The sequence below is a fragment of the Leptinotarsa decemlineata genome, unplaced genomic scaffold (genome assembly GCF_025532065.1).
Source record: "Leptinotarsa decemlineata unplaced genomic scaffold, Ldec_3_MD MMD2_tig00026328_RagTag_RagTag, whole genome shotgun sequence".
NCBI classification, from domain to species: Eukaryota; Metazoa; Arthropoda; class Insecta; order Coleoptera; family Chrysomelidae; genus Leptinotarsa; species Leptinotarsa decemlineata.
The window spans coordinates 7077053-7292893 of NW_027412688.1; the positions used below are offsets into that span (position 1 = coordinate 7077053).

The following is a 215841-nucleotide window of genomic DNA, read 5'->3' on the forward strand; positions in this document are numbered from 1 at the left end:
AGCTGGTAAACAGATTGAATACCCAGCAGAGTCAAGAAGAATCTGGTTTTCTGATTTTGTCTTCACTGAATCTTCACTGTGGCTGCCCAGTGTAGTGGGCTGTGTGTAGTGTCACTTAGAATTAACAGTGCTGGTGCCCGAGATCTCGTTCGTACCGTCTAAGAGCGTCGAATATTGAGTTGGAGCAACCAAGAGTGTTAAAACATAAATCCATATAAATCAATCGTTGTTCGTGGAAAAAGTAAGTTCTCAGATTATGAACATCATCAGATCGCATTTTTTATCTAGAGTGAGTAGTCAGAACCGGTGGTACATCCTTTTTAAAAACGAAAAATTAAATTTGGAGGAAATTACAAAATATTCTACAGATATTTTTGGTTAATTAAAAACTGAAGGGTAGAGTAAGACAATCATTGATTCGAAAAAGTTTACTCTTTGGTACAACATGCTCATTCAGGTCACAAATAAAAGGGAATTGAAAAATTGCATAGCCTTTCCATATATAGAAAGCATTCTCTACGTCTAATATGCCTATGATAAATATTTTGAATGCTACTGCTTTTTTTCACGTGAAACAACATTCGAAAATCATTTCGTCAACTTCAGCTGATTAAAATTAGTATCACTATTATAAAAAAAAAATGTAATAGATTTGTAACTTACTTCTTAAATAAATGCATTGAGTTTAATGAAACCCGTATATACACGTTCTATCCATATTCAGCTCCTTTGCTATTTCACTTAACATTCTTTGTTATCCATATTTCAAATAAGTTAATGGCAATTATAATTGAAGGAAACATTGTACCCCCACTGATTCGATTTTTGAGGTGTGAAGTTAGAGACAAAATTTGAATATGGATGGACTGTAGACTATAATTAGTTGAATACACAGAAGAAAGTATAATGTTAACACTATCGAAGTTATAGTTTGGTGTCATGTTCATGTTGATATGTTTTTATAGAAACTAATTAACGTATTTTGCTATATAATGTGTTATTAGAAGGAAAATAATCAGTGCTCACCTTTTGCAGGTAACCTAAGACTATATGAAGGTGACTATATGAGAGTCTTGCGTTTGTTGTGTCAATGAAATGAAAAAATGTACTTTTGTAGTGTTGACACAATCTGCGGAGAATATGATTTAGTAATACCTACTCGGATCACGATGGTCTTAAAGTAACCAAAATCTTAATTATGCAGTTCAAAACTAACCACCTATGTGGTGACATTCAGATCAAAAATACGTCAATCATGTCACCGACAGATATTGAGCGTTTACCCGTAGCTATTTTTTTGGTGTTGATGTGCTCCAAAATAAACCAAGAACTCATAGTATTTCAACTAATCGTTGTCAAAAACTAACCAATTGCTAATCAATACTAACCAGAAGTTTTGACACCGGATACCTGAAAAACCATACATGAGTTATTATTGAGTTCAATAACAAATATTCATTTATAAGTTATTTGGGTTATTTGATATTTCTGCAGATTTCAACGTTTCACGAATAGAATGTCGCTGATAGCGATAAGATCCAGAATCTCATTATTTTCTCAAATTGAATTCATTTTGACAGTTTGGCACTTGGCCAACGTACAATATTTTCCAGCGACTGGGTTGACGATTATCTATTGATTTCCAGAAAACCATGTTCCGACTATAATTTTTGTTTCATAAATATGACGGTAACGGTCACTTTTGGTATTCATAACCAAAATTTTGTTTAGTTTTGGATCATCATCAATGTCACTAATTATAAATTTATGATACATACTTTATAATTGATTGAATGTAAGTTCATATCAGCTGATATTATAGTTCCATATTATTTCATATAGATTTATCACCCAACACTCTTATATCATAGTTATGATACAATAACAGTTATAAACGAGAATACAATGCGTGATTTCAGTCAGCGATTGGGAGAGATGAAATGAAAGCTCAACTTCGTAGCATAATGCGAATTTTGCTCATGTTTTCAAGCATTCCATATATCTGGATAAGCGTAATTATTATTATGGACCAGATGAAATCATAATGAAACAAGTGCAAAGATAAATGCTATTTTGTGAAAATTTTCCAATGAACTTGCTGCGAAACTATTTCGGAACTACCCATTCGAAATTGAAATAACACACAATCATAAACCCGGTATATGTCAGTGATCTGGTTTGAAATTCACCACAGTGTTATTTTGCAAAAAATTGTAGACTATGCACTCAGTATAGCCCCTACTTATCCAATCACTCGTCTGACTTTCAACTATAACTTCGTGAAAATGATTGTTAACTGTATTACATATATATGGCACAAATGATGAGAAAAAATCGCTTCAGTGTCTGTTCAGAGCTCTCTCCTCAGGCTTTCCGTTCCTCATTTCGTTCATCCGGTAGTCTGTATGTACGCTGGTGCCAGTTTCTGTGGTGGAGAAGTTGCTTGTGCGTGTCCCTCCTCTGGTTGTCGACATAGCGTGCGCAAGGTGAGGTTTACCAATGCAGATGTAATATCTGGAAAATGATAAACTTGATTATTGGGGTCCCAGAGTGGAACATCTGAATAGTCCTTGGATACCTATCACAGTTAGTCAAACTTCAATAATTTGCTTCGCTTTGGAAATATACATTTTTTGGAGAATATCAATTGAAAATCAATATCAATTTGATTACCGAGTTTTACTTGAGATATCAGCTCGCAACATTTTTTGTATAAAGCTCTTTTCAGAATGGAGAAAAGAAACGCACCATAGTTTCAAACCAAACCTAAAAAAATATTCACTTTGACGTTTTTTTTACACGGTTGATGATTTTAACTTTTGTTAAAGCATACTTGAATGATGATGATATGATTGACTCTTCATTATTGCACTGATTAGAGGTATTTTTCTTTTAGTTGAGACGTTATTGTTCAGTTCACTATTATCCAAGTTTTCTGATTGTCTTTTATTCCGTTTTTAATTTTGTAACCACATTATTGAAAGACGAACTATAGTCATTCTACGTTAGCCATAAGTTGTCCAACATGGTTGCACTGCATTTCACATTCATCTTTGGTTTGTGTTTACCGTATCTCCAAATAAATACTCCATACCACCAAAAGTAACAGATTATCACAATAATTAAATACTTCATACTACTGAAAATTATAAATGATTACCAAAACTAGTAAATGATCACCTTAATTGAAACTCAATTTTAATGTGAAACCAAAATAACATAACCTAACTAACCTAACCTAACTTGATTTGATGTCATACCTACTTTATTTGATAATATACCTATTTTCATATGGTTTTTTGTAGGTGGTCCTAACCTAATATCCTGGCATTTTTATATGAGTATGCCTAAATTTTTTAACTATGGAATTATTTACTCGCCTTTGGTGACTCGCCTTTGGTGACTCGCCTTTGGTGATGAGTTACTGATTTTGGTCTTTGAATACATTCGTTGATGGTCATTATGTTCAATCCCTTCATCTTTGAGGTATATAAAATATAACACGATAGACATGCTGGTAACCTATTTCTGCTTGTTCAACTGGCTAAACTGAACTGATTATCTCAAATTTCACCTCTTGAAGTTTTGATCATTGTTAGTTCTATAAATGGACTTCACTCAGCAGCTGTTTCCAACTGATTATTTTCAACTTACTTCCAATGTATGTTACATACTCCTATATAATCCTTCCTATGTTGAGGATTTTTGTGAAAGACCTGCTACAAATGAACATGATGTACGTAGTCAATGAATAGGTTTATGTCTACTCTGAGAGAAGAAGAGAACATTTTAGGATCAAAATAACCCTCCAAGTCTCTAACAAAGTTTTCCTCAACGCACTTTCAGGCCTTTTAGTTGGCGTCATCAGGTGATGATCAAATCGAACACGTGCAATTTTTTGATGATTCTTTATTGGCTCAACTACAGTCGAGGAAGATGTCGTCACAATGTGCTGATTTGTGAAAAAGTATTTTCTTTTTTCATTGCCTTTTGTAGACAATCTTCCCAATATAAATGACGATATGTATTATACTGGCTGGTCGTCCAAGGTGAAACTATGAGTCATCTTCAGTGGAGCGACTAAAACCCTGCATATTTGTATAGGCGTAGTCATAACTACAAAAACTTGATTTAGGGCTTTAGCTCTACATAAAAATTACCGATATGTAATAGTAATAGTAGGTTAGCACCTCGATATCTAAAATCTACATCAACCTCCGTTACCAATACGTGCATTCATACATTTGATTTAGCTTTGACCTAGAGTTCTTTGCATTTCTTCATTCAAATTAGATTTTTGATTGATGGTGATCCTTTCATAATAATTTTTTTGACCATAGAAGAAATGAACAGATGAATCCAGCGTCAACAATGTATCCAGGGTAAAAACTAGTATTGGTATTTATAATTTAACATGTTAATATAGTTTCAGCCTACATCCTGTCAAAGTCAATTCATGAGCAAGTTTTTCTAATTCAAGATTCCAACGAGGGGTCATCTATGCTCGATTCAGAAACTAAGCTTGATATAAGCTTCAGAGAGAATTAGAGTAAATCACTGAACTGAGGTACCTGTTTCTCGTATCAACCGTTAAACGTTATTTATCAACGGAAGAGAATTGAGATTACAGAATTGTTACAGATTGGATAACAGAAATGTTATGAAAATGTTCAATTGCAAGTTCAATGCAAAATTAAGATCGCTGGTGAACCGTCACATAATAACAGATATTTTCCTGTTCTACAGATATTTTGAACCGTTTCGTTACTTTTTCTGTACCATACAGCCTGCCGGAGTTTGGAACGTATCTACATGTCCCCCTTCTGCCAGTACGTCCGAAGCAAAGCAAAATATTGAAAATTTCTATTTTGATGATTCACACCATGATTGTGCCGTATCTATAAGTTTTCATTAATGAATAATTCAATATTACATTATCTGCTGACAACCTGTTAAATAATAGCATACTACCAACCCCTTATTGATAAATAGAATTGAGGGTTAACACATAATAAAACCATCGATTGTTGTTAGTCATTGAAGTGTACCTAATCAACATGCAGCATGCGAGTAAAAAGCACCAAGTTCAAGATTGTGAGAAGTATCCTGGAAAAATTATAACTTTCCACCGGTGAAGTTATTCTGCAGAAATGGTATGATATAAAGTATTTCGTAAGAATGACTGTCTCGCCACCATGTCAAAAAAGATCAAAAGATCAACTGAAAAACACTGAGAGCAGATGTAAGTTCTTGTTCAGTTGGATAAGATTTCGTGACTTACTACTACTACTGTATCTTTAATGATAAACTGCTTCCTGTGTGAGCCTGAAATTACTTGAATGTGGTGTTGATACTTCAAAACCTTCGGATGAAACTTTCAACCAATATCTACACTCGGAAAGAATTCTCAGTTAGTTTAACCCCAAGACAGAGTGCAATTGCTTTTACAGGTATTGAATGAATAGTTGGTCCTTCATAAAAAGTTACGTATTATCTATCATCAATTGCGATCTGTGCTCGAGTGTCCTTGATAATAATTATAATTCACTAGTACTGAGCAACAGCAGTTAGTTTTTTCACCGGCCAGTCACGGTTTTTATTGTTCAATACTTTTTTCCATTGAGTTCACTCTGTCAAAGGTCTAATTTAGATTTTTCTAGATTGGAGATCGTATGTTTTTGTTATTCTTTCATATGTATAAAAATATATAACTAGGGGACTTCCCACAAACTCCATCATATCAGCTAGTGATCACTATCATATTTTCGGAATTTTCAGAGGATCCACTAATATACTATGTAATATTTTTTTGAGTACCCTGCAGTTAATCTCATGGAAAAAAGTATGTTGACTTCGTTAGACACCTGATAGAAATGATTTTCCAATACAATTAAGGTGCATGCCAAACTAGCCACCACAAAATATTGAAGATCTTACACAATCATCTCGTATACATGTTGAATATTTATCTTGTCCTCTATCATAAATGAGTTTTCAGATTCGTCTCACTGGAACAGCAATTAAAAAATGATTTTTAATCAAATGGGAAAGCTCAATACTAGTGAATCGAAAATTCAATTACTGTCTGAGCTGAGCATAAAGAGGTTTTTGTTAGGAATTATCCCATAAGGTACGAATCCCACAAGAAAAAATTTACCTCTTCTTATTCCACAAACATTTTTCTATTTCTAGACGCGTTTCGCTAACACCGCAGCTTTCTCAGTAAAAATTCTACCCCTAACACTTCAGCTCCCACAGTAGAAATTTCACCGTTTATATCGAAGCTTCATCGGTAGAAATTCTACGTAGCTTCCGCGGTAGAAATTCTTCCGAGGAAGCTACGGTGTTTGCAAAACGCATGTAGGTACAAAAATGTTTGTGAAAATTGTTTATCATCATGGATTTCTTGATTTTCATCGAGGAACGGGTCAGTCCATTCATAAACCTCTTCTTGTTCAGTAACATATTCACACTGTATTCAAGCACTTTTTCTAAGTATGTCATTATGTCATAAAATTATTAGTCTCTTACCTCTTCTTCAGAGATGTCCAAATCTTTCTTTTGAAGACGAATATGAAAAAAATGAACACCCCATACGTGGCATTGATGAAGTCTGTGAAGTAAAAGACAGCTTTTGGTGTTTCTTGCCAGAAGTATCCTATAGCCCAAGATATTATCTCTGTTATCCAGTTGACACCCATTGCAAACAGTAGTTTCACGTAGAGTTTGTATCTGCAATTATATACATTCATAAAGTATTTTCAGGTTCATAAATATATCTATATTCAAGTTATGTTCACCCTGCTATCACTATGGTACTTTAAGGTAGTGTATTTGATCCTCTACTAGGTATGATATGAACTCTCCTTTGTTATGGTGATAATAAAGCAATATCGCAGTGAAAATAAAGACAGAGAGATAATTCGATACATTTAGAATTATTTCTCATAATACACAGGCAAATTTTCATAAAGCAGTTTTAAAATCGTCATTATTCATATAAACCTAAATACATATATGAAAAATGATGTGGGGCATTGATTACTAGTGATTTTTTCTCATAAATTTTTGCTCCAAAATTTTCAATTGAAAAACTAATATTGCTAATGCTCTTATATCTAGCAGATATATTGCACATCGACAGGCCTAGAAATATCCATTTTAAATCTGCCAACAGACCCTTATTGAATACGATGTTTTTTTAAGACAAAACAGGAAATTCCTTAAGGCACCCTCAGAGCGGTGCCTGTGCGAAAGTAGCGATTCACATTGGATTTGAATCGCTAGAGAATAACTCCATTTGGAAAAACGTTCTCAGGAAGTTTACTTCAGATAAACGCAGTTCTCCAGATGAAAAAGTTCTTGAAGAGTGAATTTCGAGGTGTTCTGAGTTGACCATCAAAACAATGAGCAGCCACAGTCCGTCGAGTAGTTCTGATATGTACCGCTCTTGGTGGAATCAAATATGCCAAGTCACTTGAACACCTTCCGTAAAAGTATCTATAGAACACAGACAAATCTCCAACCTTTCTTCGATGTTCCAGGCTATTAAGGTTGCAAGTGATGTTCGCGTCCCCAATCAGGCGGATAGATCTTTTCTGAATGGATTTCAACATTCAGGATATGTTTGGGTGCAGAGCTCCATATATACAAATAATACTCCAAAGAAGGTCTAATCTGAGCTTAATAAAGCATCAAAAAGTGCTGAGGTGTGTTCAGTTTTCTGGTGGTTCGGAACAGTGTTCCAAGCTTTTGAGAAGCAGCCTTTGCAATTCCAGCGACATGATTGTGCCAAGACATACTGGTGTCCTGAATTTCACTAGTTCGGACTTCCATTGTCTACACATCAACAGCGTAAGACCTTCCATCACTTTCACAATGAAGAAGGAAATCCACAATGAATTGCCATTCCTAGACGTTTTGGTGAAGAGGACCGACACTAAGTGGGAAACATCTGTATACCGAAAACCCACTCATACGGGACAGTATCTGAACCACGAATCCAACCACCATCAATCGACAAAAAGAGGAATCATCAAGACTCTATTAGACCGTGCTATTGGGCTCTGTAATACAAAGGAAGGTCTCGAGAAGGAACTAGACATCATCAAAAATGATCTTCAGCGGAATGGATACTCCAAAGCGATGGTAGAAAAGACTTTGGCTAAAAGACAGCAGGAGCCTCGCAAGGAAGAGAAGCCGTTACAACCAGTGCTTGCACTTCCCTACATCAGAGGATTATCGGAGAGGATAAGAAGAATTGGTTCCAAGTACAACATTAGAACCTGTTTCAGATCCGGTAACACTATCCGTAGCAGCCTCACGAAAACCAGGCCCCCAAATGCGGACTGCGATTCCAAGAATTGCATTTACCGGATACCCTGTGAGTGCGGAAAATCCTATATTGGTGAAACTAAGAGGCCATTGAATGTTCGCATTGCCGAGCACAAGAAGCACACACAGCGAGGAGAAACCAGCAAATCAGGAATAGCAGACCATGTTTGGACCCATCAACACAACATCGAGTGGTCCCAAGCTGAGATCTTGCACAGAGAGGAACATTGGTTCAGGAGAAAATTTGAGGAAGCCGCATACATGTTGTCCAACAACGTATTCAGCCAGGCCAGCGTAGATATACGAAACATATGGAAACCCATCATCAAACGAAAAATGACCAACTCCCGCCAAAACGGTCATCTCTCACGGAATCAGTGAAGCGGAAAATGGAAAGTAGAGAAAGTGAAAGTATTTCAACGACCTATAAAATAGTCATCTCTCGGAGGAATCAGTCCAGTCATCACCCGAAGACGATTGTAGATACCAACAATCGAAACGTCGTGAACTAACGTGACTTGGAATCTCTACAGTTTTAATTTTTTTATTATTTTCTTTTTGCATTCCTTTAATTTTTTTATTCAATTATTATATTTTGTACTTGTAGGTTATTTCACTATTATTTCATTTCAGATTTATTGTTGCTTAATATAATTGTTATTTTCAACTATTCTTTTTAATTATTCTTTTTTACTTGTTTCAGGGATTTCAAATCATTTTATATAGTAGACAATGGAAGTCCGAACTAGTGAAATTCATCACGAAACATTGTTAATCACTTTCAAACATACTGGTGTCCATTTTAACATTATTATATCCGGTTCGGAAACATTTATCCTCTTGGAGAAAACCGATGCCTGAGTTTTTGTGGCATTGAATTGAACCTGGTTACTTTCACACCAATTCGACATCGATACTAGATCCCCTTTAAGATATCCAACCTTCTGCTGGTGGAGATGTACCTCTGTAGCCATTCCAAATGGAATGACGAGACAAGTGTGCTGTCGTCAGCAAAGCAATATATTGGATTCTTGGTTTTTTCCAATAAGTCGTTGATATACAATAAAAAGAGGGTTGGATCCCTGGGGAACACCAGTGTTGATGGTGAAAGTATTCGAAAGATATCCATCGACGGCTTACAGAAATGATCTGTTGCCACATACTTTCAAAGGCCTTAGGAATATCAAGCGCAACAGCTTTTGATTTTCCATGCTTCTCGATTGCGTTATTCCAAATACAAGTGACATATGATAGAAGGTCGCCTGTTGATATTTGTTTCCGTAAGCCATATTGATGATCGCTTAAGATGTTGAAGCCTTCCAAATATTTGAGAATATGGTGGTTTCAGGCTTTCTCCATGATTTTTGAAATCATGGCGACTGGTCTATAGTTATTTGGAAGACTTTTCTTGCCCTTTTTGGGAATAGGCTGAACGCTAACAGGAAGGAAAAAACCCCTGTCTTGTAAGACAGGTTGAAAAGTCTTCAAAATACTGGTGCGAGTTCATTTGCGCACTTTTCAAGTACGATGACGGGTACTTCATCAGGGTCAGACGCCTTGTTGATATTAGGCTATTTCAAAATTCGCCTGACAAGACCTGTCGAAAAGTAATTTCCGGATTCTAGTGTGAATGCAAATTTTTCAGCTAGTAGATTTGCTTTTTCTATGGGTTTTTTGCGCCACTGATCAATTGATCGTTTGAAAAACGAAAAGCGTCCAATGCAGTTTAACAAATCCAAGATACAAAAATCTCATCTACTTCTGGAGATGGTTTTTGGGAAGAGCACATCCTCTATGTCACTGTTTCACATATTCCAGTTGCTAAGCTTCCACTAAAATATATCGTGTCTTCAGTTCAGCAGGTTCTAAACGAGTATCTAAGCTTTTGGACATTTTCGAAAAAGCCCAAAAATTTATATATTTAGGGCTGAAAGTGTAAGAAAACGGCCACGAAAATCTAGAAAAATAGAAGCAAGAATCATAAAAGAAAATTGAAAACATGGAATGTTGAGAAAATTATCAAAGTCTAAATGTGTATCAAAACCTAAGGAAATATTATATAAGTCAGTAATCAGTGAAAGTTAGGAAAGGAAATGATTACGAATAATATATGGAGGAGTTCATATAGAAGAGAGTTGAAGAATTTGAATATTATTATGAAACATTAAAAATATCAGCAGTAATAAGAGCCCAAAGGATCAGATGGTTGGGAGCTTACAGAAAAGACAAGAATATACTGACTGGATAAATAAATTTGAAAAAGGCAAAAAGGAAGATCGCGAAAGATATGGTTGAAAACGGTACAAAATGATTGTCAAAGTATGAACGTCTTGAATTGAAGACACAAGATAGTAGATAGGAAGGGTTGAGAGAAGACCGGTAACTGCCTCATTCCCAAAGCTTCCAAGACCTGTTCAGCAAATATATGTTTCTCTGTGGAATTTATTTGTGAATGATATGGAAAAATTAATACTTACTGTTGTTTATCGTCTTCATAAGCATGTCTTTTGCTGTCTGAGTGCTTGAGGACGGAAGTTTCTCTCTGGACTTTATGAATTTTGAATCCCGTCAAAATAAACAGTACTATATTGATGATGAGGATAAGCATGGCTAGGAGGTAGAAGTAGAGGAAGTTTGGCAGTCCCTCTGTAAAAAAAATTAAGAGCTGTCTAGAGAGTCATTTTCATTAACAGAAGCAAACTTGGAATTGTTGAATTTTGGACACTGAGACATTTTCATTCAGCGAAGACATATTTTTTTCAATTTCCATTCTAAAAAACATTGACCAATTAGATTCTTTTACAATATCAGTATGTGAATATGAAGTTTTGAACGGTTTTTATAGAATGTTCAGGTGTCCAATTACCGTTGATATTGAAAGATATTGGAAAAATATGATAGAATTCATAAAAAGTAGAACTGGAATTTCTGGCTTAATATACAAGCACCGCATGATCACTTAAATGAAATGAATAAAAACACTTTTGTCTAAATACCACTGGATTGTGGTATTTGGACAAAAGTGTTTTTATTCATTTCATTTAAATTATTCAGTTGAATGGCCCTTCACAGGAGATTCCTGAAAACTTTACCTGTAAGGATACCCTGTCGTTAGTATGTGTTTATTGCGTATTTTTTTATTACGCATGCGTATTGTTTAGTTATCCAACTACAGCTGCCCTTAATAAGGTGAATGTATCCCCAGTTTCGAAAATTGTTTTTTCGGTGTCAACGGCATCGGGTACTATGACCATTAGCCTTGTAATCTGAGTAGGTCATATTGATAACTTCCCGAATTACGTATAGAGCATCTTGGTCATTCGTAGTTCCATCAGTCATTAATGTAACAGAACCAATCGAAATCACTGTTATCAGCAATTATAAGCATTTCTTCAAGAGCTCTCAAAGCCTGTAAAGCTTTGAAATAACAAAATAAATTCATCATTTTGAAGGAAATATATCCGAAAAAGACTTGAAATATCGAGAATTTCTTCCTTCTTTGGCATTCGCTAGATTCTTCAACTAAGAAAGGAGACAAACAAACCTCACGAGTTTATTTGTCCCAACACCTACTCCTCTAATATTGTTTCATGTTTAAGTGTCCTTTGTTTTATGTTTGACGGAGCCTGGACTCATTTTGGTTGTCATGTACAGATATAAAGAGCTTCTTTTAGATAGCAACCTTTCTCGGTCATTTTGAGGCAATTGTTTGGTTTTTTCTTGAATATTATTTGAAAAATAATTTTTCAACATTCAATAACTGATGAAAAAGGATATGGTGTATGAATCTAAACGTTTCGAAGACGTTATTACATAGTTTTAACTACACCCAGCCGATCTGTACGTTTAATCTTCTATAGTAAACAGAGAATACAATGGGATATTGTATGAAATGATCCTAGGAATGATCTGACAAGATCCCTGTTTCAATTTCTTCGCAGGTACAGAATATCCTCAAAGTTAGATCTCTAATTTTTCTCTAATGGTCCCAGTTTTGTTATAGTAACATCTGCAGGGGAAGTTTCCGGTGCCTTACAACACGATTGGGTCACCCACCAAAATCCTACAGATTATCTGGCATTATTCCTTATTGATCCAAAAATGGGCATCCCATTATCTTAACAATGTAGGGTAAATCTATTACTGTCCACTATTCTTTCACTTTTTCAATGAATTCCAAGATCGGTCTTGACGTCACCTTTGAGTTTATTAATGAAGTTCTGTTCTCGTATTGATGAACCCAATAAAATAGTTTGGTAATGCATACAAAACTGAAAACAGCAAATCAATGAGCTGCAATCACTCAAAGTTCTTACCTCCAACAAAACATCTTTGAATACCAATTGCTGGATAGTAACTCGATGTTTGGTCTCCATAAGTATTCAACAGAAAGATTATCAAGATATCAACCAGCGGCATGCCCCAAGCGTAGCAGCAGTAAATTATGAAGCGTTTTCTTTCAGCTCCTTTCCTGTCACCAAAACTCCTCATACCCCTAGAAAATTTAAGTGGTATAACTATTTATGAAGTACTACATGCATTTTTTTTTGGTTTCCACTTCTCCATCAATCTATGAGAAATTCAATATTTACTTATAAGAAATTCATCATATCCTTAAATAAACAGATTCTGTCCCATTTACCCAACCTTCTGAAGTTCCATAAACACGGAACATGCCTTGAAGTTTCGTTTTTCTTTCAACATTATTTTATAGGGGGGCGAGTCCTGTCCCTCTTCTGGCATGTGCCTGTCCATTGTCTGCCTTAATGCACGTCCCGCCAGAAAAAAACTGTAGAAAGAGAAACGAAACTTAACGTCATGTTGCCGTCTTGTCTTAGTGTGCACCAGACAATAAGTCTTACTATTTTCCAGACAGCAATACGAGGTCCAGCTTTTAAATAACGAGGATGGTTACGAAAAAAAGTTTTATTTTTAAAATCATTCTACATTCGAATGCTCCCCTTCAATATACTCTCCTCCCCTCGCCACACACCTTTCCATATGTTTTGTGCTGAAAGTCTTCTTTGGTGAAGGTCTTCAGGAACTCTGCCGTTTTTTGCTTTACCGCTTCCATCGGCTCAAATCGGGCCCTTCCAAAGCAGATTTTATATTCAGAAACAAAAAAAAGTCGCACGGTGCCAAATCTGGCGGGTACGACGCGTGTACGAGCACTGGAGTGCGTTTATTGGCCAAATACCGCTTCACAGATAGCGCGTTATGGCAGGTGCGTAGTCCTGGTGCAGAACCCACGAGTTGTTCTTTCACAACTCGAGCCGTTTCTTACGAACTCGTTCTCGCAGTGTAGCCAAAACTGACAAATAGTAAGTCTGGTTGACAGTCTGATCCTCTGGAACCCATTCAGTCATCACGATACTGTTGATGTCGAAAAAAAAACGATCAACACTGCCTTGAATTTTTATTTGGACATCATTGCTGTCTCGGCCCTCACTGAAGCGCTTACACCACTAAAAACACGCGCACGAGATGGAGAATTGTCCCCATAGGCCTCTTGCAACAATTTATAGCGCTCAATCGGAGTTTTCTTTTCAATTAAACGAGAAATTTGAGATTGATACGTTGCTCATGTTTTCCGTTACACATGGTTTTTGGCACGAGAAAAAAAACACGTTCCTTTTGAACAGCTACTGTACAAATACTGTAATAGTGACGAAAACCTGTTTTGTTACGTGAATATATGAAGATTTCCAGATACCCAACGCACTACTCGTTTTTTTCCACCTCTCTGGGGCGCCCTCTAGGCGCGCAGTCACGTTATTGAATAGGCGGACCTCGTAGTAGGATCATCTAAAAAACGGTCTGTACCGATATACTTATAAATTGGAGAAGTGAAAAACCTTGAGAATTTTTTCCCAACAATAATCTTTTGAAAAACACTTTCTACGCATTTATTAATGTTTCAAAATAGCTACAAACCTGAAAGCCAACCACATATCGATGCACATAACATTCATCCAAAAGAAGGAAACGGTGAAGAAAAATATGATTAAGTAACCTGGAAAATAAAGTTTCAGTATATCAAAATAACTTGAGTGATTTATATGACAGATCCAGTTATATCACAGCTAAATTCATATTCAAAAAAACACTTTTTTGTGATAAAGCTTCTCAAGGTGTGTCTATACGTGTATACAGATGCCTGAAGAATCTATTGTATTGTAACGAATCTGAAGCCGTCCCTGACCGATATGCCGGCCGTCTCAGCGAACAAACACATGACATCCCCGTGAAAGAATGCAATAGCCGGTAAAACTCTAGTCGAGTACCGAACCGACTACAGATTTCTAGAAAGGACCGTTACATTATATAAGCCCGGCTTCCCAACCTAAGAGGGCAGTTCAGAAAGTGAATCGAGCGGTTAAACTGGAAATTCGAATAGTGGAAATAAATTAGTGTTGTAAATAAATTAGTTTGTAATTAGTGAAAAATTGTTGATAAAGACAGGTAATTCTTTAATTTGTTAAAGTATAGCGAAACAAGTGTTGCGTTTTTTCTAAAACTTTTCAGTGAAAATCTCAGAGAGTGTTTTTTGAATATGTAATATATTTTCATTGAGTATCGCGATTTCATCGTAGATTATCTGTTCAAAAAATAAGGTGAATTTTCATTTTTCTCAAAATATATTTATTTATTCATCAATTTCTATTTTATCCCCTCCAAAGTAGTTCCCGTCAGATAAAATACACTTGTGCCACCATTTTTTCTGATTTTCGAAATGCACTTTCTAGTATTCGGTTTTAATCTCCTCAATCGTCAAAAACCCCGCCCTTTCATGGACCCTTTCATGGGTAATCTTGAAAACAGGATAGAGCCGCAGGGACTCAAGCCTGGTGAAAACGGTGGCTGAAGCAGGATTGCAGTTGTGTTTTTGAAAAAAAAATCACGAACAAGCAATTACAAGTGAGCAGGTGCATTATCGTGATGCAAAAGCTGTGAATTGTTCTTCCACAATACCGGACGTTTTTTTTTCGCATTGCTTCTTGTAAGTGGCGAAAAACTTCAAGTTAATACTCCTTATTGACATACTACACGTGGCAGGAACTCCCGGTGCATTACGCCACGGTAATCGAAGAGAACAATGAGCAAAACCTTGACATTTGATCGATTTTGGCGTGCTTCTTTGGTCTTGGCTCTCTCGGGTTCTTGCTTTAAAATGATTGGACTTTGGTTTCGACGTCATAACCATACATCCATGATTCGTCACCAGTTATGACCCTTATAAAAATAGCCTGCTTATTATTATTTGAACAGCCTACGTACAGGAGGTTAGGTTAGGTTAGGTTAGGTTAGGTTACTCTTCTTCTTTCATATCATAGAATACTTGGAGAACGGTTGTCTAGTGCTCGACACAATCGACCGCTGTGTGAACCAGTGGTTTAAACCGAAAGGCCGGACGATCGATTTTCACTTCCTATCGTCCAACCCATGTTGTGAATCATACCTTAAAAGTTGAGACATCTTTAGTCCTTAGTCACAAGTTTCGTCTTTTGAGAGTTGTCGTTCGAAGGGGCGACAACTAGTTAACGGAAAAACAGATAGAATACTTGAAACTGACTATAAGAATGATCTCAACATAATCGAGAATCGATTATATTAAGGAGAGCTAGATTGTTACCGTGAGAGTCTCGTGGTGGCCGTGGTAGTAAACGGACGTGCTGTTAACGTCCGTCTACAAAGAAGGTACGCGGATGACATGTGCTATCGTGGGGCTCCGTTTTGTGTTGTGCTAGTTCATTGAACAAATATTGAAATGTGTGAGAGTTTTTAATGAAGTGAAGTTTACGGGCCCCTTTATTCACGCCGGTATTCAGGCCGGGGTGGGTCGGATAACCACGTAAACGGACCATATATGTGAATTTGAAAATCCGAATGTCTCCAGTAGAAGAGGCGACCCAATAAATATATGTAAAAAAAATCAAAAGGTCTCCTGAACAAGAGGCGACAAAAAAAATACTGTGTTTTTTATTATAAAAAGTGTGATGAAAAAGAGGTGGCAGAATTGCTTCGAGCAAGATCGCTGCGCCCCCCGACGAAGCTCCTATCAAATTGACGTCATTTTGATAGGAGGAGCCTGGACAAATGCGCCCGAGTGGGTCCATTAATTTAGAAAGAGAGAGATTATGTAAAGGGATTGCAATAATTATAATTTGCGTTAGGTTTTTTTTTTCACTTATGAATATTGCATTCATCCGATCTCCTTAAAAATTCATACGAATTGAAAGTTTTTTTGTACTTTACAACAATTTGCCAACAAAACTGGTTGATATCTGTCACTAAACGAGAAATGCAGTTTTTTTTGTTGAAATAATATGTATGCATTTTTCCATTCAGTTTTTGGGGGTAACTTATTTGGAAAGAACACATCAAAGATCTCTCTACTAAGCTGCCCAGCGAAAGAACACATCAAAGATCTCTCTACTAAGTTATCCAGCACTCTTTACCTGCTTCGTAGGATCAATGAATTTGTTCCCTTTTATGTTTCGAGAACAGTTTACATGGGGTTATTTCAGTCTAAGCTGTCATAAGGATTGGTTTTTTGGGGACTTTCAACTGATTGGAAAAGGATATTCATTTTGCAAAAAACGGCTATAAGAATCTGGGAAAAGCAAAACGAACTGAGAGCTGTAGACCTCTATTAAAAAAATTTAATATATTAACCATTACGGCTCTATACATATTTCAATGTCTTGTCTATATCAAGACACAAAATAACACCCCTCAAGTTAATCGCAACCATGAATATTTGACCATAAATGGCCACAATCTTCTTATGCCACAAAATTGACTGGCAATTACTTATAAAAGCTTTTTTACTATGTCGATAAGGCTCTTCAACCATTTACCACCATATATGAGGGAATTACATATGATTAAATTCAAAAAAAGTGTAAAAGAGCTGCTGGTTGATCTCAGCCCTTATGACGTTAGTGAATTTTTCAACGGCAAGTTTTAAAGCTTTGCCTTTTTAATGTGTATGTATTGTGTGTATTAATGTGTATGTTTTGTATTATATTTATCTACCTTGACGATGCTAAATCTGTTATACAGATAATAAGCAAATAAATTGATTGATTGATTGATATGCAAATTGTTGGCAAAATGTCCTACTATCCAATAAATATAAGAGGCCGACGTATCAAATGATTCAAAGGTGTAATTTCAGTGTTGAAAAAGGTAAGTGTCAAGATATTTTGTAGTTCTGGAGTACTTACCTAACAGATTGCATGACACATCCGATATTCCTTCTGAAGACAGCTGGACACTGACAAGTAAAATGTATCCCATCAGTAAAGTCGCAACATATGACATCAAAGCTCTTCGGTGTAAGTTTGGTTCTGGTAGTAGAGCATACACGAGAAAGGTAGCCAGGAGAAACGGCATAGATATTATCATTCCTAAAAAAAAATGGATATCAGTACAAATAATAATGTATTCGAAAAAGTGAGTTTCGAATGTAATATCGGAGACATTTGAAAAAAGAAGGTTATTTAGTCCAGGTCTCGGTAAAAAGTTGTTTTTTCTTTTAGCAAACACCACTGACCATATCACTGATGATGTCTGTCGCAGGAGCAGATGAAACGTTTGGTACATCAAGTTTTATTCTACTCCGGCCTACCAGCTTGAATTTTGTTCTCTTTAATTGTTTTATTTGCAATAAAACAATCAATTATGGAATTGATGAGCTTTATCTTCGAAGATAAAAATGAAAACAACAATAAAAATCAATTGGCGCTCCGGGGCGACTTCACTGATTCCAGAGGAGCATTTGCTTTTTCAGCTGCAAGAAAACCCGGAAAAACCTGCAGCACCACATCATCTGAAGATCTTGATTTGCTGCCAATGTCTTCTCTGTCATAAAACAAAGTGTAGGGTGCCTCCAGAGGCTCCAATAGATTCAATACATAGCCAGAACACTTCGTGAGATGACTATCGTCAAACTTAAACCAGCCCGTTTCATCTTTGACCAATGCGTAATAGTGACCAAATTCAACGCCAGAAACACAGTGAATATACTTGTTTCCAGTTAGTTTGGCGCATGTTTGGCAATACAGTCGATCGTCACCTGTTAAAATTCCATTTTTAGATGATTTAACAATAAGCTTTGCACGGACTGGTTATTAGTCATATGAGGAAACGCTAGATGAAGTTCCAAAAATCCCTCTTGAACATTTATTACAAAGTAAACAAGTGAGGATTTTTCCAGCAAAAGATTTACAAACACAAGACGATATGGACTGTACGGAATCATTCAATTCAGAGCGATCAGAAGTATTGATTTTGCTATCGTTTTGCTCACGAAGAGTATTTAACAAGAACCCCAAGAATTCGGAACAATCCTCTTGTTGTCCTAACGAGTATCTAGTGGACTTCAATGACTCCAGGAAATATGTTGGAGGGAAAGATCATACATTCTTACGAAACTTCAGCTGCATGAACAGGTATTTGAGTTTGATGAATAAGTAGGAAACATTCTCGTTCTCGTTCATCATTAAAACCTCGTTCTTGAAATTCTTCGTCATGAACAACACTTGTAAAATGCTATTCATGTAGCGAGTGTTTCCCAAATTATCCACTCCAATTTTCTTGTCTAGATTTTCAGAACAACTCTCTACTGACTCGTGAGAGCTAATGTTTTTATGTCACATATTGTAATTTTTCACAGATATCAATGATGAAAATGAATTATTCAAAGCAACAGAGCCAGAAACGGCTAATTAACGCTCATCGTGAAAAGCCCTGTATAGGATGTTCCATTTGAAAAAATATATCATTTTATGAAGAAGTTTCAAAATGCAACTGTTAATTTTGTTTGTTTGAAGGTGATTGATAATGTTTCATGATGAATTTCACTAGTTTGGACTTCCATTGTCTATTATATAAAATGATTTGAAATCCCTGAAACAGAAAAGAAGAATTGAAAATGAATGGCTGAAGATAACAATTATATTAACCCAAAATAAATCTGAAATGAATAATAGTGAAATAAAATACAAGTAAAAATAGAACAATTGAATAAATTAAAATGAAGAAATAAAAAAAGAAAATAAAAATTGGAGAGATTCCAAGTCACGTTAGTTCACGACGTTTCGATTGTTAGTATCTACAATCGTCTTCGGGTGATCACCCGATCGTGAGCTAACGTGACTTGGAATCTCTCCATTTTTTATTTTTAGTTTCTTTTTTCATTTCTTTATTTCAATTTATTCAATTGTTCTATTTTTACTTGTATTTTATTTCACTATTATTTCATTTCAGGTTTATTTTGGGTTAATATAATTGTTATTTTCAGCCATTCATTTTCAATTCTTCTTTTTTGTTTCAGGGATTTCAAATCATTTTATATAATAGACAATGGAAGTCCGAACTAGTGAAATTCAATGTTAATTTTGTTTTCGGCATCAAGAAGGCCGTTTAAAATGCTACCAGTTCGTAGCATCAATAATAACGGAGTTGGCAATGGTGCCGACTTAATTTGGAACACTCTGTATAGGAAGGCAATAGAAATTCAGAAACACAGGGATAATTTCAAAAGAAAGGAAAAGGCAATGAAAATTAATAAATTCTGACTACCTGCCCTCAATTGTACGAAAAAAACGGCATTTGATCCAATTTAGAGAAATGAAGCCACGCCCACCTACGATAATATAAAACCGGAGAAGAATTCCAACACTGTAGTTTCTGCATTGTTAACAACTCAATCACGTCGAACGTTACCTCATCGCCTTTGATAATATCTACCGCATTGGTAGACGAAACGTCAGGCATAAAAATCTGCAGACCATGGTAATGGCCATGGCCAAGAAACCCGGAAAAAAGATTTGACATAGTTATCTCCGCCAGTGGAAAATTTATATTTTTTGTACAATTAACTTCCTAGAGTACGAAATAAAACTATATCTATCGCGTTTGATCTTCCTTGAACCTCATCAATTTGGAATAGAATAAAAAAGTGGATGAGTGTATTTCAGTTCACATTTTTGGGTATTTAGACTTCTGAAGACTAATATAGTTAACAACGTTGATCTTATGGAGGGAAAAATATGTTTATAATTAAATAATGACTTCTGTATTTGTAGAGTAGGGAAGGTGAGTGTAGGCCCACAGCACAGGCCACATGTGACCCATTGTACATTCTCCCGAGGAGTGGTTCTCCTAGGTCATCGTCCATCTTGTCCTTTCCAGAAAGATGGACAGGTCACTAGGAGACATATCCTTCATATCGGCAGGTGCAGGCCAAGACTCGCCGAACTCACACTCTCTTATTGACGATAACTCCGGACATTCGCATAGGACATGCCTGACAGTTTCATCTTCCTGTTCACAAATCCTGCGTAGAGGAGTGTCCACTAGCCCCATATTGTGGAGGTGTTTCCTTAGTTGACAGTGGCCAGTCAGAAATCCTACTGTTGAGCGTAGATTTTTCCTAGTCATCGCCAGATATTTCTTCGGCGCCAGCTTCCCAGGGTCGCCAAATAATGACTTATAGTAAAACCAATAATGATTGAGAGTAAAGCGCGTTGTCATATCTAAATTTTACGTTACCAGTTTATAGCAGAATCAAAATATAGTAAGCAGTAGAGTTGTAGGTTGTGGCAAATTATAGATAATACACAACACTAGTACGATTAAAAGGTATTATTTATGACAAAAATCAGTAATGAGCTTGTAATGAGTAATACTTATACATTTCCTGATTACTGATCAGTTAAAATTCATTATTTTCTGTATAGTGTTAGATATTTATTACAACTAGTGGCAACGCTGTACGCAACGATATTTCTGTCTTTGTCACTTTACCGTAACTTCCATCTCATTGTTGCAGTCCTCACTAATGTACTTGCAGCCATGAGCGTATCATTGGTTTGTGAATTATACAGCGTGAATTGTACGTTTTACAGTTAAGTTAGTCAGCAATCGACGTGTTGTGATAACAATTGGTGAAAATAATAGTGCTAATAAGTGTTTAAGCGTTACATAATTATATTTCTACACCGTTCTCAAACTACTCAAAAAATGGGAGACATGGTCGGGCCTTCCACGTCGAAAAAGGTAAAACGGTCGGAGTCTCGGTCAGTAAGAGAAAAACAAATTGTACTGCGAGTATTTCACTGTCTTGAAAGAGATCATCAGCCACCAAAAGATGACTTTGTGCATATGTGCTGTAATTCTACGTGTGTACCTCCGAATAACCAACCGGGCATTTCTACATCATTAAGTTCCACAATTACAAAAGATAAATTAGTTGATATGTGCTCTGATTATACCGGTGTACCAAAATCATCGATTTACAAAATACTAAGAGAAGCAGAAATTCATGGGGACGTACAAACGCCAAAAACTAGTAGCTGACGAAAAAAAATCACAGTTGATGAAGAAGCCAAAACCAGTATACGCAGAACTATTCACAGTTTCTTTTTCAGAAATGAGCTGCCTGCACTACAAACAGTTCTGGAGGCACTTAGCGATCATGAATTGGTCCCAAAAATGGGTAAAGAAACTTTTAGGAAACTTGTACACGAAATGAAATTTACGTGCGGAAAAGTTGACAGGAAAAGCATTCTCATTGAACGTCAAGAAATAATAGCATGGAGAAGAAACTATCTAAGAAAAATTGACGAATTTCGGAAACTCAAAAAAAAATTGTACTTCATGGACGAGACATGGGTTAACCAAGGACATACGGTCAAAAAAGTATGGCAGGATGGTAATATAACAAGTGCACGACAAGCTTTTATTGAAGGTTTGTCAGTTGGGTTAAAACAGCCATCTGGAAAAGTAGTCGTCTGATAGTTACGCATATAGAAAGCGACAGTGGATATTTACTAAATGGTGAATTAATATTCAAATCTAAGAAAACAGGCGACTATCATGAAGAGATGAATGCGGAGGTGTTTGAAAAATGTTGAAGGCATCTTTCAACTTGTGGAACCTGGGTCTGTCATCGTCATGGACAATGCCCCATACCATAGTCGACATTTAGAACCATTACCGAAACAATCATGGAAAAAAGCAGCAATTCAAGAATGGTTAATTAATAAGAACATCCAATATAACAAAGATAGTTTAAAGGCAAAACTACTTCAGCTAACAAAATTACACACAGACAAATATAAAAAATTCGCAGTGGATGAAATGGCGTTAAGTCGTGGAATTACAGTTTTAAGGTTACCACCATACCACTGCGAAGTAAACCCAATAGAATTAATTTGGGCGCAAGTAAAAGGATATGTGGCACGAGAAAACAGAACATTTAAATTAGTGGACGTGCAACATCACCTACAAGAAGCTATTCGAACTGTTTCTGCAGAAGACTGGAAGAAATGCATGCAGCATGTTTTAAAAGAGGAGCAAAAAATGTGGGACGTAGACAACCGTATTGAACACAATATTGAACCAATCATAATTCACTTTGATGATAGCGGTAGCAACAGTGACGAATCTGAGGTTGAAGATCAGACGAAAATTTGTACATTTACATTTATATTATATTCTATTATCAAAAATTTGTAATTTGTATTTTCTAGTACCCCTGACGATGAGTTTAAGTTACTCGAAAGCTTGAGAATAGTTATAAAGAGTTCACTTATCAATTGCTGCAACCCAATATACATATATATATATATATATATATATATATATATATATATATATATATATATATATATATACATATATATATATATATATATATATATATATATATATATATATATATATATATATATTGTAAGTTTTAATGAAATAAATAAAAAATGTGTATGAATATTTTAACTAATTGTACTAAGAATTTTTCTTTCATTCTTAACCCTCTCAAAAATTAATAAGCACGCCCCCGATTTGCTGTCAACTGGGCCTACTTCTACTCTCAATCATTATTGGTTTTAGTATAACTAAAAACCTTTTTCTTCTCTTGTGTTTACCATTTGCTAAACTGTATTTCAAAACTGTTAATTTCATTGAATCCAGTAAGGCGATTATTAAGTGTTGAATTTTTTGCCGTTTCTTGAGAGCATCGAATAAAAGAAAAAAAATCTATAAATAAATGAAAAGCATATTAACTTTTGCCTTGTCTATTTGAACGTTCCGTTCTGAAGCATTATGTAAATGAGTATCAGAGTTGCCCACGCTTATTTTTCATGTAAATATTGTGATAATACTCAACCAAAATGAATCATCAATTGAACAGATTATGATTGGAATAGTTTGTTGTTTAGATTTTGACAGTTCATGAATCAAAGAATGTAAACCTCACGCCCGGAGGTAACTGTTTTAAAGCTGTTTGCCGGGTTTTTTGACCGTGATCTGCAGGTTTTTATGTCTGAAGATTCGTCAACCACTGCGGTAGACATTATTGAAGGCGATTAAGTAACGGTCGAGTTGTTGTTACCGTTCCCGTAATGCATAGAACTTTTTCTGCGTTGGAATATTCCCGACTTTTTTTAATGCAATTTTAACGCTGCTGTGGGCGTTCCCAAAACCAAATAGATGTTCCAGGCTCGACCCTTACAGATTCCTTTCCGTATATATACTTTATCTATGCTGAACACTGACAAAAATTAATTTCGAACATTATTTATAAAGGACAATACACGCTAAATATCAATTTACACATCACATCGTTGATGCGAAAGGTCATTTACTCAAACCCTTGATTATGAAAAATAATTCGGGATAAAAATAAACGTCAGATTAGATGGATGACTCCGCTAATTTCCTGCTGTATATGAATGTATGTTTTACTTCAGGGATTGTACAACTAATTACTAATTGAATCAGAATTGTTGATGTCATTTACCAACATTAATTTAGTTAAAGGGCAACTTTTGATTAGGTTATTCGAAACTACAAGGAATTGTTGGTTTTTCATCATGAGGCAATCACTTAACAATCACTTGGTAAAATTAGTTGGATGATTCTTGTTTTTTATGGAGGAACTTTGAATCAAACAGGCAAAGCCTGAGTGTGAACGGAAATATGTGGAATGTATCATTATTTTGTGATTAGAGCTTCAGTTAGTCAGAGAAGGTAAAAGCACTAACTTCATGAATGATCTTCTTCTTCAACGTTTAGAGAGTACTGATATTCCGAAGAATAGAAAAAAATATACAAGGCTGTTCAAAAAATAATGTGAATGTTCAAATTTCAAGGGCTACGTTCGTACTACGACTGGGCGCCATCTGGAAAAAAAATAGAAAGGGGAACACATATTTTCGAAGCTCCTGACAAATACTTCACAGCCCTAAAATATAATGTCAATATCTTCAACTACTATAAAATTGCGGAACTTTTAATAATTGCCTGAATACATTAACATTTATTGAGGAAAAGAGAATTGAAAAGATAGAGAATAATAAAAATTTGTAGAGATATTGACGTTACTGTGTTCGAAAATGGTCGGTGTGAAATATCGGATAGGCTGTTCATATGTCAAGAAGTTCAAGGCAACCATTTCGACTATCTTTTGAACTGACTTCAGGCTGATTACCTCATATTCTATGATAAAATATTAATAAATTGATGGATGTAGCCGTTTACTACGTGGTAGGAAATCATAAAAAAAAGAGAATTGAAACTCAGGTACTAATCAAGCTAAGTACCTGTATTATTACCTATAGGGATATATGAGGGATAATGTAATAAATCATTTTATTTTAATGTATAAGTTTGAAAATGCATTATAGGACGCAACTGCAGTAATGTTAGTTACAAATTGAAGCGGTAAAAAACATAGAAAGTTTCAATTCTCTTTTCTTCATTATATTTCCTACCACGTAGTAACTAACGGCTACATCCATCAATTTATTAATAAAGTAATAAGCTTGAGGTCAGTTCAGAAAATACTCGAAATGGTTGCCTTGAACATTCTGATATATGAACGCCTATCCGATATTTCACGCCGACCATTTTCGAACAGAGTAACGTCAATATCTCTAGAAATAATAATCATTCTCTGCCGTACATCCAATATTGAAGCAGGTCCAGTTTCGTACACCTTTTTCTTCAAATAGCCACAAGAAAAAAGTCCAGAGGTGTCAAATCTGGAGTGCGGGCTGGCCATTTTGTAGGAACTCGATGGTCAATCCAACGACCGGGAAATCCAACAATAGTTTCATACTTGTCTAGAGTAATGAAGTAGTGCTCCATTTTGTTGGAATACAATATCTATAGCGAATTTATTAGGATTCGCTTCGACGATTTCAGTGATGAGAGGGTCAACGGTGGTTTCCAGCATATTCAAATACGGTTCCCCTGTTGAATTTTGATCAATGAATAGAGGTCCTACAATATGGTTTCCGAATATTCCTGCCCAAACGTTAATTTTTTGTGGATATTGGATATGTGTTTCTCGGAAAACGTGAAGGTTGGTGTCACTCCAATAACGACAATTCTATCTGTGAACATTGCCGTTTGGAAAAAATGTACATTCGTCACTAAAACAAATATTGTGGAGATAGGTAGGATGCCTTGCAATGGTTTTCGTCATGATTTTGCAGGATTATGTTCTTCAGTCAGGGTCAACTTCAGTTAATTAGTGTACCATTTTAATTTTGTATGGATGATACCTATTCCTTTTCAAAAGTCTCCACACAGTAGAAGGAGACACCTCGAAAACATTTGCGATGGAATAAGTAGACTGTTCAGGATTTACTACCACCTCACCAATTTATTTGCACTTGCGGTTCTTCCGGAATGAACGGATGACCTGGGGGCTTTTTGTTATGTACACTACCGGTTGTGTAGTGAATTTGGATACAAGTTCCCTCAAATATTTTCTACAGATAGGACGATTCGAAAAACGTTCATTGAAAATCCTTCGGGTCTCGTGAAAGTTACGCGTCGCACCGTAAATAATAATCGCTTCAATTTTTTCTTCTAATGGACGAGAATTGACCATTTTAGAGATTGTTGACGTGGTACCTTTCTACTAGTAAAACCGAAAACTAAATGAGAATATTCTAACTGAACAATGATGTTCATTGTCGTACTGACATTTTTTGTCGTTATTAAAAACAAAAAACAAGTTAACAAACCTTATCGGGTTGTCGGAATTGCCATATAGCAGATAAAAAGGAATATTTCTAGAAATATCCATGTTAGGTTATTCGTAATGTGTTTGACTTCAGGAAATTATTAAATGTTCCGCCATTTTGTGGTAGGTGAAGATATCGACTTCATATTCTAGGGTTGTGAAATATTCGTCAGGAGCTTAAAAATGATGTGTCACAAGAACCTCCTTTCCATTTATTTTTTTCCCAGATGGCGCCCGGACGCCATCTTGAAAGTTTCACCTGTCAATTTCACTTCAAAATAAAGTATTCATGCATTAATTTCATCATCTCAAATCTCCATTTTTTGTGATGACTCGTTCAGAAAAAACTGAGGGGACATTAAAGAAATGCACTGTATGTTCACAGTTCTAGCTGTTTAGCATGTTCAGTTTGTTGGCAAGTGGCATGAAAGTTAGACGTGTTTTGCGTGTTCAGCGATTTTCTGCTATCGACAAAAAATGGATAAAAAAATTCGCATATAATTTTGTGTAAAAGTGGAATTGATTGCTTAAAACACTTGAAATGTGGACAGTAGCATACGGTGATTGTACTTTGAGTCAGAAAAATGTTTACAAGTCGTACAAGCTTTACACAGAAGGCCGAGAAAATGTAAATGACGACTCTGAGAGAGTGTATATCAGAACTGCTCCGACGATTGGGAAAAAAACTAGCACGAGTGGATAATATCTGAGGGGGACTACTTTAAAGGGGTCAATACAGAAATTGAAGAATTAATAATTATTTTTTGAGAAAAACGGAAATTCACCTTATTTTTTGAACAAAGTAGTAAAAACACTAATCATGAAGATCTGTAGATCATACAAAGAAGTATTTTCAGATACAAACTGTTAAAAAAAAATCTGTTTTTCCGTTAATCAGCTGTCGCCCCCATACGAACGACAACTCTCAGAAGTTGAGAAACTTGTGCGAGCAAAGGACTAACGAGGTCTTACCTTTTAACGTGTGATTCCTAACACGGGATCTAAACTGGGAGAAATAATCCAATAAATCATGAATATTGACTCACAAGTACATCACTTTTTTTGAATCAGTTTGTGTATAATCATTAACACGTGATACATGAAGAAGTATAGATGTCCTTTTTTCAATAATTGATAACTATATGGGTGGATTGAAGGAAAAGCTGTAAGTTTTGACAAGTATTGAGTAGATTATCTTTCACAATTATCAAAAAGGTGCTGATCAGGAAATGAAAACTATAATTTTCACTCGAAATAGAGAGCTTTTTTGTAAATTGATTAATGTATCGATACGTTCCAATTTATTATATTGTATAGCTTTCCTCTACTTTAAGTACATTAGGAATGTTCGGTGTACAATTTGTGTAAACTAGTGAGTGATGCGTTTGTAACTGAATATCTATAATCTAAAGTTTCATTTATTTTATCATAATGACGATGAAAGAGATAGTAAAAAAATCAACAAACAAAACAGAATATAGTCACTTTATGTCACACAAATAATACCGATGAATCTGAGATAAAATATTTCAAACTCGGTGTAGAATTAAGGAGTTCTATTCGAATTTGTTTCCACTGTGTGGATGTGTGAATTTTCCAAAAAACGGAAGAAAGCAATTACTTTGAAAATAAATTCTACAAAAAGATGTGTAGATCATGTAAAGAAGTTAGACACAAACTGGAAGTTCTCTCGAAACAATGACTTTCATTGTTTGTTTCATCTTCTATATCAGACTTGAGAAATCTATCATTTCACCAAATAGTAAATACCAGTCAGCTGTCAGTTATTAGGTAATTCTATCAATGATCAAATAATCAAGTATATCGATATATGCGTTAGAGAGAATTTGACATTCGAGGCAGAGGGAATTGTACATAATCGTCAACCTAAAAAAGTTGAAGCTAGGAGCAATGAATATCAGAAACTTATATACCTATGTGAGGTTAGGAATAGTTTATTGTTTTCCTCAGTTCTTTACTGCCATTTTTATAATGCAGAAAAAGGTAGTTGAGTATATTTGCAAAGCAAAACGAACAGATTTATGTAAGCCACGTATTCAAGAAACATAAAATATCAACACTGACGTCGGTATTTATTTTGTAAACGGAAGTTTAGTTTACGGATACTCTGTGACTCAAAACGGTTTGAAAATATTCAATTAATAACAGACAAAACAACTGAAAGTTATGACATATTCAGGAAATAACTCAAATATTACCTATACTCTAACAGAGTTCAAGACCCTATAATAATATTTTCTCTTTTTTTAATGAACGGCTTGAATAGAGTTACTTATGTGGAGTCTTTCTGCATGATTTTAATTTCATATTATTTCCATTGTAGTATGTGATTATGTTAAAATGAGAGTTTGCTTTCCAATTTTCTCCTTAAGACAAGAAACATATATCTGAAGGTGATTGACAATTTTTCATTGTGAATACTGTTATTTCGGACTTCCATTGGCTAATATAATATAATATAATATAATAAAATATAATATAATATAATATAATATAATATAATATAATATAATATAATATAATATAATATAATATAATATAATATAATATAATATAATATAATATAATATAATATAATATAATATAATATAATATAATATAATATAATATAATATAATATAATATAATATAATATAATATAATATAATATAATATAATATAATATAATATAATATAATATATGATTTGAAATCCATGAAAGAAAATTGAAAATTGAAATGAATAACTGAAAATAACAATTTAATTAAGCAATAAACCTTGAAATGAAATTACAATAAAATAAAAATTGAGCAAAAAGTGTTATTTTCAGCTATTCATTTCATTTTTTTATTTTATTTGTTCTTTCAGGGATATTATATAATATTATTGGACAATGGAAGTCCGAACTAACAAAATTCAAACATATATGTGATCACAGATTGATATAATACCAACTGCACCTCCAGTGTAACTCAAATCAGAGAAAAAAAATTGGGGGCTCTTAAAAAAAATGAGAAAATTCCCCAATTAGATATTCGTGACCAGAAAGATATTTCAATTAAGGTTTGAAAAAGTACTAGAGACACTCAGGGGAAAATCAACCATCTCCACGTTTTTCGTCAGTGTCATCTGAATCTATTGCTCAAAACATAAATTCGTTTGGATTTAAACCATTTTTCATTTACCGTTCAGTATGTCTACATGTTTGTGAATCTGTTTAAGTTTTCCTACCTAAAACATTGAGTTCTTGATCAGGCCTAATCGGAATTTCCGGTGGGTTTTCGTTGAAACACACAAAAGCAGTAAGCCCATCCAATTCGTCGATACAGTATCTATCATTCTCGTAAAATGTTTGAAAACTCGGCACCCAAAGCCGACCATCATCCTGTACGTAGTATTGATCTGTGGGCTTCGACTTATCCAATTTAAATACCTGACAGTCGATGATACCGATCAAAAAACCTTCCACATTGGCAATTTCTCCCAAGAAATTCGTCTTATTGGTGAATACGGGAGCTTTGAAGCTGCTACTACTGTTTCTGGTACATATGCTGCGACGGAGAAAGTATCCCATCTTGCAGCACTTCCTAACACACAATTCTGGATCGCACCCGCAGTTCTGAGGAGGTACATCTCTCGAAACGTACGTCTCACCAATTGCACCATCGCCGAACTTACAGAGATCCTTCGAAGATGCTTCACACGATATTATTAGCACGAACGAAAGTATGATCTCAAACGTCAACGTTATAGTCATTGTTTATTGTTTTATCTTCGATGTCAGGCTTGAGAACTCTATCATTTCGCCATCGGAAGGTAACTGGCGGCCAGCTGATTCAGTCAGCATGTTTTCAAAAGTAATTAGGATGGGAAAAAAGTGTGCGACAAGGAACGATAACGGGCGAGGATCTCGCCAACTTGATTGATAAATTGATAGTCGGTGGGCTAGGTGAATATTGTTATCAGGCGTTTTAGAGAGTTTTAAACTTGATAAATTTCGATTATATACACACTTTGCAATTTGAACGAGTTTGTTTGAGATAATAGATAATTTTGCTGAGGTTTGATTTTCAATGCATGAAATGGATGCAACAGGAAATACGAGGATGTTTCGAAAAGTATTTCAGAGTTTTGAATTTTTATGCCAAACCGTATTTGTGTTACAGCTATTTCAATTTTCTATAAAACAATTGCAATTTATTGTTGCCCAATGAAGCTACTGCTTTAGGAGACATTTTTTTTCCTCTATTTTCAATGCCATTCTATGTAAAATGAAACACAGTGGGTTCCAGAGGAAATTTTTTTTGGCAAATTTGAAAAACTCAAAACTTTTTGACGATCTCAAAAAATTTCCAGAAGTAGTCTATTTCTGGGGAAGTGATGGGTTCTTAGTTGAAACTACTCACAACTAGGTTTTTTATCGTGGACTATGGATGAAAGTGCCACTCAGCTTCAATCTCGAAGTTTTCAAGGTGTTTGTACGAATTAGAAAAGTTTTTAATTTTTGTATTGAGCGTCATGTATAGTGTGTAAAAGCCAAATGGAATGAATTCATTATTTCGGTTACTGTACATATTTAAAGAAAAACGTTAAATTCAAATTAAAATTTAACAACGTAAAATTGTTATCCCTACCTACAACCCCTTCGAATGACAGGTACAATCCCAATTTTCCAAATGGAAAGTATAGGTTTCTGAGACATCGTTTGAAAGGTCTCTTCATTCTCTATGCAAAAATTTTATCGCTTTCAAGTTTATTGCAACAATTAAGATAAAATACATAATAATGTGGTTACCGAAAATCTTGATCTTAAATAAAACTGTCTTCTTACATTATTTAACATATCAGGCGTGACCGAACTAATCGCAAGCGTTATTCGTTTTTTTAAATCATTCAAATCTGAAGGTTCAGTTTTGTACACATTGCTCTTTACATATCCCCACAAAAATAAATCTAATGATGAAATATCAGGTGATCGCGCTGGCCATTCAATCGATCCTCGCCTCCATATCCACCGATTGGGAAATGTATCGAGGTATTACCGGACATTATCTTGATATCCTGCGTATTCATCGGAACTTGGGGGTTTCCTGGATCAGGATATAAATTTGCTAAACTTGGAATGACATCATTTTGAAGTAATGTCAAATAATTATCGCCATTCAAGTTGCCCTCAATGCAAAAGGGACCGATGATATGGTTTCCTACAATCCCTGCCCAAACATTAACCTGTTGAGGGTATTGCGTGTGTTCTTCTCTCATCCAGTGAGGATTTTCCGTTGACCAGTAGTGGCAATTTTGCCGATTAGCATGACCGTTAAGAGAAAAAGTACACTCATCAGAAAACATAACGTGTTCTGAGTTCCGTTTCCGATGTGGTGGTGGACGGACGTGCCGATAGCGACCGTCCACAAAGAAGGTACACGGACGCCATTTTTGGAGACGGAATTCAGTTTGTGTTGTGATGTCCGCCGTTTTATAACGAGCCAGCAATCGTAAACATAATAGTGTTAATAAAAATTGTTTGTGTTTGTGTAAAATATTCAAATTACCTGCTCCCATTCACGCCAGTTGGAGGCCGGGGTGGACCGGATGTCCACGTGGGAGTGGGATCGCAACAATACTATTTTATGAAGAAGACAATAGTTTAATTTCCAAGAACAGTAGACCTCATTTCGGACACAGACTTGCAAACTGCAAGACAGTCTTTGTCCCCGACGAAGCTTTTGTTATGTAACAGCCAGTCACGTAACAGGAGGAGCATTGGTCAAATGCGCCTGAAGATAGGAAGCAACGACCATCCATTCTGATTGGATGATATTGTTATCCAACGTGTTCATCATTTGCTCACAAAAATAAGTTCTTCTATCAAAATTGTCTTCCATGAGCTCCTGAGTAGGTATCATTTTATAGGGATACATTTTATTTTCTTTTAATATGTTCACTATCGATGTGTGGCTCAAATTGAATGTAGTGGTTACCTGTCTATGGATTTTCCCCAAACTCAAACATCACATCTAATTTGAGTTCATCACTCATTGTATTGGTAGCTGCCTTTTTAATCTACCCCACATGACCAAGCTCGCTAAACTGCTTCTTTATTTTGCTTATTGTTCCTAGAGATATTTCTCATGAAATAGTCGAGCTACTTCCTGTTGTGTTCGGGTTTTATCTCCGTAACCAATCATTTGTAAAACTGTTATTTTATGCATATCCGTTAATTTAACCATTTGTCAGTGTTGAAATTAACGAATTTTAAACTTAAATTACAATACCTACTGACAACTAATGTTGTGACATGCAAAACAAGTTGACAGGGCATTTTGAACTAACGTTGCCACGGAAATTATTTACAGTTTTGTGAAGGATACCATCTAAAAAGATCATTGCTATGGTTGCTCAATTTCTAATTATCAATACCTCAACGTGAAATAAGTTTTGAGTGTATTTTATCGAATTTCGATAACCATATGATTTTAATTTATTTCATATCAATTGTTACAATAAACTTGAGAGCGATAACATTTTTGAATAGAGAATGAAGGGACCTTTCAAACGATATATCACAAACCTATACTTCTCATTTAAAAAATTAGGAGCTGTGCCTGTCATTCGACGGGGGTTGAAGGTAGGGGTAGCATTTTTCCGTTGAAGTATGTCAAATTATAATTTGAATTTGGAGTGTTTCGGGATTTTGTTAAAATGTGTACCGTAACCGAAATAATGAATTCATTCCATTTGGCTTTTACATACTGTATATCTGCTTGTTCAGTTGAAGTAAATTTCATTTTTTTTAGTTTCTCCCTTTGTTCGTCAGGTTTTGAATAAATGAATTTGGAAGAACTCAAAATTTACAATTACTGTGGATTATTTTGAAAAGGGAATATTTTCAGATGTAATTTTTTTTAAAAATTTGGTTTTCTTCTTCTCCATCATTGAACTGAAATTGTGGGAAACCTCCTGAAGGAAGAAAATGAATAGTTACAATAAATAATCTTTATGAATATATATGGTGCATAGATGAAAGTTTCTTTCCAATACAAAATGAAAAAACACATCAACATTTAAGTTCACATCAACATTTATCTTTACATTAACATTTATATTTACATTAACATTTATGTTTCATGATGATGACGTGGAAAGCCAGTAAGTTTTTTCCAAAAAAATTGTTTTGAATAGTTTTACTTTGAAACCCATTACTTTTCTAATATTTTTAATTTTTCTCAAACCTCTTGAAACAACTGCTTTCATATAAACATTGAATTACACCAAAGAAAAAATACTTTCGAAACAACGACTTTTATATGAACACTGAATTATACAAAAAAATTCTATTCAGTTTCTACTCCAAACATTCGTTATAGAATTGAATCAGATATCATTCACCGGATTCATACACAATATACTAAATGAAAGTTCAACAAGTTCAACTTTTGAAAGAAACGGATTGTCTTATTTGGTAAGTTCTCTTTCAAGTCGGAATGCAAGAATGAAACTCTGAGAAACTGAAAAACAGACTGATCTATTTGTCCTGGGTCTGTGACTTTATCCTCCTGCATCAAGACCTAAAAACATTTTCGATCCATTAGGTGAAACAACAGGTAACTGCTCTTAGGTTTTTTCATTCCGGATGATCCGAACTTCTCTTTTCAGTATCAGGACTGTGAAAGACAGGCCCAAATTTACAGTTGGAGATATTCGATCGGAGGTCATTTCTAAAATGGTACGACTTTCAGTGTCAGCCAGTATTTTGCTACGATCCGCATGAGCTTGAATTATGTTTGCTGTCCATCGATACTAACTCTTCAGAAAGTGTGGAGAGAAGGTAGCTCCAGAAGTATTTCCATGGTCGTGGATAGCCAGGCAAGCCTGAGCCGATTACTGAAAAGCTCTCATTGATCTGGTGAACATCTTATAGATCCTGTGTATTTGTTTAGGCCTCAAGCGTCAACATTTTCCACGAATCCTTCGACATTTCTATAGGGATAGTTTGGCTGCTTTGTATATAACCTTTTCTGAAGTGATCTTGAAAAGTTGTACTGTTTCGTTCATAAGCATGATGGTCAATTCTTTACATTTTAAAGCCAAGGCAAATGCGACAGATTCAAGTAATATTGAGCATCTAAATCCAAGGCAAACCTTGAGCGTGAGATGTTCAACTACAAGCTGCATTTAACCTAAATATAAAAAAGTACATTTCTAGACATAAAGAACTATATAGTTGAGGAAAATTAATGAAATCAAACTAAAAGATAGAAACGAGCCGAGTAATGGAAGTTTTGAGGTTGAACATTAGAAAAACATTATTAAACGAAATAATGGGTTGGTAAGGTACGGTAATGAAAATTTGAAGATGTATGCCAACAGTGACCAAGATAAATATATTACTCATTCATAAAAACTGATAAAACTGATAAATAACTGTCAAATTTATGAATTTCAATCACCTTCAAACAAATGTCAAATTTATCTTTCGAACCTAACAACTTCCTTACGTTAGAGGGTTACCTCAAAAATTATCTAACCTTTTGAAAGGAGCATATATCGAATTTTCAGGAAGGAATATAACAAGTTTTTTTAATCATGAAAAAACTTGTGAAATAACTCAAAATGTTGACTCAATTATAAACAAAAATCTGCATATCATAATATGCATTACAGGGACTTTGAGATTCTTGAAAGCCTGTATAATTCAAGTCAGATTAATAACTTGTAATTCAATTGAAAATAAGAGGATTATCCAATTAGGCAACAATATCCATTTGTAGAAAATATGTCAAATAATATTTTGAGAAATAAAACTGTTCTCTCAAGATATGTCAAATATTTCTAGTAAACTACAATGATGTTCAAATCGTAGGTTTAGTTTGTTATCCCAGTGTACTAATTGTTTCAACATTGTATTCGATAATATTCGTGAAATAAATTGAACAATGGATTAGTTATTATATGGTCACGAAGGATTTTTTCACAACTTTGAATTGAAATTGATATATTTATCATTCATCGTTCTGTAATATTCCATGTATTCTGGGATTCACTATTTTTCAATCTACAGTAGATAAACCGGATTGTACATATTTTTCTTCCTGAAGTGGTTGACCGTGAACGTAGATGAAAAACTTCTCAGTTTAATTCGTGTAAAGGATGGTAAATGTGTGGAGCTCATTTAAATTTGAATATTTTTCAAGCAGATATGAATTGAAAATCATAAAATAGTTTTATTCAAATAGTAAATTAAAGACATTTGTTAAAAAACGACGTATTCTTTTTATGATGACTAACTATTTTTTCCACCACTATTTTTCCATGTTTTGGATTTATATTCTCAAAAAACTTAATTGGTGAAATATGAGTAGTTTTATTAAAAGAGGTATATTTTTAGGAGTGATTAACTTTTGGGAAGGAATAGTTTTGGCTTCATTATGCAAAAAAAGTGGAAATCTTCCAAAAAAAAGAAGAAATCAATTAATTTGAAATTAAATTATTCACAAAGATGTTTAGATCATGCAAAGAAGTAACTTTCAGCCACAAACTGGGAAAAAAGCCCTCTTGAAAAAACTACTTCCATATAAACATTGAATTACACGAAAGATAAACTCTTTCGAAACAACTACTTCCATATGAACATGAAAAGGGTCTTATTCAGATGTTTTGGAGAATCAAGAGCTGTTGCTTGATATTTCTAAGGCCTTTGACCATGTATGGCATGAGGCATATTGTCTCCAACCTTTTTTTATTGTATATCAACGACTGGAAAAAACTAAGAATCCAATATATTGCTTTGATGACGACAGCACACTTGTCTCGTCATTCCATTTGGATTCTAGGACATCGGCTATGGAGGCACGTCTTCACCGGCAGCATATATCAATATGGATCTAGAAGTGATTTCGAATTGGGGTGAAAATAACCAGGTTCAATTCAAGGTCACAAAAACCCCGGCATCAGTTTTCTTCAAAAAGATAAATGTCTCCGAACTGGATATAATAATATCCGGTCAGACAATTCCGCTTTCTGCTTCGATAAGTTTGTTGAGGACACCAATATCGAGTACAATCATGTCGGTGGAATTACAAAGACTGCTTCTCAAAAGCTTTGAACACTGTTCCAAACCAGAAAACTATACACACCTCAGCAACTTTTGAGGCTTTATAAAGCTCAGATCAGACCTTTTTTGAAGTATTGTTCTCATGTATGGAGCTCTGCCCCCAAACATACCCTGAAGTTGCTGGATTTCGTCCAGAAAATAGCAATCCGCCTGATTGGAGACGCGAATATCACGTGCAACCTTGATAGCCTGGAACATCGAAAAAAGGTTGGAGATTTTTCTCTTTTCTATAGATACTTTCACGGGAGGTGTTCAAGTGACTTGGCACATTTGATTTCACTAAGAGCGGTACTTATCAGTAATACGCGATGGACAGTGGCTGCTCATCGTTTTGAGGTTCAACTCAGTACACCTCCAACTTCACTGTTTGAGAACTCTTTCATCTGGAGAACTGCGTTTATGTGGAATAAACTCCCTGAGAACGTTTTTCCAAATGAATTTAATCTCCAGCGATTCAAATCCAATGTGAATCGCCACTTTCGCACTCAATTCATTCATAAAATGACTACTTTATGTCACGAATTTATCAAATCTACTCATGTCATCGATGACAGTACTTTATTAGATTGATTCGCTTATTTGATTTAAACCCAGCCGTATATTTATAGGAGAGATTGATTTTTAGGAAACAAAAATTCTGGCTTTCTACTCCTCCATCATCATAGTTTTATTGAAAAAAACTCATTATTACAGTTTATTGTATGATTTTTCACTATAAAGGGTTTTACAAAAACCGCGACACTTGTTTCGCAATACGATAGCTTTCTCAAACGTTAATAATGCATTATTAACCCTTGAGAAAGCTTTTTTCAAAAACTACACCTCACGATTTGATCTCCACAAAATTTATTTGAAAAATATATCACATGTTTCGCTAGCACAGTAGCTTTGTCAAGTGATTGAGAAAGCTATTGTATAGCGAAACACGTGTTGCGGTTTTTGTAAAACCCTTTATGGTGAAAATCATACAATAAACTGTATTAATGAGTTTTAATATAATATAATATAATATCAAGTATCGGCCAGTTCTATTCAATTAACTTTTTTTTATCAAATTGAATCACGACTCTATTCAGTTACCTATATTGTGAACATTTTTTTTGGTATAACTGTTTTCAATTTATTTTTGTTGTTGTCACGCTACCAACAGAAGTTTTGTGTGACCGTGTTAGGAATCACACGTTAAAAGGTAAGACCTCGTTAATCCTTAGCTCGCATAAGTTTCGACTTCCGAGGGCTGTCGTTCGTAGGGTTGCGACAGCTGGTTAACTGAAAAACAGATTTTAAACAGATTTTTTAAACTTCAAATTAATCACTTGGTCTTGAAAAAAACCACGCCGTGTATTTCGAATATTATGAAAAATGTTTCGATATTGATTTGTCAGTGGTTTGTTGTTACTCTTGTTTTTTATTTATATTTGGCCGTGTTTCTTGATTTTCATCATTTTCAATAAATGTCATTGAGTTCAATTGGAAAACTGCATTAATTTTCTTGTTGGATGATCAACATAATTCCAAAATTTGTCGAATCAAGAATTTTTCAATGTTATTCTATCTGCTGATCCTCTTGTATATATTACTTCACAGTTTCTCTTATCTTCTGTACGTATGTTATGAAAGTTTTATCAAAATATCCAAGTGAATTGTGTTTATTTAGTCAAGTAATACAGTAAATAGGTGTGATTACCAAACACACAAACATTTATCGAAAGCATATTGAAACCAATATAGTGAATGACAGCAATTATTATCGTTTATCTCTAACTGGATCATGGTAAATATTTTTTTTCCAATCTACAAATTTGAATTGCCTATCAACCATTATCAATCCAGCTAAAGCCTTCTGTTTAAAAATTAGTCAATGGGCTCAGTGAAAATACAATGTTTAGAACGTACAAACAACGTGATATTCGAAATAATTGTGGCTAGCGATTCCACTCGTGTATATTTTGAAACAAATCACTAATGCAAGGCGCACACTGCGACAGGACGGCAATATGACGTAAAGTTGTAATACAATAATTCAGCATTACACTTAACAAACAGACTGTAAATAAAGCGATAATCTTGGCCGCCGAAAAGAAACCGATTATTGTCGAGAAAAACCGAACTGTGAACGCCATACCGCGCGGTCGGCAACCATACCGTGCGGTTGGCTGTTCTCACTGATACCTTCTTATATGGCACACACTATAGAAAGAGAAACGTAACTTCATGCCATGTTCCCGTCCCGGCATATTCTCGTCCTGTGTCGTTCTGTCGTAGTTCCATGCGTGGAAGTTTGAGTTCCACACACTATGCACGTCAAGACAAACGAAACAGGCAATGATTGTTTCTATGTGAGCTCGGGTCAAATTGTGCTGAAGTTTCGTATACACTTTTGGTTTGGATGACAATGTATGGTAAACTAAGCGACGTCTTTCTACATCCTATATGGCGGATTACCCAAGATGGCGGCCTTGTTATATTCTATATACCCCCATGACGTGACTTTCAAATTTAAGGGTTTGCTGCACAGAATACGTGAAATATCATGACATCACTCTGAACCCAATATAGAAGAACACCTCTTAGGAAGCTATTGTATAGTAGGTATAGTGAAACACATGTTGCGGTTTTGTTAACTGTCGAGTGGAAATCCTACAATAAAGTGTAACACTTGACAATCGCTCATTCATCTCTGTTTCTCCGTAATGGTAAGTCCTAGGAAGCTAAAATTTGATATATAGGTGCTTCTTAGGTCTTAGATGCGCACTAATGTGCACTGGGAGAGGGTTTTCAAATATTCCAACTGGGGGTGAAAGGGGCGTGTTTATATCACCGTTTTTCCATACCGTTATATTTTCGGAGGCTCGTTTTATGTTGTAGATGTAGAAATGATTTTCCAATATTCCTACTTTTAGAGTGTGACAAGCCTGTATTAGCGAACACTTTATGCTATATCTGATGTTTCAGAAGCCAATTAACGACATTGACATATTTGACAATTCAAAACTTCTTTAATATCCGTCGAGGACGTTTGAAAATAAAATGAAACAAAGAAAACTGTAAGTTATATTATATTCGTTCCAGTCCTGAATACGGAGGCAGATTTTAGCCTCCGAAAGATAAGATATCTAGGTATCTGTGAATTTTTTTACTCATGTCTAAATTCTGCCAAAGTTACTGGGGGCTATTGTAAATTCAACAGTTTGCGACCAAGAATAGCCCACACATGTTCGATTGGGTGGCCATGGTAAGCGGTTACTGTCATGCTGATCCATGAAATCTAGAGTTACTCTAGCCACACGCTGTCTAGCATTGTCTTGTTGAAATATGAGGTTCTCGATGGTCTCTAGATATGGAAGGAAGTGAGGCTCCACTACTTCGTAAATGCAACGAATAGCTGTCATGTTGCTTCTGATAAAGACTAAAGGTGTCCTGTCACCATATGCAATGGCACCCCATACCATTGAACCAGTATGGTGAACATGCCTCTCCACACAAACTGAGGATCTCCTCTTTCACCACGACACCTTCTTACTCTTGCTCGTCCATCGTGCATACCCAAACAAAAGCGAGATTTATCGCTGAAGACTACGCGGTTCCACTGTTGACCCCATTCATTTTCTCTCTGCACCAATGCAATCGGTTGCGTCGATTCTCGAGAGTCTGTGGCAACACCCAATGGGGATAAGAAAAAAGTCCGAAACTTCTTATTCGTCGATATACTGTGCGAATTCCAACATACCTTCACTGTTCTTCAAACCACTGATTTGCAATTGTCCCAGTAGAAATGGACCGATCCCTAGGAGCCAGTGTTACTCGGCGATTCTCACGCGCTGGTGTTTCGCTGCGATGACCAGTGCCCTTAGCTCTGTGTTCTTGGCCTTCTTGGGCCCATGCCTGATAACATCTTAGAATAGTAGGCAAAAATCGATTGTTTCTTCTTGAAATTGATCTAACTGAAAAACCTGACTCACGTAAGCCAACAATTCGTCCTCTCTCAAAATCACTAAGTTAAGGAACACGACGAAGTTTTCGCACTAGAGGCATGGTGTTAACAATACGAAAAACTTCACAATAAAGTCTTTAACAGTTAAAGCACAAATAAGAATGAAAAATTGAAGAAATGGTAGTTTAGGTCAGGTCCAAAGTGACTGGGTCTATTCGACCCTCCACCGCGACCCGCAAGGGTTTATTGTGGCTCACACCCCTTCACACTCGACCAAATAAACCCAACTTCACAACGAAGCCGAAGGTCAGATGGTAAGAGTACGGCTCTGTCGAACTCTAAAAACCTGATTCGTCCATAGCGAGGCAAGCACAAAATATGTGCTCTGCTGTTTCATCATTTGATGAATGATGATTAACTTGACAGTGACCTGTAAGAAGGCCTGTTAGACACCGTAGATCATCCCTACTGTAGTCCAACAACTGTTTGGTATCAAGCTCTGAAGGGTGAATTAACGCCTTGGAGTGAGCCTATTCTGGAAGATTCTGCCAGAAGTTCATAAATCTTCTTGCCATCCAGGTGTTCAATCTTTGTTTGGCAAAGCCTAAAGCGATGCCAATGACAGGTTCTGGTCCGATGAAATTGCTTGCAGTACTCTCTTTTGCTAGAAAGTGATCAGCCTCATTGCCTTCCAGACCAGTATGGCCAGGAATCCAGACCAGAGACAATCTGTTACGTCTTGCTAACGAGGAGAGAAATGGTAAATGCTCACAAAAAAAAAACAGTTTTACTGGCTTTTTACATGCAAAACATTATTGAAATATTTTCAATATAAATGGGTGTTTACCTTTCTTCGTCACTTAGTATATACAATTAAAATGGCCGATACTTGAAGAAAGTCCATAACTCATTCAGGAAAAATTTTATTGTGAAATTTTCACTAGACAGTTTACAAAACCGCAATACGTATTGTATAGCGAAACACGTGTTGCGGAAACTGTCTTATGGATATCTCAGAATAACGTGTTACTAAAAAAATATTTTCGGTTCAATCTGAAGATCGAATTTGCAAACAAACTTCATACAAATATTTTATTGCAGCAATATAAACACTTATTCATTCTATTTATATTCAAATGATTTTATCTATTAAGAGCCATTAATGTCCTTCAGCAATACTTCCAATATCCAATTAAAAGATTGTTATCGTAATTTAAGATATATTCTTCGACGAAAAACAATAGATATTAATTTGATCAACTAATTTATATACGTGTGTTATGAGGTCAAGAAATTTAGATGGAATTATTATGGATCAGATAGCTTCTGATAAATTGTCGCCACCCACATATACAGCATATTAGGTTATTGATTGTCGTAAGAGGTTTATCGTTTTTTTACGCGTCCATATACACGGTCATCAAAGTTAACTTGAACCATCTATATTTGAGCAAGAGAACTTCTAATGATTTCTGAAAGAAAAGAAACAATGAACTACTTTTTTGAAGGAGTTTTTTTTTGCATTAAAAGTCCATTTTTCTTGTTTTGACCCTTTCATCATCTGAAAAATAAACGCAGAATGGCTTGTTTTGTACTCCGTTTTGGTATTCTTCATCTATTTCGGCATACATTGCCACTTTTTTGTAAACAAAAAAAAACATTATTCTACTTCAAAAGGTGACCTATCATTCGTAATTTGGATATGAAAATGAAATTTTCATATATTTTGTAGCTAATTGATCACCAATGAAATGTTTTTAGTGAATTTTAAAACGATCACGTTAAAAAAAATTGAGTTATACAACTCAGGCCCCAAGTAACAAATTGTTCCTCGAGTATGGCTTTTTCATTGATGGAATTTTCATATTCTGATTCTCTACATTTCTGGTCAAAACATGGCAATCAAGTCCATCGACTAAACTACTTAACTTGTCAATTAACACTCAGTACAAAGTCGTGCGTAAGATTTGATCTCGTAAAAATACAATTATTCTATTCTTAGGACCAGGTGGAAGTGTTAATAGCGGGCACTTTTATTTTCGCTTTGAGAAATCTTGTTTGATGGAAGATATAAAACTGATGAGTTTTGTTATGAGTGTCATAAACGACCAGGAAATGAGTCAGTCCAAACTTCTTATCCATTTTCGATTTTGATTTACTCAATGATAGTTTATTTGTCAGGATACAAAATAACAAATATTCAAGATTTAATATACAGGGTGTCAATTTGAAAATTGTCCACCCTTAATATCTTCCTTCAAGTATATAATAAGAGGAATCAAAAACAGGTCAATTTTATAGTCAAGGAATATTTGTAGCTTTCGTAGTTCAACCCCCAAGGAAGGGTAGATGTTATCCTTAGAATCTTAAATGTGAAAGAGTGTCAAGGGGCACATTTTTTTGATTGGTGTTCAACGTTTTATTTTTTGATGAGCAGTTTTCGAAGAATAGCGTCCTAAACTTGATGATGATGATGTTTTATTGTATAGACTCCTTTTGATACAAATGTTTAGAAGAGCACCGTTTCAAACTTTGAATGACAGGAATAAATGTATTACGTGTGGGATTTTTTATTTGTAGGTTACATTATCCCTTTTTTGTGAACAAAAAAATATCATTCTACTTCAAAAGGTGACATAGTATTCATAAATTGGATATGAAAATAAAATTTTTATATATTTTGTAGTTAATTGATCACCAATGAGTTGTTTTTTAATGAATTTTTAAAACTATCACGTTAAATTTTTTTTTGCGTTATACAACTTAGGCCCGAAGTAAGAAATTGTTCCTCTAGTATGGCTTTTTCAATTTTGGAATATTCATGTTTTGATTCTTTACATTTCTGGTGTTTTTACCATATTCAAGCAGAACGAAGATGTTAGAAAATATCCAACTGAAGCAGTCATGGGCATATAAACTCTTTATGTTTAATAATTTGGTATCTTTGTACAACTGTTTTGCATCAGATTGTCTTCGCTTCTTGAATATTATTTTGATAATTGTATTTTGAATGGTTACGTTGCACAATATATCAGCAAACATTTCGCTCCGAGCTATTATGCAGTATCTCATGACTGATTCTGCCATGGATTCATACACCATCATCAGATTTGTACTCGAAAGAACATCTCTCAGATTATATATTTTGTACGTTAGATGTCTATGTTTCTTCACAACAAATGATGCATATTCATCCCATTTTTCTATGGTTGAAGGGATGAACGGAGTACCTTGTCATAATTTCATATATGTCTCCTTAGTTTCAGTTTTTTTTTGGCTGATGACGGTTCGGAACTTTGTTTTTGAAATGTTTTTAAGCTACACAAACCTTCTTCTATATCTCTGTAAATATCTTCATATGTTTTGCCTCTATATACTATTGCTGTATCATTAGCATATAATAGTAATATCAGCAAAACTGTTTATATGAATCACAAAGAGTATAGGGCCCAATACTGTTCCCTTCTATGGAATTATTACGATACATACGAGAACCTTTTTTATTGCTCACTTCAACACGTGCTCTGTGAGAGTCAATTTTTCGAACAACAATGGCGAGTCCACGAACAGCAGACACATTAAGTTTATTGATAAGTTTTTTATGAGAAACTGCATCAACGGCTAAGTTCAAAAAGACTGCTTAACATTGCTAAGAGTTTTTTAAGGCCCTGATTCTGTGCTACTGAAACCAAATTCTCTGTTAGTTATAACATTATTCCTCTCAAAAAATTGATCTAGTCGATTATTTGAATAATAATAATAAAAATAATAACGTCTTTATTATTTCCTCTTTTAATACATAAAAAAAATCCTTCATAATATATTTAAGAAAATAAAGGGCGAAGTTCAACTCAGCAGCGGAGAGTGCTACTCTGTTGTTCTTCCACTTAACCCTGAAAAATACCTATGCGTACCTATTGAATGATACAAAAGAACAATGTATAAAAAAATATTAAAAAATGTCTATACAGTTTTTGGTGAAAGCGGCAGTTTTCAACCTTGTTATGTGAAAATAATAAATAAAACCTACTGATAAGTCCTGAACAAAAGATTTTTGATGGCTTGATGGAATCTGGAAATCTGGTAAACAGCTTCTAACCAAGTATTTATAAAAATGGATATTCAGCACCGCACGTTTTTTCTCAACGAAATTAAGTTTTTTTGTAAATAGATTTATTTTGATTGAAAGTCATTAGTTACATCAAGCCTCACATAAGACTTTTTATCGATGTTGAACACAATTTTAAATCAGTTCCGAATTATTTTTCAGCTTTTAATTTGTGTTGCAATCAAAGCGTGTTTTTTAGTTTTTTAAACTATTATTTATATGTTATAAGCATTTATTCAATTTGCAGTGTTTGAATGTATGTATTGGGTTATCCATTTATCGGTTTCAAAAGTGAAGTTGAATAAAATACACATTAAGCTGATTTCGATGAAACGTTTATTCTATTATAATGCTTGGACCTGGCCATTAAAATGACTTCCTCTAGATTTGTTGCAACGGTCGATACTTTTGAGGTAGTTTTAGACATTTCCGGCGGTATCTCGGCGATAACTTGACAAATGTTTTTAAATACTCCAAAGTTAGGTGATTATCCGTGTAGACATGGTCTTTGACCTAGCCTTACAAAAAAAATTCAACGGCGTCAAGTCACATGATCGTGGTGGCCAATTTACGTCGTCAAAACGTGAAATAACGTACTATGTAAACTTTTCATGCAACAGAGCCAAGATCGGTCGTATTGCACCATCTTGTTGAAACCACATATCGTCCAATTAATAATATCCAATTGCAGGCCAAAAAAAAGTCCGGCCATTGCGCTCTGAATTGGCGGTAACGGTAACGCCATTTTCGAAAAAATGCGGCCCAATGACACTTCCAGACCATAATGTGCCCCAAACAGACACTTTTTCCAGATGCAATGACTTTTCCACAGCCTTTCCTGGGTTCTCCGAGCCCCATATGTGACAGTTTTGGTTGTTCGTAACCACCAAGTGAGAAATGAGTTCCTTCGTTGAAGAAAATGTTGTTTGAAAAATCAGCATTTAAAGCCTGTTGCTCTAGCACCCAGTTAGCATATCTACAGCGGTGTGTATGGTCAGCAGGCTTTAATTGTTACATGAGTTGGACTTTATATGTATGGAAGTGCAAATCCAAATGCAGAAAAAGGCTTGACCAAATCTGTGACATTTCCAGTCTTTTCAAATTCCTTCATAATCATGCCAATTCTTTGCATAGTAAAGTCGATTATGACGACCATAAATCGTCCCGTAGTGCTCGAAAAGTGTACACATTTGTACCACCACATTTGTAGTGAGTTTTAACTATTTTTACGCGTTCTTCAGTTGTTGAAAGATCCATATTCGTAAATGGCAATCCTTTCAATGAATAAATGACCCTTCAGATTATATATATTCAACAGCTGACTGACTTGCTAGACATAGCGGTTTTGAAAGCACTAAACGAAAAACCCCAAATGTATTTATTATGCAAGCTCATGAAGCAAAAAAATTAACTTCGAAGTAAATCATATCCACTAATTAATTGTGTCATTTGTAGTTCTATAAAAAATATTTTTTTATAAAGTAATAGATCTGGAGTTTTCTATCTATCTATCTATTACTCCGAAAAGTTATTTTGCGATAATTTTCACTCGGTATTGATATGGCACACCGTGAGTCCACAGATTTCTAAAAGTATACCTTCTACTTCGTATTTTGTTATTGGCAAAAGATTTCTACATTCATCACTGTAATCTATCCCATTTAATCGTATTTACTTGGAAACAATATACTGTGGTTATGAATGGATTAAAAATAGATACTATTTCGTAGAAAAATTGTTGATTCACATTTTATCAACACAAAATGACAATTTGTAAATGAAAACCGTAACTTCCCTGTATAAAACGCAGCACTTGAAATTCTCTGCTCGTAATCAAAACCAATGATTCCGTGTTAGGATTACACATTAAAAGGTAAGACCTCGTTAGTCCTTAGCTCACACAAGTTTCTCAACTTCTGAGAGTTGTCGTTCGTATGGGGGCGACAGCTGATTAACGGAAAAACAGATTTCAAACAGATTAAACAGATTTTTAAACAGATGTTGCTATCTTTCTCAAAAGAGACATGAAGAATTATTACCATTTCATTTATTGACTTTCTTGACATTGACTGTGGCAGACATTCTTTAACATAACGACCAGGTATTTGCTGAATATCAAAGTCACCCGTTAGATTTTTTTTTAAACGACTCTGAGACTACAATTTGAAAAACTCAACTGACATTATTGCTGAATGACGAAAGAATACATAGGAATAGCATAAGAATGTCTTAAACTGCTTTGAACAAAACCTGTAAAACAATTTAAAAACTTCAAATTTCAATTTACGATTTCCAATGAAGTGATTTTGAATTACATCATTGAAACTGGGTAAACTTTTCGGGAAGGTGGACGTATATTTTTATCCACTTCATACAGATTACAATGCATTCGAAGAAACAATTTTTCCTACAAAAATATATATATTATTCAACTAAATGTCGTCTCGACACAATAAAATCAATGACCCTGAACTGGATGACTAATTTGTCGAACTAGAATCAGTCATTTTTCATTTTGTATTAACGTACATTCACATACAGGAAAAAGGAAATGTTAATCTTGCAAAGTTATTTTGCGATAATTCTTACTCGGTACGGATATGACCTAGCATGAGTTCACAGACTTCCACAAGTATATCTCTACTTGAGAAGTATTTGGTTGTGCAATGAATTCCCAAAATGTATAACATATATTTCCAATTTGATAGTATACACATGAAATCCATTAAATGTGGTTGAGAATTTATGAAAGAGAGAGAGAAAGAGAAGTAGAGATAAATAAAGTGAGAGAAATAGAGAGAGAGAAAAATAGAGAGAGAAAGAGGGAGGAATCAATAGAGAGAGAAAGAGAGAGAAAGAAATAGAGAGAAAGAGAGAAAGAGGATATTTCGTGGAAATATTATTCATTCATGTTATATCGCCATATTATCAGAGTTGATGATTGTAGTTGAGAACAGTATTCGGTTGTTTCAAAAGTTTCGTCTGTTTTCATGGATCTACTTCAAATTGTAATATATCAGTGAATACTCATTCAATTCAATCAAAATAAACGTCATTTGAATCATTGCACTTTTACCAATGGAACACAAATCGAATAATTCCGTCAGCATAAAAATTGAGAAAATTATCGAACTGCTTGAAAGATGGTGGTCAGTTGGCGAGAGGTCTGGAGAGTATTGTGAGTGAGGCGCTCATTTCGTTTAGCTTCCGGTGATTTGTACAACTTGCGGAGGTGCGTTGTTAAGGAGCAGAATCGGATCTCTTCTGTTGACCAAACCCGGTTGCTGCTAATGCAATTTTCGATACATTTCGTCGATATCCTCGAAATATAACTCTGTTGTGATGGTTTGATCCAGTTGCAATTGTTATAGTAAATCACACCAGCCTCTGACCACCATACAGTTACTATGGTATTTTTTTATGTGTTTTCGCCTTTGGGAAGTGTCGATGTGGCGCATCGGTGTCCAACCACTGTCCTGAACGTCTCGTGTTATCGCAGAGGATCCACTTTTCATTACACGTGATGATCCAATCCAAAAAAGATCGTTTTTGTTGCGCAAAAGCAAAGAACAACAAACCTCTGAACGTAATAATTTTTGTCGTTCGTGTAAATCGTGGAGCACCTACTTCCCGAGATTTTTGACTTTACCAAAACGATTTAAACCATCAAAAACCTCATGGGTGCTGACGCCTAGTTTTCCAGCCATCCCATCCACCGTTTGTGATCATCATATCCTCGTTCTGGAAAACTGTAGGTCGACCACTTTGGGGCTCATCTTCAAGGCTAAAATCTCCGGATCGAAATTTCGCAAATCGACGTCAAACAGTGCGTTTAGGCAGCATTATGGTTCAATTTGAATTCGTAGAGAAATTTTGGCAGAGAATCGCATGACATCATATAGTACCGAGCTAAAAAGGGATAAAAAATAAAAATTTGTAAAAAAATGGACTCTAGATCAGTATATACCACGATACAGTAGAGTGAATATTTATTGAGATATATAGAGCTACGAAAACACATGACATTGAAATTGACGAAACTTTTGAAGCAACCTAATAGAAAATTTCATCAATATTTATTGAGAGTCATAATTAGTGAAAATAACTATATCAATAAAAACTCCTAACTTGCATGTTAACAATGAAGGAGTTTGATACACGCAATAAAAACAAATAACGCAGTTTATATATACTATCTTTCCATTTATTAACCTTGTCATTCATCAGTAAATTGGTTGGCAAAGTCACTCGATTTAGGTCCGTTAGATTTTCATCAAGTCACTAGAGATTACAATTCATAAAACTAAACCAGCATCTCTGGATGAATTACATCAAAGCATTATATGATTTTCGACCCAAAAACTGTATGAAGAAACCAAATTACTGAATGTTAGAGCACACTACTGCTACCAGTGTTTGATTTGGGGGTTTTCAAATTCAAAAAATATACAACGACAACTTTTAAAAAATCTAGATTTACTGATAATCATGATGTTAGAACCCCCGATTACCGAAAATCCCATACGCAAAGATTCGTCTTTTTTTTTGGGCCAAAATTTAACAACCAGCTTCCTAGGGAGCTTAAAAATATCAGAAATTGAAAAATTCAAATCTGCTATCAAAAAGTATATATCAGAAAATTCTAAAATACTTGACATATTCTGAAAATATATTGGAATGAATTACCATTAACTCATTTTTAGTGCTGGAGGTAACTTCCAGTTCACTTTCTTCCGACCTTCACCCCTATTGTGATTTCAATCAAATTTTATTTAACTGTCACTTTTATGTTTCTTTTGTTCTAAATTGGCAATAAAAAATAAATAATTTTTGTTTGAATTATGTAAGCATGTACTGTAAAATGATATTCCAACTATTAGTGGAGTGAAACAGCACAAACAGACATTCTGATGCCTAGGGTTATTTCACCCATTTGTAGTGGTTTTGATATAATATGTTAATGACTAAATTTCACATATTTGTACTGAAAAATTGAAATATATTGAATTGAAAATTGAATTGAATTGAATTATTAGTGAATGTCGGATTACTATACACATAAAATGCATCAAAATGTCTGAAACCGCATTGATCCAAACCTCTATTATTCAGAAGACGGAAAATACCATTATGAACACTTCTTGAAGCAAACATTTGGTAAGTATATTTTAAGAGTGTTGATTGTTGTTCCGTATTCACCTGTTCTTGTATGTGGGTTCAGGTATGGTTATTATTATTATTAACATTTCATCATTGGTGACACCGGCTTTATACGTACGCGCGGAGGTCGGAGGGACAGTCGTAAATAGGCCTTTTCATCACAATTTTTTTGTGTGCGCATGCGTCAGTATCAGCCATCTTTTTCGTACTGTTTTTTTGTAAAAAACCAGGTTAAGGAACCCGCGTTTTTTAAAAATTAAAATGTAAATTAAAGTTTATTGATTGCAAAAAAGTGATACACGATGCAAATCATTCAAAACCAACACATACTATTTTATAAATTTTCCAAAGGCGTGACTTGAATATCGCAAATAAATAATCAAATCATCAAGCAAATTACATATTAAAGCATGTGCAAAATGTGCGAGATGTGAATTATGGGTGAAAAAATGTGGCAGGAGTGACCGAGACTTCAAATCTATTGATGATGTTATCAAGGATACTTATATTTGCTCACTACATTTCATTGGAGAAAGTGGTCCAACTGAACAAAACCCTGATCCTTTAAACTATCAGGAATTTCAACATACGTACATTATTCCTTATTACATTTTGACTGTAAATTTCATAAATTCCATATATATTATGTTGTATTAAATATTTCCCTCTAATAAAAATCACTAAACATATTCAATTCAGTATTTACATATTTGTCTAATTAATAATGTCGTATGTACAGCCTCAAAATATTAATGGCTTGATTTATTTATTAGTTCCATAAGTAATACTCTTGTCAACTGAAATATATTTCAATAAATTGACATTATTGATAAGAATGAAACTGTTAATACTATTTCTTGTATAAATATGTTTTCAGATAGTAAACAAATGCTGATACCTAACCTCTCATTCAGCTCACTTTTTTCCTTTTTGCGGATGCCCATGACGTTTTAACCGCCTTTTTAATTATTCACAATTATGTGCCTCAACTGAATTATAAACAAGTGGAGCACCATCCATGGTTTTTTCCAATAATGTATTTGTTTGCAGAGATAATATTCCTTGTCCAGCCATTGGTGATTAAAACAGTACGAATGTTTTGAATTACCGCCATTTCAATATGACAGCTAGGCTTGCGCTCGTCTTATGATGAAAAGGCCTATGGAAAAGACAGGAAGCAAGACGTGTGTTCCGCTAAATGTTTTGTGAAGTAAAAATCATAAATATCTACCGCCAAAAACAACATCCTTCACGATTCCTTTAAGATCGCTACCGGGGTACCCCACGATCACATATTAGGAAGTGAAACCAGAGGGCAAGGAATTTTCCGGAAATAAATAAAGTTGATGTCGTCCATCATTAATTTCTGAATTATCTCTTCCTTAAATTACCAACAACCGGCCCACATACGGTAAATACAGTCCTTATTGAACAACTGTTTTCATTACTTGCTTTCAAAAATTTGTTTTGAAATCAGTTTTTTCGTTATCTAGCTGCCTTTCCCCTACAAACGACAACCATCAGAAGTCTAAACTTGTACGAGCTGGGGATTAACGAAGTCTTGCCTTTCAACGTGAGATACCTAGCACGGGTTGGACGATAGGCTGTTGAAATCGATCATCCGACCTCGCGGCTCGAACCATCGTTTCACCTGATGGTCGATTGAATTAGTGGAACAAATCAGTCACGTCAACCGGCTGGCTACCTTTTGTAAGGTCGAAATCTGAGAACTGTATTGATGACCAACTTGCATAAACATTGAATTAAAAAAAATTCAGCTGAAATTTTTTGAAATCCTTCGTATATAAACTTTTGGGAACGACCCACATATTATTTTGTACACCCATGATTTGTTATCTTTGTTTATTTTTGACTTGTTGGTCTGTATATGTCTTTATACATGTTATGTCGTTTTTTCTGATATAACATACCTGTTGTATTATATGCTATGTCAGGGGTCTCCAAACTATGAAGCCTTCGGGCCATAATGATTTTTTCAGTTTGTTCCAAGGGCCAATTTCTGCCCTTAACTATATTTCTAGACTAGGATAGTCGCAAAGTGCGTGACCTAAGCAAACTTACGCTTTTTTGCATTTCAATTATTATTGTGTATTGTGATACTTAACGGCATCTAGTGGCGAGTAGTAGTACTATGTACATCTTTTTCAGCTACCCGCTAGGTGTCATTAGCCGTAAATAAATATTTGGAATTACCGCGTTGGTTCGAGAAAGTTCTGATTCTAGCTAGTGTATTCCGATCTCCTTGAGATGGCAGTAATAATTGCATATAAAAAGGCTAGCGGCGCAACTGCGAGTTAGTCTGCGTAGGAAAGGCGAAGGAAGCGAAACTGTCTATTGTGAAATAAAGTAACACCTGTCAATAAAAGTATTTTGATTTGACTTATTGTTTTTATGTGTGATTTGTTAGTATGGAAAAGAAGCGAAAAATCGATAGTGAATGCAGAACGTTCCAAGAAAAATGGAGACGCTATGTTTAATTTGTAATCTGTTTAAAAAAATCTGATAAACAGATTACAAATTAAGCATAGCGCCTTATTACTGGACACAATCACAAAATACTGAATACTTAAATACTGAAAAAAAATTTGAAGCTTTGAAACGAGGACTCAAATCGCAGCAAGCTTTGTTTACCAAAGCGAATACTGAACAAGAGTCTGCAACTCGCTCCAGCTTTCGTGTGGCTCTTGAAATCGGAAACATGGCAAACCATTCACCGATGGAGACATGATAAAAGAATGCTTGATTGCAGTAGCCGAAGAAATATGCCCCGAAAAGGTAAATTTATTTAAAAGTGTCAGTTTGTCAGCAAACACCGTGGCTCGGAGGGTGCAAGACATCGCAGAAAATATATCATCTCAACTGTCTGACAAAAATGGACATCATGAGTGGTTGTCTCTAGCATTGGATGAATCAACGGGTCAGATACTGCTCAGGTGTTGATTTTTATTCGCGGAGTAGATAAGAGCTATGAAGTGTATGAAGAACTTCTTGATATTGATAGTATTCATGGCACGACAACTGGGGCAGATATTTTTAAGGGAGTTGAAAATGCCATTAATAAAAAGAACCTTCGATGGAGAAATTTGAAATCTATAACAACTGATGGAAGCAAAAATATGTATGGTAAACATAAAGGAGTGGTTGCACTTGTGTCAAAGGCTGTAGAAAATGATGGTGGTTCAAAACCATTAGTCTTACATTGTATCATTCATCAACAGTCCTTGTGCGGAAAATGTTTGGATATGTCTGAAGTTTTAAAACCAGTCATATCAGTTGTTAACTTCATCAGATCCACTGGGCTGAATCACCGACAATTCCGCGAGTTTATTCAACAGATTGGAGAAAATGATTTACCATATCATACTGCCGTAAGCTGGCCTAGTTGCGGAAAAGTCCTTAAGCGCTTTTTTGAACTTCGAGCAGATATCGAAATTTTTTCAAATGAGAAGCTGCGCCCCTTTGCCGATTTAAGAAATAGTGAATGGATGTGAAAGTTAGCCTTCTATGTCGATTTGACAAATCATATGAACGACCTGAATTTGAGATTGCAAGGAGAAAATCAGCTTCTCCCTGATTTATACACCAATATCAAATCCTTCAGGCAGAAAATAATACTATTTCAATCGCAATTACGTAAAAAATGTTTCACACATTTTGAAACATGTGAAATATTCAGCCACACTATAGAGACTGAATTTCCCGTCAATGTTGCAATCGAAACTTTGAGTGCTTTGAAGATAAATTTTGATACTCATTTTTCAGATTTTGATGTCATTGCGAATGACATTAAGCTTTTTCAAAATCCTTTTGATTCTGAAATTGAAACTCTGGGTCCGGAAGTCCAAATGAAAATTATTGATTTGCGGTGCAGTGATATGCTTAAGAACAAATATCAAAATTCATCTTTGTTGGAATTTTATAAGACTCTTACACTGGAAAAATTTGATAATTTGCATAAATTTGCTCGTGGGTTGTTTTCTGTTTTTGGTACTACTTACTTGTGTGAGAAAACGTTTTCCAAGATGAAGTACACAAAGAATGTTCACAGATCTCAATTAACCGATGAGCATCTTAAATCTCTTTTGATAATTGGTACAAGTAAAATTGATCCACAACTACAAAGTATTGTCGGTGGAAAATCACAATTACATAAATCTCATTAGTGTTTTTGTTTTACTGTGATTCATTTCAATTATTTGTTAGTTATTAATATGCTCAAACTTAGATACTTAAGTTAAGTTTTCTTTGTCATCATTTCTGTCGTTAAGTTTCACCTTGCAAGTAAATAAAACCGAGTAATAATCATTCTGTGTTTTCTTCTTTAACTTATCACAGCAATAGTAACAACAATTAGGTAATCATTGGCTGTCGCGGGCCAGATTGATGACAGTAAATCATTGGCTGTCGCGGGCCGGATTGATGATACTGGCCGTCCGGAATTGGCCCGCGGGCCGTAGTTTGGAGACCCCTGTGCTATGTTGATGTTCTCTTTTGTTCAGTGGCTTAATTAAACCACCTGAGGCCCGTGGCAAATTCATTGGATGGAGCTCCAAGAAAAATCGTCACGTTGTATAGGATATTTCATCAAGCGCTTCCTATCGTTAGATTTCAATGAAACAAAGTGTCTGTGAGATACCATCGAAATTTTTCATTCGGACCTTCTTTGCTGTTAGGTATTGGATTATTGAATTCGAAATGAAAGGTAAAACAAGAAAAATTTAGCATGATTTGAAACAATAAAATCAAAAAGAGCTATAAAAAACCAATGAGAAATCTTCTTAACACGAGAAAAAAAAAATACCCTGATGAAAATTTCTGTAAATACCTGACGAATTTATTTTCCTTAGTAGCACCAGTTCAGGATCCTGCGGGGAGTGACACAAATACACTGATAATCCTTCTTCTTCATCTACACAAAATCTATCGTTATCATAAAACTTCCTCTTGGAATGGGGATAATAGAGGCTTCCATTCTCTTGCACGAAATATCTTTCATTGGGGTCCGAGTTATTCATTTTGAAATACTGCCATCTATCATTGCGGCACGTCAACGCGCACACTGTGTACTTATTGGTATTGTAGAGTTTCTTTTGGTACTTGTAAATCGGTACTGTGAAATTCACAGGCAAAGAGGAGTTGCTTATGCAGGTACTCTCCAATATTCGGCCGTCTTCCTCTACGTGAGAATGGTAAAATCCAGAACGACAACATTTTCTGATACAAGAGTTTGATTTCTTGCATCCACAAGGTTCTGTTTCTATCACTACGTAACTGTCTTTTTCGATAGTACTGGTAGTGCCAGTAGCGTTATACTCATGAAAGGTGGAACACAGCAACGTAGACACCAGTAAATACTTAAATATTGCTGCCATGTTCATCAACTGAAAATAGTCACAACAAAATTGATTTCACCACGTGTCTGTAATCTCAATGATGGCTGTGTGAAGTATCAATTTTCAGCTGCGATTAAATTGTTTAGAATATTTACAGGCTTGTTAAGAATGCAAAATAATACAGTCAGTGAGTTGAAGAAAATGTGCAATCTGGTAAACTAAGTACTGATTTCTATCAGCAAAATAACTAGGGTAGCAAAGGGCATGCTTTTCATAAAATTCTTGAATGAAATTAATTAGAAAATTCAAGGTAATCAATAGTAGGATTCATTATATTTCTGTTCTCTCAAATAATATTCAAATTCAAATGGGTGGATTTTTACAAGACGTCAGTTTTTCGAACAAGATTCTTATGGCTAGGATGAAATCAAGTGAGCTAATGAATGTCATTGCATAGTGTCATCGATTACATGAATAGATTCAAGTCATCTGTGACATAAAGTCGTAATTCATGAAAGAATTGAGTGCTTCACCTTGTAATGTTATTCAGATTGGTGCTGATGGTGCAAGACAAATGTTCCATTTCGGAACTTCGAAGTCCACCTTGAGGACGTGAGTTTGAAGTACAAACTGAATAGGACAAAGTTATTTATGTATAATTCGATGTTCATATAAATGTTGTTATTCAGAAGAATATTTCTTTCTTGAGGTTCAATAATAGGTTAGGTTAGGATATGTCCAAAGTAAGTGGGTCTATTCGACTCTCCACAGTAACTCGCAAGGATTTATTGTGGCTCACATCTATTTACACTTGACCAAATAAACCCAGCTTCTAAGCCGATCAGTTTGTATGGTGAGAGGTCTTTCAGTTCAGATGGTAAAAACCTGATTCGGTTCCCAGCGGGGCAGGCACAATGTATGTGCTCTGCTGTTTCATCGTTTTCCCAACAGAGGCGACACACACTGTCTTCCGATAGTCCGAGTCGCTGCATATAATGATTCAAATTACAGTGACCAATGAGAAGGCATGCTAGACATCATAGTTTACCCTACTGTAGTCCAACAACTGTTTGGTATCAAGCTTCGAAGGGTGAATAAACGCTTTGGAGTGAGCCAATCCTGGAAGATTCTGCCAGGAGTCCATGAATCTTCTTGCCATCCAGGTATTCAATCTGTGTTTGGCAAAGCCTAAAGCGATGCCAATGACAGCTTCTGGTCCGATGAAGCTGATTGCCGCACACTCCTTTGCAAAGGAGTCAGCAGCCTCATTGCTTTTCAGGCCAGTATGGCCAGGAATCTAGACCAGAGACAATCTGTTGAGTCTTCCTATCGAGGAGGATCGTGTATGCCAAGTTGCTACCAATTTAGAAGTTGCTCGGTAGAAGCCAAGATCTTTCAACGCCGATTGACTGTTCGAGAATATTTTTATTGACTTGTGAATGAGGTTGGATTCTTCCAATATCTCCGCACACAATTCAATAGCGTAAGTTTTCGCTTGAAATACAGTCGCACATGTTCCTAGGCAGGTTGATATATCTGTCCTGGGTCTGCGACTGAAAACACTTGCATCAGGACTAGATGGTGTTTTGGATCCATCTGCGAACTAACCTGCTCCTAATATTTTCTTCTCCCGGAGGATCTAGTCTTCTCTACTCGGGAATAGTACTTCATAAGGCAGTTCGTAGTTGACAGTTGACGTAGTTGACAGTTGACATAGAGTCAGAAGTCATTTCCAGAATGCTGTGACAATCGAAACGTCGCGTCGTGAAGTAACTTAGCTTGGAATCTCTTGCTTTTTTTTGTTCAATTGTTCTATTTTCACTTGTATTTAATTTCATTTCAGGGCTTTTTTGCTTGATATAATTGTTTTTAATTTTCATTTGTATTGATTCTTTTAGGGATTTCAAATCATTTTATATGATATTAGACAATGGAAGCCGGAACTGATGAAATTCATCATGAAACATTGTCAATCACCTTCAAACAAACATAATATCAAATCTCTCTGTCGAAACTTTGGAGACTTGGAGACTTGCTTTCACATGAACTCTGATGATAATCTTCAGTTATTATAAACCAGAAATATAAATTTATTGTCGCTGCAGGAAAAAATTGGATTTTGCTTAATTTTTCGCACATATACCTCATAAATAATTTCCTTAATTATTTTGTTTTCAATAGTTATACAGGGTGTCCCTGGACTTCCTCTTTTCCTCTCGGGAATGTATAGATGGGGTCAAAATATCACCAGTACTTCATATAACTTTTTTTCCTAAAATCCTTCGTTACCAAGTAACGGGCCCTCGAAGTTACAAAATGAAAAATGTTTTTCTTTGATAACTTTTCAAGTGAATATTCAAAATAATCCAAATTTTGGTACTTGACTAAACAAATGAATTCCTTCGATGAGCTTTCATGCAGGAGTCAGTTGTTTTGCTACAAAGTCAGGAACGGACTACCCCCGATGGTCCACACCCCAAAACTTTGAAATGACAGATATTTTTCAATATTTTTCAACAAATTAAGGTTACTTGGATAATTTTATGAATAAGAGTACTCGTGTGGAAAGTCGATCGGAGCAACGAGTCTTGATAAAAATGTAGTTTCACTCGACGACATCAAACCCGCTCGTCCACCATTATTTGAAATGAATAATTATCAAAGCAGAAATAATAATGATAACGTTAATTCAACAACATTTATCCTGAGATGTCTACCATTATTCGAAAATATTAGTTCTTAAGGAAAATGGAAATGATAGGTATAATGTTCATAACGAATTTTTATAATGCAAACACGTTTAACTAACGAAACTCAAGAGCCTCAAGAGCAAACAGAAATGAAAAATCCGTTACAGAAACTGCTCGATATGACCACCTTCTCTCTCTATACATTTTCTTAGTTTGCGAAGACACCCTCTCTGTACTTGAAATAGCATTCCAGGGTCGTTTCGTATGGCTTCACAATGTAATGTTATTCTATTCAACAATGCATCTCTTGTGTGAATAGGTGTAGCGTAAACAAGGCTTTTTAGATGCCCCCACAGAAAGAAATCCAATGGATTTAAATCCGGAGACCGCGATGGCCATGAATATGGCCCACCTCTACCAATCCATCTATTGTGGAAAATATGGTTCAGATGGTCACGCACAATCAAACTAAAATGAGGAGGAGCGCCATCATGCATAAACCACATATCTCTTCGGGTTTGCAATGGAACATGTTCCAAAAGTCCATTCAAATCGTTCTGAATGAACTCCAAATAACGTTCTTCATTCAATCGGTCCTGTAGAACGATTGGTCCTATAAGATGGTTTCCTATGATACCAGCCCAAACATTCACGTTGAATTTCCGTTGGTGTTTGGTTTGCAATGTCCCAAGGGGATTTTCTTCGGCCCATATATGGAGATTATGAGAGTTGATAACTCCATCTCTACTGAAACCTGCTTCATCAGTGAATAAAACTCGATTAATAAAAGTCATATCCTTTCTTTGCCTATCCATGAACCAATTGGCATATTCCAGTCGTGCTGGAAAATCTTGAGGTGTCATGGCATGTACCTTCTGGATGTGAAATGGGTGGAGCAGTTGTTCCCTAATTATTCTATGAATAGTGGACGTGGATGTATGGAACTGTTCTGATAGATTTCTGATGCTCATTGAAGGATCATCAGCGACGGCTTCCAAAATATTTTCCTCCAATACAACGGTACGTACAGTCCTAGGAGCGCCCTCACCACCTCGTTTTGGCAAAACTGTACCTACAATAATATCGAATTAAAACAACGTGCTCAAATTAATTATCAATTATTACATACCTGTCTCCCTCAAGCTGCGATCGACACGCTCGAATGTTTCTCTTGACGGTACCGTTCGATTGGGAAAATGCTCGGAACACAGACGACGAGCTTCTGCAGCATTACAAAATGCTCGTCCATAAAATACATGCATATCTGCATATTCATTGAATGTAAACTGTTCGGCCATATCAAAAAAATTCAAAATATCCTATAGAATATTGACAATACAATGATAGTCATATGACAACGCACCACTCAACAAAATAAAATCGCATTCCAGTTTCTCATTTTTTATCAAAACTTTCTAAAAGGTTTTTTTTGTCAACATCTGTGAAAGAAATGGAACATAATTATTCCCTGGATATTTTTCACCTGATCATGTGCAGCCGTTTTTGTAGTTCATTCGTTTGCTTTTTATTAGTATAGTAAATATTTTTTCCGATGTGCGTTTTTTCAGCTAAATTTAGATTCGTGTTAAAGAATTTCTCCCATAAAATTATAATTATCAGTGAAACTCCTCAACAGTTTAGCTGTGAAGAAGAATTTGAAACATTCGAATGTTGAGTTTCATGAGATTCAGATAACTGATCAACACGAAACGTGATTATTCCACACGTATTATGTACATACAAAATATGGAATGAATTCGATATTTCATAGTAGAGTAGCTTGTTAGTTTAAAAACACCACGAATCTACAGAACTTGATATTTCTTTTGAAAAAATATCTGCTATCACAATTGTGACTTAAACTTCCATATAGGTACTGTACTTTTTGTTTACGACTTCATTTTAGCATACTTTGTATTATTCCTGTTATAAATGTTGTTGAATTAACGTTATCATTATTATTTCTGCTTTGATAATTATTATTCATTTCAAATAATGGTGGACGAGCGGGTTTGATGTCGTCGAGTAGAACTACATTTTTATCAAGACTCGTTGCTCCGATCGACTTTCCACACGAGTACTTTTATTCATAAAATTGTCCAAGTTACCTTATTTTGTTGAAAAATATTGAAAAATATCTGTCATTTCAAAGTTTTGGGGTGTGGACCATCGGGGGTAGTCCGTTCCTGACTTTGTAGCAAAACAACTGACTCCTGCATGAAAGCTCATCGACGGAATTCATTTGTTTAGTCAATTACCAAAATTTGAATGATTTTGAATATTCACTTGAAAAGTTATCAAAGAAAAACATTTTTCATTTTGTAACTTCGAGGGCCCGTAACTTGGTTACGAAGACTTTTAGGAAAAAAAGTTATATGAAGTACTGGTGATATTTTGACCCCATCTATACATTTCCGAGAGGAAAAGAGGAAGTCCAGGGACACCCTGTATATGCCAAATTTGAGACCTCGAAATTTCACAATTTTCAAAACTAGCAAACACTCCCATTACATAGTTACTGATACAAAATTTATCACTTCCGGTTTTCAATATTCTCAACACGACAGTTTCACATGAGTAACGATTTTTGAAAACCTAGTGTCATTCTCACATACAATTATTTCCACCCAAATTTTATTTCCCTCATACCTTGAATGATTATCATTTATAGGTTTTTTGAGATGGAGATAATATAATTTATCACCAATGATTTTTTTTCGAATTTTTCACGAGATATTTTTCATTTTAACAATATCATACTCTGAAACATTTTCCAACAGTCATCAGTTCTCAAAGAGCAATGAAAAATGCATCTCATTCATATTGATATTCTGAAACATGAAATCGCTAATTTTCTCATTGTATTTATTGAAATCACTCTGTCAATGTGAAATACGATATGCTGCATGTTAATAAGTTAATACAGTATTTAAACGGATTCAACTGATAAAAAAGATTTAATAACCAAGCACTTGTAATTTCGAATAAAAACGAATATAACATCTGGCAAACTTCATAAATAAACCAGTGACATTAAACATCAAGTTGTGATTCATATGGAGGCAACACCAAGTCACGTAATCTGTAGACCAGCGACAAAAGTACTCTCTCTGTGTTTGATGTCCGGATAATGCTCGAAATAACAAACATTTGTCAATGTCACTAAGTATGGGAAAAACCACTCTGCAATGTAAACACTATGTTCTTTGATAGTCAATGATCTCTTATTGAGAAGTAGAAAGGTAATGTCATATACAGTCGGCAAAATATCGCATTTTGCAATATTTCATTTATTTCTGGTTTTGTTTACTTTGATTTGTTTTATTTAAATTTTATTTGTAACACACGGATGTACATCCGTTCGTCTTTGACATTATCACTACGTTTCGGCAAAATCCCACTTGCCATATTTATACACCCGGAATAACACTTTAGCATGTGATACCATTCGGCACATATAGGAAGTACCTTGCAACGAATCTTCCAAATAGAGGAAGTTGATCAGGTACCTGATTATTAAACTTCAGCTTTCTGGGCGGCATTAGCTGAGTTAGTTGTTGTTTTTCTGTCAGATATCTGCCCCACGTACCTACAAAGGCAAGGGTAAGGTGTTATCGCCTAAACTTGAGCCTGTTAGTTTTATGAAAATAATTACACTTGAAAATATTGTCAAATAACACTATCTTGTGTGAGATTCACTGAACAGTTTACAAAACCGTAACATGTGTTCCGTTATACAATAGCTTCCATAGGCGTGTTCACACTTACTGAATTCTACGGAAGCTGTTCAAGTGATTTGACACATTTGATTCCACCACGAGCGGTACATATCAGAAATACGCGACGAACTGTGGCTACTCATCATTTTAGGGTTCAACTCAGTACATCTCTAACTCCACTACTCAAGAATTCTTCCATTCGGAGAACTGAGTTTATGTGAAATAAACTTCCTGAAAACGTTTTACCAAATGAATTTAATCTGCAGCGATTCAAATCCAACGTGAATCGCTACTCCCGCACAGGTACCGCTCTCAGAGAGCCTTGAGGATTTTCCTGTAGTTCTTGTGTTCTGTTTCCAAAAAAAAAAGACCAAATCAACCAGATCTATTGGGCAAACTGAGGAAATGTCAGTATGTTTCGACTCTGGACCTGACCGGTGGATTTTATCAAATTGAGATGAAAGAATACGACGTCAAGAAAAAAAGCCTTCAATTCCAAGCAAGAGCACTACGAGTACCTCAGGATGCCTTTTGGTTTGAAGAACACTGAAGCGACGGTTCAAAATTCAACAAATGAAACATAACGACTATCAAACTTACAGAAATCGAAGAGAAAATTAAGTTCAATTCCGCAAGATACCAAAAATGCAATTTAACTTTCTAGGCTGGACATTGCTCAAAAGAGATTTTTTATGAATAAAAAAAATTAGAAAGAATTGAATTGATAGGCTTATATTTTTAGGAGTGATTAATTTTTAAAAAAGAAAGTTTTTGGTTTTCTACTACTCTATCTTGATACAAAAATATGTGAAGATCTTCCATAGAAAAAAAGATCAAGATGGAGTAGTAGAAAGCCAAAAACTTCTTTTTCTAAAAAAAAGTGTATGCAAAAAACAGTTACCAATTGAAACAAACTTCGAAAAAACCTTTTTTGAAAAAGATTCTAAGGATGGAAAGCTACATCTGAAATTTCAGAATAATTTATACTTTGCATATTCCTATTACACTCTTCTCAAAATTCCCATATTGAATAAGGGTCAGCTTAACACAAAATAATTTTTTACAGAAAACTAAAACTTGTACGCATTTTTGAGAAATGATCATTTGGAAATTACTTAACAAATGTATTTATGCTCGACAAAAAATATCAGAGAGCTGATATTTTTTGTCGAGGACGTTTGGACGTGACGTCCAAAACGTGCAAAAAAAAATGTCTACTTGTCAAGAATAACCATAGAACGAATTGACTACTCAAATGAATGAATCGTCCTTCTACCACATCCGGAGACGATCAAATTCATACGTGGAAATCCAAACAAAACTAAAAACTTCATTTGCGGAAGTTATCCCATATTCCAAACGGATACCAACTATTCTGTGATCAAACCATAACCAACAAAAACCAAATCAGAACACCAGAACCGTCCGCAGCACTTCATCTTGGAAACTCTGATTGGACCAACTGCAATCGATTAAAGCAGCCAGTGACCACGAAATATCCATCCAACAGGTAGCCGGTATTTCAAGTTATCTGACATCTCTGTACGTCACGAAGCAAGGATATGTCAATGGACACGACCTGACTATGAACCACAAGAAGTTGAGATGTGCAGGGTTCAGCTTCCTGACTAACCCTCACTAACTGTTGGTTTCTTCATCTCCTGAAGACGCCAATTTGGTTAGCAAAAGGTGCGTCGACAAGAGTATTGCATTTCTGGTGAATGGTAAAAGTGCTGACTAACTGTTGGATTGATTCTACGCCAGAAGTTCCATTTTTGTCTTTAACTCTCACTTTTTCATGGGAAGATTCATTTGAATTGTGAAACTAGTGATGTTCAATCTTCCTCTTGAAGATGATCACTTGGTGATCGAAGTATCGAGGTGTTAAAATTACGGTTTGGTGTTAGGAAAAAACTCCAGTAATATTAATTGTGAAAGTTCCAATCGTAAATGTCCGGTTATAGAAAAAACAGAATCTATTAAATATTTGGGTATTGTTATTGATCAACATATGAGATGGGTCAAACGAGTATCATATGCAACAACACAAAGAATGAGACAACTCGTTAGTAAATTTTATACTTTCAGAGATTTTCTTTTTGAATGAATCAGTTTTTGGCAGAATCCATTGATAGCTTACAAAGAGCACAGAAATCAATTTTGAAAATAGTATTCAAAGGATCATCTATATCAAGAGACTAATTTTCTTAATATAAGATAATGTGTCTATTATAGATGTTCCAGAAATTTTGTAACCATGTAGGTTAGGTTAGGTCAGGTCCAACTACGAACTGCCTTATAATGTACTATTCCCGAGCAGAGACGACTGGATCCTCCGCAAGGAGGAAATATTAGGAGCAGATTGTTGCTGGTTCACAGATGGATCAAAAACACCTTTCGGTTCTGGTGCAGATGTTTCCAGTCGCAGACCCAGTACCTATAGAGATATCAACCTGCCTAGAAACCTATGCGACTGTACTCTTTTGAATGGGGAATGTTTCTCAATTTGGGTAATTACAGCAAATGCCATTTTGAACAAAATAAAGTTGAGTTTAATTCATGAGTTTTTCAAATTCACTTCGAAAAGTATTCAAATTGATGTTTCAAATGTTGGATTATAATTTTTGAAGGGATTTGTTTCTAATTCACATATTGGCAACAGCGCCTATATCGAGTTGAAATAATTTATACGTACCTAGATATTCTACTTTAAAAAAGGAAAATCATCTTTATAAATCAACAATCAAGGCAAAATATAAATTATAATTCAATACCATCTCCACAAGCCACATAAACAACAGTTGTTTTGTTATTTATTTATATAGAGGAAGATAAGTTAGGTGCACAAAATGTCATATGTCACAGAATGTATCGGAACTCGGAACATAAGTAAACAGAACAGCACGCCTCTGAAATATGTCATCTTTGTTTGTCTCATACAGGTAACAGATTCATTGTCCTTTATTAGCTATAACCGATGTCGCCAAAAGGTGAAATAGAAACGAATCCCTTTAAATGTTGAATGCATTATTTTATTTCTCTTTTTTAAGTATTTAAATAATTTTTTAAAGAAAAGGTTGAAATGATAAGTTCAAAATGCGTTATTTTAGAGCTATTTTGTGAAAACTACTTGATTTTCGTCAAAAAGAACATTCCCCATTGTGTGTGGAGAGATTGGAAGAACCCAACCTCATACACAAGTCAATAAAAATATTCGCGGACAGTCAAGCGGCGTTGGAAGCCCTTGGCTCCTACCGAGCAACATCTAAGTTGGTAGCAAATTGCCAAAAACGACTCTCCTCGATGGGAAGACTTAACAAGCACATTACCTCTGCTCTGTATTTCTGGCTATACTAGCCTGGAAGACAATGAGGCTGCTGACTCCCTTGCAAAGAAGGCTGCTGCAAGCAGCTTCATCGGATCAGAACCTGCTTCAGGCTTTGCCAAACAAAGATTGAACACCTGAATGGCAAGAAGATTTATGAAATTCTGGCAGAATCTTCCAGGATTGGCTCACTCCAAGGCGTTTATTCACCCTTCGAAGGTCGAAGGGTGAACTCATACAACAGTGAGAGTAGAGTAGTCGAGAGTTTAAATATTGCAATAAAACTCTACAAGAAAAGCCACATACAAAGATACGTGTTCTATTATGGTTCAAAACTACCCACTCCCAGTAGAATTGAAAACAATTAAAAAAATATATAAATTCAAGTATACCCATAATCGAAAACCCCAAAAAAAATTGTCATAAACTGAAAAAAATTAATAAATTTTCTATATTCAATAACAGTTCCTATAACATCCGTATTTCTTCTCATACAAGCATATACACTTCATTATTTTAACTTTACCGATGCATCATCAATTTATGATGACGCTATGACAACCGCTATGAACAGATGACAATTCGTTAACATTTGTCTTCTTATCAAAGACGTATGTTACAGTGATGATCAATTAATACTCATAACAGTGGAAAGAGATAACCAGACAGCCGACAGTGTTTTACAATTTACCTACATTTGCCAAACATGATATTGACAGTTGACAGTATCATTGTTTTATGTTACTGGGTATTGTTTTCGTCAGTTTTACAGTGTCTCTGCATCCATGCACGGATGATTTAATGGAAACTCGTTTGTTAATATTAATGTCTGCAAATGTTTTGGAAACATTGCAATGCCACCTTTTTCGTTAACTGTCACATCTACATAAAAACTAACTTTTGAGATTGTTAGAATTTCCATAAATTTGAAAATGTTAATTCATTGTCATTACCTACACGTTATAATTTTTATCGGGATATTAGCCACTTCGTCTTACATTTGACCACAATTTCGCGATTTATTTCATATGCACATCAACGAAGACGTATCGGTAAAGTTAAAATAGTCGAAGTGTACTTAACCTACATCTACTCCTTTTGTTTTCTGTATGACTTTAGTTTTTTTTAGTAATTATATCACCATTATATTATGATTTAGTATGATAAAATGTATATACAGAACTTTTTTCGGGGTAAGTAATATAATACAACTAGCGACCTGCCCCGGCTCTGCACGGGTGCAATGCTGGTACTAAATATAAAATTACCCTCCGGAAATTCAAGGACATGTAGAAACAGATAATTTTGTTCAATTTTTGTTTAATGGACGTGCCTTTTTCACTCAAATATTCCAAATGGGGCTAGAGCCCCACTTGAAATATTTGAAAATCCTATCTTATTGCACAATATAAAACGAACCTACATACGAAATTTCAGCCTCCGAAAATATAGGGATACGAAGAAACAGTGATGAAAAGGTAATTTTCATTATGTAAACACGCCCCTTTAACCCCCACGGGGGCGCCCCAGTTGAAATAAATGAAAATCCTTTCTTAGTGAACATCTAAGACCTAGAAAGCACCTAAATACCAAATTTAAGCTTCCTAGGACTTACCAGTACGGAGAAACAGAGAAAAATGTGTGTTAAGTGACTTTGGCATTTATAAGTATAGATACACGCATTTCAATGCCTAGGTGGAAGTTACTCATTCAAGATAATTGGAATATAATAATTATTTATGTCATACAATAATTTGTTCATTATCGTGAAAATATATTTGATTTGATTAGATTTGAATTCATGCTTTCGAAATGTAAAGACGTATTTTTGTATCTTATAATAAATTGTGACTTTTATAAAAGAACTTTGACATCCGAACGTCAAAATGTGTGCTTAAAATACAGAAAAGTTAATATAACTCAGCTAATAACTTGTATATTCATTAATTTTAAGGCGGTAGGAAGTTCGATGGGTCAGATACTCTTGAAAATTCTTAACTTTCATAATTTTTCAAAACTGCAGCATAGTTTATCTTTCCATAGTTTTAACTCTATTGGTTTTTTTCGTTAACATTGTCGTGTACGTAAGAACAACATTCTTTCAAAGTTGGAACTTATGTGAACTTAGGATTAACGAGGCCTTACCATCCAACATGTGGTTCCTAGAAGGTGAAAAATTTAACTATTCCTCCTAAGATATTATTGTCATGTTATATTCAGCATTTCTGTTGGCTTGCGGGGTGAAACTCTTTTCAATTCTGATATATTCTGTTCAATTTTAAACTTACTGACCTATGGCATAAAGTATTCCGGGAACTTTGTCATTCGTGACACAGCCGATGGCAATACTTTGGCCCCCATCCGTCGTTATACAAAAATCATTCATGGACAAAGTAACAAAATCCGTCACTAGAACACCGTTTTCCACTTTGAACTCATCAACAATGATTTTAACCTTGGTTTCACGACATATTTTGTTTTTCGGCACGTCGATGATATGAAATAACTTGAAATCACTTAGATCACTGTCACTATCGTTCACACATTCTTTACTGGTGAAGTTCAACTTCTGTCCTTCAGGACAACACTTCCTTATACACTGTTTAACATCACAAATGCACCCTTTGATCGAGTTGCCATCGATGAAGTAGTGGTTCTCGTCGAAAATCAGTCCATTTTTGGTTATGTTTGTACCTATTCTTTGGCCGTCTGTTATGTCGATGTAGTCCGCACATCTCACTCCTGCAGCTATCGCCTCACCCGTTTGGTAGATCAAAATGACGAAAAACGGGGTGAAATACATTATTTCACTTAGCCTTTCTGTTTTAGTACTCGTAAATACCACGCTGGTGCGAAACTTGGCACCTCAAATCAAATGATCGTGAGTAATAAGATAAGAAAACGGAGATAATTTTATCTTAGTTAAACACTCGATTGTGGGCTAGCCCCATTCACTTGAATCTCACTTAGTCGGATTCTCAGTAAGTTATGGGAGATTGAAGAGTAACAAAAGTTGATCTTACCGTCGTGATTTATAGCTTTCACGCTGACCTAATAGGAAATGTAAACATTTTTTTAACACTGGTTGAGTTATTCCGTCTGAATGTAAATACCACTGTTTTGTTGATTTAGTAAATCAGAGGCGAACTTAAACATATTTTTGTCCATCTCTCATGGACGAAACCTGGCAGAATGTCATTGAAAACTCAAATGTGAAAGAAGCTTTCCAAACTTTTTATAGTATATACCTTTATCATTTTAATCATGCCTTTCCTCTTAAAAAGTGTCAGCTCAACCTATCAAAAAATTGGGTCACAGATGAAGTAAAAACATCAAGTAGAAAGTTAAAAGATCTAAACATCCTCAAAAACTTTTATCCAGGGTTGGCAGAAACTTATAAAAAATCAAAAGAACTACATCGTAGATTAATATTAAACACCAAGCGTAAGTTTTATCAGAATAAAATAACGGCATCCGACAACCCCACAAAAAGTGATAAATGATATTAACGGTTCCTCAAATGTGGGAAGAAATATAACTATTCTTCATAATAGTGAGTATGTCACGAATCCCCAAGAAATTTCAGACCTCTTCAATGAATACTTTCTCTCTATACCTAAGAAAATCACCGATGATCTCAAATGTAATACCCTAAAAATAAGTATAAAAATCCTCCTAACATTCCAGAAACTATATTTCTTGTCCCTTTTTCAGAAACAGAACTCGTATCACTCTTAATGAACAAACTCAAAAATAAGGGATCGTCTGGACCTGATTACGTTCCAATGTTTCTAATTAAGAAAAGTCTGCCATATATTATATATCCACTCACTTACTTAGTTATCTGTCTTTGGTTTTGGATTTTTTCCTGAAAAACTGAAAATTGGTAAAGTTGTACCAGTTCATAAGAAATCTGACGCTCATCTTTTAGAAAATTACAGGCCTATCACTGTATCCTCTGGTTTTTCAAAAATCTTTGAGTATGCATACTTAGAGAGATTAATGAATTTTGTTGAGAGTCATAAAATTATTTCTTCTTCTCAACACGGATTCCAATCTAGAAAATCCACCATAACTGCCATCTCAGCATTCTATGAGAAAATCTTGGAAAGTATCGAATGCGGCGAATGCCTTGTTGGGATATTCTGTGATCTCAGTAGGGCATTTGACTGCGTCGACCACATGATCCTGTTAAAAAAATGTATTCATACGGCATTAGGGGTAATGCCTTCAATTGGATTGAGTCCTTTACTAAAAGCAGAAGACAGTTTGTCTCATTTAACGATCACCAGCGTATATTCAAATCTGGAACTCAAACTCTGGAAATTGGGGTCCCTCAAGGTTCTGTTTTGGTATATTGTAATGATATGAATACTGCAGTCGCTGAGTATACATGCATTATGTATGCGGATGATATGTCATTATTAGTGTCTGATAAATGCGACATTTCTTTGAAGGAGAAGTGTAACCGGTCACTAAATAATTTAGTTTTATGGTGCAATTCCAATTCTCTGTTTTTTAACTCTGAGAAAACCTTTTCTATTCGATTTCATCATCGACAAAAAACTTGTTCTGACATCAAAATAAATGCCAACAACAGGATACTTTCTAATGTCACTGAATGTAAATTTCTAGGGTTACATTAGACCACTGTCTGAACTGGAAAGGACATTGTAGCCAACTTACCTCCAAATTATCATCTACCACATATTTAATGAGAAACCTCAAAATGATTTTAACCAGTGATCAAATACTGAATTATTACCATGCTCATGTAGAATCGCGAATTAGATTTGGCATTTGTCTCTGGGGTGGTTCTTCATCAGCGCAAAGTGTTTTTGTCGCACAAAAAAAAATTCTCCGAATCTTGGCAGGAGTTGAACCTCAAACATCATGTAGAGACCTTTTCAAGCAATACAAAATATTAACTCTTGCGGATATATTTATATTTGAAATGTCTGTTTATATTTATATAAATCAATCAAAGTTCGAACGACATAGCTCCTATCATAGTATTGACACAAGAAATCGTAATAATTTCTATGTGAAACCCTATAAATACAACCTAACTGGCCGGTCCCCTTTTTACTTGGGATTGAAAAAGTTCAACAAGTTACCTTCTTTTCTCAGAGAAATTGACAGAATCCATGTTTTTAAATTCAATTTGAAAATATTTTTATTGAATTATAGTTTTTATACCGTGCAAGAATTTTTTAATGTGACTGTATGATCTTCTTGATTGTATTCATTCATATAACTGACTATTCCAATACATGTTCATGTCTTATGGAAAAATAAATATTATTATTATTATTATCATTATTAGATCATTTATATCGTGAAGTATTCAAAAAACACTTTAGTGTGAGATTTTCACTAAACAGTTTTACAAAAATGCAACACGTGTTTCGCTTGTTTGCAGGTTGTTAACAATGTTTCGTAGTGTATTTCATTGGTTCGGACCGCCATTGTCTAATATGATATAAATTGATTTGAAATACCTGAAAGAATCTATAGAGCGGGAGCTGACCGTTTGGCGGAAGTTGGTCGTGTTCCGCTTGATTATAGGTTTCTATATGTTGCGTATCTCTACGCTAGATTGGCTAAATGCGTTGTTGGACAACATAAATGCGGCTTCTTTGAATTTTCTCCTTAACCAGTGTTCCTCCTTCTGGATGATTTCAGCTTGAGACCACTGAATATTATGTTGATGAGTCCAAACATACTCTGCTATTCCTGATTTGCTGGTTTCACCTCGTTGGGTGTGTTTCTTGTGCTCGTCAAGGCGAACATTCAATGTCCTTTTAGTTTCACCGATGTATGATTCTCCGCACTCACAGGGTATCCGATAAATGCAATCTTGGAATCGCAGTCCGCGTTTGGTGGCCTGATTTTCGTTAGGCTGCTACAGATGACGTTCCCAGATCTGAAGCAGATTCTGATGTTTTACTTGGACCTAATTCTTCTTATCCTTTCCGGGAATCCTCTGATGTAGAGGAGTACAAGTACTGGTTGCGGCGGCTTCTCTTCCTTGTAAGGCTCTTGCTGCTGTCTTCTAGTCAAAGACAGTTCTACCATCACTTTGAAGTAACCATTCCGTTGAAGGTCATTTTTGATGATGCCTAGTTCCTTTTCGAGACCTTCCTTTGTATTAAAGAGCCCGAAAGCACGGTCTACTAGAGTCTTGATGATACCTCTCTTAGTCAATTGATGGTGGTTGGATTCCTGGTTCAGATACTGTCCGATGTGAGTGGGTTTTCGTAATACAGATGTTTCCCATTTAGTGTCGGTCCTCTTCACGAATACGTCTAAGAATAGCAATTTGTTGTGGACTTCCTTCTCCATTGGGAAAGTGATAGAATGGGAATTCAGAACTAGACACCTTCCTAAAGCACATTAATCAACGTAAGTCCTTCCATCAAGACTCTAGTAGACCGTGCTTTCGGGCTCTGTAATACAAAGAAAGGTCTCGAAAAGGAAGTAGGCATCATCAAAAATGACCTTCAACGGAATGGTTACTCCAGAGAGAACAGAATTTGGCTAGAAGACAGCAAAAATCTCACAAGAAAGAGAGGCCGCCACAACCAGTACCAGTACATCAGAGGATTGTCGAAAGGATTGGATCCAAGTATAACATCAGAACCTGCTTCAGATCTGGGAACACCATCTGTAGCAGCCTCACGAAAACCAGGCCACTAATCGCGGACTGCGATTCCAAGAATTGCATTTATCGGATACCCTGCGAGTGCGGAGAATCATACATCGGTGAAACTAAGAGGCCATTGAAAGTTCGCATTGCCGAGCACATGGAACACACCCAACGAGGTGAAACCAGCAAATCAGGAATAGCAGAGTTTGGTTGGGCTCATCAATATAACATCAAGTGGTCTCAAGCTGAAATCATCCACAAGGAGGAACACTGGTTCAGAAGAAAATTCAAGGAAGCCGCATATATATTGTCCAACAACGCATTTAGCCAAGCTAGCGTAGAGATACGCAACATATGGAAACCTATAATCAAGCGGAACAAGACCAACTCCCGCCAAACGGTCAGCTCCCCTTAAAAGCGATGAACCGGAAAAAAAGAAAGCGGATATAAGTGAAAATACTTAAGTGACCCATAAATAGTCAGATATCGCAGGAATGACTCCAGTTATCACTCGAAGACGATATGCGGATACTAACAGTCGAAACGTCGTGAAGCAACTTGGCTTGGCAATTTTCATTTCTTGTTAATACTTTTTAGTTTTCATCTCGTGTTAATAGTTCCATTTTTTAATTTTTTTTATTGTTGCTTGTATTTTATGTCATTGTAATTTATTTTTTTCCTTGATATAATTGTTATTTTTCAGCTATTCTTTTTAATTTTTTATAGATTCTTTCAGGGATTTCAAATCAATGTATATCATATTAGACAAAAGAAATCCCAACCGATGAAATGAAATGTTTTATGAGTACCTGGGTTTGTAATGAATTAAATGAACTGAACTTACGTACCAGTTTCCGTATTTGAAAAAATATTCAGTAAAGGGGAGTTATTCAATTATATTTGGTCATTCACTAACTTACTGGAATTATTAAATCTGTTTATTAGACATTCTAGAACTAGAAGAATGACTTTCAAAACTTTTTAAATGTAACACGTCGTATTCATGATTGAACTCATGTCCTTCTGCTAAAAGGCTGGGTGCAAATGTGAAAATGGTCTTTCTATTTAAGAAACTACTTCTATGATCTTCAATCCTTTAGGAAAAATTCTTCCTGTTTGTCCAATGTACATTTTTTTGGCAGGAGTCACAAGTCATCTTATATACTCCTGATCTATCCGACACCGAAATGGTGTCTTTATTGTTTTCAAAAAAATTAACATAAACTATAAGTCGTTCTGTAAGCTACGTCTACGCATTCTTTTTCAGAAACGGGCGATATCATTAGCGGGTTCACCAAAATATGCTATAGGATATTGTTATATTTTGATGCAATTATGTGGGGGGTTATTTCAATCATCATTGTTAACACAGTAATATAAGTGAATATTTCAATTAATATATCATCTTCAACAATATACTAACATACAACTTTCGAAATGGACTGTTTAAACATACCTGACAATGGGAAAGAAAGGTTTTGGATTTCTACTTCTCCATTTTCATACGACTAAATGTATGAATCTTTCAAAGAAAGGAGGACATCAATCAATTTGAAGAATGAACTCTTCACAACGATGTGTCAGATCATGCAAATAAGTAACTTTCAGACACTGTTTACCGCGAGTTGTGATATTACAAATAAAGTTAATAATTATATTTTATTCCAAAACAGATCATTGTGCATAAGAATTGTAAAGTTACTTTATAGGACGGTTACATTCAAGTTTATTAACAAGACTTGAGTATTTGCTACAATCTACTGTAAGCTACGTCTACGCATTCTTTTTTCAAAAACGGGCGATATCATTAGCGGGTTCACCAAAATATGCTATAGGATATTGTTATATTTTGATGCAATTATGTGGGGGTTATTTCAATCATCATTGTTAACACAGTAATATAAGTGAATATTTCAATTAATATATCATCTTCAACAATATACAACATACAACTTTCGAAATGGACTGTTTAAACATACCTGACAATGGGAAAGAAAGGTTTTGGCTTTCTACTTCTCCATTTTCATACAACTAAATGTATGAATCTTTCAAAGAAAGGAGGACATCAATCAATTTGAAGAATGAACTCTTCACAACGATGTGTCAGATCATGCAAATAAGTAACTTTCAGACACTATTTACCGCGAGTTGTGATATTACAAATAAAGTTAATAATTATATTTTATTTCAAAACAGATCATTGTGCATAAGAATTGTAAAGTTACTTTATAGGACGGTTACATTCAAGTTTATTAACAAGACTTGAGTATTTGCCACAATCTATAATGGTTGCTCAAGAACTGCTTACAAACTACTATACAAAAATGTTTCCACAACAAAAAGCTGGGCCTCTGGTATGATAAGTGGAACAATTTTAGAAAGAAAAATCAATCTGGAAAGTAGTAGGAGAAGTCAAGGCGGTACAAAATTATAAGTGGCAGGAGAAGCCAAACGTCTGGCTGGGCCTGCACCTTTATAGATTTCATAAATGAGTATTTGGAAAAACCCACTACTTGTATAGAAAGTCCATTGTCAGGGTTTGATAACAATTTTGCATTAATAAAAATGATTCCCTTGTCGTTTGAATGAGCATTACAACCAGTTACTGAAAAGAATGATGATAATAGATATTGCCAAATGTTTATTAGCACTTAAGGTACAAAAGATTGAAATCCTCACTGTGATAGGATTATATGAGCCTGCAGCTGTCGCCTTTTTTAATATGTCTGGCCAATTGTATTATTTTAATGACGGCCCTCAAGTTGTGAACTTTCTAAGCTAAGTTCCGTTAAAAGCTCATGAAATAAAATCTCAGTTCCTAATCATTTCTAGCGATGCGACTTCATCCATATAAACATCGAATTACATTTCGAAACAACCACTTTTATATGAACATTGAATTATACAAAAAAAAAACATTTTTCTATTTAATTTGTACTACAATCATTGGTTATAGAATTGAATCAGATGTCATACACAGGATTGCTACACAATATAGTATTGAAACACTGTCATCCTAAATGGCAGAATCGCGAAGATTCGGAATGAGACATTTGCCTTGTTGCTTCTTCAGCACCAATGTGGATAACATTACAAGATGAAGCATTCCATACATTGATGAAATTACGACTTTGAATTAATGTATTGAGTGCTTCATCTTGTAATATTTCGTCATCTTCAAGAGGAAGATTAAACTGTTTGATCTTCCACGTGTCGAGGTGTTAAAAGTAACGGTTTGGTGTTGGGGGAAAATCTAGTAATATTCTTTACTACACCAAAAATTCCAAACAGTGTATCACAAGTTTTCATAGTGTTTAACTGATGTGTATCGTGGGATACTAGCTTGTTATCAACAAGTGGGAAGCAGACTATATTAGCAACTCAATCAACTTTATTGACACCTTAGTACTTTTTTGTCCTCAAGTACCACTTGAATATTTGTGTCCTCAGCAAGCTGGGAGTAACACTATCAATAGGTACTTTTACTGATCTCTATTATGAGATCAACTAAAAATAAAAGCAATTTCTTCAAGAAGGTTGGATTGGAAACGGAACAAAAAACAAATTTATATAGATGAAACGTTAATTAGTTCTCATCATACTGCAAACATGTTGTTTTCCTTCAATGAGAGCTTCAATGTCATGCTCAGTCGCACTTAACACGCATGTATAAATCAACACCCAGTCTATTTTTGTATCTATATTTTGTGTACGATAATTCAAAGAATCCATTTTCGCTTATATATTGACAGTTACAAGGGGTATACAGAAAGTTGAAAATTTTTCGGAATAGAGAGGAGTATTCAGCAATTAATTCCCATCCAAAAAATGAACTCAGGTTTTTGTTCAACATGGCTATCTGAACGGACTGGATTAATCCACAAGCGAAACCTCCAGGTTCCCCCTTGAATACTTAAATGATATTCAAGCTTTTCCAAACGATTTATGGTGAAATGTTCACTGTTATTCAGTATGAAAAAAATAAATATAGTTCAAAAAACTTAAAAAAAAGTTTTAAAGTTTTTTTAAATAAGCTCAAAACGATAACGAACGAGAAATACTAGTATTATTGTGAAAAAAGCGACCGGCGCTTGATATAGAAAAAATATGGCTCAAAGCGCCCATGCTTTTTTCAGAATAATACTAGTATTTTTCGTTCGTTATTGTTTTGAGCTTTTTTTTAAAATTATTTTCAACTTTCTAGTTCGATGTTCTTTAAAAGCGTATTTTTAAGTTTTTTTTAAACAATATTTTTTTTTTTTAGTTTCGTATGCTATAAAAGCGTGTTTTTAGACTTTTTAAACTATATTTATTTTATCTAAACTTTGCGATCAATCCGCCGTATATTGTTTAGAAAAATAACGATTGATATTTTCCGATTCCGGAGAGGGAGTCTGAAAATCAGCTACCAAGCCCAAGGCAGCAGGCGCGCAAAGGAGGGTTACAAATAAGGCAGCAGGCGCGCATGAAGAAATAAACGTGAAGTGAGTTCGAATTATATCAAGGAGGTTACGTTCAGCGCCATCTGCCCGCGAATAGATCAAGCAATAATGTCGATAAGTATATCAAGGAGGTTATGTACAGCGCCACTTGCCCGCGAATAGATCAAGCAATAATGTTGATAATTCTGTCAAATGCAGATCCCGATATGAAACGAAAATGAGAGTTACAAACAAACATACATACAGGTAAAGCTAATATAAAGCGTCTAATAATTATGAACCAGATAAACATTATATGCAGATTTTTGGTCGATTTAAAATAGCCTATGTCACTGAATATATATTTTGATAATTCGCAAATAAATAGATGAGTTAGAGTAAGTACATTTCTACATAATCCTTTTTTAGGAATAGTAGAAATACGTCTTAACCTCACCTATCCATATTAGACAACTGATGAGAACAACTGTATAGGTCTGCAGAGAGATATTGATAAAACCATGGATTGGAGTCTAAGAAATAAATTATATTTCAATTTAAAAAAATGTTCTGTACTCTCAAACACCCGTATTAAAGAGTCAATTCTGTTTGAATATGAAATGAAGGGAGAGATCCTAGAGAGAAAAACTGAAATAAAGGATCTTGGTGTTACCTACAATTCACAATTCAACTTTTCCACTCACATTAATAACATGATTAAGTCCGCTAATCGTATTTTAGGTTTTGTTATCAAACAAACATCGAATTTTGCCAATATTAACACTATTAAATTATTATATTATTCCCTGGTCAGGCCTAATCTAGAATTTGCCTCAATTATTTGGTCCGGAGAATATCAAACATATCTAAATAATTTGGAAAGAGTACAAAACAAACTGTTGAGATATTTGTATTTTAAAAGGTATCACGTGTGGCCTAATTATAATACCATCAGGACATATCAATTAAGATCGGAATTCAAGATACTATCCTTAGACCAGAGACGAACTTTAACATCAATGATATTCCTGTATCAATTAATAAACAATTTAACAAATTCCCCAGAAATTCTCAATATGCTTCCATTTAATGTACCTCCACGGTGTATACGTTCCCCACCAATGTTTAATATCTCTGCAATATGTACATCATCGAGAGCACCTCTTTTAGCTATGATTAAATTAGCAAACAATGTCAATCTACTTATAGATTTAGATTGGACCTTACCTCTATCAGTTTTTCGTAAAACAATTTTACAACAAATATTGAATTTCCATTTGTCAAACTAAACAAATATTCGACGAATCCACTCAGTGCAGTTATGGACGACTGCCTACAAGTCTGGTATCAGTAGTAATCTAGATCTTTATTTAATAGCTATCATTGTAGTGTATTTGCCAACAGTTTATCCATGTAATTAGTTTTTAATGGACTGTATGGGTAATAAATACAAATAAATAAATAAATAAATAAAATAAATGAAGATAAGTTATAAAATTTTTTAGATTCACTTCACTTAAAAAACTATTATTCCTATACTCGGAGAATCATGGACTGAAAATCGATCCAAATAAAACTTTGGCCTTATGCATAGGGTTTCAAAGACGAATAGTAGAAACTCGTGTAACTTTAGACTCACTCTCGATGACGCAAACATTGACTGGGTAGACAGAGCTAAAAATCTTGGCGTAACCATAGATAGCTCTTTGTATTTCCATGAACATGTGACAAACATTTTCAAAGAATCATTCTTCAAACTCAAATCGCTATATAAGTTCAAGTATCAGTTATCAGAAGAAATGAAACTCAGGTTAAAACTCTTACCCCCATATCGAGTATTGTTGTTCGTTGTTCGGTGTATTAAATTTTTTGCTGCAATATAACAAACAGAAGTTACAACGTATGTTTTTGTTTAGGTTGCTTCGAACTAAAACACCTATAGTCCGTTCATAATTTGTTGATAGCTCACTGCAAGTTTGACCCTCATTAGAGAACTGAAATACAGAGAGGACAGCTAATATGATATAATAACAAAAACCAAACTAAAACTGGCAGTTTAAGATGTTTTCGACTAACCCACCTTGTATCTGAAGAAATACAATACAGCTATAAAACTTTTAATCCGATTATGTAGGTATTTTGAGTGGAAATGAGTGACCAGTGTCGTAGAGTATATGATTAAAACATTAGTTACTTTTAATAAATAAATATATTAATATTCTTAAACTGTAGGTACTGTAAACTGTATTTTTATTTTAAAAAAATTTCTTTATTTTATTCAAAAATAATAAGTTACTTGCAATTTGTAAAAGATACATTTATTTAATTAATACCTATTTTTTAATGATATAAACTACGATTACTTACAAAACTATTCAAATTCAAAATAAACAGGATCATCTTCGGAATCCGAGTCGTCTTGCAGGTTAATAATTAGCGGTTGTATCTCTACAGTCGCATCAATTATATTGTCAAGATCCCACATTTTTTGTTCTTCTTCTATTGCATCTCGCCAATTTTGTTCTGTAATATGTTGTAAAGACTCATATAACAATTCACGTACAGCTTGTATTTTATATGACGTATTTTTTCTAGCCACATAGCTTTTCATTTGTGCCCAAATGAGTTCAATTGGATTTAATTCGCAGTGGTAGGGTGGAAGTCTAAGGACTGTGATGTTTCGTCTTTCCGCCATTTTGTCAACTACGTATTTCTTGAACTTAGATTTGTGTTGCCGGGCAATTTTTAAAAGTTCTGCTTTAACCATTCCATCTTCGTAAGGCAGGGACTTATTCCGCAGCCAGTCAATGATATCCTGTTTCCTCCACGCAGTTGTTGGAAGTCTTTCAACTAGTCGTGAATGATAAGGTGCATTATCTAATACTATAATTGAGTTTGGTGGTATATGTTCAATCATCTGCTCAAAATACTCTTCGAAAACATCAGCTGTCATCTCCTCGTGATAGTCTTTTGTGCTTTTGGATTCAAATTCCAACAAACCATGCTTAGCAAATCCTTTTTCACTGCCAATGTGAGAAACTATTAATCTACTGCCTTTACCAGAGGGTGGGGAAATACCAGTAGACCAAGCTTCCATAAAGGCTTGCCTGGAGCTTGATATATTTTTATCTGTCCAAATTTTTGTGAGAGTATGACCTGCGTTTACCCACGTTTCGTCCTGATAGTAACTTGGCCTTCCTTCAGCCCGAAATTTCCGTATAGATCTTAGATACTTTCTTCTCCAACATATTATCTCTTCCCGGTCAATCAAAAGTGATTTTCGGTCTGATTTCTCCCACCGGAAATTTAATTCTTTTAAAACTTGCCACAATTTGGTTCGTCCGACATGAGGCAAATCCGGGTCGTCTCTAACTTCTTGTAAAATTTTGTTTAAGTTGGGTATTTCTTTTTTGTAAAAAAAATTCGTGAATTTTCCTTCGAATACCATTTTTGGCAAATTCATCAATTTCAATAGGTTTTCTCCCCCTCTTTAAGTATTCGTTTGTATTTGGGTTAGCTATACCTTTTTTTTTCTTTCTGATGGGAACCTATATATTGTTGACTCCCCTACGCCCGTCATGTTGGCACAACTCTTGATTATGTTCTGACCAGTGTTTGTGGGATTCTGAGAAACCAGAGCATCGTGAACGTTCAAAACAATAGTCTTCTCTCTTGGTGAATAGACAGACTTACTGACTGTACGCAACAGTACCGGTGTAAAACTTGATGATGTTGATGATGATGACGAAGCCATCGCAAGCAATCAAACAAAACAAGCAGGAACGAAAGGTACGTATATGTTTGTAGGAATATGAAAAAAAGTTACTCACGCACTGCACAAAATTCGCAAAATAAATATTAGAAATGTTAATTACTGCCGTAGACGCCGAAACACCAACGAGCCGTAAATTAAATGCGATTAAAAAATGTATTAAACCAAAAATTATTTTCGTTCGTAACAACTTCACCCTTTCAAGGCAAGTTTCGAATATGAACTGAAGCTTTATATTTAATGAATAAACACCTCAGGAACCTCCGCCTATGATTTTACGAGTTTTACGACCGTTTTATGACTTGGGCCCTCATTTTGTGCTATCGACAAATTATGAACGGACTATAGGCACCGTACTTCCAAATTTCAAAGATGTTTTTCTTATATAGCCCCTTCTTATCTGAATGAAATTTCACCCCTTTCAAATCATAATATTAATCAATTTAAGAAAGAAATGAAATCACAGATGCTTACTGCTCAGTGCTAATTTAAAAAAATTAAAATTCAATGTATGGTAGTGCAATGAAATTGTTAAATTGACCAAAATTATGTTAAGAATATTAAGAGTTATTAGCAACTGAATGATGTATTATTTTTTTCTCTTGTCTATCATTGTTATGATAGTAAATAAGTATGTTTATAATTATTTTCTTATACTCACTGTATAATTTTTGGGAGGGGTGGAAGATAGCCTTTGGCTAACCCTTTTCCTTTTATGTATAAATGTATTTTTATGCATAATAAACAATATTATTATTATTATTATTATTATATGTAATCTCTATGATCACATCATTCTAAACATAATTGTTCAGAACTATTTTGATTCACCAATATTTTGCAAATTTCTATACCTAATGTTCATCAAAACGTGACTATTCTCTGACCTTATTAACAACGGAATTTGAATATTACACTCAATATTTGTGGGAGTATCATCAAACGATTAATTATACTAATTAGATCACGTCAAACCGTAGATGGATGTCTGTAAACAATACCGTCAATTGAGTAATTAACAAAACAAACAATTCCTAAAATAACAGAAACAATTTATGAGAGAGGTGTAATATTTAGTTTCACCTGGAAAAGAGATAAATTTCTGTTCATAACTCTATCGATATTGTTATCGAACACACAGTTTTTTTATATCAAACAAACCGAATCGACTCAATGATTTTCTAAGAATCAATAGTCATTGAGAAATTTACTGAGATGATTCATAAGTGACGAGAGTTTCGATACCTTGTTTCACAATATTCGGAATTACCAATACCATTCAGAGTCAAATATAGAATATAAAAAATAACTTTTGTCTAATTTCTACGGAAATTTTCATTTATAACGACCGATTTCGGTTTATTAAACTATTATCATGTATTTGAATAGAACTGGCCGATACTTGATGAAAATCCATATTAAAAAAACTAATCAATATATTTTAGTGTATGATTTTTACTATAAAAGGGTTTTACAAAAACAGCAACACGTGTTTCGCTTCTTCAAGCATAAACTGAGAGTTAACTTTGAAATACAACCATTTTATACTTTAACCTAGTACCTAATCGTCTACCTAAATAATTAACCTATCTGAAAAGGTTAGGTGTGAATTAATTAACACTGTCAATAAACTTTCCGAAAGTATGCATGTAAATATACCTAACTATTTTCACCTACAAAGGAACAGATTCAATAATGGCGAATTATTCAATTCAGTTTGACAGTCAAACCTTTCTTCTTTAAATGGAGGGGTTTGTATTCATGGTTGAACTCATGTCCCTCTGAGATTAAATGACTGGCATATGTGGAATTTATTTTTCCATTCTGAAAACTATAGTTGTGTTCCTTTATGCGGGCTTTGAATGTTCTTCCAGTTTCACCTATATAAAACATCGGACATGATCCATACGATAATTTATACACTCCTGATTTTTCTGAAACTGAACTTTTATCTTTGTTATTGTTAATGTGCATGCCTAAGTTCTTGTTGGTTTTGAAAGCAGTATTTACACCTTTGCTGTGCAGAAAATCTGAAATATTTGTAGTGGGTTGGCCTAAGTAGGTTAAGGTTCTATAACTTTTTTCTCTTCTCTTCGAATTGGGTATACTTCTTTCAAAGCTTGACTGTATAACTTTTTTGGTAATAAAAAATGTATCACGATGTGTTTGTGACAAAATTACTTTCAATTCAATGAAACTTTTTACTCATCCTGCAAAGGTCTCATAATGGGAAATCCACTTAGTCCTATTCTGGCAGAGATTTTCATGGACGATTTGGAGAGAAGAATACACAGTAACCCACTGGTACGAAGTTTCGTGTATCGGTATAGATATGTGGATAATATCCTGGTATGTTTCACAGGAACGAACAGACAGTTGACAAAATTTTTGAAGTTCATCAATTCTCTCCACCATTCTATCACATTCACAATGGAGATGGGACAGGACGAGTCTATACATTTTTTGGACTTGACAATAACAAAAGTTAACAACAAACATGATTTTTCAATTTATCGTAAACTGGCACATACAGATATTATCATTCATAATTCGTCCACTCACCCATATCAGCATAAGGTAGCAGCTTTCAACAGTATGATCCACAGACTAATGAATGTGCCCTTGTCAGAGGCGAATTTCAATAAAGAACTGAATATAATAAAGCAAATAGCCGTCAAAAATGATTACGATAGCGGTCTGATACATTCTTTATTATCAAAAAAGTTATACAGTCAAGCTTTGAAAGAAGTTTACCCAATTCGAAGAGAAGAGGATATAAATTATAGAACCTTAACCTACTCAGGCCAACCTACTACAAATATTTAAGATTTTCTGCACAGCAACGGTGTAAATACTGCTTTCAAAACCAACAACAACTTAGGCATGAACATTAAGAATAACAAAGATAAAAGTTCAGTTTCAGAAAAATCAGGAGTGTATAAATTATCGTGTGGATGATGTCCGATGTTTTATATAGGTCAAACTGGAAGAACATTCAGAACCCGCATAAAGGAACACAAATATATTTTTCGGAATGGAAAAATAAATTCCACATATGCCAGTCATTCAATCTCAGAGGGACATGAGTTCAACCATGAATACAAACCCCTCCATTTCGAGAAGAAAGGTTTAAAACTACCTGTTGGAAAGTAAGGAAATTTACAAATTCAAAAACTGAATTGAATAATTCGCCATTATTGAATCTGTTCGTTTATAGGTGAAATAGTTAGGTATATTTACAGGTATACTTTCAAAAAATTCATTGACAGTGTTAATGAATTCACACCTGACCTTTTCAGGTAGATTCATTATTTAGGTAGACGATTAGGTACTAGGTTAGGGTATAAAATGGTTGTAATTCAAAAGTAACTCTCCTTTTATGCTTGAAAAAGATATTGTATAGCGAAACACATGTCGCGGTGTTTGTTCAAGCGTTTTTTATATCAAGAGCAGATAGCAGATGGATCAAAAACACCTGCCGGTTCCGATGCAGGTGTTTTCGTTCGCAGACCCAGGACAGAGATATCAACCTGCCTAGGAACCTATGCAACTGTATTTCAAGCGGAAATTTACGCTATTTTATTGTGTGCGGAAATATTGGAAGAATCCAACCTCATACACAAATCAATAAAAATATTCCCGGACAAATTGTCTCTGGTCTGGATTCCTGGCCACAGTGGCCTGGAAGGCAATGAGGCTGCTTTCAGCACCCTTCTGGCAAAGGAGGGTGCTGAAAGCAGCTTCATCCCACCAGAACCTGTCATTCGCATCGCTTTAGGTTTCGCTAAACAAATATTGAACACCTGGATAGCAAGAATATTTATGGACGTCTGGCAGAATCTTCCAGGATTGGCTCACTCCAAGTCGTTCATTCACCTTTCGAAGCTTGACACCAAACAGTTGTTGGACTACAATAGGGATGAACTACGATGTCTAACAGACCTTCTTACAGGTCACTGTCATTTGAATCATCATATACAGAGGCTCGGACTGTCGGAAGACAGTCGCCTCTGTTTGGAAAATGATAAAGCAGCAGAGCACATACGTTATGCCTGCCCCGCTGGGGACCGAATCAGGTTTTGGCAGAGCCGTACTCTTACCATCTGACCTGAAAGACCACTCACCATACCATTTAATCGGCTTCGTTGAGAAGCTGGGTTCATTTGGACGAGTTTGAATAGGTGTGAGCCATAATAAACCCTTGCGGGTTGCGGTGGGAGGTCGAATAAAACTACTCACTTTGGATCTAACTTAACCTAACCGATGTCATTTAGGTAGGTTAATCAAACATGTACCTGAAATAACAAGAATGAATCATCAATACCTTATCTGAGATAGCACAACAATAATTATTTAACTTCCTTAACATATTAAAATCATTGAGTATTGATCCGAAAACACTTCTTGTTGATATCTTCAAATACCAATGGATCTTAAACTAGTTGTTAAAATTCACAAGTTTAAAAGGGGAGAGCTGCATAATTCTAGTTGGTCATTGATGGTTTTGATATTGGAGTTTTTATTCATTTCCAATCCTCCCAACAAATTGCATTGGTATTACAAACTGTATTGAGGATACAGGTAACAATTTTGTTATTTTAGGTACAGGTTTAATCAACCTACCTTAATGACATCGACTATATTATTGTATATTACAGGATATATTTGTCGAACTGCGACAGTTCACTTTAGAATGGTTTAATGAAGCGAAACCGGTCGTGACAAACGAAATACTCTGAAGAAATGGGTCAAAAGTTATTTTTTATTTCCTATATTTAATATGAATTTCCTCAAAATAAATCGGTCATCAATCGAACAAAAAACAACCATTCAGAATCGTTCACTTCAAAAATTTTCAGTGGAGAGTCTGATACGTTCGTTTTTTGTTAGTTCATATTGTCTATTTCCAAATTGAAGCCATACACCAACAAAAATCCTACAACGCCCCACAACTGTTTTAATTTATTTAACTCCCGATTTGATTGATGAAATATCAAGAGTTAACAAAAGAGGTAGAATAGGTGGAAGTGTAAAATATAGGCAGATGAAATTTCAAAAGACTCAGCGTCCAACGAAAATTGTGGAATCTTTTACATTTGTAGATTGAAAAAAAATTAAAACTATAAAACTGTCTTATTTTTCAACAGTGTATTACCAGATGAAAACTGAAACACACCAAAATCAACAAAACTCATGATTCCCAAAAATTTCCTGCTTAAAAATCACACCAAGAAACTTGCTTCGGGTATTTTGTAGGCCGTTCAACTTGTTTCACGGAGAAGGGCTTTTCCTTCTTGTTGCAAGATTGCTCGAGCAGAACTAATATACACAAAGAGCTAAACAAATTTTCCGAATAACCTCACACCAGTTGTTTCACTAGTAGTGATATCAAGAAAGCTGTGAATAAACTCATTCTCTAGGAGCGATAATCGATATGACGTCTACTTTCTTATATTTATCACCCACCAATGAAGCAGTGCAATCCAGAAACACAGAGAGTCTACAACTGTTATGCTTCATATATCCAAAGATTTTGACCGTGTTCAACATAGATGTTGATCACTTGAACTGTAATATTATGGCTTTCATATCATTTATGTTAGTGGCTCTTCAGTTTTCTCACAGAACGTTTCCTATAAGTAGCTATCGACGATTATCTTTCGAATGCCTTTACCGTCAACGCTGGTGTTCCACAGGAATTTTGGTTCAAATACATTTTCTATTGTACATCGATGATCTATACATGTTCTGTATCTATAGAGTAGGGAGGGTAAGTGTACGCCCACAGCACTTAGGCCACATGTGACCCACATGGCCACATCTTCCCGAGGAGTTGTACTTCTAGGTTATCGTCCATCTTGCCTTTTCCAGGAAGGTAGACAGGTCACTAGGAGACATCTCCTTTATATCGGCAGGTGTAGACCAAGATTCGCCCAACACACACTCTCTTACTAACGATAACTCCGGACACTCGCATTAGGGATGCCTGAACAGTTTCATCTTCCTGTTCACACATCCTGTTAAGCGTAGGTTATCCTGGTCATCGCCAGATATTTCTTCGGCGCCAGATTCCCAGGGTCGCCCAGGGTGATCCTGACAAGACTGCATCCTTTGATTCCATCCCATCTTTTTAGGAATTGAGCATGAGTGTAACGTACGGCTAGTTCCGCATTTGTCCGAAGGTGTCACTGGGTCCTAAAATTCTTAGTCCAACCGCTTCCTTGGCTGAAGAGTCGGCAATATGATTACCTTTACTCCTGTCGTGCCCTTTAACCCACCTCAGGATAGTGTTATTATCTACCGAGGCTTTGGCTAACTTTTCGTGGTACTTGTGTTCAAGGCTAATAGGGCTTATCTGCTATCAGTGAAGACTGTTGCGTTTTTGCCAGAAATTCCTTTCCTGGTTATTTCTTTTGTGGCAATTGAGATACCAGCCAGTTCTGTTTGAACCACGCTGGTATTTTTCCCACTTCCCACTTAATCTTCTGGCTTAATGATCTAGAGTAAACTCCACATCCTGAGCCCTTCGGACTTTTACTTGTGGGAAAGACAACAAATCAAATACTTGACGACAATCCACAACTTTGCTGGGTGAGGTGTCACCTAGAGAGGAAAAAGTTTTACTAAATGACGCCTCATCTTAAGGTGTGTTTATCCTTTCAGGACAGCTGTAAGTAATTATGTCACGGTAATGTGGAGCGATGCCGAAATGGACCTGTTTCTACCAGCTACTCCTGGGACCCTTTAAGGAGCATGAAGTAACCAAAGAATTCGATCATTAGGCTATATAGGAGCGATGGACGTCGACCAAAGTACCCCTTCTTGAAACATGGTATCAACAAAGATAGATTCCCAAATTTCCAACTCTTGAACCTATTAGGAAGCCTAGGAGGCTACTTGGTAGAATCACGAAGCGACTTATCGCCTCACCAAAAGAAGAATATGTTATGAATCTGATTGGTACCCAAATCTTGAGCAGCATAGGCAGAATCGACATCAAGAGCGGAAACAAATTTTCATGAGCAGGTTAATGAATTATTATGCCAAAATAATGATTCATCCAAATCAGAGGCAAAAAATCCTGTAAGGCTTGATCTTGCGTGTCGTTAGATGCCCTCATATCAGAGGGTTGCTGCAGGGATATTGCAACTTGGACAATCGACAACTTCAGTATTGACCAATCAACTAAAATCTTTCCAGTATGCCAGAGCATACTTTCTGGCCAGGATGGCTACAGGTTACCTGAAAGAATCAGGAGAGCTTCTCCTGACAAGTTGGTGCGGTTAGTGTCCTGCATCCATTGGAGAGCGTGTCCCAAAAATGTTCCACATGGGACCTACTTCCCAAATTACACATTTGACTCACCTTCACAAGGAAATTAAGGCCCTGATAGCAGAGGTGGATCAGATATACAACGGTCTTGCTAACATAGGGTCGTCAATACCGGGCCGGTCCTCGATTGAAGACAGAATGTGAATAACCAAGAAAAATACTTGATAAAAATAACTGCGTAAATGCAAGCGTGACATAAGTGTAACCACCTATTGGTGTGACACCCAAGTCAACTTGTCAAGCTTCATGCCAGTGTTGGTGGTTCGACCAATCAACCGACAACTGTGGTAGCAGAAATTTGGGAAGCTAACCTGAAATGCCATCGGAAAACGAATCCACATGTTTCTAGAAATGATTCAAAATCGAGAAAGGTTAATGCAGTCAAGCTGCAGGAAAATATCACCATGAAAATCAATACTGACATAAAAACTTGACAAGTTGACTTGGGTGTCACACCAATAGGTGGTTCCACTTATGTCTCGCTTGCGTTTACGCAGTTATTTTTATTAAATACTTTTTTTGGTTATTCACATTTTGTCTTCAATCGAGGACCGTCTGCCCGGTACTGACGATGCCCAGTAGGCTGAAACAGCTGTCTACCGGTGGCTCTTAAGTTGAAATCAATATGGGAAAGATCAAAATGGTACTTATCTATTTATTTTCTGATTTTCATGGAAATATTTTCCTGCAGCTTAACTGCATTAACCTTTCTCGATTTTATATTATTTCTAGAAACATGTGGATTCGTTTTCCGATGGCATTTTAGGTTAGCTTCCCAAATTTCTGCTACCGCAGTTGTCAGTTGATTGGTCAAACCACCAACACTGACATAAAAACTTGGCAAGTTGACTTGGGTGTCATTATGTCTCGCTTGCGTATACGCAGTTATTTTTATTGAGTACTTTTCTGCGTTATTCACATTTTGTCTTCAATCGAGGACCGCCTGCCCGATACTGACGATGCCCAATAGGCTGAAAGAGCTGTCTACCGGTGGCTCTTAAGTTGAAATCCATATGGGAATGATCATAATGGTACTTATATATTTATATAGACATATATAAGATGGAAAAGGTGAGGATCATATATTTTTTCACAACTATCTCAATATGAGTATCAAATGACAGAGCTTGACTATTAGAATAGTATCAAGATGGCCGCAGCAACAATATGGCGGATTACTTATTACCTTGTAATACTGAGGCACTAAATGAACTGAACAGAATGAGAATAGAGTAACAACATAAAAAATTAAAAACTTGAAAATGAAGTGAGTAAATTTTTTTTATGTTGAATGGTTTTATTAAAGAAAAATAATAATAATAATGTAGATGATGTACTAAAAACTAGATAGCAGCTATCCCAACACTCTCCTCAGCAATCTTCGGTATTGATCAGATAGAAAAAAAAATCGTTGAGCGTAGTATTTACATATTTACTCAGGTTACGCTACACCTAACGGTTTAATTACTTTTTCATCTGATATATTCCGCTGAGGAGAGTGGTGTGATGACCTTCCGAAATATTTTTTAGTTTTCAGTACATTTTCTATATCATTACCTTTTTTTTTCAATAACACCGTTCACCACAAAAAATTTTTTCACTTATTTTTTTAGTTTTCAAACACCTAAATACATGGAATTGAGTTGAAAATATCCAGTTTTTACGAAAATTTTGTCCGACTCTGATATCGTGTAACATTAGAAAAATAAGAGAAGGCATATGAAGCACTATGTAAAATTGAGTTTTAGTATGAAACACTCTGAAAAAGCTATTGTATGAGTAATGAAATATGTGTCGCGGTTTTGTAAACCATTTAGCAGAATCTCACAGTGAAAGGTTACTTGAATACAGTAAAAACATTGGGCATCTCTTCGAATTTTTTGCAAACCACTCACCTACACAAGAACTTTCACTAACCCCAGAAGTGTCTAACTGAACGCAAAGGAAGGCATTCACATCAGATGCACCTTCGATATTGTCCACACAATACTCGAAAAACCTCCTGGTCACGCTGACATTCTTAGCCAAAAAGACTCTCAAGTCCCCATTCGAAGAAATCTCGAATTCTCTTCGAGAAAACGGCGAAGCCAAAACTTTCCCATCATCACAGCCGTATCCGAAAATCAAGTCGAACGAAAAGTTCGTCTTCAAATCAAAGGCAGCCTTTTCCGGGCGACAGTTTTTATTTTTCGTAAACACGAACCCGCGAGGGCAACATTTTCTAACGCAGTTGTCGCAGTCAAGAGAGGTTCCCTGAGAAAACTCCAGAGATAACATCAAGATAAAGAATGCGATAAGGATCACCATATTCATCGAACGATAGCAAAGAACTACAGCTGATACTGGCGGACGATATCCCCAATACCGATCGAGAAATTTCGCATTGTTTATTTTCTCAGAGATATGATTGTGTTTTGAAGTCGGTCGTACAAAGGAACTAATGAAACAAAGAGTTATGGTTCAATTGGTGTGAATGACATGTATTACCCAAACTTTGAAATATATTCAAAACATTTATTCGGCGAGGATCTACGAGGGGTATACTTTGTGCCGATAACTCAATTTTTTAAACATATATCATGAAATGTAATTGCTGAAAGTAATCTAATTAACAATTTCCATATCATTAGACAGATTCAACAGAGGGGAAGGAGTCAAATCAATTTGGTCATTCATTAAATTTTCAGAATTCTTAAATCTATTGATTTTCGAGCATTCCAAAAGATTGAGTTTGAAAAACCTTCATCTTCCAAAAGTAGACCTGCGACTTTATAGGTACGTGTGGCAGATACCTGATGGAAAAACAACAACTAACCCAGCTAATGCCACGCAGAAAGCTGAAGTGAAATCACCAGGCACCTGAGCAACGTCTTCGATTTGGAAGATTCGTCACAAGTTATTTCCCACTATAAAAAGCAGAAATTAATTTCATTTGGTCGATACCTCCAACCGATAGACCGGTTTCGGGGTACTTGCCCCATCATCAGTACCGGGCATGGTCTCTTCAGAACGGTGTGAACCGTCTGAGTATCACGACCAAACAAATATAATTCGAGCTAATCATGAACTCTTTCTGCAGTTGATTCAATGGGAGTTTCACTGCGCCACCTGCAGACAAAGCCAGGGAACAACTCTACAAACACATATTCCAGAGTGGGAATCGGAATAATGATAATTATTTCGGAGAGGTATATATGACAAAACCAATTTAATTAATTCCTATTTTTATGAAAGGTGACTTTTTATCCTCTAGACACAAATAGCATGGACTGTATGCAAGTTTCACCAACTAAGTTGGCATCTTCAGGAAATGAAGTAGACTAATTCTTAACTCTGAACGTGGCCTATTGAAAACACACTACAGGAATGTCAACATTTGATCCCACTGGCTTCGAAATAGATGTGAACAGGATTCTGATCCCGCCATTACCCTCCTTAAAAAAATTCTAAAAAGCTAAAAAACAGTTTGAAGCTCTCTCCATCATACACGTAAGTTGAAGTGTTGGTAATTCATTAGAATTGTAAGAGAAAACCAAGTAGATGAGGGGGTTTAGTATCATTTGATACATTTTCGTTGTTTCCACAACAAATATTTGTGGTAACTTCTGAGGGTCGAAGATCTGAGTGAAATAGTAATCGAAGACTACATACAACTTACAAAAATATGAATGGAACAGAAAACTCTTGAATATTTGACGTATCTTCTGAAGGCAATGATCTTAGTGGAAAAGTTATCGAAAACTACATGCAACTAACAATAATCTGCATGGAACAGTTCAACAACTGTTTCTACAGCCAACACAGCAACGCATAGCTCATCTGTTCCCGAGCAGATCTAAATAAGAAGCAGAAGAGGAGTTGAATTAATTTCCACATACTTGAATCCGATATGAATATGATGGATTTTCGATTTTTGACACAAAAAATCACAGGTAGAGGACTTTGTTTCGAATATTAACAGTAGATTCCTAAATTCACATATAAATAGGTAGTTACTATTCATGGATGTCTTGGTGATTAGAAGAAACCAGGCTCTATAATTTGACGTCTAGAGGTAGAATACCAGTACTTCCACATATATTCCTGAAAGCTCACACCATTGCCAACACAAAATGGCAGGACTGAACTTCATTTCTCATAGGCTTGGTTAATATACAGCGCATTTCTTTAATGTCCCCTCCCTTTTATATTTTCAACAGGTCAACTCGCAAAATTGAAATTTGGGATAATGAAATTATTGCATGAATACTTTATTTTGCAGTGAAATTGGCAGATGAAACTTCCAAGATGGCGACTGGGCGCCATCTGGGTTCTTGTGACACATCATTTTGAATCTCCAGACAAATACGTCACAACCCTAGTCAATATCTTCACCTGCTACAAAATGGCGGAACATTTAATAATTTTCTGAAGACAAACACATTAATATCGATATTTCTAGAAATATTTCTTTTTATCTGCCATATGGCAATTCCAACAACCCGATAAGGTTTGTTAAGTTATTTTTTGTTTGTAAAAACGACAAAAAATGTCAGTTCAGTTAGTATATTCTCATTTAGTTCTCGGTTTTACTAGTAGAAAGGTACTACGTCAACAATCTCTAAAATGGTCGATTATCGTCCATTGGAAAAAAAATTGAAGCGATTTTTATTTATGGTACGACGCGTAACTTTCACGATACCGAAAGGATTTTCAATGAACGTTTTCCGAATCGTCCTATCTGTAGAAAATATTTGAGGGAACTTGTATGAATTCACAACTACCAGTAGTGTACATAACAAAAAGCCCCCAGATCATCCGTTCATTCCGGAAGAACAGCAAGTGCAAATAATTGGTGAGATGGTATTAAATCCTGAACAGTCTATTTATTCTGTCGCGAATGTTTGTGAGGTGTCTTCTTCTACTGTGTGGAGACTTTTGAAGAATAATAGGTATAATCCCTACAAAATCAAAATGGTACACCAATTAACTGAAGATAACCCTGATCGAAGAACATAATTCTGCGAAATCATGACGGAAACCATTGCCAGGCATCCTACCTATCTCCACAATATTTGTTTTGGTGACGAATGTACATTTTTTTAAAAGGTCAATGCTCACAGACAAAATTGCCGTTATTGGATTGAGACCTACCCTCACGTTTTCCGGGAAACATTCCCAAAATCCAGAAAAAATTTACGTTTGGGCAGGAATATTGGAAAACCATATTGTAGGACCTCTATTGATTGATCAAAATTCAACAGGAGAACTGTATTTGAATATACTGGAAACTACTGTTGACCCTCTCATCACTGAAATTCGAAGTGAATCCTAATGAATGAATGAGAATATTGTATTCCAACAAGATGGAGCACTACCACATTACTCCAGACAAGTAAGAAACAATCTGAATACTACTTTTCCCGGTTGTTGGATTGGCCGTCGAGGTCCTACAGAATCGCCAGCCCGCTCGCCAGATTTGACACCTTTAGACTTTTTTTATAGGGCTATTCGAAGTAAAAGGTGTTCGAAACTGAACCTGCTTCAATATTATATATACGACAGAAAATAATAAATATTTGTAAAGATATTGACATTACTGTGTTCGAAAATGTTTGGTGTGAAATATCGTATAGGCTGTTCATATGTCAAAAAGTTCAAGGCAACCATTTCGAGCATCTTCTGAACTGACCTCAAGCTTATTATCTCATATTATGTAGTTAAATATCAATGTATTTAGGCATTTATCAAAAGTTCCGGCCATTTTGTAGTAGTTGAAGATATTGACATTATATTCAAGGGTTATGAAGCATTTGTCAGAAGCTTCAAAAAGCTGTGTCACAAGACCCCCTTTCCATTTATTTTTTTTCAGATGGCGCCCAGTCCCATCTTGAAAGTTTCATATGTCAATTTCACTTCGAAATGAAGTATTAATGCATCATCACAAATTTCAATTTTTTGACGTGGCCCGTTCAAAACTAAAAGGAGAGGGGTCATTAAAGAAAAGCATTGTATGGGTGTTTAGTTAATTTTTCAAAAATATTCCTGAACCGTCGACTTTTCAAGAGGATACTGTACATTGTTTTTTTGTGTGAAACAAGAAAACCGAAAGGTAAAATGAAAAGTCGGGCAGATTGACGGAAAAATAGATTTTAAACAGAACAGATATGAAATAAGCTATGACGACTGTGACAAAAACATTGGTCAGACTAAGCGAGCTATTGAACCTTGTGTCAAAGAACACTAAAGTATACGATTTTGATTAAAAGAATATCTTGTTATATATAAATAGGTCAGATTTAGAGTGAGAGAAGAGTGATTCAGTGCTTGTTTTAAATTCAAGTCATACATGTCACAAATATAACCAACGAATTAGCATCTGACCATAATTATCAAAGTAACAAAATTATTAATTATCAACTTTATCAGAATTCAATGAAAACTAGCAGGAAATGATGGTGTTGCTGAAAGAATAACTGACAATGGCAAATGATATTCTCAATACCGATCAAAAATTTTCTTATTGTTTATTTTCTCAAGGATGTAACACGTTCACATTTCTGAAGTCGGCGGCACAAAGAGACTGATGAAACAAAAAGTTATGATGAAATTGGTATCAATGACGTGTATTATCTAAACTTTCAAATATGTTTGAAACATGTAATCAACTAGGACTACGAGGGGCATACCGATTGTCAACGAATCTTAGAATACACAAATTATTCTTTTCCAATTGTGGACAGTAGAATACATAGATGTGTTTATTGACTGTGTCATTTAAATAACATGTATTTGTAGCAAAACCACCTGAGGATTTGCATTTGTTAACTGGCATTATTGTCGATGGCATCGATGGAGGCAAATGATGGCTGTGGAGGGAAATTTGATGACACTTTTCAATGGCACACTTTTTCTTTTGATAGACTGAGTATGGTAAGTTACGTAAGATATTAGTAGTGGCGATAGAGAAATAGGAAAAATCATTAATTAATGTTTGTTCCTCGATAGAGTACAGTTCGTTGAATATAGTGTGTTAGTCAGTTGCTTGTTGGAATGTTATTAAAATATAGGGGTGTTGAAATGGAAGCTCAGTGTATTATTTCTACTGGAAGTTCACGAGTGGAAGTTCAGTATATTATTTTCAATTGAACTTCACACATTAATAAATCTTCAAGGTGAAAGAAATTCACAATTTCACAATCGAACAAATGATAATATGTCATTGTGGCAAAACAAAATATGTTAGCGCTATGGAGAAGAAGATTACAGTTCTGACTGGGAAATCTTGTGAGGATTCTTCAAAAAAATTGTGATCTTCCTATTTTTATCCTGAAACAACTTCACATCTATCAACCCGTGGGTTGTACTACCTATCGGGCGCGTCCCCTGGTGGCGGATAAGGGAACGGCCAGGGGACTGGAGGCCCTGTCCAGGAAGCCAATGTGACCTTACGGAGGGGGTCGCCGGACTCCTGGTCAGTGGCAGAAATGAGTAGGGAGAGGGGAACTAAAACCTCCCAAAAGCCTTTGCAAAACATGCCATCGTGGACCAGCCTACCCAAGCTAAGGTGTAAGGAATCGTGCCGACAGCTGAATGTCCGCAGGGTAATATGCGGTCACGAACGATCCCCTTGTGGAACTGTGCGAAACCACATTGAAATCAGCCTACCTCTGGTAATGCGAAGTTCTGCCAGACGTGACCAACTCTTCCCTTGCTACTCGTGGGAACACACAGGAATGAAACAACACAAAAACGGAAACAACAAAAACCAATCCCGAGAATGGACAGAAGTGCTCTCCTCAATTTAAGGCGGTGGCTGAGGATAAACAGAAATGTCCATTTCGATCTACCGCTTGGAATGAGGCTGGACATAGCAGATCACCTCCAACAGCAAGGGCACTTCCTGCGGCGGGCGCCAAAAACTCCATCATGAATAAAGGCAAAGAATCGGCTGCCGCTGCAGGAAAGCTCCCTCCCTCCGCGGAGGGAACCCTAAGAAGGTTGAAGAAGCCGCGCAACGACAGTAATATCGCTGCACCTTCCAAAACCTTCGCGGAGGTCACCGTGAGACACCTCGAGGTTGCCAAATAGAGTGTGTGTTCGGCGAGTCTTGGTCTACACCTGCCAATATAAAGGAGATGTCTCCTAGAGACAGGGTGGACGGTGACCTAGGAGGACAACTCCTCGGAAGGATGTACAATGAGTCACATGTGGCCTAAGTGCTATGAGTCTACCCTCACCCTCCCTACTCTACAAATACCAGATAATATCTATCAAATCCAGGGTAGGTTTCTGATATCGAACACAAGGAAGGCTAGACATCATCTCTGAAACTTCTATAGGGAACGACATGAACATTTGAACAAAGCAAGTCAGAATTCTTTTTCTTTCATTTTATATATCGAAATGTGCCTTTTACTTTTTCCTGTTAGTATAAGCACTTCACAAATATTTAATTTCAGTCGATTAATGAAATACACGCTCAGTTCAACAAAACGAATTGAAAAATTCATTCATTCATTGAACTTGCATTGCTTGCTTGAAGTCAGCGACACTAATAATTTTGCATTCAAAAATAATACCTAGAAAAAATATGTTTTCAGTCTTTGGTATACTTGGCAAAAACAGCTCATTGTGAACTATTTATGGTGTTTTTAAAACGTTTTCTTGATTTTTATTATGCCCCTTTATACGGTGAGACAAATCGTCATAAGTAAATTTGGCCCATAATTCCACTAGCTATGCTAATAAATAAAGCATTGTTCACAGGTTTTCCATAATTCAAAGTTTCGATTCCACCACGAAAAAATAAAAATAAATTGTTATTGGGCTTAGATTTTACTTGCAAACATCAACTTCTTCGACAGTTACTACGTTAGCTTTTTATGTGAATAGATATCTATACCTCGTCCACTCAGAAAATAATTGAGGAGAAAAACTTGATTTTTAGTTTCGAGTTGAAATTTAAGTGAAAGAATTGACTAATACTAGGAGCATATATATACACACCTGCAGTGTATAGATACTTGTATAGCGAAACACGTGTTACGTTTTTGTAAACTATCCAGTGAAAATCTCACAATAAAGTGTTACTTGAATTAGTTGAAATATTTCTCCGTTCGAATGAAGTTAAGAATCATATTGCCATATTGTTTTGCACGTTCATCATTTTAATAATAATATTAATAATAATGATAATGCAAGCTCATCTTGCATTTGCTGAGATGCCTTGCGGTACTCGACAAAATAGTGAGATGCATTGAACAACTGATACAACTCTGGCGAACTCGCTTCACCATAACATCTGGTCAAGCCAGAGTGGGTTACTTTCAGAAGAGGTGTATTTCAGGGCGATTCCCTCAGTACCCTTCACTTCTGCATCTCACTATTGCTCAGAAATACTCGAGGGTATAAATGTGGCACCTCAGGAAACCGGAGGCACAAGGTCACCCATTTGTTTTATATGGATGATCTTAAACTTTATGCCTCTGGAGAGAAGGATCTCCATCAGTCCTTGAGGGTGGTAGAAGAGTACACGCATGCTATCGGTATCAAATTCGTGATAGACAAATGTGCAATGGTCCATCTCAAAAGAGGACGATGCGGGGACTACGTAGAGGATGTGCAGCTCGTAGATAGAAGCATCCTACACCATCTGGATGCCGGAGAGACGTATACTTACCTCAGGGTGGAACAACGCCACTCACAAGAGGTAACAGCAGTGAAGAACTCTCTCCACGGCAAGTATCAGCACAAACTTCGACAGATCTGGTCATCGGAACAGTCGGGGAAGAACTAAGTTACTGCAACAAATGTGCTTGCCGTTCCAATCTTACTCTACTCGTTTGGAGTAGTGAAGTGGAGTCGGGAGGAGCTGTATCAACTGGACGTAAAGACTCGAGAAATGATGCATCTCTATAGGAGTTTGCATCCCAAATCATCCTTCCCACGGTTGTACTTCCTCCGACAACAGGAAGGCCGTGGACTTTTGAATTTGGAGTGTCTACATGACAGAATGGTACTGGATATAGCCTATAAAGTCGTCAGGAGCTCGGATCCCCTTCTCTGCATGGTCCGTGACCATGAAAGAGCAGGAATTGGAGCATTTCTCTTTAGGGCAGCTGCCCGAGCAGCTGATGAACTTGGTATAGTTTTCGACACTGAACGAGGTGACCACAACTCTGTCACCGAGTTGGAACCTGTTCAGCAAAAAGCTCAGATAAAAGCCGCAGAGATCACCTCACTTCTGCGGAAACACAAGGATGAGCCAATGCATGGGGTCTTCTTCAATAACATTGAAAACCTTGGCTTATCAAAGCGCCTGACTTTCGCTTTCCTCAGGTCGAGTGGGCTGAAGTCGGAAACTGAGGGGTTCATCATGGCTTGCCAGGATGGTGTCTTCAACACCTTAGTTTACCGCAGTCGCATGATGGGTATAGAGGTTCCTGACACAAGGTGCAGGGCCTGCCGCGAGGCACCCGAGACCCTAATGCACTTGCTATTAGCATCACCAGCATATGCGGTCTCAACCTATATCCATCGACATAACGCGGCCCTAAAAGTGCTATATTACCATCTGCGGCACTCTTACGGTATTGACGAGATACCGGTGTTTCCCTACGCTCCGGGGGATATTGAATCCGTTGTGAGGAACGAGAAGTGCCGAAAGAGGAGTCCGAAAAGAGGAGCAAAAACGGATAAAATATCGCACTAAGGCAGAAATCTGAGCCACACAGATGCAGAAGGCAGTCATTCTTGGTTCACTGCGCTTTCTCAGGGTACATGATTCTCGGACCCAATGATCACTTACCCCACGGTGTGGGGAGTTGTCATTGGTTGATAATGCTGGCGCGCCCTTCCGAATGTATCGGGGTTTCGGGGGATAGGGCCTGACCAGCGCACATTACGGTGAAAATAATAATAATAATAATAATAATAATGGTCTTTATAATAGAATATAACAACCAAAAAGCAAAGTTGAAAACTGAAGTGTAGCACACTACAGGTTTGTTCAACCACATAACCTGTAGTGTGCATAACCTCCACAAGAACTGGCAACAAAAATAAAACAAATACAAAAAAACAAAAAAACAAAATAAGAAATACACTATAAACCTGATATCGATCAAACAACATGTGTATGAAGAGATTGTTCACAATTTTTATGTTATTTTATGTTGATTTTATTGATCATCATGTAGCATTTGATATTTCAAATAAAATCAAGTTCATTTTCAATGTAATATACAATTTATTATATAACATAGTTATTACGCCTAGTTGGAAGGAATTCCCATTTTATGTTGACAATATGACAATCCCAAGACAATAAACTATAGGAATATATTCACCAAAAATAAAATTCAAACTCAGGACGAAACAAAAAGAAGAAGATATGAGTTGAGTATATGCTTGTGTAAGAAAAAATACAGATGATATAGGAACTGTTATTCAATGTAGGAAATTAGTTTTTTTCAGTATATTTCAAATTTTACTGAGTTTTGGATTATGAATCGCGTGAAAGCAAATTTGAATTCATTATTTTTTTCATTGTTTTCAATTCTACTATGAGTACGTTGTACAGTTTTGGACCATGATAGAAAACTTATGGCTTTGTAGAATGGCAATATTGAATTTCTCTAGTTCTTATTATTGTATGAGTCACATAGTTATTAAAGTTTGAGGAAATCCATTCTAGACATTGGTAACTATATCTTACGTTTAATAAATTATTCCCTTCAGACAAATGATTCGTTGAAAAACGTCTATTTTTTTAAATATTATTTTCAAAATTGAGTTCTGTACTATTTGTAAACTATCAATGTGGTTGTTGAAAGTACCACCCCATGTCATTATACAATATCTCATTATGGATTCAGCCAAAGACTGATATATTGAAAATAAAATTTTTTCGAAAGAAAATCTCTTCGATTATAAAATTTACGCATGAGTAGTCTCATTCTTTGTGTCACATATGATACTTGTTTGTCCCAAATAACAAATAACAATACATACTATAACCGGGCATTTACAATCGAAACTTTTTGTGTGGGTCATTTGGTGTAATTCAGTTTCATAAATATGCGGTTGATAATCTGAGTTGAGTGAAAAAGTCATGAATTTCGTTTTTTTTTTTTCATTTAAACTCAATAAATTATTATCCAGCCTGCGGAGAATTGACTTCAGAAGTTTTATAGACTCCATCCCAACTTTCACCAGTGAAGATCATGGCCTTATCATCAGCATAACTCACTATATGACCATCAAATTCATTAATTTGCGATATTGCCTTTATTTAAGCAAGAAAAAGGATCGGGCCGAATACTGTTCCCTGAGGTGTACCCACATTGACTTATAATGTTGCACTGAGCTTGCTACCAGTTCGTGTTTGTTTTTTTTTGAATAATCAATGCATCAGTTCCAAAGCGTTTTACCTCTGATACCATAATTACATAATTTTTCGATTTTTTTTTTGTACAGTATTGAAAACATTTGCCAAGTCAATAAATACCGCAAGATATTTCAAAAATATGTCTAAGGCCCCTACGAAGTCGAGCACGGCTTTTTCAGTATTTCATTTGTTTATGAGACCGAATTGTTGTTGTGTTAATACATGATTTTTGACAGATTGTTCGGACAGTTCTGTATAATTATTGATAACAGAAATTAGTCAATACCTAATTGCACATATGATTTTGACTTCCAGATTTGAAGACTGGAAATAATCTACTATCTTTCCACTTGGAGTTATTATAAGTGACATAGGATACAAATATGTAAGATAAAAATATTGTTTCATCTGTCTGGAATTTTTCTATATTTATTGTTATTTTCTTCCGTCATTTTTATTTTTAGGTTAGGTTAGGTTAAGTTAGGTTAGGTTAGATTAGGTAATTTTTGTTACAGTGAAATATATTTTAACATATGTTGTTGCAATTCAATAAAGCATATTTTAAATTTTCGAAACTTCATCGTATGTAATAATTTTTAAAAATTGATTTTCCCAGCCAATCAATAAAATAAAGTTATCATATTGATTCATTTCTATTGTACTGACACTTATTTAATGGCATAAATGCGAGTGAAGCCGTGAGTAAAAGTTAGTCAATAAATATTTGTGCATATGTTTTTTCAGTTTGCTAGTTATTCCGTCAGAACCTGGTGCACTTCATGTTTTAAGCTTTTGATTTCATTTATAAAATTTTCAGAAAAGACATATTGTTCAATTTCCTTTGCCATATTTACACCTACATTCTGAAAAAAGTTATTAAACAGATTAGCTTTTTCTTTATTGCAACTTACGGTTTCACCATTTTCATTATTTTCATTTGAATCCATGTTTGTGATATCGACAGCAATTTAAATGCATTAACAGCGCTTTTCAACAAGTTTGTACAATTTGACATTTTTTTGAATCGTATTTTTAGCAAAATAAGTGAGTGAAAAGCGAGTGAAAAATCATAGTGGTGCTGACTTGAATTGAAAAGGTTTCATTACTCATCAAAATACTATAGATGAAGCCATACCTCTAGTTCTAGCTACAGAATGGATGAATATGGAAGACTGAACAGTCAGGGAATAATACATTTTCAATTAATTTACAATTGAAGGATAGTTGAATAGGCGCGTGATGCACTGTAATGAATATTATAGTAATACACTTTAGGTGATATGGATCTCCAAATCGGTAATTAATTACTGAGAATTATTTATATATTATACAGGGTACAGCGCCGTAACCATCGGTTAACCGTATTTTGGAAAATAATAGGATTCATATCCTGAAAATCGGCAAATATAGAGTTTTCAATATGTTTTATTCAATGAAAATTGGTGTTTTTTCCCAGTAATGTACGATATTCACTGTCATGGATCTTCATCAAGTAATGGCCGAATCTTCGTTATACCGAAATTTAGTACCAATCTCTTCAATTCGAATGTAACACCCTGTATATTTTCATATTCTCGAATACCTGGCAGAGTTAATGCAATACACCCTATACCAAAAATGTACCATTCTCGAAATATTAATTTGTTTACTCAAAAAAAGTAGGTATTCGGCTCTCGAGGAATCACCCCAAAAAACTAGAAATTTTTCATAGAATACATCAATAAGCTATTATTGATTCATCAAAATACTTCATGATAAGTTATTTGAAGAAGCTGCTTCGAAATCGATGTTGACACCAACACAAAATTCGAATTTCATATTCAAGTCGGATTTTCAATTAATGGTTCCAAATAGGAAACTACGAAGATAATAAATTCGTTATGATGTAGGAATGAGAAAGAAAAACTTAATATTCATTTTGTACATTTATTTTTGTACATTTGTACATTTATTTCATCATTGTCTAATATGATATAAATTGGTTTGAAATCCCTGAAAGGATCTGTAAAAAATTAAAAAGGTAAGCTGAAATAAACAATTATATTAAGCAAAAAATTGAAAATTACAATGGAATTGAATACAAGCAACAATCAGAAAATCAAAAAATTGAACCATTAACACGAGATGAAAATTAGTGGAGTGGTTTGAAACTCTGGCCGTTGAAGAAGCCCACAAGAAGCCCCGAGTCTAGTTGAGATACCTGGACGACACCTTCATAATAGGGAACCATAGGAATACAGAACTAGACACTGTCCTGACGCACATCAACAACGTAAGTTCTTCCATCATTTTCACAATTGAAAAGGAAGTCCACAACGAATTGCCATTCTAAGACGTATTGTTGAAGAGGACCGACACTAAATGGGAAACATCTGTATACAGAAAACCCACTCACACGGGACAGTATCTGAACCAGGAATCCAACCACCATCAATCGATTAAGAGATCAAGACTATAATATCATCATCGTCATCATCAATATCATATGTAAGATCATCAAGACTCTAGTAGATCCTGCTTTTGGGCTCCGTAATACTAAAAAAGGTCTCGAAGAGGAGTTAGGCATCATCAGAAATTACCTTCAGTGGAATGGTTACTCCTAAGTGACGGTGGAACAGGCTCCAGCTAGAAGACAGCAAGAGCCTCACAAGGAAGAGAAGCCGCCACAACCAGTGGCGGCTTGGACCCAGGATTGGGTCCAAGTATAACATCAGGGCCTGTTTCAGATTTGGAAACAATATCCGTAGCAGCCTCACGAAAACCAGGCCACCAAACGCGAACTGCGATTCCACGAATTGCATTCACCAGATACCCTGCGAGTGCGGAGAGTCATACATCGGTGAAACTAAGAGGTCGTTGAAAGTTCGCATTACCGAGCACAAAAAACACACACAGCCAGAAGAAACCAGCAAATCAGGAATAGTAGAGCATGTTTGGACTCGTCAGCATAACATCAAGTGGGCTCAAGCTGAAATCATTCACAAGGAGGAACACTGGTTTAAGAGAAAATTCAAAGGAATAGCATATATGTTGTGCAACAACGCATTTAGTCAGGGTAGCGTAGAGATACGCAATATATGGAAAGTTTCCATTGGAAACGGTCAGCTCCCGCTAAAACCGATGAAGCGGAGAGAGGGAAGAAAGAATAGACAAAAGCACTCGAATGACCTATAAATAGTCATCTCTCGGAGGAATAAGTCCAGTTATCACCCGAAGACGATTGTAGATACTAACAATCGAAACGTCGTGAACTAACGTGACTTGGAATCTTTTAATTTTTCATTTTTATTTCTTGTTGATATTTTTTTTTTATTTTCATCTCGTGTTGATAGTTCAATTTTTTTATTTTTTGGTTGTTGCTTGTATTTTATTTCATTGTAATTTTCAATTTTTTTGCTTGATATAATTGTTTTTTACAGCTAATCTTTTTAATTTTTCACAGATTCTTTCAGGAATTTTAAATAAATTTATAACATATTAGACAATGGAAGTCCGAACTGATGAACAAGAAACATTGTCAACCACTTTCAAACATACATTTATTTCATTGATTTTGACTAATTTATCATTTCTGTAGCTTCTTATTCGGAAATTCAAATTTCGATTTTTAATTCGGTATCAGGGTCAAGATCGACCTTTAGGAGTCATTTTTTGTATTTGGGTGAGTCTGAAATTGAATCGTCTAGAAATGTCCCACCACTTTTGTCCCGTATAAATATGTTAAACTGTTGTCGATGAGAGACATATTTTTATGTATTTCCAACAAGCAGTAGGAGTTGAATTCCATTGTTGAGTCGATGTAAATGTTGATAAAGCTACTGACATATTCAAACAGGTCGAAGAACCCATGATTGAGAAATTAGAAATGTCTGTTTTGATTAACTGGATAGGTATCCCGGGGGAAACATTCACAGGAAACAGGTCGAAGAACCCATGATTGAGAAATTAGAAATGTCTGTTTTGATTAACAGGATAGGTATCCCGGAGGAAACATTCACCACCCTCATTAATTAGTCAACTGATAAGTTACGTCTGGAATGTTTTTTAATTAAAGTGCACTTGCATGTTCTTTGAAATAATCTACAAAACATTAATGAACAGAACAAATAACAAACCATTAGCGGACGTATATTTGTTCATTCGTGTGTTATTTGATGACATTCATGGATCAATAGTTTCATTATACAGGGTTACGAATCTGGAGCCAACTCTCACCCTTGCTGTATAGTATTGTGGAGAGTAGTGATTAGCAGAAATATTGATCATGGTAAGTCTGAAGACAGATGAAGATATTTTGAATTATGTTCTCTCAGAATCCACAAATAAAGCATTCAATGCAAGGAGAGAGCGACACGAAAGAAAAAATAGATTTTGAGTTGACTTGAAACTAACAAGAACGAAAAATGACACAAGAGGTTTCATATTGGAAAATGTACAGTGAATATTATGATAATAATCTGAATATCATCATCAAAATCGACCAAATATGACATTCACCAAGAAGACCAAGATAAAAGGACCTCTTAAATTTCGAGGTGTAGAAATACAATTATTGAATGAGGTTGAATATCTAAGAAGTGATAATAGAATGATGAAAAGACATGAGAACTGAAATGAGACATAATGTATTGGTTGAAATGAGCATGACTAAACCCCTGACAACTAAGCTTGTTTGGGAATAACGGAAGAAATGAGAACCACACCAATAGCAGTATGTAGATGAAACTCTTCAAATTGTAGGATCTATTTTGAAGAATGACTCAAATCAAACATATCCAACGACGATGGATGTTAGGTCTATATTAGAAGTTTTAAAATCATGTATAGATAAAACCTATTTTCAATTTGGAGATGACTTTCTCAAAAATAATTCGGAATAGCTCTAGCTTCCACTCTAACTTCCATTTTGAGTGACAAATGTATGGAACAGTTTGAAGAATCTTATATTGAAACTAACCAGAACGGTCCTAAAGTTTGGTGTTGATATGTTGACAAGGTCTTTGCTATTTGGAATGAAAACCATTATGATCTGAATGTTTTTAAAAGTATATCAACGAACAGGAACCGACAATGAAATTCAAAACAGAGATTGAACAAGATGATCAACTTCCTTTCCTTGATATGATGTTGAAGAGGTCAGGTTAATTTGAAAGAAATGCTTATCGAAAGAAAATACTAACAGATCCTCCACTGCATTACAAATCATAACGTGAGTGTTGAAATTGTCCTAACAGAACAGAAACGATTTGCAATTCAGTTGAAAAAAATAATCTGAGTAAGGTTTCTGAAAGAACGATTATTAAGAACCGTTCAACAATAAACGCATTAAAAAATAAACAGTAAGTTAAACGCCAAATGACCCTGCAAACAGCTCACAAACTCAATTACAGACAGATTGACTTAATATTTGGTACCTACACACATTTAGTTATGATGAAAAAACAATTTGATAAATTCTAAATCATTGTAAATCCAAGATGACTGTACCTAAAAAATGGCGGATTACATATTGTTTCTCAACTACGTCAATGTGGGGATCAAATGATAGAGCTTGACTAATAGAATCGTAGTACACTTTGAAAAAGACGCAAATTCAAGATGGCTGCAGCTACAAAATGGTGGATTACATATAACCTTGTAATACTGAGGCACTGAATGAACTAAACAGAATAAGAAGAATTGAGTCACAGAATTGGACACTGAAATCTTGAAAATAAAATAAGTAAACCAAAATTTTCAAGTTAAACGGTTTCGTTGAACAAAAAAGATGATGATAATGTAGAGAATGTAATAAAAACTAAAAAATTATTCAGAAGGTAGCAGTCATCACACCTCAGATAAAAAAAATTAAATCGTTGGGCGTACTATTTACATATTTACTCGGGTTACGCTACGCCTGACGATTTTTTTTTCATCTGATCAATACCGTAGAGTGCTGAGGAAGAGTAGTGTAATGACTGCTACCTAGGACCTTCCGAATTTTTTAGTTTTTAATACATTATCTACATCGTTATTATCTTTTTTTCAATAAAACCGTTCAACATATTTTTTTACTTATTTTATTTGGATTATGAAAGGTTCAAAATTTGAAAAGAGTTCTGTACTACCCAAAACTAGATGTTGAAAAAAAAGTATATTTTTGTAACTAAAAATAAAAATGGCAAAACATTACCTGTTGAATAAACCGAAGTAGGCTCTTCACTTTCCGGAAAACAAACAAAAGCAGTCAAACTTTTGTTCACAAAATCCAAACAATACTCCTTTGGAGAAAACATCATATAATCCGCAATAAAATCAAAACCGTAAAGAAAACCATTTTCCTGCAAATAAAACTGTTTTTCGAGTGAGATTTTGTAGTTGTTCACCTCACAATGGTCATGATGGAGAAAAAAGAAATCATTTGCATTCACTGCAATCGGTCTAGTTTCGTTATAAAATTTATAATTCTCGACTTTATCGGTGGATACACAATCACTTTCACCTGTTTCGCAGCACTTTCTGATGCACTTTTTGATGTCGCATATACAGCCAAAAGTACTACCGTTCTCTACGAAGTAGTTTTCTTTGTTGAAAGTCACACCGTACTCGGTTATCTTTGAACCAATCTTCTTGCTGTTTGTGAGATTCACGCTGAGGATTTTGGGACATATGCAGTGTATTGGTGTGAAACACCAAAAGACCAGAAGCACGCAACCTTCCAGACGCATTTTTTCAATAGTTTCGGATTGAATCAACTGCGGTCTTAACACGGGCAGACCTTGACGAACGTTAATGAGATAGAAGCAATACGAATAATGTAAATTACTGTCTCTTCAGGATGTGTCTTTATCAGTCTGTCAACGGAAAACACAGTGCGGTTGAAAACTTGTATGAACAATAACTGGTGCTATTTTTGGTGATCTACATGCACTTAATGGTTAATGACCAGCCCAGACAGGTAATTATTAGTGACAGAGGGAGAGTTTGGAGATTTCATTATGTAATAGGTTCATTGCGGAAACAATCCATTAGGGTTGTAGATTTTTATGACAGAAAAATAACGCATCAAACACATGGAAGGTTTGAGGCAAATAGTCCTTGATGTTTTCTAATTCTATTTCATGATGGAAGATTGGTTTGGAAATTTTTCTCAAAAGATATTTGAAGGATAGTAAATATTCTCATCGTTTTTTCATCGGACATTTCCGGTTATTTTGCACGATAAGTCGATGATTATCAACTTCATTTGACCTGAATTGGAGTATCTGCATACCAACGACATGTGGTTTCAACAGGGCGTCGCTACGTGTCATATTGGATATTCTGCACGAGCTATTTGAGGACAGATCAATGGGTTTGTTTCATGCTATGGAAAACGATACTGGATTGCTTATAGACTGATCGAGTTGGTGGTATATTATACTTATCAAGGCTAATCGGTCCCGAAATCTCTTTATATTTGCAGAAAAGAGAATAATTTGAAAAGCAAGAATTTAAATTGGCCGCGTGTCTGTTGAAATAAGATTGATCGTGCCTAGAGCGGAGTTGCCAAGTGTATTCGTTTTTAATATCCAATCACAGATCTGATGATCCAATTTGACAGACGTCATTTTTGTTGTTATTGTTGTCAACTCGGTGTGAATACAACTGTTACGATTATATAATTACAAAACTTTTTTTTGTAAAAAGTAGGTCTCGGCGGGTGCCTATTTTGCTGCATATTGCGTGTTATTAGTTAACATTCCAAAAAAAAAATTTCCGGTCATTTTTGGATTGATACTGTACATATTTTTGCTTCTCTTTTCAGTCACCATACTGGTCCTTGGCCGAGATAAAATAAAAATTAAATCAAAACTTTCCATCCTTCGATAAAAGACAAACTCTGAAATGAATGTCATATAAATAAAAGGGACCTACTAAATATACCACCTACCGTTTCATTTTTCATTCTTCATTTCGGTACCAAAGTATTGCAAATTTTTCAAGTTAAAATCAATGATCCTTTCAAAACCGACTCTTGGTGAGTTGTCGGGAGTCAGCTTTAACAAAACCACGCTCAACATTCATTTTGAAATTATTTTAACAAAAATACGAAGTTTATGGAAACCATTGACATTAGAAAAAGCACACTGTCGCATATACTACAGAGGGCGCTGGCTGACTGGATGACAATATGGCTATTATACCAGTAACGTTAAATTTCTCATTTTTTGGTGGGTGGCAGGAATGCATAATTAGTTCATTTTATTAGTGTCATGGGCATTCGAAAACTATTTGAAAATACAGCTCGTTTAATTCTATTCAGATATAACTTCTACTATATAATTTATCAAGGCAAATATTATTGTCTATTTTCATGCTTAATTCGTGGATTCGAGCCATCTTATTATTGTATATTTATTTGTTTGCTGGCTTCATTCTTTAAAAAAAAATGAATAAATAATTACCGAAAATTTTAATTGATCGTTCATTTTCTCAGGAAAATGGAGTACCCATATCACAATTTATTGGTTTATTCTGCATTGAAAATGTATGTCATATCAGATCCATACTGCTTGTTTTTGCAACATTGCGTTTCAACTTTTTCTTAGCTGACAGCTCGCGTAGGAACAATTCGTTTTTTCATCGAGTTTAGTGTGTGTTTTCGAAGTGTTTTAGAGATATATTTGAATAGTAATATGGTGCATTCTCGTGCTGATTTCAAATGTGCACAAGGCACAAGAAAACAGAAAGCGCATTGGTTTATAAGTGAGTTATTTCATATAATGAGTTCAGGTTCCCAAAGGATAAAATGATGAGAAAAAAATGGGTGGAAGTATTGAAAAGAAAGAACCACAATCCTTCTACTCTTCCAAGACTTTATAGAAACTTTTAAAAAGTGACTATAAATGAAAGGCAACAAAAATATTGAATTTGATGAAAGAGTTTTTTATTTCAACTCCAAGTATTCTCCACAGAAAGTATCATCTGGAGTTAATCCTGTTACTGAAAATATGAAACAAAATTAATTAAACTTTATCATATGATTAATGGTATTATTACCTCAGAAGCTTTTGTTGGATCAGGTCGAGTATAATCAATTCTGTCTATACTTGACCTCATTCAACTTTCCTCTTAAGTTTTGGAAGATTCAACAGATTACCCAAGCGAGATAAATCTTGAATTTAGTAGCTATATTAGAAAGAGTTATGTATGTAGAAATCGTTTTTTTTATAATAAATTGCAGTTGTACAGATTGAAAATTGTAGAATGAATTGAATATTTGAAATGATTCTTTAATCCAGTTTGCTATATTTTTTGATTTCCATAACTGTATATTAGTAAATAATACATAAAATCATAGTTTATGTAAATATTTTGTGATCTATCGACTTTGCGTACTGATTTTAGATATAGAACTTATTTGCAAACATGATTTTTCGTATACATTTTATTACATGTGGAGAATTTTTCATTAATTGAAACGTAAACGGGTTCATATACACTTCCATAATTAAATTGATAATTATAGGCTTCGTAAATTTTACGATTTGGCAATGTTGATTATTTCTATTGTTGCTATTGGTCAATCGAACAAGAAGCGGGAATAGGGGCGTGACGTCACCACCCTACCACATTCGATTTGTATTAATTAATTGCGAGAAAACTACGGTACTTAGAGAGATGAAACAAATTTCACTGTTTTTCAATTTGAAATTTCTATCAAGTGAAATATAAACCAAAAATCATGAAACAAGCCCATTGTCACCTCAAGTGGAGGTGATGTGGAATACCCGTGTAGATCTGCTGGTATTCCATATAAATATTTAGGTACCTTTACAACAATTTTCTAAACCTATGTTTACATTAAATTATTTTATCAAATGAGGAGTGGCTGGGGTCATTATACATTTTATCGCAAAGCAAGACTAATTTCCTTCTTGTTGATTCATCTTGTCAGTAGATAAATTACTGGAAAGAACCACTTACCGGATGGTGGTTGAGAAGTCAACTCATATGATTTTTTCCATTTCATCAAAACGATATGTTATGGACCAGTATCTTCATGTGGTTTCGAGATAAATTGTCTATATATATATATATATATATATATATATATATATATATATATATATATATTATATATATATATATATATATATATATATATATATATATATATATATATATATATATATATATATATATATAGTTCACATATAGTACTACTCCCCTGGCTAATACCATGAAGGACCTTGGATTATATCCGACAGGTGTCAGTGCAGGATTCTTCACAGAAGTAATTCCTTCATATGCTGTTGGCGATACGACTTCCGCAATAGATTTTCAATTATTGGAACATACTTGCTCGTATAAGAGAAAAAATTCACATATAGTAAGGGGACATAGATGAATACTGGTCGTTAATCAAATTGTCCAAAAGAACAATTCTTTCAGGCCAGTCTTAACTCACCTACACTGTAGATTAATGGAGTGACACCTATCAGAAAACAACTACTCCCCCTGGCTAATACCACGGAGGGCGTTGAATTATATCCGACATGTGTCGGTGCAGGATTCTTCACTGAAGTTATTCCTACTATATGCTGTTAGCGAAACAACTGCCGGAATTGATTTTCAATTATTAAATCACACTTGCAGACCGGTTTCGGGCTGTTTGGCCGCTCGTTAGTACAAGGTAGTGTCTAACATCAACATGAAGTCGACGATTGTTTGAATTTCTTTCAGAGTATCATTCCTCGAACTGAAGAGCCCAAAAGCAGGTGTCCTACGGCGAAACATCGATGTCTTCCAGTGAGGATGACAGTGTTTCATGTGAGTGAATTTTCACTTTTCATTTAGTATATTGTGTAGACATCCTAAGAATGATGTATGATTCAATTCCATAACGAATGTTTGGAATACAAACTGAATACAGAAAAGTGTTTCGAAAGAATTTGTCTTTCGTGTAATTCAATGTTTATATGAAAGCAACTATTTCATGAGGGCTTTTTTTCCAGTTTGTGTGAAACTTCTTTGCATGATCTACACATCCGTGTATAGAATGTTTTTTTTTTAATTGACTGCTTCCTTCCTTTCTTAGGAAGAAAAATTAATCACTCCCAAGAATATAACCCATCCAATTCAAACAAGTCAACAAACTTGCAATTGGGCCGAAACCCAAAAAGGATGGGCAAAGTCGATATAAAGTTATCCAGTCTGGATAAAAAAAATACACAGTTCATTCGTAAAGTTCGACTTTATGTCACGGAATGAATTTGATCTATTCATGTCATCGATGACACCATAATAACATTCATTCGCTTATTTGATTAAATCCTAGCCAAATAAGTCTTGTTTAAATTGAAAGGCTCATATTTTCAGGAGGGATTGATTTTTTAAGAAACAAAGTTTTTGGCTTTATACTTTCCATGATCTACACATCTATGTATAGAGTCACTTCTTTTGAAATTTGTTTTTGGAAGATTCTCGCATTTTTTGTATCAAGATAGAATAGTAAAAACCCAAAAGGTTTTTTTTCGTGAAAATCAATCACTTCTGAAAATATAACCTTTTCAATTCAAACAAGATTCTTTTAGGTGGGATTTAATCAAATGAGCGAATGAATGTCATTCAAGTAGAATCTAGACTTAGGCATGGTGTCTGTTTCTGGGGTGGATCTTGCACAGTAGGAAATGTTTTTATAGCACAAAAGAAAATTCTGAGGTGCATATAGCAAATTGTTCAAACAGAGAATCATGCAAAGCACTTTTTGAGGAGAACTGTGTCCTAACTTGAACGTCAGTTTATATTTTGGAACTGTGTATGTATATGTTCAAAAATTAATTAAATTTCACAACAAATCTAAAACTTCATCAACATGATATTAGAACCAAGAACCATTTTCATTTGCCGTTGGCTAGATTCAAAGTAACGTCATGTGGACTGAAATACATTTTAATACAAAGATATTTAACCTTTCAGATCATTTGAAAGCTTTGAATAGTTTCTCTGTGTTCAGAAAATCATTAAAGAATTATCTATTGAAGAAAATGTTTTTATGTTCTGCAGGAATTCTTGGAATAACTCATATTCATCTTAATTTTGGAGGATGAGCCTCAGTACACCTCGATTTCCACTGTTTGAGAACTCTTTCATTTGGAGAACTGCATTTATGTGTAAAACAATTTATGAAACGTGAGAATCGCTACTATCAAACAGGCACCGATCTTAGAGCGCCTTTAGAGTCTTTCTGCAGTGCTTGTGTTTTGTTCTCAAAAAAAATTGTTGAAACGTCATCGATTGTTGTCCCATGTCTTGCGGTAGGCTCATTTCAGTTATTATTCATTTGTAGTTTTAATTCATCTTGTAGAAAGTTTACCAAGAGTTATCCATCTTTGGACGCGAAATTCACATTGAAATCTCTTGTTAACTGCGCAACCTCTGCTGCAGGTAGCCAGTGATGCAATTGAACCCAGGTTTGTGTTTGATAAACCCCAAATAAAACAGAACACAGAGTCAGATGCCACAAATGCAGTACGCATATATACAGACGTCTCAAAAACCAAAGAAGGCTCAGGATGTGGAGTTTACTCCAGAACACTAAGCCTAAGGATCAAGTGGGGAATGGGAAAAAATACCAGCGTGGTTCAAACAGAACTGGCTGGTATCTCAATCGCCACAAAAGATATTTCTGGCGGAAACATAACAATCTGCACTGATACTACACAAGCCATATTAGCCTTGAACATACAACGTGTTACCTCAGGGCTAGTGCCACCAATATTTAGCCAAGGCCTCCGTAGATAATAACATTATTCTGAGGTGGGTTGAAGGGCACGACAGGAGTAAAGGTAATCGCATTGCCGACTCTTTAGCCAAGGAAGAGGATGGACTGAGATTTTCAGGACCCGGTGACACCTACGGCCTGATGACTTCGAAAATTGCAGAACTAGCCAAACGTCACACCCATGCTCAATCCTCAAAGAGATGGAATGGAATCAAAGAATGAAGTTTTGCCAGGATCACCCTGGGCAACCCTGGGTAGCTGGCGCTGAAGAAATATCTGGCGATGACCAGGAAAAACCTACGCTCAACAGTAGGATTTCTGACTGGCCACCATCAACTGAGGAAACACCTTCATATTATGGGGCTAGTGGACGCACCTCTATGCAGGATGTGTGAACAGGAATATAAAACTGTTAGGCATGTCTTATGCAAGTGTTTGGAGTTGTCAATAAGAGAGTGTGTGTTCGACGAGTCTTGGCAGACACCTGCCGATATAAAAGAGATGTCTCCTAGTGACCTGGCCACCTTCCTGGAAAGGACAGGAAGGACGATGGCCACAGAGGACAACTCCTCGAGAGGATGCACAGTGGGTCACATGTGGCCTGAGTGCTGTGGGCCTACACCCACCCTCCCTACTGTACAGATACAGATCTCTTGCTAAAATTAGTGGCAACGTATGATAGTTTTTCCCTAATAATTCAGAGCCTTCTCGACCGTAAATGTGTGCTCGTACCTCTCTCTCTCTCTTGCCCCTAAAGTAACATATCTTCATTAACTAATACCTCCCTCTCAACTTCGTAATGCTCTGGTCACGCGCGCAAAAAGAATTTCTACTTCAAAAATCGTTTTTGCCAGCTTAATCAGGAGACTCACTATATATGAGTATTCTTAGAAACATTTTCCAACCTTTTCATGAACTTGATCAAATCCTGCTTTTTTATATGTCTCAACCTGTAGACTCACCTGAATGATGAAGATGTTCCTCGATCACATCAATATCTTCCTTCTCGCAGATCACAGCCTTCAGAGTATAGTTCCCGTCTTCATCAAGAATCACATCCAAACAGTATCGGTTTATTTGCACTGTCTCTCCTTCCCAATTCAGAGATCCGTTGTAGTCCAATTCGAAATCAGTCGTTGCAAATCTCTGAGAATCATTAGCGCAATTCAGTTCACTAAAAATCAGGTGATGAGTCTGTTTCGTAAAGTGGATTCCCTCCAAGAGCGAGTCTAGTTGATGAAAGGGGTCATTTTGGTTAACACAAGTTTTATCATTTGAGAAAATCTCATTTGGTCCGCAACATTTCCGTACACAAACTTTCTCTTCGCATTGGTTCACCATTATGCCAGAAGAAGATGAAACTTTGAGCTTTTCTTCGGGAGATTTTGAGTCAAATACGCACATGAAAAGTGAAAGCTGGTCATTCAAAGAGGTATCAAGGCAAAACTCGTCAAAAGCAAGATTGTGGTTTATATTGTTATCGATCGTTATCGATCCATTCCCTATCATTTTCCACAACTGACTTTCTGTGATATAAATGTATCGATCACATACTCTAACATCTCTTTCAACTAAATCAGTTTGTTTTTCTTCCATCACATTGATTCTGATCTCTGACTCGTTTTCACTATACACACACAAATCGTCAAAAATAGCCTGGTTTCTACTGCAGCACTTTTGAACGCACTTTTTCGAACATATGCACCCCCACAACGTATCATTTTCATAAAAATAAGCATCTGCAGAAAAAGTCACGCCGTTTTTGACAATATCATTGTTGACCAGGAGACCGTCGCTGATATTCAATTGAAATCCCGATGAACAATCAGTGTTACCATCTGTCACAGGGTAAAACAAAAGCAGGAAGAAAAATCGGAACATTTTTATCTAACGGTCGAGTGAGAATGAAAAACTTCTGAGTTTTCGTAATGTTTGAGTAGAAATATACCAGATATCTCTATATTTAAACTTGGATATATTACATCTCGATTGTTGATAACATTGAGTTTTGTTTGTTTTTTGATGACGGGAAATGTTTTGGATATTAACAAGCTAAACGTTCACGGTGATTGATGGAACCTATCATAAACTGCGGTTTTCAATATAACATTTCAAGAGAATTGGTTTCTTGTTGTTGTCACACCTCATTAGAAAATATTTTGATGACGCCACATAAAATGCTTAGTTATATTTTTCAATTTTCCATGACTTTGGTGCATGATAGTATGAATTATGTTGGATTTAGGACCGCTGTGGTTTGTGGCTTACTCGCATACAGCTCTGTATTAACGGTGGTATTCTTCACCGATTTCTCACTCAAACTTGAATATAAATATAAAGTACAGTAACGAATTTATCGTCTTAACAGAAAGTACAGAAATACTGAATGAGAAGTGGTTCGGAGTCCACGTTGAATGGAAGCCCCGTCGTATTTGTCGAGACCACTGGTGACAAAAGACGACATTAATATAATCGATCCTTTGAATCGAGAAAAAAACTATGAATCTAAGAGGTGCAAATCCTCGGAAAATTATCAGAAAAGTACCTAGTAATATAAAAACCTGACAAAATAAATTTTGCAGGGAAAAAGTAACAATGTCAAACACGTCTCCCTTGGAAAGCTTCGATTGTGAGGGTGATCCCAGTTCGGTGGGACTAAGATGGGGAAAATGGAAAAGAGCTTTCATAATATTAATGGAAGCAACAAATATTAAAGACCCCCGTAAAAGGAGAATTTCTCTTTTGCATGCAGGTGGCCTTGGGCTGCAAGATATACAGTGTGTAACAACGAAAACTTAACAGAGCCGTTTTTGAATATAAAAAGTAAGATTTTTAAAAAAAAGCTCGGACACGTCGATTTTTAATCAAAAGGAGACATCTTTCAGACTAATCAGATTTTTTGTAGTACGCACCCCCTCGGAGGGGTGCGTCCGATGACCCTTATTTAGATAGGGAAAGTAGGTCGAGTGGCACCTTGTTTTAAAGGTATTTCGAATACCTTTACATCTCTGTTAAAATACAATTTTTGTTACGATTAGTTTTCGAGATAATTTGAAGATTTAAAGGTATTTTTATTGAGTTCAACTCTTTTTAAAATAAATCAAATTGTTTTTAAGGTACAATTTACGTTCAGAACTTTCATAAAAAAAATAAATTTTTGCTTTTTATGACAACCTGCTAACACGTGTCCATTTGATTTCGTGAAAAAGTAAGAATTATTTGTTTATTACGAGGAGATTTTTTTCGGGGGATAGGGTTGGTTACCACCCTTACATTTTAGGTAAATTGAGTGGCACCTCCTTATGAAGGTTGCCTTTTGACGTGGATATTTTATGCTTCTGATAAAAAAGTGAATCATACTAAAAACTTACCTACAGAACGAATACAACCTGCTGATTTCTTTGAATGCTGATGACACAGAAAAGTTTAAAAATCTGTTTTAGTGTTAATAAATCCCAATAATTGTTTTTAAAGCACACACAAAAATAGTAACACCTAATAAGGGTAACTCACATAGGAAATTTAGAGTAAATGTTCAAAATGTGCGCCATTTTGCTCCATGCAACAATAAAGATTTTGTTCGAATTTTGCTCTTACATTATTCAAATTCTCAGGAGTTATAGCTCGGCATTCATCAATAATTCTACGACGTAATTCATCCAAATTGGCTGGCTGTGTAGCATAAACTTCAGACTTCAAATATCCCCACAAAAAGTAGTCCAATGGTGTTAAATCTGGTGATCGTGCTGGCCATTCATTTGGACCTCTTCTGCCAATCTATTTTCCTTCAAAATGATTATTCAAAAAATTTCGAACCTGCTGGGCATAATGGGGTGGTACACCGTCTTGTTGAAAATGGATAAATTCATCTTGACATCTTGGATCCTGTTAAATTATTTCAACTATACGAGGTTGTATTGCCTCTTCAAGAAGTTGTAAATAAGAATCACCGGTTAAATTTCCATCAATGAAAAATGGACCTATAATATGATTGCCTAATTTTCCGGCCCAGACATTCAACTTTTGGGGATATTGGGTATGTATTTCTGCGTATTGTATTGGGTTTTCATTCGACCAATAACGGCAATTGTGACGGTTCACGCAATCATTTGAATAAAATGAGCTTTCGTCCAAAAAACAGATGTTATAAAGCAGCTCGGGATTTTGCATTAATCTCTCACTTATGCCCACACAAAACTCCTGTCTTCGGTCAAAATCATCCTCATTGAGTTCATGAACAAGTTTGATTTTGTAAGGATGGAATTTGTGGTTTTTAAGGATTATCCATGCGCTCATATGGCTCATTCCGTCCATTGCTGATAAACCTCTGGTACTTAACCTGGGATTGGCGATGACTTGACCAATTCACTCCAATCGCATTATCGTCATTCACTACCCTTCTCTGAACATTTCTTTTCTTATTTAAAACCGAACCTGTCTCCCTGAATTTTGTGACCAAATCCAAAACGTGATTTCGGCTCAGGTGTTTACCAGGGTTTTGCTCGTTAAATAAAATTGATGTTCTATTGGCATTTTGGTCGTTGCCAAAAAATAAGGCAATAACTGAAACCTTTTTAGCAGTAGTGTGAGGCATTTTTGAACAAATAACAATACACGACCCGTTTAAACAAAACAATCGAACGATGTACTAATGAAAACTGGAAAAAGAGGAGTGGGTATTGATTAAAAAAAAGGGATTTTATTTAACAAAAAACTGATAAGAAGAACTGCTCGAATTTTTTTTATTTAGGCATACAAAAAATCTGATCAGTCTGAAAGGTGTCCCCCTTTAATTAGAAATCGACGTGTCCAAGCTTTTTTTTAAAATCTTACTTTTTATATTCAAAAACGGCTCTGTTAGGTTTTCGTTGTTACACACTGTATATTACAACCTTCCAGGAGCAAATATAGATTCCACGGATGAGCAAGGGTCAGATGTATTCCTAGTAGCATTGAATAAATTGAATGATTATTTCAGTCCTAAACAAAGTAAAATATTTGAAAGGCATATTTTTAGGCAAATCAAACAAAAACAAGGTAAAAAATTTGATAAATTTATTATCAAACTCAGAATGCAAGCAAAAAAATGTAACTTTACAAATATTGAAGAAAACATAATTGACCAAATTGTCGAAAAATGTTTCTCTTCAGATCTCAGGAAAAAAATTTGGGGTATCGGAGATTCAGTCACTCTTGATGCCATTATATCAGAAGCAAATATTTTAGAATCCGTGAACAGAGAAATGGAAGAATTTGCTCGAAACAAAGTTCAGGAGATAAATGCACTCAGTTTTAGTAACAAAAATATTTCTCATATAAATACCTGTTCCCGCTGTGGGAAAAAAAGTCACAATAATCAAGATTTAAGCTGTCCAGCGAGGAAAGTTGATTGTAGGAAATGTGGAATACGTGGTCATTTCGGGAAACTTTGTCGAACAAGATTTTCTAAAAGAAAACAATTTACTGAGCAGTCAAACAAACAAGTCAAAAATTTTAAATATAATAATCTTCAAACGGAAGAAGAAACTGATTACGTATTTCACATTAACAATGACGATACAGTGAAATGTAAATTAGGAGGTGTCCACGCAGACATATTGATTGATTCAGGTTGTAAAAGCAATCTTATCAATGATAACACTTGGAATTATCTTAAACAAAATAAGGTACGTGTATTCAATCAGGTGAAAAATGCGGAAAAAATATTTTTAGCTTACGCGAGTAATAAACCCTTAGACGTTATGGGATCTTTTGAAGCAAAGATTGAAATTAGCGGGGTACGAAAAAATGCTATATTTAATGTAATTAAAAATGGTTCGAAAAATCTACTAGGTAATATAACAGCTATGGAAATGGGTGCTCTCAGGCTAGGAATAGAGGTCAATAGTGTCAGTCATTTCCCGAAATCTAAAGATGTTATTATTGATATCTCGATTGACGAAAGTGTAAATCCAGTTTGCCAGCCCTACAGAAGGGTACCTATTCCATTAGAAGAAAAGTTAATATCCAAACATGGTCCATCTAGATGGGTTTCAGCAATGGTTGCAATCTTGAAGGAAAACGGTGATATTCGTATTTCCATAGACATGCGGATGGCCAATAGGGCCCTAATACGAGAGAATCATCCACTTCCTACTATGGATATACTTCTGTCAAGATTGGACATCAAGAATGCTTTTCACCAACTCGAACAGAGATTTTCCAGAAATCATTGAAGCGAATACTGATCTCATGAAAATTCTGATTTTCACAAAACTAACGTTAGCAATTTGAAAGCTCGAGCAGTCGTTCAAGAGCGTGTTGATGAACGTCCAATAAAACAACTCGATGAGGAAATTTTGTCCTGGAAAAAAATCTTGTATCGAGTTCAAGAAATTGATTACGATGACATAGTTGATGCTTTTGCTCGGACAAAAGCCAGAAAGAAGAGATTTACAAATTGAGCAATACATTATTATTTGAGGAAAATGTTTATTATTATTATTTATTATGTTAGAGTTTAATAACATTTGTTTTGTATCATTCATTTATTATATTTGAATAAAATGAAACATTCATTTGTCAACAATTATGAATCAAAATTTTTGGGAAAGAAAGTTTTTGGCTTTCTACTACTCCAATTCGATACAAAAAAAATGGGATGAGGGAATCTTCCAAAGAAAGGAAGGAAGTAATCAATTTGAAAATAAGTAAATCTATACATGGATGTGTAGATCATGCAAAAAGTAACTTTCTTTGGAAGATTCTCTCATCCCTTTTTTTGTATCAAGATGGAGTAGTAGAAAGCCAAAAACTTTCTTTCCCAAAAATTAATAACTCCTAAAAATATAACCCCTTCAATTTGAATCAAAATATATAGAATTTGGTTGTTCAAAAAGGGCGGCGTATTAGACGGGGCCTAGAGCGGCAAAATGCTCGATCCGCCACTGTTGGAAAGATCAAAAAGCTCGAAAATTGTGTGACCCATGATGTGAACGATCGATCGACATAAATTGTCACGTTTCGAGATATGTTATTCTTTGCTTTTGCGCAACCAAACCGATCATTTTTTGAACCCGATCGTAACATGTAATGAAAAATGGATCCTCTACGTACTCTACGACAACACAAGATATTCAGGACAGTGGTTGGACACTGATGAGACATCCAGGCTCTTCCCAAAAGCGAAAACGTACCAAAAAAGACCATGGTTACCATGGTATAGTGATCAGCAGCATTTGTGATCGGGTCAAACCATCACAACTGTCTTATTGTGAACCAAAAATTATTGTGAACCAAAAATTGCATCAGCAGCCGGTACTGGTCAACAGAAGACGTCTGATTCTGCTCCGCGAAAACGAATTGAACATCGAAGTTCTACCTCACCCATCATACTCTCTAGACCTTTCGCCAACCGACTACTATCTCTTCAAGCATTTCGATAACTTTCTCGCCGGCAAAGGATCTACCGACGATACTGGGACATTACAGTTTACAGTAGACTCATAAAAACGGTCAAAACTTCTGACACAACCTAATATTTGTATTGTTTTTTTAAACTCTAAATTGCTGTGTGTCATATTTTTCATTCAATATATTGTTATGTATCTCCCTATCATAAAGTCTTGCAAACAATTGAGTTGAATTATTCGAATTGAACTTAAGATTTTTTGAAAAAAGCTATTCTGGTTCATTTGTCTCAGTATGGAAAATTCCTGAAACTTGCTGATATTAACTGATAAAATGGCCCAAAAACTGAAGCTTGCGGTACACCAAATATTGTAGAAATTATAGTGTGGACAGTTTGGGTATTTCAGGGAAACACCTATTCAATAGTGATATAATACAATGGTTGAAACCAACCCATGCCGCTTTTTCACACAGTATGAAGAGATTCAAAGTGGCATATGGTGAACAATGATTTAACTTCATGGCACCATAGAAAGATCCAAAATACCGAATAATGTACTGAGGTCAGGCCTAATGAGGCAAGTAAAATTGTCAATAAACAGTTTGTTTACTAGGATATCAATATTACTAAAGTTACCGGAGGTAAGTACATAGTTTTTCGATAAACCAAAAGGAAATACATCGTATTCAAACTTTGAGTAATCCCCCATGTTTTCAAAATTTATAATGAAACTATTTCGTTATTATCTAGGTCTTTGACCTATACCAGTAAATTATTCATAATTTCCATAGGTAGATAACTTCAACAACTGAAATTGAATAATGTTGATTAGTTTCAAGTTTCATTCATAGTGCTCTGGGTATACATAATAAGAAATAATTATTTGCAGGTAAACATAGATTTGAGGTTTGAATCCAGATGATACTAATTTCTTTGGTAATCATCCTGAAATTTGCCTTTATTTTTTTTTGCTGGTAAAAGATAGAGCTGGAACATCTGGTGCAAAACAAATCCAAAACACTTTTCCCAAACACCAGAATCTTAATACTCTCCTTGATGCGCGTTTCATCGACCAAGTTGGCATCTTCAGGAGATAACGCAACTGCAGTTGATGAAGACCGTCTCCATGAGATGAAAAGTAATCAATATTACCGGAGTTGTTTCCCAACACCAAACCGTTATTTTTAACACCTCGACACGTGTTTCGATCACCAACTGATCATCTCCAAGAAAATGATTACATACAGTTTAATGTTCCTTCTTCAAGAGGAATATTAAATTCAGATCAATCCTCCTTCTTCAAACTGAGTTTAACCTTCCTCTTGAAGATGACCACTTGGCGATCGAAACACGTGTCAAGGTGTTGAAAATAATGGTTTGGTTTTGGGGTTAAACTCCAGTAACATTCATTACTACACCAAAGTTTCCAAACAGTGCATCAGAACATAAAAATTATTTCAGTTCTGGTGTTTGGGAAAAGTGCTTGTTTTGGATTTCTTCTGCTAGCACAAAAGTATTTTACTGCAAAATCACTAACTCACCGTAAGCTAAAACTCTTGCCTCAACTTCACTTTCTGGGACTTCACAAACGAATGCTATGGTTTCAGTCCCAACCACTTCAACGCAATAATCTTCTGGACTGTAGAAAACCTCAAAAGTTTGAACTAACAACGACCCGTTGGTCTGTACCAACACGGCGCTCTCGTTTGGGTAGATACCAATTCGATAATGCTTCTCAGATGAGCACTCATCCCCCCGAATCAAATAAAAGTCACCCTGTTTCACTCTTCCACTAACAGTAGTTCCATCGTAAATGGTTATGTTGAAGGTTTTTTCGCTCTCCACGCACTGGGTGCCATCAAAGGACTCGTTTTCAGGACAACACTTCCTGATGCAAGGGAGAATGTTGCACACACACCCCAAAGTCGTGTCGTTTAATTTGAAATAGTCACCCTCGTGAAACATTACCCCGTTTTTAACGAATCCACCCTCTACTGGGCCGTCTGAGATGTCGATGGTGAGTGAGACCGGACAGGGAAGATCCTGGCAGAAAATTTGGCGCGCCAGGAGGCAGAAGGTGAGGACTCTCATGTTGATGCTTCTAACACAATGAATTGTAACGTAATAATAATTTTTATTGGTGTTGGCGTTAATTCACTCTGGAACGGAAACGATTGAGAACCGCAGATTTTGTAAATACTGATATACGTTCGAGAATGAAACGTTGATAAGAACTGTGAATGTTTTGAGTGACGCTTCTTCTAGGCAGGAAATCACTCTTCGAGAAACATTTATGGAATAGGGAATGTATATTCTCAATTATCCTATTTCAGTATGCTAGTAACTGGAATTTTGAAATATCTAGAAATTGACGAAAATGTATTCAAAAACAATTCATTGTTACAAATCATTCTTTACGTACTTTTTTACAATGTCATAAATATTATTGAAGGTTGCCTTATTTTATTTATTACATTCATCGAAAATAGGATAATAGTAAATTCATAACGTGTATATTACTGGAGTTTTTTCCCAACACCAAATCGTTATTTTTACACCTCGATATGTGTTTCGATCACCAAGTGATCATCTTCAAGAGGAAGATAAAACTGATAACTACTCAAAACTAAAGCTACTTATACTAATAAGGTACATCATACAGGTAGGTAATCAGTAATACCACCCATATAAGTGTACCACCCTAAATTAATTTTACAATTGGCCTTTCTATTATTTACAATATGTCCTTATGTATGTTTAAATGTTACAGCTATATATAGAACGATTTTCAGCTATATAAAATTAGTTTCACATCATTGCCTATCTAAATATATTTACAATGTGTCTTTTTGTAGTAATCAGTAAACCCAACAATATTATTTCAACAAGCTATATAGTATGCTATTTGGTATTGGTCCGTTGTCGTTATTCATAATATTATTATGTTTACTTATTTCCACACTCTCATAGGCATCTAGTTGCCTGTTGTTATTAACTTGTCTAACTAATCTTAAAGAACTGAAGTCTATGGAATGGTTTTGTTGCAAAATATGATGGGCGACTGCTGATTTTTCAGGTCTTCCATATTTTAAGTGTGCTATGTGTTCCTTATATCTCACTTTAATAGATCTTTTTGTCTGTCCATCATATTTTGCATCGCAGTCCTTACATTCAATTCGTAAATTCCAGACTTTTCCGAATTCTCGACTTTGTCTTTTGGACTTCCCAAAAGGTTCTGCAGTGTATGACTTGTTTTAAAAACCACCTTCATACCTAGTTCCTTGAAAATCTTTTCAAAGTTCTTCGTATATTGGTGGTATGGAACTGAGATGTATTTATGTTGGTTTTTGTCCTTTCTGAAAGTCGAGATTTGGTTCATTCTTAACCTAAACTTCTTTTTCCTAATTATGTCATATACAGTACCCCTCGGGAAACCGTTAGTGGCTGCTATTTCCTGTATTGCACGTTTTTCTTTTGTGAACCTATCATATGTTAGAGGGAAAGTCAAAAGACGATGCACCAAAAAATTCAACCCAGCACGTTTGTGCTGTCCACAGTGATGTGAACTGTCAGGAATATACCTGTACGTGCTTGTTTCTTTTCTAAATATATCGTATTCTAACCCTCCATCTTTGCTCCTCATCACCAAAACGTCAAGAAATGGTAGTTGTCCCTTATTTTCTACTTCATACGTAAATTTTATTGATGGACATCTATTATTTAAAAAGGAAACAAAGTCCTCGATATTCGATTTTTTGATATCGAATACCGCGAAAATATCATCCACATACCTTAGCCAAATCCTAGGAAAATCCTTTGACTTTTCTTTAGTTTCCATTTCGAATCTGCTCATGAACAGGTCTGCCAGGTAGGGGGACAGGGGATTTCCCATGGCCGTTCCTTCCTGTTGTTCATAAAAGCAACCTTCTACCTGGAAACGATTTTGTTTCATACACAAATTGGTAAGGGAAACGAATTCATCGATTTCGTTGTTATTGAAATTATTTTTTCCTAGTAGTTCCCTGAGGTATTGCAAGGTCTGTGGAATTGGGACGCTAGGAAATAATGAACTAACATGAAAAGCAGGAAATAGCAGCCACTAACGGTTTCCCGAGAGGTATTGTAGATGACATAATTAGGAAAAAGAAGTTTAGGTTAAGAATGAACGAAATCTCGACTTTCAGAAAGGACAAAAACCAAGATAAATACATCTCAGTTCCATACCACCAATATACGAAGAACTTTGGAAAGATTTTCAAGGAACTAGGTATGAAGGTGGTTTTTAAACATGTCATACACTGCAGAACCTTTTGGGAAGTCCAAAAGACAAAGTCGAGAATTCGGAAAAGTCTCAAATTTACGAAATTGAATGTAAGGACTGCGATGCAAAATATTATGGACAGACAAAAAGATCTATTAAAGTGAGATATAAGGAACACATAGCACACTTAAAATATGGAAGACCTGAAAAATCAGCAGTCGCCCATCATATTTTGCAACAAAACCATTCCATAGACTTCAGTTCTAGTTAGTTAGACAAGTTGTTAACAACAGGCAACTAGATGCCTATGAGAGTGTGGAAATAAGTAAACATAATAATATTATGAATAACGACAACGGGCCAATACCAAATAGCATACTATATAGCTTGTTGAAATAATATTGTTGGGTTTACTGATTACTACAAAAAGACACATTGTAAATATATTTAGATAGGCAATATTGTGAAACTAATTTTATATAGCTGAAAATTGTTCTATATATAGCTGTAACATTTAAACATACATAAGGACATATTGTAAATAATAGAAAGGCCAATTGTAAAATTAATTTAGGGTGGTACACTTGTATGGGTGGTATTACTGATTACATACCTGTATGATGTACCTGATTAGTATAAGTAGCTTTAGTTTTGAGTAGTTATTAGTTTTATCTTCCTCTTGAAGATGATCACTTGGTGATCGAAACACGTGTCGAAGTGTAAAAATAACGATTTGGTGTTGGGAAAAAACTCCAGTAATTTTCATTACTACACCAAAGGTTCCAAACAGTATATCACAAGTTCATAACGTGGAGTCAAATTATGGATGTTATTTATGATTGATTGCTAAATTTACTGAATTGTCGTTCATGTGATTTTATAGTTTTTTCCTCGACCTCAATCAATGAATCATTCCATAGGTTGAATACGAATAAATTATCAAACTTCTACGTATATGTTGTATTATTTCGGAAGAAGGAAATATTGAGAGCAGATAGTTGTTCGTTCACAGATGGATCAAAAACATCATCCGGTTCTGGTGCAGGTGTTTTCGCAGACTCAGGACAGAGATATCAACCTGCTCTTATGCGACTATATTTCAAGCGGAAGTTCACTCTAATTGTGTGCGTAGAGATTGGAAGAAACAATAAAAATATTCTCGGACAGTCAAGCGGCGGTGGAAGCTCTTTGCTACTACGGAGCAACATCTAAATTGGTAGCAAATTGCCAAAAACGATAGGAAGACTCAACAAATTGTCTGTGGTCTGGATTCCTGGCCATACTGGCCTGGAAGGCAATAACGCTAACTCTCTTGCAAAGAATGGTGCTGCAAGCAGCTTCATCGGACCAGAACCTGTCATTGGCATCGCTTTAAGCGTTATGGACTTCTGGCAGAATCTTCCAAGATTGGCATTTATTCACCCTTCAGAGCTTGATACCAAATAGTTGTTGGACTACAGTAGGGATGAACTACGATGTCTAACAGGCCTTCTCACAGGTCACTGTCACTTGAATCGTCATATGCAGAGCCTCAGACTGTCGGAAGACAGTGTGTGTCGCTTCTGTTTCGAAAATGATGAAACAGAAGAGTACATACTTTGTGCCTGCCCCGCTGGGGACCAAAGCAGGTTTTTAGAATTCGACAGAGCCTTACTCTTATCATCTGATTCGAAAGACCACTCACCATACAAACTAATCGGCTTCTTTAAGAAGTTGGGTTCAATTGGTCGAGTGTGAATAGGTGAATGTGAATAAACCCTTACGGGTTGCGGTTGGAGGGTTGAATAAACCCACCCACTTTGGACCTTACCTAACCTGATTTATGTTGTATTGAAAAATCTTTGGTTAATATTTTAGAAAAAAAATGGTCCATAAGTACGGATGGGTAGTATACAAAGTAGAATTTTCTTTCTCCAAAGTAAACTTTCACGGCCGTAGATAACTTTTTGAAAGCTATTTTCCGGGTTTTTTGGCCGCGGTCTACATATTTTTATGCCTAAACATAAACAGGCACAAACATAAATAGACATAAAAACCGGCAAATTACGGCCAAAAATCCTGAAAAATAGATTTCACACAATTTCCTTTCTTTGTTTTCAATGTACAGCTTGGCAAATATAGTAGTGCCAACTTCTATCAGGAACTACAATGGGGAAAAAAAATTTGACTTAAATTTATTCGGCAAGTGTTGACCACTATACATATAACACTAGGGAACAAGAATCCCGATTACTCCTTTTCTGCAGGTAGAACATTATTGAAAGATAATAAGTGGTATATCATTGCAAATAATATACAGGGTTATTCAAATTCGTTTCTGTACATGGGGATCTCTTAAACGATAAGAGATAGAGTGTCGGTTAAATTGTGACCTATTCATTGATGTGAAAAAATCGAATATAGATCTTTTGGTTTTGGAGATATACAGGAAAAACCAATAAATCTCAAATTATTTTTGCCTATATCTTCTTCATTCACAGAAATATTCAAAATCTGTCCAAATTTTGCTATTGGCACTTGATGTGAGCTATCAGAATATGTTCATGAATCTTTTATATAGCGTGTCATCTGACTTGGGCCAACCCAGCTTTGAATTTTCAAATACGGACCTGTATTTTTTGTTGTATTTTTTGGATCGTCGACGTTCAGTCACGCAGTCCGCGTTTGGTGGCCTGGTTTTCGTAAGCCTGCTACGTATAGTGTTACCGGATCTGAAGCAGATTCTGATGTTGTACTCGGAACACTATCCGTAGCAGCCTCACGAAAACCAGGCCACCAAACGCGGACTGCGATTCCAAGAATTGCATTTACCGGATACTCTGTGAGTGCGGAAAATCCTATATTGGTGAAACTAAGAGGCCATTGAATGTTCGCATTGCCGAGCACAAGAAACACACACAACAAGGGGAAACCAGCAAATCAGGAATAGCAGACCATGTTTGGACCCATCAACCCAACATCGAGTGGTCCCATGCTGAGATCTTGCACAGAGAGGAACATTGGTTTAGGAGAAAATTCAAGGAAGCCGCATACATGTTGTCCAACAACGTATTCATCCAAGCCAGCGTAGAAATACGCAACATATGGAAACCCATCATCAAGCGAAAAATGGCCAACTCCCGCCAAAACGGTCATCTCCCACGGAACCAGTGAAACGGAAAATGGAAAGCGGGGATAAGTGAAAGTACTCGAATGACCTATAAATAGTCATCTCTCGGAGGAATCAGTCCAGTCATCACCCGAAGACTATTGTAGATACTAACAATCGAAACGTCGTGAACTAACGTGACTTGGAATCTCTCTACATTTTATTTTTATTTTCTTTTTTAATTTCTTTATTTTTATTTATTCAATTGTTCTATTTTTACTTGTATTTTATTTCACTATCATTTCATTTCAGGTTTATTTTGGTTAATATAATTGTTATTTTCAGCTATTCATTTTCAATTCTTCTTTTTTTAGTTGTTTCAGGGTTTTCAAATCATTTTATTTAGTAGACAATGAAAGTCCGAACTAGTGAAATTCAGGAAAAAATAATATGATTTTATATGAGGTACTCTGTACCAAACTAAAACCGTTATCGAGTTATTGACTTTTTATGAAAATGCTATTGAAAACTAAACAACAATTGGAAATCAAAATGTACAGAAATCATCCCTTAGAATTCTGATCAAGCATAAAATAAGTTTTGGGCTATCGCTTTCGATACAATATTATACAGAATGTTCAAAAATCATTGTCACTTTTTTATAATTTCGGACTTTGTTATTTCTAATAGAAAACCCTGTATTTTTTTGGTCTGAACAATATAAAATACAATCATCTTTCATTTCATCCTAACCTAAAAAGTTTTTCAGGTATTGGCTTTTTCAAAGATCACCAGATTTGATTTGTTTCGATTTTTTTCTGAGGGGATACTTGAAGAATGAGGTTTACGATACTCCTCCAACTGCACTGAAAAATATGAAGGAGAGAATAAGGGCTGCTTTTCGAAGAGTGACGCCTCAAATTTCATTAAATGTTAAGCAGTCTTTCATAGATAGAGTGGATTCAACAGGGTGGTCGTCAACCCACTTTGAATTAAATACGTTTGTGTATCATATTTTGTTGTTTCGGTTGAAAATAAATGGTATAGTCTGTTTAATAAACTACTGTCAGAATATGAATGTAAATGTTCCACCATCGCTTTGGAGTAGGCATTATATGTTATTACAACAATAAATTCAACTTGAAAAATAATGGCAAACATTTTAAACAATAATTTCTTACTTTCTCACTTTTTTTTCTGTCAATCAGAAGGAACTCAGAAAAAAAATAACCTCAATTGATAAAGTTTCATTTTCAGATGTTTCACCTAAAAATAAAAATCAATTTTACAAGAAATATCAGTGGCATACTTTTCTTTTTAATAATGTTGGCTAAACTATATTCCGAGCCGCCACTGGACTCAATAATGTGTTATTCCCGGCATTTATGGTTTTTCATTTCAGATCACTTAATTTGATGAACTTTTTTCATTTCAGAAGAATGAAATCTCATAAATAAAATTCGAATGATATTTAGAATAATTTGTGTGTAAATGTATGTAATTATGCCGCTAATGAACTCGGTTTAGTTTTCGCCAATGAACAAGGTGACCTCAACTCTGTCACCGAGTTGAACCCGTTCAGTAAAAGGCCCAAATAAAAGCCGTAGAGATCTCTTTACTCCTGCGGTAATACAAAGATTAGCCAATGCATAGGGTCTTTTTTAACAACATTGAAGATCTCGGCTTATCAAAGTGCCAGACCTTCGCTATCCTCAGGTCGAATGGGCTGAAGTCGGAAACTGAGGGTTTCAACATGGACTGCCAGGATGGTGTCTTCACCACCTTAGTCTGCCGCAGTCGCGTGATGGGTATAGAGGTTCTTGACCCAAGATGCAGGGTCAGCCGCAAGGCGCCTGAGACCCTAATGCACTTGCTGTCAGCATATCCAGCATATGCGGTCTAAACCTATATCCATCGACATGACGCGGCCCTAAGAGTGCTTTGTTACCACATACGGCACTTTTACGGTATTGACGATACCGTAATACATGAAACAATGGCAATCCGGTTCAGATAACGATTGTGCATTGTTGCATGTATATTCCATCTGAATTACGGAGAAACAGAACAAAATAATAGTTAGAAAATAGTCAAAAGTTAAAAAGTAAAATTGGGTCTAGAGAAAAGTAACGAAATAGAAAGCGTTTCAGGTGCTACATTAGATAGATAGAATGCTCAGCAAATACCCTTTGAATTTATGGCTAAATGCCAAAAATGGGTAAACTCAAAAGTGAACTATCAAGTTTATAGATATTACATAGTTTATTACATTTTGGGATTGTAAAAAAATTGTTTGTCGACGGATGTTTAGATTGGGTACGTCTGTTTTGAATTTCAGTTTTTTGTAGTACAATATCAATACAAAAAAAGAAATCTTGCAAGAAACGCAACTCCGGTCTTATATTTATGTGATCTTTTTTCATAACACCCTGTATACGCAAACCAATATTATTTTAGAATTTACGCTCTAGGCCTGTCGTTTGTAAATTTCAGTATGTATAATAAAGCTAAACGTTGAAGTTATTTCACAAAATTTTTTGGCTCACTTTGTGTAATTTGTTTTACGAAAGTACATATTCCTTGGTTATATTTATTCTGGTCGAAATATTTTCCAAATGATGTAGAAATCCTGTATTTATTTGTTTGTATGAATTTTACGAGACCTTACACAATCTAAAGTTTGGCGACTATAAAGTGATTTGCATTTTCGTTTCGATTTCAGTTTTTAAAGCAAACATCGAATCGGGTCAAGTGTTGGCCTAGAAATACATCCACTAGTAACAATGAACTAAAATTAGTAGCCATAACACAACAATTTCTATATTTCTGCTACACAAAAATAATAGGTTCGATTCTACTTTTCGTTCAAATTTCATTACACACTGATCTATTGGCAATTTCTATAACGAAATGTTAATGAAGATGATTGAATCAACAATATTTTTAAATATAAATAAAACAACCGGTGTCTAACAATTTGTACAATAATGAAAGAATGTAAACTTTCACGGCCGGAGATAACTGTGTGAAAGCTATTTTCCGAGTTTTTTTGGCCGTGGTCTGCAGGTTTTTATGCATGACGTTTCGTCTACTACTAATCGTCATCTGAGTGTACTGCAAGTGATGAACCTACTCCAAAGCGGACAAAGACGCAACAATTGGCTGGCAAGATTGAACTATAGTTCAACTTCGAAATGTATCAACATGGTTGTGTACAGATTCATTTAAAAATATTATCAATACTTATATAGACATATGTAATACACATATAATAATAATACACTTATAAACATATATACAATATTACATAAATTAACTCACCCATTACACCAGACAATCAAACATTTATATCCAAACAAGAATATAAAACCTAAATTCAAATATGTACATTATGTCACGTAAATGTATGTATCATTATAGAACACTTGCAAATTATAATATGGTCTATCAGCCAAAAATGTTTTTACTCTTATTCTAACCATTTTGTTGGTCAAATTTGCCTGTCTTATAACTGAGGACAAGTGATTAAATATCTTGACGCCATTGTAATAAATAGAATTCCTGACCAAATTTGTTAAAGGAATTGGCAATTTCAACGCGGTGAAACGGGTGCTATAAGGATGGCATGAAGCCTCAAATAGGGGCATATTTTTGTAAATGAGGCAAATCGATTCCAGAATGAACAGAACAATCACTATTAAAATTTTTTGCTCAACGAATTTGTGTCTGCATGAATCACGAGGTTTAATCTTACACATATACCTGATTGCCCGTTTCTGCAGTACCAATACAGACAGAAGTGCTGATGAATTGCATACTCCCCAAAACGGTATTCCATAACGTAGGTGGGATTCAACGAGGGCGTAATACACCGTTCTGGCAGTTTTGATTCCCAAATTTATTGAAGTTACTCTCACTGCATAACATCCAAAACAAATTTTACTTTTGAATTGTTTGATATGTTCATTGAATTTGAGCTTATAGTCAATTAGAGTCTCGTTCTTGATCACTGAGAGCACATCTGAATGATAAAATGTTTGTTTTAGTGATATTGAAGGATAGCAAATTAGCATCACACCACTCCTTGATTTTTTCATATCAGTAGATATTGCATTGTGTAAATCATTTAAATTTTTGTTTTTCAACAATATTGTCGTGTCATCAGCCAAAAAAGTGAAATTTCTAGATATGCTCAAATTTGCAATATGATTGACATATAAAAAGAATAAGATAGGTCCTAAAACTGATCCTTGTGGATCACTACATAAAATCTTCAGATATATGTGAGTAAATATTATTAAGATCTTAGGTTATTCATCAAAATATGATAGTGTTTCGTCAAGATACATTATATGGTACATTTGCAATCTGAATCATATTGATAATATCATTTTAGAATAGATTACTTACCTAGTATTGAAAATTCGTCTCCGTCACCTATCAGTAAATTGGGTACGTAACAAACCAACGCAGACAACTCGTCTCCTGTAGGAAAAACGAAGGTCTCCAGGCAGTAATAAGGGAAAGGAACCCATGGAGTAACATTGTCGTTCGGTTTAAACAACGACCCATTTCGTTGCAGGTAGAAAACATCTTGAACCAACCCCGTAGGCGACAACTTCAGCCCCCTGCCTACCTGGCAGGTTTTGTTATGAATCACGTTAAAGGTCACGGTCTTGTTGATTTCTTTCTCACCCCTGAACACTTGGAGTTCGAATTTATGAGACTCCGAATACTGGCACACTTTGTTCTTGAGCACGTAGTTTTCCGGGCAGCATTTTCTCACACAAGGCCTCTTTTTGCCACAAAGTTTTAAACTGTCCCGTGAGTTGTGATTTAGAATCGCGTTTTCGCTTGAAGTAAACACTGAACACGCGTCTAGAAGCAACACCAGGCGGCCCAGAGAGAGCAAATTCATCTCAAACCGAATTATTGCTAAACAATTGAGCAATTGGCGAGACAGCAGCGACGGACGCTTATTTTATTTTATTAACTAGTTCCTTATTGATAAATAAGAGCGATCAAATTGTTCACTGGTGGGCGTTGTATTTATTTGTGTTTATAAATAATTCGCGTCTCATTCCGTATGAACTAGGCCAGTCAAATTGTTTTTTATAAATGTGTTTCGGAAACGCACTGAAAAAATCTTATCAAGTCATCGCGCTGCTTAGATTTGATTGGAATTTCCCTAAATACACACGCCGTCGTTCCTTAGAATGCAAAGGAAACCGGTTCGTGGGTGCCAGGTGAACGGATCTGCAACAAGTGTAGTTTTAGTTAATGTTGACTATAGCGGTTCTACTACTTGGACCAAGCTGGAGGCTATTCCAGTGTTCATGTCTAATTCAACACAATATTGTATTAATTAAAAGAATTATCGAATTGAAATGAATATCCACTTAGATTACCGTAATAATAATCCAGTCAAACTAGACAAAAAGCTGAGATCTCAAAAAAATTCACATAGTTATACCGTAACAAACAAAATCAATGAATGTTAACTTGAATCAAAGTTAACTATGTCAAAGTTGAAACAAAAGTCGAGAAATAAACCATTCATTATCCAGTATCAAACAGCTCATGGCAAAACTAGGCGCTAGGCTGAAAGAGGTTAAGCAAAACCAAGAATGAGCTGTTGAACTCAACTGTCCTTGAAAATGGTTTCACTCTAGCATCCAGCGTCTGCGTAAATTCTACTTGTGTTCAACTTGCAAACGAACTTGCAAGTTTTTATTTGTACAAGTACTATCTAGAAGTACTTATGATCCCCTAACAGCGCTAATTCGACCCACCAAGGTCTCATCAATGATGCAAGGAGGAACCATTCAACTTTCCTGAAAGAATACGCCTGAAAGTAAAGATGATGACATCTTCTCCTCGAATATCAAAGATAAGCGAGACTTTCGTCGATCCCATGGATGGCGTCTTCGGAGGGATAGATGCCATCACCTTCTCTTTCAGGCTTATCCTTTTTAGAATAGTCATTCAGCATTCAGCAGCCTGCTTCCACAAATGAAACCTCCGTGAGTCGAGACAGCACTGTCTGGTATTAGATCACAAGTACATCTAGTTGCCTTGCAAGTTAAGCTGCTGTGGAAGGCAGAAGACGAATCCTCTTCTGCGCTCGATATAAAAGCTTTGCTTTGCAACTGACCTTCTTGGAAACCTCGTTTATCTCTGATATTCGAGGACTAAGTCTTCTGTCAATCCCCTAGCTGATGTCATCGAAGGGGGGAGATATCATTGCCTAAACTTTCGGGTTTGTTCTTTTTGTTACAGATCAGTGGTTCAGCCTAGCACTACTGATGAGACCTGGCGGTTCGAAACAGCGCAGGGAGCCTCGCAAAAGCTTCACCTGAGGACAAACGATACTTTCCTAGCTCTCATCAACCAGTTGCTTGCCTTTATCCCTTCTGTTCTGTTTCTGTTCTGACAAAATATAGTGAAAGTCCACTGAAAACGTTTTTTTCGGCAGATTAGGCCCGAAATTGATCTCTTTCATCATTGGGCAGACTCCAGAACTGTCATCAATTGGTTGAAATCGGATCTTTCCGCTATGTTTTGAAATATATTTAATGAACCAGTATGGTACTTTTTCATGAAAATATAATGTAGCATGAATGTTCTGAATTTAATCGCAATACAAACATTGTCATCTTTAATATTCAACGAAAGTCATTTTTTGTGTAGGAAAAAATCAGTTTTTTATCGACCTTTTTTGGGTAATTGTTACCTTCCAAAAAAGGTCGATAAAAAACTGTCATCTTATACTCAATTTATTGAATCAATCGCGTGAATTTGAATAGTTAATCAAATCAATCAATATTTTCGAAGGGTGAAATATCTATAGAAATAATTGATCCTAGGAGAATCAGAATAAAGTGTTTGTTTTTTGATATTTGAAAGATGTTGGTGTGGTAGAAAAAAGTCGTTTGTACAAATTATCACATGTGTTGGACAATGGAGAAATATTGAGAATATACAAAAGAATTGAAAAGTCAAATATATATGTTATGATACCATCCTTAGCGTAAACATTACTATAAACTCCTTTCAAAATCAAATACCACATAGAGGATAAGAGTTTCTTTTGAACAAATCATGGGCTGAAAAGTCCCGGGCCTGAGGAATAAAACTTTTTTTTCAAAATTGCCTTTATTCATTAACGTAATCTTCAACAAGAGCCATACAATCACTCCAGGGCCGCTCTAACATTTCAATACCACTTTTGTAGAACGATTTTTCTTCTGCCCCAAAAATAGATATCAGTTTCAGCAATAACCTCTTTATTCGAGCGAAATTTCTCACCGAAAAGCATTTTTTCAGATCTGCGAACAACCAGTGGTCGCTGGAAGCCAAATCTGGCGAATACGGTGGATGTGGGAACCCTTCGTAGTTCAATTCATGTAGTGTTGCCATTGTTTTGATTGACTTGTGACACGGAGCGTTGTCTTGATGAAACAATTTTTTTTCTTTGCCATATGCGGTCGTTTCTTTGCAATTTTGGTCTTCAAACGCTCCACTGTTGATGGTATTCCCTTCTCAAGACAGTCGATGAATTTTAGACCACGCAAATCCCAAAATACAGAGGCTGTAACCTTTCCAGCCGATTTTTGTGCTTTCGAGCGCTTTGAACGAGGTTCATCAGTTGCTCTTCACTCAGATGTGAAGTGATGGATCCATGTTTCATCCATTATCACATATCGACGCAAAAATTACGGTTTGTTATGTTTAAACATGACTAAGCACTGCTCAGAATCAATGAGACGTTCTTGTTTTTGGTCAACAGTGGGCTCGTGCAGCATCCACTTTGAAGAGAGCTTTCTCAAAGTCAAATGCTCATGCAATATAAAGTCAATACGTTCTTTTGATATCTTTACAATGTCAGGTAATCCACGCAACTTCACTTTTCGATCACTCAAAACTATTTTGTAGATGTTTTTTGTTTTCTGTTGTTACTGCCTCATTTGGACGTCCACTGCATTCTGTATCTTCAGTATCTATACGACCACATTTGAAGTCAGCAAACCAACGTTGAATTGTTGTTTGTGATAGAACGGAGTCCTTATAACACTTTTCAAGCCATTGCTTTGCTTGAACGGTATTTTTCCCTTCAAGAAGCAATGTTAAATTAAAACACGAAATTGTTTTTCATCCATTGTTTTGAAAATAACAAAAGTAGTGTCACTCTTAGCACAATAACTCACAAACTTATGAGTATAATACCATGAAATTTCAACAGCTTTCTTTTAAAGATTAGTACTAATTGAAAAGGCAGTGCATGTAATAAGAGTAGCGCCATCTATGTGTTAGGCCCGAGACTTTTGAACCCATGTAGTAGTATTAAAGACTTTTCATTTTATGAATGCCTGGAATTCATGTTACAGGTACAAAGTTTACAAATCCAAACACAAAGTGCAGGGTGAGCGTTTTCATTGAATAATTCACAAGTATGGAGTATTTTGGTCCAATGGGCATCACCATAGGAATCTACAACAAAACTGTTACCATTTTAACAGTTCGTGCCATTTAGGAGTTATTGACTCCACTACAGATTATAGCAAGAAAAAATTGTCCGACAAAAATGTATGCCCAAAATAATAAAAATTCAAAGGGAACGGAGAGAGATACTAAAGCAGTAATAGTAGGGATGAAAGAGTGCCAAATATTATTTCAAATAGCCAGTAGAGGAGTCGAATAGAATGCCACCTCCATTGAGAGTATGCTGCTGGGAACTAACCTCAACTCTTCTCATTGAAGCAAGAACAGATGGCCTTTAGTTCACGTTCTGGTAGATCCAGCAAATGGAGAAACTTCAACGACAGATAAATTTCTTCAACAATTGCAAGTGAACCCCCAGCTTCATGGCTTTTATTGAAAGAGGTCTCGTATAGAGAAAGCTATGTAGAATAGCTAAATATCCAGCAGAATGTTAGATATTCAGCTAATAGATCAGAGAAAAATTTTCGGACACTCACAAGAAGAACTAAGTGGCATGAAAATAACAAGAACTTGTCTACTGGAGATATTGTTATGATAATCAATAGGAAAACTGTTGACTGGTTAGTATGGTCAAGCAGTATTTGCTGGAAAATATGGGAGAGTTAGGAATGCTGGAGTCAAAACAAAGTTTACAGTTTTGTGAAATTGCATCCCCTAGATGTAGAACGCTAGCTAAATATTTTGAAAATGATTTCAAATCGAATGGCGAGAGTAAATAATTTTATTTCCACTTCATCCTATATTTATATTTTGTTTTTTATGATTGAAGCGGTCCATTAGATTTGACAAAAATAATGTATTCATATCAAACAGTGACAAAACTTTTCACCAAAATGAAACAGTTTCTACATATTTTATACATATTTTTACAGTGTCCTGTGGAATGAAGTTTTCGGTGCGGTTCGAGAATGGATGAAGAAGGAGAATTCTTCAGAAATTTGGCAGTTTTCAGTTTGGAGTCAGTTACGGTAGTGATAGCAAGCTCACTGAACCAGTGAAGGAATTGTGAAGTAGTATTGAAGTAGTGTTTCCAAATTGTATTTTTGAATTATTGAATGAAGAGTTCGGTATATGAAATGGATAAAATAAGTTGAATAAACTTCAGAAGTGAAAAAAAAATGATATTTTCCATCGAACACAAAAATTTTCGGTAGTTTTTTCATCCGAAACAGATTCACAAGAATTTCGCCAGGCTCCTAAACAACAACAGCGAGTGTATGCTATTCGGGATTAAATGAATTATGTATAAACAAATATTATTTACTGCACAGAATTCCTAATAACTTTACCTTGTAGCAAAAATCCAAAGAACCGAGTTACAAGTGAAACGAGTTTTTTTTTCAATATTCATGAAACAATCGCTATTTATAAAACCGAACTGTAGCGTTTCGTCTATTGTTTATATTACCAGTGAAACACTGTTACTGTTTCTACTCAACGAGGAGTGGCGAAAAAGTTTCCAGTAAACTAATTTCCATATGATCGAAAGGTAATTGAAAATATGTCCGCATTGTGGGAGGGTCTCATTATTTCGAGATATCAGACTGAACTAATTAGTGAACTCATAGTTCCGCAGTTGGCCTTGCATAAATAATAAATGTAATTAGTGAGATTCCCTCAACAAAGTTTTTCATTCATGTAAAGATATGATATATGAAGATTTACTCAAATGAAGCCAAAGCCACTCCTAACAACTCCGATGAGAAAGTTTGGAGAAATAATATGAAAAAAATAAGTGTTTACAACAAAATGGAGATCACATCTACTGAATCATAATAACAAACTCGGAAAATCAATAACAAGGCCTACAGAGAATACGAAGCTAACGGAAGTTGCATATTCTTTGCAAGTTATCAAAAATAAGCTTTTTCAAATGTTCGTGAGATTCAATGGAAAATAAGTTGATGACTAATTCAAACTATACTATTATATCACCTGATTATCTCGATGACAAGGTAGTTTGTTTCTGTTGTCTCTGCAAAACTAAACTGTACACTTAATTGAAGCTCTTGATAAAACTCGAGAGTACAGATTCGCCATAAAGTGGTCAGTTAGTAACTATTAAGAAGGAAGTTCCACATGGTACAATATTGGTCCCTTTATTACTTTTGGTACACGCTAGTGATCTGATGAAACATTTTCAAGGACTACCACCAGTAGCGTATGCAGATGACTTCAATTTCATAGTTGGAGAACTGTAAGGATGCTAAAGGAAAGAATCCAAGGGGTATGTGAATAAGTGAACACAAATGAAACTCAACACATCACATGAAGTTCTCAACTCGTAACTCGTCCGAACATATTGTTTTTTTTGCCAAAACAAGGATCTGCATGTTAATCTTGTGTCTCTACTGAAACGTCAGGCCTCACGTCAGGACTCTTCATACTGAAACACTATATAGTAGAAGGGTTGCTATACTTAGAAGTTCATTGCTTATTTCTGTAGTGAAGAAATTTTACAAAGCTTATAAACTGTCACTTTCGATTTGCAATTTCAAAGTATGGTACCGTTCTAGCTTCATATTCACTGACACTTATAATTCGAGTAATGTGGTGAGGTGATGGTGGGGTTGAAGGTGGATATGGTGATGCAGACAGGGTGTCCATGTAAATGCTTTTGCTGGGTTGTTGTGATTGGTCCCTGTTGTCGAAATTGTTGAGATGCTTATAGATTTCAATTGACTTCACTGAGATCTACAAGCATCCTAACAATTTTAACAGAAAATAAGGAGAGTTACGAGTCAACAGAACGCTGTATCAGTACTCAAGAAGGCCAGAAGTTGACTAAAACATATTTCCAATCGACACCCCTCCAGCAGCATACCTTTCAACAACGTGGACCAATCAGAGGATCCTAGTAACATTGTGGGCCAATCAAAACAACCCAGCAAAAGCGCGGGCCAATCAAAAGTAAGCATCCGCATGGATACGATCACCCACATCACCCTCTTGAATTATAAATACGAGTATACACGTAGCTGGGGAATCAGTGACAGACAGTTCAGTTCGTGATCTCGTAGAGGTAACACCTACCGATAGTGAAGTGAAGTTAGAAGTGTTGTGAGAAGTGAAGTGAGACAAGTGAATACGTTCCGTGTTGCGTGAAAGCTAAACACAAAGAGACTAGTTCTTTTCAGAACTGAGTGGGCGAAAGCACACGACAAAAACTAATCAAATTATTTTCAGGAATTCTACTCCAAATAGACCCAAATGGAAGCAGCAGAAGCAGAAAACAGAGCATTGAAGGAGGACAATGCAAGGCTACGCGAAACATTGGAAAAACTGGTCAGCCAAATGGCTGACATGAATAAAAAGTTCGATCTAATACTTGCTGAGAACGCAGCTCTCAGGAGACAGATGGAAGGTAAAGGTAACGAAAAGGCAAAACCCGAGGGAAGCCCGAAATCCCAGGAAAAAAAGGAGGAGACTAAAGTCACAACCTCAGGAAAACCAGCGAAAATCGAAAAGGAGAAGAATCAAGAGGTAAAAGAAAGAAAAACCGTAACCGCCGTCAACAAGGAGACGGAAAAAGAAGCCTCCCAGAAAAGGCAAAGAAAAACGGAGGCCACCACAGACACCGAAACGGAAGACGGCTTTGAAAAAGCCGAGACAAGAAAGGCTAGAAAAGCCAGGAAGAGAACATCACGATTAATAGTGGTGGAAAGTAAAACGGAGGACATGGACACGGAAACAACGTCCATGAGCACGGAATCGACGTCCATTTCCGAAAACGTACCGGCAGTCGTACCAACCAAGGAACGACAAATTCCAGAAGTCCCAGTCTGGCCAACCCCCAGACCAAGCGAGGACACAACAACAAATAGCCAACCTAGCACGCATTCGAATACTGATTCGAATACGCAAATGGGCGAAGACCCAACAAAACCACCACCGATCGTGATACACGATTCAAAAAAATGGAGCATGATCTCCCAAAGCCTGGAGGCCAAAAAAATTGGCTATAACAAAGCCAGACTGACCAGAGATGGCATATACCTGTATACAAACAGTGAGACAGAGTGGCGAAAAGCCACCAAATACCTGGAAGCAGGCAACCTGGACTTCCATACATATTCGATCAAGAAAGAAATCCCGCTGCACGCGGTCATCCGCGGCATTCCAGAGAATGTAGAGCCAGCGGACGTCGCCAACGACCTGGCGAAACAAGGACTTACGATATTGGAGTGTCATAGAATAACCTCCAGGAGATATAAAAAGGTACTTCCACTATTCCTAGTAAAAGTACCTAAAAATGAAGAAAGGATATTTACGCTCAGAACCTGCGTAAACCTAATCGTACGAGCAGAGCCCCAGAGAATAAACAAGGGACTGGTATCCCAATGCCATAGATGCCAGTTCTTTGGTCACGCGCAGAGATGCTGCCACTCGACGGCACGCTGCGTCAAGTGTGGAGAAAACCATGACACTAGGGAGTGTAAAAAACCGACGGAAGCGCCGGCCAAATGCGCAAACTGTAAGGAGGCGCACCCGGCAAGCTACAGAGGCTGTAAGATGTTCCCGAAACAGAGAACGTCAGCCTGGAACAAACCCAAAGAAGCGGGAAGACCGACGCCGAAGCCGCAGCCGGCTAAAAAAGCCCCAGCAGACAGCGGAAAAGACCTAGTGAAAATACTAGGTAGCTTAACGACCGAGCAGCAGAAGATCGCGCAAGCGGTCTTAGCTGCACTAACGCAAACACCCGGACGACAGTAATGCCAGCACGAGTGCCTGGCAGACTAGTCGTAGGATCGTGGAACATCAACGGTTTCACAGAGAGAAGAAACGAGCTACTGGAGCTACTGTCGCGCCTAGAAATAGACGTCATGGCACTCCAGGAGACACGGATAAGAAGCGAAAAGAGCTACCGCATCCCAGTATACAACATGTACAGGACAGACAGGCCAGGGGGGCGCAACGCCGCGGGAGGCGTTGCGCTACTAGTTAAAACAGACCTAGCGCAAAACGAAGAAAGAAAACCAGAAATCCAAATCGGCGAAGCAGTAGCGGTCAGAGTCAACGTGAGACGCTACGAGCAGCTGAAAATATCATCGGTATACCTACCTCCGCTAGGTAGAAGAATAGAAAGAACCGACATGGCAGAATTATTCCCAGATCACCATCCCACAGTGGCCATCGGCGACTTCAACGCAAAGTCGCCAGACTGGAACTGTAGGTTCGCAAACACAAGAGGAAGAGATATAGTAAGATTACTAGACGAATTTGAGGACATCGAGGTGGTAGCGTCAAACAGCCCAACGCACTACCCGCGAGAAAACGCAGCCCCAAGCACTCTTGACATTGCGCTAGTACAAAACATCGACACTACGGAGATGGAAGTACTAGATGAAGGGTCGTCAGACCACAACCCCATCCTATTCACAATAGGAAGGGGAGAAGTGGAAGCAGACAATCCAACGAAGCGAATCATAGACTGGACAAGATTCCAGCGAACCATACACGACGCGCTGGGTGAGATACCACGCATCGAAACAAAAACAGATCTGGAGAACGCCACGGACCAGCTTCAGCAGGCGATCACACAAACAACGGAAAGAAGCGCGAGGGAAGTTCCAGCCACGCGCTATAACTTCCAAGAGCACCTTCCACCAGAAACGATGGAACTAATCAGAATAAGAAGACGCCTGAAAAGACAGTACCAAAGAACACGTGCACCGATGGACAAAAGGTGCATGAATAGAGCAAACAGGATACTGAAAGAAGAGCTGAAAGCGATCCGAGAAAGACAATGGACCACCCGTCTGGAAGAACTGGCCACAGAAGACAGATCTGCGTGGCAAATGCAGAAGAAGCTAAGGAACGGACCGCGACAACCCTGCCCACCAATACACGGCGAGCAAGGAATCGTCTACACTGACCAGGAGAAGGCGGAAGCATTCGCGGACAACTTCGAAAGGCAGTGCAGGGAGAACGACGTCCCGTTCACAGACGAGGTAGAAGAAAAAGAAAACCAGGTGGAAAGAACGGTACGGAGGCTCAACCGACAAACAGACAATGCGCAACCCCTGGTCCCGACATCGCCTGAGGAAGTGAAGGACATTCTGAGGCGCCTTATCACTCGGAAAGCACCAGGCCCAGATAATATAACAAATAGAGCACTGAAAGTGCTGCCACGAAAGGGTATAGCAGCCATAACCAACATCATAAATGCTATACTCAGACTGCAACACTTCCCGTACCAGTTCAAAGAGGCAACGGTAATCCACATACCAAAGCCCAAGAAGAACCACCTGTTTCCAGCGAACCACCGGCCAATAAGCTTACTGCCATCCATGAGCAAAGTGGCGGAACGCGTCATCCTGAAGAGACTGGAAGAACAAACCAGAGAGTTAGGGATCCTCCCCGACGAACAATTCGGTTTCAGATCGGAACACTCAACAGAGCTACAAGTCCTGAGGGTAGTGGAATTTGCGACAGAAGGCTTCAACCTTGGCAAAGGACACAACACCGGAGCTATCTTCTTAGACGTCTCCAAGGCGTTCGACAGAGTTTGGCACGACGGGCTACTAGCCAAGATGAGCGATTTCGGATACTCCAAACCAATGGTAAGATTAATCCAGTCTTTTCTAGCTGACAGGCGATGCCGCTGCAAAGTAGGAGACGAATTATCAACAGTTCGACTACTGGAGGCAGGAGTCCCGCAAGGTGCAGTCCTTTCACCACACCTCTACTCCGTATACACGGCAGACGTGCCCAAGCCAGAGAACAACTTTAACAAGTTGGCACTCTACGCGGACGACACGGCCCTGCTGGCGAGATCTAGGAGTCAAGTACTCGTTACAAGATACCTACAACAACAGGTAGACAGACTAGAGGAGTGGGCTAACCTGTGGAAGATCAGTATCAACCCTGACAAGAGTCAGGCGATACTGTTCACCCGCAGGTTCGTACAACCGGAAGGCAACGTCATCTTCAACGGACAAGAGATTCCGTGGACAAACAAAGCGACATATCTCGGGGTCATCCTAGACAAGAAACTGACATTCCAGGGCCACGTACAGCAGAGGATAGGAATGGCCAAACAGGCCAGAAGACGCCTGGCGCCGATCATAGGAAGGAGTAGCAACATGGCACTGAAAGTCAAGCTACTGATGATCAGAACGATCCTAATGCCGATAATACTGTATGCATGCACTGCCTGGGGCCAGTGCGCGCAGACATACAGGAAGAAGATCCAAGCATTTATGAACACGAGCGTAAGGGCCGCCGTAAATGCACCGTATTACATCCCAAACAGATTCATATACAGGGATCTAGGACTGGACACGCAGTATGTGGACGTGTATATGAGGGAACATGCAGAAAGCACGTTCGATAGAATCAGATCGCACTCAAATCCAGCGTTTCGCGATCTACACGATGCGTTGAATATGGATGACCCCAGGTTCCGAGAAAGGGACAAACATCCAAGGCCGACCAAACAAAATCAGAGACCGCCCCCACGAGTCGCCGTCAGGCGGATCCGGCAAGTATAGCACCTTAAAATGTACTAATCATATATTCTCTTTCAGGAAAACCGCGAGTCATTTTCAAATCACGTGCTCTCAGCTTCACTGAGAAACGCCCGTCAATCAAATTCTGGCCGCCGTTAGTTTTGGGGGCCCCCATGCAAAAATTCAGTTAGGAATACCGCGACAAACAAGAGCCAAACAAAATTAAACCGAGAAGTTAGATAGGGAAATAAAAGCACCTAAAGGCTGGTTTCCAACCGAAAGAGGTTAGACATCAATCTTGCTGAAGTGCCAGCAGCTGGATTGAGGACCGTTTCCTTAAGAAACGGGGGTGGAAGGAAAGGGTCGCCAGGTCCAAACCTGCGGAAGTGATTCCGTAAGGAGGGAGCTTGCGACCTGGGCATACAACCCGGGTGGGGCATGGGGGGGGCTGGGGAATCAGTCGTTGCTGAGACTTAGAGATGCAACTTCCGTTCTCGCAGTCAACGCACATACCACTAATGTTTGCCGCAGTAACAAACACAACGTTGGAACTTCATTTTCCATTCGACCCCTTCTACAAGTCCGGATTTTATTCTCACTAAAGCAGTTGTCGATCAATATCAATAAATAACTAGAATTATAATGTTGCGTTAATGGAAGCGATACATTCAAAGTGTATGTTACACCACAAAATCAATTCGAGAAATTGGATTTGTAATTTTGGTGTTAAACATCTATAGCTGCACGTAAAACTGATTGCTGGCGTGACGACGCATGCCGTGGCGGCAGCTCGCCATGCGCAAGGGACTGTGCGGTACTGTTCCCACTGGTTCGTCGTAACGTTATCTCTCTCGCCATACTGAGCTCGGATGCCTATACTGTATACAGTCGTGTTCACTACAATATGCATATCCTTTGTTTTACTAAATGAATAATTTTTATAATCATTAAAAAATGTCTGACATGTTAATTTAGAAAGTGAAAGTGAGCAGCCTCTTGCAGAGGAAGCAAATTCACTTTACTACACACTATCAAGTCATCAGTAAGTTAATTATATTTTTATATTTCATAATGGGACATTCATCTGTGCATTAAGCCCACTTATATTTAGTATGTCTCGAAGGTTAGTGAATATAAACCCTACACTCTTGGTAGATTTAAATTTACACAATTTTCATAACGGATAATATTTTTAAAATTATTATAAATAATTTTAATTTCATTCTTATTTAAAATGATGCACTGAGACACTTGCTTGAAGAATAAAATTCATAAATACTGACAAAATTGTATTTCAAAACCAGCTGATAGCGAGTAGCCCACAAATGTTTTTTTTATTTGTTATCAACAGGAACGTCAAAAAATGTAATAATTCATTAGTTGTCTAATGAGGGTGGAATTTATATTGAAACATTCGATATGATTTTTATAATTTAAGATCTTAAGTAATATATTCCAATGACTGGCTATGATTCTTTAGTTTACTTTATTTTAGTTTAGTTTATCAAAGCCACATTGGAATGTTTTCATGTATATTTCAACTACATAGTTTTTATAAATATATCAGTACCCAAAAATCATCACAGGGGTCACAAAATATTATTATTGTTGTTTCACTTTTGCCATGCGTATACAATTATACTAAAAAATGGCGTTTTACGATTGAAAAATGTAAAGTGTCTAAGAAAGTAATTTAACCGGTACTTGACTATACTCATACCTCGAGTTGCTTATGATGTACTGAATATTTCATCAGACGAGATTTTATAAGTTTTATATGTAGTTATAACATTTCATTCATACCTCCATAATCGTTTTTTCCAATATATTAATTCAAAATATCGAAATAGTGGTATATCAATCCAAATTGAGTTTTTTTCAAACTTATGGAGTAGAAAAACTAATTGAATGTCAGTTTTCATTCACGAAAAAATACTTATCAACTCACTGAATTAATACTATTTACAATTTTTTCGAAAGTGTGGTTCTCTCGATAAAATGTTACTAAAACCAATAAATTGAATACTAGAAGTGGTTATCTACGAAAATGTGTAAATATTATTATCTCACTTTGGATTATCTTATGTATATAGAGAAAATTTCAATAGAAACCCTGTTACATTTGTATAAGTTAAGTAAGAAAGCTGATAAATCTTTTTTCGAACAGGTTTGGTACACCCAAAAATGCGAAAATTGACAAAGTAAAATTATTATTCAAAGTGGGTAGGGAAGACTAAATGATATATTATAGATCTCGAGGCACTATAGTCAGCAGAACCTCAAACTTTTATTGATTTCCATTGTTTCCTACTGACACTGCTGCACTGTCAGTGTTATTGTTAAAAAAATTGTATTTGTCCAGATGCTATTATTGCGGAGATGTTCTGTCATGTAAGGAGAAAATCTATAGGTTTTTTCAAAGATGATGATCCCCTGTATCGATATGAGCTACAATTTTGTCAATGAAACCTGATCTATCTTCAGAAGAGATCGATATGAATATACTGATTACTCTTCTCATTTCTGTCTACTGTAAGATTGCTTCAAAGATCTAAACCTGGATAACTTTTTTTCTTGAGTTTCTTGAGTTACTGCATTGAAATGATATGTTATCTTCAAATATAACAGTTTTTTTCTATATATTTGAATGGAAATCAAAAGTGAAAACATAAATATTTTGAAATAAATTTTGAAATATTAATATGTCCCAACTACCTACACAATATTCTCTGGTAAACATCTGTCGGATAACAACTACTTTCCCGGCTAATACCACGCTGGATATTGAAATATATTCGACAGACGTTTATACAAAATAGCTCACAGAGGCTAGTCTCGCAGATGTTTGTCATTCATCCAGTAGCAGAACCATGCCGAAATTATTCAAGTAGATCACCTGCAGAATGCGGTTTCGAGGTATTACCTCTCGTCAGTACAGGAAAGATCCTACCAAGACAGCAAAGTGCCTGGAACTCAATTAATTTCAACACGGCTCTGTCACATATATGAAACCTTTGTCTGAGAGAAAGATTGTTAATTAGTAACAACTCCTCCTCGTGAACAAAGCCCCAAGCGGGGAAGAAACATATCATAAACTGAAACTCTAACAGAAATCAATAGTGAAAACTTTCGAGGAGAGATATATACGTATAAGAAAATGAATATTTCCAAATACATTTCGAAATATTGTTCTCTTTCAACTACCTGCTAGTCTGCGAGACTAGCCTATATGAGGTATCTTGCTTAATTCAATATCCAGCCTAATACATAGGTAGTTGGGAAAGATTATCATATGGAAATTTATTTCAAAATATTTATTTTCTTATATTATATGAATAAATGAAAACAATAAATCAATTAACTGTTTTTATTCAATGTGTGTATATAAGGATGTATAAAAATTTTTTACAGTGCTAATTGAATATATGGTATAGTAAAAAAATGAATGCCAAACTTCAATTTTATATAATTTTGTTGATAAAAAAACTTATTTTACCGATTTCATGTATGTAGACAGTCATAATCTCAATTACATAAATTTAATAGGATGTTTCGGTATTTTAATAATTGCTTTATTAACTGAATACACAACACAACAAAGTTTTTGTTTCGGGGTTGAAATTAGATGATTTTAATGTATTTCCACGTGTTAAAACCGAAAGTGACCATAAAAATTATATATTAGCTCTTGTTTTCAAGATAAGTATCATTATATTATATATATGTATATTGAGTTTTCAACAAATGAAATATTTCATCACCAACAGTTGGTACACATGTTTGTTTACATAACACCCCTCTCATCAGCTGTTCTTAAGTAGTAAACATAACCTATGTGAGTTTGTCAATTGTACGCACGTGGTTGCTATTGAAATTATCGTGTGAAGTTGATTTTTAAATTAATTTAAGTGCTGATCTGAAATGCCTCGAAAGTGTGTGAATTCTGTCGATAGCTTTTGCTATATATGTGGTGAAATAACATTTAAGGCTCAGAAACGTAAAATGACACCTATCGTTGAGACAGCCTATGAACATTATTTTGGTGTGAAAGTTGGGGACCAAGATAAATCATGGGCTCCTCATATTGCGAGTGTGGCTGAAAAATAAAAACCGGGCAATGGCTTTTGCAGTACCTATGGTTTGGCGTGAGCCTACCAATCATACAGACGACTGTTATTTCTGCTTAACTCCTCCCATTGAGCAAGGTTTATCTATGAAGAAAAGAGGAACGGTTAAATACCCTAATCTCCCATCTGCTCTTCGGCCTGTACCACACTCAGACAATTTGCCAGTCCCTTCTCCACCCCAAAACTATGAAATTTTAGAGGAAGGTAATGAGGACTGTTTAGAAGGAGCAACCCATTCTTCTACATCCTATGACCCTGATTTTGAGGTAAGCGATAGGTCTAGTGATCCGCACAGAATTAGTCAAGCAGAGTTGAGTGACCTTATAAGAGATCTTCGCTTGTCTAAGGAAAAGGCTGAGCTGTTAGGGTCAAGACTACAACAGTGGAATCTTCTAAAACATGATGTGAAAATATCTCATGGACCAGGAAAGACAAGCTTTTAAGTACTTGAGAGCAAAGTTTCCCAGGTTGAGTGATGCTAAAGTCAAGGAAGGCATCTTTATTGGGCCTCAAATCCGCGAAATCGTAAATGATCCTGCTTTCGATATGATTTTAACAGGAAATGAAAAAAGAGCCTGGGAAGCCTTTAAGGGGGTTGTACATGGGTTTTTAGGTAACAAAAGAGATGATAACTTCACAGCATTGGTTAAAGAGCTTCTTCAAGCTTACCACCAACTTGGATGCAACATGTCCTTAAAAATTCATTTTCTTCACTCTCATCTTAATTTCTTCCCACAAAACTGTGGAGCTGTGAGTGACGAACATGGAGAAAGATTCCATCAAGACATTGCCTTAATGGAACAGAGATATCAGGGCCGTTGGAATGAAGCAATGCTTGCAGACTACTGCTGGTCTGTGTGTAGGGATGCTCCAGAAGTGGTTTATAAAAGACAAGCTAAACGACAGCGATCTTACAATGAATCGGATGGACTTAATTGAAATTTGGTGGTACAAACTTCTTTTATTTGTCAAAACACTAAGAATAATGTTTTTTTTTTATTAATTTTGTACTTAAAATATTCTAAAAGAAACATAACAATATTGTTTTATGTACTTTCACTTTTCACGTATAATATAACTACTCTTTGAGATTAAGTACTGTGTATCTCAAAAACCAGAGCTAATAAAAATTTTTCATTGTTATTTTCGTTTTTACCACCCCAAAATTAGTAGAAATTGACTAATTTAGTGTAGGAAACATTCAAAATATATTTTTTGTTGTGATGTGATATCAGTATATTATTTGATAAATCTCAATTATCGATTATTTATTGTTTGGGCCAGCTTTCATATGTCTACATATTTCATGGGACATAACTCAAATTGATTCCAACCCAATATCTAATTGCGGGCTAACAACAGTGACTTATTTTTTTGCCCAAACAGCAAATAACAATAATAGGGGAGCCCAAGCGGGAATTTCGGGATTAACTAAAGGGCGGCAGATTAACACTCCCTTAAAAATCTGACGCGCTCGATTAAATTTTTTTTCTTTTTACTTTTAACCCTTACGTACAACCACCCACATCATGCAAACGATCAGATTAAGATACCAATATTATTAAAAATACGTAGGACATTGATGCTATCAATATCTGATGCGCTCGAGTATGTCCGTGCAACAGTATTTTTTTACATATTTAAACATCTTTAGCCGCTTCCCCCACAGATAAAAAGGTATATATTATACAACATTTTTTTCTTCTTAACATCTAAGCTTTGCAAACTAATGTCTCAATGACGCTCCAGTTAATCCCCATTTTGCATCGTGGGCTCCCCTGCTACAATACCTGATGAGCAAAATTGATACTTTGAAGATAATACTCAAACTAACAATCATCACAAAAAAATCAATCATGTTTCAATTCAAGGTTTTTCCTCTCCTGCTCATTTTCCAATTCACGCATACTGAAGTCAGTTTTCTTACTAACAACGGAACCATTTCCGGATGTGGAAAAGTTGCTTGCCTGAGTAGCACGTGTTGTTGACAGTTCATGAGCAAGGTGTGGTTTTCCAATGCAATAGTAGTATCTAAAAAAAATGAATCATTTGGCAATAAAGTCTCCAGTATTCAAAACCTCCTCTCTGTCTAAAGCTCAAGGCTAATGGTTGAGATAATGATTTTTGTTCCTGACTCAAAACTTCTACTTTGGGGGTACTCCAAAGAAAATTGATAGTCACTTAGATTAGAGAAAACAAGAATGAAGTTTGATAATATTTTTATTTTATTGCTGCTGTAAATTATTCCTTGAAAAAAATATATGTCAACTGTTACTTGGCCAAGGTCTTTGCTTCGAGAATATTTCTATCGGCTTCCGAAGACTTCCATCGAGATATATAAGCGCAGAGTGAGGCAGTAGGCATTTGAATATTAGTCTGGAGTTCACAAGGAAAGCGTAACATAAAGATAAATTCAAACGGACCATCAAAATGAAAAAATACGAAAAGAAACAGAAGAAAGACAATCAAAAAAGATTGAATGGGACTGGGCGATACTTCATGAAAATCCATATCAACTTACTAATAGTTTATTGTGATCTTCAATGCAGCAAGTGTTTCGCTATACAATAGCTTCCTCAAGCAGGACTGATGTCATGCTTCCTCATGAGTCCTGCCTGAGGAATTATTAATTGAACGAAACCCTTGAAAATAAAATCTAGCGCAGATAATAACAATAATAATAATTCACAATACTTAACTATAAACAAAAAAAAAAAAAACTAATTCTAATTACCTACTTCAAGTACATGTTAGCAATTATAATAATGTTATAAAGGTTAGTGAAGAATAAATCACCATGGGCACAAATGCTATTGAAATTTGTGCACATAACATATATTGGAGAATTAAGCATAATGTTAGTTCTTGCTCTGAGAGGTCTATATATATATATATATATATATATATATATATATTTGTCATGTTTATCCTAAATGGTTTCCTTCTGATATCATAAAGAACATTAAACAAAAGGCTAAATTCAGAAAGAAATTCAGGAAATTTAGACGTGATGAGGATACATTTGAATTCCAACGTTTGCGTGCTTTGATTAAAAGCCAAATAAAAACCGCATATGATAACTATCTTGCAAACATACAAACAATGTTGTCTAGAGATCCTAGCAAATTCTGGTCATATGTTCAGTCTAAGAATAACAGCACAAGTATATCAGGATCAGTAACCTACTTAGGAAACAAACTGGAGAATCCTCAATATATTGTTGATGCCTTCAGAAATTTTTTCAGTGAGGTATATTCAAAATCTGGCTCAGTTTTGAACAAAGTTGGTACAGATGATAAGATTGGCCCAGAATTAATCAACTGACTGGGAGAAGAAGGAAAGAAATGAATCGAATGAAAAATAGGTATTGAATACAGAGGACTAGATATAGTAGAGATACATAATTACTTAGGTAGTAAACAATGGAAAAATTAATAATGGTGGAAACGAAAGCACACGCTTCAAAAAAAGAATTAAACAAAATGGTGAAATAAATAGTATACAATTCCAGTAACATAATTTTTTGTCCTAAAAGTATGAGAGTGAATCATACACTTTTTTGAATGTTTCTCTTTCAATAGTAATCAGAACAAATGTAACTGCGTTTATTCAAACAAACCTACTATCGAAACTCATGACAGATATGAAAAAAATAGAGAAAATAATACAAAAGTCACATGACAAGTATTTAGTAATTAACAGCCCAAGCATACAAGATGATCAGAATCAAGTGCATTGGAAATTGTTTAACTTGAGAAAAGCTCAGCTTATTACCTAAATTTATTTATATTAATATGATAATGTGGGGAAAGGTTATTTATTAATGAAATATTTTATTGATTATTTTGTGTATATACATATATTATAGCTACCATAAGCCAATTGTTACTTTTGTAGGACTAAATAATAATAATGTACATACACAAAATTAGTATCATCATTTTTAGGTCACATTTCACATAATAAAAGAATATTACATGCTTGCTGGTCAGATTTTCATAATACTATCAACACTATATATCTAACGCACACTAAACACTAAGCGTCTTTCGATGAGAGAGGAGGAGGCTACCTTTGGCTGACGTATGCATGAGACGAAGGAAAGCTAGACAAACAATTTTGGAATTGTACGTAAACCGGCCCACACAGATATTATCGTTTATAATACTTCCAAGCATCTATATCAACACAAGTAGCAGCATCAATATTATGGTCCACAGACTAGTTTGTTTTTTTTTGCCTAATGTGAATTTCGACGAAGAACTGAATGTGATGAAACAAATTTTGATCAACAATGGTTACGATAGTGTTCTAAAGAAATCAACCCAATATTTATGTGAACATATTCAAAAGATTTCGAATTTATTGCAAAATAAAGGTATGAACAAGACTTATAAGCACTAATAACTCAAGTATTCATATTAAAAATAACGGCAGAACTTTGGTTATTGGGACCATGTCCACAAAGGGGTGTGGCGTATCAACCGAAAGGGGGTGAGAAGGTTAGGGTTTTAGGGAGAGGAAAATGAAAAAATATCTTAATAATGCTAAACATTTACAAATACTAAGGTTTGAATTGACTTTTAATACATACAATTGTGGCGGACTTCACGACGCCGGAGGTACTCGCACATGTGCATAACCAGATCATCACTATTGTAACCCCGCTCTTTCACTCGCAACTGCCTTCGATGGTCTGGGTGTGAGCACCGGTCTGTTGATCAACAAATTTCCCTTTGAATTTAAGATTAGGTTAGATTAGGAAAAGATTGGGTTAGGGTTAGGTAAGGTTAGGTTAGGTGAGGGTTAGGTTAGGTTAGGTTAGTTAAGGGTTAGGTTAGATTAGGTTAAATTTGGAATATTTTTTCAATATTCACTTTCTCGCTCTAAAACCCCTACCATTCTGTTCCTTCCATCACCTCCTCTAAGGACTTAGTCCCAACAACTAAAGTGCAGCCAAATGATAATCATATAACCCCAAAAACCTACTTCATTTTCATATCGCAGTCTGGCATAGTCCAATGTCAACAACTGATCAGCATCAGAACTCATTTTATTAATTTGTTTCAAAAGTTTTGTCCGTTCTTATGGCATGTATATTTGTGGCTCCATATCTCAATAAATATTTATTCTACTGCGTCTAGAAAATTTTATGCTCTATACATTGACGCTGTTCTTTTTTTCAAATTTCAGTGTTTTGCCTCTTTTCAGCTTATTACTATATGACGTGCGAATTCAAATTGAACCAAAAAGCTGCTGAAATAGCCAGAAAAAATAACCAGGCTTAATAATAATAGTAATAACTTTATTCGTCTTTTCGACCCTTCACATGATATCAGACATTTCATAGTCAACAATAATAACGATCCACAGTATTACAGGTACATAACTCTATAGAAAATAAAAAACACATATACACACACACACATATATATATATATATATATATATATATATATATATATATATATATATATATATATATATATATATATATATATATATATATATATATATATATATATTTATATATAATAAGGTAAATTAATTTTTAACTGTGTTAAAAAGAAATGCAGTGAAAGCAATAATCATCCTGAGAGTGTATCCTTTTCTAAAATCCTTCTACGCTATAATATCCCTTATTAGTCAATAGCTCTTTCATTTGTTTTTTAAATGGTATGATATGCAACTCGTTAAAATATTGAGGAACATATTAAATAATAGTATGCCATTATATGCAAGTGATTCTTTGAATGTCGATGTTTTATGTTTTAGAATAGTTGATAAATGTCTATTTCATGTTGCATAGTAATGAACAATTGATTCATGTGTTAGATTGGATACATTATTATGTCACATGGAGATACACGGTAACGTTAGCATTTTGTTATTACAGAAAGCAGGTCTGCAGCTACCCCTGGGCGCAATATTAAAGACAGTTTTAATTAATCTTTTCTGAAGAAAGAAAAATGTTTTGCCGCCACAGAAGAACCCCATATTGATATATTTTGAGCCATATGTGAGGAAGCTGACGAATAGTAAACACTCCTAACACCATCTAAACTTATCGCTTCTTTGATCTGCCGTATTGCAAATATTGCTTGATTTTTTTTTGCAGACATGATCGATATACGGCTCTCAAGGAAAGGTTTTAGCTATAAACATACCAAAGAGTTTGGCTCTTTCCAAGAGTTGGATGTTGTTAAATTTTGCTGCCTTCCTCAACGAGAAACCTGAGTGGACAGTTTTACTTTCATTCAGTTTTATTTGATTTCTATCACACCCAGAAATCATAACATCCATGACTAAAACAAGGTGTTTTCTTGCTCCCCCGTAGTATTTCCGGAAACTGTTATGGTCATCTACGAAAAGGATAGTGAAACCTTTTTTTATATACTTCGGTAGATCATTTATATAGATAGAGAATGGAAGTGGACCTAAAATAGATTCCTACGGTACCCCAAGGTATTTGAATATCAGATTTCGCATTATTCACAATCAATACCATTTTCCTATCTTCCATGAAAAATTTTATAATTTACTAACCATTATGTCACAATTTACTGAATCAAACGCCTTAGCCAAGTCAACTAATATTGAAACTACTCACTTCCTCTTATCAATTCCATTGTAAATAAACTCGAATTTTCTAAAACGATGTTATGGTGATCGGTTAGAATCTTATATTTTTCGAGAAACACAATAATTCTATTTGACACCATATTTTTTTAAAAAATGCAATAATGGCGTTAATGAACGCACTGTTCCACATTGGTTCGCGAAATTTTGTTCCGGAGATTTTAGCCCCGAAATGGTCGACCTGCCGTGATCCAGGACGAGGATTTGAGGCACTTAGATGAGACTGACCCATCACAAACGGTGCGTGGGATGGCGGAAGCACTGGATGTCAGCTCTCATACGGTATTTGATGGTTTGAAATGTATTGGAATGGTCAGAAAGCTCGAGATCTGTTCTTTTTTGCTTTTGCGCAACCAAAACGATCCTTTTTCTGAATAGGATCATCACGTGTGATGAAAAGTGGATTTTTCTACGACAACAGGAGACGTTCAGGACGTTCAGCAGAAGTCGGCACTAGTCAACAGAAAAGGTCCGATACTGTTCCTGCCTCCACAAAGAATACTAGAATACTAGAGAGAACCGACATAGAAGAAATGTTCCCAGATCATCATCCAACAGTAACCAAAGGCGACTTCAATGCAAAGTCACGCGACTGTAATTACAGAAATGGAAACCAAAGAGGTAGACAACTAGCCAGGCAGCTAAAAGAATTCGATAAAATCGCGGTGGTAGCTCCCGCAGCCCCAACGCACTACCTGTGAGAACACCAAGTCCCAGACATACTAGACATTGCCATAGTGCAAAACATCCCTACATCGGAGATGGAAGTACTAGACGAAGGGTCACAACTCCGTCCTACTCACCATAGGAAGAGGCGAAGAGGAACCAGATAATCCGACAAAGAGAATCATCGACTGGAGTAGATTCCAGCGCACCGCTCACGACGCGATAGGAGAAATCCCTCGCATTGAAACAAGGACTGATCTGAAGAACGCTACAAAGCAGCTACAACAGGCGATCATCCAAACAATGGAGAGAAGCACGCGGGAAGTCTCAGCCACGCGCTTAAATTTACAGGACCACATTTTATCGGGAGTAATATAACTCATCAGAATCAGAAGACGCCTGAAAAGAAGATACCAACTGACACGCGCTCCAATGGACAAATAGAGTATGCACAGAGCCGGCAGAATCCTGCAACAAGAGCTGCGTTCAATTCTAAAACTTCAATTCTAAAACGACAATGGACCACCCGTCTGGAAGAACTCAATATCGAAGACTAATCTGCATGGAGAATGCAGAAAGTTCTTAGGAAGAGACACCGAAAACCATGTCCGCCTATACACGACCAGCAAGGAATCGTCTACACGGACCAAGAGAAATCGAAAGCATTTGCTGACAACTTCAAAAGATAGCGTAGAGAAAATGATGTCTCGTTCACGGACGAAGTAGAAGAAATCGAAAACCAGGTCGAAGAGACGGTACGAAGGATAAGACGGCAACAAAGGGACAGCACGCAACCCCTGACACCGACATCACCCGAGGAAGTGAAATTCATCGTGAGGTGCCTAGCCACTCGGAAAGCCCCAGACCTTAACCAGATTCCAAATCGGGCACTGAGAGCCCTACCAAGGAAGGATACAGAGGCAAACACGAATATCATTAACGCTATACTCAGACTACAGCATTTTCAGTCAAAGAAGAACCACATATTTCCCGATAACCATAGGTCAATAAGCTTAAACCCTTCCTAAGCAAAGTCATAGAACGAGTCATATTGAAAAGACTAGAAGACCAAACTAGCGAATTGGGAATCTTACCAGTTCGGTTTCAGATTCGAATACTCGACAGAGTTGCAAGTCCTGACGAGGATTTGAGGAACTTGGATGAGACTGGCCCATCACAAACGGTGCGTGGGATGGCGCAAGAACTGGGGCGTAGACTATGCGACAGAAGGTTTCAACCTGGGCAAAGGATACCACACCGGAGCGATATCGAATCTTTTCTAGCTGACCGGAGATGCCGCTGCAGAGTAGGACAAGAACTCTCCTCCATGCGATTACTGAAAGCTGAGGTCCCACAAGGTGCAGTCCTTTCGCAATACCTCTTCTTGGTATACACATCAGACGTGCCCAAGCCTGAGAACAACTTCAACAAGTTGGCACTCTACGAGGACGACACAGCTCTACTGGCGAGATTAACTAGCCATGAGCAAGTTACCAAATACTTGCAACATCAGGCGGACAGAGTACAGGAATGGACTAATCTTTGGAAGATCAGCATAAACCCTGACAAGAGTAAGGTAATACTGTTCACTCAGAGAATGGTACACCCGAAAGGAAACGTCACCTTCAACGGACAAGAGATTCCGTGGACCAACGAAGCGAAATATCTCGGAGTCACTCTCGGCAGAAGACTAACGTTCAGGGCCCCCGTACGACAGAGACTAGAGCTGGCAAGAGTCGCCCGACATCCGATTATAGGTCGCAGAAGCAACATGGGATATCACGTAGAACTGCTGCTAATCAAGACCGTCCTACTCCCAATCATCCTGCACTGCCTGGGGCCAGTGCGCAGTGACATACAGACGCAGTATCCAGATGTTCATGAACGGTTGCGTACGAGCCGCCGTGAACGCTTCGAGATACATACCAAATAGATACATATACCGAGACCTGGACCTGAACATCCACTACGTAGACGCGTATACAAGAGAACACACAGAAAACGTGTTCGAAAGAGTTCGATCACACAACAGTCCAGCGCTGCACGATCTACACGAAGACTCAACAGGAAAGACCCAAGATTCCGAGAGAGAGAAAACCATAAGAGGCCAACCAAGCAGAATCAGATACCACGCCCGAGAGTCGCTATCAAGCGGGTCCGGTAATTATAAACACTTTTTAACCAGATTTCTAATTCACTTCTTTTTCAGATTCACTGGAAAATACTTGCTCGCGATATAAAGACACTCGTCAACGGTTAGTTTTTGGGGGGCCCATGCTTTAAATTACATTCCAAGTAAAATTATGATTCGATAAACTGATAGATTACAAAGCAAAAACACCTAAAGGCTGGCTTCCAACCGCAGTAGGTCAGATGTCAATCTTGCTGAAGTGTCCATCAGTAAGTTGAGGTCCACTCATAAGAGTGGGTGTGGATGGACGGGATGGGATGGTCTGCACACAGTAACCGTGTGGGGAAGATTTCATCTCAGGGCACTCAACCCGGGAGGGGGCATAGGGGTTCGACAACAACGGCCTTCCTCACCTTTCACAAATCACCGTTCGACAATTAACGAATTGAGCGTCGAGACTTCTCGCCAACCGACTACCATCTTCTCAAGCATTTTGATAACGTTATCACCGGTAGAATCTTCGCCAGTAAGGATCAAGCAAAAACGGCCATCGTCGACTTCATCGAAATCCGAGCGCACAATGTTTATATTGACGGAATTAATCGACTCTTGGTACGTTGGCAAAAGTGCACTGATTCAAAGGGCGCTCATTTCGATTAAATTCAATGAGTATTCACTGAGATATTACAGTTTAAAATAGGCTCATACTAACTGACAAAGCTTTCGAAACAATCTAATACATCCACAGTTTGGTGAAAAAATCACTAATAAAATTTTGCAGTTAATCTCCCAATTAATGATCTAATGATCTATTACAAATCAGAGGTATCGTTTGCTGCAAAATGGATTACTTTGGCAACTGATACAGCTTCGTTCATATTCATTCATCAAATATTATTATTTCAAAAATGAAAATAGAAATTGAATATCAATAATAATAATGTTTATCGTTACAAGATTCAAAAGGATATTGACATTGGCCATAATGCATAGTGTATATAAACAAAACCAAATACATTACCCAGTATATTCAGAAAATGAAGTTAAAAGATGAAAAGAAATAACAGGGCTTTCTTATCATGGATATTGGCTGAATCAAATATTTCCGAACAGATTTCAGACATTCAAATTGTTCTTCTTGATCGTCAACATATCATGTGAAGGAGACTGATTCTCATTCACTTAAAAAAACACTACCAATTGATATATCTTGTCTTTCAATAAACCTTTAATTGCAAAAACCAATTATATACTCGCCTTACCTCTTTTTCAGGGAGCGCCAAGTATTTTTCTTGAAAACGAATATAAAGAAAATGAAAACTCCGTAAATAGAATTAATGAAGTCTGTTAAGTAAGATGCAGATCTGGGACACTCTTCACATAATTGTCTAACAGCAAAGGAAATCAACTCGGCCATCCAATTGATACCCATGGCAAAAAACAATTTTATGTAAATTTTGAATCTGTAATCAGAAATAAAGAAATGTAAGAGTGGTTCAAAATTCGTAAATATTTTCATAAGCAAGTATTGTGATTTACAATAAAATTATCTTCGAATCAGGTAAAAAAGTTTGAAGTTTCTGAAACAATTTATATTTTTCAATGTAATATAGGTATATAATTTTATATGAAAATTGTATTTAAAATTCCACACATATTGAACTAATCAAAATACGTTATCTTGACAAATCACCATGGCAATGGAGGTATTTTAGTGGAAGTTTTTTCTCGTGGGATACCCAACAGCGAATTATACTGGAAATTTTTTGACGTTTACAATAACAGACCATTTTGACAGATTGGTTTTTATTTGTTCACATAATATTTAGTTTTGATACATTTTAATTACAAAGCTAAGATGTTTTCTATATTCTTCGGACACCTCTCTTCTTAATGGCGAAAATGCAGGACTTCGAATGTCTAATAAAATATATTATATAATATTTAGACACTAATTTATTCACCTTTTTTCCATTCAATACTTTAAAATTTGGGTAGTTTGGATGCAAATGTTCGTGGACAATTTGGAACAAATTTTTTTTCTTCCAATTGAAAACACAATTCTTTATTAATGCGAATAAATAAGTCACGGTATGATGATTGATCATTACATCAAATAATTTCTCGCATATTTCGCATATAGTATGATTTTTAAATCGATTCATTTTTTAAACAAAGAATTTTGTTAGTTTTACCAGCTGTGCAATATTATTCATTGCAACAAATCACGAGTTTTTTGATGTTTTAAACTATCAAAATACAATAATCACAGCCTACTTTGATTGATGCTTGGTGACGCTGGTTATGAATTCCATACCATGAAAGCGCACATAACCTACATTAATAAAAATGCAAAAAAAAAACAATTTTCTACCACTTGTAGTTAGTCAAAACCTATGTAAAATTAAAAAAATATACTATTTTCTATTTCGAAATGATATTCCCATGCAACCACAATGATTAGAAATTACCAAGTTGAAGGCCTAAATAATTGCTGCCAAAGCTATGACGCACTGTCATATAAATTGAAAAAGTACTATATTTTTTGTTCCTAAATGGCAATTTTGAGCTACTACAATCGGTAGAAATCAACAGTTATGTACCTAATCTGTTCCTGTAGGTATGTATCTATAAAACTACAATTTTTTTCATTTTCTACCACTTGTAATACCCCGAAGTATATAAAAAATCAAAGAATGTAATATATTTTATTATAAAACTGCATTACCGTGTTTCGCTGGTGACTTGATGTAGAAAATAATTTGCATTGTTGAGAATGGAAAAATAAATTTAAAAATATTTGATTTTCCACCACAATTCGGCGTGGAATTTTCTTACCGAATACCACGCGAGGTCAGATTAATATCCGGGAATAATTTGGCCTCTAGTGGCATTACTAGTAAAAATACTGAATGAAATACATTCAATATAATCACTATATTGAGTTAAATTCGGCTCCAGATAGTAGAAAAACTAATAATCTCATCGAAAAAAGGTGGTGATTTGCATGATGGATATATAAAGGGTTGTTTCTGTAACTTCTTTCATTATCACTTTCATTAACTATCTGAGTTTTGTTTTGGGTTCATTTTACGCCATTTCTGCAATTTTTGCAACTACATCCTGACAGTGGAAATCTAATGAAAATTTGAATCGGTATAGTAATATTTTTAGGAGGGATTAGCTTTCGAGAAAAAGCTTTTCAGTTTTCTTTCTTCCTGTCATATGATACAAAAAATGTGGGAAACTCTCTTCTGGCGGAGGGTGCTTGTTAGGCAACTTGCCCTCCTTCAACTTATAATTGAAAGGGAAGCAGCCTATTCCAGATATGTTGTCTAGGAGCGAGACGTTCAAATCAATAAAAACAAAGAATTGTTGATTCCTAAGATTTACAGACAGAGAACAAGCTTGAATACATTCCGTTTTCGAAATGTATTCTATGTAGTATTGACCAACCTGACAATACGGTATTGAACTATAGAAGAATCCTTCACTTACTGTTGCTTGTTAGTTTCGTGTAAATGTTTCTTGCTATCCGTGTGCTTTAGCACTCTTGTCTCCTTCTTTGCTTCATAAATCTTTATTCCAGTCAAAATAAACAGAGTGCAATTCACTAACATCAAGACCGTCATTGGTAGATATAAATACAGAAAAGATGGCAGACCACCTAAAAAATAAGAATAATTCCAATGATTGTTTGAAAGTGGTTGATGATGAAAGAACAAATTAAATTAGAATGAATAGCTAAAATATCAATTATATTAAGAAATAAAACGTATAATGAAAATACAATGAAACCATTAAAATAGTCAAGATAAAATATGAAAATGACGACAGGCTGGAAAATAATAAAAAATAATTAAAAATTAAAAAAAGTGCAAAGAATTCAAACCAAGTTACTTTACGACGCGATGTTTCAATTGTTAGTATCCACAATCGTCTTCGGGTGATGACTAGGCTTATTTCTCCGAGAGATGACTACTTGAGCGCTTTCATTCATCCTTTTTTTCCTCTATCCACCGGTTTAGCGGGAGTTGACCGATTTCCTGCTTAAGTACATCTTTTCATATGTTTCGTATCTCTACGCTAACTTGTCTGAATGTATCATTGGAAAACATATATGCAGCTTCTTTGAACTTACTTTTAAACCAGTGTTTCTCCCTGTGGATGATCTCAGCTTGGGACCACTTGATTTTATGTTGATGAATCCAAACATCCTCTGCTACTCCCGATGTGCTGATTTCTCCTCGCTGTGTGTTTCTCTTGTGCTTGGCAATGCGGACAGAACTAGACACCTTCCTGAAGCACATCAACAACGTAATGGAGAAGGAAGTCCACAACGAATTGCCATTCTTAGACGTATTGGTGAAGAGGACCGACACTAAATGGGAAACATCTGTATACCGAAAACCCACTCACATGGGATAGTATCTGACCCACTAATCCAACTACCATCAATCGACTAAGAGAGGAATCATCAAGACTAGTAGACCGTGCTTTTGGGCTCGGTAATACAAAAAAAGGTATCGAGAAGGAACTGGGCGTCATCAAAAATGACCTTTAACAGAATGGTTACTCCAAAGTAATGGTGGAACAATCTCTGGATAGAAGACAGCAAGAGCCTCACAAGGAAGAGAAGCCGCCACAACCAGTACTTGTACTTCCCTACATCAGAGGATTGCCGGAAAGGATAAGAAGAATCAAGTCCAAGTATAACATCTAAACCTGCTTTAGATCTGGGAACACTATCCGTAGCAGCCTCACGAAAACCACCAAACGCAGACTGTGATTCCAAGAATTGCATTTACGGGATACCGTGCGAGTGCGGAGAATCATACATCGGTGAAACTAAGAGGCCATTTAAAGTTTGCACTGCCGAGCACAAGAAACACACACAGCGAGCAAATCAAGAATAGCAAAGTATGTTTGGACTCATTAACAAAACATCAAGTGGTCTCAAGCTGATATGATCCACAAGGTGGAACACTGGTTTAGGAGAAAATTCAAAGAAGTCGCATATATGTTGTCCAACAACGCATTTAGCCAAGCTAGCGTGAAGTTACGCAACATATGGAAATATATAACCAAGTGGAATACGATCATTTCCCGCCAAACGGTCAGCTCCCGCTAAAACCAATGAAGCTGCGAGTGGGAAGAGGGGATAGGTGAAAGCACCCGAATGACCTATAAATAGTCAGATCTCGAAGGAATAAGTGCAGTCATCGCCCGCAGACGATTGTGATCGAAACGTCGTGGAGTAATTTGGCTTGGATTCTTTTAATTTTCATTATTTGTTGATAATTTTCACTTATTGTTAATAGTTCAATTTTCAATTGTTGCTTGTATTTTATTTCATTATAATTTCAGTATTTTTTGCTTAATATAATTGTTATTTTTCAGCTAATATTTTTAATTTTTATAGATTATTTCAGGGATTTCAAATCAATTTATATAATATTAGATAATGGAAGTCCAAACTAATGAAATGCACCACGAAACTTTGTCAATCACCTTCAAACAAATAATTCATGAATGACTTGAAAATTTGAAATTTGAAAATGTTTTCACAAATCTTCAATGAAAAATAAATCACTACAATATTTTGCAAACAAATATTGAAAAGCCATGGAAACATCAAAAGTTGCTTGTATGTGGGGAAAGTTATTAATACGATTAAACATGAATATATACAAATATACACTCCTAAATCATTATAATACGCTAAATAAGTAATTTTGACAAAAATAAAAGATTGTATAAATTGATATATATCACGAATCAGTGTGAACCAGTAAAAAATACACAGTATGACCATATATCATGATAATTCAACTGCTGAAAAATCATTTGAATGCTTCTGATCTTAAAAAAATTTGAACACATCTTCATAATAATTTAACTCTTACTTTCCACAAAGCAAAGGTTGTCACTGATCCCTGGATAGATACTTAATTCTTCATCACCATATGTATTGATTATGAAAACGAGTAGGACATCTAAGATGGGAAATACCCAAGCGTAAACGTTGTAGAAGAGATACCTTTTTTCTTCAGATAATTTTCCGTCTCCGAATACTCTCAAACCCCTAAAAAATGCAAGCAACAATGAAATATCATTTGCTACGTGTAGTTAATTACTGAAAGGTAAAATGCGAATGGAAAAAGTTGGGTTCGATGTTAAAGTATTTTTCATGATCTGGAAAAGTTAGAAATTATTACAAAATACGTACAAGTATATGACAGAGGCATGTTGATGATATTTTCGTACGGAGAGGCTTGAAGATGATCACTTGGTGATCGAAACACGTGTCGAGGTGTTAAAAATAGCGATTTGGTGTTGAGAAAGAAACTCCATTACTACACCAAAGGTTCCAAACAGTGCATCATAAGTAATCAATTTATTAGTTCAAGAAGTGTTCAATTACAATACAGGAGCCTACATTGTAACATACTAACTTAGGTTACACGTCAGATGTGCTCAACAAAGACAGACAACAATCAACCTAACAATAATATTGAAATTAAAACTAGACTAGTCTTTCTCAAAGTGGGCGATAACGCCCCCTTGTGGGCACTGGAGGCTTATAGGGGGACAGTAAAGGGCACAGAGAAGATTGGGGTGCGTTGAAGTGGTTTAGGAGGGCCGGGGCTATTTTAAAAATGTTTTTTTGCTTTTAACACAAACTTTACCACTCCTCTACGCTTAACGCGCGTTTCCCCATCTAGGGGTCTAGACAGTAACTGTTTCCTGTCCGATAGTTGTCAAACTGTACAATAAATGGCGGTAAGTTTCAATGCGGAGCGAGAAGTTTCTAGTCTCCATTCTCGAAAGTACTAGGCCTGCCGGCTGCCTCATATAAAAGCGCGCGCGCCATCCAATCAGTAATAACATTCGACGATATTACGAAAACAAGTTATTTTAGTTAGCGACTAGCTAGGTACAGTGCTGTACGTGCGGTGGTGAATGCTGTGAGTGGTGTCATTAGCAAACTTTTAATACTCGATTCTTTATTGCGGCATTTTTGAAGACAAAATTATGTCGGAAGCAAAAAAGAAGAAACGGCACTATAGCGCGGAATATATAAAATATGGATTTATTGAAAATCTCACAAATCCATCTTCGCCTGTGTGCCTTCTTTTTCAAAAAACATTTTCGAATGAAGCGATGAAACCCTCAAGGCTACAAGATCATTTGAATAAAATGCATTCAGATAAAATAGACAAAAGTGTGACTTATTTTCAAGCACTGGAAAAGAAACACTCAGCTCAGCCAACTGTGTCAAAACTTTTTTTAGCAGCTTCTATGCAAGATGACGACGGACTCCGAACTTCCTACAATATCTCCTTACTAATTGCTCAAACAGGTAAACCTCACACTATTGGAGAGCCTTTAATTTTACCGGCAAAAAAGGAAGTAATAACTGAATTTGATTAAAACAAAAAATGTCATTGCTGCTGTTGTAGCCAAATTGCTCTTATACAAGAATAATATCGGCAGACGTGAGTTTTGCAATTTCCCTAATTTGTCAGCAGTATTCTTCAACGACGATTTGCTTGTTTACTGCCAACATTTGGAGAACCTCAACACTGATTTCCCAGAACGATTCCAGGACATTTTAAAATTGGAAATACCGGACTGGGTGTTGGATCCTTTTTCAAAATGTGAGTATAGCAGGATCACCCCAGGTGAAAGAAGAACTCATAGAACTGATAACGAACGAGGAAATAAAAATAAAATTCAAAAATGGATACCAAGAATTTTGGATACAAAAGTTAATCCCGCAATTGTACCCTGGATTGTGGTCCATCGTTCAACGATTTTTGATAGAATTCCAATCATCGTATTTGTGTGAACGCGGATTTAGTGCTGTAGCAACGTTGCTAACTAAAATAAGAAATTGGTTGCAGTTTAACGAACGCGGTCACTTACGGCTGTTTTTGAGTAAATTCGAGCCTGATAACTAAAAATCATCAAATTCATCCTTCTCATTAGATTAGTTTTAAAACTCAAATTGAAATGTTTGTTTTAATAACATGAATAAAAGTTTTCCTGATATTACAATGGTGTTTTACATTACCCTCATCAGAAAGTCTCATTTTCATATGACACACATAATTTGATTATTAAAATAATGACTGCAATTGTGATTCTTAAGATGTAGTAAAATAAAAAAAATTGGGAGGCGCCAGAAAATAATTAGTGGGAGGTAGACAAAATAAGTTTGAGAACCTCTGTAAACCATTAATAACCGCATGGGACCTGACGCCCAGTTTTTTCACCATCCATCATATAGTATTGAGCTGAAAAGATGCAAAAAAAGTGAAATTTGGAAAAAAATGAACAGCATCAATGTATAGAGTACGAAACTGTCTATCGATCAGTATATACCACGACATAGTAGAATAAATATTTAATGAGATATGGAGCTACAAAAACACATGACAATAAAAATAACAAAACTTTCGGAACAACTTAATACTATGAAACAACTCTAAGTTATAAGTAGTAAAATAATGATACTCACCTGAAAGCCAACCACATATCAATGCACATGACATTCATCCAGATGAAAGAAGCCATAAAAAAGTATAAGATCGAATATCCTGAAAAACCATATAAAGATATTTAACATTCTGATATTTTAGTGTGAATTATCCATAATGGTTAACGACGTTCGTAAATAAAATAATGTAGGCAGTTAAAAATTCAATAAAATGACTTTTGCTTCATTTTCCTGTTTCACTTCAAAATGAGTGATGATTTTAGAAGATTCACAAGGTTATATACTAGTTCAGTTTGTGCTATAGAAATCGCATCTCAAAAGGTGGAAGAGTCTATAATAGATGGTGTTGTTGATCAGTTAAATTTTTAGCAAACATTTATTCATTGGATGAAATATTTCAAAAATAAAATATTTTCGAAACATTCGAACAGTAGAATGTCAATATTTTTGGAATAGTTTGATCGCTCTGTACTGGGAAGAACAATCATAGCCGTAAGACACTCACTACGAAAAAGCTACTGTGACAGCGAAACATGCATTTTTGAAAATAAAGTTTGTAACGTATTCAAAAAACACTTCTTTGTGAGATTTTCACTAAACAATTTTACAAAAACGCAACACGTGTTTCGCCATACGATGGCTTCTTCGGGCGTGTCTTTACTTTACTAAGTATATTCTACATATTTAATGCCTAATATACCTTATTTTACAATTTGAAGTACCTACATTACAAGTACCTGAGTTTTACCTGAGTTTGTGATGAATTAAATTACCTGAGCTCATGTCCCAGTTTCCACATTTGAAAAATATTCAGTAACGGGAAGTTATTCAATTTGAATTGGTCATTCAGTAAATTACCCGAATTCCTGAATCTATTGATTTCTAAACATTCTAGAAGATTGAGTTTCGAACTCTTCTCTTCTAAATGTAACACGTCGTATTCATGATTTAACTCATGTTATTCAGCTAAAAGGTGGTTTGCAAATGTGGAATTGGTCTTTCTATTTAGAAAACTACTTCTATGTTGTTTAATTCTTTGGGGAAATGTTCTCCCTGTTTGGCCAATATATAATTTTGGGCAAGAGCCACAAGCTCTTGAGAGCTTTATAAAACTACTCTAAAGACATACTTCAAGGAAATTAGAAAGGCAAAACGGGAGTCTTCAAGAAAGTTTCGTAAAAGTATCTCTGGTTTATCTCGCAGCACAAGAATTCACAATATTGTCTCTAGAGAGCCGACTGCTGAAATTAGGTCGCTTAAACGATCAGATGGAACATTCACGACCTCTAGTGAAGAAACGTTAGAGCTTTTGATAGAAAACCACTTTCTTGGAACTCTGACTCTTGATAACAACAGACCTCTCATCTTCAAAGGCGCTAAACGCCCAAAAAAGAACTAATGGGAGGTAGTCAAGAAGGTTATCTCAGCACCGGCAGTTGTTTCAGCCCTTCAAATTTCCTGGAGAGGATGATATATTTCCATTTTTTCTTCAAAACGGACTGGAAATAATTTGACCTATTCTCATAAAATTGTATAAAGCTAGTCTGGCGTGGAACTACATACCACCCAGTTGGTTGGCAGCACGGGTGGTATATATACCTAAAGTGAGTCGGATAGACACACACCCTAAATCGGTACGACCAATCAGCCTTACATCGTTTCTATTGAAAGGACGTGAGAGGATACTGGACGGATAAACCAGGAGAATGGCATCCCAGGTTAGGAAAGGTATAGAATCGACCATAAAAGTAGATCTGCCAGCTTATGCAGATGACCTTATTATCTTGGCAAGGTCCACGTCGAGAAGGGTAGCTTGTAATATCCTCCAAAGCACGATGGACGTTGTTCACAGTTGTCGGTCAACCCCAGCAAAACTGTGATAATTTTCTTCACCAGCAGGAGAAAATTGTACGATCTAACGCCACTTTCCCTCAATGGTGAGGTCATTCCATTTAGAACAGAGGTGAAATATCTTGGCATTATCCTTGATAAAAAAAACTCACCTGGAACGCTCACTTAGAAAAGTTTTTACACAAAGCCGGACTGTCCCCATGGATATGTCGTAATAGTACAACTTGGGTCAGACCAATGATCACTTATGGTGCCATTGCCTAGTGGCCGAAGGCTTTACAAAAAACGGCGAAGCTCTCTGGCTTACAGAGACAGGCTTGTCTGGCCATCAGTGGTGCCATCAGTACCACACCGTCAGCGGCCATGGAGATCATTCTAGATCTACCTCGTCTCCACATTTTTCTGGAGAGAGAGGCTAGATGGACTGCATATAGACTTGTGCACATTGCCAATTGCACAAATTAATTTGATGCAGAGTGCAACAGACTGTTAGCTGACACTGGAATTCACAACCTCCAACTGTCAAGTACGAATTGCCTTATAAAGTACTATTCCCAAGTAGAGAGGACTGGATTCTCCGGGAGAAGGAAATATTAAGAGCAGATAGTTGTTGGTTCATAGATCAAAAACACCTTCCGGTTCTGGTGCAGGTATTTTCAGTCCTAGACCCAGGACAGAGATATCAGCCTGCCTAGAAACCTATGCTACTGTATTTCAAGCGGAAATTTACGCTATTGAATTGTGTGCGGAGAAATTGGAAGAATCCAACCTCATACACAAGTCAGTAAAAATATTCTCGGGAAGTCAAGCGGCGTTAGAAGCTCTTAGCTCCTACCGAGAAACGTCTGAATTGGTAGCAAATTGCCAAAAACGACTCTCCTCGATAGGAAGACGTAACAGATTGTCTCTGGTCTGGATTCCTGGCTATACTGGCCTGGGAGGCAATGAGGCTGCTGACTCTCTTGCAAAGGGGGGTGCTTCAAGAAGCTTCATCGGACCAGAACCTGTCATTAATATCGCTTTAGGCTCTGCCAAACAAAGATTGAACACCTGGATGGCAAGAAGATTTATGGACTTCTGGCAGAATCTTCCAGGATTGGCTAACTCCAAGGCGTTCACTTACCCTTCGACGCTTGATACCAAACAGTTGTTGGACTTCAGTAGGGATAAACTACGATGTCTAACAGGCCTTCTTACAGGTCACTGACATTTGAATCATCATATGCAGAGACTCGGACTGTCAGAAGACAGTGTGTGTCACCTCTGTATGGAAAATGATGAAACAGCAGAGCGCATACTTTGTGCCTGCCCAGCTTCGTTAAGAAGCTGGGTCTATTTGGTCAAGTGTAAATTGATGTGAGCTACAAAAACCCTTGCGGGTTGTGGTGGAAGGTCGAGTAGACCCACTCACTTTGGACCTAACCTAACCTAACCTAGTTAGAGGAGACCAGAGGAAATTCATCTCTATACTTGTGCATTTAGAAACTTGCGTTTCTAACAACTTACCCATGCCAAGCCTTATATAAAAATGGCATAAACTGTCAGAATATTATTTGTAATAAATATAGGCCTACAGGAGTCTTGTTCTCTCATTTTGAAGAGATAACGTATCGCTCTTTTTTGAAGTACAAACACCAAATTTGAGTTCTAGAACATACTCCCCAGAATGGAATTCCATATTTCAAGTGTGAGTCTACTAGTGAATAGTAAACAGATTTGGCTGCAGAAGTTCCCAATTCTCTAGAAGTTATTCTTACCACATAACAACCGAAAGAAAGTTTTTCAGTGAGTGTTCTGATGTGGTCTTCAAATCTCAAGGCGTTATCTATGATAATACCCAGGAATTTGGTGCAGGTAATTCATTATCGATAACACTTTCATTGATAGTAATTGGAAAGTTGTCAATAGAACCCGAAAATATATCAAATTAGTTTTGATAAGAGATAATGGTCACACCAGTCCATGATAATCCTGATATCTGAAGATATAACCTTGTGGAGAACTGAGGTATTTTTACTATGCCATAGTATTGTGGTATCATCTGCGAATAACGTGAACTTTCTCTTCGTATTCAACGATGTCAGATCATTTATATACGAAAAAAAGATAATGGGACCAAGAATAGACCCCTGAGGAACTCCACTGTTTATATTAGCTGCAGTTGATAATAAAGTAGACATTTTAATAGTTTGACTACTAATTCAATCGAATGCTTTGGATAAATCACAAAACACTGCTGCAACTAATTTACGATTGTTAATATCGTTATAAACTTCGTTCAGAAGGAATATAAATGACATCATTAATACAGTTTTTTGGTTGGAATCCAAATTGTTTGCAATTTAATATATGTGACATCAAGAAATCAGTCAGACGATTTTTTACAATGTTTTTATCAGTTTGGCTAATGAGGAGAGTTTAAACTTGCTCTTGAAGATGATCACTTGGTGATCGAAACACGTGTCAAAGTGTTGGGATAAAACTCCAGTAATATTCAATGAGGAGATAAGACAAGTTGGACGAAAGTTTGAGACTTTGTAATGATTGCCGCCCTTGTATAGCCGAATGACTTTAGATATTTTGAGAAAATTAGCAAAATGCCATTCTGTAGGAGACATGAATGTATTATACTGAGTGATATTGTTTGCAACATATTTTATAAATAATAGTATTTATTTTATATTTTTATATTTTTTTATATATATTTATTTACATATCTACAACAATATCTTATATCATAGTTACTTACCCAGTATATGGCATGAAACAGTAGGAATGTCAGCCGTGAGGTTTACAATGGCAAGTGCAAGATATGCCATAAAAAGAGACACGACGTATGACATTAATGCTTTCCTGTGAAGATTGTGATTATCAGGTAGTAAGGCGTATACCAGGAAAGTGGCCAATAAGAATGGCAACGATATTATCATTGCTGAAATTAAGAAAAGCCACTGTTAGTTTTCATGATTGGTGCTGTGGTGTCATTTGTAAATGCTTCATCCGTGAAAATTATAGAAATGTTCATGCAGTTAATTGGAAGTCACACTCATTTCAAACCGCGATTTAGTATAAATGATACACGTCACGTGAATAACATCAGAAACATAACTCTTCCTGATAAAGCTTAATGTATAGGTATTATTTGATGTCCAAAACGAATTTTCCAGTATTTCGTCATATGAAACAATTGAGCTTGTTGAGTATTTCTTAGATAGAAACCAAGTTGATTCTGTGGTCAAACAGAAAATTCTAGACTGTATTATTTTCAATTTGATGAAAAGTTTTATTTATGCAGCGGGTTGGTAATAGTAAGTCCGTTGAGTCCTTTGCCAGCGGTAATTTTTATGGACAACTTTGAAAATGAAAATATGATAATCAGTTGATTAACTGTTTTTTATACAGGTACAGACACGTAGATGATATCTTAGTCTATTTTATTGGTACAGGTAGACAGTTGGGCAAGTTTTTCGAATTTGTTAGTGCCATTCACCAATCAATTAAATTCAACACTGAAATGGAGGTAAATCATTCAAAAAATCCCTTGTGACTATTGATGAAATTAATAATAAACCTGATTTGAAAATTTCCTCAAACGGACTTTGTCCTACATAATTTTTACACTTTATCAACATAAAGAAGCAGCGTTCATTGGTATGCTTCACAGACTATTGAATGGTCCATTGTCAGAAAGTAATTTTCAGAAATAACTGAATTTTCTTAAAAAATTCGCTGTCAACAACGGTTAATAGGTAAATATTATCGTCTCCACTATTTTCAAAAAACTGCCAAAACAAGTCATAAAAAAATGTGGGAATCTTCCAAAGAAAGGAAGAAAGTAATCAATTTTAAAATAAGTTACTCTATACATGGATGTGTAGATCATGCAAAGAAGCAACTTTCAGACACAAACTGGAAGAAGGCCCTCCTGAAGCAGCTACTTTCATATAAACATTGAATTACACGAAAGAAAAAAATTCTTTCGAAACAAATACTTTCATATGAACACTGAGTAGAGAAGATACTCTTCCCTACTCAGTTTGTATTCCAAACATTCGTTATGGAATAAAATCAGAAATCATTCACATGAGTTCTACTTTAAATGAAGATTCCCACATTTTTTTGTAACAAATGGAGTAGAAGAAAGCCAAACACTATTTTTCCCAAAAAATAATCACTCGTAAAAATATAACCCCTTCATTTCAAGTCATAAAACATTGCCATACTTTGGTGAACCCACCATTAACTTCGCTCGTTTCTTGGAAAGAACAGATTTGGATGTAGCTAACGGACCAATAATAATTCAAACAAAATACTTGATAACAATAAAGACAAAACTTTAGTGTTGGATAGATCAGGAGTATATGAGTTGACTTGTATTTCTTGCCCAAAACTTTATATTGGTCAAACGGAAAGGAAAGTTTCCCAAAGAATAAGAGAACATGGGAGCAGTTTCTTGAATGTGAAGACCAATTCCACATTAGAAAACCATTTTTGGCAGAGGGGCATCAGTTCAATCAAGTATGACTTATTATATTTGGAAGGAAAAGGTTTGAAACTCAATCTTTTGAAATGCTCAGAAATTATTAGATTTGAAAATTCTGAAAATGTACTGAATGTCCAAACATAATTGAATTCTTCTTCTCTTCTGAGTCTGTTTTTTAATATATAAATTGATAATTATTTCATCACACGTCCATTCGATGAGTTGGTAAAATTTTCTTTATCACAATTCCATTTGATGAGTTGGTAAAATTTTCTTTTATGATGATAGAAAATTTCACTAATCCCACTATTGTTTTCTTTGAAACGGTACGACCTACAAGGTCGGTTGAATTAAACAAAAGTTTTTTATTTTGGATAACTCGAATATCTTTTCGGATCAAAAATATCAGTGGTTATTTTTGATATATTCGACAAAAAACTGAATGGTCAAATTTCGTTTTTTGACATGAAGACAGACATGAAGACAGATCATGAAACTCTTTAGACAGGACTTGAATTTCCTCAATAAGAATAATCCACCCCATTGACAGAACATGATACATAATTCCCTATCTAGTGAGAACCTGAACGGCGGTCACTCTGCGAATGAACCTGATGGGTGGTCAGTCTACGAATGAAGTCAAACAAACTGACCGAAAGAAGACAGAACATGTTACCTACCAAGCAAATGAAGACAGACTATGATAAATGATTGTTAATCTAGTGAGAACTTTATCATCAGTCGATTTGCGAATGAACCTGATTTGCATTCAGTCTGCGACTTATTTCGTCCCACCTATTCTCCTAAGTTTGTAAGTTTGTTCAGAATCAAGGTTTAGAGAGATGGAAAGCTCTAGCACTTGATCCGATATTACCTGCAGGGAGACAATGTCTTGGTCCATTAATAGGAAAGGAGGTTAATCACGACCGTTTCAAGAAGAGAGGAAGCCCGAAGCGAGGAAGCCCAGTATCTCGAAAGTTCCGTTCCGTTACTTCAAGGGTGACTTAAGTAGCGAGACACGCTGCGCGTCATCAAATACCTAAGCCATTGATTTGAGTTGACCCGCGTATAACGAGGCGTCAAGCAGCCCTTCATGCGTCTCTTGGGCTTCTACCGTAACTGAAAACGAAGGATACCTACCTGTTTACAACGAACAAAGGCGATATTTACATTTTTGTCGTTTCACCCATTTATCATTTATGTTTTATCATCTCCGCAGTTTCCTGTGATTAACTGGGTTCTCACTAACCATAAAACGTATCTATTCTTAGACATCCTGTACTAGGTCGGTCGTTTTATTTAAAAAACTTAAAGCAAGCAGGGTGGTGTGTTTCAACTGGGAGTAGAATTTAAAAAGTCGTTGAATTCGAAGAATTCTGAGAAGGTTGAAAAATTACGGGCCAAAGTAGTACCTACACGCCGGCTTGACTTTTTGAAACTCTTTGGTTCTATGACAATCTCCTCAAAAATCTTGTGTGTAGTTGCCAAGCAGTGTGCTCTCGAAAATTGTAGTGAAATCATTTCCTAAATATCAATGGCCTTAGCCTCCTTCTATAACTGAAAATAAAGAATACGTGCCTATAATAAACAAAGGCCATACCTATTTCATATTTTTGTAGTAACCCATGTACTTGTGATTCACTGTTTCGAACCATTGGTGTGGTAATTAATATTACTGGAGTTTTTTCCAAAACCAAACCGTTATTTTAACACTTCGATACGTGTTTCGATCACCGAGTGATTGTCTTCAAGAGGAAGATCAAACAGTTTGATCTTCCTCTTGAAGATGATCACTTGGTGATCGCAACACGTGTCGAGGTGTTAAAATAACGGTTTGGTGTTGGAAAAAACTCCAGTAATATGTATTACCTATGTATCATGAATATTTTCAACATTTAACATTCCCGCAGTTATCTGTGATTAACTGGGTACTTACCAACCATAAGACGTATACATTTTTAAAAATCCTGTACTTTTTTTAATCAGTGAAACATTTGTCTCAAGTCCCTATAACATCAATTTTTTATTTTCTATTGTAGGCCGTTAGATAAAGTGATAACTATTTCTAGATTTCAAATTTCACACTATCTCGGGTAGAGAAAGCAACTGAGTTTTCCCACTGACTCTTTTTTTACATCCATGGCCAGGTGGCGATGGGAGCTTTGTTAATTTTTTCCACCAGCCCTTCTGGGCCTGGAGCGGCAAAGTTATTGGACACAAGGAATCTTCGAACGTCTTCCGGAGTTATCAGGTTGCTCAGGCTATTATTGAAGCTCTTTCCTAAAATCTTCGAACTGCGCTAGAGCTGGAGTATCGAAGTTGAGCAGCTGCGTATATTCATAAATGGTCTTTCAACAGGATTCCGCCTGATCAGTGGTCGGCGCATATCCATACAACACACGGTGGCTCTTGTAATAAGCGAAAAGATTTCTCGCGGAACCTGAGGTTTTCCGTGATTCTTTTCGCTCGTCTCACGAGTGACTTTTCAGCAACCACTAGCATTTGTATCCTATCAAGGCAGTGCTGTTCAGTAGTCAGCAGCACGCCTTGCCTAAAAGTGTGATGGATACATCGTAATTTGGCGGCTATTCGCCCCACTGCAAGAATGAAAGGCCTGTTGGCCGCCCTGTAATACATTACACATTGGATACAAAATGCGTGTTGTCTTGCCAACATGGTCCTAGCTTCCACCTTGTGTACCATCCTAGCCGCAAAGTCGTGATTTCATCCTTCCGATTCGGAAAGCCGTTGAACGGTACTATAAACGATGATATCAATTCACCAGATATCAGCCTCTTCTGTAAGGACAACATGAACCTCCGCATCGAAACGACCCAGTTGTTATAGCTACAGGGGCACTTCGTTAGCAGGCTTAGGAGGAGCTACACAAACCTGCCGCCGAAGATAAAATACATAATCCCCGAGATTTTGTGTGAAAACGGCGACATGTTCCAGATGTGTTTTACAGTGCCATGTACCCACGTACCCTCTTCGGGCGGGCTCACTACTGTCGTAGCAATGCATAAGACTTATGCGTTTACTCAAAGTGTCCTGGGTGGTTGCGGTCGTCATAAGTTGGCAAATTGTCGGTTTGGTCCCCATCACCTTGCCATTGACTCGGTTATGGACTGGAGTCGGTTATGAGGGCCTCTTTCTTGACGATCAGTAACCCAAGTTTAGAGGTTAGCCTTGTAGACCCACGACCGCCGTCGTAGCGACTGTTGAGTTTCCCCACCAGGTACGCCTGAGCTGCTGGTACGGTTTTGTCCCTTTTGTTCGGTTTAGTGCTGGCACAACTCAACAAAGGCCTCAGATGTTGAACCATTCCTGTTTATTATTATCATTATTGAAGAATGTGGTGCGTATGGTGTCATGCTTATCATTTCGGCATAAGAGGCGTCTGATAAATGATGTATCCTAAATTACTGAAAGCAGATCCAACTGTACTATACAGGGTCCTGCAACAGTGGCGCGGTGTTCCATATCTCTATATAGGAAGCAGATAGGAATCTAATTTTCTATAATATTACCTTATTGCTCGAGCTCGACAAAATAAAAATATTGGCGGTCACACAGGGTGTTCGATTTTTTCTGGGCGGATCCCAACTGTGTCTTTTTAAATGGCAACCTATATTTTTTATCGCTTTTTCGGTTTCTTCATAGAAAATAAAATAAACTTTATGTATATCTGCACTTCGAAAATATTGACGGTTTTCGAGATATCTAGCATGACAGGTTTTTTTTTTCCAATATTCGTCACTCAGAATATTTGAAATTATAAAGTGGTGCCAAGTCCAGTTGAAAATTTTTTTTGGTCGAATATTCTACATTGGTAACTCTCTCAAACGATATATCTGAAATCGAGCTGTGATATACAGGGTATGAAAAACCGCTTGCCAAATATTGTAAATGAAAATTAGCAAAATCTTCCTTAGATTAAATGGAACACCCTGTATATTATTGATCCATAAGAAGCGCCAACGAAACCTCTACAAATTTCATTAAGTATTCCCTATGGCTAAGTTCAATAGTTTTTCTTAAATGAGCATTTCTTTCGAAAAATGGTCATTTTTTCAAAGCGAAATCCATTTGACGACTGATAAGAATATACAAAAAATACCCTTTCCTTAAAATATCGCCCATTCCTAAAATTACCTGTTGCTAGATAAACAAGTTGCGAATTACACCACAAAATGGACGTTCTTGAATAGTTACAATAATTTCAAAAATCTCGGAATTTGTGCTATATTCTTTCGGTCTAAAACAACCTTTCAGCGAATGAAATATTTATTGGAAATCAAGTAGTCTGGCAAATGACAGAACAAAATATTTGGCTGCAAATGAATATTGAAATTTTTAGTCAATTGTGAAGTTGAACTGTCGGTATAATTTCATCAGAATGTTGTTATCAAAAAGTGATTTGATTGATATGATTTTCATATTAGGTGAATCAGACAGGAATTGTTTATTGGCAAGTAGAATTTATTCTCAACGGTATCCAGATAGAAGGCATCCAGATGAAAGATCTTTCCGAAAGGTCTTGGGACGATTCGTTGAAACTGGATCTATTAATTATTCCAAACATGAGCGCATCAAGCCAGCTACTAATGAAGATAATGAATTGCAAGTTCTTCTTGCTGTTGAAGAAGATCCTAGTAGGAGTCAACGACAAATTGGGGAAATAGTGGATATAAGTGAGAGATCAGTGCAACGAGTATTGAAGAAACATCGCTTGCATCCATACCACGTTCAGTTACATCAAGAACTACTGTATGCTGATTTCGAGAAAAGAGTGAGATTTTGCAATTGGGCCATGAACAAAATTCGTCGAAATGAATATTTTTTCAATAATATTTTATGGTCGGATGAATCGACATTCCATAAAAATGGGTTTGTAAATCGACATAATTACCATTATTATGCGACAGAAAATCCTCACTTATTGAGACAGGTGGATTATCAACATAGGTGGTCGATAAATGTCTGGGGAGGCATCATTGGAGAATATGTAATTGGTCCATACTTTTTTGAGGGACATATGAATGGTGCAATGTATCTCAATTTCTTACGAAATGATTTACCAGGTTTGTTAGATGATATTCCTCTTGACCTCCGCAATAGAATGTGGTTACAACATGATGGTGCACCTGCTCACTATTCGGCAGAAGTGAGAGATCATCTAAATGAAGTATTTCCCAATAAATGGATAGGACGGAATGGGCCTGTACGGTGGCCCGCTAGATCACCAGATTTGACGAAACTAGATTTTTTCTTATGGGGATACATAAAAAATATGGTTTACGTTGAGCCACCAACTTCTTCCGAAAATATGCGACTTAGAATAACGAATGCTTTTCGCAGCATTACACCAGCTGTCTTGCGCAGGGTAGAACAGTCTTTCAAACATAGACTTCAGCTCTGCATTCAAGAAAATGGAAGACATGTTGAACATATTTTATAAAAGTTTCGTTATCAACCTTAATTAAACTCTCCCTTTTGTAGTTTTGTAATTTGCCAGTTGACAAATTTGAATATCTAGAACTCAAGCTCTGAATGAATATAATAACATGAAAAAAATAGTTATTTATAATGTTTCTTTCTTTTAACTAGTTTGGTTTGATATTGCACGAATTATGAGTAAAATTCTGCATCCAATTAAAAAATAATTTTCCATTTAGCAAAAAGTGATAGGTACATACATTTATTTCGTTAAAAAATATTTGTTTGGACACCTTCTAATGTACAAAATTGAAACAAGATATCTTTCGTATATTTTTATCAGTCGTCAAATGGATTTCGCTTTGAAAAAATGACCATTTTTCGAAAGAAATGCTCATTTAAGAAAAACTATTGAACTTAGCCATAGGGAATACTTAATGAAATTTGTAGAGGTTTCGTTGACGCTTCTTATGGGTCAATAATATACAGGGTGTTCCATTTAATCTAAGGAAGATTTTGCAAATTTTCATTTACAATATTTGGCAAGCGGTTTTTCATACCCTGTATATCACAGGTCGATTTCAGATATATCGTTTGAGAGAGTTACCAATGTAGAATATTCGACCAAAAAAAAATTTCAACTGGACTTGGCACCACTTTATAATTTCAAATATTCTGAGTGACGAATATTGGAAAAAAAAACCTGTCATGCTAGATATCTCGAAAACCATCAATATTTTCGAAGTGCAGATATACATAAAGTTTATTTTATTTTCTATGAAGAAACCGAAAAAGCGATAAAAAATATAGGTTGCCATTTAAAAAGACACAGTTGGGATCCGCCCAGAAAAAATCGAACACCCTGTGTGACCGCCAATATTTTTATTTTGTCGAGCTCGAGCAATAAGGTAATATTATAGAAAATTAGATTCCTATCTGCTTCCTATATAGAGATATGGAACACCGCGCCACTGTTGCAGGACCCTGTAGAACAGTTTACCTAACTTACCGTATGCCAATATTTCCTGAGTGTTGTCTGTTTCTTGTTCTTCACACAAAAGAACTTGTACGTCATTGTCGATCGTTACTAAGCAATAGTTTTGCAAAGGATGATTCGTCTTCGTTTCATTCGAGAAAAACAGAGTCCCATCTTTTTTTATCATAAATGGACTTTTCTTTGCGGAAATTAGAAAACTGTAGAAGTCTATCGAGGGACACTCACTCCCGTAGACCACGTGAAAATCCTCTAAATTTATTTCAGTGCTAACTTCATTTCGCTCATAGAATGATAAATTAAGGGGTTTTCCTTGTTCTTTAGCACATAATTCGTTGGTCTGAGAGTCATTTTCTGAGCAACACTTCCTGATACAACTGCGTATATTGCAGATACATCCACGAGTAACACCTTCTAACAGGAAGTAATTATGTTTTTCAAATGTCACGTTGTGTTTCACAAATATGTCGCCCACTGCACCATCAGAGATATCGACACTCAGAGACAACGGACAAGGAAAATTTTCTCCGAAAATTATGCGGAACAAAACACAAAAAAAGATCAACTTCATGGCAACGCTTCCGTTAATTCTTTGAGAATAACTCATTTATTTACAATTTCCATAGAGAGTCACTTTGATACTCATTCTGCCGATAAAAAAGCCACAATTGATAAATGATAATCGTATGCACGAAATCTACATGAATTTATCGTAGAATCTTAAATACGAGTACATTCAAGAAAGTGCATTAGACAATAGAGAATATTTTTCGAAAACTCGAAACGAGCTGTACCAACTCAACGTGGAGACACAAAAAATGATTCACCTTCATAGGAGTGGATAATAGATAAGTAATCCATTCTACGATTACAGATTTCTTGACAACTGTGAGGCCGCGAAATTTTCATTTCAGAGTATCTATACAGGGTGTTAATTTAAAAACTTCCCACCCTCAATATCTTCCTTCCAATAAACAATATGAGGAATCGAAAAAACAGGTCAATTTTATTGTCAAGGGGGTCACTTTCAAGAACTATTAGTAGCCCTTGTGGTTCAACCCCCTAGGAGGGGTAGATGTTACCCTTAGAATTTTAAATGGGAAGAGGGGTCATCTGGCACATCATTTTGATTGACCTGATAAAATTGACCTGTTTTTTTTAATTCCTCGTATTGTTTGCTAGAAAAAAGATATCAAGGGTGGGAAGTTTACAAATTGACACCCTGTATAATACAATGATATTGGATGAAGTTCAGGAGTTCAGATTTCCTCTTCTGCAGGGGTCGAAGAATTTCTTTTTGAGGTAGGCCCGAGCTGCCGATGAACTTTGCTTGGTTTTCAGCACTAAATGAAGTTATCACAATTATGTCTCCAACTATAAGCTTATAAAGGAGCGTGTTGTTCCATCACCTTTTTGCCTAAATAATAATAATAATAATAAAAGCCCGGGCATCTGATGAACCCGGTATAGTTTTCGACTCTAAACGAGGTGACCACAACTCTGTCACCAAGTTGGAACCCGTTCAGCAAAAAGCTCAGATAAAAACCGCAGAGATCACCTTACTTCAATAACATTGGAGACCTCGGCTTATCAAAGCGCCTGACGTTCGCTTTTCTCAGGTCGAGTTGGCTGAAGTCGGAAACTGAGGGGTTCATCATAGCTTGCCAGGACGAGACACCGGTGTTGCCCTACGCTCCGAGGGATATTGAATCCGTTGTGGGGAACGAGAAGTGACGAATTTATTGGAACTATTCGTTCCCCACCCTCAGGCTCATGCAAACTAATAAGCCTGATGTAGCCCTTCTCGACCACCACAGCAAAACGATATTTGTCGTGGAGTTTTCAGCTCCTGGGGAGACGAATATCGTCAGAAAAGAGAAGGAAAAACGGATAAAATATCGAGATTTTCTCTTCGAACTCCGCAGACTCTATCCAGACCACTCTGTCAAGATGGTTGTTCTGATTATTGGAGTCCTTGGTGGAATGATGTCCTCTCTACTCTCGAATCCTAAAATCATACCGGCTTGCCGCACTAGGGCAGAAATCTTAGCCGCACAGGTGCAGAAGGCTGTCATTCTTGGCTCGATGCGCTTGCTCAGAGCACATGATTCTCGAACCCAATGAGCACTTACCCCACGGTGTGGGGAGTGGTCGTTGGTTGATAATGCTGGCACGCCCTCCCGAATGTATCGGGGCTTCGGGTGATAGAACCTGACTACCGCACACTACGGTGAAAAAAAACCAAAAACCTTTATTACCCCTTTACCTTTAACAGTTAAAAACCATTTACAGGGTTAACTAAGTACCTAATGTTAAAAACTAACATAGGTGTTCATAACTACAAAGTTACAATTCGAGAAAAGGAAAAACAAAAATATAATAACTTATTCAAAATACACTTTATTATGAGATTTTCACTAAACAGTTTTCACTAAACAGTCTGTCGGTAGCCGGACGATTCGACGTGGGTGCTTTGTTCACTCAGTCAACCGGCCGATGTGGGAGTCGATGGTTCAAGCCCCAGGCTGAACGCTCGATTTTCAATTGTTATCATCCAATCCATGTTAAGAATCACACGTTAAAAGGTAAAACCTTGTTATTCCTTAGCTTGCACAAGTTTCGACTTCTGAGGGTTGTCGTTCGTAGGGGTGCGATAGCTGGTTAACGGAAAAAACATATTTTAAACATATTTTAAAAACGCAACACGTGTTTTGTCATACAATGGCTTCTTAAGGCATATCTTTACTAACTATATTCTACATATTCAATGCTTTATATGCCTAATTTGTGCTCATGAAACATTAAATAACCACGTAAAACTCAGATACCGAAGTACCTACAGAAATGTAGGTACTTCAAATTGTAAACATATGTTGATTTGTGATGCACTGTTTGGAACCTTTGGTGTAGTATTACTGGAGTTTTTTCCCAACTACAAACCGTTATTTATCAACTCGACACGTGTTTCGATCACCAAGTGATCAGTTTTGATCTTCCTCTTGAAGATGATCACTTGGTGATCGAAACACGTGTCGAGGTGTTAAAATAACGGTTTGGTGCTGGGAAAAAAACTCCAGTAATATTCATATGTTGATTGTCCGAAACCTCAAGATGATGTGAACCATTCAATCAATTAGTATATAACTGTTTGCAACTAAATTTTGACAAAACTGTCTAGTTATGTGTTTCCATCGTTCTGCATAAACTCTTTGCCCTTGAACCAAATTGATTAAGGTAATGATCTTGGTATTATATTTGATATAAAGTCGTCATTCTCATCCCACATTAATAAAATAGCCTTGAAATCACTTAATTAGTTCACATGTACTTGTGTGGTGTCCCTCTTTCTGAATATACTGTAAAAGGTTCGAAATGAAATTTTGAGTAAGGCTGCCTACAAAATGGGCGTTCAAATGGACTAGCACTATAACTTTACTGATATTCTTTCTACACTACATCTAACCACATTGTAAAACAGGCGGATTCAGGATGACCTAATTTCTATTTAAATTGCTGTCACGCCAAATCAACTGCCCAGAACGTCTCTCTTTGGTTGGCCTGAGAGTCAAGCAAAGTCAAGGGATGATAGAGCTGTTTTCGTTGAGAACTCACATCCTACCAATCATGGATTTAATAAGTAGTCCAATGTCAAGAATATTAAAGAAAGCTAATGCATCAGAACTTGATTTTTTACCTACTCCTTAAAGGAGTCAGTGGTAAGATTGCTGACGAGTCAGTTCAACAGAGTGATAGAGAGAGTGATGTAATCGATTGGTTAGAAAAAGTTAGGCAAACTCTACATGCGCAATTTAGAGGTGATGAAATTTTTAATGCAGTTGAGATCGGGCTGTTTTATAAATTAACCCCGGACAAGCCGTTGAAATTCAAAGATGAAAAATGTACAGGAGAAAAATTGTCAAAGGAGGTAATAACTGTGATGGTGACAGCCAACATGAGTGGCACAGTTTAAAAAAAAATCTCGTAATTGGAAAATCGCAACGTCCTCGATGTTTCAAAAATGTAGAGCATTTGCCAGTGGATTATGAGAGCAATGAGAGCCTGGATGACGGCTGACATTTTTATCAAATGGGTACGCGCATGGGATCGTGAACTTACGAAAAAGAACAAGAAAATCACTGTTCTTCTTATGATTCAAGATGCCTGGAACCAACTCAGGCAAGGGCCAATTTTCAACTGTTTAGAACACGCTGGTTTCGTGCGAAGCAATGTAGAATGTAGCATAACTTCAAACGCAGATGATTCTAACCAAGAAGATGAGCAAAGAGAATTTGGGCAAAGGCTATTGATAGGCATCAGTTACCCATAACAATCGAGGACTTTGATCAATACGCGTGTGTCAATGATGTCCGATAATGTCAATCCATACAACTAAAAAGACTAATCAACTAATATACTCTTTACTAGTAATTGAAAAAATCATTTAAGTTTACAGAAAATTAAATTAATTTTGGAAAAAATTAAACCACGCCGCCCATGCCATACAAAGAAACTGCCGACATTCGGTAACTATTTAGTTTTTATGCCATTCGAACTAACTTTGTATATACTCTACTTAAGAAATAATCTTGCCGTTTCAGGCATCATCTGCTTAGTACAACATAGTACATCCGGTCCCATGAAAGTCATTATATCCTGATTCTACTGTATATTTTACAACGTTGTAACTTAAGGTTTTCCCTTTATACCAAATAAATAAAAATAAATAAATTTTTATGGTTTTGTATCAAATTCATACAACTGATAATTTTTTTCGAATTTTATTTAATAAAAACAACTTTTTGAAAACCAAACGATTCAGCTGTCTGATTTCTTCTTGACTTTATCCTTCTTAGACTTCTGTGGAAGTTGTTTCATATTCTTCTTGAAATGAGCATTCACTTCTCTGAATTTTCTCCTGCAAAATGACAAATTTTGATATATTCAAATCACTTTATAATGTAGTAGAGTCGAGTAGTTTTTTTGAACATGTTACATATAAATACATTTATAGCAAGTCGCAGTACATAAAAAAATATTGCAATAAAAATAAAATGTTCGACGCATAAAAGGAATACATATACCTAAATGACTCATGAATTATTGGTTGACCAAATAATCATTTGATGCTTAAATATAATAATATATTACGGGTATTTCAATAAACTTGCTTGGTTCAAATATTTCATTATATCGTAGAAACATTTCTCGAGGAGAAATTTTTTGATGACTGTTTGGAATTCATTAAATTCCAATGTTTTCACCGATTTATCAAAAATATTATACAAATTTAGGTTCAGAGAATTTTTGTTGCTAATAACTACTCTGTGCCTTTGGAGATTCAACAGATCTGGAGATTTTGTTATATTGATGTTTTTTTTCCCATGCCCCCTCCCGGGTTGAGTGCCCTGAAGTAGAAACTTCCCACCCCAGCTATTTAGCGAGGAGAACCTACTACCCCACTCCATCCACCCCCGCTCTCCGAACGGTCTTCAACTTACTGATGGACACTTCAGCAAGATTGACATCTGACCTCTTTTGGTCGAAAGTCAGCCTTCAGGTGCTATTCTTTCGCGATCGGTAAAAAATGTTTTATCTGACTATTCCTAACTGAATTTTTGCATGGGGGCGCCCAAAAACTAATTGGCGGCTGTTATATTGATGTATATCAGAGTGTTTATGATTTTATGTATCTTCAACAAAACAATGTATGAATAATGAAGGCACTGGCATAATATCAAACTAAATAAAGTGTTGAAGACAGTGATCTATGTATCCTACATTTGCTAAAATACGAATGACTTTTTTCTTTTTCTTAAGTTCAAAACACAAGCACTACAAGAAAATCCTCAAGGCTATCTAAGAGCGATGCCTGTGTGAAAGTAGAAAATTCACATTGGATTTGAATCACCATTTGGAAAAACGTTCTCAGGAAGTTGATCCCAAATAAACTCAGTTCTCCAAATGAAACAGTTCTTGTGTACTGAGGTGTACTGAGTTGAACCTCAAAACGATGAGCAGCCACAATCCACAATCAAATGTGCCAAGTCACTTGAACACTTTCCGTGAAAGTATCTATAGAAGAGAGACAAATCTCCAACCTTTCTTCGATGTTCCAGACTGTCAAGGTTGCAAGCAATGTTTGCGTCTCCAATCAGGCGGATGGCTCTCCTCTGGATAGAATCCAGCAGCTTCAGAGTATGCTTAGGGGCGGAGCTCTAAACCTGAGAAGAATACTCCAAAGAAGGTCTGATCTGAGCTTTATAAAGCATCAAATATTGCTGAGGTGTGTACAGTTTTCTGGTTCGGAACAGTGTTGTTGTTATTGTTTTCTGTTTTTGATTTGCCCCAAAGTAGAATACCATATGATAGTACAGAAGGAAGTATAGAGAAGTAAGGTATAATCAATACCTTGAGATTGGTTACTGGTTTGAGTTGTCTTAGAACAAATAAAACTCTAGAGAGCTTGCGAAATACATAATATATGTGGCTGGGCCAGTTTAATTGATCGTTGATAATAGATAGATTTTGCCTTTCCTGATTCATAAAAATATGCTACGCCTTATCTCATCCTGTCGCACAATAAGATTAATATACACACATCGGAAAAGTCTAGGGATATTTTTAAAAATGGCAATTTTTTTTTGTCGATCGCTTTAGGGAAAAAAAGTTGACGGGTGATTATTAAACGAATGTAACTTACAACAAAATTTATTAAAAATGATCAAAAATACTGAGTGCGCATATAAGCAAAACTAAAAAAAATATGGCTCTTCTTTAGCACCCCGAAAAAAAATCATAATACAAAAAAAATTGGAATCAGTACAAAGTATGGCCTCCACGCTGGTTTATTACGGCCCTACATTTATCGTGCATCGACAAAATGAGATTGTCAATGTCTTGTTGAGGTACATTTGCCCATTCAGCGATTAAAAGCTCTCTCAATTGAAACGTTGTGTGAATGTTCCCCATATGCGGAGTAATTCTTCGTTGAAGCATGTCCCACACATGCTCGATGGGATTCAGGTCCGGTGATTGTGCTGGCCATGGCAATACATCAACTCCTTCGTTGGTGAGCCAGTCAGTCACTAGACGCGCGACATGTGGACGAGCTTTATCGTGCATTAGGCGGAAGTTTTCACCAACAGCACCAGCAAACGGACGGACGATAGGTAAAAGAATGGTGTCGAGGTACTGTCGAGCTGTGAGGGAGCGATTTGGAAAAACGAGATCGGTTCTGCCGCCGATCATGATTCCGCCGCATAGTATTACCGTACCACCTCTGTATGTGTAGACTTCCTGGACGTGTCTCAAACGTTCATTATTTCCAGGTCGTCTCCACAGTCTTACTCGACGAGAATCTGGATGAAATCCAAATCTGGATTCGTCTGTAAACAAAACTGTGGCCCAATTATTTGCATCCCAGTTTTGATGTTCTTGACACCACTCTAATCTTCTACCGCGATTGCCTCTCGACAAAGGTGGACATCTAAGTGGCCTTCTGTTGTGGAGATCTGCTTTATGCAGTCGATTTCTGACAGTATCACGACCAATGGTTACCTGATGCGTCTGCTGCAACACGTTAACCAACTCAGGTGCTGTGATTGTCGGTTGTCTTCTTGCGGTTAAGACCAAAAATCGGTCTTGAACTGCAGTTGTAGCGCGTCCTCGCCCTGTATGTTGTTCGGCTGGACTGCCAGTTTCACGGAAACGCCGCCACAATCGACTGATAACACTTTGGGAGACCCCAAACGAAGAGCTACATCATTTTGTCGCATGCCACCTTGAAGAAGCCCTACAGCTCTATTCACCTCAGCCAATGGTAAGTGATGGCGTTCCATGTTAAAGCACAATATTTTCAGTTTATTTGCTGAGCAAGAACTGCATAGAATGTACAAACTCGACACTTTCAGATTATTCATTTTAACCGAAAACCTACAGTTTGTAAAAAACTTGATAAAAGATTAGTTACCGTTTTTGCAGGCTTTGTTCAACCCATAGAAATCTACAGGGTGGTCGAGTGTACTAATTTAATCGAAATTAAACGACCTCATGCATTAATTTTTATGATATTTAGTATGTTATAAAAATATCCCTAGACTTTTCCGATGTGTGTTTAATTCTATTTCTTTGGTCAAAATCTAACAAACCTAACATCAGAATTGCAAAAACCTTTCCACCGACCAATTTAATATTGTCACATCAAAATCAACCATAAGATTTGATGTTACTTAATCAACCTTACTTTTTTCCTCCTTTTATTCTGTCGAATAGAGGTTTAGTTGTTATATCATCTCTCTTGGGGGCGCTTATCTCTAGCTGTTTCCTGACTTTCCTGGCAACTTTCTTCATCGTCAACATGTAAGGAGGTACGTCACACCCAGAGTCTTTCAGAACGTGAGCTATACTGAAATAAAACAGATCTTTTGTAAGATGGATGACATTTTCAAGTATTTTTTCCAATAAAATGAACAAACAAAATTTTACTCTTTTTTTCAATTACTGGATCACTTCATATTTTTATCAACAGCGATATTGGCCATAAGCCATAAAAGCTTATGTTAACAATGTAGAATGAATTCAAAATAAGCGCTTTCCCCAAACACCAGAACTGCAACACCCTTGTCGATGTGCGCTTCACCAACCAAGTAGCGCAGAGTTCTATCAACTAACACCGAATATGCTGTCTTACCTTCTCAAATTAGCGGTGTCTTCTGTGGTGAAAAAAGTGACTGCCTTTCCTCTTCGGCCTGCTCTACCTGCTCTCCCTACCCTATGTACGTATGAAATGGCAGAAGGAGGAAAATCATAATTTATAACCAGATTGACACCTTTGAAATCAATACCACGTGCCATGAGCTCAGTGCAAATCAACACCCAGATACGACCTTCACGAAAGCTCCTCACAGTGTTGTCCCTCTGAAAAATAGGATTATTTTTTAATAATAATAATAATCTTTATTTGGAATTTGTAATTTGTGTTACATATTGGAATTATTTAAAAAATATATGACAAACATTAGATGAATACATTCTAAAGTTGATCAATAAGATAGGCATGATAATATCTCAAGAAAGAAAATTGTATCTACAGGTAACAAACACATAATACATATCATACTTGTACATTGAAAACAAATTTCTTCAGTTCGTTTTTGAACATGTTCAGAGATGGGCTATTTTTAATTGCATTTAGTAATTTGTTGAACCGATCAAAAATCCTTGAAAAAGAAAGCATTCATGATGTTTTTGTTTTTCGTTCTGTTTATATATAAATTATTATTATTTTGAGTGAAGTGGTAGTGAATATCATGATAAAAGACAATGTACTGTTCGAAATAAGATGGTCCTAAATTGTTCAATATTTTGTATACAAAAATCATTGTGAAAAATAATAGTCTTTGGGAAATGGATTGCCAATTTAAAACATTAAGCATAGTAGTAATACGGGTATCTCTACGGCACTTCAAAATGATCCTCATACCACGATTCTGCAGTTTTTGGAGTTGAGACAATTTATTCTGATTGCATAGATATAGGATAGAGGAACAGTAGTCAAAGTGTGGCTGAAAAATTGACTTGTAAACTGTGATACTTGACTCAGTTGAAAGATTACTAGCAATTCTAGAGGAAAATAAAAAAAACTTTGAATTTTTTTTTTATGAATATTCTCAAAATGTTCATCAATTGATAGAGTGTCATCTAGCAGGAATCCCAGATATTTAGTTGAATCCACTAATTCAATTCTTTCACCATCAATGCTGAGGTTAATAATTTGTGAGTCTATTTGGCTGTATTTAAATTTGGTAGTAATTACCATTGGTTTTGTTTTCAATACATTCGGCAATACATACATTAGTTTATTCATTTTCAAATAATTGCTGACACTTTCTAGAGTATTATTCATTTTTTGTAAAGCCATTTCGAAGTTCACATTGCTACATGCCACATCAGCAAAAAAGTTCATAAATTCCCAATCAACAAACAATGGCATGTCATTTAAATATAGTATGAATAGAAAGGGACCCAAAACACTACCCTGGGGAACTCCAACATCACTGTCAATTTCTTTCTTACCCGTTGTTTTCTGTTGGTCAAATAATTAGATAACCAATTGTACACTGTGCCCTCTATTATTAATATATTACTTTATTAATAATTAAAACCTTAAAAACAAATCAATCAAATTACTATGTTGAGGAGAGATACAGACGCCACATTTTAAATAAAAATTTGAACCCAACGTTCCTACAGTCGAATTTGGCGAATATCTGCCAGAAGATACCTATTTTCTTTGCTAATACCACGACACTGAAATATCTCCGACAGAAATTTTTTCAAGTTGCCTCACAAAACATTACTCTTTATCGGTGATGAGATCTATCTGACACAGCATTGTTGTTTGATAATCGATTGATCCCACAACAAATATGAAACTTTTGTCTGAGGCTCCAGGTATTTCAACTACTAATAGTTAAGCTTCATCTCGAGAACTAAGTACCAAACGGAAAAGGCATCTCTTGTGCCAAAACTCAAACAGACTGTTGAGTTTTCTGTGAGAGAAATGGTGCGAGCTTCAACGCCAAGCGTGATATTGCTGATGCGTCTGACATCCCCCTCTACATTCCATCTGGTTGGATAACCCTAGCCTTCTCAGTTGAGCCACAGCCTTTATTTGTGTCGGACAGTATATCTGCTACTCATCGGTAAAATGTTTGGCGTTTTCATAGAGTAACTGGTCAACCTCCTTGAGGTTCCATTCACAGATGAGGATTAAGTATTACTGGTGGAATCCCGATGAAATCATTTGAGTATTGAGGAGTAATTCTCCAAATGGTTCAATCGAACAGTTTCAGCAAGGACCTGCTACTGCACTGCAGGAATTTTCTACGTGAGAAAACTTGCTTGCATTGTGGCATGAGCCAGGCAATTACTTTTTCCAGCAGGCATATGCCGGATCCTACTGTAAAATATGTATTTTCTTGATGATAAATGAGAATTGAAACTTTCTGTTTTTTACCACTTTTATGTGTAACTAACGTTACTGCAGTTTCGTCCTATACGGACATTTTCAAACTTATACATTAAAACTTTTAATGTATAAGTTTGTCATTATTTTCTTGAGTTTATCTATATCAAGTGTGTTTCCCATTATTTTAGGTTCTGTCTGTAGAATATGAAAATATGAAAGAATTGTCTCAAAAAATATATATCAAAATTAGCTTCAACTCAACATAATAAATTTTCAGATAACACATTGTTACCAAATGAAAGTAACATTGTCTTAAGTTCTATCACTGAGATAACAATAGGTGTACCACACTAGATCCTAAGCTATTCATACTCTATTTTAATGATCTGAACATGTTCCCACGTAATGAACCTACCAAAATTACCCAATACATAAAATCATATTTACCTGTAACTGAGTCCTATCCGCGTGAATTGCATCGACGTTTATGCTATCATATATGAGCTCATTAAATAACTGCTGGGCTCTTTCTTTGCTTTGGACAAACACGAGAACAGGGGGACTCAGTCCTTTCCTCACCAAATCCCTGAAAGCCAACAGTTTCCCTTGTTCATTCCCCACAAATAGAAGCTCCTGATCCACCATGTCAGTTGCAGCGTTTCTACAAATACAAGAAAAACATAACAAATCTAAAGAAATGAACTTTAAACGTTCAAACCAGTCTCGAATATACCTGCACAGTAGGTTGAATGGACTGACGCCTATCAGAAAACAACTACTCCCCTGGCTAATACCAAAAGAGGCGTTGGATTATATCCGACAGGCGTCAGTGCAGGCATCTTCTCAGAAAATTTCCTGCATATGCAATTGGCAATACAACTGAAAGAGTCGACCTTCAATTTTGAAACGGGCACACTTGCAGACCGGTTTCAGGCTCATTAGCCACTCATCAGTGCAAGACAGTGGCCATCATCGACCTAAAGTCAATGATATTCCATAATTGAAAATCGGAATTCTTTCACAGTATTTCATTCCTCTTCCTAAGTTGGAGCGAACAACAAAATGTCACTCCATCTAGTAGACGAGGTACTAACCAACTGCATATCCGTAATTTGCCCGATTCCTCTGAATAAGGAAGAAAAACTTTCTTATTAGTCGGTGGGCTATTTTTGAAGACTGGCAGTGAACAAATCTAAAGAAATGAACTTTAAATATTCAAACCAGTCTCGAATATACCTACACAGTATATTGAATGGACTGACGCCTATCAGAAAACAACTGCTCCCCTGACTGGGTGGTATTAGCCAGGGGAGTAGTAGTCTCTATGTGCAGAGAGTAGTCTCTATGTGCATTTCATCAACCAAGTAAACATCATCAGGGGACAGTTGAGACTCTGAGCCTTAGTAATTTCCTGATGATATTAACTTGTAATGTTTTCAATAGATACGAGGTCTGTTCAAAAAATAAGGTGAATATTAGAATTTCGCAGGCTACGTACATTAGATGAGTTTTTTTATGTTGCTACACTTGTCTTAAACATATAACACTTGTCTAAACAGCTATTCAATTTGTTGGTGAGAGGCATAAAAGAAGGTTAGGTTAAGTCAAAAGTTAGTGGGTCCATTCGACCATCCACTGCAACCCGCAAGGGTTTATTGTGGCTCACACCTATTTACACTCGGCCAAATAAACTCAGCTTCCTGACGAAGCCGATTAGTTTATGGTAAGTGATCTTTCAGGTCAGATGGAACGAGTGCGGCTATGGCAGACTCTAAAAACCTGATTCAGTCCGCAGTGGGACAGGCACAAAGTATGTGCTCTGATGTTCAATCATTTTCCAAGCGGAGGCGACACACACTGTCTTCCGATAGCCCGAGTCTCTGCATATGATGATTCAGACGACAGTGACTTGTGAGAAGGCCTGTTAGACATCTTAGTTCATTCCTACTGTAGTGCAACAACTGTTTGGTTTCAAGCTTCGAAAGGGCATAAAAGTAAGAAGTGTTTTACGTGATCGGCGATTTTCTGGCATCAAAAAAATGGATCAAAGAATTTGTATCAAATTTTGTATGAAAAATTGAATCAAGTGCTCAAAAACACTTGAAATGTTGACAATGGCACACGGTGATTGTTCTCAGTTAGAAAAATCTATAAAAGTGGTACAAGCTTTTTTTTAAATAACCGCATCAACCGCGAAGGGTTATTAGCGGAGGAACAATTAGATATAATTATATTTTATGTAATCTGTTTAAAAATCTGTTTAAAATCTGTTTTCCATTAACCAGCTGTCGCACCCATACGAACGACAACCCTCAGAAGTCGAAACTTGTGCGAGCTAAGGATTAACGAGGTCTTACCTTTTAACGTGTGATTTCTAACACGGGTTGGACGATAGCAAGTGAAGATCGATCGTTCAGACTAGGGCTTGAACCACCAACCAACACGGCAGTCAATTCGAGTGAGTGAACAAAGCACCCACGCCGAACCGCTTGGCTACCGAACGACCAATATATGAATAGATTTCAAAAAGGTTACTGAAGAGTTCAAGTTCACCACATCTAGGGCAGAATTAACATCACTGGGAAGTCTTGCTTCTTGTCTTTCATATTCAAAAACTGGGCACTCCAAGATAATGTGTTCCACACTGTTGACTACACCACAAATATCACACTCCGCAGCATATTCTTTCTTCATAAGGTGTTGGTGTGTTAGTCTTGTGTGTCCAATTCTGAGGCGAGTAAGAATGACTTGATGTCAACTTAATGTACAAGCTTTTCACAGAAGGTCGAGTAGATGTGAATGACGACTCTCACCCTGGAGAATCGTTGAATCACTATTAAAGTTGCTGAGGATGTCGGCTTATCGGTTGGATCATGCCACGTAATTTTTTCGAAAATTTTGTACATGAAGCGTGCGGCAGCGAATTTCCTTCCAAAATTGCCGAGTTTTGGCCATTCCTACTTAATGGAACGAACGCAAGTGGTCAAAACAACTCAACTTTAAAAAAAAATGGAAATTATTTCTGGAGTTCCACAAGGTTCTCTGTTAGGACCCATTCTTTTCTTATATATTAATGACCTCACCAAGCTTAATATTTCTGGGAAGTTCAACTTATCTGCAGATGACACTACCATACTTTGGAATAATAAAAACACTTATGAGTTGCACAAAAGGGGCAATAAGGTATATAGGAAACCTTAAAACAAGAGACTCCTGTAGAACCTTCTTCAAAAAACATTATTCTAATGATTACTGCATTATTTGTACATGAATTTGTGTGTTTAATAAATAAACATATATTAAATTTTGCTGCACACTCTTCTGATTATAACACCCGAAACAGCAGGCACACTCTGAAACTCACTGTGCCAACTAAAAACATCACCAGAGACTCCATATTTTACAGCGGTGGAAAAATGTACAATCATTTACCTATGGACATAACAGCTGCCAATATAAATGACTTCCAATTCAGAAAGTTAGTCAAACAATTTCTATCTGATATACCCTATTATACTTTGGATGAATATTTCAACGATACTGACTTACTCATATTTTTTATCTTTATTTATTAATGAGCTCCTAAGTTGTTACTTTTCATGTCTACTCTTTTCATAAACTTAACTTTTACTCTTTTATGTATACATACCTTTTATATCCTCCATTTTAACATAGTTTGTACCCATGCACCATTTTTATTTTTATTTCATTTGGTATGTTTTGCATTTTTTTCAAGTATTTACAACCCAAGCTTTGTCTACAAGATTATGTCTTATGATAATAAAGCATATTATTATTATTATTATTATTATTAAAAAACCGTCACATGAGCATCACTCAGGAATTGTTGAATGACGTCAAAGGCGATCAATATATGCTTGAAAGAGCCCAAGAGAGTTGAAACCAAAAAAAGCATTCCAAATTCAATCAAAGTCAAGGTTTTTTTCACTGTTTTCTTTGATTACTGTGGCGTAGTGCATCAGGAGTACTAAGCAACATAGTCGTACGGTCAATAAGGAGTATTACCTTGAAGTAATGTGCCTCATGCGAGGAGAAAAACAAATAAAACATACTTTATTACAAAAAAAACAATTTGTGGCTTTTGCATCATAATAATGCACCTGCTCACTCATTATTGCTTGTTCGTAAACACCCTAATCATTCCTCAGCCACCGTACTTACCAGATTTGGCCCCCTGCAACTTTTTCCTGCTCTCAAGATTGAAAAGACTTATGATAAGATGGCGTCTTGTGACGATTGAGGAGATAAAAACCAAATTGCTGAGAGAGCTCAAGGACGTAACAAAAAGTGCATATCAGGATTCGAGGATTGGAGAAAACGCTGGTACAAGTTTATTATATCTTAGGGGGACTACTATGAAGGGACGAAAAAGAAATTGATGAATAAACAAATATTTTTGAAAAAAAAAATGAAAATTTACTTTCTTTTTCCAACAAACCTTGTACAAGAATTTAATGCACTATTATTGACTTGCAAAGTAACAGAATTGTTCACTATTTGCTCACCTCTGTCCTACAGTCACTCTGACTAATCCTTTCATGTTATGAACACACCATTTCGCCACGATAGGTGTGTAGGTGGCGCTGAACATGGCTATCTTTCTGTCCTTGCCCGAGCAGGCTTTCATAATTTCGTTCAGCTGATCTCGGAAACCTCTGTTTCCAGACTCGAATAGTTTATCAGCTTCATCAATAATCAACCATTGAACACTGAAAAATCAAACAGTTATAAAAGAGATTATTAATAGTTGTTGTTATAAAAATCTGGACACTGATCATTCAATGATATTCTTTCGTGAAGAATTGAAATGTTTTTTGCAATTTTTTTACCAATGATGCATAATTTTCTACAACTGAAGTGAACTTACTTATTCAAATTAACCGCTGGTGGATCCTGCTTCAGTAAAAAGCATAGCCTGTTTGGAGTCGTTACCAGAATGTCTGAAATAAAAAGTGAAATATTTCAATGAAGGTTACAAATGGAACCTCTGGTGTAGAATAATTCCAAAGCAAACACTGTTCCCAAACACCAGAACTGAAAAATCTTCTCGACGCGCGTTTTATTAGGCATACATCAATGAATTCAGAAGTGGGTGATAACGCTCCCTTGTGGATGCTGGAGGCCTTTAGGGGGGCAGTAAAGGGCACAGAAAAGATTGGGGAGCGTTGAAGCGGTTTAGGGGGGCGATGGCTAATTTAAAAATGTTTTTTTGCTTTCAACACAAACTTTACCGCTCTTTTAGAATTAACGCGCTTTTCCTCGTGTAACGCCATCTAGAGGACTAGACAGTTACTATTTCCTTTCCGATAGTTGTCAAACTGTGCAATAGATGGCGGTAAGCTTCAATGCGAAGCGAGGAGTTTCTAGTTTCCATTCTCGGAAGTACTAGGCCTGCCCGCTGCCTCATATTAAAGAGCGCGCGCGCCATCCAGCCAGTAATGTCATTCGACGATATTACGAAAACAAGTGAATTTAGTTAGAGACTAGCTAGGTAAAGTTCTGTACGTGCCATGGTGAATACTGTGAGTGGTGGCATTAGCAAGTTTTTAATACTCGATTATTTACTTCGGCATTTTTGAAGACAAAATTATGTCTGAAGCAAAAAAGAAGAAACGGCAGTATAGCACGGAATATATAAAATATGGATTTATTGAAAATCTCACAAATCCATCTTCGCCTATGTGCCTTGTTTGTCAAAAAACATTTTTGAATGAAGCGATGAAACCCTCAAGGCTACAAGATCATTTGAATAAGCTTCTAAGCAAGACGACGACGGACTCCGAACTTCCTACAATATCTCCTTGCTAAATGCTCAAACAGGTAAACCTGTTTTCCTGGTAAACCTGGAAAGGATTTAGTTTAACCGGCAACGCATTCTGATATGCTGGAAAAGGTACAAAAACGATATCTCAGGTCAATGTATCTAAAAAAATATGGAATATACCCTTTTATGATATCCTATGTAAAACAAATGGAAGATTTTAATTTAAGCACCCTTAAGAAACGTCGAGAAAATTTTCAAATATTATTCATATTCAATTTATTACGAAACAACATTTTTCTTCCCGATGTACTCGCTTCCATCAATTTCAGTATACCAGATATCCGCCTGAGGCGAAGAGATTGCATATTTCATAACTTCAACGTAAATTCTCCAGTTGATTGCTCCTTGATAACTACAAACAAATTAGTTGAAAACACTGATATCGATATTTTAAACATTACCCCAACCAATCTCAGATCTCTGTTATTCACTATTCAATAAGAATGAATTAATGTTACATGTTTCTTTTATTTTTAAAGATATGACATATATATTATGAATTTACACACTAGCCCGTATCTATTTCCTATATTTTTTAACACCTATTTGCAATGATTTCATATATTTCATTATAGGGATTTTATATTTATAATAATTTTATTGTCAATTGTATCTTTTTATCTATATATGTGTTAGGTTTAGTGTAGTTTAGGTACTGTGTATATGTAATTGGACTCTGTCTGTATATATTCAGGATAAATGAATAAATGAATAAATAACAGCAAAACCAGCGGCAGATATTATCCGAAAAGTTCCTTTGAGCAATAGTTCCGTGCAAAGACGAATTGATGAGATGGCTGAAAAAATTGAAGAGTCATTGTGGAATCATTGAAAATCTTCTAAATTCTCAATTCTTTATTGGTTGAACCAATAAAGCATTGTTGTTATCATATAAAAGCCAATCCCGCAATTGTACCCTGGATTGTAGTCCATCGTTCAACAATTTTTGATAGCATTCCCATCATCGTATTTGGTGAACGTGGATTTAGTGCTGTGGCAACGTTGCTAACTAAAAAGAGAATTCGGTTGCAGAAAATTTGGAGGGCGCTAGAAAATAATTAATTTTCGAAGTGGACGGTAGACAAAATAAGTTTGAGAACCTCTGATTTACATAATCATATTTGTTTTTTTTTTGTTATTAGTTAGACCAATTCTGAAATAGCTCCCTTTAAAGTTATATATTTATGTATGAATATTTCTTGTATAAATAATTCCCTGTATAAACCATTGTAGTTTCTTGGGAATGAAAAAAAATATTTGAAGGATATCGCTTGTTTTCAACTTCGTCATTGATAACATGCTGAAAGGGAAAATATTATAGAATAGGGAAACTTGCTGTTCACTGATATAGTGTTTCATACTACCGAACATAGATGTCACTTAGTAGGAAAAAAATTTGATAAGGACTCAATTTTCAACTAAAATGAATACCTACCATATTTCTGTGAGCTATTCGGACCATACTGACTCAAAGCTCTTTTGATTTTACTGATTACGTGAACCCGAAGACCTCTACCTTCCGATAATCTCACACACTCCCTTTGGGTTTGTTTGGCCAGTTCTCTCGTAGGACACAATATCAATGCTCTGAATCCCTGCCTTTGTGGGCCTCCCAAAGATGTTATGATTGGAATGAGAAAAGCCGCGGTTTTACCAGATCCTGTGGGAGCGCAGGCTAAAATTTGTCTACCCTGAAAACAACGGAATGTGACAAATGATTATAGCAATAATTTCATGGTCCATAAGATCAAATAAATATTACAAGTCAACTATTATCTGAAAGACAAGCAAATGCTTACTAGATTGAAAAATGCATATATACTTGAAACAGACACCAAAGAAATGATGCAGACATTTTTGAGTAACTTTTTCAATGGCTATATCACTTGTGCATGGACAAAGCTTACTGAAGCTATTATCATAATAATGTGTGACATTGTTAAATCATCAAATCATTAGGAGAGTACTAGTGAGATAGTTGTGTTCGAAACTATTTGGTGCAATAGGTAGATTTCACATAGATCAAAAGCCCTAATGCATACGCTGTATGTTCAAAAAATGAGGTGAATTTTCTATTTTCTGAAAAAATATTTGCTTATTCATCAATTTCTATATTTGTTTGTTGGATAAGTAAAGATCAAGTTATTGAAAGTTTCTGGCTGATAAAAGAAGAAGTAACCTCCTTCTTGCAAAACTTAGATACAGAGGGAGCCAGAAAGAACCAACAAGCTTAATATGCTGGTCTTGACTTTTCAAAAAGATATTTTGAAATATTCAAATGCGCTCAACACAAAATCACAAGGAAATGGAAAATTAATATGTGATCTGATACAAAAAGTGTCTGCTTTTCATCGCAAGCTGGATATCTTTCAAAAAGATATTACAAGACAAGAATTTATTCATATTCCGACAATTCTTCAATATAAAAAGAACTCCGAAGAAGACATTGCAGTGTTTGTAAAATTTCTGGCTGATCTTAGGAACGAATTTGCTACAAGATTCCAAGACTTTGCAGAGATGGTCAAGCTTTCTCCGTTTCTTAAATCATCATTTGAAGTTGATGTAGCAGCAGAATGGACAGATGTGGCTGCCAAAGGCATCACTTCAAATAGAGATAATTGATTTGCAAGATGTGTCTTTGCAATTATATGAAGTGGTATTCACTGAAGAATTTTGGACCAAACATGTTCCATAAAAATATGAATATATATATATATATATATATATATATATATATATATATATATATATATATATATATATATATATATATATATATATATAAATAAATTTGGCCACTACGTTTGGCTCGACATATGTATGTGAAACATCTTTCTCGAAGATTAATTTTTTGAAAAACAAATATCGTTCGAGATTAACGGACGCCCACCTAGAAGACACACTTCGAATTTACTGTTCCTCTCGAGTACCAAACTATAAAAAACCGGCTCAAGACAGTCGTTGTAATTTCTCACATTAATTTTAGGTCTTGTGTTTTATAATTCAAAATTTGATTTGAAACCAAAATAATACATAGGTAGCACTTAATTTTTGTCAGTTGTTTTTTTCTGGACCTCGTAAAAATTTTCCCACAATTACCGGACCCCACCTAAAACTACTTGCCGACCCCTGCTAAATATCTATATTGAATATCATACTTATATGTTTCTGGCATTTCTACTTCTGAAAATTTTCTAATAACAGTGAAGAAAAGTAATATTTTCTTTGGCAAAACAAGTTTTTCCATGATTTGCAGGCTATAAATCATTGATGAAAATAATGAATAAAAATATAATTAAATGTTATCTACATTTTTGATATTCTTTCTTATATTTTTGAAAACTTTTTTGTGCCAATTATGAATTATTATTCCCTTCCATTCACTATAGAGTGTCTAATTTTTATTATGTATGTATTACCTACCAAAATAATGTTAACAATGAGAATAATGCTACATTCATAACGTATTCTGAAAACACTTTATTGTGTGATTTTCACTAGACAGTTTTACAAAAACGCAACATGTGTTTCGCCATACAATGGCTTCCACTCAGGTAATTTAATTCATTACAAACTTAGGTAAAAAACCAGGTACTTGAAATTTAGGTACTTCAAATTGTAGAATAAGGTATATATAGCATTGAATTTGTAGAATTAGTTATTGAGACACGCCCGAGGAAGCCATTGTATGGCGAAACACGTGTTGCGTTTTTGTAAAACTGTCTAGTGAAAATCACACAATAAAGTGTTTTTAGAATATGTTAGTTATGGATTTTCATCAAGTATCGGCAGATTCCATCATATAACTACGTTCATAGTTTTTGTGTTTCTGAAAACGATTCTGATGGATATGATGAATAATAATTTCCATGTTTTGAATACCGATTGAACCACCTTTCACTAGTCATGAAGTATTTGATGAAATAATAATAAATAATAAAAAATCTAACATCTATTCAAAATAGATATTTACAAATAAATTTCAAACTATAGATAATAATTTGTTTACTTCATAAGAATGAACCATTCCATAGCATTTAAATACTCAAAAATGTGACAAAAGTTCAAGTGGATGCTTTTACCTTAACCTCAGTTGCAACCTTATGTTTGAAAAGAATTTGAAGTCACAACTTCATGGTTGGGAGTGTTTCTATCAGTCAGAGAGTTAACAAAGCTGCCAAAATTGTGGTACAGTAAGATCTAATTCATAAGCTTATTTCACTATCTTGAAAAATTTAAGATCATCTAATAATGAGACAGTTTTACTATAACTCAAGAGTCTCACAAGTGTCATTAATAAATTGAACATAATAGGATCCTTATGGTCCTTGAGATACCTCTGACAAAATGTATACAATTTCTAGAGCCCATCTCGAATAAGAACCATTTTATATCAATTCATAACATGTTTATTTTAAAATTGAAAACTGTTTTCCTACTTACTTCTAGCATTAATGGCACAGCCTGCTTTTGAATTGGTGTAGGTTCCTCATATCCACATCGTTTTAAGTTTTCAATGATGTCAGCTTCAACATTAAAATCATCAAATGATTTGGATGGTTCAGGTACTCTGCGGCCAACAACGCTAATGTTATTCAGGTTCCTGAAGTGTCTAATCTGAAATAAATACATGTTAAAGAATTATATAAATGAAAAAAGTATATTTTAGGGAGAATGATGTTTGGAAAAAACAATGATAACTTTAAATCCTGTTGTTTCATATGAACATCTATATCTATTACAAACATACAAATTATGAAAGAAACATCTGTACAACATTACTTACTAGATATTTTTGTATTTTCAAATTTCAAAACTCTAGGTATATAATATTTCAAAACTATCAACACTCACTTTCTCCTCTTTCAGTATCTTTGCTTTATGATCATCATTATCAAGTTTCCGTTTCTTTCCCCTTTTCGAGCTATCCCATCCAGCGAGAATAGTAATTGATTCTTCTGGCGGTTCATCTATTTCAGCAAACGATTGGGAGGTAATTTCATCGTTATCAGTTGAAACATCAAAGCAGTTTTGTTTCGAGGGTCCGTCTTTTCTTAACTCTGCATTTTTCTAGAAATTCTCGTATGATTAAAAATATAGGGAATGTGTATTTAATCCGACTTACCACAGAGCTAGGTTTTTTGATAAACTTGGCTCCTCGACTTAGTTTTTTAAATACATCATATGCATCCATTGTATAATCTATTTCCAAGAGGTGGAAACTATTTTTCCAAAATTTTTGACTTAACGATTATAACCAATAATATTACGACATGAACATAACCTTCAATATTTTTATTCAACTTCTTCTTATTGGCCATAACTGTAATGTAAATGTAAACAACATTGAAAATATAAGTGCCAACTTAACATTGTCAAGCTGCGTCACTTGAGTTTTACTCAGCAACTCTATGAATTAAATAGTGATAGATACCTCTATCATTTCTCAATCAAGAGTGGTGTAGATCGAGAGTTTTTGATAAAATATTTGACATAAAAAGGGTTCCAAGTGATCACAGGGATATTCTATGCATCTTACTAGCAGAAGTAGTTGCGTTGATTTTGTATCTTCGGATGAAATGTTGAGGATAATTCTTTGGATTAATTGATATATAGATTTCCATTCATGTTGAATATAGCTTCAATTTCCATTTTTTTGTTGAAAGAAGTGTTGTTTGTTAGAATTATTTGTGCAATTTCATTTTTCTTATATGGCAACACACCATTGAATAATAATTTCGAATCGGATAAGGATATAATATCTTGGCACTATACATTAATGGAAAAGCAAAAGCAGCTTCTCAGAAATTTGAAACAAGATTTCAAACTAGACAGTTGAGTAGGCTTCATTTACACAAGCAACTTACACAAGCAACATCGTTAATGTATAGTCGAAGTAATCTTATTGTACCTAATTGAACGTGTCGGCTTTCTCATAAGCCAAAAAACTAATACAGAGAAATAAAGCCGCTGCCAACTAGTCCACGTGGACTGAAGAATAGGCGATTTGTATTGGATAATTTTTACTAACCGATTTTTATGATTGGCTGAAAAGTCATAAAATTAAATTTGAAATCATGTCAAGAGATTACTCTGATAACTTAATTCTTTGGCAGTTCTCAGTTGAATGTTGACCAATTTTCTAAGCATAATTAGCTCTTAGTTTTTGTTAAGTGACAGAAAGTTTCCATATATGCTCTCATCGATTTATTATGATTGAACCACAGTTGAATAAATACAACCAGCAGGCTCTCTTACAAGGTGATCCGCCCGAGTTGCCGGGGACCTTCAACCGCTCTTTGGATGAGATTCTCATCCAACGCTTTCAGTGCTGTAGTATCGAAGGATTTGACGGTACCACGAACATCGGATTAGTTATAATAAACTGTCGGAAAATGATATTGTGTTTGGTTCATTCGCTGTTGCTTTTATGGTTTTATAAAAATTAATTTAAAACAACCTCAACTTATAATACACGTCAGTCTTACTTCATTTCCCTTCCAACACCTACTCTAGCCCTTACACAAAACTTGAACTCTCAGGTTTTAGTATTAGGAAGTGTGCTATTAGTCCAGTTCATCTGATCGCGATTTGAGTGTTGAAATTCAATTGGTGCAGTTATAATTACTTAAAAATTTTGTTACCTGTTTAAAATGTGGCGATACCAGTGAATAAGATTCGGATACATTTGAATATTGAAACACGTGAGCTGTTGTGAATTGGATAAATAAACTAGAATTTGGATTAAAAATGATAAACAAACGTCAAACAATTATGGAAAGCAGAGGAATAGTGGAATTGCGTAACAAATACTTAGAACAAATAACTAAATATAGACAAGAACAACGGAACATTTTCTATTTGGAGGAAACTTGGTATGACACTCACGACACAGTTACGAAAGGGTGGACTGATGGTACGAGAATGTGTACGCCTAACATGCCTGCAAACAAAGGATCGCGACCAATCATTGTGCATTGCGGAGGAAGTAAAGCATAGGTTCCGAATTCTTTGAAATTATGTGGAAGAGAACTGGAGGACTGCAATATTGACTATCATAAGAACATGGAAGCTAATATTTTTGATGAATGGTTTGAACACACATTGATTTCAAATTTGGATACGTATATTGTAATAGTTCTTGACAACGCTTCCTATCATTCGCGAAAGCTCATAAAGTACTGAATAAAAATTCGAGAAAAGATGAAATACAAAGTTTTTTAATGGATAACAATTTGTATTTTGAAAATAACTATACCAAAAACCAATTACTTGAAGTTTCACAGACAAAAACATCAGAAAAAGTGTATGCCCTTGAGAGTATTGCTGTATGAACACAAGTTACTGAGACTTCCCCCCTATTTTTGTGTTTTCAATTCCATCGAGTTGATTTGGGGAAAATTGATACAAATCATTAGGCGTAAAAATAATTTTCCAAAATTTAATAAGAAGGTAATAGAGATAGTTGAAGAAAAAGTATCTCATATTACCGAATAAGACTAGCAGAAAGGGATTAAAAAAGTAATTTTAGATGAAAAAGACTATATGGAGATTGGACACTTCTTATATATATACATATATATATATATATATATATATATATATATATATATATATATATATATATATATATATATATATATATATCTCAGTCAAAAAATCAAAAAAATCAAAAATCAAACTCTGCTTTACTTTGCCAAGCTTTCGCTTCTAATGGGAAACTTTTTCAGGGCAGTAAAAATGAGTGAAAAGCAATAAATTGTAGATATAAATTGACGTAAAAGTTAACATGTATACGATTTTTTTGTGGGTTTGACAAATGTCATACCTTCATCGTAGGCAAATGGGTAATTTAACGATTCATCATTGACTACATTGTATCTCGTCAAAAGTCGTCTCAATTTCGATAAACCTAAACTCACGTCAGACAAGTTAATAGCAGACAACAAGTGATGTTACATATAGGGTAAGGTATTGCTTCGAGCAAGTCAGACTGTACCCCCCGATGAAGCACCTATTATATTAGGTAATATGAGGCACACTGGTCAAATGCGCCTGATTGAGGAAGCAATGACCATAAGCAGAAGAGGAAGAACTCTGAACATAACCCAAAATTTATAACAAGAAAAGTAGGCATTCATTTGATATTTCGATTATTATATAGTAAGATTTTGATTTATTTCAAAGAAAAATGGAAGTACCCGACTTCGATTTATCAACCAATTTTGGAACATGTTCCTCCTACTCAAGCTTTTACAAAAACAATGGCTTCCTAAAACTTTCTCAAAAACAGAGGAGACAAGCTTTCCTCGAAAATCAAAAGGAAAGACGGCATCAGTTGACCGACAAAAACCGGGAACAATGTGAAGAGTTCATCAAACTTTTGAAAACCTCTATTGAAGATGACCTAATGGAATGTGATAGTTCTGGTTACTCAACCAGAGTTAAAATGAAAAAGTTCCAACTTATGTTGTCAGAATGGTTGACTGAAATTCCTGAAGATCTTGACGAAAATTGGATCGTTAAATTTGCACCTGAAGGCTTTAGAGTTCTGCTCGTGGCACACAGCCGCAATACTCTTTGTTACAATAAAAACGGAAGAGTTGTCTTAAAATTGAGGAGTAATTTTCCAGGCGGGAGAAATACAGAAGGTAAAGGACTCACTGTTCTGGATTGTATTTACAATAAAACCCTCAAAACAATCTTTGTGTTGGATTGCTTGTTTTGGAATGCAATGTCACTACTGGAGGCTGAAGTAAATTTCCGCTTCTTTTGGTTGAAGTCAAAGTTTGAAGATAATCCTGAATTGGTACTTTGTAGCAGATATAAATTTGTTCTATTAGAAAGTATCCCAGCTCAAAGGCCTCTAATTCAAGACAGAATGTTCAGTCCCTTTCTAGTAGGAGATCAGCGGTTATACATTGACGGTGTTGTTTTCTATCATAAGGAATCTCATTATGTTTTTGGATCTACCCCGCTTGTAGCCTGGTTAGCATCTTATATGCTACCAGAAATGTTGAATATTGATGTTCCTTGTGAAGATATGGCAAGAAAACCTAAAGGTTATATTTGTCAACAGAGTTACCTTATTGAACTCAAATCAAAAAGAAAAAAGAAGACAGGCATGGATATACTCGATGCTGAAATGGAACTGCAGTAAATTTACAAAATGTTTATATTTTATACCATTGTGAGCTTGAAAAGTATGTTTTTATTTATAAAAATTATGTACACAGAATTATGGAGAACCTTTTTAAATAAAACACACTTGAGAGTTTGTTACGAAAGTAACAAGTGACCTTGAGGAAAAACAGTACATTTCAAATAAAATTAATCAGCTATCCTACACACAACTGATCTAAGAGGCCCTGAAATTGAGTACAAAAAAGTTTTCAGATTGTTACCTGCACATGTCAAAATTGGACCAGTTAAAAGTATTTCAATTATATGTATATGAATGAAAACATCAATACCATCCACCTTACAGCCCTGATTTGATGCTTACTAAATTCGTTCTCAAAAATCAACCTGTACACATATTCTTTTATTATCAACTGATAAACTTATCAATATAACCAGAATTGAAACTAACTGTTCCTGTAATTAAGGATTTCAAGTTTCAGAAATGACTGATGATGTATTATTGATGTTTTGCAGATATTGAACTTAAAAATACCAATTAAAATTAAGTGAACATGTACAAGCGTGTATCAATTTTCACAGAATATTACCTGTTTTACAAAACCCTTTTATAACTTGTATGAACGCGTTAGGAGGAAACATTTACAAACGCGTTTTTTGTTGTTTCAGTAATTTACAGTGATTTTTCATAATTAAATACAACACAAGAACTGCTCCTTTCGACGCGCGTTTTTCCAACCGAATTGGTGTCATCAGGAGATGAACTGGACTAATAGCACACTTCCTAATACTAAAACCTAAGAGTTCAAGTTTTGTGTAAGGGCTAGAGTAGGTGTTGGAAGGGAAATGAAGTAAGACTGACGTGTATTATAAGTTGAGGTTGTTTTAAATTAATTTTTATAAAACCATAAAAGCAACAGCGAATGAACCAAACACAATATCATTTTCCGACAGTTTATTATAACTAATCCGATGTTCGTGGTACCGTCAAATCCTTCGATACTACAGCACTGAAAGCGTTGGATGAGAATCTCATCCAAAGAGCGGTTGAAGGTCCCCGGCAACTCGGGCGGATCACCTTGTAAGAGAGCCTGCTGGTTGTATTTATTCAACTGTGGTTCAATCATAATAAATCGATGAGAGCATATATGGAAACTTTCTGTCACTTAACAAAAACTAAGAGCTAATTATGCTTAGAAAATTGGTCAACATTCAACTGAGAACTGCCAAAGAATTAAGTTATCAGAGTAATCTCTTCGTAACTACTTAGGTCAAAACGAAAATGAGCGTGCGTCACATTTAAATATTTATAGCTGTTATTGATCTGAAAAATGTCAAAACGATTATTTCAAATTTGTACTTATTATAATGGAAAAAATAAATGGAAGAGTGTTAAACATTTTTTGTTTAAATGGAATTATTTCCATTATTTTTGTTTTGAGTGTCATCGGTATGGCATTTTCAGTATTGTAGTAAAATATAAAATGAATAATAATTACGGTTATGTTGACATGTGCATAAATGGGACATTTTTCTTAGGTATAGTTTCAATTACTAGTTATTGGGTATAGGTATAGTTCTTACGTATTGTTATATAAATCCCCTATAATTCCTAACTCTAACTTTCCCTATTTACATCTAACCGGGTTCACTTTCTGATTTCTGGGGTACCACCTGTATTTCCATCAGATTATAAGTTTAATTGAGTTGGTTGTATTGAAATTTTTAACACTCTAGTTTTTGTGGTGAATTTTTAATTGAACAAAACATAACTTATAAGCAATACTACATAAATTATTGTCTATAATGAATTATAAGATTAATTTGTGGAATTGCCATGCCATAATGCATGCGCGGAATATGAAAGCATTAAGCTCTTGACGTAGGCTGGATTTAGATTTCCACAACTCCGATATCCGATGAAATGAAACTTTCTTGATTGGCGTTAATGCAACTATTTAATCGATGGGAAAGACACATCCGAATAATTTAACTTTTTTCCGATGACTGAAGACGAGATATATTGCCCAATGTTAGCAGTTTTCTGATTCGTGTACGTACTGAAATTATTATTAGCGGAAACCAACTGATTAAATTATTACTGTTTTTCGAAGATGAAAAAGATTAATGACACACTTCATAAAATCTACTCACAGAATACAAATATACGGAATATTTTATTATTTTCTGGCAAGAATATATGGATATTCGATTTTTTTCTCAATAGATATTGTTTCATTCATAGAAAATATATAAATCATTAATATCTATAATTAGAACTTAATTGGCCACGTTACATATCCATACAATACATTTGTAGCAAGTCAATGTTCCACCTTTCGGAACAAGAATTGAAGTAGTAAGTACCTATACAATTTAAATAGAAAGAACAATGCTTCCACTGTAAATAGGAGCATTACACAAACACATGAATATACATATACCTCCATAGGATCATCCTACACGACAAATAGTAAAAAAAATACCTATAATACAAGTGTATATGTATATAAAAAAAAAGAATATATACTATACAATTGTCTAAAATTGTTAAAAATCACACTGAACCTCAAAATCAAATGGAGTTGTCGTTCCAAGGAGCTTTGAGAAATTCATTCATGGGATAAAAACAATTTTAATAATAGCACTTTGCATTTTCTCTTGAATAATCCTAGAGGAAGTTGTTTCAAACTAGTTGGGAACTTGTTGTATAACTGCAGTTTAGTTGAGTTATTCCTGAACACGTCAAGTCGCGGCATAATAGACAAGCGGGCAAAGTAGAGGCAAGATGCCATATTTCTCGAAAATTGGCTAGCAGTGAGTATCGAAGTCCGCGCTAACGATTATTCTCATTGTTTTTTTCGGTAGAACGAATATTTTCAGAGCATAGCTTGAGTTCCCCCACAGAAGACATAAGTGATCTGAGAATGTATCAATGTTACGCAGAATGCAGAATGTTAATGTTAACAACCTTTTTTAGTTGTCGCATTAGATAAATATAGCTCGATACTTTATTACTGAGTTGTTCTATGTGCCTGGACCAGTTCAGTTTATCATTCAAAACAATTCCAAGCAATGTGACCTCATTACAAAAAAAAATCAATACCGAATCTTTCCATATTCTAAAAAGGAGACAAAATGGTGACTCTGAGAAAATTACTTCTCAAAAAATAACAAAGGTAGATTTTTACAAATCTTTGCAGACTCCATGATGGTGAAAAATATTATGAATATTCAAGGATACCTAGCGATTGTTTCAAAAGATTTTCCAACATGATAGCTTTTTCTTTCAAAAGACGCATCTCACTCAAATGCCTTTTTCAGCAGGAGAAATATTAGCTTTTACTTTACATTTCATCGAGTTGATGATTTTTTTATTTCATTTATGAGGTACTTGGGAAGTAATGAAAGTATGCTGGTATTCATATTCTATATGCTTTCCGTGAAGAAACAAAGGAACATGTAGTTTGAAATGTTTTGAGTAACATATGGAGAATTGATATGTGTTAACAAACTATAAATTGTAATTGAATGAATCCAATTGAGTGTAACAATTCTGAATTTATACTCGAGTGGAAGTTAGTTTTTTGTAAAATACTACAACAATTTTCTGCAATCAAAACAGATATCTGATTGCAAAACATAATAATCATCCTCCATTATCTCAATTTGAAAAATCAGACAATGTTTAGTATAACATTGATTAATTCAATAAATTCAATTCGATTTCAGAGAAATAACAATACAATTTTCAAAATTACAGTTTTTTTAGTACTTCTATAGCACTAGTACGTAATGTTCCCTCTTTGATTTGTATAAGAAGATGTATCCGATATCATTCGTGCTTATGTAAATCTTTAATTTTACTTTGAGAACACGATATCAATTTGTATCTCAATAAGCTCAGAGTAATATTTTTTATTACTCTGAGCTTATTGTATTCGATACCGTAGACACAAAAAAATAGTGTTCTGTGAAAATGTAAAAAGTGATTAAGCGAGACGGCTACTATCTCTAACTATTTTAGGAAATGTGTAAGGTTAGGTTAGTGTTTCTAGTGTTTCATCATTTTCATTTCAATAAAATACAAGGGCTGTTTAAGTGGATTTTACTCGTCAATCGACATTGAAAATGATAGAAACTAAAGTTTTAGATAATTCTGAAAAACCAGAAAGTAAAAAGGCTTCTAAAAAGGAAGCTAAGAAGGCAGAAAAAGCTGCAAAGAAGGCTGAACACAGACAAACTTCTGCTCAAAATCAACCTGATGTTGTCATTGAAGGTATGATAAAGATCTCTTGTTAAAAGTCTTAAGTAATTCTTGACCCATTGAACATCGTATTCTTTAGGTGATGTGTCAGAAGGAAAATATGGTATACTACCCTTAATTCGCTCTGATATCAATGCTGCAAAGAGAAGCTTCTCCTACATCAAAGATTTAAACAAATCTTGTACTGGTCAGGTGGTATGGGTTCGGGCGAGACTGCACACCGTGCGAGCTAGAGGAAAGCAGTGTTTCATTGTTCTAAGACAGCAAGAATTCACTGTTCAAGTTATTTTAAATGTATCTGAAACAATTTCGAAGTCTATGGTCAAATTTTCCAGCGGGTAAAAGTTAACTTCATTATTCGATGCATTTAATTTAACGAAATCTTTTCAGCATACCAAAAGAGAGTATAGTTGATGTAGAATCCACCGTTGCAGAGGTATCTGCTGGCGTAGCTGGTTGTAGCCAACGAGAAATTGAATTAGTAGCTTCACAATTATGGGTCGTATCTTCATCTGCCCCACAGCTTCCTTTGCAGATAGAAGATGCAAGCAGGCCTGAGAAAGCTGATGTAAGTAGTCATAGAATTATTGTACCTGTTACCAGGTACTTCATTCAAGTGAAACTTTATTGATCTGATAGAATACTAAAAGTTTATGAGGGGGTTAAACAACAATATAAACATTTTTTCAATTTATATTACTTAATTTTCAAAGTTGAAAGTTATCTCTAATTCATACACCGTAATCATGCCTCAGCCACCGTATTCACCAGACTTGCCCCCCTGTGACTTTTTACTGTTTTCAAAATTGAAGAGACTCATGAAAGGACTGCGGTTTGTGACCATTGAGGAAATAAAAATCGAATAACTGAGAGAGCCCAAGGACATACAGAAAGTGCACATCAGAACTACTTTGAGGATTGGAAAAACCGCTGGCACAAGTGTATTAAATCTGAGGGGGACTACTTTGAAGGGGAAAAAATAGAAATTGATGAATAAATGAATATTTTTTGAGAAAAATTAAAATTCACCTCATTTTTTTGAACAGAGTAGTATAGTTCAAACTTATTTTTCATCAAGAATATCCAAATGATCCAATAAAATGTTTGTACAAAATGTTTGATTAAATGTATTGAATTTTTCTCAAAGATTTAGGAATAACACACATTGCTTTTGATTCTCAACACAGATTACTGACACCTGTTTTTGTATAATTATTCTCAGGATGAAGGACTCAACATACGTGTTAATCAAGACACCCGATTGGATAACAGAATTCTGGATTTGCGTACTCCGACCAATCAGGCTATCTATCGATTGGAAGCTGGAGTATGTCGTCTTTTCCGTGATTGTCTGACTCGACGAGGATTTGTGGAGATCCACACTCCAAAAATAATATCAGCTGCCTCAGAAGGGGGTGCTAATGTCTTCACCGTGAGCTATTTCAAAAGTGAGAATTTGTTTTCTAAATATCTTAAAAATCTTTTGGTAATTTTGTAACTTGTATATTTCTGGCACTGATTACAAATCTGAACTGGTAATGTAGTGATCGTTAATCCATTTACCCAATTTATTTTTTCAAAACTGTATATGAATATTATGTACTGTTCCTCATGTAAATATTTTTGGCTAATTGGTGATTTCGAAAGGATTTTTTTTTCTTCTGTGTTGTAATGTATAGAGAGAAAAATCACCAAAATTTATATCTTTCATTTTCCAATGATAGCTATTTTTCAATTTTCATTTTTATATACATTACTTTAATTTATAGTCTTCAAAAAATTATGTTTTTGTGGTCAAAATTTGATTTTGGACTTATTAAATTTTACTTTTGTATCGTATCTATTTTTCACCTGCATTTTGACGCTGTAGAAAATAGTGAGTCTGATCAAATTCAGCTTTCATTATACAAGGTGTATCTTGAATGACGTCATATGAACGTGTGTCCTAACTTGTTTCGTTTTCCAGAAAAACTTGTTTGAAGATAAGCTATTATACAAATGCATATATTGTAAAAATAATTTCTAGGTTATTCTATAACAAAATCAAAATCTTTCCGTGCAAGAATACCTATTTTTTATTTATGGAAAGCCTCTTACTCACACAGTAACCTAGTTCAAACAATAAAAGAAATTAGTTTTTCATTTTTGGTGCATTTGTGTAAAAGCTTTTTTTTTTTAAATGTTTTTATTTTAATTTTAAAACATTTTCAAATAGAAGTAAAAGTTGAATAAGTATCAAAATAAGGGATACAAATTATTTACTTTTGATTTGATCACCTTTCAAACCCAGTAAGGTTGAAATAACTTATGAAATCATTACCGAAATGACAATAATTCATAATTTCTACACGTGAATAAGGTACTGTTTTACCATTTTCATATTTTTTCAGTTTGTGAAAGTTGAAAGTACCCAAAAAAGTTCTAATATAAAAAGTGAAATGAAATTATAAAACGAATAAAACAATCAAGATTCTGATTCTACCTGGGCTGAAAAATCTCGACCCGAACACATAGATGGCGCTAGTCTCATTGCATTCACCGCTTTTTCAGTTAGTACTAACCTTCAAAAGAAAGCTATTGAAATTTCATGATATTCTACTTGTAAGTTTGTGAGTTATTGTGCTAAGAGTGACACTACTTTTATCATTTTCAAAACAATGGACTAAAAACAATTTCGTGTTTTAATTTTACACTGGTTCTTGATAGAAAAAAAAACTGTTCGAACGAAGCAATGGCTTGAAAATTTGTTATAAAGACTCTGCTCCATCAGAAACAACAATTAAACGTTGGTTTGCTGACTTAGAACGTGGTCGTTGACACACCGATGATGCAGAATGCAGTGGACTTCCAAATGAGGCAGTAACACCAAAAAACATAAAAAAAATCTTCATAATCGTTTTGAATTATCGAAAAATGAAGTTTTGTTAGTTAGCTAACATTGTTAGGATATCAAAAGAACGTGTTGGCTTTATATTGCATGAACATTTGACTTTGAGAAAGCTCTGTTCAAAGTGGGTGCTCACTGTTGACAAAAATAAGAACATTTTGATGATTCTGAGTAGTATTTGGCCATGTTTGTGAATGTGAATGAAACATGGACCCATCACTTACAAGCAACATCTGATGCTTCTGTGGTTTCTACGATGGTTATTCAACTGTATGTATTACTTTATTTGATACTTTTTGTGATTTGAATCTTAATAAACAATATTATTATTATTATCACTTCACTCCAGAATCAAAACGAGCGTCATCTGCATCATTGCGATGAATTGAACTTCGAATTGCTCCCATATCCACCGTATTCGCCAGATTTGGTTCCCAGCAACTACTGGCTGTTGGCAGATCTCAAAAAAATGTTCACTGGTAAAAAATTTTGCTATAATGAAGAGGTTATTGCTGAAACTGAGGCCTATTTTGAGGCAAAAGATAAATCGTTCTACAAAGTTCTATTGAAATATTAGAGCGGCGCTGGAATTATTGTGTGGCTCTTGATGGATGTTATGTTGATGTATAAAGCCAATTTTGAACAAAAAAAAAAGGGTTTTCTTTCTCCGGCCTGTGTGTTAGTTGTAAAAAGGAACAAAAATAAAAATAAGCAAAAAATTTGAAATTAGTTGTGAAATTTTAGTAACTAGTAAACTTCTAGTAACTATAGAAACATTATTAACCACTTTCAAACATACCTAAAGAAGGTTGATAAAATAACTCTGATTTCCTCCACAAAAAATGAATTTCGTTTAATCCTGTTTTAGATTCTGCATATTTAGCCCAAAGTCCTCAGCTCTACAAACAGATGGCTATCGCTGCCGATTTTGAAAAGGTGTTCACAATAGGTGCAGTATTTCGTGCTGAAGATTCCAATACCCACAGACATCTAACAGAATTCACTGGTTTGGATTTGGAAATGGCTTTCAACTATCACTACCACGAAGTGATGCTCACAATTGGAAATCTTTTCACAGAGATTTTCAAAGGTTTGAGAGACCAGTAAGTGTTCATTTCCTAGTTATTCACCCAAACTCTCTCATTTAAGAATCAGAATGTTTCATTATGTTAAGAACCATTTCTTGTTGTTGGAAGTCTACATGAAGATAAACTATAAAATATGTTGTTTCAAAAGTTTTGACAGTTTTAATGTTGTGTTTTTGTAGCTACATATCTCAATAAATACTCATTCAACTATGTTGTGGTATATACTGGTTGATAGGGAATTTTGTACATTGATGCTGTTCATTTTTTCCAAATTTAAATTTTTTGCCTTATTCATTACTATATGATGTTGTTAAGCAATTCAAAATCAAATTAAAATATACTTTATTGTCCGAAGATTTGCATCTTATTGAAAAAGTCCAAGAAATACAATGTTAATGTAGAAACAGTACTAAAAAAGTATAAATGCAGATGTAAAAAAGTTCCAAAAATGTATGAATGTAAATATAAAATTTTATTGGCAGTGAACAAGTCCCTGCACTATTCTCTGGGTTTGACTTTACAGAGACGTCTGAGTGCTCTCTTCTGTAATATCAATACAGAAGAGAGGGATGAGTTGCATGCTCCCTAAAAAGGTATTCCATAACGTAGTCGAGATTCAATAAGTGCATGGTAAACGGTCTTTGCGATATAAAAACCCAACTCATTTGAAACCACTCTAACTGCATAACATCCGGAGGAGATCTTACTCTTGAATTGTTTGAGGTGTTCATCAAATTTCAGCCTATTATCAATGAATACACCGAGAAATTTTGTGTTTAATTCATTTTGTAATATGGCAGCGTCTATTGAAATTTTTTAGCCAACTTTTCTGTATGAATTCAAATTGAACTAAAGCGCTGCCGAAACAGTCCAAAAAATTGTCCAGGGATATGGCAAAATAGTGTTAATGAACACACTGTTTGACATTGGTTTGCGAAATTTTGTTTCGGAGATTTTAGTTTCGAAAATATGAGCCCCAAAGTGATCGACCTAGAGTAATCCAGGACGAGGATTTTATGACCCTGGTGGAGACTGACCCATTACAAACAGTGCATGGGATGGCGGACCAATTGGGTGTTAGCTCCCATGCGTTTTATGATAGTTTAAAATGTATTGGAAAGGTCAAAGAGCAGAGCTTGAAAAGTGGGTGCCGCATGATTTGAATGATCGACAGAAATCGTCACGGTACGGGGTCTGTTATTCTTTACTTTTGCGTAACCAAGACGATCTTTTTTTGGTTGGATCACTATGTGTGATGAAAAGTGGATCCTGTATGATAACAGGAGATGTTCATGACATTGTTTGGACACCGATAGGCCACCCAGGAACTCCCCAAAGGCGAAAACCCACCAAAATAGACCATGACTAGTATATGGTGGTCAGCTTCTGGTATGATTCACTATAACTTTCTGTAACCAGGCCAAACTATCTCAGCAGAGTTCTATTGTGAGGAATTCGACGAAATGTAACGGAAATTGGAACAGCAGCCGGTACTGGTCAACAGAAGGCGTCCAATCCTGCTCCACGACAATGCCCGTCCGCACGTTTCACAAATCACCGCCCGAAAATTAAACGAATTGATCATCTAAGGTCTGCGTCACCCACCATACTCCCCAGACCTATAGTCAACAGACTACCATCTCTTCAAGCACTTCGATAACTTTTTCACTAGTAGAACCTTCGCCAATCAGGACCAGGCAAAAACGGCCTTTGATAACTTCATCAAATTCTGAGCACACAGTGTTTATGCTGACGGAATTAGTCGACTTGTTTTATATTGGCAAAAGTGCACTGATTCAAATGAAGCTTAATTTGAATAAATTAAACAGAGATATTACAGTTAACTTGCGATGGTCCGACACTACGAGACTGCGGGGGTATCGGATTACCAAGGATTGGCTCTATTTAATTGAATTTGCAGTGTATAAGTTTGGAAATCTAGAGTTAACGATGAATTTTTATTTAATATTTGACTAGAAAAGTTTCAAAATATGTAATGAAGTCAGGCTTCAGTTTTTACAAAAGAAGAGAATTTTATTTAGTATTAAAATCATAACACAACATGAATCGGTTTTACAGTTAAGACCTACTAGACTAGACCAATGACTCATACAGCGCAGCGTCGGACTACCGAGCGTGTCGGACTATCGCGAGTCAACTCTATACTCATGAAAATGGTCAAAACTTTTGAAACAAAATAATATTACACATCTAGGCTTCTTATTCATTTGTTCTCTCTTACTTCTCACGTAACACCGACAATTCACCTACTCCTTTTATATAATATTTATTTAGAGTGGTTTCCTGCAAAATTTCAGATATCAACACGAAATCTCTCTTGTGAACCAGCAATACCCCGCCGAACCTTTCACGTTTTTGGACCCTCCTCTCGTTCTGCAGTTCGATCAAGCACGGAAAATTCTTGCCGATGCCGGTGTCGAAGTGGGACAAGAAGAAGATTTGAGCACGCCGACTGAAAAATTGCTCGGTCGTCTCGTAAAGGCCAAATACGATACAGATTTTTATATCTTGGATAAATATCCCTTGGCGGTGAGGCCGTTTTACACTATGCCCGATCCGCAGAACCCCCTATCTTCGAATTCCTACGATATGTTTATGAGAGGAGAGGAAATTCTGAGTGGCGCTCAAAGGATCCACGATCCAGATTTTCTCACGGAAAGAGCGAAACATCATGGAATAGGTGAGTAGAAGGGAAAGTGTGTGGTTGCACAACAGATGGTACTGCAAGAATTAGTTATTCCTCTATTTTTATCAAAGATATATTGATTATAATGGGAACCAATGCGACTATTTTTTTTTAAATCCGTATTGCTGATCATATAATAATTTGAGAATAATCATTGAATATAAATGGTCAGACCACATACTCAGGCACTACAATATCTAACATGCTTTTTCACTGGTCACTGTCATTTGAATCATCATATGCAGAGACTCGGACTGTCGGAAGACAGAGTGTGTCGCCTCTGTTTGAAAAATGATGAAACAGCAGAGCATATACTTCGTGCCTGCCACGTTGGGGACCGAATCAGGTTTTTAGAGTTTGACAGAACCGTACTCTTACCATCTGACCTGAGAGACCACTCACCATAGAAACTAATGGACTTCGTTAGGAAGCTAGGTTTATTTGGTCGAGTGTGAATAAGTGTGAGCCACAATAAACCCTTGCTGGTTGCGGTGGAGGGTCAAATCAACCCACTCACTTTTGACCTAACCTAACATCCTCAGGAGTTACTATCTAGTGACGCCTGAGGATGCTATCATAAAGAAAAACACGTGTCGCGGTTTTGTGAACTTCGAAGTGGAAATATCACATTAAACTGTGTTTTTTGAACATTGGTGTACTTGGGATATATATAGTCCTTGAACAGGACCCAATATATTCATTGAAATATTAGTGCAACCCTTCTAATTCCACATGAAAATTGTCAATTTTGAAGCAATTTAGATATGCTGTGAATAGGGAAATAATGAAGAGTAAACAGGTTCATTCATTATATTTAAATCTAAGACAAAAAAAATGATATTTTTTCCCAAATCCATGTGTTTTTGCAGATATAACCAAAATTGCTGCTTACATTGAATCGTTCAAATATGGATGCCCTCCCCATGCTGGAGGCGGTATTGGACTGGAAAGGGTTGTTATGCTCTACCTTGGCCTTGACAACATCAGAAAAACTTCAATGTTCCCCCGTGATCCTAAGCGAGTCACGCCATAAAGTTGTAGGAACTGATAAGAAATAAAAATCTTATGACTTTTAATTTGTTTTTAATTCTCAAAAATTCCAGTGCTACTAGAAAGTGCGTCCTTTACACAGATATTAGGGAACATATTCTTACTCCTTGCATTGGGAAAGTGCACTCGAACTTTAAAGTTCTAACCTAAAGCCGCATCCCCACTTTGCCGAGCGGCCAGGCCACGCGGCAAAGCCGACTGGCTTTTTTCAGTTCTCGCGAAAAATGACTTAAAAGATTTTTGAGTTTTCTTTCAATCTCCACTTTTTCAACGCCAAACAACA

At 35.8% G+C, this 215841-nt stretch overlaps 5 protein-coding genes across 15 annotated transcripts; 2 read left to right on the forward strand and 3 right to left on the reverse strand.

Moving 5' to 3' along the window:
- Positions 1–413: 413 nt before the first annotated feature.
- LOC111507772 (G-protein coupled receptor Mth2) lies at positions 414–132064 on the reverse strand. Of its 9 annotated transcripts, none has more exons than XM_074182698.1 (8): positions 113042–113987; positions 17565–17747; positions 14269–14347; positions 12651–12829; positions 10812–10980; positions 6532–6732; positions 5938–6008; positions 2374–2514 (listed from the first exon to the last, which is right to left on the reverse strand). In XM_074182698.1, the coding sequence occupies exons 1-7, from the start codon at positions 113958–113960 to the stop codon at positions 5981–5983; spliced, it is 1758 nt and encodes a 585-aa protein (XP_074038799.1). In that variant the 5' UTR covers positions 113961–113987; the 3' UTR covers positions 2374–2514; positions 5938–5980. The 9 variants fall into 9 exon arrangements, with proteins under 9 accessions (XP_074038803.1, XP_074038800.1, XP_074038797.1 ...); XM_074182697.1 differs by lacking the exon at positions 5938–6008 and adding an exon at positions 5282–5388 and having other exon boundaries at positions 2376–2514; positions 113042–113988; XM_074182702.1 differs by lacking the exons at positions 5938–6008; positions 113042–113987 and adding an exon at positions 131229–132064 and having other exon boundaries at positions 414–2514.
- A 14058-nt stretch (positions 132065–146122) lies between these two features.
- On the reverse strand, positions 146123–178340 carry LOC141485416 (G-protein coupled receptor Mth2-like). Of its 3 annotated transcripts, XR_012467190.1 has the most exons (8): positions 177620–178340; positions 169438–169620; positions 164859–164937; positions 162241–162419; positions 159833–160001; positions 157597–157797; positions 151493–151612; positions 148790–148929 (listed from the first exon to the last, which is right to left on the reverse strand). XR_012467190.1 is itself a non-coding variant. In XM_074182072.1 (7 exons), the coding sequence occupies exons 1-7, from the start codon at positions 178209–178211 to the stop codon at positions 148749–148751; spliced, it is 1584 nt and encodes a 527-aa protein (XP_074038173.1). In that variant the 5' UTR covers positions 178212–178326; the 3' UTR covers positions 146123–148748. The 3 variants fall into 3 exon arrangements, 2 of the variants coding, with proteins under 2 accessions (XP_074038173.1, XP_074038175.1); XM_074182072.1 differs by lacking the exon at positions 151493–151612 and having other exon boundaries at positions 146123–148929; positions 177620–178326; XM_074182074.1 differs by lacking the exons at positions 151493–151612; positions 177620–178340 and adding an exon at positions 172046–172282 and having other exon boundaries at positions 146123–148929.
- Positions 178341–182366: 4026 nt separating this feature from the next.
- ais (DExD-box helicase 52) lies at positions 182367–199717 on the reverse strand. The gene is made up of 10 exons (XM_074182069.1): positions 199544–199717; positions 199273–199488; positions 198862–199035; positions 195854–196109; positions 193462–193534; positions 193100–193303; positions 189021–189234; positions 186294–186520; positions 185847–186008; positions 182367–182519 (listed from the first exon to the last, which is right to left on the reverse strand). Exons 1-10 carry the CDS (start codon positions 199610–199612, stop codon positions 182420–182422), a joined length of 1695 nt encoding a protein of 564 aa, XP_074038170.1. The 5' UTR covers positions 199613–199717; the 3' UTR covers positions 182367–182419.
- Positions 199718–202493: 2776 nt separating this feature from the next.
- Snup (snurportin-1) lies at positions 202494–203734 on the forward strand. The gene has a single exon (XM_023170563.2). The coding sequence runs from the start codon at positions 202610–202612 to the stop codon at positions 203576–203578; it is 969 nt and encodes a 322-aa protein (XP_023026331.1). The 5' UTR covers positions 202494–202609; the 3' UTR covers positions 203579–203734.
- A 3834-nt stretch (positions 203735–207568) lies between these two features.
- On the forward strand, positions 207569–215584 carry AspRS (Aspartyl-tRNA synthetase). Its single transcript, XM_023170561.2, has 7 exons — positions 207569–207838; positions 207906–208164; positions 208217–208394; positions 209049–209274; positions 211582–211816; positions 214120–214502; positions 215378–215584. The coding sequence occupies exons 1-7, from the start codon at positions 207691–207693 to the stop codon at positions 215539–215541; spliced, it is 1593 nt and encodes a 530-aa protein (XP_023026329.2). The 5' UTR covers positions 207569–207690; the 3' UTR covers positions 215542–215584.
- Positions 215585–215841: the final 257 nt, after the last annotated feature.

Bases quoted from the DNA above. Each gene is read 5' to 3' on its own strand.
- AspRS (XM_023170561.2), top strand. From the start codon at position 207,691: ATGATAGAAACTAAAGTTTTAGATAATTCTGAAAAACCAGAAAGTAAA. The intron at 208,165-208,216 runs GTAAAAGTTAAC...AAATCTTTTCAG, and splicing joins ATGGTCAAATTTTCCAGCGG to CATACCAAAAGAGAGTATAG. The intron at 211,817-214,119 runs GTAAGTGTTCAT...GCAAAATTTCAG, and splicing joins TTCAAAGGTTTGAGAGACCA to ATATCAACACGAAATCTCTC.
- Snup (XM_023170563.2), top strand. From the start codon at position 202,610: ATGGAAGTACCCGACTTCGATTTATCAACCAATTTTGGAACATGTTCC.
- LOC141485416 (XM_074182072.1), bottom strand. From the start codon at position 178,211: ATGAGTTATTCTCAAAGAATTAACGGAAGCGTTGCCATGAAGTTGATC. The intron at 160,002-162,240 runs GTAAGAGTTAAA...CTTATTTTTTAG, and splicing joins CAACCTTTGCTTTGTGGAAA to GTGGTCTGCCATCTTTTCTG. The intron at 157,798-159,832 runs GTAAGTGAAGGA...TTCTGATTACAG, and splicing joins CACGAAACTAACAAGCAACA to ATTCAAAATTTACATAAAAT.
- LOC111507772 (XM_074182696.1), bottom strand. From the start codon at position 113,960: ATGTTCCGATTTTTCTTCCTGCTTTTGTTTTACCCTGTGACAGATGGT. The intron at 6,733-10,811 runs GTAAGTATTAAT...ATATAATTGCAG, and splicing joins TATGAAGACGATAAACAACA to ATACAAACTCTACGTGAAAC. The intron at 2,515-6,531 runs GTAAGAGACTAA...ATCATTTTCCAG, and splicing joins TGGACATCTCTGAAGAAGAG to ATATTACATCTGCATTGGTA.
- ais (XM_074182069.1), bottom strand. From the start codon at position 199,612: ATGGATGCATATGATGTATTTAAAAAACTAAGTCGAGGAGCCAAGTTT. The intron at 199,036-199,272 runs GTGAGTGTTGAT...TATTTATTTCAG, and splicing joins AGATACTGAAAGAGGAGAAA to ATTAGACACTTCAGGAACCT. The intron at 189,235-193,099 runs GTGAGCAAATAG...TTGTATTTGTAG, and splicing joins AGAGTGACTGTAGGACAGAG to AAACGCTGCAACTGACATGG.